This window comes from Rhinatrema bivittatum, chromosome 4 (assembly GCF_901001135.1).
Source record: "Rhinatrema bivittatum chromosome 4, aRhiBiv1.1, whole genome shotgun sequence".
Lineage (NCBI taxonomy): Eukaryota > Metazoa > Chordata > Amphibia > Gymnophiona > Rhinatrematidae > Rhinatrema > Rhinatrema bivittatum.
The window spans coordinates 237,773,133-238,016,445 of record NC_042618.1 but is presented as its reverse complement, the minus strand read 5'-3'; the positions used below and the strand labels follow the sequence as shown (position 1 = coordinate 238,016,445).

Sequence of the window (243,313 nt, the reverse complement as noted above, 5' to 3'; positions counted from 1 at the left end):
CAGTGTACTTTTGTTCGCGCCTGGTGCGCGAACAAAAGTACGCTATCGCGCAATTTTTAAAAATCTACCCCATTAAGTTTATCTGCATCCTGGATGGGCAATTCTGAAAAAAGGCCATTTTTGCAGGAGCTAAAGCACTGTTTTAGTCATAGAATTTCCTTTGAAAACTACCTTTCCTATGATCACTTCGTAAAAAGAGCACATATGCAAAAAAAAAAAAAAATGCATATTGTATCCAAACCCTTATGCCATCCACTTTTAGTCTGAAATATATCACTTTACATTATTTTTTAAAAGATTTGTATGTTTATTTCTTTTTCCTGGCAGTTTCCTCCTGCTCCTTTGCGTCTTCAGCTAAATAGTAACTGCTATGGAATCACAAGCCTTCATTCACAATGACCTGGCGGTTTCACCTTATTTTTATGTCCCCTTCCCAGCTCTGCCCAGCCATTGCAGCAACGGTCTTCAAATATATCAAACATCCACTTTCACACTTATCAAAATTTATTACAGTATTATAAACATATTGCTTTACAATGCATTTCCCACAGAAAAACAAACATTTAAAACCACCCCAACCCTATCAAGTATAAAGGCTTCTGATGGTGTCAAACATCGTTCACCATGTTTAATTTTTGCAATGGCCTGCTGGAGTATGGGCTTTTGAATATTTCTCTTCAATCATTCTCGAATGACTTTTCATTTGGAAACCATTAGACAGACTTTGGATACAGGGTTTGTCTGTGGTCTGTATCCATCAGAAGAGTTTGAATTAGGTTTTTGGGTGGTTTTGAATTTGGAAATGTGGAGTTATTTGTATGTTTGCCTCTTTAAATGTGGGTAGGAATCTTTTGACAGAATTATGTTGAGTGGTTTTAAAGTATTTGTTTTTGTATGGGAAATGCATTGCAAAGCATTATGTTGATAATAATTGTAATACATGTCGATATGCATGAAAATGGACATTTGATATTTCTGAAAGTATATTTAAATGTGTTGGGCATATCACATTTCTAAATATTTGAGTTTAATGATTGTGTCTGTGTTTTTGAGGCCTTGTGTTTTGCTGTATCGAGCAAGAGTTCTCAGGTCATCAAGCCAAGGATTCAGAGTCTGGCCTCTAGGTGTCATGCTTGAGCAATGGCTGAGACACCTTCCCTCCAGAAGCTGTGAATGCTGCCTCTGCAGCACCTCTGGTTAGCCTGCAGAACAGCAGCCTGGCACGGGAAATGAATCCAGGACCTGCACATGGCAGTGTTCAGCTCTTGCCACCAGGCTGGACCTAAGATTTGTATATTTAAATGGAAGGGTCCCATCATGGATTTTTTTGTTCTATTTCACACACCTTAGGTAACACTTGCTGTAAAATCTCTGTTTTTCTTTCTGATAGTTCTTGCATTTTGCTGCTTTGTTTCAGTCTGTTTCTGTTTATTCCTATCTCCTGCTTTACTCTAGTTCAGACAGAGTTCATGCTCTGCCTTGGACAATTGATAATTATGACAGTCCTTTGATGATAGATATGGGATGGAATTGCTTCACATCATGCATAATACAGTATGGTTGCTATTAATCCACTTAGAATCATAGAAAAGAGGTCATCAAGCAAGTTGTCAGTAATACATTTTTTATCGGATGAACTCAATACATTATATTGTATTACATGTATTGAGTTAGTCCAGTAAAACTGTATCAGCTACACCTGGTTTGTCAGCCTTTATTTCTATGGTATAGGAAAGAATTCAGTTCAGTCCTTGACAGAACTACAGTGAGGAATCCTGTAGAGCACCACAGTACTTCTCAGCTTTGAAGAATATTTTCTTTCTTTGCAGGCTCCTATAATCACTGCTTCAGAGCTGTTAGGGAACAGGTTGCAGACACCCTGAGAGCTGTCTTGGATGCAGTAGGGAAGCCATCGCCTGAGTAAACAGTGATGACTGTAAGTGAGAAAAGCAATTCCAGGTGCAGAAGAAGAAAAATCTTGGCTGGGATACTGGAGGCCATCTCTAGCTGCCTCAGGGTTAGAAGCGAGTTTCCCTGTCTGACATGAGCCCCTTCTTGGCTGAAAGGGGTGAGGGTCTAAACTCCAGATTTGAACTGTTCTGTCGCTCTCTGAAGTTCGGTAGGTACTTCTTTGGCTGCGGTAAGTCTTCTGATGGAGTGATAAGCTGCTGCAACCGCTGTGAAATGACAAACAAGAGTATCAGTGGCACGGTAACTTAAACTATGACTAATTGACATTTTAGTAAATTGTGCTGATGCCCAGTTGTGTGCAGCATACCAATACTTTATTTTCTTGTCTTTTTCTTTTTTTTTTTCTATTTTGCAGTTTGCAAACCAAGAAGAGATAGTAATCTCTTCTTGGTTCCCCATTAAATACAGGATACAGTTCTTGGCTCCCCATTAAATACAGGATACAGTTCAAAAGCAGCATGATGATGCATAAGGCCCTTCATAACATATCCCCACTCAACTTAACCTTCAAGCTGCAACTACATACTTCGGACAAGCCGACTAGAAGTGCATACCAAAACAGAATGATTACTCAGCCCGCAAAATCCTCACTGAGAAAACGCGCGCTATCAACCGCGGGCCCGTCCCTCTGGAACTCCCTACCACCAGACCTCCGCCTGGAGCCGTGCCACACCACTTTTAAGGCGAAATTAAAAACTTGGCTCTTCCTGCAAGCATTCCCAGAGAGCTAAGAACTAACTGATATAACAACCCATAATTACCCTGATACATTGGTTCTAATGTATTTTTTTTCTCTGCACTACTTAGCTAAGACTAAATTGCCTTACTTATATGTTTAAAGTTTGAAACTAGTTAGTTGGTTTGCTTATTCTTCTCATATCAAGTTCTGATTTGTTCCAATGAAAAAATTTGTTCCATGTAAACTGCCACACGGCAGTAGTTATTACCGTTTAACTGTGAACCGGAGTGATATGTATTGTATACAGGAACTCCCGGTATATAAATTCCATAAATAAATAAATAAATAAATAATCTCCAGACACAAAAATCAAAAAGAACATGGAAATCACATAATTCATTAGGATTGTGCTTTCATTTGAAACATTTCTTTTCTTGTCATTTCAAAACCAAAATGAAATAAAAACAAAATTTTATTTGGTTTCTTTTGCAAATGGCTGCTATCAAAGCCCGCAACAGCACCCCACACCCTGTATTCCATCCAACCATCTGCAGGTCTAAGGGGCAGGAGAGATCCCTGGTCGCTCCTGCCCTGCCAGATCTCCATTTCAAAGTGGCACCAGAGAGCCCTGAGGCTGGTGCCATTTTGTTGCACAGCGGTACCTCTGTAAGGCAGCACAGATATATCTGGCAGGGCAGGAACACTCCTGCCTCTTAGACCTGCAGATGGGTTAAAGGATTGGGGGGAATCAGAGAGAGGGAAGAAATGCAAGGGGGTCTTTGGTGGCAGAGATGGTACAGGGGAAGGGAGTGGGGTGCACCTGACAATTTTTCATTTTCTTCCTCATTTCTTTTTTTTTGTTGATTTGTTTTAGACAAAAAAAACAAATGGAACAAAAAACCGAAAAGAGAAAATAATGAAATGAAAGATCAATAAAAATAATGGTCAGTGCACACCCCTACAATTCATGCAATAAAAGAAAAATGGAAAATAGATATAGAGCCTTCTGTATCAGTGCTAGGGGTGATTATTTATTGTGGTAAAAAATGGTCCATTCATGTCATGCCAACACTGTAAGGGCCTTTGGAAAGGCCATGTTTATCATATCTGTTAACTAAAATACACTGGAAGAGATTACTGCTATTTTAAAATGAGAAAGCAGAAAAATAGGCAACTATTAACAAAAAAAAAAAAGAAAAAGAGCTGATTCACCTCTTCACTAGGGATGCCCAGCAACCCTGGCAACATATGTTAAACTTGCTGATTCACAATGCGTCAAACACTGAGGCTTCCACAAACCATATAGGAGAAATGCTATTATTTATGAAGGGTGATGCCAGGATCCTCTGCAAACAAAACTTCTGTGAGTGAAAGGATGAGATGGCACTCTCATTTATTTATTTTATTTATTTATTTAAAGTCGTTTATATACTGCCTATACAAATGTTTTGTGAGATCTAAGCGGTTTACAGTAAAAAGAAGAAGAATACAAAAATTCATAAAATAGAAATAAGGAATGAGAAAAAAGTCAGAAGATAATGAATACAAATGCATAAAAGGTAAAAGACAGTTAAAATAATTATTAAAAGAAATGAGTCAGAAAATAAAATGGGGGGATAAGACTCATGGTGTTGTATGGGGTTTGTTAAAGATAGTGGAATATAGGTATGTTTTAAGCATTTGGTTTTTTTTAACTCTGGTATTTGCTGTTGGTCTGATGGAGTCAGGAAGTGAATTCCATAGCATGGGGCCCACCATTGAAAGGCACATTTTCTTGTTAGATCCAGTCTAGCCATTTTAATGGTAGGAACTTGTAGAAGGCATTTTTCGTGAAATGACGGTTGATAGTCTTAACGAGAAACAGAGCCATACTGTGAATGGATTGTAAATTAGGACATGAATTATTGTCAGTATTTTGAATTGAATACGTTGTCAAATCGGAAGTCAGTGAAAAGCTTGAAATATTGGGGTGATATGATCTCTACAGTTTGAGTTGGTGATAAGGTGAGCAGAAGAGTTTTGGACCAGTTGAAGTCAGCTAGATAATCTGACAAAGTGGACTCTCAACCTCAGAAGCTCATGCCTCAATAAATCGGTTAGTCTATAAGATGCCACCAGCTTTGTGTTGTTTTTGCTAGACTGCTGTCATTTGTTCCATCTTTTGAACTTTTCTGATGACGCAAGTGGAGCATGGAGGAGGTCAGTTGCTACTGGATTGCTCTTTCTAGGTACAGAAGCTTTGAATATTGGGTTTTACTCAACCGGCAACTTGGAATTAAAACTAAGGCAATACTACAACAATGTGAGCTTTCTGGACTTACCAGTGTGGCTGCTGTATTAATACTCTTATACACACAGACATAAAGGTCAATAAAGAAAATATAGGTGATACCTTTTTAGTGGAGCAGTGTAATACATTTTTGACCAGCTTTTTTGAGAACGCTGCTTCCTTCGTCAGGCCAGAATAAAATGACCAGTATCACTTTTTGAACTGATAGCGTGTCATGTATTATTATTATTTATTTATTTTTAAATGTATGCTTTTTTATATACCATCATTCGAGAGGTAGATCACAACGGTTTACATATATAGCATTGAATTACATTCTAAAACTAAGGGATTAGTAGTTTCTAACAGCATTAGTATAAAGGAGTAGGCAACAATTATAGGACAAAAATGGTAATGACATCAACAATGAATTAGAAATTCCAGGAATTGATTCAAAAAGGAGTTGTAATACATTCAGAATAAGATAATAGGAAGAAAGGGTATGATCAGTCTCTTCAAATCTTACAAATCTGAAGATATTTTATTAAAGATTAATTTCAAGTTATTTCATAGGCTTTTTTGAAGAGCCAGGTTTTAGGATCTTGTTTGAATTTCTTTTTTTTCAATTGTAAGTCTTAGTGGACTAGGTAAAGAGTTCCAAAGTTTAGCTCCAACAATAGTAAACACACGTTCTCTAATTTGTGTTAGGTGTGTAATATTATTGGGAGGAACTGAGAGAATGCCTTTGCTTTGAGATCTTAGTTCTCTTAGTGGATTGTAGAGTTGAATTGAAATTCCAGGAGGAGATGGATCAATATTTTTGATCATATTGAAAATAAGTGATAATACTTTGTATTCGATTCTGAAGGATACTGGAAGCCATTAGGCATGCTATTAGTTTTAAGCCTTTACATTACTTTAGATTACTGTTATCTGCTTTATGGGCACAGTAATTCTGCCTCCACAGCCAACTGGATGGAGCCTGAGTTCATATTGAGCTCTAAGCCAGGACAGGCTGCCAGAGTGCAGTTACCAGATCAAAGATACTAAATATTAGGACAGATGCCCCTACAAGAACTGAACTTTATATCCAGCTTAAATCCCCCTCTGGATTAAGAGCTAGGCCTACTGAATTCTAAGGTTTAAGTGCTATAGGCAGGCATGAGGCACCTCCTGCCCCTACATTGTTTATCTTGAATAATAGCCTACAATCCAAGGGGCCAATGCAATATGGTGCGCTGAGCTGAGCATACGCTTAAAGTGCAGTTGGACGCGGGTAGAATAGGCACTAATCAATTCCCTAATGCAATAAGGGGATTAGCGCCTATTCAACGTGCATCTAACGCGGAGTGAATGTAATAGCGCTCTTCACATGCAAATGCATGTGAATGAGGCTATTAGGCATTCACTCCCAATGCAAAAAGAAAAATGTGCAGGTGTTAATAGATGTGAGCATCAAAAAAGGAGAAAAATAAAAGAAATAAAATAAAAAATAAAAAATTGATGATCAGGCCCATCACAAAAACCGACACCGAGTTTAACGGTGTCAGTTTTGGTTACTGGCGGACAGCCACGAAAACCGACGCCAATAAAACCGGCATTGGTGCTGACCTGCTACTGCTGCCCGATCCGATCCCTGCCTGAGGTCTGGTGCTGACCTGCTACTGCTGCCCGATCCGATCCCTGCCCGAGGTCTGGTACTGACCTGCCAGCCTGCGGTGCTGATCTGCTGGGGGCTCAGGTAGAGGAGCAGTGCTAGCCTCCAAGGTTGCCCCCAGCTTTTATTGCTTTCCCCGCTGTTTCCTTGCCTGGGTGAGCCAGCATGACCGGGGTGGTGGTGAAAATGGCCAAGGACAGGGCGCTCGCCTACCTGAACCAGGACTACGAGGCGCTGCGGGGCGAGTGCCAGCAGTCCGGCAACCTCTTCAAGGACCCGTGCTTCCCCGCCGTGCCCTCGCTGCTGGGCTTCAATGAGCCGGGCCCCAACTCCTACAAAACGCAGGGCATCATGTGGAAGAGACCCCTGGTAAGGCAGGGCCGGGGAGGGAAGGGGCGATGGCTGAAAACTTTGCGGGGAAGCCGAATCCCAGCCGCAGCTTTGGGCGCAGAATGCAAAAAGCAATTGCAGAGCTGGCAAGAGCCATCTGCTTTATTCTTATTGCAAAGGGTTTTTTTTTTTTTTTATGGTGTCATCACTTTGCCCCCTTAGGGCACCGGGAGAGATGAGTGCTCCGGTTTCATTAGTTAGCAGAAAGTCACAGGGGCGATCCGATTGCAGCCCTCCACCCCTAAAAGTCCATGGGCCCAGGAATACAGGCAGTGGCATCTGAAAATCAGAGCTCTGGGTAGGGTGCAGGGAAGGGTTGCTAAAAACCAATGCCGAGTTTCCCTTACTGCCGTACGGCGGTCACGAAAACCGACACCGGGTTTATCGGCGTTGGTTTTTGTGACCGGTGTACGGCTGTCATGAAAACCCCTTTGGGGCGCCATGCACGTGTTAAGAGAGCGGGCGCTTTCTACGTGACTTTATTGCATCGGCCCCCACACATGCTGTCTCCTCTGTACCAGTCTTCGGCACTTGGAAGGCTGTCATACCGCTCCTGACAGAAGCAGACGGGGTAACTTTCTCACAGCACACAATAAAATACATAATAATTAGGATTTTTAAATTTAGGCATTTATTTTCCAGATTATTAGGGATTCTCTGACGGTGCAAAAAGTTGGTGTTTTCATAGTGCAGGTATTATTGTGTATATCTTTTCCAGTTGAATCAAATACTTACCTTTCCCTAACACAAATTTACTGCCATAACATCAAATCCTCACATGTCCACCAGTAACCAGCACCGACACTCACATTCCCACAGCCACCAGCGTATCTCTCCCCCCCTCTCCTCTACTTAGCACTTTCCCCCCCATGGAAGTCCATCAGTTGCTAAGACTTGAGGAAGCTGAGGCCCACTCAGTATGGAAAAGACACAAAAAACAGAGTGCAGGTTCTAAAGCAGGCAAGGAGCAAGGTGCGAGAGAGTACAAGGGGCAGTGGTACTGTATTTCTCCAGTGCTTCTTCAATTAACACCCATTTTGTTTTAAAGGGTGATTTTAACAGAGTATGGGGGTCATTTTCCAAGCAGATCACATGCGACAAGGAACGTTTTGCACGTGAAAAGTCCCTTATCGCGTGCGATACCAAGATCGGGGCGGGGTTGGGGCGACAGCCCCGGAAGAGGAGGAGTCGGGGCGGCACCGGGGCTGACGCCGCAAAGACTTCACCGACAGCGAAAGGTGCGCTGCGTTTTCGGTGCCAGTTTCACGCCGAATAACTACACCTTTTATGGTGTAGTTATTTGGCGCGACGCCGGCAGCGATCGCACCGCGGAGGTGCGATCGCTGGTGGCTATCGCAGGACCGCCCTCTGTTACCGCTGAATTCACTATGCCTTGCGACATTAGTAAATCCAGCCCTATATCGGTTAAAAACCTGAAAACAAAACCTCTAATAATAAAATCTAACGATAAACAATATCACTTCAGGCAGTTACAGTTTCTGTGACTACAATTAGTGCCACATAACCACCTGGTAAGACGTTTCCTAACATCAGAATTTTTGGGAGGGAAGGTCAGAAATGTAACCCCCCCCGTTCCTTCAAAGGAAATTGGTTCCAATTCTCAGAGTTGGGGCTTTTTCTGAGCCTTTACATTAAATTTGTAGGTGTTATAAAATCTTTCCTGTTTCACATCCTGAATGCCCATCAAACAGAATGCTTGCTATAAGTCAGAATCTGAGTAGGCAGACATATGCACTTAATTGCTTTCTTAACCCGTCAGCGATCAAAGTCCTCTGCCCCCCTGTTTCTATTCTGTTTCATCTCCCTTTCCTCTCTCTTTCTGACACAGTAAAAAGTCTTGGTATCATAATAACGTAGTAAATGATGACAGAAATTGACCAATTGGCTCATCCAGGCGACCCAGTAACTCCTGTCCACATATTGCTAAGGGTATAGCCCAGCTGGTAGACAGAGACTGCAGCTGCTTGTAGGATATCACTTCTTATGCAAGACGGCTTTTGTATCCTTCTTGATTCTTCATCACCTTTCGGACAATTAATTATAACAACTTTCCAAATTTGTTTTCACCTTTCACATTGCATACACAAGTGCTTCTCATCAGTCATACATAATACAAACAAGACTCATTTCTCTGATTCTTGCCAAACTCTCCCACACGCTCTCATTTCTTCTCGATTTGGATTTCTGTTGTTGTTACTGCAAGGGAGACTTCTTGCTTTTTTGCTCATCTTGCTCCCATATTTCTGGAAAAACCTACTCTTACCCATTCAGGAATTACTGCTTTTTCTATTCTGTACACTGTTAAAGATTCGTCTTTGAAAAAATTGCTTATCCCGATGCGTGGTTTCTTTAATTATGCTTTCTGCTCTGTATTATCTGATGATTCCATCTCTTGACTATTATATATCATTCTTTTTGTAAGGTGCTCTAGTTAAGGGCACCATATAAATGCTTTGAATGAAAGAATAAATAAAAATTATCTGCGTGGGAAAAGGGCAAGTGTTTATAATGTATTCTCAGAACATAAAAATAATATTCCTGATCATTTCTGTAACCTTTGAGAGTTACGTAGGATCTTTCATTCTATCACCCTTCCTCTTCTTACCTTTGACAGTGATCCCTCAGTTCTCAGAAAGTAATAGATGGCATATAAAGGAATGCAAATCACTGACGAGCTTGCCATCAGCCAGCCAATAGCATACCCCCATGGAGGGTACACATATTCATTGTTGTATTTGAGGGGTGCGTACTTGATCAATGAAAACAGAAATGTTGCCTGGAGAAAGAATCAAATAAAAGAAAAATACAGGAGGTAAACAATTTTAGTGAATCAGAAATATGGTGAAAAGGCAATCTACTAGTACTCATTTCCATCTAAAATACAAGAGAAAGGGTTTCATGAGAGCATTTAATTGTAAGCTTATGTTGTGCCACAGGCCCGGCACAACTGGGTGTGCAAACCATGCATTTGCATGGAGCAGCACACCCAGGGGAGGCAGCGAGCCGATGGCAGCAGGAGAGACCATGGGGCCGCTGGCAGCCAGAGAAGCAGAGAGGTTGCGGCTGTCGCCGCTCAAGCCGCCATCAGCTGTCGGAAAGGTCCATGTTTTGTTTCCGTGTGTGCGCTCGCCCACGAGCGTGCACAGCTTCCACTCTCCCCCAATCAGGAAGGTCCACGGGGCCATGATGGACAGGTGCGGGGGGGGGGGGGGGGGGGGGGGGACGGACGACGACAAGTGTCTAAGAGGTCTTTGAACTGTGTATGTTAGACAGAGGGAATGTGTGAGAGAATGAATGTGTTATTGTGCGTGTGTGTGAGAGAGAGAAGATAAAATTTGGGCGTCCCTACCTTCCCCAATCCACAACAATCTCAGGGTGGCTGGAAATCAGAAGATCAGATGTAGGGAGAGCAGGAGCCTGCAGTTCAAACACCTCTCAAGGCCTTTCCCACCCCACCCATCACAGCAGCATCGTCATTATTGGGAGCCCGAGGATGGAAGGGAAGGCAGGAAATCCTCAAGTGTGCATGCAACAGAGAAGCTCGTGCTATCTGCCTTGTGCACATGTGAGCAGGAACAGAGCAGGAGCAGGAACAGGAGTGCATGGGAAGGAGGAGGAGAGAGGGATTGAGGGATTAAGTGGGAGAGTAGAAATCTGAAGATTGAAGGGAGAGCAGGGACTCAGATTGGGGGGGGGGGGGGGGATTAGGTGAGAGAGCAGAAGGGAGGGAGAGAGAATGGTCCCAGGTGGGAGAGAAGCCTGGGAGAGCAGGTATTTGGATTGGGGTGGGGAGAAGAGCAAGGACTGGGGGATTGAGTGGGAGAGCAGTATTGTAGGGAATGGAGAGAGTGGAAGAACAAGGACTGGGTGATGAGATGGGGTGAGGATGCCTGTGCAGGAAAGAGCAAAGACTCTGGGATTGAGTTGAGTTGGTGGGGGGTGCATGGCTGAAGTTTTGCCTAGGGCACCTAATACTCTTGCACCAGCCCTGGTGATGGAACTCATACCACCATGGCCCAAAGACATCAGGAGGCTCGTGGGGCTGTGGTGGAGCTCATCCCACCACAGTCCGAAGATAACAGGAGGCCATGTGTGTGAGTGACTGAGAGCAAATGTGTGTCTGAGAGCCTGTGTATTTGTGCATGTGTGTCTGTGTGAAAACCTGTGTGTAAGTTTGTGTGCCTGTACCCAAAAAACAAAGCGGAAGCCGATCCAATATTGCTGGTAAGCGAAGAGACAAAAGGTGATCGGTGTAAAAGAAGCCTTTATTAGAACTAGCCCGACTCTGGCCAAGTTTCGCTCTCGCAGGAGCTGCCTCAGGGGCTGTTAAGGGCAAAATTTGAAAATTAAAATAAAGATAAACATATACATGACACATGAATGTATGTAAATGAATAAAAAATGGTGATATACATATGTAATAAAATGAAATTAAATTGTGTACACATATTTTGACAACAGTGACATGAATGTGGGTGATTACATAAAAAATAGTGATATACATATATAGTAAAATGAAATGAACTAAAATAGTGTGCACATATTTTAACAACATGCAAAAATGAATTAAATAAAATATGCATGAATGAATACAATGGAATGCACCCTTTTTGTTATATATATATATATCAGAAAGTGCTTCACTGATCTAATTGCCCATGTGTCATATATCAGCTCTCACAGGCGCCCACACACACACATAATGTATCTGTGAGGGAGAGAGAGCCTGTTTATGTTAGAGAGAGGGAATGTGTGAGAAAATGAATGAATGTATTATTGTGCATGTGTGAGAGAGAGAAGATAAAATTTGGGCATCCCTACCTCCCCCAATCCACGACAATCTCAGGGTGACTAGAAATCAGAAGATCACATGTATGGAGAACAGGAGATTTTTAAAATCCTTATTAGTTTTAATTATTGGGTATAATTTGATAATTATGCTCTTTCGAAATATTTAATTTTGGGGGCGAGGAATAAAACATTTTTTAATTATTTCAATTTTTATTTTATTGGTGTTTGAGAAATTTTTTATGTTCTAATTCATTAAGGGGTAGATTTTCAAAAACTACACACGCACATCCATGTGCATGTGCTACTCAGTGCACACATGTTATAAAATTCCGAGTCGGCGCGCGCAAGGGGGGGATATAATTTTACAAAATCATGCGGTGACACATCAGGGCCTTCCCCAGTTCTCTCCCAGTCCACTCCAATTAAGGAGCAGACTGGGAGGGAACTTCCAAACTCCCTACCCTAACCTCCCTTCCCCTTCCCCTTCCCCTATCCAATCCTATCCTCCCCCTATCCCTATCCTAACCACCCCAATTTTTTGTTTTACCTTTTGCTCCTGCAAAGGAGCAGGAGCAAGTTGTGTACGCTGACACCCTGCCGGCACGTGATCACTTGGCACAGTGGCAAATGGCTGCTGTACTGGGCGCCGCTAGCCCCGCCCCTCCCCACCTAGAAACACCCCCCAGCCTGCCCCTTTCATGAAGACCCGCACTTATGCGCGTACCGACTTTTACATGCGTGGTCGGGCCTTTTTGAAAATAGGCTCGGCATGCGCTAGGCCCGGCCACGCCTGTAAAGGCCGGATTTTACACATGTGGCCTTTTTAAAATTCGCCCTTAACTGTTTGAAATATTTATTCTTTTTATGAATATGATTTTACTGTTATGATTGTTTTATATTTCTTGATTTTATTATTTAATGTTTTCATGAAGAATGGCAATGTTTCTGTTTTTCCATTGTTGCTCTCCATGTAGAGGCTGGTTTGTTGTGGGTTCCAGTTCAGTTCTTCTCAGCATGTTTATGTTTATACTTTCTAATCTCTTTATTCTGTATTTGGTCAGGGTCTCTCTTGTTCTGGATATGTGACCGAGGTAAGGTATTTTGCTAGCATGTAATTTCTGTGTAAGGATCTTGTAGGATAAACATGTTATTGTTAAACAGGTTGTGCAGCTCAGCTTTCTGGCTCCCTCTCAGGAATAAGGCGGTCTGATCAACCGCCTACATGCCAGGGACAGGGTGAGTCCAGCTGGACAGTAGCAACTGTTGATACATAACATTGGGGGATAGTGATCAATAATTTCTCTCTCGCATACACACTTGTTTACGGCAGGGTATAAAAGAGCAGGACTTTCCAGTGTCTGGCGGGAGTAGGAGATATTGCCTCTATAGACATATAGAGTGCTGGACACTGAAAACCCCCTTCTCGCCTTTGCTGACCTGACGACTCTTCGATACAAGGCTGATGACACGAAGGGTGCTGGATGGCATATGCAATCATGTGGTATGTAAATAACTTTTCCTAGCGTGTAGCAGATGGACTCAAAACAAGTGGGTATAGTGTGCTCGTGCTAGCAGTTGGAGACAGATCTGACGTCAGCACGGGTACATATACCCCCTCAGGAAGTGTAGCAATTCAGTAATTTCCGTCTCCAAAGCAGTTTGGAGCTACCTCACGCTCGCTGAGTGTGTCTCTAAATTCTAAAACGACTAAATTCCTAGAAGAAACCTACTGAAGACGAGCCCCGCACTCCTGCGGTGATACCAGTCGGTCCCTCCCCCAGTTGAGTTTCCTGAGCTGACTTCCGTGGTCCCTCGGAGGTAGGAGCCTCGGTCCGGTGGCCGACTCGCGGCAGGGACCTAGCCCCCGACTGAGAAGGGCTTGGGCGCGGCATAGAGGCAGCCTCGGTCCCGGCGTGGACTTGGCCCCTGAGCGAGATGAGTTCGGGCGCGGCCTAGAGGCAGCGGGTGCACTTCCTCGAGCGCGGCGGTGAAGGTACTTACCCTCTCCCCCCGCAGCTGGAGACCGCCCGGGTCGCAGCCGGGAAGCGCTGAAGACAAGGTAAGGCGTACATCTTTACTGTGGTCTCCAAGGAAGTGTGGATTTGCGGGGCCTGCCTATGTGGCAGCTCGCCAAGGAGGTCGCCATTTTACCTGCCTACTCGCCTTCGCCACTTAGACGCACGTTGCTGTACGCACGCTGAGATAGGCGCCCGTTGCTAAGCGCATGCAGATAGGCGCAGGCTGGCTAAGCGCACGCCGCTAGGTTAGGCGCACGTTAGGCGCACAGTCATAGGCGCATATGCATAGACGCATGTCCATAAGACACCGTTGGTAGGCGCCTGTTCATAGGCGCACGTCCATAAGACGCCCATTCATAGGCGCACGTTCATAAGCCGCCGTTGGTAGGTGCACGTTCATAGGCGCACGTTCATAAGTCGCCGTTGGTAGGCACACATTCATAGGCGCACTTTTATAAGACGCCGTTGGTAGGCGCACATTCATAGGCGCACGTTCATAAGACGCCGTTAGTAGGTGCACGTTCATAAGATGCCTGTTCTTAGGCGCACGTCCATAAGACGCCCGTTCATAGGCGCATGCAGCTAAGCGCAGGTTGATAAGCGCACACTCATAAGACAAGCGCATATTAGTAGGCGATACATATTGCAAAGCGTATGGAGCATAAGAGAGCCCATACGCCCGCAGAGCCAGCACCTACAGAATCAGGCAAAAGACCTCTAAGCCTCTGCTCAGCATGCAATCTCAGAGCCACACAGAGCGAGGAAGCAGACTCACTATGTGCCCAATGTGAGGAGGCCATGGGAGTTCCAGGACAGGACCGGTCCCAGCCCAGCGGTTCCTCAGGGAACACGCCAGACTTAGCAGGACACGGAGAGCAGCCAGGGAACCCGAGAGACCTGGTGCCCCTAAGGCCAGATCCGGCTTCACTCTCCTGGGTGGAATTATTCAAGGGGATCCACGCCTTTGTCCAGATGCAGTCTGCTCATCGAATGGGTCTTTCTGTTCCAAATGATCCAGCCCCTGGACCCTCGAGACCTAGGCACGGCCACTCGCCACCCGGAAGCACCACCTATGGGGATTCGGACTGCTCCGAGGAAGATGAGGAGCCCCCCGAGGAGGGAGAACTTCCCTCGGAGATAGAACCATATCGGACCATGAGACGCTTCTTTCGGAAAGAGGATCTTCCAGGCCTGGTCTCACAATGCCTATCAGAACTGGCCATTCCGGGCCAGGACACCCCAGGGGACCCTAAAATGAACCCCCTGTTAGAGGGCCTGCGCCAAACGGCTGACCATTTTCCCCTCCTACAAGCAGCACAGCAGCTAATCGATCTGGAATGGAACGCGCCGGAGGCCTCATTCAAAGGGGGTCGGGCCCTGTCAGGCATGTACCCTCTGGACCCGGCGTCCAAGGAGCTGCTGGCGTGCCCCAAGGTAGACGCCATAGTTAACGCAATTGTGAAGCGCACCACCATTCGGGTTGAGGGGGGAGCGGCCCTCAAGGATACACATGACCGGCGCATGGACACCATTCTGAAACAAGCCTTCGAGGTAGCAGCCATGTCTCTACGAATCGCGACCTGCTGCACGGTGGTGACAGGTTCCTGTTTATCACAAGCTAGAAACAACACCCCGGGAGAAGACATGGAATCAGCTCTCGCATTCCTCACTGACGCAGCCTCCGACCTCGTCCGTACGGCAGCCAAGGGAGTGTCATCCTCAGTGGCAGCCAGGAGACAGTTCTGGCTACGTAATTGGGCGGCCGACTCTTCCTCCAAGACACGCCTCACAAGAATGCCCTTTAAGGGATCCCTACTGTTCGGCAGCGATCTCGAGCAATTGGCTAATAAATGGGGTGCCTCTCCATTACCCTGTCTACCAGAAGACAGGTCGAGGAGGAGCCAGCGATCTTTTTCTAGACCATCCAGAGGTAGAAACTCTCAGCGCTTCCACCCTTACAGGGCTTGCTACCAAGCACCTCGTTCTCAGGCCAGGAACTAGTCCTTTCGGACTAAGCACAAGAGGAGAACCGGCTCGGGTTCTGGTCCCGGCCGCAATCCACAATGACAATCAGCCGACCCATCCGGGGGTAGCACCCATAGGGGGCAGGCTAACCCTCTTCTACCACAGGTGGGTCGAGATTACCTCGGACCAGTGGGTCCTCGCCATCATCCGAGAAGGGTATTACCTGGATTTTCTTCGGCTCCCACCGGCCAAGTTTGTGGAATCTCCTTGTTCACCTTTCAAGAAGGCAGCACTAGAAGTTACCTTGCAGAGGCTCCTGTCCCTAAAAGCCATAATCCCAGTGCCTGCAGGGGAGACAAATTCTGGGCATTATTCCATTTATTTCATAGTACCCAAGAAGGAGGGCACTTTCAGGCCCGTCCTGGACCTCAAGTCAGTCAACCGACACCTACGGGTCCCAAGCTTTTGCATGGAAACTCTGCGGTCGGTCAAGAATGCAATACAGCCAGTGGAGTTTCTCACCTCCCTAGATCTGTCGGAAGCCTATTTGCATATCCCAATCCATCGGGATCACAAGCGCTATTTACGCTTCAAAGTCCTGAATCAGCACTTCCAGTTCCGAGCTTTACCCTTCGGGTTAGCCACCGCGCCGCGGATCTTTACCAAGGTCATAGTAGTAGTGGCGGCGGCACTCCGGAAGAAAGGAATCCTCATCCATACCTACCTGGACGATTGGCTGATCAGAGCAAAGTCACCGGAGGAGAGCCACCAGGCAACCAACAGAGTTATAGCTCTTCTGGAAAGCCTAGGATGGGTAGTAAACTTGAACAAGAGTTCCCTACAGCCTTCTCAGTCGCTGGAATACCTAGAGGTCTGATTCGACACCCAGGAAGACAAGGTCAGCCTGACCTCCAAGAGAAGATCAAAGCTCCTGAATCGTCTGCAGGCCCTGCTGAGCGCCACCGGGCCCACAGCTTGGGATTACCTACAGGTCCTCGGCCTCATGGCATCCACTCTGGAGGTGATACCATGGGCGCAGGCTCATATGAGAACATTACAACGCTCCCTCCTATCTCGGTGGAGCCCACGATCACAGAACTACACCACACACCTACCTCTACCGGCCAGAGTGTGGAATCAGATACGGTGGTGGTTGCAGCCCGGCCACATGAGCCGGGGGTCAAGAATGTCCTCCCCAACCTGGACCCTGCTCACTACAGATGCCAGCCTGAACGGATGGGGAGCACACTGCGAAGAACTCACTACCCAAGGGCGGTGGAACAGAGAAGAGTCGAGGTGGAACATCAACCGACTAGAGGCACGGGCAGTCAGGCTAGCGTGCTTGCGATTTGCCCACAGACTTCACAACAGAGCGGTCAGAATGATGTCGGACAACGCCACCACGGTGGCATACATCAACCGACAGGGCGGAACCAGAAGCCAACAGGTATCCCTAGAAATAGCCCCCCTGATGACTTAGGCGGAAGCGAATCTCCAGGACATCTCCGCCGTTCACATCGCCGGGAAAGACAACGCCACGGCAGACTTCCTCAGCAGAGAAAGCCTAAATCCAGGGGAATGGCAGCTGTCGCCCACAGCTTTCCAGATGATTGTGGATCAGTGGGGGACGCCGGGCATGGACCTACTAGCGGACAGGTCCAACGCTCAAGTACCCAGATACTTCAGTCGCAGGCGGGATCCTCTATCCCAGGGGATCGATGCCCTGGTACAGCCATGGCCTCAGGGGATCCTGCTATATGCCTTTCCTCCATGGCCCCTGCTGGGTGCCATAATACACAAGATTCAGCGGCACAGAGGCCTAGTTCTTCTAGTGGCCCCGGACTGGCCAAGAAGACCCTGGTACACAGACATGAGAAGACTACTGGCAGGGAGTCCTCTACCCCTGCCTCCACACAGGAACCTGCTGCGGCAAGGTCCCATCCTCCACGAGGATCCAGCTCAATTCTCTCTTACGGTCTGGCCATTGAGAGGGCTAGACTGAAGAAAAGGGGATACTCGGAGCCGGTAATAGATACACTTCTACGAGCACGCAAGTTCTCCACATCACTCACATATAAGGGTCTGGAGAGTATTTGAAGCCTGGTGCGACACTCACAGCACCAATCCACATGCCACTAAAATCCCTATCATTTTGGATTTCCTGCAAATGGACTTCAGAAGGGTCTGTCCCTCAGCTCCATCAAGGTTCAGGTGGCAGCACTGTCTTGCTACGGTCCCAGGAGTGACGGCAACACCATTGCTAAACACCCAGACGTCTCACGTTTCCTGAAAGGAGTCAAACACATTTGTCCGCCACTGAAGTGGCCAGTGCCCCTGTGGAACCTCAACCTAGTGTTGGAATTTCTAGCGGGATCTGCCTTCAGACCCCTTCGAGGCCTGTCTCTCCGTTTGTTGACCTTGAAGATGGTGTTCTTGCTGGCTGTGTGTTTAGCACGCCGCATCTCAGAGCTACAAGCACTGTCCTGCCGTGATCCGTTTCTCAGAATCACTCCAGAGGCTATCCATCTTCGCACGGTTCCTTCCTTCTTACCCAAAGTAGTCTCACAATTTCACCTCAACCAAACCATATCCTTGCCTACCACGGAAGGTTTGAAGAAGTCGGAAGAAGGTCGAATACTGCGCCATCTCGACATCGGCAGGCTGGTGTCCAGATACCTGGAAATGTCAGAAGCAGTACGAAAGACGGACCATCTGTTCGTCCTTCACAGCGGGAAGAAGCAAGGGGAAGCGGCCTCTCGGCCAACCATCGCCCGCTGGATCAAAGAAGTTATCAAGGCGGCCTACGTAGAGGCAGGAAAGCCACCGCCTCTACAGGTCAAGGCTCATTCTACCAGAGCGCAAGCGGCCTCTTGGGCAGAAACTAGGATGCTGTCGCCTGCAGAAATATGTAAAGCGGCGACGTGGTCCTCCCTCCATACCTTCTCCAGATTCTACCGTCTGGACATTCAGGTCAGGGAGGACACAGCATTTGCAAGGGCAATCCTAAACGGACCTCGGGCAGCCTCCCGCCCAGTCCAGGAGTAGCTTTTGTACATCCCACTTGTTTTGAGTCCATCTGCTACACGCTAGGAAATGTAGAGATTACTTACCTGATAATCTCCTTTTCCTTAGTGTATGCAGATGGACTCAGCATCCCGCCCGGCTGCCAGTATACATGGGGATTCGCCGACTCACGGTAAGCCATGTTTGCTTATATAGGGCTTCCACCCTGCCGGGTGTCGACGCCTTCCAGTGGAGAACAATGGCGGTCTCCAGCTACCATCAATTGGTCAGGGTAATCCTGTTCATTTAAACGATCAGTCAGTCACACATATATCCATAAAAGCTTTTGCAAGGAAGATTACTGAATTGCTACACCTCCTGTGGGGGTATATGTACCCGTGCTGACGTCAGATCCGTCTCCAACTGCTAGCACGAGCACACTATACCCACTTGTTTTGAGTCCATCTGCATACACTAAGGAAAAGGAGATTATCAGGTAAGTAATCTCTACATTCTGTAAATAACGTATATTACCATGATGTCACATTAATAAATGATGTCATAGATATTGTGTCAGAGTATCTTACTCTCTCATTCCCAACAGATCTATAGCAGCCTGGTTTCCTAGTAAGAGTTTTTATTGGTGTTCTAGTGCCTGTTGTAATGTGTGCAGTGTTGCCTTTTCATAGATAAGGTTGTTAGGGATGTTTTGGAATGGGAGGTTTACTATATTGTAATGGTAATTCTGTTTGTTCATGGCTTTCTGAGGGCCAAGCACACACCCAACAAGCATTACAAAAAGTCTAATTCCATAGGAGTTCCAAGTGTCTTTTTTGCAGAGTTTTCTGGTTGGCACTACAGGAGTGCATGTAAAAATAATATGCATTTTGTTATTTTTGCCTCAGCAGACTGTACTTTTAAATGTTCTTATTCATGTAAAATGTATTATAAATGTATAATTTGTGCTTGTGGGGGTGGTGTGTGTGCAAGGCTGTAAGGTTTGCCTAGGGTACCTCATACCCTTCCCTAACCATGGGTTCTGGGGTGGGGGGGGGGGGGGGCCATGTCAGTTTTCAGAAATATAGATTGCAGGACGGAACTGGGCTTTATTTGATGGGTCCGGGATAGACACTGAATGACTGGGGGGGGGGAGCAGCACAGTAACTTTCTGCACAGGGCAGCAAAAAAGCTAGCACCAGCCCTGCTGTGCCACTAGGGGTGCTGAGAAAAAAAGAACATATTACAGGAAAAAATGGCTAGAGTTGGGTCTTGCTCAATAATGTCATTAATGCTGAACGCTCCTGTTTTACTAGATTGCCTCCAGTCTCTTCTGTGAGCGATGGCTAATGCTTATGCCAGAGAAAATATTGGCCTGTAAGGAATAAAATGCTGATGAATCTTAAACAAATCAAACCCTTTGGAAATAATACTAAATACAAAACAGTTACAAATATGACCTGCTTTTATCACTGATGAATTCAGTGTCTGATCTCTGACATGGCAGAAACATGCTAGCAATATTGATTTTAATCATCTTTTAATTCTGCATTCAGGGTAAATAATGTAAGTTATAATTGCATGAAGAGAAGTGGGCATAAACTCCTTATATTTGCTATGTTAGCTTGGAATTAAAAGAAAAAATATTCACGTGACCTATTAGTAATAACTCTTGCAGTTTGTTTCACCCTCTGCAACAAGATAAGTTGTTTTTTTCACATTGGGGCACTTTTGAATGCAATAGAAAACATTAAAAAAGCACATTTATGCAAGTTGTTCAGACCAATGATTTATACCTAGAGACAATTTAAAGAGCAAGAAGGATATATGCAGATTGTATCCCACATATGATAGTGTTATTAATTGACAAACTGTACATGAGCATTTGTTTTTATCAGGTTATTTTGATATTGACTATTTCTGATGCTAAGGTTTGTTTGGCATTTAGTTTGTTTCACCCTATGATATGACCCTGAGTTAAGTCCTCTGCTTTGGACTCAAACTTATAAAATGCAATATAGACAGTAATAAATGTAAATGCATTTTCTAAATCTAGGTTTGTCACATATTGACAATGTCAGTATGTAGTCTTGAGAGCTTGATAGGGGATCATAAAGAGTTTATGATTAAACTGTATTTAACAATAATATCCCATTTAAAAATGCCATTAATCGTTCCAAGCCTGAGGGAGAATCAATTAATGACCTGTGTGACTTATTTTATTAAATTTAAACTATTATGTGCATGCTGATATATATTGATGTGTTCTGTTTTCTATGATGTAGTATGATTTTAACATTCTGTGAACTTGTACCATGAAAATCATTCTAAAGTTTTATGTTATTTTGTGTCTTGTCTCAGCAAATCTCAATGACAAAGTGAAGTTTCTGAACATGGAAGGAATTATCTGGAAAGTGATTGGAAACAGAGCTCTAGAAACCACAGTGCCCACCAGCAGAGTTATAACTTTTCCCAAGAACCTCAATTTTCTTCCAAGCTAATGGGAGAGAATGAAAAAGCAAAATTCGGGGAAAATAGAAAAAAAGATATGTGCTTAGCTTGCTTTGAAAGGAGCCCTGTTGTACTGTGAATTGATATTGATATAGTACTTACCAGACAGACAGCTGGCGTGACAAATTGCCAGCAAATTTTAACCAGTGGCCAGGGCCGGTAGCCAATCATGTCCTCAATATTATCATAGAAACGATTTGCACCTTGAGCATTAGAGAAAGAAGAAAGTCTTAAAAGATGGCTATTTATGTATATGTTTTCTGGTTCTGCAATTTGCTTTTAGCTGAATCATAAGAACATAAGAAATTGCCATACTGGGTAAGACTGAGATCCATCAAGCCCAGCATCCTGTTTCCAACAGTGGCCAATCCAGGCCTCAAGAACCTGGCAAGTACCCAAACATTAAATAGATCCCATGCTACTTAAAATTGCCAGATATAAGCAATAGCTATTTCCAAAGTCAACTTGACTAATAGCAGTTTATGGACTTCACCAGGAACTTGTCTAACCTTTTTAAACCCAGCTCTTTAGCACTGAATTCCAGAGCTTAATTTTACATTGAGTCAAAACAAATTTTCTCTGATTTGTTTTAAATGTGCTACTTGCTAATTTCATGGAGTACCCCCTAGTCCTTCTTTTATCTGAATGAATAAATAACCAATTCACATTTAACCACTCTAGTCCCCCCTCAGCCATCTCTTCTCCAAGCTGAACCTGAAGCAGCATCTATTGGGCCACAGTGCCATAAACGTTACTCACAACTAGTTGGGGGTTTTACCCATTTTTCTAACCATCATCTAGCCAAGCTAGACCAAGCTATGACCAGGGTCAGGGAAAATAAATTTCTAAGGAGATTTAAATGAGGCTACTTGAGACAGAGAGTGTGGGCCTGCAGAAAGAAGCTATGAGATGGCTGGAGGCAACGGCATGAGAAAAAGAGATGGCTTGTATGTCTGCTGTTGAAAAGCTAGCAAGGAATAATTGGAGACTCAGCCATGGCATGAACTCCTTCCTGTTTGGTGCCCAAAAGGGTCCTTCACACTTACCATATACCCAACTGATGCAAATAACTTCAAAAATGGCCACAAAAAGGAGGCATGTGCCACTGGCAGCATAATAGTCAAAGAGTTGAAAGATATACATTCCACCCTGTGAGACAGAACAGAAAATGTGGGAGTGAATAATTTAGGTAGGAGTAGGAAGAAACAACAACAAAAAAAAATCTATCCAGATTATAAGCACAAAACAGGCAGATATACATGCTACTGAAGAAAGGAATTGATGTGCACTGAATGTGTCCATTTGTATGCAGTTTGCAGTTAAGTGGATTAATAACTACGAGCTAGTCAGAGCACTCCCTAAGCATGCAGTGGAAGGCAACATTCACATGGTTTTTACCATATTTCATTTATGTAGGTAAAGTCATTCAAATTAGCATTCCCTCAGCACTCATTGTACCAACAGTACTATAAGTTTGAATTTTTGGCCCTTATTGGCCACTAGATGACATAGAGTGATAGAAAAGAAGGGGACCTATGTGTTGTAAGGAGGATCTTCCAGCACTGGTGGGTCAATAGGAGTTCAGATCTGGAGGGTTATGCTGTGCTTTAACATGGGGAACTTGGTGGAAAAGGAAATTCAACAGGAGGACAAAGCGTGTGAGGGCCATTTATATGAGTGATAGAGTGGTTCTTCTCTTAAAGGGGGATAGACACATTTGGGAGTATAAAACATGCCTCCCATGCAGTTCAAGAGGGAGAGAGATATAGTTCTCGGAAGAAGCTGAAGGGATACTTTCAAAAAGCCCTTAGGGAATCTGGGAGATGTGACGATTGACCAGGAACTGTGTTGGAGGTCTGCAGGACTGGAAAAGAGGGCTGTGCTTGTTTGGAGTTTCAGTGCAGGGCTGGGTAAGCTGTACTGGCTTAAGAACTGGGGATGAGTTATCCTGGAGCCAATCCTGAACTGATGTGTGTAACAGGAACTAGTAAGAGAGGACTTTTATGTTTCACTTCTGAGACCTCAGAGGACTTGGGAAGGTTGAAGAGAATAAGATTTGTTCTTCTGGGAAGTATTTTTTGGGTAAGTGTGGACTGTGATTTCTTTTGTGATTTGAACAGTTTTTGCATTTGGTTTGGACTGGTGGACTGTGAATTTTTTGGATTCTTTGCTAAACTTGTTAATTTTGGAGTAAAGTTTTCTTTTATTTGGAGCAGAGCTTCTGGTGTGGACATTATGTTTTTCAAGATAGCCCAGCTTGGCCTTGCAGGTGAGCCTGCCCCCACTCCACAGTTCCACAGAGTTATTCCCCCATTGTGGCAGAGTGTTCTCACTGGCTGTTTGGGGCTGGGTAAGTATCCCCTGATGAAGCAGAGGCTTACACATGACCCTGAAAATAGAGAAGGGAATTTTCAAAGCAATATCCTTGTTTTGCCTGTGGAAATTAGCTATCTGAAAATTTCCCATCCCTTATGTAGGTAAAAGTATGCAGCGTTAGAGATGTGAATCGGAACTGGAATCGGTTCGGATTCCGGTTCCGATTCACATGTGGTTTTGTTTTCATCGGGCCCGATCGCGGTTTTGTTTATCGGTTGCGCCCGAGCCAAGTTATTTTGTTTGCCGTTTTTCCCGCCCTCTCCCAAAATGATAAGAGAATCCCCATGATCAATATTGTGGGGTTTTCCTATCGTTTTGGGGGAGCCCCCGATTTCTGATGATTTTGAAAATATCATCCGATATTTTCAATCGTCCGAAGCCCGATTCACATCCCTATGCAGCATGTAGTTCCATAACACACATACTTTTATCCGTATAACGAACATAAGAACATAAGAAGTTGCCATACTAGGTCAGACTCAGAGTCCATCAAGCCTAGCACCTTGTTTCCAACAGTGGTCAATCCAGGATACAATACCTAGCAAGTATCCAAACATTAAGTAGATCCCATGCTACTAATGCCGGTAATAAGCAGTGGCTATTCCCTAAGTCAACTTGAATACTAGCAGTTTATAGATTTTCCCTCCAAGAACTTGCCCAAACTTATTTTAAACTTAGCTACGCTGTTGGTTATCTAGATAAATGACAAATTTGGTATATCTCCACCACTTATCCAGATAAACTTTAACTGGATGTCATTATTCAGCTAAAATTTAGCCGAATGAGTAAAGGGCATTTTGAGGGTGTTCCGTGGCAGAGCTGAAATAACTGAATACGTTATTGGGTTAATTCCAATATTTGAACTGAGCAAAATAAGTTATTCAGCTATGTGTAGACATGGGCAGGAGGAAGTGGAAAGTTAATTTTAACTTGACTGGCAATATTGAAAGAATATTGCTGGTTAAGCAGCAATTAAGAGTTTAAAAAAAAAAGGTTCCTGAGCGGGCCATCCCCCCACCTCTCATCCTGGTGAAAAGATTGCTGGTCTTGCCAGCCGATTCCCCCCTCCCCCCCTCGTCCCCAAAATAAATATTTAAAGTTGCAGGCTTTTAGGACTCCAAAGCCTTCCACACCGTTCCCCTCTGTCCCCAAAAGTCCAAAAAGCTAATCATGTCAGGGCTGCTTTATTATGCCCCTTCTCCTGATCAAGTAGCCCCTAACCATCCTGCCCTACCCGTACCCATTTTCTCTTGCCCCCTCACCCCCCTCCTGCCTCAACCTCAAATCACGACCAGGAGCTTGGAGAACATTTTCCTGTTTTGTTCCTCTTTTATGGAACTTTTTTTTCTAAAGAATCCTATCTTATGTCTGATTATGTCTCCTTCAGATATTAAATAAAAACCTGACTCTTTTGCCACTCCTGCACCAATCTTAATTTTTAGCTTCGTTGAATTTATTTTTTCTCTTTTATCGGTTTTAATCCTATTATTATTGAATTCAAATGTATTTTATATTGTGATATTGTTTTAGAGTATCTATTGTATTATACTTCCTTTGTTGTATGCAATGATTGTAGTTATTTTGACATTATTTATTGAATTTTAATTTGAATTGTATCACAACTTAGTGCATGTTGGTGGTGGTGTGTTAATAACATAACTTTTGATTTCTATGTAACCTGGGTAAATGAATTTGAAAGCTGTCCTCCCCATACATGAAATGTCAGAAGTGCAGTGCCTTCCATGCCTGAGATCAGAACTGAAATGCAGAGTAGTAAAAATGTTACAATGACATTTGAAAGAAAATCTATCCCCCTCCTTTCTTTCCCTCCTTACCTCAGTGACTAGGAGCAGTCCAAGCAGATAACACACAATTGCAATCCCCAAGATCAGCAATTCTCGTCGAAAACGCTTTCGAAACACAGCTGGAAACATGTCAACAATGGCCGTCACCAGGCTCTCCACACAAACGAACTGAGAGTCACATCACAGATAAGTTAAAGACGTTCTCTGTTGTTATTACTCCATGTTTCATACTTCTTTTCTTATTATTCATTCTCCACTTACACTTTGCTATCTTTCATGACTGACTTTTTTTTTTTTCTCCCATTTGCCAGGCTTTGCAGCGCAAAAGTTAAGAATAGAGGTTTTCCCAAAAATAACAGAATCTGAACAGCAAAAGTCAGTGAGACATTGTGGTGGAAAGGAAGCACAGCAGTAGCAAAGAATAGAAAAGGAACAATGAATTATCAACTTAAGATACATATGGGTAGAGAAAGAGCAGCATCTGATGTATGATGTGTAGCATGAAACTGCTTTTGAGGATATGCATTCATAATCACCACTAAGATGATATCAATATTGCTGACAAGGCAAATGTCCCTATCAGCTATTGAAGTTGTACAAGATGAATATCTGGCTACTAAGATATAAAATGATTGCTAGTTGGAGAGCAACATGCAACAGGTAGGGTAAAAAAAAAAAAAAAAAAAAGCAAACAGAAATATAGTTCCTTAAAAGGGTATTAAAGTTCCAGCCCAATGGCCAAGCAGCAGCACTCAGCAGTACCATGCAGGAAATCGAGGTTCATTTTCAGTCCTGATTTCTGATCCTTGAGCCAGTAAGGGCTGGGGAGACTCCTAAGGCAATATCTAAAGCCCCTGCAAAGCAGGAGAGAGTCATTGCTTTGCTCTGCAGCAACACCAAGCTTCCAAGGGAGCCGTGATTGGTTGCAGCAAAGGTTAGGTTGGAGGGATGAGGAGAGAGGGGGCGGGGATTAAAAATGGGAGAAAAATCAGTGGCCTGAGAATGAAGGATTTATGGAGTCTGAGCCAGATGCCCACACTGAGCAGTAAGAAGCAGAAAACAAATAGATGGAAAAGAAATGGGCTAACAGCATGCAAAAAAGCAGAGGCAGAACATCTGAGATGACAATAGAAGATATTGAAGTGGTAAGAAATGACAAGAAAAAAGGGAAAAAAAAGGAAGGAGGCGATGCAGTGTGCCTCCTTATTTCTAGCCGGCTGTTTGGTGTACCTGACTGTCCAGTCCCAGGAAGATCAACATAAGGAAGAAGAGGCAAGACCAGAGCTGAGAGACCGGCATCATCGTCACAGCCTTTGGGTATGCAATGAATGCCAAGCCTGGACCTGCAGGTAAGATACAACGCAATGAATAAAGGCACTTCATCCACCACTCAACAGATTTACACAATCATCAAATAGAGCACTCCAACTCATTGCCATTTGCCAATACAAATATGCAAAATACATACAACAATTCTAATAACTGCATACATTTAAAATGTACCATGAAATAAAATTTTAATTCTGGTAGTACATTAACTGTAACATCTAAAGTTCCAAATTAATGAGGTGCAGAACGCAGTAGCATTTCTATGGCTAGATGAAAGACAGCATGGCAATGGACTCACTGCTACATATGGCAGCTCAGGTTCCCCCCATGCAAACCAGCCCAAATTGAAAAAGCCAGTTAGAATGGGGAACCTCTCCCACCAACACCCACACCCTGACTAAAATACAGTCCCCCTTCCATATCCTCTCCATCTCCCAAAAGACAATATCTGGCCTTCAGGACCACAGACCCCCATCCTGCCCCCCCCCCAAAAAAAACCAAAAAACAGACAAGGGCCCTCTTGGCCCTCTGAACCCTCTCTGTCCCCTACCATTCCATTCAAATCAGACATCCTCCCAACCTCTTAAACCAGACAAGAGAATCCAGACTCTTGGACTCGTGCCCTCCAAACCAAACAAGGGCATCCAGTTCCAATACTCTCTCCCCACTCACCTTTAGATGCACCTTATCTTCATTTAGATCAGAGTGTCGGTGATATCATTTGATTTTGGCATTGCAGCTGTCAGGAGGGAAACTGGCTCCCTCCCACCAGCAAAGATTAGGAAGACTATGGGTGTATGGTGGGTCTGTGCAGGCTGAGGGTAGGGTCAAAGAGCCCAGATGACTTTGTCTGGTTTGAAGAGATGGGTGTGAGGCCCTTGTCCGATTTGGGGAGGGGGAGGGGTGCCAGGGATTGGGAGATTTTGAGAGCCTGGAGACTCTTGCCTGGTTCTGGGGACAAGGGGGTTGAAGGTTTAGAGGACTTGTAGGACCTGGATGTCTTTGTCTAGTCTGGTGGAGGGGTTGGTTGGTGCTGGCTAGAGTTCAGTCTCAGGCTGGCTCTGGCTGTTTTCTCATAAGCAATGCAACTAGAACTGCACCCAATACTTAAGGTGCAATCACACCATTGCTTGATACAGTGGCAATATATTTTCTGTTTTATTCTCAATTCCTTTTTCGATCATTCCTAATATTCTTTTTGCATTTTTGACTGCTGTCATGCACTGAGCAAAAGATTTCAATATATTATCCACAAGGACTCCATGGTCCTTTTCCTGACTCCCAATAAAGAACCCAACATCATGTACCTGCAGTTGGGATTATTTTTTGCTATGTGTATCACTTTGCACTTTTTCACATTATATTTCATCTGCCATTCAGTTGCCCAGTCTCCTAGTCTCACAAGCTGTTTTTGCAGTTCCTTGCAATCCACTGTTGTTTTAACAACTTTGAATAATTTTCTGTCCAAAGCAAATTTGATACCCTCATTCGTCATTCCCATTTCCAGATCAATGATGAATATCTTAAATGGTACAGATCCCACTTCTAATCCTTGTGGCATTCCACTAATGACTAGGGATGTGAATCGTTTTTTGACGATTTAAAATATCGTCCGATATATTTTAAATCGTCAAAAAATCGTTAGGGCCACGATACAATACCAATTCCCCCGATTTATCGTTAAAAAATCGTAAATCGGGGGAAGGGGGAGGGCAGGAAAACCGGCACACTAAAACCCCCTAAAACCCACCCCGACCCTTTAAATTAAATCCCCCACCATCCCGAACCCCCCCCCCCAATGCTTTAAATTACCTGGGGATCCGGCGGTGGTCCAGGTCGTTCAGCGGGGGTTTCGGATCGCCGCTGAACGACCTCCTGCACTCGATCTCCTGCCGGCGCCATTTTCCGTACGAAAACGATTCGCGGCAAGAAATCGCTCCCGGAACCCCGCTGGACTCCCAGGAAACTTTTGGCCAGCTTGGGGGGGCCTCCTGACCCCCACAAAACTTGCCAAAAGTCCAGCGGGGGTCCGGAACGACATCCTCCGTCGAATCATTTTTGTCTATGGCCGCCGCCATTTTGCGGCGGCCATTTTGAAAAATGGCGCCGGCTGAAGACAACACGATTCTATTGAGGGGGCCGTTCCGGACCGCCGCCGTTCTGGACCACCGCCGGATCCCCAGGTAATTTAAAGCATTGGGGGAGGGTGGGGGATTTAATTTAAAGGGTCGGGGGTGGGTTTTAGGGGGGTTTAGTGTGCCGGCTCACGATTTTAACGATTTTTCACGATAGTTTACACACCCAAACGGCAACAATACGATTCCCTCCCCCTCCCAGCCGAAATCGATCGTTAAGACGATCGAGGACACGATTCACATCTCTACTAATGACCTTTCTCCATTTGGAAAATTGACCATTTAGTCTTACCATCTATTTCTTATCTTTTAACCAGTTATCAATCCACAACAGAACACTGCTTCCTTTCCCATAACTTTGTAATTTCCTGAGGAGCCTCTTATGGGGAACTTTTGTCAAATGCCTTCTGAAAATCCAAATACAGTATGGGGTCGATTTTAAATCCTTAGCATGCGGGGTACATTTGTGCGCTCTACCCGGCACGCACAAATGTACATCCGATTTTATAACATGCGCGTGCTGCCGCATGCCGGCCATTTTTGAAAGCCCCAGGACATACGTGCGTGCCGGGGCTTGGGCGCGCCACCGAGCTTATGCAAAATAGACTCAGCGCGCACAGGGGTAGGTTTTCGGGGGTGACGCATGTATAGTACGCGCATAACCCTTTGAAAATCTACCCCTATCAATCAGCTCATATTTAACCATATGTTTATTTACACCTTCCAAAAATTATACAAATTGATAAGTCAAGACTTCCCCTTGCTAAAACCATGCTGACTCTTCTCCATTAAGCCACGTCTATCTATATGGCCAGTGAATTTATTTTTAAGAATGGCTTCTATCAATTTGCCCGGCACCTCATCAGGTTCACTGTCTATAGTTTCCTGGATCACCCCTGGAACCCTTTTTAAAAATCAGTGTCACATTGGCCACCTTCCAGTCTTCAGGAATTGTGACTGTTTTAAAAGATAAATTACAAATTACTAGTAACAGGTTAGCAACTTTATGTTTTAGTTCTTTTAGATCTCTGGCTGGATGCCATCTGGTCCTGGTGATTTGTTATTCTTTAGTTTTTCAACCTGATCTATTACATCCTTCATTGTCACAGATATTTATTTTAGTTGCTCAGAATTACCACCATTACAGAATGTTTCAGGCCTGGGTATGTTCCCAACATCTTTCTCCATAAAAACCAAGGCAAAGAATTAATTCTGCTATTTCCTTGACCTCCTTGAGAAACTCTTTTGTTCCTTGGTCATTTAGTGATGAAACTAATTCCCTCACAAGCATTTTGCTACACATATACCTGAAAATGTTTTTATTAGTTTTTACTTCATCGGCAAGTTTTTCAAAGTTTTTCTTGGCCTGTCATACTACTTTTTTACATCTAACTTGCCAATGCTTATGCTTGTGCCTATTTTCTTCATTTGGGTCTGCTTTCTATTTTTGAATGACGCCTTAATGCCTTTTAGCTTTAAATGCCTCCTTTAACCCATCATTAAACCATACTAGAAGCTGTGTTTAATGCAAGGAATATATTTTATTTGGACTTCCAAAATTGTATTTTTAAAAACTTTCCACACCTTATGCAAACTTTTAACCCTTGTAACTGCACCTTTTAGGGTTGTTTTTAACTAATTTCCTCATTCTAACATAGTATCCCTTTTCAAAGTTATATGGTACTGTAATAGTTAAACTTAATGTCCTCCCTCCAGTGATTATGTCAAATTTGATTGTATTATGATTGCTATTGCTTCAATGCTTAGCAGCCCCAGGATAGTTGGCAGGCCCAAAGGTCCTTGTTTGGTTTTGAGGAGATGGAAGTGTGAAGGAGCAGGGGGGAGGGAGCAGTCAGAGCTCTATATATGATTTTGTGGGTAGTGTTTTTCAGTTCCTTAAGACCTAAGGTAACACAACCTGCTAAGGCCACTAAAATTAACTACATATTCTGCATTCAGCATTTTAGGTATTTACGCTAAATAGTACAACCAGCATTAATGAGGAAATTTATATATAGGGTAAGTAAAATCACTAATGTTTTAAATGATTTCAAAGATGCTTAATGTTGCAAGCTTTATTACACAGTGGCAAAGAATATCAAAACTATTCAAACAATAATTACAAAAATATCTATGGTTTCCTCTGCAGTATGACAAGAAAGGATATGAATTATTTCTGCGCTTCAGAATAATGAATTATGGAATATCATAGTCTGGTGTTCTTAATTTCTGCAAAATGAAACCATATTTCCAGAGTTCTGCATTTGGTTTCCTTTTTGATATAAAAAAAAAATTTTTTAAAAAAAAAAGCATAAAGGACAACAATAGCAGCAAAATATGTGCAGAAACTGCCAGATAGAACGACTTAGGATTTGCATCTGTTTACTGTTGACGACAACAACGGACATCTTATACTGGTTTTGAGGTACCCCAAAAGCCCTGCAGCCCATACCTTGTTCAGCCACCTGCGAAATGGGCACTCCCTGCTCACGGGCCATGAAACCCAACACCGAGAAAATGGCAAAGCCAGCAACAAAGCTTGTAATGCTGTTCAGGAAACATAGCGCAATGCAGTCTCTGAAAGAGGAAAAAATAATGTTGTTGTCTCAGTGCATCTTGGTCCTAGAGACAAAGAAATGTGTCCCAGTGTGAACGCTGTGCATGAAAGGGTATCTTGTTGTTTATGACTGTGTCTTACCTGATGGCCCTATAAACACAATGACCTATTTGGGTATGCTGGGGGGGGGGTTTGATCTCTTAGTTCCCTCTTCCCCTTTCTCTTCCTGCTCACTCTGAACCAACGCTGGGATTCTGGTGCCACGATTCTTCATTCACAATTATCCAGGGATTTTCCTCTTATTTTAATGGACTTTCCCTACTGTTCCTAGATTGGTCATTACAGCAAGAGTCCTTTGGTTGGGAGCCAAGCACCCGGGCTTCTTCAGGAATCCTGTGTCACGGATTCTAAATCCTGCCACCAGATGTCTACGATGATAACCATGACTTTCTCCTCCCTTCAGGCGCGGAAGACCCAACTTGGGTTTCTGGGTGGGGGGCCTTCTGTGTGTTAGTGCATAGCATTGCCACTGAGGCATCTTACTATGACATTTTTAATGCAGGAATCATTTTTAAACTCTAAGAATTATGAAGGTCATATTTTGAAAAAGACAGATTTGACAAAACAACAACAAAAAATCAAACTGCTCAGCAGGTGTTTTAACCACATAACTTTAGGTGAATGTTTGGTCATAAACTAAAGTTTATGGGTGAAACTCCACCCAAAGTTATATGGCTAATACCATCCATATAGAGTTATACCAGCTTATAATTTGCTTAGATAAACCCGCATATCATGCACAGGTACTTCTGAAAATTAAAAAGTAACTGTCTATCTTGTTCTCCCAATACAAATACATTGCCTCCTCTATCTTCCTACACATATAGGCATGCATGAATTCATCTATACTTCAAATCAGTTTTAAAAAAAAGCTCATATGATTGTACAAAGTGGATAGAGCTTTATACTGCATGTGTATGTATATATAAGGTGGGAAATGTGCTGTGTAGGTTTATTTCTGTGATGAAATAGATATTCTGTATGTGTCGAACTGGCCCTGTGAGCCTGAGAGAACAATCTGTCAGAGAAAGAGTAAACTTTACAGTAAGAACAGTGGAAAAAGGAAAAAGAGACTGTATAATTTCAAACAGGGGCCTTTTGGGTAATGTAGTCTCAGAAGAGATACACACTGCACTTGTCACACCACAGCAGTAGGGAGAACTCCAAAAAGGAAAAGAACTCAAATGAGCACAAAAGAGGAGTGTAGCCTAGTGGTTAGAGCAGCAGGCCACAAACGCAAGGAAAGCAGCATTCAAATCCCACTATTGCTCCTTGTGACCTATAGCACCCACACACAGCCTGCTTTGAAGTGCCTGAAAGGCAGAATATCAATCCAATAAACAAAAGTAGACTAGCCTTGTAGATCAGGCTTGTGAGTAAGAAGTCTGGCAGAGCCAACACCCTAGGAGCCAGCTGAAGATGATCTGGGTGCAGTTAAGGCAGAGAAACAAAAGCCAAGAACAGAGGGAGAAATAGGCAGGGCTCTGGAAGAGACAAGTTCCTGCTGCACATAAATGGAGCAGCAGATGGACAGGAAGGACCATGGAAAGCTTAAAGCCACTTCAGTGGCTGATGTAATAAACTCTGCTGAAATTCATTGTACACTTTCTTAATGCACATGCTAAAAATAAGTCCTGATGCAGTAAGCTAAAGGTGGAGTTTAAGAAAGAGCACTAAGCTGAAAACGCGTACAGAAGATTTATGCACAGAAAACATATTTTGTGCACACGAATAGTGTCTTCTGTGCATAACGCATGATTTATGCACATAAAAAATGGTTTAGGCATACTATGTGTTGCACACATGAATCATGGTTAATGTGCAGAAAGCATGATTTAGGAGCATAAACCATGATTTTCGTGCATAAAACTTGTGCCCCTAATTCATATTGTGCTCATGACTTGAGTTAGCTTGGTGCCATTTTTGAAAGGGAGCCAGTGAGGCAGGAGCGACTGACGATCGCTCCTACCCCTTTCTGGAATGACAACCCCCATGGAAGGAGTACATGGGAGCTGGGGAGACCCTAAGCCCTGACTTATTTACAATGACGAAACAAGGAACCCCTGGCTTGGCTCAGCTAGGCCCCAACCCCAGCTTATGCATTTGCAGGGGTGAGGGGAGCAGAGGGGCCTGGGGAGACCTTGGTCAGGCCCAGCAGCAGCAGTTAGGGCCTAAGGAATCCACCTTTTGTTTTTCTCTGGGTTTTTTTTAGGGGGGGTTGTAATAAACTAAAAATATTCAAAAATTTTCAATTATTTTCAAGTAAGTCTATTTTTGGTTTGTTTCATTCAGAAAGAACAAAAAATAGATTTTTTTGTTACATAAACCTCCTTCGTTTTAAATGAATGAACATCCATACTGAATGTACAAATCATTTTCGGATGCCAAGTAGGTGCTTATCGATTTATTTGCCACATGTTAAGAACATAGGAACATAAGAACATGCCATACTGGGTCTGACCAAAGGTCCATCAAGCCCAGCATCCTGTTTCCAACAGTGGCCAATCCAGGTTACAAGTACCTGGCAAGTATCCAAACACTAAGTAGATCCCCTACTACAGGTGCCAGTAATAGCAGTGGCTATTAGGGATGTGAATCGTTTTTGAACGATTAAAATTATCATCAGATAATTTTAAAATTGTCCTAAATCGTCAGAGTGTATGATACAATACAAATGCCCCCGATTTATCGTCATAAATCGTCCTAAATCGTTAAATAAGGCACGGGAATTATTTGGGGGAGGGCGGGAAAACCGCACCAAAACAACCCCTAAACCCACCCCGACCCTTTAAAACCAATTCCTTACCCTCCCCCACCCTCCCGAACCCCCCCAAAATGTTAAATTACCTGGTGGTCCAGTGGGGGGGGTCCTGGCGCGATCTCCCGCTCTCGAGCCATCGGCGCCATTTTGGCTGCCACTAATTAAAATGGCGCCGATGGCCAGATAAAAAAAAAACCCACCCGACCCTTTAAATCGATCCCCCACCCTCCCGACCCCCCCAAAACCTTTTAAAATTACCTGGTGGTCCAGGGGGGCCTCGGGGAGCGATTTCCCATTCCCAGGCATCAGCTGCGCTAAAAGAAAATGGCGCCGATGCCCGTTTGCCCTTACCATGTGACAGGGTATCCTTGCCATTGGCCGGCCCCTGTCACATGGTAGGAGCACTGGATGGCCGGCGCCATCTTACCACCAGGTAATTTTAAAAGGTTTTGGGGGGGTCGGGAGGGTGGGGGAGGCTAAGGGGGGTCGATTTAAAGGGTCGGGTGGGTTTTTTTTTTAGCGGCACAGGCATCCCTAAAAAAAAAATTAGCGATGTGAATCGGAAAAAAAAAATTAGCGATGTCAATCGGAAACAATTCCAATTCACATATCTTATCGATCAGATTTCTCCCCCCAGCCGAACCTGATCATTAAGACGATCTAGCACACGATTCACATCTCTAGTGGCTATTCTGTAAGTCATCTTGATTAATAGCAGTTAATGGACTTCTCTTCCAATAACTTACCCAAACCTTTTTTAAACCCAGCTACACTAACTGCACTAACCACATCCTATGACAACAAATTTCAGAGCTTAATTGTGCATTTAGTGAAAAAGAATTTTCTCTGATTATTTTTAAATGAGCTACTTGCTAACTTCATGGATAGCCCCCTAGTACTTTTATTATCTGAAAGAGTAAATAACCAATTCACATCTACCCATTCTAGACCTCTCATGATCTTAAAGACCTCTATCATATCTCCCCTCAGCCGTCTCTTCTCCAAGCTGAACAGCCCTAACTCTTTAGCCTTTCCTCATAGGGGAGCTATTCCATCCCCTTTATCATTTTGATCGCCCTTCTCTGTACCTTCTTTCAGTTGTTCAGGAAATTTACCTTTTGGAGAATCTGAAGCTGTTTTGGCTCCATTGCTGAACTTTGGGCCCTGTACACTGCTGATCATTTAACTGAGTTATGAAAAGCACAATTCAAGGGTTGCCATCATGCATCTGCACTCAAGCTGCAAAGAGTGTTCATCTATCAAAAACAATGTACTAATCCTTCATTTCATGAATTTGCTAGTGCCATTTGTCAGTTCAGCTTACACTTGGAGGAATCGAGTAACATTTCTATGGTCAAGATTTTTGGTGTTGTCACAAAATATTTTAGCAGGAAACAAAACAAAATAGTTTGAAGGTTTCTCAGTGCTGTAGAAATTGAGGATTTCATGACAGATGAAATAGTTTCACTTTGAAGAGCTCCATTGCAATGTTCAGGCTAAACAGAAACCCATTTACTGGATCTGGAACAAAGCTCAGGAATGACATTCATAAACAGTGTTGTGTTTGCAAAGTTGAAATTCGAAATTCCCCACTTAGTTCTAGTACAGCGCATATGCCATAGTTCAGTTCTTAAACTTTTCTGTGCTTATGAACAGTCATTTCCAAAGTTTTGGGATTTTTTGTTTAATTAAGGAGACTTACAATTGGTTCTCCCTCAGTGCTAGAAAGCAAATAACCTACAAGAAGTATTTGCTGCAGTTAATAATGCAGCAGAGTTACAGAAGATACTGTAGACATGATTACCTAAATGGATTTCAGTGGAGCCAGTGCTAAAGTGAATCCTCCAACAGAGGCTTGAACTGAAAATTTCTGTTTGCAATTGCATGAGAAAAGGAATGCTGTGATATGGCAGAGCAACTGCAGTGCCAGTACTGCAATCCCCAAAGCAGGCCTTTTCTGATATTTGGCCAAACAAATATGCTATCAGAGGTGCAGCCTGGTCAACAAAACATTCTAGGAAAATAATATTGATCCATCAACATTAACAAAGTTAATTGATGGCCTTCTCAAGCTTGTCACATCACTTGGACACAATATAGCACTTTCTAGTGTATATTTGGATTTCCTAATGGTTGAAACCTGCCAGAACATGTATCTCCAATCTAGGCTTGGGTACGAAGGCGAGAAGGCGATCAGGAAAGATGCAGTGCCAGAAGCAGCAGAAGTAGCAGTACCGGAACACTGCGTTAACTTCATACTGTACTTGTTAGAGGAAATCCGAAATCATTTGCCAGACAGCATAAAAATCCTTTGCCAAATGTCTGCATTATCCATTCATGAGGCTCTTCATCATACCAAGAAATCAATTACACAGCTGGCAAAAATGTTTGTGACCTCCCCAGAGGAAATAAACAGAAAAGAGAGTCAGTGAGGCAGCATACGCTACATCCAAAGGGAAGAATTAATAATGCTGAAACATTCTGCTGTGAATCGCATCCTACACAGATCCTACTATGTTCACAATAATCTATGTGAATTGCATAGAATCCTACTATGTTCACAATACTATGTGAATTGCATCCTACACAGATCCTACTATGTTCACAATAATCTGGCACCTACTGTTCCAACTCTCCCTCCCAGCTATGTAGATGTAGATCGTATCTTCAGGCAGTTTAATGTTATTAAAAATAAATTAAGAAATCACCTCTCACTGATGTACAGCAAACTCAGTTCTCCATATTTAATATAACCTCTTAAGTTGTTGGCAAAGAATGCTACTATTACATTCTGCCAAACAATGTAATCAGTAAAACTGGTACTCATGACATGCTACTCATCTCTATCATCTGCATCTGCAAACAGGCTGTGAAGAGGAGGATGTCAGGTCGGCGCCCTTCCCCAGATACATACACAGTTCTCCTTTGTACTCAAACACAAGGGTTTTATTTGCACAGCATCAGTTTCTTTACAAGTGGCGCTGAATCCAGTCCAGCAGTCCATTACCTACTGCAAATGTTAGTCCAGGTCAGGTCATACCAGATTGCTTTACCATCATCCCAGTTCAAATTCCAGGCATACCCTACAGTGTCGGAGCTTCACCTGACCATTCCACCGTGCGGTCCTGAGCCATTGAGTTGCCAGAACACTGGGCCTTTCCCAACAACTCCTTTTTGAACCCACGCAGCCCCACCCCTGGATCCTCAGGGGTGGGGCTGCGTCCCAGGCTAACGCTGGGCTGAGGCGGATTCAATTTAAGCCATTCTGTGGCCTCAAAAGCAGGACAGAGCATGATTTGAAGCCTTCTAAACACTCTTTTTGCCCTGACAGAGGATTACTCTCTGGACAAGGATAAGCTGCAGGCCCTCTCCTAGAAGATTTTAAAGGTAATGGGAAACCTTCAGTCACTGAAAAATCCCTCAATATCAAGCTCACTGTTGGAGTGCATTTTCAGTCAGTTGAAGTAGTAATCACTTTTCAGTTTTACTATGAACAGTGAACTCAATTCTCCATATTTGATATGGCCTCCAGCCAAGTTGCTGGCTAGAAATATATAACTACACTTTGCCAGTCCACACAATTTCATTAGGATCAGGGATCCTTTTAGATTTTCCTTGTTACATATTTATTCTCTGTTTGTGTGATTTAATAAATTGTTCTACTTATTAGCATTTTATTTTAAAACTGTTTTGTATTGTTTGATCTTATTTTTTTCTTCCCTACCACTACTTTTTCTGCTGGATATATTAATAATCTCTGTCATCTTCAACTGCAAACTGCCAATCATACTCTAAATGAGGACTATCCTCTGGATAAGCTTGTGCTATAAGATTTTATAGGTGAAGAACTTTATATCTTTAAAAAGTTCCTCATTCCCATCTTCACTATTCATACTGTAGTTCTAGTTACTGTTTACCCAATCTGGAGACAGTTCACAGTAGATCTAGTAATTTCTTGAACTGGAGTTGGCAAGCACTGCTTCTGGGTGAGAGCTTGGTAGAGGGCAGCAGCAGCTTCTGGGATTCTCCTGAAAAGGCGGAGAGGAGAGGATGTGGATTCTGTTTCTGCAAACCTGTGACAGGAGACAGTAGCATAGCACAGGATATTGCTTGCCTGTGTGCTTCTGGGTTACTAAAAGTCCAGAAGGAAGGGAGTCAGATAAAGTTAAGAATGATGTGCTGAAAAGAACCAAACAGAATAGTGTGACCTAGCAGAGTAGTGTGACCTAGCAGAATAGTGTGACCTAGCAGAATAGTGTGACCTAGCAGAGTAGTGTGACCTAGCAGAATAGTGTGACCTAGCAGAGTAGTGTGACCTAGCAGAGTAGTGTGACCTAGCAGAATAGTGTGACCTAGCAGAGTAGTGTGACCTAGCAGAATAGTGTGACCTAGCAGAGTAGTGTGACCTAGCAGAGTAGTGTGACCTAGCTGTGACCTAGGAGAATGCTGATGTAATCCCTTCTCTGGGTGATGATTAATCACCAATGGGGCCATAAAAGAATTTATATATCTTGGGGCAAAATCCAACTCTAACCTCTCTCACTCAGTTTCTTTGACCCTAGGGCTGGGTTACTGGCAGGGTAGAAGGAATTTCCCCTGGGTAGCAGGGATGAACTAGTTCTCAAACCTGGGGGAGTTATCCGTCTTTCTTTCTCCTCTGAGGATGTGAGTGCCAATAATTACACAGGAGACTCTGGGTGAGTGTCCAAATTAATCTTTACTGAAAGTGTTATTTGATGTGAAAATGGCACAGTTCACATCTGTTATAGACTAGGCAGATGACATTCACAGTGAGTTCACACTCTGCCCTCTTATCTGTGCAAGGGTCTCTCTTTCTCTCTCTCTCTACCAGGGCAAGGGAAACATCCTCTGTCTCCAGTGGAGCCAGAGATAAAGCAAATCCTCTCCAGAACTGGCAAAAACCCTAAGGGTCTTGAAAGACTGCTTCTTTGTCTCTTGTGTGGGAACCCTGGGAGGTCATGGGGCTGTGCCTGATCCATGACCTTCCCCATGTGTCCCCAAGAGCTGACCAGGAAATGGAGTACATCAAAAAGGAACAGGCAGAGGTAGAAGTCCTCATAAAACAGATAGAAGAGGCTAGGAGGATATTCAGGACAGAATTAGGACAAAGAGAAGACTTATTGCATGCACTGATGGGATGCCTCAACATCCAGAAAGCCAGTAGTGCAGAAAACAGACTTTTGTGTCCTGTTTAGGTTGGAAGGAATTTGTTGGAGCCATCATTCCTGCCAAGGAGAAGGAATGATTTTCACTGTGTTTTGGGACTTTCTAATCCAGAGGTCCAGTTCAATATCAGAGAAGACACGGGTATTCCCAGTTCCTACTAGGAGCCCATCTGCTATCACTGGGATGGTTGGGTCTTGTTCCTAGTGCCTGCCATCTATGATGGGCTTCATTTTTTGATGCCGGTTTGGGCTATGGGTCGGGGGACCCATGGAAAACTTTGTTTTCCAACGAGTCATTTTTTTTCCTGGCAATTTTCACCGAACCCCCCCCCCCCCAACCCTTCAAATTTAGTTATTTACAACCCTTCCGACCCCCCCAAAACTTGCCTGAAGTCCTTGGTGGTCCAGCGGGGTTCCCGGGAGTGATCTCCTGCTCTTGGGCCATCGGCTGCCAGCAAACAAAATGGCACCGGTGGCCCTTTGCCCTTACCATATGAAAGGGGCTACCGTGCCATTGGTCGGCCCCTGTCACATGGAAGGAGCAATGGATGGCCGATGCCATCTTAGAAAATTTGCCCCTCCCCCCCACGCTAACCCGAACAATGAATTTTCCCCAAAGTTCAGGGAAAATCTGTCTCAGAATTCGGGTCCTCCGACTCATGCCGAATTGGATTATTTCTTTGAAATTTTCCAATTCGGCAAAAATGATTGCACCTCACTAGACACTAGCTCAGTTGTCCAAGTTTGAGTCAATAAGCACTTTGGAGTTTGATAAGATCAATTGGAGAATTGTGGTTGATCACATTTTAGTTGCAGTAAACTTTTGTTGGAATACTCAGTGCACAGGGGCATGTTCTTGAGAATCCAAGGTCACCCTAAAGTCAGGACATCCAAATTGTGAGTACATCTGTGTTAGAAAGAGACGGAGAACATTGTTTTCCTCCCTGTAAGTCTAGGGTCTTTGAAGGATTATTTCTCCTCCACTGCCTGAAAGGTCCTCGGCACCCAGGGCCTATGGACAAAGAAGACCAAGAAAGAAAGCGAGAGAAGGTAAGAGTTGTGCCCGCCCCCTGGGCACTGTGTACAGGATTCCCACCAAAAAGGGGGTTACAGTAAATAATGCCAGCAGATATTAATTAACTTTTATTATGTACACCAGTACCCATAATAGTGGGGAGCTGCACAACCAGCAAATCTAAAAGACAGCCTAGTGATGTGCATACTCAATTTTTTTCATTTTTGTTAATTACATTTTGGGGGTTTTTTTTTTAATTCATTTCTCTTTTTGAGGATTTTTATTCGTTCATTTTCTGCAGATAGTACACACTATTTGCAAATAGTGTGTGCTTTTGCTGAAAATGAAATGTAAATGGGCTCATTTGTCCAGTTTTACCCATTTGTTTCAAACAAATTTACATCCCTAATAGGAACCAAAACCATGAGTGTCTAGCATGGAATTTAAGCATGCCATACAATTCGCCCTCTACTAGATATAATAATACTTCTCTCCCCCTAGATGATGTAATCCTCTAGTCGCAGAAGCTATCCACAATTGTCTCTGCAGGACCCTGCACTCAACTGCATATCAATCTCAGTCCTTGATGAATCAAGCTCTGATAGGTAAAAATGCTTGAAGCTAAAGAACGAATTTGTGCCACTGGGATGACAATGAGCTTGGTATTAGGAACTTCCATAGTCTCAGGCAGCTCCTCAATACTTGTGGACAGGTGGCCTCTCAGTTGATCAATGTTGCAATGCCATATGACAAGAGTCCATTGATTTCGATGCTAGAAGCAGGGACCACGTTTGTCCAGCTCCATAACCTCTAGCAAACACAGGGTCTCGTAGTGCAAAAGAATGCAAGGTAGATGAGCCCAGAAAGAAATCTAGCTCCTGCTCCAACTTGCTGTAATGCTGCAGTGAGGATAGGATTGAGGTTAGGATGGAGACGGTCTAAGAATGTCTTTAGGTGGCATCCCATAAGCAGTTCTGCCAGAGAAGGTGTGAGATGATGAATTAGGTAAGCCCAGTATGTTAATCTTCATCTGTGATTTTTTTTAAAGCTTCTTTTGTTGACTGTCAGGCCATTTGCCTGGGGTTGGAGTGGTGTAATGGTGATATTTCTATTTCTAATGAGGTTTCTTTGCACAAAGTCTTTGAAGTCATCAAGTATGAAAGCATATCTATTGTCTAACTTTATTGTGTCTGATAGCCCATGAGTTGCAAACTGTCAAAGGAGCTGATGCAATACAGTGCACTCAGCCGAGTGCACTGTATAACCTACGGTTGGACGTGGGTTGTATAGGCGCTAACTAATCCCCTTATGCAATAAGGGGATTAGCGCCTCTACAACGTTTGTCCAACGCAGAGGGAATCTAATAGCATTCATCACATGCAAATGCATGTGAATGAGGCTATTAGGCATTCACTCCCAATGCAAAAATAAAAATGTGCATCTAGGGTGCACATTTAGCAATCAGAAATTCATGCCTGCCTGGAGCAGGGGTTAATAGCTGAGCGCTCTTAAAACTAGTACAGAAAAGCAGAAAAAACTGCTTTTCTGTACTGCTTCCTACTTAATATCGATGTGATATTAAGTAGGAAGAAAAACAAAACTAAATAAAGTAAAAAAAAAACAAAAAATGCCAGCAGTCAGATTCAGGAAACGGACATTCAACTGACAAGTGTCCGTTTCCTGAATCCCCTGGCTGTGCGGCTGTGTGGCGTTTAGTGCCTCTTTGCTAACACAACCCCCCTAATTTAAATATTGCATGGTGCCCCCAGCACCCACGTTCTGCGCATATTTATTGCATCGGCCCTAAAGTGCTATAATTGCTCTAGCAGATGTTTTAAGCTTACTGCAATCACCTTGAGTAAAAATCTACCAAATGGAAGTTTTTCCCTTGCAATGAACCAACATACTCAATGTGGATCCTTGACCAAACTTTCTTGCAGGCCGATTCAGTAAATGTCGCGGGAGAGCAGGCAAGCGCCCGCTCTCCTGGCGCGCGCACAGGCCACTCTCCTGTGCACGCAATTTAGTATTTAAATGAGGGCCCACAGTAAAAAAAGGTGCTAGGGACACTAGCGCGTCCCTAGCGCCTCTTCTTTGATGATGATGAGGCATTGCTGGTAATGATGAGAGGCCTCTGCTTATCTTAGTTTAGGACTTATAAAACCAACTGTCCGAAGGGACAGTTGGTTTTATAACCAACAGCAGCCCCCTCGATTGCTAACCTGGTGATGGATAGACTAGAAAGACTTTACATCTACAATTCAAGATGGTTTGATATGGTCTCATTGTGGGTTCGATACATTGATGATCTCCTTATTTTTTGGAAACAAGATGGTGTCTCGTTACAACAGTTCTTTCTTTGGGTCAATACAATAGATAATGATTTACAATTTACCACACAATATAGCACCACAACCATAGCTTTTTTAGATATTGCCATTTCTATTGTCAATCAGAACCTGTACACATCCATCCACCGTAAACCAATGGAAAGGAACAATCTTCTCAGGTACCATAGCTTTCACCCTAGAGCGTTCAAACAAGGTTTGCCTGTGAGCCAATTTTTTAGGCTTCGACGCCTTTGTTCATCGGATGATGACTTTAAACTTCAAGCTGGTAAATTGGCAGAGAGATTTCGTTCCAGGGGGTACCCTTATAATACTGTTTATAAAGCCTTCAAGAGAGCTTGGTATTCCCCACGGACAGCTCTGTTAGAATACAAAGTACAAGACCCGGTGACTTCAGATATATGTGTACTTACACACACAGACAAATCTCATCTCATTGTTAAAAGTATTCAACAACATTGGCATATCCTTCAGCTCCATCATGCATTTACTGACGTTCCTCTCGTTGCTTATCAGCGTGGTAAAAATTTGAAAGATTGTGTAGTACATGCGGCTGTCACTCCAGGGGTGATTGACAGCTCGCAAGGAATACACACAGCTTGTGGCAACTGTGATATGTGCTCCATTACGATGCAAGGTTCGTCGTGGCAACATCCTAAAACGGGGTACATCTATTACAAACGATCATCTACAACTTGCAATTCTACTTTTGTAGTTTATCTCATCCAGTGCCCCTGTGAACTTATATATGTGGGCAGAACGAGCAGAAAAGTTAAAACCCGATTGTTTGAACACCGGAGTCGTTTGAACACATCTAATATGGAGGCACCGATAGTACCACATTGCATTACTTTTAATCATACGTTTGACCAACTCCGCTGGACAATTTTGGAACATATTGTACCTAATATCCGTGGGGGTGATATCAATCACCTTCTTAATGTGCGTGAACAGTGGTGGATTTTCACCTTGGCATCCTCATCTCCGAATGGGTTAAATGATTCTGTTGAATGGACATCACTTATTTAGTTACTCCGCTCATTTTCAAGTTAATTGGCTCTTACGTCATAATTAATGAGTCCTTCCTATCGCGGTAGGTACATAATCCTTGAGTAAAATGGCGGATCCGGCTGCCTGACAGGACCTGCAGCCGAGTAGCAGACGCTGAGCGGCAGTACTGGGAACTGTAGGTATCTAGCATTACCATTTGATTTTATGCAGTTTAGTAAGGAATTGACACAATGTGTATTTCTATTTTCAGTTGTGGCATTGCGAGGCCCCTGAGGAAGCTGGTGCAAGAAACACGAGCCGTGTCGGGCCAGTGCCAACTGTTAAACCCTGACTGCATACTCCCGCTATATAATGCTACCTACACCACGATAAGTAAAACGTTATACTGCCTCATAAATTGCTAGTAAACGGACACAAGCTGTCCTTACTCTATCTTTTGGGCAAAGAGACCGATGATTTGAACAATTATAACGGTGCACTTCGATTACAGTTATCACCGTATTACCTGAGTGGCGTCCTGTGCACTGCACTGCATATGGTATTCTAGCCACATTTGTATGAGGTCTCTGTGTCTATAATTAAGGCTACAGTAAATCTTGCCATGTTTTTAGTGATGGTATTTGGAAATTGATATCTTAGTTTAGGGGCATAAAGTCTAATATCAGGAATTTTTTTAGCATTCTGGAAAGTGGGTCCACTTCCATGGCACTCCTTTTTAGAAAAGACAGTGTTAGCAGTTCAGGGAGAGCCGCTTTGTGTGGAAGAAAGTATATATGATAAAAGTTAAGCATTTCCCAAAATGAGCTAAGTCCATCTTTAGAATTCAGTTGAGGGGCAATATGGATTGTCTTTACCTTGTATTCCACAGCATTAATGTGGTAGCCCAAGAATGTGACATTTATCTTTCTTCACTCGCATGCCTGACTTCTCCAATCAGTGTACAATTTCCCTAAGTCACATAGAAGGTTTGTTCTTTCATGATCTCATAACCAAGACATCATCAAAATGTGGTGTAACTCCAGGAACTCCAGACAACATTAAAAGATGGAAATGTTTAACTCAGAAAGCTCCATGATGAGTAAAGATGTTCAGGGCATCCAAAGCTTCTTTATCCACAATCAGTTGCTTATAAGCTTCTGCAAAACCAAGTTTTGCAAAGATCTTCCCTTAGCAAGTATAGAGAATAGTTGATTAACAGTAGTCAGAAGGTGCGAGTGATCTTTAAGTGCCTTGTTAACCATGTATTTATAATCTCTGCAGATCCATATATCTCCATTTTGTTTTAGCACTGGTACAATTGCTGTGGCCCTTTTTGTTTGTGCAATTAGTTATGGAATACCTTGTGACAATTTTCCCTGTAAGCTGTGCAAGTGTACACATGCACCCAGATCGCGAAACAAGCCCACACAGGAAAACATAGCATGCACAAGAAAAGGAAAGTAAAAAGGAATTTCAAAGAATACTGCACCCAAATTTGTATACATTGCTGCACACAAGAACATTTTTGTGCACACAGTTTGATTCCTAAAAGTATGAACCAGTTCCTCCCTAACTGGCTTTTGTGTTATTCTGCATGACTATGAGTGAGCATGAGTGAGTCAGCATGTGTGTGAGTCAGTGAGCATGTGTGAAGAAACTTGTCAGTATGCAGCTGTGAGTGCGCATACGGGAGCATGTATGTGAGAATGAATGTGTGTGTTAGTGTGTGTATATGACAGAGAGAGAGAGAGAAGAGAGAGAGGAGAAAGTTTGTGTGTATCCCCCCCCCCCCAGTAATCCATGACAATCCAGAGTGACTGGAATGAAAAGTTCTCAGGTAGAAAGAGGGATGGATTTTTTTTCTCTTATATTAATTATTGGATGGCGTTTGAAGGATCTACTGTTTTATAATATTGATGCCTGAGAAATTTTTAAATATTTTTATATGCATTTTAATTATTGAATGGCCTGTTCATCAGCTGTTTTGAAATACTTATTCTTTTTATTAGTATGGTTTTATTATTATGATTAATGTTTTCTCAGTAATGGTGGTGATTCTGTTTTTCAATTATTGCACTGCATATAGAGGATGGCTTCTGCCAGCTTCCAACACAGTTTTTGTTTTCACGTTTTTATTTATATTTTATGGTCTCCTTTTTCTGTATTAGATAAGGGTTGGTCTGTGTTCAGCCAGTATGACTGAGGTGAGGTATACTGCTAGCATGTAGTTTCTGTGTATGGATTTATAGCAAATTGGCTTGTCCTGTTTTCCTAATAAGAGGTGTATTGGTGTTTTAGGGCCTGCTGTAATATTTGCAATGTTGTCTTTTCTTAGGTAGGGTTGTGTTTGTTTAAGTGCTGACAGTTAGTGCTGTTCTAGTATAGGAGATTTACAATATTGTAATTGTAATTCAGTTTACTCAAAACTTTCTAAGTCCACGCCTAATGCATGTTATACTAGGCCTAATAATATATGGCTTCCAAGTGTCTTTTTGGGTTTTTTCAGAGTTTTCTGGTTGGCACCACAGGAACACAAGTAAATTTAACATACATGTTGCAATATTTTTACCATAGAAAAATGTCCTTTTTCACATAAAATGTTATTCTGAGCACATAATTTTAAATTGTGTTGGCGGAGGGATGAGGCCGAGAGGAAGGGGGTTCCAAAGCTATAAAGTTTGCCTAGGGCATCTAATACTCTTGCACCAGTCCTAGCTGCAATGGAGCTGGGCTGTTTGGTCACAGCTTGATTTTTATTTTTTTTTTAAGTTCTGGAGGAACAGCATGGATCACTTCTGATCCCCCCTGGAGTAGGGAGGCAGAGTAGAATCTGGGACTCATGAAAACAGCAAAGTCTGCGTAGCACACAGTAAATAGGAATGTGCTGATGGCAGTGGTGGGGCAGAGTGGCCCGGAAAAGTTAAGGCAAGCTACAGTCATTGAAGGGGTGAGCCAGGAGGAAGTGCCTGTACAGTGTTGGTGAGGCTTCTATCTGAGGTGACTGGGCTGAGTTCTGAGAGGTGCAACTGGCAGTAGAGCCGGTGAGTCTCCTGGAGAGTAGAGGGTGCAGAGAAGGGGTGGGAATTTGAAAGGGAGGTGTTATGGATCTGCTGCTGGAGTTAGCAATCTGTTGTGGATCTGCTGCTGGATATTCCTGTAAAGGGAAGAGTCAGCAATCTGTTATGGGCTCTGTTGCTGGAGATAGCAATCTGATAGGATCCTGCTGCTGGATACTCCCACAAGGGGAGGAGCCAGCAATCTGTTGTAATACTGCTAGCGGTTAGCAATCTGTTGCAGGATCTGCGATGCGGATGGGAGGAGCGAGCAGATATGAATAGCAGTCTGATAGAATTCCCTCCCCAAGGGGAGGGATAGCAATCTGTAGTGAACTGCCTCCTATGGGTCTGCTAAGGAATGGCAATGTTAATGTAGACTGCAGAGTTGGCAACCTGTTCCAGCGGAGTACTGGAGATGGTGCTCAGCTGGACAGAAAGTAAATAGGTGAATGCTTGGGCCAATGGCAGATGACAGCACCTCCAGGAGGGAGTCCCGAGAGGGACCACCGGCTAGGCTGGAGTATGGAGACAGATACAGATAGTTCTTTATTAGATAAGTAGTATAACCGCCAGAGGTGGCAGTAGTGAGCTGGTATGCCCAGCAGGGCTGAAGTCCCTCAGATACTGGAACTGCGATTCCCAGGTTGCTGAGCTGCAAAGAGACTGTAGATAGTGAATAGTCAGGATATGCAGATATACATAGCCAGTACTAGATGATAACTCACATAAGTTCTTGAGATAGCTCAGTAGCTGGAAAGGGTTAGGCCCTCGAGGAGCGAGTACCTGGTTCCAGGGAAGCTCTGAGCGGGCGGTGGTTACTCACACTAATCTGTATCTGGAATAGCTTCTAGTCAAAAGAGAATCTTCAGAGTGTTCAGGAACATAGGCCCTCGAGGAGCAAGTGCCGGTTCCTATATACCATCTGAAATAGTAACTCACAATGTCTGTACCTGCGATAGCTTCTGGGCAAGGAGAATCGATTGGACACGCGTTTTTGACGCACTAGCGTTACCCCTTTTATGTTGGAAGCGGATGACATCAATACAGGGGGATGCCCCTGAAGTTCGCGCCCTTGCTGGTACATACTTCGGAGCGCGCGCCCTACATCATCAGGAACATGGCGGATCCACAGCGTCGAGCTGGCCCGGGGACGCCGGGGAGAAGCGGCATGGAGGGAGTTGCCACACAGGTAGAGAGGGTGGAGTGAGGGCGAAAGCAGGCACGAACGCAACAGGAGGATGCTGCCGCAAGTTGGAGAAAGGCTGACAGCAAGCAAAATCTTTATATAACCCATGATTACTAAGAGCATGGTATTCCAGTGACCCCTAGTGGCAAGTCTTAGTATATTTTGCTGCTATATAAATGCATGTTCCATTTTGAGTGAAATCACTCCATGAAGACAAGAGAGCCAGCAACATCAGCTCTTCCAACATGCTGCTCTAGGTCAGTGTAGCTCCCTCTAGAGCAATTTGGAGGCTCCAGGGAGGATAATGCCAGCTATTTTTCTGGGACTCCTCCTGTCAAGGCTTGGGCAGACCCTCAGAGTGTGAGGGTTACATTAGTTCCACTGTTAGCAAATTCTCTAAGCAGCATTCTCTGAAGCGAGACTGAATAAATTGTATCAGGCAGCAATGTTATCTATTGATGTGCTGGCAGTTTGAGATTCCATTGAATGTATTCAACTACCATACCTGAGAACTCTCCAGATTTTGCCCACAGACTCTGGAATTCTGCAGGAATTGCCAGGTCTCTGGGCCAATACCCCAAAACTCCAGGTGCTTCTTCCTATAGACGCATGCCCAAGAAAAAGAGTGCAGGAGCCAAGGGGGCAGGAAGCAAGAGGCACATCGGTCCTGCGCGGGCAGGAAATAAGGCTTGTTGGTCCCACGCAGGCAGAAGGCACATCAGCCCCATACTGAGAAGAAAGATCAGCGTCTCTGCAGCCAGGGGTGGGCTGTGGTCCACCCAATTAGCCCTATATGGGGTCCAAAGAAATGACCCTGTAGCAGGGCTGTTGTGGATTCCATCCCATTCCATAGCAACACAGAAGAGGAAGTTCTGTAGTAGGGCCACGTGGACCTCATTCTGTGGCAGCATGAGAAGGAGGCATAGAGGCAAGGGAGAGACTGGGGCCCAACTGATTTGTGTGCAAAAGAGAATACTTGTGTGTGAGAGCCAGCGAGCATGTGAGGGCCACAGGCTGTATGTGCACAAGAAAGAAAGACAGCATGTGAGAATGAGAACCTGCGTGTGTGTGTGAGATGGAGACAGCTTATGAGAGTGAGAGCCTGTGTGTGTGAGAGAGAGAAAGACAGCATGTGAAAGAGAGAGCCTGTGTGTGTGTCTGTGTAAGAGACGGAGACAGTGTGTGGGAGTGAGAGCCTGTGTGGGAGTGAGAGCCTGTGTATATGTTTGGAGGAGGAAGGGAAGAAGAAGAAACAGAAAGAAAAGAGACCCTTAAAAAGGAATTGGGAAAAGAACAATAAGAGGAACATAGAAAAAAGAGGCTGGGACCAACCAGTGAGACAAATAAGTTCAGACAAGGTAAAAAAAAACAACCCAAAACTAACCCATTTTATTTTAATATTTTAGTGACTGGCATATGTTATCTTTGGGAATGTGTATTATATATTTGTATTTTGCTCTTTCTTCAGATTTCCACTGTTCAGTCTGATTTCTTGGGCTTTCCATTTCAATTTTGTTTGCATGTTTCTGTTTCTAATTTGTAGTCCCTTATTCTGTATTAGGCAAGGGTCAGTTTGTATTCTGTGTAAGCGACTGAGGTGCAGTATTTCTGTTAGGATGTAGTTTTTCTGTAGGGATTTGTTGCAGTGCGGCTTGGTCTGTTTCCCCGTAGGTGGTGTATTAGTGTTCTAGAGACTGTTATAATATTTCCATTGCTGTCTTTTCATAAACAAGGTTGTTGCTGTTTGAGTCCTTAGATTTAGTGCTGGTATGGTATGGCAAATTTCCAGGTTCTTTTTGTTTGTTTGTTAATTCACAAACAGGCCGATACAGTAAAGTCCGCGGGAGAACGCCCGCTCTCCCGGCACGCGTACAGGCCACTCTCCTGTGCACGCGATTCAGTATGCAAATTAGGCCCGGCGGTAAAAACAGGGACAAGGAGGCGCTAGGGACACTAGCGCATCCCTAGTGCCTCCTTTTGGACCGGAGCGGCGGCTGTCAGCGGGTAACGCTAGTGCGTCGAAAGAGGTAACGCTAGTGCGTCGAAAATGCGTGTCCAATCGAGGGTTAACAGTGTGCTCCGTCGGAGCGCACTGTACTGTATCGGCCCGAAATTGTTTGACAGTAGAGGGTGTTTAGTTTGCTGTTACTGAGGTGAGTGTGTGTATTTATGTGTGTGGAAGATGGGAAGAATTGAGTGAGTGTGCATGTGTGCAGTGGTGGGTTTAGAATTTTGGCACCCCTAGGCACTGTTGGCCCTGTCACTCCCTCTTCCCTGCCCCTCCCCCCCAAGGCTGGAAAACAGGGAGCATAAGATCTAAGGCACAGTATCCTGTTTTTCTGTGGCATCTCAGGGGTGAATCCTGTTGCAAAAATTAAAAATTTCTGAAGTAAATTGGCAAACATTTCCATATTTTATATTACATTATAAAAATAAAGTAGCTTTACACTATAATTATTCTTTTATTTTTATTGGGTGAAGACAAGTGATCTCAAGTATTCTTACAAGGAGGAGACAGATGGGGAGAGGAAAGGAGAGGAAGGGAGGAGGATCAGGAATGGAGTGAGGAGAAAGGAGGACAAGTGTGAGAAGGAAAGAGAACTAGGGATAGGGAGAATGAGAGATGAGGCAGGAAGAAGGGAATAGGAAGGATTAGGGAGTGAGTTCCAGGATCTGGGGAGAGGGGAGAGGTAGGAAGGAAGGAAGAAAGGATGGTTACAGGAGCTGGGTATAGAATCCAAGATCAAGGGCGGGAGGATTTGAAATGCATTGGTGTAGATGAGAGGCAGGAGGTATCCTTACTATGCTTGGTCCTGCTTCTCCTTGCATCTCCTCTTTAACACCCTACCCAATATAACATACACACACTTGGTACCCATCCCTTTTCTCTCACACATATGAACACTGTCCCCTTCCCTTGTTCCCCTCTCTCTCATACACAGACATAACACCCGAGCCAATCCCCCTTTCATTCCCCTGCCTCCACCCTCCAATGATCTCTATTCAGCCCCTCCTAATCTCCCCAAAATGATCCCCCTTTGCTCTGTCTGTTGCAGGCTCTCCTGTTCCCAGCATGCTGCCTGAAGGGAAGGGCCTGGCTCAGGAGAGGGCAGTTCTATGCTGAGTGACATTCAGCTGAAAGGCAGCAAATCTTCAGCTAGACTGCTGCCACCCAGACTTCTGCTGCCCTAGGCACAGGCCTAGTGTGCCTATTGACAAATCCAGGCCTGCATGCGTGTGAGAGTCTGGGGGGTGAATGAGAGGTGTGAGAATGAGTATGGGTGAATGAGAATGAGCATGCATGTGTATGAAAGGGAGTAGGAGATTGAACATGTGAGTGTGATAATGTGAGTATATGTGAGAAAGCTTTTGTGCATGCGAGTGTCTCACCCCATCTGTACCCCCCCCCCCCCCCCACACACACACACATTCTCAGGGTGACTGGAAATCAAAAGTTCCCAAGTATGTCAACTACGTAAGGTCTGAAACCTGCATAAACAAGGAAATAAACAAGATGGTTGGACTCAAAGTGAGTGAATTCTTAGTTTTATTTGAATCTGCACAAATGCATGAAGAGTGGAGGGACTGGATAAGAGTGTACATCCAAAGCCTGTGAAATCCTGCTGAATTGAAAGGACAGTGTTGTGGCAGGTCACATTTACATAATAATGTGGCTGTGGTGGAGCAGGGGCACTCACTGTGAGAACATGAGCAGCAGCACAATGGCAAAATGTGTGTGTCTGAGAGAGAGCAGGTGTATCTTTGTGTCAGAGAGAAAGACATCCATTCTCTCTGATACAAAGCATGTCTGTGGATATCTTTCTTTCAGACACAGGCATATATACTCTCTCATACTCAGATATAGACAAAAACACACCCATATACTGTAAGCAAGAGTGTGTGTGTGTGTGTGTGTATGTCTTTATGTCAGACAAAAAGATACTCTCACATGCTCTCTCTCTGGCACAATGTGTGTTTGGTGTGTGTGTGTGTGTCTTTGTGTTTAAGAGTGTGTGTGTGTGTGTGTGTGTGTGTGTGTGTGTCTGAGAATGTGTGTATATGTCCCAGATTCTGGCTGGCAGTGTGGTTGTCTCCTTACTCGGTAACTGCTTCAAGAGTTAATTAGTTGGCAAGAAACTAACAGCAGACTAGGTATCCAGGATATATAGGAGAAATGTAACCAAATTTGTGGGGGGCACAACCAATTGCATGGAATGAAGGGAGACTGCAGCTCAGTTTGATCAGCCCTCATTTGTGCTCTACTACTTAGTTATTTAGGAAAAATGTGAAATCTATGTTGCAGATTTTTTTGGTTCAATTTTGCCAGGGTCCAGTTCACAAGATTTATCCTTTCAAGGGTTGTGCTTTTGGGTGCTTTTGAAGCACATGCTAAAGAGAAAGTGAATGAGGGAGGCAGACAGATACCCATGGGCTGTTTTGAAAAAATCCCTGGGGCTGATAGTTTTCTGCAATCTGCCCCATTCACGACCATTGATATGCACTGTTAATATTTCTGAATTATGTGACTCCATGTTCTGCACAATCTCATCAATCATTGCTGTGTCAAGCATGTTTATCTGCGAATCAAGGTCCTTGCTGTTCTCCCTATATCTCTCACCGCTGAATTCTGATCTGCAAACTTGTTCAATATGGCCTTCCATTTTGCAAAAATCATACTCTGCCCCTTTAATCTGCATACAGAGCAGATGCAGTCCTCCACAGCTAAAACACAAGTTTGGAAGTACAGACCTTTAGGCTGACTACTGAGTGGCTCTCTTATTTGGTTGACAATGTCCACGTCGGTCATTGTAACCTGGATTTCTTTCATGTACTACAGCTCCATTTCAGCTGTCAAAGTGCTGCTGCAAAGGTCAGATTTGGCCCAGCAAGGATATGCCCCTGAAGTACTTCATTTTGAACCTTGGAGATTAGTTGGTCAAGAAGCATATCATTTAAGAATGTAAACCAGTGTGATATCTCGATTGAGATCAAATGTCGGTATATAAAAATAATTAATAAATAAATAAATAAATAAATAAATAAATAAGAATCTTGCAAATATAAAATGCCCCATGATTCTACGCAGCTCAGCCATACAGGTGGCAATGCTTTTATTACAACCTTGATTCCATTTGTGAAATTGAAACTATTGTACAATGATGGATGAAATAGGTGAGAAATGAGCCTTTACCAATCCTATGAGCTTCTCTCACATCTTAGTGTTTTGAAGATTGGCACAAACATATGAGGAGAGGAAAGACAGGGGAGATATGATGCAGTCTTTTAAATTCCTGAACGGTATTAATGATGCACATGAATCAAATCTTTTCCGAAAGAAAGCAAGCTGTAGAACTAGGGATCATGATATGAAGCTCAAAGGGAGCAGAGCCAAGAACAATGTCAGGAAATACTTCTTCATGGAAAAGCTGGTGGATGCATGGAATGCCCTCCTACAAGAGGTAGTGAAGACAAAAACGGTAATGGAATTCAAAAGGGCGTGGGATAAACACAGAGGATCCCTAGTGGCTAAAGAATGGAAATGAAGAAATGGGGTAACCTGCACAGAGTGGCAGTTACAACCCTTAACAGAAGCCATAGGGGTGTGCATTCGGTTGCAACATATTGGCAATCCACAACGTATATCCCATATTCGTTGTATTCGTGGGGGTTATGAAATGTATGGTGAACCCCCACGAATACAACATATCACTAACGAATAAACCCTCACTCTCCTGACCCCCCCCCCCCCCCCAAGACTTGACAAAACTCTCTGGTGGTCCTGGATGGCGCTGGCCGTCCATTGCTCCTACCATGTGACAGGGGCCGACCAATGGCACCGGTAGCCCCTGTGACATAGTAAGGGCAAAGGCTATCGGCGCCATTTTGAATACCGGTAGCCGACAGCCCGAGTGCAGGAGATCGCTCCAGTACCCCTGCTGGACCACCAGGACGTTTGGCAAGTCTTGGGGGGGTCAGGAGGGTGGGGGGTTGAAGTTAATTAAATTTAAAGGATTGGGATGGGTTTTTTTTGGGAAACAAATATATATGTAAGTAATGAATGGATCGGGGTCCCCTGAGAATGGATGCAACAGATTTGGGTTCCGACGAATACGAATACCGAATGGGACGAATCCGTCCCTGCTGCACATCCCTAAGAAGCCATGGGGGTCACCTGCATGGAGTGGCAGTTACTACCCTAAAATATAAATAAATCTATAAATAAAAATAAAATTAACTTGCTGAACAGACTGGATGGACCAATTGGGTCTTTGTTTGCCTCCATATACTATATTACTATATACATTTTTTTCTCCACACACAGTCAAGAGAACAGCCTGTTTCTGTTCAGAGATCACAGTCTTATGTGCTTCCAAAATTTTGCTGCTTTTGCATTTTTTTGGTTCGTTATTTCTAGTGTACACCAATTGCAAGTTAGTGCTCACTAATGCGAGTTAGTACACACAAATTCAAGTTAGTGCTCACTAATGCGAGTTAGTACACACAAATTCAAGTTAGTGCTCACTAACTGGAAATTAGTGCACACTAGCTCACATTAATGTGTACTAATTTTTAGTGCACACTAATTGAAACAAAACAAAAAAAATTATGCACATCCTTAATACAGACCCTCCCCACAACAAATGCCATCCTGTGGTCATTCAAGGGTATTACATACTGAAACAGTTAAAACATTTTAAATAAACTTTAACCAATGAGGTCTTCCCCATCCAAAATATCTTGACAAGAACTGAAAGAAGGTCAAATTTGGGAATCTTCCCACACAGTAAAATGATTTATTTTTTTAATAGCTTAATGTGTACAGTATGTTTACTTTATTGGAAGATAGCATAAAACAAACTTTACCTTTTCCCACTGTCAGGAAAAGAACCTGGACATATAGGTCAAACATGGCCCCAGCACTCCCATATGATCCTCTGCAACAGACTAGCTGGTGGAACCAAGGTTACACAATTGTTCTGGAGCTATGAGAGAGGGAACAAGTGTGGGAAGAGCTTGAAGGGACAGCCAATAAGCTAGTCAGGGAACTGCATGTGGCCACCATGGATCTGGCTTAGGTCCAGATAGAAGCACTTGAGCAGGCTCAAAAACTCAGGGTATTAGACACCCAATTTCAGGAAGATACCCACCAGAAATTAGTTATGGGCTACTAGGCCCACTGGTTAAAGAACAGGCTGTGGGAGTCCTAGGATAGAGTCCTGGAGAGCAAGCGAGTTCAAAGAGAAAAAGGTAAGACATATTGTCCCATATCAAGAAGAAAATGAACAAATTGGCTGAAAAGGGTTCTGAAGGATCTGATACTACCCCCATAAGCACTCCTTCCTGGAGTCTTCACACCATATTTTCTAAATTCTTTAGCTATTAAGAGTGAAGACTTGGCAGAAGATAAATATGGTGCATCAAGCAGGAAGAATAAAGATTGTAAATAGCTAAAGAATTTAGAAAATATGGTGTGAAGACTCCAGGAAGGAGTGCTTATGGGGGGAGTCTACAGAGGACACTGCCAGACTAACAAAAGAACTGCAGCAAGCTACTAGTTTACATTTTGTAAGGGAGAGTGGGGTAATGAAACTGACCAAGGACATCCAAAAAGAAAAGATCCAGTAAAAAGATAATCCAGAGATGGTAAGAAAAGAGACCCACCAGAAGATGAGCAAAGAAATCCATATGTAGGAAGAAAGGAGTGGACTCCAGAGGAAACAGAAAGAGGAAGAAGTAACTGGGAAGGCCTTGGAGGAAAAGATCAGCAGAGTAATTGATAATGTGAAGTTATTTAATAATACAGAGACAAAGAAGAGAAGACAAGAGGACATAGAAGAGAGCAAGGATAGAAGGGACCTTACAGAGAATTCTCATCTGGGGAAAAGACTAGGAGAGTCAAGGAAAGAGACAAATGTGGGAACATGATGGCAGTACTTTGTAAAGGAGTAGATTTCAGATGAAGGATAAAGACAATGATGAGTAACTTGTTTAGAGTTCTAAGGAAAGGTGATGAAAGATAACATAATGAAAGAAATATACAAGGGATAGAGCATCATTTAGGGATGTGAATCGTTTTTTGACGATTTAAAAAATCGTCCGATATATTTTAAATCGTCAAAAATCGTTAGAGGCACGATACAATAGGAATTCCCTCGATTTATCGTCAAAAATAGTAAATCGGGGGAGGGGGAGGGGAAGGGGGAGGGCGGGAAAACCGGCACACTAAAACAACCCTAAAACCCACCCGACCCTTTAAAATAAATCCCCCACCTTCCTGAACCCCCCCAAAATGTCTTTAATTACCTGGGGTCCAGTGGGGGGGTCCCGGTGTGATCTTCCACTCATTTTGCAATACGGCAATCCGATTTGGCAATCCGATTCGGCAATCCGATTCGGCAATACGATTCGAGTGCAGGAGGTCGCTCCCGGACCCCCGCTGGACTTTTGGCAAGTCTTGTGGGGGTCAGGAGGCCCCCTCAAGCTGGCCAAAAGTCCCTGGGGGTCCAGCGGGGGTCCGGGAGCGATCTCCTGCACTCGTGACGTCGGGGGACAGGAACCAAAATGGCGCCGGCGCTACCTTTGCCCTGTCATATGACAGGGCAAAGGTAGCGCTGGCGCCATTTCTATTAACGCACCCGTGGCCGGAGAGTGGAAGATCACACCGGGACCCCCCCACTGGACCCCAGGTAATTTAAGACATTTTGGGGGGGTTCGGGAGGGTGGGGGATTTATTTTAAAGAGTTGGGGTGGGTTTTAGGGTGCCGGTTTTCCCGCCCTCCCCTTCCCCCAATTTACGATTTTTGACGATAAATCGGGGGAATTCCTATTGTATATCGCCTCTAACGATTTTTGACGATTTAAAATATATCGGACAATATTTTAAATCGTCAAAAAACGATTCACATCCCTAATAGCCACTGCTATTACTTAGCATCAGTAGCATGGGATATACCTAGTTTTTGGGTACTTGCCAGGTACTTGTAGCCTGGATTGGCCTCTGTTGGATGGACCCTTGGTCTGACCCAGTATGGCATGTTCTTATGTTCTTATGGAATTGGGATTCCATACACTGAGAATTGGCCCTGTCAAAAAAAACAGTAAGCTCTACAAAGAGGAAAGTAGAAAACAGAACAAAGACAGTACAGCTTTAAACAGGGGCATTTCTATAATGTATTCTCAGAAGGAAGTAGAGATGCAGTGCACTTGTCTCACCAGAGTAGCTGGGGGAGTTCCAGAAGGGAAAAGAAACCAAGTGAGCACAGAAGTAGGATGGCTTTACAGAAAGTGCTTGTGGGTAAGGTAGTCTTGCAGAGTCAACACCCCAGCAATCAGGTGGAGCTGTTTTAGATGTGGCAAAGTAGAGAAACAAAAGCCAAATGCAGAGGCAGAAACATAGCAGGACCTAGAAGTGCTTCCTACTATACAAAAGACGGAGCAGCCTGAAGAGCAGGGAGTGGTCAGAAAGGACCGTGGAAAGCTTAAAGCTAGCACTCCAGGTGAGTATAAGCTTTCTAAAGTCCAAAAACCTGGAGCTCAGGGGAAGGACACCAAAGAACTCTAAAGGGTATTTGAGGTGATTGCAAGCCTGAGTATAATGCCTGCTAGGGATGTGCATTTGTTTGAAACAGAAAAGTTTAACAAAATGTCCTGTTTCATTTCAGTTTGTTTCTAAAATAAACGAAAGAAAAGCAAACAAAATGTCATTTCTTTTTTGTTTGTTTTGATTTAAAATTATTTTCACTGCTGCAGACAAACCCCCTTCAAAACCCATACTGTGATATTCTCCCAGTCCTCTTTCCCTGCCTCCTCTCCCTTCCCAATTCTTTTACCATATTTTTCTTTCTTCATGGTATAGGAGTAATCCCCAGTCGCTCCTGCCATACTGGTGGTATGGTTAGAAATGGTGCCTGCAAGCCTGCATCCGGCCTTGGTCTGCCAGCACCATTTCTAAGCATGCCACTGGTGATGAAGGTCGAATAGTATAGGGATGGCTCCTGTACTGTGAAGAAACCAAAAATATGATAAGTGTACAAGGGTGGTCAGAGGGGAGGCTAGGGTTTTTTGTTTTTTTTTTCTTCAATGAGAGCTGCCATTTTGTTTTTATGTGTTCTTTTCATAGAAACAGAAATGTTTGTAAAATGTTGTTTGTCTTTGTATTTTCTTTTGTTTTAAATAAATGAAAAGAAGCAAAACAAACAACAAAAGAAACAAAAAGGAACCCTGGATCAGGGACCATCTTTTATGTGTATCTGAACAGTGCTGTGTATATCTTGCAATAAAAATGATATGTAATAGTAGTGGTATCTCCCTGCTTACCTTAGAGGGAGCATCGGTATGCGTACTAAAGCCTTTGGCATGCACTCTAGACAGGGCCATTGGAAGGCGCAGGTGAGAAGAGGCACTGCCCGGAGTGCGCCACCTGCCTCATCAGGCGATGGAGTGCCAGTGCTCCAGCTGCCATACCAGCGGCAGCTGGAGCACTTCTAGACCTCTTATACAATGACATCATTGGAAGGGAACCCCGGCCGCTATATGAATGGAGGGGACTCCTCTCTCCACTTGGCCAGTTGGACTTCAGAGGGGGACTCCTCTGCCCGGAGTGCCGGTGGGCCTGCCGATGGGCCTAATCTAAGTGACAGCAGGCTACAGATTTATAACCATCCCATGAACTCTGCAGTGTCCCTACTGGGGGGAGCGTACCTGTAACAGTTGTTGTTGTACTTGTTATAACTGCCCAGAGCTGTCAAGCATCCCTGGCAAATAGCATAAGAGAAAAATATCTGAGTGCCTGCATCCATCCAAACCTAAAACAGAAAAGAAAATCATTTACATAAGAGGGCAAAGGAACAAAATGAATTAAAAGTATTCTGTAGACTTTCCACTGATATCATCACACTGTGGTACTTAAGGGTTGAGGCATTAGAGAGTCTTTCTTCTCAAAGTGAAAAACTATCAACTATACATTATTAGGTTTTAATTCTATTGTGAAGTTCTGAAGAGTCTTCAGTCTCATGTTTCTATTTATGATAACAGACCCTCACAATGAAATTAATTATATCCTTATCACATACACACAGTTGAAATTAATTTTGCTATAAAAGTCAATTTAAAAAATAGGAAATCATGGAACTCCTTACTATAAAGAAAATAATGACTTTTAGGTGATGTTTTGTTTTACTTAGAATACAAATCTTAACAAAGAAAACCTTGAATTGTTAGTCATATATATGTGTGTTTGTATCTGGGTATATATATATATATATATATATATATATATATATACACACACAGTGCACTTTTGCAGTTTTCTCCTGTTTTTGTGGGCTTCCAGCTTATTCAGTATGATCCTCAACTGGGCTTCAGAACCATGAATCTGTTTTCAACTATCTGGGGGGAAGGGGTTGTTTCCCACTTTTCCAACTCCCTTTACATCTAACCAGCCATTGTAGTGTCAATCCTCAGACAGGGGTCCAAACTGTGACTTTTTTTGGAACCATCAATGTATGTATTCTGAGTCTGGCCACTAGATGCCACTATTGTGTAAGGGCTGCGACTCCCTCTCCAGCCAAGAGCTGTTTACACTCTACCTATATCATCTTCATCCCTGACTGACCAAATGAGTAGAAATTGGGCTCAGGATAAATGATTTTGAAAATTACCTTTCCCAAGAGACAGGAATAATGACTTATTTCTATGTTAAAAGGAACACATTACACAATTGATAAGGAAGAAATCTAAATAACACATGGAATAAAACATTTAGAATGATTTTATCGATCTGCTTATAAACTGAAAAGTAAAAAAGAATTGAGCTCTTTTAAGGATACTGCAACAAATATTTTGTGTAGGTTCTAGACTTTTTAGCAAAGTGCGATGCATTTAGTAGTGAGACTGAAGATGATTTATATGTTCAACTATTCCTATTTTTTTGCAGCTGAGTGCTATCCTTAATAGAACAAAGTCACACGGGCCAATAAGTCTTTCTATAAAGTGTCCAATTTTATGATGGAGCAAAGCAACTACTAACTTTCAGCTATAATGATTCCTCTACATAATCATACAACTGTTACAGAACACTCCCTTCTAATGCACGTACAGTTATGGTTATTTACTGTTAGATGATACCTGTTTTATATACAACAGTTTTCTAAAACAGTAGCATATACAGTTATTGACCTGTTATCCAATCACCAACTATTCGATTGGCTTTCTTAACCATCTGAGTGGTTGAATTCCCAAGGTTGGATACATGTGGCTGACCAGCACCATCCAACTTTTTTGGACCTGAGAGGCCACTGTCATCAGTTTCTCTTTCACTTTAGGCTTGCAGCTGCCTCTCTCACTTTTCCTGCTGCTATCTTGGACTTCCTTGGACTTCCACTGAAGATCTCAGTGACGTCCCCAGCAGCTCATCCATCACTGCTGACATCTACAACTACTTACTCAGCGAATTTTCTTCCAAGACTCAAGATCTACTTGTCATCAATGCAGAAGACGACTTAGAATACAAAATCGAAGAGATTCTGGATGTTCATAAAAGAGGCAAGACTTTTGAATACCTTCTAAAATGGGAAGGTTTCGGCCCCGAAGAAAACTCTTGGGAGCCTCAGACCAATATCCTGGACAAAGAGTTGCTTCGTTGCTTTCACCTCGCGCATCCTTCAAAACCTAAGCCTGGTACCCGAAGAGGAAATTGCCCTTTGAAGGGGGGTACTGTTGTGTCTGTCGGTTCCCGATGCCCTCTCTCTGCCCTCCTTACTTCTTTGGTGCCTCCCTCTTTGCCCGCAGGAAGATTGGCTGCCGCGGTGTCCTTCTGCCGAAGTCCTCCGGCGTCCCCGGACCGGCTAGACATTGCAACCCGCCATGCTTCCTGGAGGCCTAGGGGCGCACGCGCATGGCGTGGCCCCGACTGAAGTACCAGCGATGGCGCGAACCTCAGGGGTGTCCCCCTGAGATGACGTCACCCGCGACTGATATATAAGGTCTTAGAATTTGCGAACAGATTGAGTTAGCAAGGGGGTTACTCTATCTAAGCTACTCTGCCTCCTCGGACTTACCAGGGGTACCCTCTCCTCGGGGGCCTCGCTCTCTCCTTTGTTTTTCAGGTGACAGTCTGGAACCAGTACTCGCTCCTGGAGGACCCTCGTTCCCAGACTTGCTCCGTATTCTCTTCTGCCTGGAAGTCATCACTGCCAATTGCATCAGTGAGTTACCATCGCTCTCTTAGAGCTTTCCCTGGAACCAGGTACTCGCTCCTCGAGGGCCTATATATTCCAGCGCCTGGGCTTCTATGAGACATTGTGTGAGTGTTACCATCAAGTTCGGTACATGAACTCTGCATACCCTGCCTACTCACTATATTTCAGTTTCTCTACAGCTCAGCCTCCTGGGATCGCTGTTCCAGTATCTGAGGGACTACAGCCCAGCCGGGCATTCCAGTTCACTACTGCCACCTCTGATGGTTCAGTATACTGTCTAATAAAAGAACTAGTGTGTTCTGTCTCCTAACTCTGAGCCTGACCGGTGGTCCCTCTCGGGATCTTCCCCCGGGGCCATGGTCATCTGCCACCGGTCCAAGGATCCACCCACTACTCTCCTAAATAACAACAGATTGCTAATTCCCTAGCAGACTGTTAACTCCGAACAGAACAGATTGCTAACTCCTTGCAACCGAACAGAACAACTATGCTAGGTCACTTAGTAGACCACAACTGATCAGATATCCAACTTTTTCCCATTATTCAACCTACCCCAATTTCCAAAATGGTCAGATAATAGGTCAGTTGCTGTATATTCATTGTTCAGATGAAAAGTAAAGAGGAGAAAATATATTCAGAAAAATTGTCTTGCTCACAGATTGTGTGCAGCTATATTATTATGGAGTATATTTGGTTCTAAGGAGACAATTAAGTTTAATCTTCTTCAGATACAAATACATCCAGGCAATGTTTTATTTGCCTCTTTTTTTTTAAACTGATACCCAGGAGGCAAAAAAACCCCCATCAAGCTGAAATCAATTATGATTATTTGTAAAGATATCCTTCCCCCATACATATGTAAGGACCCCTTAGATAAGTGCTTCTCAACCCAGTTCTCAGAGCACACCTAACCAGTCAGGTTTTCAGGATATGCAAAATGAATATTCATGAGATTGATTTGCATGCACTGCTTCCATTGTAAGGTTTGTCAGAAGAGTGGATCCTTTGTGCTGTGATGTGGTTGGTGCTGCCAGAGAGCAAGTCCACTAGACCCACACCGACAGCTGGTGAAGCCCTGAAGCAGGACCGGCTGGAGCTTCACTTATACCAATCATTTCCCTTGCAGGTTGAGTCCTTAGGTTCTGGAGGCTGGCAGGTCTTATGTGGGTCCTAGGACAGTCCAGAAACAAGAGTCCAAAGCTGAGTGTAGGTCAGGGCAAGTGGCAGATAGCAGAGATGGACAAAATACCAGGGGTTGAGACTGGTAGCAGACCACAGAAACAGATAACAGGCCAGAGGTTGGGGCAGGCAGCAGACAGAGCAAGATCAGGTGCAAAGCAAAGGGTCAATTCCAGGCAGCAATCAAGGAACGCACAAGCCAGAGTCAATATCCAGGAAGTCAAGCTGAGGGGGAACAGGGAGACAAGAAAAAAAGAAGACAAGACAGGAACAAGACATGGAAAGGCAAGAGATGAACAAGGAAGAGAAGAAACAGGCAAGGCTGTAACAAGCAAGGCAAGGGAAAAGCACACATATAGAGCAACATGTACTGGGACCAAAGAACAACAGGGGGCTTGGAGTTTGGAGGCTGGCTCTCATAAATTTTCCTTTGGTACATATCCTTACCAGGACATGATATACTGTAGGCTATTGTAAACTCTTCTAGTGTCTAATATTTCAGCCATATCATATTGGGTATCGTCTTCTGCTGATGCTTGTGGAGACCAGAGTCCAGAGTGGTGACCTCCTTGGCCAAGAAAGATAGATGTAGAACACATCGTGCATTTGAAGACATGGCAGTAAGCGGCGTTTGTAGGCTACTGGGTCTAATTGTCATACTAAGGGAAAAGCTCCAATAAAATGTGGTGCAAATTTTAGAGAGAGCATTCTCAGTCGGAGATTTCTGGTACTTAGCCAGATTAAAGTTCCAAGATGTAGAGGAGGTACTGGGTACTGTTTCTTAACAGCTTGGGTCTTGAAGCGTTTGGCCACTTGGTCCAACAGGTGGTGAGTATTTGCCATAAGTTGTGGAATTCCTGTCCAGTCAAGGTAGCCATGGGGCAGCTATCCAGGGTAGGTAGAGGCTTAGGAATCTGGGAATGATGTCCAAAGATGGTGTAAAATGGTAAAGAGCCGGTAGATGTACTGGAGTTTGGAGACTGTTTTGAATCCAAGAGAGAGGACCCCAAGGACCTAGAAGTAAATCTTCTCCCCTGCTCAGGATCAAACCCCATTTGACACACTGTTTAGAGTGAGGTCAAGGGGAAGGGAGGATTATGCTCATATATGGATATTCTTACAGGTGTGCATTTATACCCATTTTCACCACAAATGCACATAGCAATTTTTTTAGTAGATGCACTTTCTTCCCAATGAAGACACACAGAAGCCACTCATTTATAAAACCCACCTGTGGATCTGTGAGCCTTATAATGTCAGGTTTCAGGTAGAACATAATCCCGTCATAGGCACCAGGCAATGTGACCCCTCGGACCAGTAGAATAATGAGCATCAAGTAAGGGAAGGTAGCAGTGAAATAGACAACCTGCAGTCGGAGAGAACAGTCTCAGGGGTTAGAAATGTCCAGCAAACTGGAAATAAAGAATGGGGTAAAAAATGACCAGTAAATTGAATTAGTGAATGAAAGTTAACAAATGTATGACAATAAAAAGTACACTTAGCCAGGATTTAACTATGCATCAATAAAAGGTAAATTAAAGCATGGATTAATGTGTACTGTATAGGCAGGTAAAATTTTCCAAGATGAATATAAATATGAATATAAGTAGCAATCACTATCAACTCAACAAATTAGGCAAACTATAGGTACCTCATAAGACCAGCAAAGAGATTACATTCATATTCAGTGTGATGGGGCCCTAAATTGGGTTCACGTCTTGAAGCATGTAAGGGGAGAGATTTTGGGTGGAGGCGTCAGACCCAGAGTTTCTCTTTTGGTAATAATTGTGAAAAAATGTTATAGAGCAGAGCCAGTACCAGTAAACCACCACTAGATGACCTAGTTAATGGTCACAGAGCTATTTGTGTAGTGTTTGATAGTAAGCTGGTAGATGGTGTAATTATTAGGGTTTAATAATCATGGTTCCTTTAAGAGGGTAGAAAGATAATCTTTTTTGGGGAGTAGCCTTCAGACCATAAATGCTGTTTCAATGTTTGGCAGGAGGGAGTGTATTGTTTTGGAAGGAGGTTCTAGCAAGGCTGGTGGGCCCGGGGACCCCTCCTTTAGGAGATGGCCCTTCAGGGGCTTTCCCCCTAAATGGCAAAGGCCTGAGGCTGAAGAGAAGTTCCTCTCACAAGGAACCAGCAGGGAACTCAGCCTGGATCTAGCCTTAGGAAGAATGAGGAGAGGAATATTTTCCCACAGTCAGTGGAGGGCCAAGGGAAGGAGAGGCTTGGAAGAAACAAAGTATGCTGAGGATGTCAGGGATGTCCTAGAACACTTCTGAAGTACCTAGTACTGGACCCGAAGAGAGGGGCACTCAGGGCGTCGTGAGTAACTAATTCAGATGAAACTAAGGCTGAGGTGTTAAGAGACGGTTGAATTACACTGAGGGTGGAAGGGTGAGATATTGTACTGTTTGTACAAGTGGGATTAAGTCGAGAAATGTAGAAATCTAAGTAATACATTTCTAATGGCATGTGAAGGAATTGTAATATAAAGTGTGGTGCCAGTTTGGAAAGGTGGCTTGGCAGTTTTGTATAACTGGTTGATCTCTGTCTGATTGATCTCTGAACTGCGGTACTTGGGCTTGGAAAGCCTGTGAATTGTGATAGCTGTAGTAATCCTTTACTATCCTCTGACATGGTGTAAATAGTTGTTGGACTCCTCAGAATAAAAATGTAATTGTTTGGGAGTACCAATGATATGACCCTTCTTGGGGATATATTGGCTACCTGCAACTGCCATAGAGATAGAAAGGGAAAGGGTTCATGTGGAGGAGGTCCAAGAGCTGGTTACCTTGTTCCAGCTCAAGAAGAGAGGATTATCCTATCTGCCGCAAGGTCTAGGTCCACTACAGCATCCTTGTGAGCCATAATGAAGAACCTTAAAACCTGAAAGAATGGCACTCGGCCAGTCCAGGTGCCAGATGCTCTCATCATATTATGTGTTCTGTCCAGGGGGTTTATATTATCAATATAGTGTAACAGACAGGAAAATAAAATGGAGGCTATTATTCTGTGCCGTTGGAAATGCATTACGTTATGCTGTCAGGTTAAAGTCCCATACAATTCAATAGGCTTTGATTCTAGGTACAGTATAATATTCCTGAATCTTTTTGTATTGTTGCCCATCTGTTACAAGTCAATACTGTATAGTGACTTTGATTAATTTCTGAAGGTTTGAAAAATAAATACTTTCCTTTGTTTTATTTGTTTATGGCCTCAGGGAGGATCTTGCTTTGGAAAGGGCGATGGAGGAGTGAATAGTATTGATTCTGAATAACTGATGTGCCTTTGTCCAATGCTCTCTCACCTGGTATTTATTATTCATCAGGTGAATTAGAAAAATACAAGAGAGGTCAGTAAGCCTATTACCATGGGCTTTTAGACCTATGGTAAAGATTTTCAGAATTTTTGCTGAAGATTTGTTGATTTTGCTAAAGGTCTTAAACAAAGTGCATGAGCCTAGGCGTAATACAATTCTGGGGCCCAACAAAAAACAAGCCGAGCACAACTATAGATTGTCACTTTTCTATCTGAAATAGTCACTTCCGATCTGACACTTTAGAAGGCTTGGATACAGACTAAATTCAAAACACAGAATCATAGAAAATGGTTCTTTTTTAATTAGCACTTTACAATTAGTATTTCTTGTTGCCAGCTCAAGAAAATCTCTTGGGTAACTCAGTAATTAGAGGTGCTGGGAAGATGTTAAAGGTTAGTTACTGCTGCCATTAGTGGAAGAAGCTAGTCCATAGGGAAAGGAGTTCAGAACATCACTCGCCTTGCCTGTAGATTTGACGCCTTTCCAAATGCAAAAGTAGCAGACAACCCAGGCCAGCAGGAGGCACAAAGCCAGCTCCCATCTCACAGTGCCCAGATTGTGAAGGCCGTCTGAAAGTCCCAGGGCCCGATTTCTGCAAGTGATAATAAATGAAAAATGATTACTTAAGATTAAACACTATACCTCTGTGTTTTGTGTCGCACTCATACTTGTGTCTATGTCTGTGTGACTGTAGTGGGGATTTCAGAGATATGCAAGACCTTAAAGCTGATTGGTTTTTTTTTTAAACACAGAATGTAGTTAGTTTCATGTACAAAAAAATGTGTAATAATTTCCTGCCAGTAATTTTTCAGCTCCTGAACTTGCATGAGGTAAGCCCTATATGTCTTATAGGCATTCTGGATTAGATGTAAGGATTTTTGCAAGTACACAAATTGGTAAGAAATGTTTAAAGCCACTCATTCTGTTGCTTGCAAGAAATATGAGTCTTGCACCAAAATGATCCTATGTTTGCAATTAGTGACACAAGATATAAAAATGAAACACTGTGAGGTGCTTGCATTGCTAGCTGTAAATCTGCAGAAATGGCTCTTGAATGCCCTTAGTGAGGTTTTATGGAATTCTTTTGAAGACGTTTGGCAGGAATTAACTTTTGGACCTGAATCTGAGATATGCTGACTCATCATTTATGCCTGACAGGTGTCAAGCCCCCTCACTTCATCTGCTTTTTAAGTTTTGGATGCATTTTAGAGATAGTGAAAATTATGCAGGTAGCATACTTTCCATTTATTCTTAGGATATGTAGAAGGGAAAACATTGGCAAAATAACTGTTTTAATATTGTAGAAACATGTTTACATATTTTTAATCCTCTACAAAATTAATTGTACGTTTGTATATAATTTGTTTTTATCTTATGTATGTTCATGTGCTCCTCGCCCCGAATTTCGGAGGGTGCAGGCTACAAATATTTTTAAAAAAGTAAATAATTAATAAAAAAATATAAGGGATATGATCAGGGCAAAAATATTTTTGATAAATAAATTGTCTTTTGTTCTGCTTATTTAGCTGGTCTTTATATTATTGTTCTGTTTATTTCCTTATCATCTGCCTAGAACAATTATATTGATTAAAGTGGAATTTAAAACAATTTTTAGATAAAATACAAATTGCACTGCTCTAAAGTGAACAAATGTGCAAAAGTGAGTTTGCCTGGCTGCCTGTGTTGGGTTTACATTTACTTAACATATTTTCTTAAGCAAAAAAAACGAGAGAGGCATTTTTTGAAATGTGCATAATACTTAACCTGGGTTCTATTTAACACAAATAGAAATGAATTTTTAAAGTGTTACATATGTAAAAATGAGCATATATGTACGTAAGTAACATCTACTCACATGCATGCTATTCTATGAACATCAAACGTACACGTGTATTTTTGCTTTCGTGCACACATATACTCATGTAAAAAAGGGGCGCTCGAAGGCCATTCTGGGGCGGGGACAAAATTAACACTCAGAAGTTGCTAAAGACACTTATGCGTGTAGATTTTACACCTGCTAATTATCTTGTGATATTAAACATGTTTATTACTATTAGTTGGATGGGAGGTCTGGGTAAACTATGGGGAGTTCAGACTGAAGAACCAGGAAGGTCTTGATGACCTGGAAAAGGACTCGGCAAACTGGTGGAGTAATTGGTAAAACTGATAATTGCAATAATACTTGTATGTTAAAATATACCGATTTACACGAGAAAGTTCTACTTTGTTTTCATGCTTAAAATATCTGCATGTATATTTTTAAAATAGGCAGGAAAAGTATGCGTGTTCAATGTATTGAAAGAATTGTGTTCCATTCACTGAATGTATTCATATGTAAGCATACATAGATGCATATGTTGTGGGGTAAAGCTATGTGTATTTTATAATATGGGTGTATCTTATACATGTGGATTATAAAATACTATTGTAAATATGTCCATGGCAATATATATGCCACCATGTGCAGTCGTTATCCTTCCTTGCATTAGCAACATTTGCAAAGCAACCTTGCAAAAACTTTGCAGGTATTTGCTTGTGGGATGATAAAACTACACCTATGTAGCTCTCCATTGCCGAGACGGTGATGATGTTGGGGCTGCTGAGATCTGACACAACTCACATCTGTCCTAGGGTTTGTTCTGAACAGGAGAGAAATTTATTTCAGGGCCTATGGGGAGAGGATTTTCCCTCTCTCCCAAGAAACACTTAGACAGGATGTGTTGTTCCAATCCAAATAAAACTTTACTTAAAGTTCCACTTCTTCAGTGGATATAATACACCCTTCTTTGATGATGAATCCATGTTACCAAACTAAAAATTCCAAAGCACATTCACTTAGGATCCCCCTGGGTTTATTCTCCAGATCCTGCTTCTCATTATGGAGGAGCTCTAAGCCCTCCTAACTGCTTGGGGACATCTCTTGTACCTGATTTCCAATGCTTGAATCTTTCTGACCACCTGACACCTCTTTGCAGTAGTGGGGGAGCACACTTTATTTCCTTCTCCTTCTGGTCCATAATCGATGAGCAGGCTGTTCTCTTCAACAATGCCTGAGTGGCACCAGGTTTATGCTGCCTGAGCAACCCAGGGTGCAAATGAAAGTCTCCTTACTGGCAAGCATCTAATTACACAAAAATAAACTTCTGGTCTCGGAGTTCTCACCATTGGTCTCCAAAGAAGGACTTTCTCCCAGTAAGGGATAAGCTGGTCTATGTAATTAAAAGCTATCAGCTAGAGATGGAAAACCTTTACTATTTGCCAAATTCTTGGTCTTAGAGCAGTGACTCCAAAACAGGGATGGACTCTCCCTGGGGTGACAGGCAAAAACAAAGCAAGGAGATACAGCTTACCCCTTCTTTTGAGCCAGTATCTTTTCCCAAAGCAACACCACAGATCTAACACTGCTGGTATTCTTCCTCCAAGCCTAGGCAGGGGAGAGAGAGAAAGACCGTTCCTCCTCTGATGTCCAGCCCCAAGACACTGCTTCAACTATTTTTTCACATGCTGCTTCTGGAACACTCTAGGGGTTACTATATCAAAAGCTGGAATGATCTATTTGTGTCACCTGCCATTGGGGTATTTCAGCAAATGGATCCTTCCCTTTCCCTAAACTCACCACTACTACAGTGAGAATTCTCTACCCTTAAATTCTCCAAATGAGCTAAACAGATGAGAAACACATTTTACACACAAAAATATTTGCCCAATCCATACATCTGGTTCTTTGTATATGTGTGATTCATCAGTGTCTGAAATTAGTATAATCAGATGCTCCATAGTTTGGTACGAATTTGACCATAAGCACAGTGCTGTAGCACGTGCCTGAATGTCTATAACAAGGTTTAGCATATGTACATTTAAGTGTGTCTACCCATAGATGTTTAGCGAGCGTACATTATTTCTATACATCTACCAGTGTTTATTGTGTCTGCTAACAGATGTTTATGTGTGTGTGTGTGTGTGCTAACAACAATATGGTGACTGATAAGAGTATTGCTCTTGGCATTTTCAGTATATATTTGCCACACATAGGGTTGCCAACTGGCTCCAGATGTTCAGTACAGGTTGAACCAGTCCTGGTTTTACTCCTCTGCATGCAAGTATTATAGAGAATTATATAATATGTTTCCTGTAAACCGTTATGATGGCAAAACCGAATATAAGGCATACAAAACATGTTAAATAAATAAATAAATAAATAGGGAAATCAGAATAAGTCCCAGCATGCAGTGGGGTACAACCAGGACTGGATCAACCTGTCCTGAAAACTCTGAAGCCAGTTGACAACCCTAACCACACATGTAACCAGCTACATCCACATTTGTTGAGACCCCCTTATCTATCTGTGCCCTTTTCACTTCTAGTAGTACCAGATATTTTGGATGAAGGAGACCCAGGAGTTTTATTGTCTGAAATCTTATGAAAAATGTTTGGATGTTTGTACCTGCATTTCTGCACCTGATGTAATGCTGGTTTATGGCACAAGGGAGAAGGGAAAGATATCTGAATGATGGTGTATTGAGTGGTGTGGTGTCCCCTTAAGTTAAAAGAGGTTTTGATTGGTTGGGAGGTGTCCTGGGGAAGTATAAAGCCTGGGTCAATTTGGCGGGAGTTGCCCTTTCTAGGTTGGAGTTTGGGAGAGAAGGACTTCTGGCATGTAATTGCCCTGGAGTAGCTAGTCCATAGGCCGATGGGGCCTGGGGAGCCCTGCGGTATGGAAAAGACCTTGCAGAGGCTTTTCCCCTCAAGGGAAGAGGCCTGAGGACATGGAGTGGGAAAGGTGTGGCAATTTCTCCCTCAAGGAATTGACTGGAATAGAAGGAGAGGCAATTCTCCCTCTTGAGGAAGAGAATGCCAGGATGATGTCCCAGGAAATAGTGCTTGAATGAGGACGTAAAGGGGTGGCCTAAGATGAGGGGAACCCCAGTGGGAGCAAAAACCAAAGTGTGGAGTAGATTAAAGAATCCTGCACATTGTCAGAGTGAGGTGTGCGTGGCCATAGGGGTATTTGCAGGTACGCAGTCTACGTCCCAGAAGAGATGAGCAAGAGACAGGGAATGTACTCTGACTGTAAATTCCGAGTATTCAGTACTGAAATGCCTATCCTATACTGAATTGTACGTAGTGACTGGCTGTAAAACCCAGAAATAAAGTTGATAGTTTGGGTTTTACCTGAGAATGGTATGACTCTGTTTTTGAGGCTTATTTGTGCCAGCACTGATGAATAGCTATGGGGACCAGTTTCATGGAGGGGGAGAAGGGCCACTGCTCTCCCTGAGCAATCAAGAGAAAGAGAGCTACCCCCTACTGCTTCTATCCAAATCCACTTCACCAGCTGCATGACACATCATTTGGAACCCACTAAATAAATTTGACAGTCTGACTTCCTTTATTTAGGGACAGAACCTCTTATCATTTTATGTCCCCTGGAGTTAGGGTTACATGTTGGAGTATACAAGTTGAAGTTTGGTAGTTTTGTAAGTGTATGTGCATCATATTCTGTGCATTGGTTGTTTGGTACTCCATTATTGCTGTCTGCTTTAATAGTTTCTATGTAGGTATATGTGTGTAAGTAACTCTGTATGTCAAGATCAGATGGACTCATTGCTCTTGTAAGAATAAAAACTTTTTGAAGATAGAAAACATACTCCCAGAACTCAGTAACAGGAGAAGTGGCATTCGCTGAAGTGGTCCAATTCTCAGATTCTCCGGTAAACTCCACACAATTTGCTATCAAAAGAAAAAAAGGAATCTGCGTTACCAGTGAAGATCATTTCCATTCTTCTACACTATGCTTCTCTTCCCCCTCGATGGGGCTTCCCTAATGAATGACATTTTGAACTGGAACAGCATGCTACTTTCACCAACAGTCTAGTTCTGAAGGCCAAGGCAGCACAACAAACTAATGAACATTTTATAAAGTTTTCTTTTCTTTTGATGTATTTCAGTGAGAATAGTTCTTTTGCAGTGTACACATCTTGTGAAAGTAAAAGAAAAACAAAATGTTGCTATATAGCACATGTAGTAAACTGGTCTCATCATTCAAGTTTTTTTTTTTTTTAATATTCTGTGGTTGATTTATTTATAATTCACATTTTAGACCTCCATATCCATTCAGCAGTTCACAAACATAATAATAAAAACATCCAACCATAAAATCTATTCAGATCATAAGCCTATAAACACACAACCTACCCTAATATTACCACACTAAAAATCTCAGCTCCCCTCCCATCATTAGCTCCTTCTACACACCTCATGTCTTTTACTGTCCTCTTATTTAATAATCCTTTTAACAAAGCACTTATTGAAACAACCAGGTCTTAACAGATTTACAGAATATTCATTCTGAAGAAGGGTTACACTCAGCAACAAATTTCATAGTGCAGGTGCCACAATACAGAAAGCCCAACTCTGAACAGTGAAAGTAGGTCAATTGTTACCACCACACATATCTCAAGGGTACATAAAGGCAAATCTCATCTCTAATGTACTTTTGCCCTACATTGTGTATTATCTTAATAAAGACTAACATGAGCATTTGAAATTTACAGTGTGCCTCCATTAGAGATGTGCAATTGTTTATCACGAACAAGGCAATTACAACGAAATTGCCTAGTTCGTTGTGTTTCGGGGGCCCTGAAACCCGAAAAGGATTTTCCCCGAACTTCAGGGAAAATCCGTTTTTCGGGTTTGCATGGGGAGAGAGGCAAATTTTTTTTTTCAATTTAAAAACCACCCCAAACCACCCCAAACATTAAGATTACCTATAATACAACCACCCCCCCCCCCATCCCGATTCCTCCCCAAGACTTACGAACATCCCTGGTGGTCCAGCGGGGTCCCGGGTGCCATTTGTTCCTCCGTGCACATGTGCGCCATTGTCAGCCTTGCTCCTCACAATGGTGCCGAACAGCCTCTGAACTACTATGTCACAGGGGCTACCGGCGCCATTGGTCAGCCCCTGTCACATGGTAGGAGAACCGACCAATGGCGCCGAAAGCCCCTGTGACATTGTATTGGCAAAGGCTATCGGCGCCATTTTGATTTCTGGCAGCCGACAACGAAATCGCTCCCGGACCCTGCTGGACCCCCAGGGATTATTGGCAAGCCTTGGGGGGGGGGGGGGTGTCAGGGGCCCCCTCTTCTTAAGTCCAAAAAATACTTTAAAGCTTAAACTAGATATCTCATCTGCCTTCACTGTCTTTCACAGCAGGATTCATCACTGGTGCTTGCCACTCTAGGGTTTAGAGTAGGCTTACAGGTCTTTAAGAACACAAGAAAATGCCATACTGGGTCAGACCAAGGATCCATCAAGCCCAGCATCCTGTTTCCAACAGTGGCCAATCCAGGCCATAAGAACCTGGCAAGTACCCAAACACTAAGTCTATTCCATGTTACCATTGCTAATGGCAGTGGCTATTCTCTAAGTGAACTTAATAGCAGGTAATGGACTTCTCCTCCAAGAACTTATCCAATCCTTTTTTTAAACACAGCTATACTAACTGCACTAACCACATCTTCTGGCAGAGTTTAATTGTGCGTTGAGTAAAAAAGAACTTTCTCCGATTAGTTTTAAATGTGCCCCATGCTAACTTCATGGAGTGCCCCCTAGTCTTTCTATTATCCGAAAGAGTAAATAACCAATTCACATCTACCCGTTCTAGACCTCTCATGATTTTAAACATCTCTATCATATCCCCCCTCAACCGTCTCTTCTCCAAGCTGAAAAGTCCTAACCTCTTTAGTCTTTGGTCCCTTGGTGAGAGCCCTTTTGCCCCTAATCACGCTTAAACGTCTCTCTCTTTATAAATTGTAAGAAGGACCCTCAAACAGGGAATGCACTTGGAAGTATTGCTTCTAAAATAAACTTCTTTGGGTGAAGCTGGGAGGCCCCACCAGAGTGTGAAAAAATACATCTTCACTCTTTGACTGCTTCCTCAAACTGAACCCATGGTGTTCTAAAATGGCTGGGCTAAATAGCATTCAGGCATCCAATCCAGACTCTCCAGGTGGGAGGGACTGAGGAGTATAGATGGCTTCTTACAAAGTGTGTTCTAAGACAGGGACTGTGACATCTGGTGGCCAGACTGGGAGGATCTGCCACACTTAACCCCTAGGAGAGATTCTTTTTATGAGGAGAAGTTCTCGCTTATGGCCCAGATGATGTTATGCTGCTCCCAGTGTGCGGGTAGATGTGCATCTCATGAGGTGAGAGGCTGGGACAAATCAGACAGGACTAGGGTTTAGGTGTAAACTAAAGTTTACTGATGGGTAATCATAAATTAAAGTCCATTTTTCCATAAGAGTAAATTTACATATGACTGATGGTACAAGTGTGTCTCTCTATAAGTAGGTGTCCTTTATTCCGACCTCTGGGTAGAGATCCCATTTTAGATATCTGGGTAGAGATCCCATATTTAGGGCTGGATTTTAAAAGCTCTATGTGTGCAAATCCAGAGGATTTACATGTGTAGAGGGGGGTTACGCGCGCCGGCCTATTTTATATAGGCCCGGCAACGTGCGTAAAGCTCTGGGACACGTCTAAGTCCCGGGGCTTTAAAAAAGGGGCGAGGTGGGGGCGGGGCCAGAGGCCTACGGCACAGCAGCCATTTGCTGCTGTGCTGGGGAATTGTGTGCCAGCAGGCTGCCGGCGCACGCAACCTGCGCCTACCCAGAGGCAGGTGCAGAAAGTAAAATAAATTTTGGGGGGGGTTTAGGATAGGGCTGGGGGGGGGGAATAGGTTAGGGGAAGAGGTGGGAAGGTTAGTTTAGGGGAAAGGGAAGTTCCCTCACAGGCCGTTCCGAAATCAGAGCGGCCTGGGAGGGAACGGATGAAAACCACGGATGTCGGCGTGCGCAGGGTGCACAATTGTACACCCCCTTGCACACACCGATCCCCAATTTTATAACAAGCGCGCAACTGCGCGTGCACATTATAAAATCAGGCGCCCATGTGTGCCCGCCGGGTAATGCGCACACATGTATGCCCGCGTGCTTCTTCGAAAATCTACCCCTTAATGCGCAAAGCTCACTCATTGGCTGTTATGCTCTGCGGCCGCAGGCAGCTGCGGCCACTGTTGCTCACCTCTTTGTTCTTTGCTGCCTTAGCTCCATTAGGGGAACTCGCGGCCTCTGCCAGCTACCACCGGCCTTCCACCCTCCATTCTCGAGCCTCCTCGAGCAGCATTGATGCTGCTGACCGCTATCTTACCTGCGGGGTTCCCTAGGCACGCTCGCGCATTCCCCGACCTGTTTTAACCACATCATGGCGGGAACCTCGGGGGCATCCCCACCAGATGACGTCACTCAACCTGGATACTTAAGCTCACCAGCCCAGACAGACAGCGACTTGGCAACGAGTTCACTTGCTACAACTATCTACTCTCTCTGCAACACTGTTCCGGTTCCTGCTTCCGTGTTGGAGACTATCGGGTACCCGATCCTCGGGGCCCTATCTTGTCTCTTGGCTATTCACTCCTAGGAGGGCCTTCACATGGATTCCTGTCTGCCTTGCTCCCTGAGGCTTCTCTGGACCTGCTACTGCCTTCAGTCATTGTGAGTACTATGCTGCGGTTCCTGTGTTATTCTCTTCATGGGAACTCTCTCCGGTGTACCCCGCTCTGCGGACCATTGCCGTGACATCTGAAGAGGAACCCTTGCCGGTGTACCCCACTCTGCAGACCACTATCGTGACCTCCCACCGAGGAACCCTCTCATATACCATCTCTACGGACCCAGTGTACTTTAGTGACTGTACTTCTACCTGCACCCCCACTCCTTGGGTACTGCCATTATTATTTGTCTACTCCAGTTCCCGAGCTGAGTCTGATGTCAGCAGCTGCACTGCCGCTCCGTGGCCTGCCTCCAGGGGTCACTCTCTCTCTCATTCTACCTGCTGCTGTATCCCATCCCGCAGTCGAGACTCTGCCTCCCGATGGTGAGGCTCAGTGGGGCTCCTCCCCCTGGGCGGTTCCACCTCGCGCCTCAGTCAAAGGGTCCACATACTTACAAATCCTAACATCGACTATCTGGGAATCCTAGTGGAGAGATCCCTAACTTCACAGCAAATATCCTAGCTTAGATCATTTTCTCCTCGGACACCCAGTCCATCCTGATCTCTTGGTTGTGGAGATTTGGTTGGGGTCTCCGAATCTTGTTCTTTCAGCCTTACTTATTGTTTCTGAGGAGACTTCTCATAGGGAGAAGTCAGAGGGGTTCAGGCTACCTCAGCACTGCATCCCAGTGGGAAGGGGAGACACAAAAAGCTCCCCACTCTATTCAAGTACAAATAATACTTCAGAAGTTGAACTGGATACATCTTCTGCCCTCACTGTCTCTCACAGCAGGATCCATTACTGGTGCTTGCCCACCTAGGGTTTAGAGTAGGCTCACAGGTCTTTGATCCTCTTTAGAGAGCCCTTTTGCCCCAAAAGGATATCAGTTTAAATATCTATCTCTCTGTAAATTAGTAGGAGAAAACTCCTTATGAGTGAAGCTGGGAGGCCTCACCAGAGTGTGAAACTTAATCATCCTTACTGTTCAAAGGTTTCCTCAAAATGAACCCCTAGTGTTCTAAAATGGCTGAACTAAATAGTAGAGATGTGAATCGTGTGATCGATCGTCTTAACGATTGATTTCGGCTGGGAGGGAGAGGGAATCGGATCGTCGCAGTTTGGGTTTTTTAAATATCGAGTAAATCGTGTAAATCGAAAACCGGCACACTAAAACATCCCTAAAACCCACCCCGACCCTTTAAAATAAATCCCCCACCCTCCCGAACCCCCCCCAAAATGCCTTAAATTACCTGTGGTCCAGTGGGGGGGGGGAGGGGAAGGGGGAGGGCGGGAAAACCAGCACACTAAAAGAACCCTAAAACCCACCCCGACCCTTTAAAATAAATCCACCACCCTCCCAAACCCCCCCAAAATGCCTTAAATTGCCTGGGGTCCAGAGGAAGGGTCCCGGTGGGATCTTTTACTCTCGGACCTCCGTGCATTGTAGAAATGGCGCCGGCGCTACCTATGACCTGTCATATGACAGGTCAGAGGTAGCGCCGGCGCCATTTTGTTTTTTTGTCCCCCGACGTCAGGAGCGTAGGAGATCGCTCCCGGACCCCCGCTGGACCCCCAGGAACTTTTGGCCAGCTTGGGGGGGCCTCCTGACCCCCACAAGACTTGCCAAAAGTCCAGCGGGGGTCCGGGAGCGATTTCCTGCCGCGAATCGTTTTTCCGTACGGAAAAACGATTCGACTGCAGGAGGTCGTTCCGGACCCCCAGGGACTTTTGGCCAGCTTGGGGGGCCTCCTGACCCCCACAAGACTTGCCAAAAGTCCAGCGGGGGTCTGGAACGACCTCCTGCAGTCGAATCGTGTTGCCGTACGGCTGGCGCCATTTTGCACAAAATGGCACCGGCCGTACAGCAACACGATTCGACTGCAGGAGGTCGTTCCGGACCCCCGCTGGACTTTTGGCAAGTCTTGTGGGGGTCAGGAGGCCCCCCCAAGCTGGCCAAAAGTCCCTGGGGGTCCAGCGGGGGTCCGGGAGCGATCTCCTATGCTCCTGACGTCGGGGGACAAAAAAACAAAATGGCGCCGGCGCCATTTCTACAACGCACGGAGGTCCGAGAGTAAAAGATCACACCGGGACCCTTCCTCTGGACCCCAGGTAATTTAAGGCATTTTGGGGGGGTTTGGGAGGGTGGTGGATTTATTTTAAAGGGTCGGGGTGGGTTTTAGGGTTCTTTTAGTGTGCCGGTTTTCCCGCCCTCCCCCTTCCCCTCCCCCTTCCCCCGATTTACGATTTTTTGATGATAAATCGGGGGAATTATTATTGTATCGCGGCTCTAACGATTTTTGACGATTTAAAATATATCGGACGATATTTTAAATCGTCAAAAAACGATTCACATCCCTACTAAATAGTGTTCAGGCATCCAGTCCAGATCCTCCAGGTGGGAGGAACTCAGCAGAATGGAACGGCTCTTTTTAAAGTCTGTTCTATAAAGGGATAGTGACATCTGGTGGCCAGATCAGGGGAGATCTGCCACAATAGTAACATAGTAATGATGGCAGAAAAGTACCAAAATGTCCATTCAGTCTGCCCAGCAAGCTTCTTATGGTAGTATCTCCCATGTTCCTGTTTTACTGGCTGATGAGCCTTCTTGAAAATTCAGACAGTGCTGCATGATGTGCTGGGCTTATGAACTTTTCCGTAAAAACAATCCTGCGCTTCTTCACTTATGTCTGTGTATCAGTACCCCAGACTTTAAAAGTCAGGGCCCGTGTTGGCTATCACTTGAATCCAACAGCTCTTTCCACCCCATCCTCCTACCCACCGCTGTCAAAGAGGAAAGTGATGTTGGAGTTTCATCATGTTTCTGTGTTTCCATGTAAACTCAGCCTGTCCTTTATGGTTTATAAGGGACAATGTAAGCCATGGTCCTTAATTTCTGGCAGCACATATCCCCCATTTTTTATCGTGCTCTGTCTACACAAGTACCTGCTATGCATTACTTTGCCAGAGAAAAGCACAAAACTCTTTTTCCTGGAAAACTATAAGCTAAGTCTAGATGCTGAAACCCTTCCCAGTTTCATTACCATGCCTGCTTTCTGTCCTTCCACATGAAACATGTGTAGTCTGTTTACTTTTAACAGGCCAAGTGGTTTCTTACATTCCAAAAATCATTTTTACTGTGTTCCCTATTCATAAAGTCAGATTGATTCCATTTTGCAACAAACCAAATGAAAAAGCAATACACTGTGGGTCCTTCACATGTGAGTTAGCTCATCATTTCATAAGATGCCTAAAGTCTGGAATATATTATCTTTTTTCCTTTGAAGCAGCAACTAAGCCTTAAGTGGAGTTTGCTATTACAAACAGCTATAAAAATCAAAACACAAGAGTGCTGTAGATTCCAGATAATAATAGCAAGAGCAGGAACAACAGTAACAGCTTTCAACGTGCTCTACAGTAATATTGCTTCATATCCTAAAATGGTATTCTTAATCTTGTAGCTTTCCTTTGGGATTTTATTTCATTATTATTTTATTACAGTAGTCTTACTGGTGCTCCTATTTTGTTATGTATTGCATTATATTATTGTAGTCCCCTTGCCAATGTGCTGGACCATCTTTCATTCTGACTGACTAGGCCAAGAGTAATCAGCCTCATAAGAGGAAAGCCAAAGGTGTTGCAAAGATTTCCTCCACCCCTGAACACTCTTTTAGGGCATATGAGTAGTGGAGGACAACAATGGGGCAATTTTGAGTAGCTCACCCATTTGCAAAATATGCAGTTTTTTTCACATTTACTTTGTAGCTAATTTTCAAAGCAAAACTACATGGGTAGTTTCTCTTTGAAAATTAGCTAGCATAACGTGCATGTACTAAAATCACAAAAATACAGGTGCTATGCTTCCCCTCTTCCAGTCCTCCTCCACTCCCCCCTTACATCTTCTATTTCCATGGGCAGAGAAGGGAGAGAAGGAGCTGGGAATATTGCATGTGTTTTTGAAAATGTCAAGTACCTATGCTGTTTTACTCCTTTGACCTAAAAGGACCTTTTTTTAAAAACCTGTATTTAACAAATGGCACACACATTGGACGAAGCTCAGAAAGAACATACAAAACATTAAGAGAATACAACCATGAAAATATAGTCCATATAAAACCGAAAAGCTATCACGAGGTGGATATGCCATAGAATAGTAAGAGGACAAATAACCCAATAAGCTGTCTCCCAACATCAGTGGTAATCACCTACTAGAACAATATTCCCAAAATGTGTCCCATACAGAATTATACTCATCTAATTTCCCATGTAAAGAATGTGACTTTCTGTAATATAAAATTTAAAAGCCACCTCAGCCAATTGTTTATGCCATTGAGCTATGCAAGGAGCACTTTTCCAAACCAAGGCAACAGTGTGTCTATCCACAATAGACATTGTACAATAAGGGGTGGATTTTAAAAGGGTTACGCACGCAACCCTTAAAAAAAACCCCTGCGTGCGCCGAGCCTATTTTGAATAGGCTCGGCGCGCGTAAGCCCCGGGACGCGCGTATGTCCCGGGGCTTGCAAAAAGGGGCGGGGCGTGGGCAGTCTGGGGTGGTCCAGGGAGCGGGGCGGGGCCTGAGCCTCCAGGCACAGCGGCCATTTGCCGCTGTGCCCGGGATCACGGGCCAGCCGTTGGCTAGTGTGCGTAAGCTATGCCTGCCAGGAGGCAGGCGTAACTTCTTCAACAAAGGTAAGGGGGGGTTCTAGGTAGGGCTGGGGGGTGGGTTAGGTAGGTGAAGGGAGGGGAAGGTGCGGGGGGGGGGGTCGGTAGGAAAGTTCCCTCCGAGGCCGCTCGATTTCAGAGCGGCCTCGGAGGGAACGGAGGCTGGCTGCACGGCTCAGCACGCGCAAGTTGCACAATTGTGCACCCCCTTGCGCGCGCCGACCCTGGATTTTATAACATGTGTGCGGCTGCACGCGCATGTTATAAAAATCAGGTGTAGATTTGTTCGCGCCGGGTTGCGTGAACAAATCTGCGCCCGCGCGAAAGTTTTAAAATCTGCCCCTAAGAGTTTTATCAGATGTCGAAATTGGTATGTTCACCCCTTGGCACAATCCCAAAAACCCCAATAAAAGTGTGAGAAATCATATTACATATCGCCTTTATTTTTGCCTCAATCTTGCTGCGCAAATCAAACACCAATGGACATGTCCACCAAACATGGAAATATGTACCAAGATGACCACAACCTCTCCAACATAAAGGAGAAGCTGGCTTAGAAAAAGAAGATATATATTCCGGGCATCTAAATGTATGATGAAGAAGCCATACTATGGTCTTAACTTTTCTAGAGCAGATAGAGACTGTGTGCACAGATTGCCAGATCTCATTCCAGACTGACTCATTCAGTGAGATTTGTAGATCCTCATTACAAAGAGATTATCCTATCTGTATACTGATCTGAGTCATAAGAACATAAAAATAACCATATTGGGTCAGACTGAGTGTCCATCAAGACCAGTATCTTGTTTCCAACAGTGGCCAATCCAAATTACAAGTACCTGGCAGGATCCCAAACAGTAGACTGATCCCATGCTCCTAACACCCAAGGATAAGTAGTGGCTTATCCCAAGTCTATCTGGTTAATAGCAGTTTATGGACTCCAAGAACTTGTGCAAACCTTTTTTAAACCCAGCTACACTAGCCACATCCTCTGGCATTTATTTTTATTTTTTATTTATTTATAGTTTTTCTATACCGGCATTCGAGATTAGAAACCCCAACATGCCGGTTTACAAATAACAAGAGGGTGTGCACAAAAACAAAGACAAGTGCAGAGAAATAAAATAAAATAAAAGTTACATTACAACAGGGTCATATAACTGGGGAGAGAATTAGAGTAAGATAGTTGAGTAGAAAAGATGAATTATTTACATTAATAATTTACATAATATGAATTCCATAGCTTAACAGTGCATTGAGTGAAAAAGATTTTTCTACAGTTTGTTTTAAAAGTGCTACTTAATGACTTCATGGTGTATTCCATAGTTTTTGTATTATTTGAAAGAGTAAATAACCGATTTAAATGTACCCTTCTCTGTACCTTTTCAATTTAACTAATTTTTTTTTGGGATGTGGTGACCAGAATTGCATACAGTACTCTAGGTGCAGTCTCTCTATGGAGAGAAACGCAGGTACTATTTATTTATTTATTTATTTATAAGTTTTCATATTCTATATTCTCCAACAAAAGCTGTTTGATGCAGATTATGAAATTATCTGTTTTATTCTCCATTCCTTTCCTAATAATTGGGTTGTAATTCTTAATATGGAACCTAATATCGTGTAATTACAGTGAGAGTTCCTTTTCCCTATATGTATCATTTGCACTTGTCCACATTAAATTTCATCTGCTCTTTGAATGCCCAATTTCCCAGTCTCACAAGATCTTCCTGCAATTTCTCATGATTTCATTACTCGGGATGATTTGGTGTCATCTGCAAATCTGATCACCTCACTCGTCATTCCCTTTTCCATATCATTTCTAAATACTGTATATTAAAAGGTGCCAGTCCCAGTACAGATCACTGAGGCACTCCACCCTTTACCTTTTTCCACTGAGAAAACTGAATATTTATTCCTACTTTCTTTTTATATTTTTTAACCAGTTTGTAATTCACAATAGGATATTGTCTCCTGTCCCATGCATTTTTATTTTTCTTAGGAGTTTCTCATGGGGAACTTTGTCAAATGGCTTCTGTATTCCCTATTCTTTACTTATAGGAAAATGGACTATGTGTGCTTTTATTGGAGCCTCTTTATCAGGATGTCCTAACTCCCCTATTATTTTAGTATGCTTTGAAGATACTTCCCTCCGAATCATGCACTGCTGTGCAACTGTTGGCTTTCCCCATTTCTATATATTTATTTATGTATTTATTTATTTATTTAGAATTTATTTACTGCCTATCAACTTTTCTAGGTGGTTTTCAAAGTAACGTTCATAATCCAACAATAAGGGCCGGATTTTAAAAGCCCTACGCGTGCAAATCCAGAGGATTTATGTGCATAGGAGGGGTTATGCGCACCGGGCCTATTTTAAAAAGGCACGGCGATGCGTGTAAAGCCCTGGGACACATATAAGTCCCGGGGCTTTACTAAAGGGGCGGTCTGGGGTGGGGTGGGGCAGGGCCTGAGGCCTCCTGTGTCGGAGGATCACATGCTGGCAGGTTGCCGGTGCACGCAACTTGCACCTGCCCAGAGGCAGGTGCAAAAGGTAAGACAAAGGTCGGGGAGGGGGGTTAGAGTAGGGCTGGGGGGGGGAAGGTTAGGGGAAGGGGTGGGAAGGTCAGGCTAGGGGGGAAGGGAAATTCCCTCACAGGCCGCTCCGGGGGAAGGCGCACCTGCGCACGCATGTTATAAAATTGGGCGTACATGTGTGTGTGCCGGGTAGCGCGCGCACACCTTTTAAAATCTACCCCTAAGTGATTAAAGTTTATGTTCTAGTTTTAAACTCTGGTTATGGTAGAACCCATCCTTTTAAAATAAGCTCCACCTTCCCCCAAATTTTGCCGAGTTCCTATCAAAATTAAAGCCTTCTTCCTTGCACTGTTGTCTCATTCACACATTGATACTCTGCAGCTCTGTGAGCATCTGGGATCATGCATATGGAACAGGAAGCATTTCAGAAAATGCTACCCTAAAAGTTATGGATTTCAACTTTCTATCTAAAAGCCTAAATTTGGCTTCCAGAACCTCTCTTCCAAACCTTCCTATTTCATTGGTGCCCAGATGTAACTTGACAGTCGGCTCCTCATCAGCGCTGTCTAAAATCCTATCTAGATGATGCATGACATTCACCAGCTTTGCACCAGGCAAGCAAGTTACTAAGCAATCTTTATGTCTACCAGCGAACCCAGCTTTCTATATTCCTAATGACTGAATCACCAACGTAATCCTTCCCTTCTGGGTACAAGCCCTTGGAAACCCATCCTTGATGCAAGAGGATAATACATCACCTGGAAAGCAGCTCCTAGCTACAGGATCACTTTCTGCTACAGCAAGTTGATGATCTCCATCCAGGTGACCTTGCTCCTCCAAAGCAGCACAGGGGCTACCTGACGAGTTGGGACTTGGTTAGTATGTTCCTGAAAGTTTTCTCTATATACCTCTCTGCCTGCCTCAGCTCCTCCAGATCTGCCACTCTAACCTCCAGAGATTGGACTCATTCTATGAGAGGTAGGAGCTCTTGGCAATGAAACATAGAAACATAGAAATGACGGCAGAAGAAGACCAAACGGCCCATCCAGTCTGCCCAGCAAGCTACGCACTTTATCCATTTTTTTTTCCCTTTTTCTCTCTCCCAACTTTTACTATTGGCTTCCAGTACCCTCCAGCCCTAATTCCTCCCCACCCCACCACCAATTTAGAGAGCAGCGCCGTATCTGCATCCAAGTGACATCCAGATCAATTAGGGGTAGCAACCGCTGTAACAAGCAGGCCACACCCTTGCCCCATACTCTAACCCACCCCTGTTTTTATTATTTTGTTTGTTTTTTTATTTTTTTTTTTGGAGTTAGCAGCCCTCCATCCTTCCACTCCGTGAAGGTGGAATACTAACTACTGGCCACTGGCATCCCGCTCCGTGAATGCCTCTGTGGCTACTGCCGCTCCGTGCAGTGTTTGAATGCCTCTGTGGCTACTGCCGCTCCGTGCAGTGTTTGAATGCCTCCACCTTATTCACGCCCTCTAGTATTGATGGATCCACAGTGTTTATCCCATGCCCCTTTGAAGTCGTTCACAGTTTTAGACTTCACCACTTCCTCCGGAAGGGCATTCCAGGCATCCACTACCCTTTCCGTGAAGAAATACTTCCTGACATTGGTTCTTAGTCTTCCTCCCTGGAGCCTCAGCTCGTGACCTCTGGTTCTGCTGATTTTTTTCCGACGGAAAAGGTTTGTCATCTTTGGATCATTAAAGTTTTTCAAGTATCTGAAAGTCTGAATCATATCACCCCTAGGGATGTGCAGAGCAAAATTTTATGTTCATATTTTTTATGTCCGAAAGGGGGTCCCACTTGCGGCCAATATGGACATAAAAAAAATCCAATGAGTTGGGTATATGTACATATGTGCAAAAAAAAAATTTAAACCCCCTCACCCTCCTTAATCCCCCCCCCAGACTTACCACAACTCCCTGGTGATCGAGCGAGGAGTGAGGACGTCATTTCTGCAATCCTTGGCGAGAAGCATGTGACGTCGGTGGCACGTCGAGTGACGCGGCGTCACGTGATTCCCGGCTCGTTCGCGCCGGACGGCTCGTTCGGCCCAAAAAGAACTTTTGGCCAGCTTGGGGGGGCCTCCTGACCCCCCCAAGCTGGCCAAAAGTTCTTTTTGGGCCGAACGAGCCGTCCGGCGCGAACTCGCCGGGAATCACGTGGCGCCGCGTCACTCAGACGCGACGTCACGTGATTCCCGGCAAGTTCGCGCCGGACGGCTCGTTCGGCCCAAAAAGAACTTTTGGCCAGCTTGGGGGGGGCCTCCTGACCCCCCCAAGCTGGCCAAAAGTTCTTTTTGGGCCGAACGAGCCGTCCGGCGCAAACTCGCCGGGAATCACATGGCGCCGCGTCACTCAGACGCGACGTCACGTGATTCCCGGCAAGTTCGCGCCGGACGGCTCGTTCGGCCCAAAAAGAACTTTTGGCCAGCTTGGGGGGGCCTCCTGACCCCCTCAAGCTGGCCAAAAGTTCTTTTTGGGCCGAACGAGCCGTCCGGCGCGAACGAGCCGGGAATCACGTGACGCCGGCGTCACTCGACGTGCCGCCGACGTCACATGCTTCTCGCCAAGGATTGCAGAAATGGCGTCCTCACTCCTCGCTCCATCACCAGGGAGTTGTGGTAAGTCGGGGGGGGGGGATTAAGGAGGGTGAGGGGGTTTATATTTTTATTTTGGCTCAACAATCGCGATTTCCCACATATCGAACATATCTATGTTCGATGTGTGGGAAATCCGATCGTTTATGTCGAATCAATTTTTTAAGTAAAAAAAAAATATGAGTTGCGTGTTACTAATGCGGTCAATCCGAATGCACACCCCTAATCACCCCTGCTCCTCCTTTCCTCCAGAGAGTACATATTTAGATTCTTCAATCTCTCCTCGTATGTCCTCCGATGAAGACCCTCCACCTTCCTGGTCGCCCTTCTCTGTACCGCTTCCATCTTGTCCTTGTCTCTTTGTAGATACGGTCTCCAGAACTGAACACAGTACTCCAGGTGAGGCCTCACCAAGGACCTGTACAAGGGGATAATCACTTCCCTTTTCTTACTCGATATTCCTCTCTGTATGCATCCCAGCATTCTTCTGGCTTTTGCTATCGCCTTGTCGCATTGTTTCGCAGACTTCATATCATTAGACACTATCACCCCAAGGTCTCTCTCCTGCTCCGTGCACATCAGCCTTCCCCCCCCACCCCCCCATCGAATACAGTTCATTCGGATTACCACTCCCCATATGCATGACTTTGCACTTCTTGGCACTGAATCTCAGCTGCCATATCTTCGACCACTCTTCCAGTTTCCTTAAATCCCGTCTCATTCTCTCCACTCCTTCCGGCATGTCCACTCTGTTGCAGATCTTAGTGTCATCCGCAAAAAGACAAACCTTACCTTCTATCCCGTCCGCAATGTCGCTCACAAAAATATTGAACAGGACCGGTCCCAACACCAATCCTTGCGGTACACCACTTAAAACCGCTCTCTCTTCGGAGAAAGTTCCATTTACCATCACACATTGTCTTCTGTCCGTCAACCAGTTTTCAATCCAGGTCACCACCTCGGCACTCACTCCTAAGCTTCTCGTTTTATTCACCAGTCTCCTGTGTGGAACTGTATCAAAAGCTTTGCTGAAATCCAAGTAGATGACATCGAGCGCTCTTCCTCGATCCAATTCCTTGGTTACCCAGTCAAAAAAGTCAATCAGATTTGTCTGACAGGACCTTCCTCTGGTGAATCCATGCTGCCTCTGGTCCATCAATTCTCCGGACTGTAGATAGTTCACTATTCTCTCTTTCAACAGTGACTCCATTACTTTTCCCACCACCGAAGTGAGGTGGTGCACACATACAACCGCTCACCAACTGGTAGATAATCATACATGTGGCACGCAGTGTACAAGACTGAAAGGCCTCTATCTTGCTGCTGGACTACTATCTGTACCTTAACATTATTGTGTTCTTAGTTAATTTAAGTAGCTAATGGAGTAGGGATGTGAAAACTAAAAGTTATTTAAATTTATGTGATGTATTTCATGTTAATTTGGCAAAGGCCTTCAAAGGGACAATCAATCTATTGAAAAGAGCTGGCTCATACCCTTGTTTTTGATAAATCTCTGATTGATTTTTGGGGTAAGATGTCTCTTGCCCCTTTAAATGGGAGAAGAATCTAGAAATCAAATCTGCTTACTTTTCTTTTCTTTTTTTCAGGCACACACACTTAGAATTACCTAATGTTTCCTTTTAAATAAAGCACTCAAAAGATTAGTTTACACCACAATTTCATCCTCCCTCAAACAATAAGTCCCAGAATTAACCACTAAAGTGATACTCACTAATCCTCTTCAGCCATCAGCAAAATCTTCTTCTACTCTCAATACTCTCTCAGATATACAATAATAAATATGGAGGTCAATATTCAAAAGCCATTTAGATGGATAACTCACAAGTTATCTGACTAATACTAGGGGGTTGATTTAGCTGGATAACTAGATACCATATCTTCAAAGATATCTGGTTAAGTAGAGATCTATAAAAGGAAATATATATATATATATGTATTTATTTATTTTACTTTTATTTTAACAGCATTTATGAATTGTTTTACATATTGAAATAATCACCCATAGTGATGTAAATGAGCTTGTGCAATGCATAATTTATGCATCCAGTGCTGAATCTGACAGATATATCAATTAGGAGAGAACACATAATCAAATGCATTTTACCAACCATGTAAAATGCAGAGCAATCCAATCTCTCAAGTCCTTACGTCTATTCGCTATTATAGGGCAATAATTAATTGAGATGTGCATTCGTTTTTGCCGAATTAGACAATTTCAATGAAATTATCTAATTTGGCATGGTTCGGGGGCAACAAACCCTGAAAAGAATTTTTATGAAATTTCAGAAAAATTCATATTTTGGGTTAGTGCACATTAACCCAAAAATCAGGGGCCCACAAAAAAAAAAACCAACCCTGAATCGCGGGAAAAACGAAGTTTCCCATGGTTCCCCAAAAATGAAGCCCGAAACAAACCTACAAAACAATGCATATCTCTAATAATTAAGCTTCTAGAGGTCCCTTAAATTAGTGGTTACTCATATCCCCAGGTAAGTAAATCCATCTGAGACCAATCTAAGCTTCCCTAGACTTCAAGAAATTCTCAAACCCAGGGCCAAAGGAAGGAGTTCAGATTTTGTAAAATTTAGCTGAGATCCTGAGAAGATCCAAAATTCCTTACAAAACTGCATAAGGCCCGGATTGGATTTCTCCAGCTGAGTCAGATAAATCAAAACATCATTTGCGTATATAGATATTTTATGCTACATCCTCTCCACCGTAACCCCTTTAATCCCATCTACATCCTGGACAGCCTGAGCGAGTGTTTCTATTGCCATAGCAAAAAGGAGGGATAAAGGACACCTCTGCTTTGTCCCACTTAAAATTTTAAAAGGGGAGAGCAAACATCCATTCACCAGAACATAAGCTCTAGGAGAATTATAGAAAGCCTGTATCCAATGATTAAACTCCTCTGGGAAACTAATTTTTTCTATAATCTATCAGATGCCTTATTTACATCCAGAGCTAACACTGTTCCAGATAGCTCATGCATTTTAGCAACATGAATGATATTGAAAAGCCCCCTAGTATTATGGACAAACCATATTTATTTTATAAAACCTGCTTGATCTGGGTGAATAATTTGAGGTCTGTTTTCCCAAACTTAACTGCAGCACCTTCACCAAGATCTTAAAGGAGAATTTTCAAAACATTATGGCCCGGATTTTAAAAGGCCTACGCGCATAAATCATGTGGATTTACATGCATATGAGGCATTTACGCGTGCCAGGCCTATTTTAAAAAGGCCCAGCCACATATGTAAAGCCCCGGGATGCACGTATGTCCCAGGGCTTCGGAAAAGGGGCAGAAAGGGGGCAGAAAGGGGGCAGGGCGGGTCATGGCTTGCCAGCAGGGTACCAGCGCACACAACTTGCGCCTGCCCCAAGGCAGGTGCAGAAGGTAAGACAGAGGTCGGGGTGGGGGGGGGGGGGGTAGGTTAGGGGAAGGGAGGTTAGTTTAGGCGGTTGGGAAGTTCCCTCCCAGGCCGCTCTGAAATCGAGCGGCCTGGGAGGGAACAGGGAAAGGCTGCAAGTTGCACTAATGGGCACCCCCTTGACGCACTGGATGGTGCCGGCATCCAGTGCTCCTACCATGTGACAGGATCTGGCCAATGGCACGGATACTCTGTCACATGGTAAGGGCAAAGGGCCATCGGCGCCATTTTGATTAGTGGCAGCCGACGGCCCGGGAGCGGGAGGACGGCCCGGAGCAGACGATCACTCCCTGGACCCCCACTGGACCACCAGGTACCTGTAAAAAGTTTTTTGGTGGGGTCAGGAGGGTGGGGGAAGCTAAGGGGTTACTTTTAAAAGGTCGGGTGGGTTTTTTGTTTATCGGCTCAGGCGCAGCCGATAAACAAAACCGCGATCGGGCCCGATTGAAAAAAACCCACATGTGAATCGGAACCGGAATCCGAACCGATTCCGGTTCCGATTCACATCTCTACTGTATATGTTAACCAACACAAACTCTTGAGAGAAAAAAGACAGCAACGCAGTACTAAATACCAACATCCAGTATCTACTTTTGCATTCAAGACCTGCAGAAGAAGATGTTTATGTATCAGAACACATACAACTCTGCTCTGTGAAGTATAGGCTGCTGCCCATACCTGCCCCTCCCAGTCCCTTTTCAACGTTTCGTGCTCTGCCCTTGACAAGTGGGTCTCCTGTAAGAGTGCTGCCTGGGCCTTAGAAAGTTTAAGAAACTCAAACAAACGTTTCCTCTTATTTGGATGAGAAATCCCCCTGATGTTGTGAGAGATGATCTTAACCTGACCAGGCATTGTAAATGTGTAAAAAAATATATGGTGAAAAAGATGGAAATCTGACAAATGTATAGACACTTTAAAAACTAGACCAGCAGTAATTTATGAAGTGCCAAATGAAAGAATTCTCCAACATTTGACCGTGCTTTCTGAATTTCCCCCACCCCCTACATTTAAAGACTTCTACAAACAATATGCCCCTCTGTAAACCATAAAAAACAAATTATGAGACCAACAATATATACGGACTGTAATTCATGATACATGCGCAGACAAACCGACACTTAACAAAATTAATACTGGCACCCCTCGTAGAATATAACCTCGACTGAGTAACCGAGTGGGACATTCATCAGACTTCAGAGGCCCCTCTTCAGCAGTAAGCATTCATAACTGAACTCGCTATAACCCATCGTCCCAACTCTAAGGCACATCATAAGCCGTTATCACTCCCCCCCCCCCATCCTGCCCAACTCCATAACTCCCTCCTTCCCGAACTGACCAAGGCAAACCCCCCACCCCTACCCCGACTCCCTTCCTCACCTTCTCCCCAATCCTTACAGTTTCCTAAGCTACCCCTTCCCCTGTCAGAATCAGTAATAAAGACACCAAAACCAATATATAATAAAAAAAAAAAAAATAGTGGCTAGATATGCCCGTATTAGGTGAAGCCTAAGTTTAATGCAGAAATCTCATGGACGTTTTTTTTGAAAAGCGTCCCTTCCTCACCAGTGGTGAACTGTGCTCCAAGCCACTGCCAGCATGTGCTGTGTGAACCTCCTTTCCCCCGCTCTAACTCTCATCTTTTTATTTTTTTTTCTGTTTATTGATTTTGTTGGAACAAAGATTACTGTTATAAACAGCCTTGACAAACTTCAAGTACACATTATACAATACTCTACCAAATACATACAACATTCAGAATTTTACAACCTAATCCTTGAATTCTTTCCCCTACCCATCCCCCGTCCCCTCCTCCCCTCCCTCCCCCCGCTTCATTATCAAATAAGGATACCTGCAAAGATACATATATATATGCAAATATAAAGAAAATGCAAATATAAATAAGCTAATAGGTTGTGCTAAGTATAACCATTTATAGGTATTCCCATTTCTATATTACCCTGTAAAAGGAAATCACAAAATAACATACTATAACAGTTGTAGATTCAAAATTGTGATCTTTGCCACAGGAGATAAATCTACAAAGGATCCTGTTTAGTGTTAGAGAGACATTTTGCTGAAATATATTCAAATGTGAATAGCTGTCTCAGTCTATTCTCCCAGTGGGGCAAGCAAGGCACTTCAAATTTGGTCCAATGCGCTAAAATTGTTTTCTTCACTATAAGCCCTGCCTTATCTAGAAAAACATGCTGTTGATTGCTAATTTCCGGTTTCTCTTTATCATATAGGCTAAAAAGCCAAGTTCTAGGATGAGTCAAAATAGTCAGTCCAAGCATCAAAAAACATCTCATCACTACTATTTCCCAGAATGCATATATTTTAGCGCATTTCCAAAAAGCATGTATAAAATCACTGTCTTCCTCTCCACACTTGGGACACTAAGCCAAAGTGCATATTTTTGCATATATCTTGCTAGAGATAAATTTGCCAAATAAATTTAGGTTGTTTTTCCCTCAAAACAATGTTCTCTGTAATATATGGAATGTGCAAGGGGAGAGAGCAGGAGAAGGAGAGGGCTGTCTGCCCCTCTCCCTGAGACTACCCGCTGAAGGAGAGGACTTGAATCTGTTGCCAGCTGTGGCGAAATGTAAGGAATTCGCCGCTGAGAGAGAGCCCTTGACTTCTTTCAACACCTGTGAAGAGAAGGACGCGGCTGCCTACGTCGGAAGGGTCATGGCCACGGATTTTAAATCTACCCATGGCGCGGCGCTTTGACGCCGCCGGCGCGACGCCAAAGCCATGCACGCCGAAGGGGCGCGTGGCTTGGTCCAGCTTAGTCCAGGTGAGTTTGGGTATTTGGCCAGGAACTTTGTCTTTGTTAACCTCCTCTTCGTGGATGGGGAAGAAGAGAAAAGCAAAGACATTGATGTCATCTCCAGTGCTTCAATAGCTCACCGGCCAAATGGATCAACATGTCGTCAGACAGAGGGTTGATTCAATAGAGGAAGTATTGAGAAGCTCGTCGTTAGCATCCCTTATTCCTGGGAAGGACCTGTTTTACCACGCGGCCAAACAAGAGTCCATCTGCTGAAATGGCGAGAGAATTGGTAGGATTAAATCCTTTGGAAGTAAGCTTGGTGACCTGAGCAGAAAATCAAGGGACTGAGAAATCTTTACTTAACATTTTAAATGTTGACCCTATTCCAGTTTCTACTGGTAGCATTATCATGGATTCTCCTCCAGATAATATTACTTTATCTGATTTACGGAAAGCAATCTCAAAATTAGATAATAATATTGCAGTTATGAATAGATCCTTGTCTGCTGTGATTAATACTAATACAGAAATAAATAACGAGCAGGGGATAAAAGTCTTAAAATGTGAAAAAGATATATCTGATTTGAAAGAGAGAATGCAATTGGTACAATTATCAATTACCCAAGCTGGCCAAAAGTCCCTGGGGGTCCAGCGGGGGTCCGGGAGCGATCTCCTGCACATGTGATGTCGGGAGCCAGGAACCAAAATGGCGCCGGCGCTACCTTTGCCCTGTCACATGATAAGGGCAAAGGGCCACCGGCGCCATTTCTCAATGCAGCAGTGGCCAGAGAGCTGGAGATCGCGTTGGGACCCCCCCCCCCCCACTGGACCCCAGGTAATTTAAAACATTTTGGGGGGTTCAGGAGGGTGGGGGATTTGTTTTAAAGGATCGGGGTGGGTTTTAGGTTTTTTTTTGGTGTGCCAGTTTTCCCGCGCCCTATTTAACGATACAATACAAATGCCCCTGACGATAAATCGGGGGCATTTGTATTGTATCGTGCACTCTAAAGATTTTGGACGATTTTAAAATTATCTGACGATAATTTTAATCGTTCAAAAACGATTCACATCCCTAATATGTATTCCACACATTAAGAAAGGTGGAAGGAAGGCAAAATGATTAACATCATGGTTAAAAGGTGAGGTGAAAGAGGCTATTTTAGGGAAAAAAAATCCTTCAAAAATTGGAAGAAGGATCCATCTGAAGAAAATAGGATAAAACATAAGCATTGTCAAGTTAAGTGTAAAACATTGATAAGACAGGCGAAGAGAGAATTTGAAATGAAGTTGGCTATACAGGCAAAAACTCATAATAAAAACTTTTTAAAATATATCCGAAGCAAGAAACCTGTGAGGGAGTCGGTTGGACCATTAGATGACCAAGGGGTTAAAGGAGCTCTTAGGGAAGATAAGGCTATTGCAGAAAGACTAAATGAATTCTTTGCTTCTGTGTTTACTAATGAGGATGTTGGGGCGATACCAGTTCCGGAGATGGTTTTCAGGGTTGATGAGTCAGACGAACTGAACGAAATTACTGTGAACCTGGAAGATGTAGTAGGCCAGATTGACAAACTAAAGAGTAGCAAATCACCTGGACCAGACGGTATGCATCCTAGGGTACTGAAGGAACTAAAAAATGAAATTTGTGATCTATTAGTTAAAATTTGTAACCTAACATTAAAATCATCCATTGTACCTGAAGACTGGCGGGTGGCCAATGTAACCCCAACATTTAAAAAAAGGCTCCAGGGGCAATCCGGGTAAATATAGACCAGTGAGCCTGACTTCAGTGCCTTGAAAAATAGTGGAAACTATTCTCAAGATCAAAATCGTAGAGCATATAGAAAGACATGGCATAATGGAACACAGTCAACATGGATTTACCCAAGGGAAGTCTTGCCTAATACATCTGCTTCATTTTTTTGAAGGGGTTAATAAACATGTGGATATAGGTGAACCGGTAGATGTAGTGTATTTGGATTTTCAGAAGGCATTTGACAAAGTCCCTCATGAGAGGCTTCTACGAAAACTAAAAAGTCATGGGATAGGAGGAGATGTCCTTTCGTGGATTACAAACTGGTTAAAAGACAGGAAACAGAGAGTAGGATTAAATGGTCAAATTTCTCAGTGGAAAAGGGTAAACAGTGGAGTGCCTCAGGTATCTGTACTTGGACCGGTGCTTTTCAATGTGGGGTAGATTTTAAAAAATTGCGCGTTCGCGTACTTTTGTTGGCGCACCAGTCGCAAACAAAAGTACGCTGGATTTTATAAGATACGCTCGTAGCCACGCATTTCTTATAAAATCCTGGATCGGCGCGTGCAAGGCTGCCGATTTTGGGCAGCCGGCGCGCGCCGAGCCGCGCAGCCTGCCTCGGAGGGAACTCTCTTTCGCCCTCTCCTCACCTTACCCTCCCTTCCTCTATTTAACCCACCCCCCCAGCCCTATCTAAACCCCCCCCTACCTTTGTCCACGGATTTACGCCTCCTGGAGGGAGAAGTAAATCCATGTGCGCCAGCGGGCCGCTGGTGCGCCGAGACGCAACCCAGGGGTGGTTCCGGAGGGCACGGCCATGCCGCGTCCCGCCCCCAAAATGCCGCGTCGATCGGCCCCACCCCCGACACTCCCCTGACAAAAAACACCGGGTCTTATGCGAGTCCCGGGGCTCTGCGCGCGCCGGCAGGCCTATGGAAAATAGGCGCGCCAGCGCGCAAGGCCCTGCTCGCATAAATCCGGGTGGATTTACGCGAGCAGGGCTTTTAAAATCCGCCCCTATATATATAAATGATCTGGAAAGGAATATGATGAGTGAGGTTACCAAATTTGTGGATGAGTAGTTAAATCACAAGTGGACTGTGATACATTACAGGAGGACCTTGCAAGACTGGAAGATTGGGCATCCAAATGGCAGATGAAATTTAATGTGGACAAGTGCAAGGTGTTGCATATAGGGAAAAATAACCCTTGCTATAGTTACACGATGTTAGGTTCCATATTAGGAGCTACCAGCCAGGAAAAAGATCTAGGCATCATAATGGATAATACTTTAAAATTGTCGGCTCAGTGTGCTGCAGCAGTCAAAAAAGCAAACAGAATGTTAGGAATTATTAGGAAGGGAATGGTTAATAAAACGGAAAATGTCATAATGCCTCTATATTGCTCCATGGTGAGACTGCACTTTGAATACTGTGTACAATTCTGGTCGCCGCATCTCAAAAAAGATATAGTTGCAATGGAGAAGGTACAGAGAAGGGCAACCAAAATGATAAAGGGGGTGGAACAGCTCCCCTATGAGGAAAGGCTGTTCAGCTTGGAGAAGAGATGGCTGAGAGGGGATATGATAGAGATCTTTAAGATCATGAGAGGTCTTGAACGAGTAGATGTGACTCGGTTATTTACACTTTCAAATAATAGAAGGACTAGGGTGCATTCCATGAAGTTAGCAAGTAGCACATTTAAGACTAATTGGAGAAAATTATTTTTCACTCAACGCACAATTAAGCTCTGGAATTTGTTGCCAGAGGATGTGGTTAGTGCAGTTAGTGTAGCTGGGTTCAAAAAAGGTTTGGATAAGTTCTTGGAGGAGAAGTCCATTACCGGCTATTAATCAAGTTTACTTAGGGAATAGCCACTGCTATTAATTTTATCAGTACTCCAACATAAACATGCAAGGGAATATTTGCTTGGTGGTAATCTTGTACGGGGGTTATTCAATGAGGGTAACCGATTTGCAGTTATCCTCTGGTGAACCTCCGTCTATTATTCTTTTATTAAGTTGAACAAAATCTCACGAACTCTTTTTATTAATTTTCAATTTTTCTAAAAATCCCTTCTCCCCTGCTGCTTTTCCGCCCCACTGGTGTCCTGTTTCATACTTATCGGGACGTCGCCTCCGTGTCCAATAAAGGGTTCACAGCGTGTAGTAAACTTGTGTTCAGCTTCTTTTGTCTTACGAGCGACGCCTGTTGTGCTACAAGCCTGTTGTGTTACAAGCACAACAGGCGTCGCTCGTAAGACAAAAGAAGCTGAACACAAGTTTACTACACGCTGTGAACCCTTTATTGGACACGGCATACTCTCCCATAGTCCCTGAAGCAGGCACATCGTGCCGAAACATGGCCCGTGTCGGACAAGCAGCTCCGTACCCATAAGATACTACAGAGGCGACGTCCCGATAAGTATGAAACAGGACACCAGTGGGGCGGAAAAGCAGCAGGGGAGAAGGGATTTTTAGAAAAATTGAAAATTAGGACAAGCAGCTCCGTACCCATAAGATACTACAGAGGCGACGTCCCGATAAGTATGAAACAGGACACCAGTGGGGCGGAAAAGCAGCAGGGGAGAAGGGATTTTTAGAAAAATTGAAAATTAATAAAAAGAGTTCGTGAGACTTTGTTCAACTTAATAAAAGAATAATAGACGGAGATTCACCAGAGGATAACTGCAAATCGGTTACCCTCATTGAATAACCCCCGTACAAGATTACCACCAAGCAAATATTCCCTTGCATGTTTATGTTGGAGTATTTTTGAAAAGGGAAAGAGGTTGGTTAGTGACTAATTAATTTCATCAGTAGCATGGGATCTTCTTAGTGTTTGGGTAATTGCCAGGTTCTTGTGGCCTGGTTTGGCCTCTGTTGGAAACAGGATGCTGGGCTTGATGGAACCTTGGTCTGATCCAGCATGGCAATTTCTTATGTTCTTATGTTCAATGTTGATAAAACCAAGGTTATGAAAATAAGTAGAGATTCTTTATGAGATGTGCCATCCTCTTATGTCTTTGGGGGCCAATCTATTTCTTTAGCAGTACAGATCTATAATCGTGGTGTGATATTGGATTCTAATCTTACCATTTATCAAGTCTTTAGTCAAAGATACGTAGCTTGTAAAATCTTATCTAAGTTTATATGATTTCTGGTCAGTCCTCCAGGCTCTGATCTGCACACAGTTGGATTACTGTCATTTCATGTTTTCTCGATTTCCCAATGAATGCCTTGCATGCTCAGCAGATTGTTAAAAATGTCGCAGCCCAAAGGTTGCGCTGAAATTACACCAAAGCATTGAGTTTATTTATTATTTATTTATTTATTTATTTAAAATTCTTATATACCGCACAATGGGTAGGGGACTATCCGTCTAGGCGGTTTACATATTTGCACATACACAATTGGTATTACACATTAACAAACAGGTCATAAAATCATATACAAACAAATTAGAAGCATGTGAACACCGCAAAAAATTACTGTCGCTCCCGACGCAGCCGCGTTTGGCGAAACACGGGTCCGAGTCGGGGGACCCCTTTTGTTGAATCTTGCGCTGTCCTAAGCAATGGAGTATGCCGCCATGACAAAATAAAGAATTGATTGTATGGAATTTAAAGTGTGGGACTGACTCAATATTACTGCATTTCCTTGGTTGATTGGGCAACCCAAAGGTTAACCATATTTAACATATGTTAACATTTTGATCATATTTAACATATTTCTCCTGTACTCCTCTCCTTGCACTGATTACCAGACCAGTGGAGAATAAAACATAAAGTTGCTATATTGGTCCATAGATTATTGAATTTAAATAACTCCCATTGGGCAAACAATATGTTGCATGTTTATAAACCCTCTCTGACATTAAGGTCAGTGTAGATTGTTTTACTGAGAGTATCTTCCTCTTGTCATACTTGGCTTGGTGAGATGAACCCTGGATATGTGCAGGTTATACATTTTTAAATTAATAAATGGTCTCCCCAACTCCTTTTGGCACCCTCCCTGTCCCAAAAATAAAAATGAACAATGGCTCTACAGCCCTCTACGACTCCCTTCCTCTATGTAAAAGATGCTGAGGGACCTGGGCCTACCTGCTGTTTCTTAACCGGGGCCTACCCAGGGCTCTCCTGGGACCCTGCAACCACCCACCTTCCCCAGAATTAACTGCTGGAGCTGGGGAGTTCCCTGGCCTCCACTTATCCTTTCTAGAGGCTAGTGGTGTCCATAGGGCTGGCCTAAGTGTGACAGGCAGGGGGCAGGAACAAGTGGGTACTTTTCCTGCACTTTTGACCCTGGAAGCCCCTAAGAAGAGGTATGTGGCCCTGGTAGTTGATCCTGGGGTGCGGAACAGGGGATGGAGGGACCTGAACGGGCCCTGGCTGGACTTGTCTAAGTCAGCCAGGAAGGCCCACACTCCTTGTCTTTTGCAGAGAAGAAGGAGGGGTAGACTGCGTGGAAGAGGCCCTAGTTAGCTTTTTTGGGAGTGCAAGGGGGGGGGGGGCGGGGTCAGAGTGGAATGTGGCAGCTTGGCAGTTTGTTTCAGTTCTTATTTTTGTTTTGGGGGGTTTAGGTTTATTGGGGGGTGGGGGGGGGGGGGTAAACAAACCAAACCAGAAAAATTATTAAATGAACCCACCCAAAAAAATAATGAAACTCCTCCTTGCCAAAACAAAAAATGAATTGAAAAAAAATGCTGGGCCTACACATCCCTAGTACCTAGCAGGATCCCAAATAGTAGATGGATTCCCTGCTGCTTATGTCCAGAGATAGGTAAGTCTACCTGGTTAATAACAGTTTAATGACTTTTTCTCCAGGAATTTGCCCAAACCTTTTTTAAACCCAGCAACACTAACTGCTTTTACCACATTCTCTGGCAATGAATTTAAGAGCTTAATTGTGTGTTAATAAAAAAATATTTTCTCTAATTTGTTTTAAATGTGCAACCTAGTAACTTCATGGAGTGATCCTAGTCTTTGTATTTTTTGAAAGAGTAAACAACTGATTCGCATCTACCTGTTCTTCACCATCCATGATTTTAGAGACATCTATTATATCTTCCCTCAGATTTTCTTCTCTAAGCTGAATAGCCCTAGCATTTTCTCATAGAGGAGCCGTTCCACCTGCTTTAAAATTTTGGTCTCCCTTCTCTGTACCTTTTCTAGTTCCACTATATCTTTTCTGAGATGTGGCGACCAGAATTACACACAGTACTCTAGGTGTGGTTGCACCATGGAGCGATACAGAGGTATTATGACATTCTCTGTTTTATTCTCCATTCCTTTTCTATGAATTTCTAACATTCTGATTGCTTTTTGATCACTGCTGCACACTAAGCCAAGAATTTCAATATATAGTCCACTCTGAAAAGGGGAGGTTGGGACACATGGAAAGTAGCTCAGCCACACTGTAGAGGTGGGTGGTTGAGTTGTCGGTGTGTCAAATATACTTCTCAGTTTGTCTTCCAAATTACTATACTTTACAACTTATAATTCAAAGTGATGCTGGAGGACTGGCAGCTAAAAGAGAAGCAGGAGTGTTCATGCAGGCTTTCTTGTGACAGACAATGGTGCAAATATGATATGGGGAGTGGAAGATGGGGGCTAACGGGGACTCTGTTGCTTTGCCCACTTTTTGCACATGGCAATAATGGATGCCTTGAGTCTGAGGCCAAGGAACACAGCATTCCAGTTCTGAAGGACCTGATAGTCGCAAGAAGAAAAAGCAGGGCATTTTCACTGTAGCATGAAGGGTAGGTAATTTCTCTGTCAGAAGCAGGAATAAGTTGGGATGGCTCATAAGCAGCTGATTTAAGATGTTGGTGTTCCCTGGAATTCCACATATTCAATGTTGCAGAGGTTAGCAAACCAGCAGACAACCTTTCATGACATTTCTCTGGAAATGGACATAGGTTTGGATTGCCCCCTGAGGCATCATGATTGGGTAGTGATGAGACAGCTGATACAAGTTTTGAAGCATTTTGAGGATTCCATGGAGGATCTGAGTTCCAGAAGCACCACCTGGGTGGGGTCATCCCCATAGTAAATATTCTGGAGAAGAAGTTAGAAGGTTTCTGAAAGCAGAGGTGTTGCAGTTTGTTGACTCCTTGCAACAGCAGATACAAGCAGGTCTGATGGAAGACTATTTGGCACCCTAGATGAACCTTTATTAATGCACTCCTCACCCCTAACTTACCTACTGGTGGCTGCTGCAACACAATGCTTCCTCCTACTGGTGGCAGTATCTCTAGCACAGCTCTCCCTTTTTTGGCGATATTGGCTCTGGCAGAGCACTTCCTTGCACTGGCAGGATTTTGCTGCTCCCAAAAGTTTGCAACTCTCGATGAGCACCTAATTTTCCTAATGGAAGTATTAGCCCTGGGTGGAAGAGGGACTGAAACCTCTCACAGAAAACAATACTGTTTATGACCCACAGATGAAAGGGAGTTTAACCCTCCTGTCTCAGTGTCTCACTTCCATGAAGGAGATACAGTGATTAGAGTGCATGAACAAGAGCACCAGAGGCAGAGGCACAGTGAAGATGCAGCTCAGGAAAGAGTAGCCCCAGAGATTGAGCTACTAATTCCTCCCCCACCTTAATACACCACAGCCACATTGCCTCCAGTGTCTCCTGACACAGGCCAAAGATAGTGCAGATAGCAGGAGAGACCTCAACCCACTCCAGTAAAGAAGATCCCAGCAGAAATTTCTGTGACACAATAATACAATCCATTGATGGCATGGCCACAGATCCATTGGCATACAAGTTTGTGGTATGGCCAGACCTTGGTAAAGTAGCCTAGCATTAACTTTCCTGTCCACCAACCAATGTGCCCAGCAAACATGTTCTCTCAATGGCAGGGGACATTGTGAGCCCTCATCATTCACAACTGTTGCCAGAGTTATCGGAAAACTTGGTTTTCTTAAAAGTCAATCTGCCTTTGCTGGGTTTCCCAGAATTTCCATGTGAATGGTAGGAGGACTGGAAATCTTACTTCCATTCTGCCTTGCTGCCATATCTCTGATCCTGTATCTTGCTCCTACTCTGCTTTGCTTCCTACTCTGCTTTGCTTCCTCAATGTTCTTTGCCACACTCTATGCCTTGGGTGCTTAGGTGTCTGCATGCTCTTTGCCATACAACAGGCTCTTCTTCTAGGAGGTTTTGATGCCTCCCTGCTGTTTGTGATAACCTGCATTCTATGCCACTGTTTCTTAACCATCAGTCAATGGACCAGCACCAGATACTGGCAGAATTTCTGCCAGTCTGCGAAGCAATGGTGATTGCAGGAGAAATGAGGAAGAAACAAGAGCTACCATCTGCACATGCTGCACTGCATCCTGCACCGCAACCTGATCTCTAGAAGGCAGGTCTGAGATAAGAGCAGGCACTGACTTAGTCTCATGCTATCTTCTTAACATTCAGCAACAGTTGCTCCCCTCCCAGAGATCAGATCTTGGAACTAAACCCAACTGGGAATAAAGTCTACAGGGCAGGAGTATTATATTAGTGTTGCTGGCTTGCAGTGGGAAGTGAGAGATTGATTTATTATCTTGTTTTTTTTTATGACCAACTGGTGGCTGACTGGATGGGAGAGAGAAGGAGAGGAAGTGATTTATTTGTCAGTGATCAACTGGTGGCAGGCTGAGAAGGACAGGGAAGGGGTTTTTTTTTCCCTTTTTTGAGAACAATATTGTTGTCTGGCTGGGAGAAGGAAGAAGGGAGAGAGAGAGAGCATATTTATTTATTTATTATAAATAAAAACTAATATTTTTTAGAAACACATTTCTTAATTAGCCTTCTTAAAATGACACAGGCCAGTTATAAGGCTAACCCATGGGCATACTTGGGAACTCTGGATTTTGCCAGGAAACTCCAGAATTCTAAAGGAATTGCCAAGTTTCCAGGCCAACACAAAAAACCTCTGAATTGGGTGCAGAACCGGCCCATGTGGCCCTGGAAGAAGTCAACTGGGTTGCACCACATGGGCAGGAAGGAGGTGAAGAGTCATCTACATCTGCCCATGTGATAGAAGAAGGTGGTCTCCCATTAGCTCGCACAGCCAGAAAAAGAAGGCGATTTCTTGGTTATATAGGCATGAAGGAAGAGGCTGCACTGCTAATGTCACCATCTGGCAGGCCCATCAAAGAAGGAGGCTTGAAAGAGGACACTGGAACATGATCACTGCAAAACACAGTACTGTAGAGTGACATAGGAGGCTGGATCTTGAGGGGAAGAGTTCTTGGGTGGAGCTGGATAGAAGGCTAACAGTGGTCAAATCAGGCTTGGGGGGAAAGAAAGATGACAGTTGTCAGGTTGGGTTTGGGGGGAGGGGCAAGGAGAAAGGTCCCCCATATTCTAGTCACTACTGTCCACCACTTCAGCAACTTTACAAAACAGACAATCCTCTAACAAATCCTCCAACCTGACAGGAAAGGAGAAATTCCTCAAATACATATTAAGCTTGTAAAACAAAACCATCCTCTATCTTCATACTGGATACTTCTGAGCAAACTCCATACAGTGGTGTGATACGCAAAATTGCAACACCACTTTTCCTGAGATAAAACAGCTACAAGTATAAAAACCTTTACGACCTCTGCCAAATGATGACTTCTTCATGCTTCTCATGCATCTCTCTCAACAAGCATTTTACGTGATCTCCCTTCACTTGATAAGCCTGACAGTATGTAGGCTTACTGAAACATGCCAAATGAAAAAGGAGGCGTATAGGAGGCAATTTTAAAACTTTGCTGTGCAGTTCATGGGTACGTTTTACCTGTGGACTTTGCACCAAGTTTAAAAAAGAAAATGTGTGCATATTTTCCGTTTGAAACATGCTGGGGGTACAAAGTAACCACGGACTTTTACACCTCCTATTCATGCAGGTAGATATTTTTTATGAATCTGAAAATATAATTTTTGTGCATGTAGACTTGAACATACAATCTATTGGGTGAATTTTCAAAGGAGTTAAGCATGTAATGTAACATACTATGATAGCAATTTTTAAAAGCCATTTAACAGCATTAAGTGTACTTCATGCAGGTAAAATATATTGACAATTCAATGGCATAAATTATAGCAATTTTCAAAAGCCCACTTACATGGGGGAAGTTCATTTAAACATATAAAACACAGTTTTAAGCATGCAAATACTTTAAAAAAAACTGTTATGAATGTTATTTTCCATTCCTGCCCAGAACACACATGCCTCTGGGAATGCTTGAAGTATGAGTTCTGTTCCACAATGCATGCACTTTCAGCCATATCAAGGGAAGGCAATTTTCAGACAGACAATTTAGGCACATAAATTGCTTTTAGCCCAGATAAATGGCTTTGAAAATTGGCATAAGGTAGAATTTGTTTCAAAGTCTAATTCGATTTTTTTCATAGAGGCAATTTCAGCAGGTCAAAATGTTCAACTTGTGTTAATTAAAATTGTCAAGCAACAACAAAGGCGAGCAGTCCAGCCAAAAATAATCAATGAAGAATCCAACAAAGAAGGACAGCAAAATTACTGATGTCCTTTATAACTCAAAACATTTTTATTGTATGTCAGGTGAATGTGTCAGCGTACCAACGTAGCTAACAGAAGCTGCACGGTCCCACGGACATTTGCCTGACATACAATAAAAATGTTTTAAGTTATAAAAATCATTAATAATTTTGTTGTCCTTCCTTGTTGGATTCTTCATTAATTAAAATTGTGCCATGACACTACATTTAACCTCCCTGCTTATGGAAGAAGTATTGAGGGCTCAGTATTCAGATAAAAGACATGATCTTGGTTTAATATCTCATTCAGAAGATGGAAATCTCAGCTGCATAGAGCCCTTGCCCTTCACTCCATGTTAGGCCATTGATTCAGCACTGGCTCAGGAAGCAAGAGTACCATCCACTGAGCCACTGACACTGCTTTGCATAGCACATGTTGTTGCCTAGAAGGTTCCCGACTAACAAGTGATGGGCTTAGCTTCTGCAATCTGTACCCAAAGGGGATATAACTGTAGAGTCAATAATATCACAGCTACAAAGTTCAGAACAGTAGAGTTGTAATCTACTATCAGTGATAATAACAGCAGCAGCCATGATAATTTAGTTTTATAATAGTCTCGTATAATTACATAAGATTGCAGATTTCCTTATTGTCTTAGCATTGTAAACGTGGATGTGCAAATGCCTTCTGGCTACCTTAAATGTTCTTACACTGGCCATGACACAATTATTAGAGACGATGAGTCAATTCATTTATGGTGTTTCCAGCACAGTATACACTCCTTTATGATTCTATTCGTCAGATTGTCCTCACTGTCAATGGAATATTACTTAATATGGACTCCTTGCTAATGGAGTGCTTTACAGTATGTACCAAGCAGTGGTTGGCAGCTGCATATCAATATACAGTACACTAAAAGAAAACTAAATGATCTCTAATGCTATTCTGAGTACTCCAGTTCCATTTGTACAGATATTAACTGAGAACCTCTGATGTATGAAATATGGAGAGAGAACAGTAACAGTTTTACAGCTGCAATTAGGTAAATTGAGACACAAGCAGATAAAGTGGCTCATTCAAGGTTACAAAGAGTCAGAAGCAGACCTGAAATTCCAACAGCCCAAAAGCTGTAGAAATCAATTTGACTCCCAATCCTGCACTAATAGACCATACCTCAAAGGGATATCATGATAGCTCCACAATAATTTGCCACTGTTTCAGTAATTTACCATTGCTAAGAAAGGTGATTCTTCTAGTACTGTACCCTTATTCTTCTGTCCTCCCAGAGAATATTTATACCTGTATTCCAGGTGTGATTGCATTGGGCCCAAGGAAGCACTGCAGCAAAGGAACTGAATAGGTAGAAAAGGGCCCAGGCCAGGACAACAATGTAGTAGATGTTCAGGTAGGATTCTATTACTTGGGAGGCATATCCAATTCCTGTGATGGAGGAAAAAAAAGAGACACAGATGAGCTCACATAGAAAATACTTTATATATGAAAGAGGTTGGAGAATGGGACAGAACAACTAAAACAGAGAAAAAGGCACGAGCATTTCTAAGAATAATATCATATTTTCCTCAAGTCATTCTACTACTCCATCATCTCAATACCTTCTGTTTAGTCTTCAGATCCTTGAATGGAGGATTCAAGACTAGGGACAGGAAATCAGAATAACTTTCACAAAGGTATGCTATTAAGAACAAAACTCTATCATTAAAATCTAGGCATTAAAGGTCCGATATTCAACTCCACTTAGACAGATACGTTCCGACTTATCCATCTACCTAGCTGCAATCAAGCAAGGTAGGAGAACATGGTACAAATCTACTCTTCTTTCACCTTCTATCCTTCCAAATCACATTAAATCTTCATTGATGTTAACTGTGCTGTTCGTACGTATGACTGGGCATGTAAAATTGCCCCCCAGAACCCACCCCACCCCACAAACCTCACCCCGAGTTACTAGTGCCCCCTATTATGGTGGTATAAATAGTTAACTTTTTTGTGAGCTTCTACAGACTCTCTCTATCTCTCTCGCTCTCTCTCTTTCTCACTAAGCAACCAACCAATAGCCCAAAATAAAAGCTTGGCTGGGCACGTCTTAGCTTGTGATATGAAATATCATTGATGCAATAAATTTAACATGAGTTGTGGTAAAATAGCTATGTGAAGCCATACCAGGAAATTTTCCCTAACCATGCCCCTTTCTATATTTATATTAAAATGATGAATAAGACCTATTGAGCAGGTCTAAAGTTAGCTAGATTTATCCAGCCAACTCAAAAGTTACCTAGGTGTATTCAGCACTACAGCCATGCCACTGGATATCGCAAGTTAGCCAGATAAATTTATCTGGCTAACTTACCTAGCCAGCTAGGCTTTGAATATGAACATCTAAACAATGCAATATACTTTATAATAAAATAACATATACTTAATGAAACAATTTTCAAATTGACCCTAGTGATTACAGGACCTGCAAGCTAATTTTTAAAGGGAAACTCCCAAGGGAGTTTCTCATTGAAAATTGCAGCTGACCAGGTAAAGTAGGTACTTTATACATGTATAATATGTAAGTCCTTTGAAGTAGGGGCTAAGTACCCATGTGAAAATAAGCGCAAAGATTTGAAAATAAAATCTTTGCACATACTTTCCCTTCCTGGACCTAACTTTGCCCCTTTATTCCCATGGATAATGTAAACAGCATGCAGTTAAGTGGGGGAGGGGAAAGGAGGCAATTTTCAATGCCCCTAAAATGGATAAACCCCTGTTTACTCGAGTAAAATGTTTTGAAAAATGACCATTCTTATGATTACCTTACACATTTAGATTCATATTCAATGTAGTGGAATGAATAATCAATTGTATATACTAAAATTCTTACATTAATAATACACACTCAATAAACATACAGATTTCTAATGGTGAATTGCCTAAAATATGCTTAAAATCACCCACAAACACTGTATATTGAAACACATATTGTCAAATGTGACCAGAATGTACAGAAATTAATGCAATAGAGTGAGGAAGCTCACAAAAATGCCTACAATGTCATTTGTTTTTTTTTTATTTATGAATTTTCATTATTTCAATACAAGAATTTTACCAAATATCTTGTCAGAAAAGAATATAGAACATTTACATCAACCATAAATTAAAAACATTTATTACAAAAGTAAACCAAGGAAAAATCTTGAGTAAATGAACTTCTAACTATAGGTAAATACTTTGAGATTTGTTACAACAAGAAAAGGAGCCATATTGTCAAAGTATAACATAGCTACTAACAATATCATAGTACAATGGAATCTCTACTATTTACTATTTATCCGGATCTATTTTTCCGAGAAGGTTTTTTAACTGTTCTGGATCTGAGACGGGTAGTTTTAAGACTGGCAGTTCAATGCAAGGTTCGCTAGCATGTGTTTTGTCCTTGCTAATGTTCAAAGTGAAAGTATTGGTTTTGAGAAAAACAATGTTGAAGATGGCCATGCCTGAAATGGCCTAACAGTTGAAGAGGTGGAAGCCATCACTTTGGCAGGTCTTGGGCATGCTTGAGACAATGCTGGGAAAGGGACTTGAGAGGACAGGTAAAAGACTTGGTGGGAAGAAAATAATTATTGTTGGCTTCCATAGGGGATTTTATGTGTACATATACCTAAATTGGATGAATCTCTATTGAGCAGACTGGTTGGACTACCTTGGTCTTTATCTGCCATCATTTACAATATTACTGTGTTACTTTCTCTTTGAAAATTACCTAAGGAAAGGTACTTGCACACATTTGCAGCTGCTAATTTGCGTGGGTGCCTTTCTCAGGAAAAACTACATGCATATTTTTTCAGAATACTAAAGTATGTGCACAGTTCCAAACTCTACCCTCAGAAACACCCTCCTTATTGTGGGTAAAAGTACAAACATAGGGCCTCATTTTCCAATATCGCATGTGATACCAAAAAGGGGTGTACCTATTAGTGCTACATGATGTCTCCTGACAGGCCTGTTTCAGTATGATGCAGGAGAGAGAGAGAGAGAGAGAGAGAGAGAGAGAGAGAGAGAGAGAGAGAGAGAGAGAGACTTACCATAGTGCCTCCTCCCTAGACAGGTATTTGTATCCCTATGGGAGGCCCACCTAGTAACTCGAGGTGAGGTTTAAGTATTAGTTTAGGGGGTTAGGGGCCACTTTCACATTCAACATGAGACGTACAAACAGAACAGTGCTCTCTTGTGAAGATTTGATGACCTACGGAGTGAGGAAACTCACCCAAAGATGAGATTTGGGCAATGTTCTCTCAACCTAGCTTGTTGTTACCCAGGTAGAGAGTCCATCAAGTCCCCCCCCCCCCAAAAAAAAATACGATAAGAAAACCATACAAAATTTCATGGATTTTCTTATTGTTTCGTCACCCCCGCCCCCAGAAATGCAACGAAATAGGAAAAATCGTCTCTATTTCCTATTTCGTTGCAAACAAATGCACATCCCTAGTGTCTAAATTAAAGTCTTTACTGTTGAAAATGTATGAAAATGGCACACAAGTTAGTCCACGGGATCATAGTATATGTTCTTTTATTTATTTATTTATTTATTTATTTAGCAGTTTTTTATACCGACCCTCATAGTAGATAACCATATCGGATCGGTTTACATTTTAACAAAGGGTAAAACTGAGGTAACAGTTCTGGTAAATAATAGATAACAAAGGAAAAGGAATAAGTCAAAGTTACAATCAACAAGGTATGGAAAACTTGGAGGCTTAAGGACAAGCTGGAAGGAAGATAGAGGCAGGAAGAATAAATATAACATGATACAAATAATTTAACGGGTTAGAGCATATGCTTTAACCAGGAAATGCCAGTGTCCATTGTTCAGGAGGAAGTGTGTCAAAGTCCTTGTAAGAAGTGAGGCTCAAACTAGTGATTATCCGGTGGATCTGGGAAGGCTTCTGTTTTACAATCTCTTCTGTTTTACAATCTCCTCCTTAATCTGTGTAGGAATGTCTGATGCCAGAGTCTGGGGAAGTTCTACCCTCCAGGGCTTAGAAAAAATAGAGTCCCTAGGTGGGCAAACTATCTTTTGGATGGCAGAACACCCCTTCCAGCTAGCCCCAAAATACCAGGTTAATGTTTCTCCCCAGGGGTTTGAAAGCACTGGATCAGTGTTCAAGGATGTTAGGCTTTGCCTTTACTCACAGTTAGTTGAGTTTCTGATACATTCATTTTATCTCTTCTGTTTTGATCTTTCTGGGGAACCTTATGTCTCCCACCACTTAAAATAGTACCAAAATATGTACTCAGAGGGAAAATCCAAACCAGCCAGTAAGTGGACTGAAAAGGAAAACCCCTCCCAATTCTGGTCAGGACCACCAGGGCAGGTACAAGGTTATTAGGTGCCCTAGACAAACCTTCTGCTTTGTGCCTGCCCCCCATGTCGCACCGCTCCCTCCTCCCTCCGGTCTCAGCCCCAACTCCTACCTCATTTGCGCCCGCTAGGTATGTGCTTCTCTGGGGCCACAAGCAGGATGGGCACTGCTCGCGTCCCGACAAATCTCTTCTTCTCTTTGCCACGAGCGGGATAGGCTCCACTCGTGGCTCCACATAGCTGCTCTTCGGCGCCCCCTAATGTTCAGCACCTGAGGCAACTAGTTCAACTAAAAGGATGGACCAGCTGTGAGGACCACTAAGCAGGGTTTGCCCTTATCCTCTGACTGGGCCTGAAAATTAACTGAATCTAAGCTCCTAACTACCTCCTACACTTGTGCAAACCAAAAGGGAATGCCTCTAAAGCTCTAGCCAGGGAGCTGCTATATAGACTCACCAGGGGGACAGCCATTCCAGACGCCTCAAAGGGAGGGGCTGCATTTGAATGGAAACCTCTACCTTCAACCATCCTGCACTAACTTTTGTGACACCTGAGAACCCAGGATTTGACTGTAGTGTCCGCTACAGGAGCATCAGAGGATAAACTCTCTGGACAAATAAGGACAATCCTACACCAATTTAAGAGGCCAGGCATTTGAATGAAGAAAAATAAATGTGAAATTGGTACTACCATTGTCATATTTTTGGGCTATTGCATTAATGGATCAGGAGTCCATCCTGTTGATGACAAGGCAATCCATGATCTTAAATCAAACGATAAGTTCTTTTTTTGGAAATGTTCAACTTGCATCATATGTTTCCTCCATAAAAAGCAACACTCACTGAACAGCTACACAGCCTTCTCCATAAAGGGGTGGAAACATAAAAAAAGCATTACTAGTAGAAGTGTCAGTAACAAATGTTTATTCTGTAGAACGTATGGAAAGAAGATACTCAAATATCAAAAGATGTAAAGAGATAATATTGAAAGATGTAAAGGAGTGGTTGGCAGGGTGGTTGGCAGGCTGGACTCAGGGATTAGAAAGGCTGGAGCAGGAACAAGACAGGAAGGGAGTTTTCACCTTTATCAACCACCTTCCCCTCAGGTTGAGACCTTGATTACTGGTGGCTGGCAGGACTTGGATGGTCCTAGGGCAGAGACTAAAGAACATAAGAAATTGCCATGCTGGGTCAGACCAAAGGTCCATCAAGCCCAGCATCCTGCTTCCAACAGAGACCAAACTAGGCCACAAGAACCTGGCAATTACCCAAGAAGATCCCATGCTACTGTGCAATTAATAGCAGTGGCTATTCCCTAAGTAAACCTGATTAATAGCCATTAATGGACTTCTCCTCCAAAAATTTATCCAAACCTGTTTTGAACCCAGCTACACTAACTGCACTAACCACATCCTCTGGCAACAAATTCAACAGCTTAATTGTGCATTGAGTGAAAAAGAATTTTCTCTGATTAGTCTTAAATGTGTTACTTCCTAACTTCATGGAATGCCCCCTAGTCCTTCTATTATCCGAAAGTGTAAACAACCGATTCACATCTACTCGTTCAAGACCCCTCATGATCTTAAAGACCTCTATCATATCCCCCCTCAGCCATCTCTTCTCCAAGCTAAACAGCCCTAACCTCTTCAGCCTTTCCTCACAGGGGAGCTGTTCCATCCCCTTTATCATTTTGGTAACCCTTCTCTGTACCTTCTCCATCGCACCTATATCTTTATTGAGATGCGGCGACCAAAATTGTACACAGTATTCAAGGTGCGGTCTCCCCATGGAGCGATACAGAGGCATTATGACATTTTCTGTTTTATTAACCATTCCCTTCCTAATAATTCCTAACATTCTGTTTGCTTTTTTGACTGCTGCAGCACACTGAGCCGACGATTTTAAAGTATTATCCACTTTGATGCCCAGATCTTTTTCCTGGGTAGTAGCTCCTAATATGGAACCTAACATCGTGTAACTACAGCAAGGGTTATTTTTCCCTATATGCAACACCTTGCACTTGTCCACAAAGAGCATCCACAAAAGCAGGGCTAACTGCAGGAGCAACACACAACAAAACATGGTGCCCACAAGAAACAGCCAAAACAAACAAACAAACAAGCTAGAACAGGGAGGCACAGGACCAACAAACACGAAAGAAAACCAGAAGGATACAAACCAAGGCTTCAAACAAACAAAAAGTAACAAGGATTACAAGGAGCAAGAAGGCCTCTAAAGATAGAAGGCCAAATAGACCAGAACCACCGAGGGCCAGAACTAGGAGGAAGGAGACTCCAAACAGAGGCAATCGTGGTGAGCATAAGGCAAGCTTTAAGGATGTAGCTGATCTGCCTTAGGGAGCCTGTGAGGCACAAGGCTGTACAACTCAGACTGCAACCCACTGAGGGCTCCAGGAAGGCTGCACTGTAGCCAGAATCCTCACAATAATCAGAGGCCAAGACAATGTGACAGAAAGATAGATATATTACTTCTGATATTTATCATTTTTATAACACTGCTCAATGTATGCAGTGCTGTAAGATACAGAAATAGTCCCAATAGTAGGATAATACATTTATCACTGCAAGATATATGCAGTGCCACCTAAATTGTTACAGTTTTGCCTGCAGTGTAGTCTCTCCATGCCAAGGTTCAGCCTGCTGTGCAGTCTTCCATCCACCAGGAGTCCTCAGAAAGTCTTGCTCCCCGTCTTGCCTGTTACCTCCTCACTGATCCTACTACACCCAAGCCTCTCCACAAGCAGAGGCATCCTCACTAGTCACACCACACCTCAGCCTCAGTCCTATTTAACCCAGCTGGCCCAATATCTTGATGCCTTTTCATCAAGTCACCTTGGTTCCTTGACCTGGCCACTTTCTTGCTACCCTATCTTACCTTGCAGCCTACCCAGATCTCCTGCCTTGCCTTGTGGCCTAACCAGGCCTTCTGTCTTGCCTTGCAGTCTACCCAGGCCTCCTGTTTTGCCTTGAAGGCTGCCCAGGCCTCCTGCCTTGCTCTGTGCTTTCTCTTAGCCTCGAGTCTTGCTCTGTGGCCTATCCAAGCCTATCACCTAGCCTGTGGCCCTTAGGCCAACTGTTCGTGGCCTTTGGCCTTCTGTGCTCCTTGTTTCTTGTTCCTTTTTAGTCCTTTCTAGTCCAGTTCTTGTTCCAATCCTGTCTAGTCCAGGCCTTGCTCAGTTCTGTCCTGTTCTTGTTCCAGTCCAGTCCTTGTCTAGCCCTGTTCCAATTCCCTGTCTGAGCCTTTATCTAGTCCCCAGCCTGAGCCTATTTCCAGCCTTGTCCATCTCCAGCTCCTGCCAAACCCTCAGCATCAGTTCAGCTTCTGGTCTTGTTTGTATCCAGCTCCTGCCAAGACCCAGCCCTAGACCAGCACTAGACCAGCCTCTAGCCATGATGTATGCCAAGAGACAAGGTCTGATGGCCCCCAGAATCCAAGAGCTCAACCTGCGGGCACGGGGATTGGCTAGGCAGAAGACCAGCACCTGTCCAGCCATGCATCCCTGTGCCACTTCAGTGGGGGTGTAGCCTGACTCCAGCCCAGCAACCGATGACAGAACTGTGCCCTGACACAGGAAAGGAATATTGCCAGAAGATTTTGACCACAGAGAGTTGTTTGCCTAAGAGATATGGGAATAGTGAGTAAAGGAAGTATTGGCTTTAGGAGCACAGAAGTTCTCCTGATTATTCTGTAATAGACGGAAGGTGAATGGTCAAATGTAACAGCCAAGTTGTCAGAAACTAAAATGCTATTAGATTTCATCCAGTGAGCTGGAAAAACATGGGATTGCCTGATGTCATAGTAACATATTAAATGACGGCAGGTAATGCACTCTAAAAGGCAAGAAAATCTGAACTGGAGAAGTAGCATCAGAACCTGCAAGGTGGTGAATCATAGATTAATAGATCAGCTTTAAAGATAGGAGAGATTTGATCAAGAATAGGGATGACAATTTTTAAAAGCCATTTACTTATATAAATGGCTATTTATCAGGGTAAAAGTGCTTAGCTCTGGTCGGTACTATTTTTAAATGGACATTGGTAGGGCTGAAGTGAATTGGGAATTGCTTCTGCCTCTTTCTTTACCAAAGACCCCCAAAGAAGGGGTAAGTAGGGGTTCGGGAGGGCTCTGGTACCAGCTTTTTGGTGGAAAATGGGGGGAATTGAAGGTCCTGAGAATGCCCTGGCTGGGCTTCACTCAGCCCAGCTGGTTTGGCCCTAGCCCTGGCTTATTGGCATGGAGGTGCCTGGAGATGCCCCTTTTTATTAATGTTTTTGGGGGGAATGAGCAAATATTCGAACATTTTCAGGTTTTTTAAAATTCAGAATGGACTAAAAATTGACCTTTTTTTCCTAAATAACCATTCATTTTTATGTGAATGCACAGTCCTAAACTTTACCATCCATGGAGAGTAATTTTGAAAGGCAGATAGACAAGTAAAACAATGTTTTACCCACGGAAATGGCTTGTTATAAAATTGCCTCCCCAGTATGTGGGTAAACTTATATGCATAAGTCCTGTATGTGTATAATCTATGCGGACTGAGTGGAGGCATTTCCAGGGATGGAATTGGGGCGAGGTTTGGACTTACACGACTACTTTTGGATTTTCAAAAGCATGCACATACATTTTCCCTCCAAATTTCTGTGTACAAATTAGCAGGTGTAATTCTGTGCAGATCGTTTTGGTGGGATATTTTTCAAAGCAAACATACTTGTGTAAATTCACTTTGAAAATGTTTTAACTTAATGCGATCATTTGTCAACTTTCTTATGTGAGCTGTTACAAAATTACCTCCTTGGTGTTTAAACTGACTTTGTGACTGTATCCATGTCAGAACAAGAAGGAGAGGTATATTGCAACTACTTCCCTGTTCCCCGGGTAGGAGGTTCAACTATAGATTATTTATTTTACTTCTGTGAATATTTAATCCACCCCGCCCCTTTCCCAAAGCCCTGAGACATACACGCGTGGCCGGGCGTTTGAAAATAGGCCCGGCGCATGTAAGGCCACTTACGCGCATAAATCTTTTAAAATCTACCCCTAATAGAATAAAGTAAAATAATTTCTTTTGTGGACTGTATTGTAAATTTGAATTATCCTCTGTTTTATTGTTTTTAGTTCTTCTTTTAGGCATGGGATTTGTTTTCATCTCTGTCACAAGACAAACTCTTGAGTTGTTTCAGGAAAATAAAAGGTCTCACTAGCAATGCTTATTTGAGGGAAATGCACTTTAAAGTTTTGCAGAGATCATATATTAATCCTATGAAGACGCACGGAGTGCAATTGGTAGTTTCAGATCTTTGTCTGAAATGCCAAAATGCTCCTGATTCTTTTTCTCGTGGTTTTTTGGTCCTGTCCATTAATTCAACAATTTTGGATAAGGATTACCACCTTTCTTGGAAGTTTATTGCAATTACGATTTTGTCCTGTTTGATTACATCTCATCCTTCAAATACAAGGGCAAAGATGGGCACCTCTTGATTCAGAAGGCTTTCCTGATGTGGGAAAAATATCCAGCTGAACTGTTTGGCCAGACTTAGAGCCACCCTCCTTTTGGTCCTGGCAGAATCAACTCCACTCCTTGATGCAAATGGAAAATCTAGCAAGCCACTCTTCTTTTCAGTGGAGGAAGAGCTTTTTTGACTATATGGGACAGTTACATCTAACATTTATCTCCAAGGGCTCACAATTGGGTTTTGAATAATTGAACAAATTGTGAGTTGTTTTCTCTTCTCTGAGATAATGCATAACTCCATTGTTGTTGTACCTCAATGGGGTTGGGATTTGGGGGTAGGAGATTGATGGGGGAAAGGGGAGAATAAAAATGTAATAAAATGAAGACGATGTCTTGAGATTTACTGTTTCATAAGAGGATGTCAGGGAGTAGCAGAAACCATGTTCCGTGCGGCCAACCCTTTGCTGCTATGTCGTTTGATATATATACCCCATAGCATCATTGTATAGTGTAATATCTTGGATTCTGAGTGTGTTTTTGTGCATTGGATTCTATAAATACATTTAAATATAAAACAAAAATGTGGTTTCAGTGATCTCAAGAAGAACTTCTTGGATGGATATAATTACATTTTTAATAACTATACAGGGCCCAAAATTGAAAGCTGGCGGTTTAAGTAATTTAGCCGGATATGACTAATTTGGCTAAGTTACAATGTATATTCAGTGGCATGGCCAAGTCGCTGAATATACGGCATATGTATGCACTTATGGGCCCCGATTTTAAAAGGGCCACATGCGTAAAAAATGGGGATTATATGTTTGGCCAGTCCTTGTGCGCATTTTAGAATGTGCCCAGCCATACGCAGAATCCCTGCTATGCGCCAAGGCGCTGGGACCTGCAAAAGGGGCAGGCCGGGGGGCGTGGTCTGGGCAGAGCAGGGGTGGGCCAGGACAGCTCCAATAGCTGCTGTCCCGAGGAAGCGCATGCAGGCAGCAGGCCGGCGTATGGAGATTACTTCTGCTCCCAGGGAGCAGTAAGTATTAAAATAAAAAAATTAGGGATAGGTAGGGTTAGGTTAGAGGTCGGGGAGGAGAAGGGAAGAGATAGGAAGGGTAGGGTTAGGGAAAGGAAAGTTCCGTCCCAGCCCACTCCTTAATTGTAGCGGACTGGAAGGGAACTGGGGAAGGCCCGATTGCATCACCGCGCGTATTTTTCTAAAATCCCCCCCTTACACGTGCAAGTCACGGGCCGCCCGCACATGCGCGTATGGATTTTAAAATCCAGCTCCCATGTGAGTATGTACCATCGGATTTTATAACTTGTGCGTGCTGGTGGGCGCATGTTATAAAATTGGCGGGTCCATGTGCACACGCCGGGAACTGCACACATGGACGCGCGCATGTGGGTCTTAAAATAAACCCCTAAGCTGGATAAGTCGGCCCGACTAAGTTTAGACCTGCTTTATGGGGCGGCTAAACTTAGATTTAACTTTATGAGGTTAACTTCAAATATCAGTAGTTAACGTATAAGTTATACAGCTAGCCGCCCAGGTAATTTATAAGTTTAATCAAATATACAATAACAATATATTTGAAAAGAAAAATAGGTAATATACATATTGAAATGAAATTTAAAAGAAAATTAAACATAAAAAGAAAAAAAAAACCAACAATATATATATCACCAAATTTAGACCCCGAAGAAGGAAGAGGGGGAACTAATTACCATGAGGTATGGCAAAGTACAAAGACAATTTCCCAAATAAAGGAATGGAAGCAATCACCTGGGCAGTACCTAAACATTAGAAATCCACAATCAACCGAAGAAGCAGAGGTCAAAGAATTACTTTTAGAATCCAGAAAATTCCGCAGCTGAGAAAGGATAAAAAGAAAATAACGAGAAGAGGCCAAAGTTACCACAGCACCTACTTTTTGTGCATGTAACTTATAGCCGCATAAGTGACTTATACAGCTAAGCGGTGAACACTGAACAGAAGCACATATTCAGCAGTCACTACTTAGCCGCGTGAGTCTTGCTTATCCAGCTAAATAGCGCTGAATGCGCTATGGGTCCACTATTTTTAACAAGGACAGGCATTTCTTTTTTTTTTTTTTCTCCCCCACTGTGAAAATAAAAGTAAACTGGCAAAAACTTACACAGCAGCTACAGCGGCAGGAGAAAAATCCTACATTCATATTTCTTGCCTGGCCAACACATCCACCATACAAACCACTTTGAAAACTAAGACCAGAACATTTGCAAAAAAGCTAATCAAGCTCATCCAAATGACTAACGTCTTTCTTAATACATCACTGGCCTAAATTAAGTGGCTTTATTTGTTAAGGCCCATCCTGAGTCTGGAATGCCTGCTTCTCATTCCAGAGGGCCCCTGCTGTGGATCTTCACTGGCAGGAGGTGCGTCGGAGCTCTCCAGTTGGCACTGCAGCTGAGCACAGAATGACACACTAGGCACTACTTCATGTGCTGAATTGCCACCCAGCAGTGTCCTTTGTGGCTTAGCAGCTATTCTGGCAGGAGGGCTCCGGTGTTCCTCCTGTCAATGAACATTCGTACTGACTGAGAACACTTTGGAATGGAATTGCAAGGGGGTGGGGGGGAAGGGTCAGGGAACCTGGGCCTATGGGGGGTTACCTTAAAGGGTGCTTGAAGGTGCCAGGGTGGGAGTGTCTTGTCAGTGGTGGGTAGGTGGTGGGTAGGTGGTGACAGGGGATAACTTGTTGTTGATATGCCACATGGTGATGTGGTTTTTAATGTGCCAGGGAGGGGGATTGTTGATGTTAAGCAGATGGTTCTGATGGTGTGTGGGAAGGGGATTCCGATCTTGATAAGAGGTCATGGGGGGGGGGGGGGAGGGATAAAATTCGCACTTCTAACGCGCTTTCTCACTTTGGATTGGTTAGTATTCTCAACATTTTAGACCTGTTCCAAGGGGAGGAAATTTTCTATGAAGTCACACGTGTAAAAAATTAGCATATTTATGCATGCAAGCTATTTTATAAACATAAACAATATGCACGTATTTTTGGTTTCGCACACACATTTACTTGCACAAAAAAAGGGGCTGTCTAGGGGTGTTCCTAGCATGGTGAAGAGATACACACATAAGTTGATGTTTTATAAGGGATTTACACGAATATCTTAGGTCAGTAGTTACCAAACCTGTCCTAGAGGACCCCCCAGGACAGGTAAGTTTTCAGGATATTCACAATAATTATGCATGAGCTAAATCTGCACGCATCGCCTCCACAGCATGCACATTTTATCGCATGAATATTCACTGTGTATATCCTGAAAACCTGACTGGATGGGGGTCCCCTAGGACACGTTTGGGAACCTCTGCATTAGGTAACTTATTCACACAATTGTACCCCCTACTAATTATCTAGCACAATTGATATCAAACTCAACTGTTGTCTGCTTTTGTTGGGTGGGAGGTCTGGGTGACCAGGGGGGAGTTCAGGGTGAAATACTAGGAGGATCTCAATGAACTGGAAACAGACTGGGTGCACTGGTGAAGGTATCAGCAAACTGATGATTTCAAGTATGCATGCTTATTTTAAAATATGCCTACATCTGCATATAAATCAGGGTTCCTTGCAAGCAAGTTATATTTTTACCTAAATAAAATATGCACTCGTTTGTTTATAAAAAAAAAGGTAGAAAAAGTGTGCGCTTTCAATGCATTGCTGATATTTGAGCATGATGAAACATTCACGCATATGTTGTGGGATGGACATATGAATATTTTATAATCTATGCACAATTATATGAGTATTTTATAATCTACGCACAATTATAAAATACTATAGTAGATGTGTGCACCCATATACACACGTATACTGGGGCTACATGGAGTTCTTTGAAAGTTACCCTCCAGTTGAAAAAATGTTGGCGTCTGTTGATGGACCTTTTGGTGTATACAGTAAAGCTATAGGGGTAGATTTTAAAAGGAGCGCGCGTGGCCTATATGTGCATGTGCTACCTGGCACGCGCACATATACGCCTGATTTTATAACATGTGCATGCAGGCGTGCGCATGTTATAAATCAGGGGTTGACGCGCAATGGGGTGCACAATTGTGCACCTTGCGCGCGCCAAGCTGTGCTGGCTTCCTCCACATCCTCCCAGGCTGCTCCAAAATCAGAATGGCCTGAGAGAGAACTTCACTTCCCCCTAGCCTGACCTTCCCACCCCCTTCCCCTAATCTTCCCCCCCCCCCCCCCAGCCCTACTCTAACCACCCCTGATCTTTATTTTACCTTTTGCGCGTGCCGGACGATTGCCGGCACATGATCTCTGACACAGCAACAAATGGCCGCTGTGACAGGAGCCGCTGACCCCGCCCCGCCCATGCCCTGCCCCGCCCATTCCCCGCCCCTTTTTCAAGCCCCGGGACTTAAACACATCCAGGGGATTTACACACGCCGCCGGGCCTTTTGAAAATAGGCCCAGCACGCGTAACCCCCTATATGCGTGTAAATCCTTGAAAATCTGCCCCTTATTGCATAGCATATTGCATTTCATGCACATTAAATTCTCGTGGAGGTGAATTTTAAAAGACAGATGCATGCATGTAGGACTTGTGCATGTCCTCCAGATTCTAAAAGCTGCCTAAAAGTACGCATATAACCCGATATATGAATATCTCACTTGGAACGAAAAAGGGGAGTGGTGTCGGCATGGTATGGGCAGGGCCGGTGCAAAGGTATTGGGCGTACTAAGTGACCCTTGCGCTGACGCCCCGTCCCCCCCCCAGTCACGCCCCCTCCCAGGTCGCACTCCCCCCTACCTGTTTTGGCGCCGACTGTGTGCTTCTCAGGGCGTCGAGCCGTAGGGGGCGCCGAAGAGCAGCCACATGGTGCCACAAGCGGGGCCTATCCCACTCGCGGCAAGGAGAAATGGAAACAGTCGGCGCCGAAACAGGTAAGGAGGGGCGCGACACTGTGCTTCTCAGAAGCACACAGTCTCTATTTCAGTTTGCCGCGAGCGGGATAGGCCCCGCTTGCGGCACCACGCAGCTGCTCTTCAGCGCCCCCTACAGCTCGGCACCCTAGGCGACCGCCAAACTTCGCCTAATGGACGCGCCGGCCCTGGGTATGGGTGGAGCATGGGAGTTCCAGGGCAGGGCCAAGAAATGTGCAAGCAAATACCTATGCGCCTGGGCATGCGCCCAGGGCCAATGCCACCAAAGTTTACTTCTGCTATGGAGGAGTGTAAGTTTAAAAAAAAAAACAAAAAAGAAAACAGGCATCTGTAAGAGGGAGAGTGCTGGCTAAAGAGCCAGGGGGGTTTCAAGGACCTAGCTCTAGCCTGGGTGAACTGGTGGACGAACTGGTGAAACTGGTCATGGCATGGATGAACGGCATTTATAAAATTACTCCACTTGCATGACTCAAACCTCACTTTGCATGACTGTGTGTGCCCACTTGAAAAATTGGGCTCACATATATGCACACTCATGTGATTTTATAACATATGCCAGTAAGTGCACGTATGTTATGAAATTCCCATGTGTCTGGACTCACACCAAGCATACGCATATATGTACGCCCATGCACCCATTTGAAAATTACCATCTTATTGTGTACATTACGTATTATTACATAGACAACTATGATTTCCTTATGTACTGGGAGAACTGCTCATAGATCTTTATACTAAACACATCTGTGTAAACTAAAACACATGTTGCAGCATACTCTGCTATGGAATTCTACCACGCACAGTCCGGATCACATACCGCTCGATACAGTATTTAAATGGCATGCAAATGCAAGCCGCGTCCAAAGCATGTCCATGAAGCGCCCATGAAGCACAATCCATTTTACTGTATAGAGTGCTATACAGCGCCTATACAGTATCCTGGCTGCGCTGGTACCTGTCATTTCAAATGTCATTTCAAATGACATTTGAAATGACAGGTAAAGGAAGTGGATACAGGAGAAGGGCTGGTGCAGTTTGTTTTGTTGTCCTGTGCAAATGATTGCTTCACTGCCTGACCCCCTCACCCCCCGGGACAACACCTTTAGAGGAGCCAGGATCGGGCAAACTTTCCCCCAGCCCCCGCTCACCTGCCCTGGTCATGTCCATGGGCGCGCTGACAACTCCGGAGCAGCCCCAGTCCTCTTTCCCCTCTTTCCGGGGGCAGCTGGCGGCGAGAGTGGCTTCAGTAGCCCGGGGCGGATCGGGCGCTCCCCATGCGAGGCGCGGCTTCCAGCAGCCTTCGCCAGTGAAGGTGCATGAGTTCACGCCATAACCTGAGCGCCCGGCTGGACGCCCGAGGTCACGGCATGCGCTCATGCACATACAGGCGAGCATTCATGCACCTTCGCCGGCGGGGGCTGCTGGAAGCCGCGCCTCGCATGGGGAGCGCCCGATCCGCCCCGGGCTGCTGCTGAAGCCGCACCGGAGGAGGGGAGAGAGGACTGGGGCTTCTCCAGAGCTGCCAGAGCACCCGCACAGGAGACTGGCACCCATGGACGCGGCCAGGGCAGGTGAGTGGGGGCTGGGGGAAAGTTTGCCCGATCCTGGCTCCTCTAAAGGTGTTGTCCCGGGGGGTGGGGGGGTCAGGCAGTGAAGCAATCATTTGCACAGGACAACAAAACAAACTGCACCAGCCCTTCTCCTGTATCCACTTCCTTTACCTGTCATTTCAAATGTCATTTGAAATGACATTTGAAATGACAGGTACCAGCGCAGCCAGGATACTGTATAGCCGCTGTATAGCGCTCTATACAGTAAAATGGATTGCGCTTCATGGGCGCTTCATGGACATGCTTTGGACACGGCTTGCATTTGCATGCCATTTAAATAAATACTGTATCGAACGGTATGTGATCCGGACTGTGCGTGCGGCAAACGAGGGTGCGCCCGGCACTGCCGCACTCTTTCTTCCGCGTCCTTACTGTATCGGCCTGAAAGATAACTCCCCCAGCAATATCTGATAACGATTCCAAAGAAAAATGCAACGAGCTTGCATCGAGCTTGCTCTCTTCTTCAAAGACAACATCACAAACCTAATGGCAAACTTCCCCCAGACCAACTCATCTTAGATAACTTCAAGAGTATTTCCTCCTCAGGAATTGAGTTGATCATAAAGAAAATAAACCCTGCAACACACCCAGCAGATGCAATCCCGATAAAATCTCTAAAAACTATTCCAAACATTCTAGCCAAACCATTGTCTGATATCATTAACATATCCCTAACCCAGGGAAATGTCCCAGTCACCAAAGGAGCCATAGTCAAACCCATATTAAAAAAACCAAATCTAAACCCCTCAGAGCCAGCCAACTTCCGATCCATATCCATTCTCCCTTTCTTAGCCAAACTTCTGAAAAAGTAGTAAACTTACAATTAACTGAACACCTAGAAAAACTCAAAATGCTATACCCGTCCCAATTCGGTTTTCGCAAGTTCTTCAGCACTGAAACCCTATTAATCTCCCTCACTGACACAGTGCTCCAAGGAATAGATAAAGGCCAGTCCTACGTTTTAGCAATGCTAGATATCTCCGCAGCCTTTGACACCATTAGCCACAAGATTCTAATTGACAGACTGAAAGATATTGGATTACCTGGCAATGCATTAAGATGGTTCAAATCATATCTAGAAAATAGATATTACAAAGTTAAATTTGGCAATAGCAAATCCGAACCCATCAAATTAACCCACAGCGTGCCTCAAGGCTCCTCACTATCATCCACTCTCTTCAATATATAAAAGCTCCCCCTATGCAAACTACTAGCAGTTCTAGGACTCACGCACTTCATCTACACGGATGACATCCAAATCCTAATCCCCATCACTCAATCCATATCTAAATCACTCCTACTCTGGGAATCCTATCTCAATACCATAAATCAACTACTCACACAAATGAACTTGGCACTAAATACCACCAAAACTGAACTCCTAATAATATGTCACAAACGAAATGACAAGATCCTATCTGACATCACCTCCATTCATGTGAAACACCCAATTACACAAGAGGTAAGTGACCTTGGTGTCATCATAGAGAGTGAACTGAGCCTAAAAAAATTCATAAGCACAACAATGAAGGACTGCTATTATAAACTACACGTACTAAAATAATTAAGGCCCCTCCTACACCACAACGATTTCAGAACGCAACAACACTCAAACCCCTGCAACTTTTACAAAATGCCACCGCCAGAATCCTCACAAATATCCAAAAAAATTAACATATTACCCTTATTCTAAAAGACCTCCACAGTGGCTACCGATCCACTTCAGAATAAGCTTTAAGACCCTCACACTAATACACAAAACTCTACACAATCAAAACATAAACTGGCTCAATTCCTCATTCCAGTTTCAAACCCCACAAAGAACTACCAGATTCGCCAACAATGGATCCTTAACGATACCCTCACCCAAACTCACACACACCTAGATTGGTGAACGAGCAACATCACTTGCCGGTCCTTCCATCTGGAACACAATGCCCCAAGAACTAAGACTAGAGCCAAAGTCCCTTTTCGCGTGCGATAGCTAAATCGGGGCAGAGTTGGGGCAACGTCAGCACCAGAAGAGGAGGAGTCGGGATGGCACTGGGGCGAACGTGGCAGAAACATCGCTGGCTGCGAAAAAGTAAGAACTCTTATCGCTGCCAGTAGCACACCCAATAGCACCACCTTTTACGATGGTGCTATTGGGTGCGAAAGCCGGCAGCGATAACACCACGGTGGTGTGATCACTGCCAGCTTTCCCAGGCCCGCCCCCTGTTACTGCCGTATTCTCTAAGGTCTTTGACCTTAGAAAATCCAGGCCTATATTTGTTAAAATTCTTATTATGCTATATTTGTTAAAATTACTGTTATGTTGTTCATATTCATTGCGTACCTTGAAGCCTCAGCCTACCTCCCTCAACTTAACTGAAACCCTTCTGCCCTGAAATGTTGAAATTAGGGATGTGAATCGTTTTTCAACGATTAAAATTATCGTCCAATAATGTTTATATCGTCTTAAATCGTTATAGAACACGATACAATAGAAATTCTAACGATTTATCGTTAAAAATCGTTAAATCGTGTTAGTGCGCACTAACTCGGGTTAGTGCGCACTAACTCCCCGTTAGTGCGCACTAACTCGATTTAGTGCGCACTAACTGAAAATGATACAAATAAACACTTTCCAGGTCACTGAAGGTCAGTTAGGAATGAATATGTGTTCCTATTGGCTGGCTGCCCTCTTATCTATTGATGTTACCAAGGTTACCACTGAGGTGATGGTTGGGGGGATGGGAAATGGAACTGGAAACTAACGAACACCAACAGAAAATGAAACAAAGTGTTCACACTTCCCAGGTCAGTAAAGGTCACTTAGGAATGAATATGTATGTATGTATTCCTATTGGCTGGCTGTGCTCTTATCTATTGATGTTACCAATATGGTTGGGGGGATGTGAAATGGAAACAGTTGGAAGCTTGACAAAAAAAGTAATGTAATGATCAGCACTCACGTGACTAGAACTTGTTTGTTTATTATTTTTGTTAGCAGGCACCTGAAATGCTAGTGCATGTTGAATTTGCCAATCACTGTGCATTTTAGAAAGGTGGTCCTGGCTGGAACTGTACACAGTTCAAATATATGTAATTGATTGTTGGTAAGTGTATTTTTTAAGTAGCCACACTGGCACCAGTATGTTTACTTTTCCTCCTACTTAACTCACTAGCTCAGCTTTGTAAGAAGGGCTTCTCTGCTTGTGTGTTGTTTTTGTTTGGTGTGAGGAGAGCAGAAACATCAGATCTTTATTCAATCTACTACAGTCATCTCTTACAGTGCCCTATCCCTATTAATACCAGGAGTGTTGTGATCTTCCTGCACACAGTGCCCTAACCCTGATACCAGTCTGAGACAGCTCCCTCCCTGCATTACTAGTGAGAGGCTGGCTTCACAGACAGGGGGGAGCTGCCTGACCCTCACTCCTGACTTCCCCCATGTCCCAGCTAGTGAATGGTGTGTGGGTGAGGGGGGGGGGGGAGGATGGTGAAGTCTGAGACAGCTGCCTCCCTGCATTACTAGTGAGAGGCTGGCTTCACAGACAGGGGGGAGCTGCCTGACCCTCACTCCTGACTTCCCCCATGTCCCAGCTAGTGAATGGTGTGTGGGTGAGGGGGGGGGGGAGGATGGTGAAGTCTGAGACAGCTCCCTCCCTGCATTACTAGTGAGAGGCTGGCTTCACAGACAGGGGGGAGCTGCCTGACCCTCACTCCTGACTTCCCCCATGTCCCAGCTAGTGAATGGTGTGTGGGTGAGGGGGGGGGAGGATGGTGAAGTCTGAGACAGCTCCCTCCCTGCATTACTAGTGAGAGGCTGGCTTCGCAGACAGGGGGGAGCTGCCTGACCCTCACTCCTGAGTTCCCCCATGTCCCAGCTAGTGAATGGTGTGTGGGTGAGGGGGGGGGGGGGAGGATGGTGAAGTCTGAGACAGCTCCCTCCCTGCATTACTAGTGAGAGGCTGGCTTCACAGACAGGGGGGAGCTGCCTGACCCTCACTCCTGACTTCCCCCATGTCCCAGCTAGTGAATGGTGTGTGGGTAAGGGGGGGGGGGGAGGATGGTGAAGTCTGAGACAGCTCCCTCCCTGCATTACTAGTGAGAGGCTGGCTTCACAGACAGGGGGGAGCTGCCTGACCCTCACTCCTCCGGTGTATTGTGATCTTCCTGCACACAGTGCCCTATCCCTGATACCAGGGGTGTTGTGATCTTCCTGCATGCAGTGCCCTATCCCTATTAATACCAGGAGTGTTGTGATCTTCCTGCATGCAGTGCCCTATCCCTATTAATACCAGGAGTGTTGTGATCTTCCTGCATGCAGTGCCCTATCCCTGATATCGGGATGTGTGCAAGAAGATCACAACACCCCCGGTATCAGGAATAGGGCACTGTGTGCAGGAAGATCACAACACCCCCAGTATCAGGAATAGGGCACTGTGTGCAGGAAGATCACAACACCCCTGGTATTAGGGATAGGGCACTGTGTGCAGGAAGATCACAACACTCCTGGTATTAATAGGGATAGGGCACTGTGTGCAGGAAGATCACAATACCCCTGGTATCAGGGTTAGGGCACAAGTTCTAGTCACATTGACTGATCACATTACTTGTTTTGTCAAGCTACCAACTGTTTCCATTTCCCATCCCCCATATACTGTCAGTAGGAAACTTGGTAACATGAATAAATAAGAGGGCAGCCAATAGGAATACATATTCATTCCTAAACTGACCTTAACTGACCTGAAAAGTGTCAAATTGTATCATTTTCAGTTAGTGCGCACTAACTCCCAGTTAGTGCGCACTAACTCGAGTTAGTGCGCACTAATCGGAAAAAACGATTTTTAACGATTTTTTAACTAAAAAATCGTGCCTAAGATGATTTTCTTGCCCTGCCACACGATTTCTATCGTTAAGACGATATGGAAAACGATTCACATCCCTAGTTGAAATGTTAAAATATTGTTATGATGAAATCTCCCCTCTTAGCTACTTATATATTTTCCATTCTCCATCAGTTTCACTGTAAACCGATGTGATGTGCAAGCTAACATCTGTATAAAAAAGCTACAAATAAATAAATACATGTCAGGCAAGCAGTTTTGAAACAGGACATTTCTGTGTTTAAAATTCTGATGGGGTAATGTTTCCAATGGGTTATTTTTGGCTTGTAGATAAACTACAGGTTTCAGGCTACAGTGCCTGATTGAAATGGTTCTCTCACTGAAGGATGTTTCCTCTACTTCTACTACCTACCTTTTGAAAATTCTGCTATTGTCCTAGGTTGGAAACTTTTGAAAAGGAACCAGTATGAGCATGCCATGCAGTCTGCAACATAATTTTTATGATCTGTAATGTGAAGATATTGTACAACAGCAGTGTTGTCTTTTTAAGGCAATTAACAGTCTTGCCCCTGTGCCCCAACATGCTTTAATTCAGTTTTGAAAATTTACAGACATTTTTGCCTGCTTTGATCATCCTCTGTGAAGCAAGTTCATTTCCAAGAATCTCATGAGCAGTCATTCTGTGTCATGCGTGGTGATTCTGTGTCTTGAGCAGTCAGTCTAGGTCGTGAATGGTCATTCTTTGGAATGAACTCCCTGACCAGCTCTTTATCATGCTTTCTGAAACTACTTAAGTCACATCTCTTTTCATATGCTTTTATTGATTAATTTAATATTTCTATCTGGTATGTGTGGATGACAGCTATTATTTTATATGAAGAGTGTTTTATTTTTAGGGATCTTAGTTTATGCCTGAGTTGACATAATCTGTGTGGGTATTTTATTTCCCCTTGTATTTTTACTTATTCTGTTCTCTAAAATCATTGCCAAGTGGATACTGGATATGGATGGTCAATATTTCTAAATAAGCTGGGATATGCCTTCCCCAACTGGCCACCTTATTTATTAAACCTTTAGGCAGTGTGAGCCAAGACTGTGGTAATATTATAATACCTTGGTCAGCCCTGTATTTGACAATCGTTACTGTTCATAATCACTAGAATGCCAACTGTGTAGTAGAAGCTGGTGTTTTTTTATCATATGTTTATGCCTTTTTATGTATTTTGGTATTTTATTGAATATGTTTTGTTTGATATTCATTTGACACTTTTTAAATTATAGATTTTACAAATGTTATTATGTTACCACTTACAGCTTTAGATTGTACAGGATACAAATCCTTTAAAATAAATAAATACATGGCACAATGTTTTGGGATTCTGTAATTAATTCAGTAATGTTAGTTTGATATATTTGCCTTAGCCGACTCCCTCCTAGTGAAAAAAGAGGTGAGTCAGTTGGGTGTTAAGTTATTTATTTATTTATTGTTTTTGTTCATAATAATTTTAAATTACTTACATATTTATGAAGTGTATTTATTTAATTTTTATTTATGATTTTTTTTTAATGTTGTAAGTAAAGGATTAGGGGGCAGCATATATAAAACCAAAGATTAGATATAATATTGTTTAATCCACAGAAGTCCCTTTGGAAATTATCCTCTATAACTGTTCTGCTCTTGGGAGAAAGAAAGGTATCTAAAATTAGTAGAAGAAAGAGGGAAAAGAGAGAAAGAAAGGAAGATGGTAATGTTTTAACAGAAAGAAAAAGAGGAAAAATAAAAGTAAGAGAATTAGTCCTTCTTCAGTCTCCTTAGCTCACCTTCAAAGACAGGACAAATTTTCCGCCACGCAGTGACACCTCCCTGACCAGTGTACTGTCCAAGTGCTGTCTCCAGGATAAAGATTGGAATCCCGCTGGTGAAGAGGAAGATAAGGTATGGGATAAAGAAGGCACCTGAAAGAAAACAGAGAAAGTTAAAACAGGAATTTTCTTAATTCAAGGAAAGCCCTTCCGTTCAAAACTTTAATAGCCACTTAGTGGTAGCCTTGCTACATGAAGAGTCAAATGTCCTCTGACTAGTACATTAAGGCTCAGATTTTCATCTCACACACCCTATGGTAAAATAGCGGGGCTCTTTCCCCAGGGCAATCCCCTCCTTCTTACTGGTGAGAGGAGAGCAGTACTTCATCCCTGCATCTAACCCCTCCTCTACCAGTGTCTACTATGTCTAGTGGGAAACTGTGCCCTGATTACAGTGCAAACTGAATTAATAGTTTCAAACTATCATAAATGCAAATGTAGCGATGCCATTTTTTACAGTACAGTAAATCACAAATCTAGACAAGGTAGGAAAGTAAATCCATCAGTATCCAATATATCCACCTGTAAATCAGCATTACTCAGGAACTATTGTGAGACCATTATACATGGATCCTGCTGTCAGTGCTATACATGACTTATACATAGGAACCTTCATTTTCAGTTTTTATTTTATTTTGCCTGGGAATTTCAATATCTGTGGAGAAATGACTTTGATATAACATAAAGGAGAAAAATAAGTGGAAGTGTCATTTTTCCACTGATTTCTTTTTTGTTCTAATATTGAAATTCCCAGGCAAAATAAAATAAAAACTGAAAATGTGGGTCCCTACCTATTCAATGGATCTCCCTATACAATCATTGGTCTCTAGCAAGTCATTTTTCAAAATGTTTTTCTTATGCAATAAAAATCAAAAGTATCAAGAATCTTCTATGAATACTTATCTAAGATCAATCAGTCCAATGCCTGACACAGCTACTGTGTTTTGAAACTTTCTGCTTCAAGGGTGTTGAAGTAGCTTTTTATTTTAACCTTGCCATAATATAAAGCTTGCTTTTTTTCTTGCTTAGTTTCTGCATAATTTATGTTTGCTGAGCTTGGAATCTTTTTTTTTTTCCTAGCTATATAAAACTTAAGAATCTTTTGCTAGACTCTTATTTAACTTTGCCATAATATAACTTGATTGTTTTCTTGCTGAGAGTTTCTGCATAATTTGTGTTTTCTTGGCTTGAAATCTTTTCTTCTAGCTATAAAGAAATTAAGAATCTTGCCTAGCCTTTATTTTAAATTCCTGCATTTATTAAAAGGAGAAAAAAAGGGGCTTGTATCTGCAGAAGTTGTTTCTTCTCTCCCATCCTGCCCCTCCCTCATCCACCCAAAGGGAGTTTTCATTTTAAATAGTTCATCCAAGGTCTTAGATTAAATGAATAATATAAGACCCAAATACCAATCTAACAGCATGTATATAGTCACTTATTAGCAGAATGTTTTTTATTCAGTGTAACAATTGTGGTGCTTATATCCCAAGGCCTACCATTTAGATAATTTGCTTGCAGCTATCTGCAATAAAAATGGAACTAAGTCATCTGAAAGAGGACTTGTCTTGGTGATATAGGAAGATCCTGTCAAATGAATTTGATTGACTTTTTTTGATTGGGTGACTAGAGAAGAAGAGCGAGGAAGAGCACTCAATGTGGTCTACTTGTATTTCAGCCACGTTTTTGATACGGTCCCATATTATACTATGGGCTGATGAGTAAAGATGGCGCCGGACATCCAGTGCTCCTACCATGTGACAGGGGCTGGCCAATGGCACGGATACCCTGTCACATGGTAAGGGCAAAGGGGCATCGGCGCCATTTTTTTTTATTTTTTAGAACAGGTGATGCCTGGGAAATCTTTCCCCGAGGCCCCCCTGGATCTCTCCTCTCCCCGAGGCCCCCCTGGATCTCTCCCCGAGGTCTCCCGAGGCCCCCTGGACCACCAGGTAACTTTAAAAGGTTTTGGGGGGGTCGATTTAAAGGGTCGGATGGGTTTGTTTTTTTTTTGCGGCGCGGGCCTCCGTAAAAATAAAATAGCGATGGGTCGGGTCAGATCGGGAGGGGGGGGGGGGTTGATTTAAATGGTCGGATGGGTTTTTTTGTTTTTTTTGCGGTGTGGGTCTCCGTAAAAAAATAATTAGCGATGGGTCAGGTCGGGAGGTCGATTTAAAGGGTCGGATGTGTTTGTTTTTTTTTGTGGTGCGGGCCTCCTAAAAAAATGTGAATTGGAATCGGAAACGATTCCAATTCACATATCTTAACGATCAGATTCGAGCCCCCCCCCCCCCACCCCCCCGCAGCCGAATGTGATCGTTAAGACGATCTGGCACACGATTCACATCTCTACTATTCATGATTTTATAAATGTCTATCATATCTCCTCTAAGTTGTTTCTTTCAAATTGAAGAGCTGTAACATGTTTATCCTTTCTTCATAGGGGAGTCAGTCCATCCACTATATCAATTTTTTTGGTCTTTCTTTGTACCTTTTCTAGTTCCATTATATCTTTCTTGAGATGGGGTACCCAGATCTGCACACAATACCCATATCATATATCACATATCTCTTGAGATAAAGAAAGAACTATTGCATTTGTTGTTTTTCAGAAACCATGAATCACAATACAGTAAAATAAACAGTATACAATCTCCATTAGCAAATCACAAAAAAGGAAAACATTTATAAAATTAGAAAACATATATAAACAGCCATTTAATATAAAACGAAGACTCATAGTCTCTGTTTTTTCCCTTCTCCCTCCCTTACCCATATAAACATATTCCAGAGTGTTATAAACAGGAGATCAAAGCTCCTAACCCAGCTGTGTCTTCCTAATTCTGTAGTCTTGTACCAATTCTGTATGCCTTAATCCTACTCAAAATAGTAATAACTGGAGAAAAAGAGAAAGATATATATATGAATTTGCTCAAATTAAGAACAGTGTTTCTGACTAATGGTGGTAGCGCATCTATATAAGTTTGCCAAATCTGTAATAGAAAATCTAGCCTTTTTTCTGATGTTATTTTGACAGTTAAGTATTAAAAAGTTAAGAGTTTTGTCATTCTGGATTTCCATTGGGCCACCTTAGGGCACTTCACCCCAACCAATTAAATAGAATGGTTTTCTTTGCCACTAAGGGGGCTTTATTAAAAAATAAACAGTTATTGGGGTCAGAGATCAGGTAAGACTTTACTGAAATCCTTGAAAAGCCAGATGTTAGGATCTAATTGCAATTGAGTGTTTAGAAGTGGATCCACAAAAACCTGTAGGTCCCTCCAGAAACCCTGAATCACATGGCACTTCCAAAAAATATAAGGTAAATTTTAAGAGGTGTGCGGGGGTGCACATTTGCACGTTTGCCGGCGCGCACTCATGGATGCGCTGATTTTATAATATGCGTGCATATATGCGTGCATATTATAAAATCTACTACTTGTGCGCACATGCATGCTCAATTTTATGTTGACGCACACATAAATGGGGGGATTTTAGTAGATGCATGATGCAACGCATTAGGGCCTATTTCCCTGTTCCCTCCCAGTTCGCCCCTGTAAAGGTGTGGATTCCCTAAACCCCCTACCTAACCTGCCTCTCTTTTACCCCACTAGCCCTGACCCCTAAAACTCTGCTGACTACCTTCAATTTTTTTATTTTACTACTTACCCGCAGTCCATAGCAGCAGCAACTTACGCAGTTGTCAGATCCCGGCACGTGCTTGTGCATGACTCTGACTTAATGGCATTTTCCCAGCCCACCCACACCTCACCCAGACCTCGCCCACAGCCCGCCCCTTTTGGCAAAATTCTTTCCAATGTGCGTACCGGGAGATACACGCGTGGCTGCAGGCCTCTTAAAATCCACGCGGCCCACACGCGTCCCAGTCACACACGGATCTACGGGATTTGCCACACTTAGGGCTTTTAAAATTTGCCCGAATGTATATTAGGGATGTGAATCGTTTTTTGATGATTTAAAATATCGTCCGATATATTTTAAATCGTCAAAAATCGTTAGGGCCACGATACAATACCAATTCCCCCGATTTATCGTTAAAAAATCGTAAATCGGGGGAAGGGGGAGGGCAGGAAAACCGGCACACTAAAACCCCCTAAAACCCACCCCCGACCCTTTAAATTAAATCCCCCACCCTCCCAAACCCCCCCCAAATGCTTTAAATTACCTGGGGATCCAGCGGTGGTCCAGAACGGCGGCGGTCCGGAACAGCCCCCTCAATTGAATCCTTTTGTCTTCAGCCGGCACCATTTTGCAAAATGGCCGCCGCAAAATGGCGGCGGCCATAGACAAAAACGATTCGACGCAGGAGGTCGTTCCGGACCCCCGCTGGACTTTTGGCAAGTCTTGTGGGGGTCAGGAGGCCCCCCCAAGCTGGCCAAAAGTTTCTGGGAGTCCAGCGGGGTTCAGGAAGCGATTTCTTGCCGCGAATCGTTTTCCATACGGAAAATGGCGCCGGCAGGAGATCGACTGCAGGAGGTCGTTCAGGGGGGTTCCGGACCGCCGCTGAATGACCTCCTGCAGTCGATCTCCTGCCGGCGCCATTTTCCGTACGGAAAACGATTCGCGGCAAGAAATCGCTTCCTGAACCCCGCTGGACTCCCAGAAACTTTTGGCCAGCTTGGGGGGGCCTCCTGACCCCCACAAGACTTGCCAAAAGTCCAGCGGGGGTCCGGAACGACCTCCTGCGTCGAATCGTTTTTGTCTATGGCCGCCGCCATTTTGCGGCGGCCATTTTGCAAAATGGCGCCGGCTGAAGACAAACGGATTCAATTGAGGGGGCCGTTCCGGACCGCCGCCGTTCTGGACCACCAGGTAATTTAAAGCATTTGGGGGGGGTTCGGGAGGGTGGGGGATTTAATTTAAAGGGTCGGGGGTGGGTTTTAGGGGGTTGGCTCACGATTTTAATGATTTTTCACGATATTTTTAAAACCCAAACGGCAACAATACGATTCCCTCCCCCTCCCAGCCGAAATCGATCGTTAAGACGATCGAGGACACGATTCACATCTCTAATGTATATAAGTACCAATATCTTTGGAACACTTCTAAGCAAATAGAAGTTTCACATAAAGTGGCTTGAAACATTTTTTCCTATGTCAGGTAGACCTGGCATAAAAACTTATACTGTGTCTCTCTTAGTGATACATTTTTTGTAATTTCTTCTATATTTTTAAAACATTGTTGGAATTCCTGCAATTTTAAAGAAAAATCTGTCCAGCAGCGCATTTATTGAAAATCTTTACAAGATCATCTCCGGACTGTAAATTTAAACGTGCTCTGTTGAATCTAGCACATGAAGATTTTTCTCTTTTGTTATCTATAAAAGCTTCTTCTAAAATACCAGATTTAGCAAAATTCTGGATTTCTTCTCAGAAGGTCTTGGACATAGTAATGTATTTGTAAGTAGGCATAAAAGTCACTGTGTGATAAGTGGAACCTAAACTGTAATTCTTGATATCTATGTAGTATGTTAGACTCACTATTAAAGAGTTGAGAAACTTGTGAAAATCCCATCATAGACCAGACTTTGAATACTGGATTGGTTAAACCAGATTCAAACTGAGGATTACCTTGTATAGACATGAAAGATAAACTTTACCTCATGTAAAAGTTTACAAAACAAAGTAAAGATCAGGCCTCCCAACAGGAAGAAACTATGAGATGTTCTTTTATACCCCCTGGAACGTACTTCTCTGCAACTTGAATCAGGGAGTTAAAAGAGAAAGGACCAAACCAACTTTCTAATAGGTGGTAAGGGGAATACTTAGAGGTCTCAAACAACCAATCAGTTACGTGCCTCGGCATGCATGCTAATTGTATAATTGCATATTAGGGCGTTTGAGGCCTCCCTCAGTAAAAGATCTCATCAGTAAATTCAGCGAGAGATGGCTCTTGTCTCACAGAACTTCACTTCCTAAAAATCATCCTTTTTGTTTTCTAATTTGTTTCTTTTTTTGTGTGTGTCACAGGGCTTTGCCACTGCTACTAATTGAATCTATTTTTATAGCTAGCATAGGATTTTTGCATTTGTAGGGTCCTCCCCCTGTCTTTGACCTTCCACTTTTTGGGTTGGGTCTCAGGGGTATAAATCTCCTCCCCCCATCCGAGCATATAGTTGAAAAGCGCCTCACCATCAGGCGCTAGCGAGCGGGGAGGCCACCCTCCATCCTGGGCCCCCGCAAGAAGTGAACACCATCTTAAATAATAAAAAAAGAAACGGAACTATCATCAGGAGGTGAGGGAAATGGGTGACTGCGCTGTGTGACCATGCCCCTCCCCCGACGTCAACTCTTTGTGCTTCATTTACTATTTTTTCTTTTACGTTTTCTGTTAAGTAACCTTTTTTCAAGTTCCTACCTTATGCCTTTGTTAACAATTTTATTATAAATGTTCTCTGTATTTGACTATGGAAATATTTTTTCCTGCTTTTTCTGTTTTATGTAAACCGGTATGATTTGCATTTTAATGTAAGAATGTCGGTATATAAAAATTATAAATAAATAAATAAATAAATAAAATGTGCAAAGGGTCTTTCTGCTCATTGGCAGATTGATCAAGAGGTGTCTGAGAGTTGGTAGTTTTTTTGGAAGAAGTTTGGAGATATTTTTGCCTATTGCTATTCCAGAAGGGCTAATTACTCCCTCTCTAAAAAGACTGGATTTGCTCTAGGGTTTTTGCTTGCAATTAGTCAACAGCAAAGCAGAGACTTTGGAAGTGGAGATTATTAATCTAGAGATTTCTGTGACCAGTTTCGGTAGTGAGGCCAGTACCATTTTGATGTAGGAGTTGAAAGTTGGCTGCTTTATCCCACATACAGTAAACAGTGGGTAGAGGCTGTTGGTTTTTTAATACATTTTTGAAGAATTGTGAGTCATCTGGTTTTGGAACAAGGGAATTTTTCCATTTTATCTTTTGCCGTATGCTGATTACTGAAGAGAATTTTCCCACTCTCCATGGGGAAGGGATTTTGAAAACTGGCTCAGTTAGAAGAAGAAGAGAGATCAGAGGTTGCATTATGGACGAGAGACCACTGCTTTTATTAACATGATCTTTATTTTGTTGTTCATCATTTTCACGATCCTAGCCTGGATCTTGATTTTTAAGTTAAAGTTTTTTTCAGTTGAACACAATCAATGGACTCTGTGGTTTATTGATGAATAATAGTTCTTTTCCAGGAAGATTCAACTACTGTGAATATCTAATAACCAGCGTGAAAGAGAGTTGGGGTGAGAGTTATGGACAGAGACTGAAATACCCACTAATACACCAGGGACCCAGGAGGTTATTCCTCCCCCTTGCTGGATGAACCCCAGCATTCCCAGAGGCTATTGTGATTTATGTCTGATTGAAAGAGAGGTCTGGGATGGTAAAAAGAAGCCCTGGGAACTGTGTGACCCCCATTATTCAGTACATGCCACGAAGGGGGGTTACATTTGCTTCCTTCTTTTAGCTCCATAAACATTCAACACTCTTCTCCCAGTCTTCTCATCAATTCTAAATGGTTTTGCATGGCCTTAATCAAAGCCATAGCTACCAGGCCTGGATTTGTTAATAAGCACGCTAGACCTGTGCCTAGGGAGGCAAAATTCTGGAGGAGGCAGCAGGCTGGCTGAAGATTTAATGCCTTCCAACTGTTCTGAATTTCACTCAGCCAAGACCAGCCCTTTGTTTCCTGATCCAGTCCCAGACCCTCCCCCTTGCAGGCAGTGTGCAGGAAAGAGGAGAGGAGGAGATGAGCCTGGAGCAGACATAGCAGAACAATGAAGAGCTACTCTGCACACAAATCTAATCTCTCCCCTCCTGTCATTCAGGGATAGGTGAGCCTTGGAGCAGACAGAACAAAGGGAGATCATTTTGGGGAAGTTAGGAGGGGCTGTGTGGGGGATAATTAGGGGGTGAGGTGGGAGACTGGGGATGATTGGGGATCATCTGGAGGGCATGTGTCTCTGTGTAAGAGAGTGGAAAATAGGGGGAAAGGAGGGTGTAGGCAGTTCTTGTGTGTGTCAGAGAGCTAGGATTGGTGTTGGGGGTGTGTGTGTGTGTGTGTGTGTGTGTGTGTGTGTATGTGTATACCAGATTGGGTGGAAGGTTAGATAACAGATACAAGTTGATGCAGGATCACAGCACTAGAGACACCTGCCTCATCCTCCTCCATTCTCGTTCCCCTTCCTCCCCAGAGCAACCAGTAAGACAAAAGGTGATAATTCCCTTGCACAAATCCTTGGTGAGGCCTCACCTGGAGTACTGCATTCAATACTGGTGCCCATATTACTCCTGGGGGAATTCTGCACAAAAAAATTTAAAATTCTGCACACAAAAACTGAAAATTCTGCAAACTTTATATTGGTCAAAATAACACAATTTACATGACAGTCTTTAAGTAATTACATTTTAAATTATCACAGAAAAAAGTTATTACTTAGTTGCAGAATTTTAAATATTTTGAGCAGAATTTCCCTAGAAATTCACTGTAAGAGTGTCCCTTCCACATACATACACCCTCATACAGGCTCCCTCACTCTCTCGCATACACACATCCCCTCATACAGGGCCCTTTTTCTTGCATACACACCCACATAAGCTCCCTTTCTCTCTCACACATACATCCTCACACAGGCTACCTATGTCTCTCTCTCTCTCATGCAGTCCTTCACACAGGCTATGTCTCACACATACACAATCCCTTCACATAGGCTAGCACCCTATTGCGACCGTCGCTGCCCGCTGATAGTATTATCACTATGCCCACCTTATCTCCTTGGTGACTCCCTCTTACTCAATTGGAAGTTTGGCTGCTGCGGCATCTTCTTGTGGCCTTCCTCCGGTGTCCCCGGAGTGGTTCGACGCTGCAATCCGCCATGATTCACAGGAGCCTAGGGGCGCGGCACGGCCCTGACTGATGTACCAGCAGTGGCGCGAACCTCAGGGGCATCCCCCTGAGATGACATCATCCGTACCGGAGATATAAGGTCTCAGAAATCACTAACTAATCGAGTTAGCAAGGAATTGAAAAGGAGTTGGATACGTACAAGGGTTCTCTCCAAGCTAATCTGCCTCCTCGGACTTATCAAGGGTACCCGCTCCTCGGGGGCCTCACTCTCTCTTTGTTTTCAGGTCAGTCAGGAACTGGTACTCGCTCCTCGAGGGCCCATGTTCCCAGACTGGTTGCTGAATACTTATTCTGCCTGGAAGTCATCGCTGCCTACTACACCAGTGAGTTACTCTTTCTCTCTCAGAGCTTTCCCTGAACCAGGTACTCGCTGCTCGAGGGCCTAACTCATTCCAACACCTGGACTACTTCTAGAGACTATTGTGTGAGTGTTACCATCAAGGCTCTGTTCCTGAACTCTGCATACCCTGCCTGCTCACTATATTCAGTTTCTCTACAGCTCAGTTATCCAGGATCGCTGTTCCAGTACCTGAGGGACTACAGCCCTGCCGGGCACTTCCAGCTCACTACTGCCACCTCTGGTGGTTCAATATACTGTTTAATAAAAGAACTAGTGTATGTCTGTCTCCATACTCTGAGCCTGACTGGTGGTCCCTCTCGGGATCTTCCCCCGGGGGCGTGGTCATCTGCCACCGGCCCAAGGATCCACCCACAACTACCTCAAACACCAACACACCCTCACATACACACGATCCCTTTTTCATACACACGAGCTCCCAATCTCTCACACACATACACACTCCTTCACAATCTCCTCATATAGGCTCCCTTTCTCTGAAACCCACACTCAAGCATCCCCCCACCCACCCTCTCTTACCTCTCATGCTCTCTCTCACACCCTTCTGCTCTCTGTCACCCTCCCCTCATATAGGCTCCCTCTCTGAAACCCACACTCAAGCATCCCCTCCACTCCCCCTCTTACCAACCAAGCTCTCTCTCACCCTCCCCTCCCCTCTCTGACACACATTCTTTCTCACCGGCATGCCATGGGATGCGCTCCATTCGCGGCAAAGATGAAAGCCCGGCGCACCATTCGCGGCAAAAAGGGAGGACCCGAAAAACGATCGGGCTTTTTCCAAAATTTCGGAAAAAATCATTTTTTCGGGTTAGCGCGCGCTAACATTTTACTGTTAGAATGCACTAACGGGAGTTAACGCGCGCTAACCCGAAAATCAGGGGTCTCTGAAAAAAAAAAGGTCGGAACTGCGGGAAAAAGAAATCTCCTGCGGCGGGCCGAAAACGAAACACGAAATGAAAATTATACCCATTGCACATATCTGATACAGACCTTCAGATACCTGGAAGGTTTTAATGATGCACAATCAAACCTTTTCCACTGGAAAGAAATCAATAGAACCAGGGTCATCAAATGAAACTCCAGGGAGGACGACTCAGAACCATAAGAGGCGATGAAGACAACAACAGTGAAGGAATTCAAAGGGGCATGGAATAAACACTGTGGATCCCTAAAGGTTAGAGGATGGAAATAAAGAAAAGAGTGCATGGGAGTGACTGGGGGTAACTTGCTGGTGTGGCAGTTTTTACCCTTAACAATAAGCCTTGGTATTGGTCATGCAACTCCATCATTGCTCTCTCCTTCAATGGCAGTGGGAAAAGGGGAACTGGATTAAGACAGCAACCTTCAAGGGCCCCGACTTTTACACTTTGGGGAACAAATAAACATGGTGGTAACTTCCTGATCCAGCGCTTACTACCCTTATCACTGATACGTTTGATGCAACTGCAACATTGCTCTCTGCTTCCACGGTAACAGTTAAGGGAAATTGGATTCAAACAGCATCCGAGGGCGCTGACTTTTACAATCTGGGAAACTGATAAGCATGGGGTAACCTGCACAGTGCAGCAGATACTGGCATAAGCTTGCTGGGCAGACTGGGTGGATCATTTGCTCCTTTTCTGCCATCAAATTTATTTTTCTATGTTTCTATATCCTGATCCTCTCTCCCTTTATCTTGAATTCTATCCCCTGGATTCCAGGAATCTTCCTATCTTCCCTTTCCCCTAGATCTTGGAGTCCACCACCGATCCCTGTTACACTCCTGCTCCCCTTTTCGAATCCCAGAATCTACCTCTCTCTCCATCCTCTTCCCTGATCTCAAATCCTTGATCTCCCCCCTTCCACATCTTCAGGTTTCCCCATTTCCCATCCTTGTTCCTTTTTCCCTCTCCTCTCTTTTCCTTCCCTATCCCCTGTCCTTTTTTTTTTTTTCTTACATTTCTCCCATCCCTAGACCTCTCATCTTCTTCTCTCCCCATTCCTGGACCTCCTCCCCATCCTTGGTCCTCTCTCCATTTCTGAGACCTCCTCCCTGTACTGATACTCGAGATCCCTTTTCCTCATGCAGTAAAAAAGAAAATAGATTCTACAGTTACAAGAAAGGTTGGAAAACTACTTTATTTTTTATAATGTAAATTAAAACATAGAAATGTTTGTCAGTCAATTAAAAATGGTTTAAATTTTTGCCACAAAATCTACACCTGAGCTGCCGCAGGAAACTGAAAAACTGTGCCTTATACCTACTCCCTGTTTAGCCTTCTGGATGTGGTCTAGGGGAGGATGGGTGAGTGTGACAGCACCAAAGTTGCCTAGGAGTGGTAAAATCCTAAGATGCCACCGACAGAAGGGTGACATGGGGCTGCTGCTCCTGCAGCCCAGAGGGAGAAAAACAACAGGAAAGGGCTGGGTTAAGGAGCATAGTAACTCTTTTTTGTTCTGTTCTGCACTGCACTGCTCTGCCTACTCCAAAGACCAGGCACTGGAAATGTAACCCGGTTTGGTGGTGATTTCAGAAGTGGGGAAAATTCTGATCCCATTCATAAAAAGAAAAATAAAGAGATTGGGTTAGAAAACTAACCAGCTGTGAAAGAGAAGCGTACAGCTGACAAGACATGTTGAACTTGTGGCAAATAGAGAAATCTAATGAGAGACTAAGCAATAAAAAAGTGTTTAGAAAGTGGGCAAGTGGATTAGCCATAGCCAGGTGTGAGGAAGAGTAACCTGTTGTTCAAAGTGCATGAACAGGAACCATAGGTCCTGCAATTAAGTTGTTGCTGTGTAAGTCCAGGGTGTTAGTGCTGTTATGGTATAGTGGGTTTTCCATAAGGGTTCTGAATGTGTTTTTGGTAGTGTTTTGTGGTACATCACATACATTGTGTCTGATAGTGGAGGAAGTTTGCTTTGCTTTTAATGAGATCTAGAACCTAATTAGTTTAATCAAATATTATATAATTCAACAGAAGCAAAAAATGGTATGACATATGACTAAAAGGCACACGCTCCCTTTTCAGTCCCTATTGCTTAACAAGGCAGAGATTGCTAGTCAGTTAGACAGAGGTTAAGAATTACATCCACATAGACCTAAGGGTCCTATTTTTGGGATCAGAGTCACCTTTACGTCTACTTATAAATAACAATGTTACATTTAAAATAAAAAAAAACCAAACAAACATTAAACAGTCTCCCGGTTCATCGTGTTGTATGTTATGAGAAGGGTGAAGGTACATTTCTTCACTTGGCCATAGGTAACAAATTGCCTGGCTATGGCTCTGGCCTTAATTAGTTTTTTCCTTGCTTCCACCAATGACAAACTACCAGATTTGTAAAGGATCTGCGGCCATTTGAAATGAAACAGGAAATGCCAATGACATTTCCTGTTTCATTTTGTTTCCTTTTCATTTGGTTTGGTTTTGAAAATGCAGCCACCATCAGCATTTTTAAAAAACAAAAAAAGGCAAAAGGTTTGGTCCAGCTCTCTCCGCACGCCCACCATAACCAGTAAAAAAATGTCCCTCCCTCCTAGTGGCACCCAGGACCTCTCCCTTCCACCCCAGTTCTTACCCCATACACCATAATGGCTCCAGCCTCAGGTTGACTGGCCTCCATTTTGAAAACCCAACTATGGAAAGAGAGTGACTGAAGATCACTCCTGTTCCCGAAAGACCTTTGATGGAGTAAGAAGAGGGGAGATCAAAGGGGTCCTGAGGGTTGGGGGAGGCTTTTCTTTAGGTAGTTTTGGTGGCAGGAGGAGGGGGGGGGGGGGTCTTCATTTCATTTTGTTTTTCTGTCTTTCATTTTGAATTAACAAACCAAAGTAAATAAGAAACAAAATAAAGTAAATTCTAAATAAAATGAAAAATAAAACAAAACTTTTTCATGTGAACATTCTTACAGCTTTGTCTGCTTGATGATAGGCCCCAGGTACCATCTGAAAGCTTTTTTACTCCATTTCATCAATGTCTTGACATAGTGATATAATACTTTACAACCGGTGCCAGACATCAGTTTCCATGAAATTCTTGTGTAACTTTCCCCTCTTATAATTGCTGCCATTCATTATTCCCCACCCTTCTCATAGTTTGTTACAAGCATGGCATCTTGCACTATATTTTATATCCCTCCAGCAAAACACAGGTACAAACCAACAAGAAGTTCTAAAAGTTGGATAAAGTGAGACAGTGTGGAGTAATAAGGGGATGGATAGGAACAATCTGACTAAGTAAATAGGGTTCTCCTACCACCCTAGCTAAGAAAGCTGATCCTGTAACTCAGTCCCTGTTACGCTCCTGCCCACAAGAAGCATGGGCAGACTCTTACCTTGTTACAGCCACAGCCAGCCGGGCTGCTTCTTTCTCCCTGAATCAGCTGGGGCCGTTCCTACAGCTCTTGCCATGCGGTCTGCTCCTCGGCTGCTGTCTCTGCCTTTCCCCGACGTGCTGCTGCGATCCCGGGACCTTCAGCGAGCAGGCCGTCTCTCCCAGTGCCTGCTTCAGCCCGGGTCCTTGCCTGGCTGGGAAGCCGTCCCTGCCAGTGCCTGCACTCTTACCTCTGCTTCTGGGGCTGTCTTCACGGCATGGAGCCGTTCCTGCAGTCAGCCCTTCCCCCGCTTCCTCTGCAGCCTGCTACAGCTCCCTGCTCGTCATGCAGCCAGCACTTCTCTCTCTCTGCTTCAGTCCTGGTGGCTGGGAGCCGCTCCAGCGACCTGCATTCACCCAGCTCTAGTCCAGGGCTGCTCCGCGGCTTCCTTGGGCCCTCCACGTGGCTGAGGACGCCACCAGCTTCCAGCTCTTCTCTCCAGCCTCCTAGGGTGCGAGCGCGTGCCTCTTTGCTCCTCTTCAAGGGCCAGCCAGGTGTGGCCCCCTGCTGACCCCTCCCTGGGCGTTGTCCACCTCAGCTCTACTAAAGGGCTCAGCTTTCATTGTGTCTTTGCCTTTGCAAGGAGTTGGTCACTCCTGAGATCCTCGTTCCAGGAGATGCCTTGTATTCCAGCCTTCTGCAAGGTCCAGTGTTCCATGTTTCCTGTTGAAGCTTCTTGTCAAGTTGTTCCAGTCCTGATGTCTTCAGTGTTCCAGTCCTGATGTCTGCTTGCCGTTCCAGTCCCAAGGTCTGTCTCTTGTTCCAGTCCTGATGTTCCTGATGTCCATGTTCCAGCCCAGAGGTGTGTCTCCTATTCCAGTATATGTGTTCCAGTCCTGATGTTCCTGCTGTTCCTGATGTCCATGTTCCAGCCCTGAGGTGTGTCTCCTATTCCAGTATATGTGTTCCAGTCCTGATGTTCCTGCTGTTCCTGATGTCCATGTTCCAGCCCTGAGGTGTGTCTCCTATTCCAGTATATGTGTTCCAGTCCTGATGTTCCTGATATCCTTGTTCCTGATGCCTAACCTGCCTTGTGCTGCCAGGAGTGCAGCGTATTCTCGCCTTGTGCTGCCAGGAGTGCAGCGAACCTGCTTCCTCTTTCCTGTGCTCTCCCGCTCTCTGCGTGGTCCGCGACCAGCCTTCCAGGGCTGAGTAGGGCGCGCATGGGACAGGGTGGTCCGTGACTCAGTCCCGCGGGTGGCCTGAGTAGGGCGCCCTGAGGGTCAGTGCCCATGTCTACCTTCAGCCCTCGTTCCTGCATCCACGTCTATGCATCCTGCACCTCGTCCTGAGTCCACGTATTTGCCTGAGTCCACGTCTAAGGATCCTGCATCTATGCCTGAGTCCACGTCTATGGATCCTGCACCTCGTCCTGAGTCCACGTCTATGCCTGAGTCTACGTCGTTCCTGAGTCTCGTCTGAATCCATGTTCCAGTCTTCACTGTCCTGGCCTCCATCTGGCCTGCCGCTTAGTGCCGTACCCTGCGGCAGGTCCGAAAGGGCTGGGAACGGTCGGAGGACTGTTCACAAGACCAACATTGCGTTGTTGGGTCTTCCGAAGCGCGCAGGTCCAGAGGAGGGCCTGTCAGCCAGTCTTCACTCCAGCCCTGCTCCCGTCCAGCCCATGCTCGGGCATGCCACGCCTCCCGCGGCAATTCTTCAGAGCCCTCTGGGGTCGAGCCGTGGCCCAAGGACACACATCACCCAGGAGTGGGATCGCTCTCCTAGCGCTCCACAACAGTCCCTGCTTTGGAGCCAGGTTATTGTAAGTTCAAGTATTAAAATACTCACGTAGAAAATGAGGACAAGGCCCAGCAGAGTACACAAAGAGCATACAGCCTATCACAGAGAGGGAAGGTAGTGAAGAAAAGGTGAAAAATTGAGGGTAATCGTTAAGAAGCCCACATTGGGTGAAGTCTGCAGGTCCTTTTTACCCACAAATTTTAGCCCAAATTTTCAAAGCTGATTTATACATGGATGTATAAACCAGTGCTGACATAAATGCACAAAGTTATACTTGCTTGGGAACAGGTATAATTTGGTATGTGCGTATTTATGTGCATACTTTAGAAAATTGAAAATATTTGCCCCAACTCTGCCCCCAGAACACCTCTTTCTAGTGCACGTAAAAGTACATGCAATATCGCTTTTGCGTATGCTTTTACATGCACAAGCCCCCGGGTAATTTTTAAAAGGTCATTTACAAGCATTAAACTAGATTTTATGCACATACATGGCTTTGAAAATGACCTCCTTAAATGCTTAGAGCATCAGTTGCAGGACCAGAAAGCAGCTCAAATGCTGGAGGAACTGCTGCTCTGATAGCTTATGTCGACAGCCTCTGAGTAAAAAATAATTTACTCACAACCTAACAAATTGGAATTTCCTCTTGCTATGCTCTTTCAAGCCAATGTAATTAAAACTGTGAGATCCAAAATATTTTCAAACACAGCTGTAGCCTCAGGGATACTGGGGCCAGAGGAGGGGGAAGCTAAATCTATTTCAGACAATTACTTTGTGTTCATACAATAATGGACACACATGTGTGCTTCATTAGATGAGGCTATTCATTTTATTACTGGATAAATATTCTTCAATTTGTGCTATGAACAGCATGCATCAGTTTAGGTATCCAGTACCTGAACAGGAGAGTCCCAGGTTCATCCACTGGATAGAGCAAGAGGTTGACGCAGGCAATATTTCTAATAAACATTTAATGCAGTGGTGAGCACTTCCAGTGCAAGAGGGCTGCAAATCACTCTGGTTTTCAGGATATCCACAATGAATATATAAAATATATTTGTAGGCACAATGTTCACTATATATAAATATATTTAGTTTGTATTATCAGTCTTGTGCTGAAATAACCAGCTGCAACCCACCCCTTAGGTCCAAGCAGTCCCCTCCACCCCCCCAGTTCCTGAGCATAAATTCAAACTCAACTTCTTCAGGATGGAGGCAGTCCAGAGAAGGGCGACCAAAAAGGTGGATGGCCTTCAGCGAATGACTTTTGAGGAGAGATTGAAGAACCTAAACATGTATACCCTGGAGGAAAGGAGGAGCAGGTGTGATATGATACAGACTTTCAGATACTTGAAAGGTTTTAATGATCCAAAGTCAACGACAAACCTTTTCCATCAGAAAAAAATCAGCAGAACCAGGGGTCATGATTTAAAACTCCAGGGAGGAAGACTCAGAACCAATGTCAGGAAGTATTTTTTCACGGAGAGAGTGGAAGACGCCTGGAACGCCCTTCCGGAGGAAGTGGTAAATACCAAAACTGTGAAGGATTTCAAAGGGGCGTGGGATAAACATTGTGGATCCATAAAATCTAGAGGATATGAATAAGAAGAGGCATGGGGGTGGCTTGCGGGAATGATGGCTACTACCTGGTGATTAATACCCTTATTCATTAAACACACACATGGTTAATATGACTCCAACATTCCTCTATGCTTCAACAGCAAGAGAAAATGTGGAAAAAAGGATTTGCATTCACAAATAAGCGGGGGAGTAGCTTGCTTTTTGCGGCGGTTACTACCCCAAACCAAATAAGTCTGATACTTCACTTGGAATACATATCCAGCGCAGCTCACTGCTTCAAAGGCAGGGGGGAATGAAGAAAAGAGGATTTATATTCAGACAACAACCAACTAGGACTGAATTGCACAGGCTGGGTAAACAAAAAAGAGTGGGAGTAGCTTGCTTATTGCAGCGGTTACTACCCCTAACCAACTAACAGGGTCATTTATCAAATAGCATTATGGCATTTTCGCATGCGTTAAGCACCTTTAACGCATGTGAAAACCCTTAACGCATGCGAAAATGCCTTTAACGCATGCGATAGCACCATAACATATGGTATAATGCAAATCAGAAAAAGAGGAGGAGATAGGGGCGGGCTGGGTTCACCGTTTTGCGAAGCCCTATCGCACGGCTTTAACTACATCTTTTTCAGTAGCGTTAAGCTGTGCGATAGGTTGCGTTAAGGCTTTATCGCATGTTGCGATGTGTTCCTCTTGTGAAGATTTGATGACCTTCGGAGTGAGGAAGCTCACTCAAAGATGAGATTTGGGCAATGTTCTCTCAACCTCAGCTTCCTCACTCCGAAGGTCATCAAATCTTCACATCTCACTTTGAATGTCAAAGTGGCCCCTAACACCTACACTAATATCTAAACCTCACCTCGAGTTACTAGGTGGGCCTCCCATAGAGATATAAACACCTATCTAATATGCAGGCATTATGGCTAGGTTCTCTCTCTCTCTCTCTCTCTCTATATATATATATATATATATTTAGTGTATTTTGATAAATCCAGGCTTAAGTTAGATACTTTACTTTGATGCAGCTCCAGCACTGCTCTCTGCATCAATGGCAGGGGGGAAGGAAATTGGAACCAATAAGGGCCAAGAGTAACAGATAAGTATGAGAAAAATAAGTGTGAAAGCTTGCTGGGAAGACTGGATGGGCCATTTGGTCTTCTTCTGCCGTCATTTCTATGTTTCCTTTTCCAGAATTCAGTACTCACTTTTCAGATTCACTTTTCAGATTCACAGAAGCAGCTCCCGAGACAGTCCACTCACCAGTCTGTTGGAGCCAATGCTAGTCTCGAGCCTTGCACTGAAATAACCAGCTGAAACTGTTCCTTAGGTCCAGCCAACTCCTGCCCCCCAAGCCTCACCAGCACAGTCTATGAATCCAAATCCCAAACTCTTCTTAATCAGCAAGAATTTATAATCCATACCCTTGCACTTCTGTCTATCCCTGGGCTGTTGGAAACCCCAGGGCCTCATCTGCTCACACCTTGTATTCCACACCGGTCTCCCTTTTCACTCCAAACCCACTCAGTAGGTCCTTGATAGTATTTTTTGATGTTGCACTGCAGTTCTCTTCTATTCCCCTTAGCAAGGACCCTCCAGACCCTCCTGTTGTCCTTCCTCAGATGACCAAACCCTGGCAAATGTGCACATATTCCTTTAATGCAACTGCAACTCATACAACCATTGGCTAGCAGTCACAGTTGCCACTCACCACACCATGAACACACCTCCAGGACTGTCCTTGCACCATTATCTGGAATTTTCACAGTTCAGGAAAAAGGATAAACTTTTAACCTTTATAGAAAAAGCACACAATATACAACCCTTATAGGAAGGGCTACTTACACTGCTCCTCCTACTAGCCATCCTCCTCTAATAAACTATGGATGACCTCTTTAATCAGAATATTCCTATTGTAAAGGATAGGATAAATGTTTGAACTCCTGATTAACTATACCAAATAATATATAGCCCTAGTAAAGTGAGCTACAGTGCCAACTAATGACCCTTCAGAGTTACAGAAATATTCAATGAGCGGTACAGTATAAAGTTAATACAAACAGCTAAAAACAGTGATATAATTTAAAATAAAAAACAGTACAATCAAATTACTCTCAATACTGAGTAGTCCTAGTCCAAGGCCAAGGAGTATACATTGAAAGCAAGAGATCCAATTTAATAATATCCATAAGAACCCAATTGCTCCCAAAATACTTAGGAATGGAATAGTTTAACTGGCTATAGCAACAATATATGATTTATGCAATCTAACCAAAAAGCCTGGAAAATCTATTTTTCTACCCAATCTAACACGAAGGCTTGTTGAAAAATACAAAACTTCTCAAAATGGTGGAAAACCAACAAATCTTTAGCAAGGGGAGCTCCTCTGGAAGGTGAATGCCATAGAGTAGAGATTGCACATGAGAAAGTCTGATTACATGTCCTAACAAGTCTTGCATCTTTTCGAGAGGGTACCTGAAGAAATGCCTTCTCTTCTGATCTCATAACCTGAGCCAGAATATTAAAATATAGGCGTCTTTTAATTATACAGAAATGTACAAGTTCAAGGCCTTGAATTATGATAAGTCTTTTCTAGGTTTCAGGGCATCAGCCTTTACTGAGGGCTGAAACACTGTCTCTCCCTCTTTCTGAGTTCTGTCTGAGGACGCTTGTTTTCTTTTCCTGGGCATTTTTATTACAGCTAACTTTTTTGGTTTGTTTTCTTCTTTGTTCCTAAGACTGTAGGTCAGGACACCTGACCATAGGTTCCCCTAAAGACTGTCACACATCTCCCTATTTTCCAGAGAATATTTGCACTCACAGTGTGAGCCTTCTCCCATCTTTCACATGAGAAGAAATCAACATTTGGGGTGTTTCTTCTTGGGCTTGTGTCTTATGGTGCAGTGGTATTTTTATTTTTTTTATTTATTCACTTTTATATACCGATATTCATGGAAGCTTCATATCAGTTTACATCACAAATCAAATTAAAATCCAGTAATGCGTAACATAATCAATTAATATACAATCTTTAAAAGAAAACATTTAAAACATTATAAAATAAGATTACAATACGTCATTAAATAAGGATTTTAAATTCTAGCAACAAAGTAATTCTAACTGCCCTTAAAATAATGCACAGTATAATAGTACAGTAAATTAAAACTGAAATTAAAATAAAACATAAAATTATAATAAAACATAAAAATTAAAATAAAACAATGGGGCCAATCTGACTATGAGAATGCCTGTTCGAATAGCCATGTCTTAAGTTTCTTTTTTTTTCTTTTTGCATTTTCAATAATCTGTACAAAACAATATTTTGTACTTGAATACAGATTATTCAACATTCATCATAGGCATGTTAAGACATTTAACAGAATCAATATTATTATCCTCTGTTTTCTCTCAAGGAAATACGAGGGCTAAACAAAATTTTACTGAGCGAATTATAGGAAATTTAAATAACTTTGAGGGAAATTACTCCTCTCAATCTCATTTAGAGAAAACAGTTGGTTCATACTTATTACACCTAACTTGACCCTATACTGGGGGGATGAGAATCTAGAAACTCCTGTAACTTAGATATATCTAAAAAGACATATTTATGCTCCAGATATTTAACTTCACATGTACACGGGAATTTTAATATAAATCCGGCTCCTCTAGCAAGTACCTCTGATTTCAATTTCAAAAATTCTTTTCTTCTATTCTGAGTAGATCTTGCCAGGTCTGGATAAATCTGGCAAGATCCAGACCTGTTGCCCATGAAATTTTACTAATCTATATCTAAGAAATAGACGAAGTACAGTGTCCCTTTCTGTACGGAACATGAAAGATACTATAAGTGAAGCTCTATGAAGTTAGCATGGGGCACATTTAATTGGAGAAGAGATGGCTGAGGGGGGATATGATAGAGATGTTTAAAATCATGAGAGGTCTAGAACAGGTAGATGTGAATCGGTTATTTACTCTTTCGGATAGTAGAAAGACTAGGGGGCACTCCATGAAGTTAGCATGGGGCACAGTTATAGCATGGGGCACATTTAAAACTAATCGGAGAAAGTTCTTTTTTACTCAACGCACAATTAAAATCTGGAATTTGTTGCCAGAGGAGGTGGTTAGTGCAGTTAGTATAGCTGTGTTTAAAAAAGGATTGGATAAGTTCTTGGAGGAGAAGTCCATTACCTGCTATTAAGTTTACTTAGAGAATAGCCACTGCCATTAGCAATGGTAACATGGAATAGACTTAGTTTTTGGGTACTAGCCAGGTTCTGATGGCCTGGATTGGCCACTGTTGGAAACAGGATGCTGGGCTTGATGGACCCTTGGTCTGACCCAGTATGGCATTTTCTTATGTTCTTATGTTCTAACAGGTATATCTGTGTCAATTGAGGTTTCAATTACTTCAGATAAGTTACAAATTACTGACTGCTCTTTTCCCATCTGTGTTTCTTTATCTAATTTTGGTATAATATAATAAGCTTTCACTAAGGTTGGTAGTGCTTGAGTAGGTATTTTTAATATATATTGTAGATATTCTTTGAACATTTCTACAGTAGGTATCAAATTTGCTTAGAAACTCTGCCTGGAATTCATCTGATTGGGGAAGGAATAAGACTCGAATTTGAACAACTCCAAGTAAGACTCTTTGGGGCAGATTTTATAACCTGCGCGCACGGCCTACATTTGTGCACACTACCCGGCGCACACAAATGTATGCCCGATTTTATAACATGCGCGCGCATCCGCACACATGTTATAAAATCCGGGGTTGGTGCGCGCAATGCACCTTACACGCGCCGAGCCCTAGGGGAGCCCCGATGGCTTTCCCCGTTCCCTCCGAGGCCGCTCCGAAATCAGAGCGGCCTCGGAGGGAACTTTCCTTTCACTCCCCCCCACCTTCCCCCTCCCTTCCCCTATCTAACCCACCCCCAGCCCTACTTAAATCCCCCCTATCTTTATTTCAGGAGTTACGCCTGCCTCTGACGACCGGCGCGCCATCCCCCGGCAAGGCCACTGTGCCAGAGGACTTGGGACTGCTCCCGGACTGCCCCCAGACTGGCACCCCGCCGCCGGCCCCACCCCATTCCCACCCCTTTTTCAAAGCCCTGGGACATATGCGCGTCCCGGGGCTTGCGTGCGTCACTGAACCTATGCAAAATAGGCTCGGCGCATGCAGGAGCAGGTTTTATCTTTAAAACTATTTGTTCTACTCTCTCCTCCATCCTCCCTATGCCAGGGAAACAAGAAGTAATATAGAGAGACATAGAACAAGGGGAGTTTGATCTCAATTCAAATTTAAAACATTCTTAAGGACTTTATGCCTCATACAAAGAGAAAGGCACGTATAAGGGAGACTCAGACCTCATCTCCCTTATCAACTCCATCACAGCCCCAAATCTCTTCCTTCTTCAGTGTTACAACTTGTATAATGCTGGGAGAGGGAACCGCTGTGGGTGTAGCTTCAGAGCGAGAAGCAAACTCACTTATCGATGACATCTCTTTAAGCCCCGGCGCCCCTAAAACTCCCTCCCCACCATCAGTAAAGGAAAGAGTATTGTCTGGACCTACAGAGTTGGATGTGGGTTCAGAGGAATTTAACATCCTGCCTAAAAAATGGAGAAAGGAGTGGAGACCTGACCGAAGGGGGGAAGGTGGAATCTCAACCCGTGTTGGACATAAGCTTGCTCCAGAAACCTTCAGAGATTACAATGGATACTTTATGGACAACTATTAAATCTTTGGAATTAGCAATAATTTATATATGCAGACAATGTCCAAATCCTCGTCCCTATTCAAGAATCCCTCAACAAATCTCTTAAGTTTTGGGAAACATACCTCGCCTCCATTAACACCCTACTCTAACTTCCACCTTGCTTTAAACTCCTCCAAAACTGAACTCCTCATCATTTCAAATCACCCTGACCAAACGCCACCCTCTGCTTGTGACCTCACCCTCCCCTCAAATGCTCTTCCCTTCTTCATGCGAGATCTCGGTGTCTCCCTAGACCACCAACTAAACTTCAAAAACCACATTAACACACTCATAAAGGGAGGATTTTTCAAGCTCCAGATCCTCAAAAAACTTAAACCTCTGCTTCACTCACAAGACTTCCGCACAGTCCTGCAAGCGACAGTGCTATTAAAAATGGATTACTGAAATTCCTTACTTCTAGGCCTCCCCTACTCTACTATTAGACACCTGCAAATGTTACAGAATGCTATGGCAAGAATCCTTACAAATACAGGTAAAGCCAACAACATCACCCCTATTTTTAAGGAACTCCATTGGCGTCCCATCTCTTCCCGCATCAGATACAAAACCCTCACCATTATTCACAACTCCCTGCACAACCACAATCACTCCTGGCTTGAGGATGCTCTTCGATTCCGCTCCTCCAATCGTCCTACTAGAACCGCACTCTCAGGAACCCTCCACTCCCCTTCCCTTAAATGTGCTCACCACACTTCCACCAGAGAAAGAGCCCTATCCATTGCAGGCCCCTCCCTCTAGAACACTATGCCACTTGAGCTCTGACTAGAACCATGCATTCGGAAATTCAAAACAGGAGTTAAAACATGGCTCTTTAAAATGGCCTACCCTGACTCGTATCCTACGTATCCCCCTGCTCCCTCTACTCCTTCAGGGAAAGAGCCCTGTCATTCCCGTACTTATAGCCTTCCCTTTATTCCTTTAATTGTACTCTGATTTGTCTCTCACTTGCTGCTCCAAAAATTTGGAATAATCTACCAGTTGACATTCGGCTAGAACCAAACAGAATGGCATTTAGAAAAAAAGTCAAAACATAGGCTTTTTCAGCAAGCGTTTAATGATGGTGACAGTAATTTGTGAAGTAAAAAATCACACAAGGAAAAGAGGTGAAACAAAGTTAAGTTAGTTACAGTGTTGAATGTTGTTGTCTAGATGTCTCACTGTTAGGCCATTATTATGAAAATTGTAATGAAGCTTTTAACTTTTTAGAATTGCCGTTATATTATTTGTAAATTTAGATTTTTAGTATAAATGTTTTTATGTAATCTTGTAAACCGATATGACGGTTCCCACCAAATACCAGTATAGAAATCTTAACAAACAAACAAACAAATAAATAAATAAATAAAATTAACTCAGACTACTGTCAATTCCCAACAAAGGATATTGAATGTTGAAAGTATGGTTTCTTTAACTCAAAATAAGCAGGTTAGCAGTGAAGGGAGATAAGAAAAATTGGAAAGTGTGCAAAGTAATCTGGTTAAGTCAGAAATAATTAACCAAAAAAAATTAGAATTTATAGAAAATCAATTAAAGTACTCTAATTTAAGTTTCTTCTTAAAAAGGATGTGACTCGAGTCTTATGTCCAAAGGCAATGTGTTCCATATTTTAGGGCCTGCTAGGGAGAGGGTTCTATCTCAGACAGTATTTAAATGTGCAAATTTTAGAGACAGTATGGATAATAATGCTTTGCCTGAAGATCATAAGTTTCGCTGAGGAGCATGAATATGAAAAGTGGCGTTCAGCCATTCGTTTTCCCCATATATTGTTTTATGTACTAAGGTCAAACATTTAAAATGAATTCTGTAGTAGATGGGGAGCCAATGGAGGTCTTTCAGAACCGGGGTAATGTGATCGTGATTTTTGCTACTGGTTAAAAGCCGAGCTGCGGCATTTTGTAGAAGTTGTAGAGGGTGAATTGAAGAAGCAGGGAGGCCTAATAGCAGGGCATTACAATAATCGAATTTGGAAAATAGAAGAGCCTGAAGAACTGTTCTGAAATCATTGGTGTGTAATAAAGGTTTTAGTTTTTTTAAGATCTATAATTTGTAAAATCCCTCTTTTACTATGGTTTTTATGGACTTCTTAAGATTAAATTCGGTGTCTAAAATGATGCCTAAATCTCTTACTTCGTGAATAATCGTATGAGTGTTTTGTATTGATTTTATTTCTGATGTTATCTTATGGTAGAGTTGCAATGCTAGGTATCATCTCATAATCCTTCTATTGGGCCCTTTCATCTGTTGTAACTATGTAAGAGGACCATGACTGGTTTCCAAACACAATAGAGTATCCATGTAGATAATACAGAAGCTGGTCCACTGCCCATTTGCCAGCAAAGCACTCTATCTCATTTGTCAAATAATGTATCTCTCTTCGTAGTTTCTGGATAAGGTATATATCCACCTTTTGGTTTTAGAATCCCTAATACAGGGTCACAGCAAGTCTCAGGGCCTATGTTCACCATCCTAGACCTTTTATCTTCTTCTCACACATCAGACTTCCAGCCTTGGGTGCTGGGGTTCCACCAGCAGGGAGGAGGACAAGCTTCTGGAGCCCTAAGTAGTACAGGTGGGTCTCCAGCACAGTCTCTCAAATTCCTCTCTCCATACTTACTCTGTAAAGCTTGGTTCTCACTTATGCAGTTGTCTTCATACCAGTCAAGCAAGAAGGAACCACAAATCAGGCAATAGACTGGGAGAGGTGTTCAAAAGAAAAAATCATTTACTACAACTTAAAGAACAAATCCATGCCAGACTTGCAAAAATCATCATCATGAAGAAAAGGATAATGGCTCCCAGAATTATAGTGTCTCTATCCATCTCCAATCTCAAACCAGTGTCCTTTCTCCCAAGTGGGAAAAATAAGGTAAAACATTGCTTCAAAATTGGGGCAGAAAGGTGAAGTCCAAAACAAATCCTTTCCTCAAAATTGAAAAACAAAATACTCTTCTTGAAGCAAAAATCTCTATTCAGAGCACTGCCAGCCCTCTTGAAATGGTAAGAAGACAAGCAGTTTCAATCCTACTCTTACCTAAAGAGGAGTTTTCCTTCTTGGTTGGGCAGGTCAAGGAAAATCAAAACTCAATAAGGATAAGCCAAAAATTTCTCTTTTCTTCTCTACAAAGAGAAAAAATATTCCTTCTTGGGCCATGAGAGCACAGAAACTGGTACTCTTCTTGTTATCCCTTTTTAGCAGGCTGAAGAGCATACTGGGATCACCAGCCAAACTCCAAACCACTAACTCAGAGCAACAGTCACTGTACAAGTGCTCAACCTTAGTATATAAGGAGGAACATAGCCAATCACTGCACAGAGAGAGGGAAAGATCTGAAGGCTTGCCTCAAATTACCAAAATCCTGTACCATTAGTTGAAGAAGGAGAAAACTATTGGTAAATGCTCCTTACAGGTAGAAAACAAAATATTCTTTTCTGTTTTGTTCTTGGCTCAGCACTGGCCCCAAGCCTACATCTGAGGCATCAGTCTGCAGAATGAAAGTCTTGCTACATGCACACTTTTCAACACTGGCTTTCTGCAAAGGATATCTTTGAAGATTTTGAAGACCTGCTGACAATCAGGCATTTACATTACATATTACCAGAAAAGTCACACTACTGAAAGACAATTTACATGTTCTGATTGTGACAAAATTTTAAATTGGAAAGCAAATTTCACAAGAAACCCAAAATTCCACCCAGCAGCAAGATCAATTTCAAATAGGAAATATAATAAAAACTTATGTTGCAAAATTGATAATGACAGATCATTCTCTTGTACTAAACCTGACAAGTGGCAAGTGCTTCAACAGGACGAAATACATCTCTCATGCCACTCTATCTTGCTGCTAAACTCCCTCTTGTTACACCTTGGGGGTCTTTCTGACACTCAGCCTTGCTGATTTACCCAATCTTTACACCTTGAGGTTCTTTCTGCCACTATCTTGTTGCCATGCCCCAGACTCTACACCATGGGGGTGTTTTTACAACTGTGGGGGGCTGCCTTGCACCTCTCATGCCTGGTGCCTTAGTGTGTTGATGCCACTGTTTGTGCTGCTTTGTCCCTTTATTGGTGCCTTGAGGGTTTTTTCTGCCACCTTTTCTGTTTCATTCCCCATTCATGGTGACTTAGGTTGTTAATGCCACTCTGGTTGCCACTGTGCCACTTATGTTTCTTTTGAGGGTTCATGCTACTGTTGTTGTTGCCCTCTTTTGAAGCCATGGAGTATTCTTACCAATCTTGCTGTTTTTTTGCTCCTCTGATGGTGCTTTGGAGAACTCTTGCCACTGTTGGTACTTCTTTGACCCTTTACTGTGCCTTAGACTATTCGTGCCACATGTTGATGTGTTGGCATACCTTCACCCTTCTAATAATGTCCACCCTCCAGTTTTATTAGAATTGATGAGAAAACCCTAATTTTGGAGCCCTAAATAGGCTAAGGAGCTTCCTCCATAGACTTTAATGGTAAGCAAATGAACAAATAAAACAATGAAATGAATGAATGAACTGAATTGAAAAACTTTTCCTCTACACATCCATACTCACAGGTACAGTATTTGCAGGCTTGTAGTTTCCGTGAGGAGTAGAAAAATTGGCCTTTACATACATGTGTGACTATCTTTTGAGAGCTATGCTTGCTTCATCAGATCCATGTAAAATGAACCAGGCATGAAGGATATTTGGCGATCCTCATGCTGAACTCCTGTTTCCTGAACCTGTTAAAGGGGGCATAGCTGCTGAAAGGCAGTCACAAAGTATGAGGAGTTCAATGGAGGGATGGATGATTACGATAAATGTAGCCATGCTTGGGAGAGCTATGAAAGGAGACTTGAGAGATCTGTAGGAGTTGGGTTGCATTTGAGAATTTTATATGCATATCTATCAAAAGAAGATGAATCTCAACTGGGCAGACTGAATGAGCCAATTTGGTTTTTATCTGCCAAAACTGACTATGTTACTATCGCTATTTTCTTTTTTTATAAATAAATAAATAAATAAATAAATACCCGGATAGACAGGGGAAAGTCCTGTACTGTTATAGGATTCTTAAGTAGTTGGTGAACAATTAGATATTGTAGTGGTCCAGGGGATGCATCATTTATTGCAGAAATTTGACCAGGCCTCTCTGTAGATCAGTAAAATCCTTCTTGGAATACAGATGAAGAACTTATAGACAGAAAATACCCTTTAACCTGCACTGATGAGTTCAGACCCTGGCAGTAAGTAAGGACATTGCTTTAGTTATAGTTTTAAAACAAGTCTGTTTTATTTACAGAAGGAATATTTGCCAGTCTCATTAACAGGTAACTTCAAAGTAAATGCATAAAATTCAAGCTCTGAGATAGTAGTAGCAGTAGCAAATTATTACTCTCCTTTATTAAACTTTTCATGTGAAGCTGATATAATTTTAGACTCACACACTTCTCTAAGGGTAACTACAGTAGTGGGCTGAGTCTCTGCTTTCATGGCCTGACTGGTGGCTTCCAATTACTTGAAGGAAAAATCAGGAAGGGTATGGCATTCCAGCTATGGATCCTGACTCTCAGTACATGGTATTATGACATTTTCTGTTTTATTAATCATTCCCACCTTCCTAATTCCTAATATTCTGTTTGCTTTTTTGACTGCTGCAGCACACTGAATGATACCCTATACTGCAAAAAGTCTCAAATGATTCAACTGAAAACCTGCATGTAAAGATTTCTAAGACCACTGGGCCGTAAGACTTAACAGAATATAATTCTGACATGATGATGGTTGTCTGGTCATGATAATAAAGATTATGATGCAAAGTGCTTTATATGCACTGTATTATACTGTAACCCTTCCTGGAAGGACACATAAAATGTGAGAGGATCTCTTACTTGAGTGGGCCAAGTGCCAGCCTCTGGGTAAGGTTCAATCAAAATTGGGATCAAGCAGTTGGATCCAGGACCAGAGCCAAAGGTGGATTTTTCATTTTCCTTGGCTGGTCAGGGAGCCCCGCAACATAGGTCTCCCCAAACAAATCTCCTCTGGAGCACCTCCTTCCCTAGTCTTCCACTGCTGGTGAGACCTTCCTCCATTTCTTGGACCCTGGGTGAGTCCCTTGTTGTATTTTCCTGTGATAGAAAACACCTTCCAGACATGGGCCTTTCCCCTTGAGGCAGAAAACCTCTGCAGAGCCCTCTCCCCTTAGAGAAGTGCCCAGGCCCACTTCACTCTCCAAATGGATTCCTTCCAACTCCTCCTATCCAAACCTTAAACACAATCTCCTAAAGGATCTTTCAATCACATGTCTTTAAGGAGAACATTTCTTATAGCGTCCAAGGAAAACTCTTCCCCCATTTTCCTCAATACATATGCATAGTGCAATTTTACTATGTATGATGTCATCTAGTGGTTATTCAGAATAACACTCTTCCCATAATATCAACTTAGTAGTAACTGACAGCTTCTGCTCTCCTATTTTATATCCACATCTGTTTCATTCCTGTGTTAAGCTGTAGGGGTTGAGCCTTTGGGCCGGTGCTGGGCTGATGCTACCTGAGTGGTGCAAGCAGAGTCCATGTCCCAACAGATGACAGCTGAGACAAGGTAAGATGAAAACGCTGGGGTAGATTTTATAAATGTATGCGCGGGTGTACTTTTGTTTGTGCACCAGGCGCGAACAAAAGTACGCTGGATTTTATAAGGTACGCGCAAAGCCGCGTGTATCTTATAAAATCCGGGGTCGGCGCGCGCAAGGGGGTGCACATTTGTGCAACCTGCGCATGCCAAGCCCGGCGTGCGCTGCCTGTTCCCTCCAAGGCCGCTCCGAAATCGGAGCGGCCTCGGAGGGAACTTTCCTTCCGCCTCCCCTCACCTTCCCCTCCCTTCCCCTACCTAACCCACCCCCCCCCGGCCCTATCTAAACTCCCCCCCCTACCTTGTTGGCAGATTACGCCTGCGGAAAGCAGGCGTAAATCTGCGCGCGCCAGCGGGCTGCTGGCGCGCCATCACCCGACCCGGGGGCTGGTCCGGAGGCCTCAACCACGCCCCTGGGCCAGTGCCACGCCCCCGGGCCCACCCCCAAAATTCCACGTCACTCGCGGCTCGCCCCCCGACACGCCGCGTCACTCGCGGATCACCCCCCGACATGCCCCTCCATGCAAGCCGAGCCTATGCAAAATAGGCTCGGTGCGCGCAGGGGGGGTTTGGGGTAGGTTTTCGGGGGGTACGCGCGTATCGTATGCGCGTACCCATTTGAAAATCTACCCCAAAGTCTAGGAGCAGTCTAAGGACAGGGCAGGTGGCTAGCAGAGAAGTTGAGATCCAGACCAAGGTCTAGGCAGGCAGCAAACTAGCAGGAGCCAAGAAACAAGCAAAGATCAGGGCAGGTGGTAATCAAGAGAGGTCAAAGTCAGCATCGAGAAGACAGTCCAAAGAGGGGATACTGGAAGTGGGAACAGACAGGACAGGAAGGCAAGGCTGGGATCAGGCAGGAGATGGAGACAAGGGCTAGAATTGAAGGCAAGGCAGAGACAAGGGCTGGAACTGTAGACAAGTCATCACACACTACATGCAAGAGCATGGCAGGAAATCTATGCTGGTAGCAAAGGATCTCCTTATATGCTAAGATAGGATATAATGTCATCAGCCAGCTCCCCAGGAAGTTCCAGTAGCAGGGCCTATAAGAGACAGCCCTGGTAGCAGGAAGTTCTAGCCTGGAAGTAGGATGCTGTATGGTGCAGGACACTATGCCGGGCATGCTGGGAAGTAAGGGTGTTACAATTCCATAACATGTAGCATTAGAAACACATGAGGTTAAATGGTCTCCCCCATCCAGAATCCTCTCGAGAGTCTTATTTAGTGATGAAAAGGGACTCCTTCTTGGGAGACATGTACAATATTACATACTATAATATCCAAAAAACCTCTTCTGTAAGCCAAAACACAGGAGTATATCACATGCGAGAAAGTTGTAAAGAAAAAAAGCCATCTAAAATAACAGGAAAGATAAGTGTGAAGATTTTATTTGCTCCTGTGCTATGAGAATGTAAACATCAAGAGTGTATTTTCTGCATAATATCTAAAAATTGACTATAGTTTGGTAATTTGATTTTATTTGCATATAGCAAATACAAAAAAGAATGCATAAAGGACAAAAAGAAAGAAATTTCTGTAAATACAATAGCAAAACGATACATGAATACATTTCAAGAATGGTTAGTACCTATATTAGAGGTACAGGATGTTAGAGTTTGACAATTAACTCATAATACCCCGTACGCTTACACGTACCCCAAAGAAATCTGAGATCAGCCAATAAAGCGCTACTAACAATCCCATCAGTAAAAACAGCAAAACTAAAACAAGTTAGAGAGAGAGCACTATCCTTGGCTGGTCCAACGTTATGGAACACATTGCCACTAGAGACAAGATTACAGAGTGATCCAAAAATCTTCAAAAAAAGTTTAAAAACCTGGCTATTCAGAAAAGCATTTCACAATGAGAACAGAGAATGAAAAAACTCAGAACAAGGTTACCTAGATGCGTGGTCCCACAATTTTTATTTTATTTTATACTCAATAATTATGTTGGAGAACGACAGCTTAAGCACAACCCTTGTATAATTACCATATTAATCATATACATGGACTAGATCCATGCCACATATCTTATACATTATGTTATATAAGCATGTACCGATATTGTAATGGCACTTTTGTAAATACATTTGTAACCAAACTAAATATATGTGCCTATATATAAACCGTTGTGATGGTGCATTACTAAACGACGGTATATAAAAGATTTTAAATAAACAAATAAATAAATAAATATAATACTAGATACTACAAGAAATTCATGGGTACCCTGGTTCTAATCTCACAACCAGTATCTGCATGTTAAATAAATAGAAAGAGTAATGTGTGTATATTATGTGAACTTACCCCCTCCATTTTTGTAGCAGAGATAAGGGAACCGCCAGACATTTCCCAAACCAATGATCTCTCCAGCAACTGACAGAACAAATTCTACTTTATTGCTCCACTGGCCTCTTTCTTCCAGTTCCTCCTGAATTTCTTCCCTCTTCTCTTCTTCCTTTAGGTATTCAGGCTGCACAACTGCATTGGACTCCTCCTGGTGCAGTTTACTGTCCATGGCACTATGAGCAGAAAATTATTAAGAGAAAGTAAGAGCTGTAACAAGAGATCACAACTGAACTGAAATGCAAGGCTTCGGTACAACATTAGTGTGGTCATTCCCAGATTTAGCTTTTCAATCATATGTTTTCTAAGCACAAGATAATTTTGGCTGACCCCCATGAATTCTTATTCTCTGTATAACTGTACTGTGTTAACAACAGAGTGCTTCTTTCTTTGAACAGTCTGTATTTCATTGAAAAGGAAGAACAGTATAAAGCAACTTAACACATTAAAGGCTAGCCCTACTAAGCATTTATTCCAAAGATACAAAATAGAAAAAACTGAGTCCTGTGCCATTTTTTAAAAGGGACCCAGCTGGACAGGAATGCCTGGGGATTGCTTCTGCCACATTTGGATTTCTACAGGACCCACAGATGGGATAAGAGGGCTCCAGCGGGGTTGGTGTAGGAGCAAGAGAGGAAGGCCAGGGGAGGGGGGGATTAAGGTTTTTTTGGAAGGCACCAGTGCTTTTTTATTTTTGGCAGGGGAGTGGGGAACCCCAGTCCCTATATAGAGACTATGAGGTCCTCACCAGATGGCTGTAGTCCACAGCCCTCATGTTTTAGTCATCTATATTACAGGCATGGCATTCAATACTGCACTTTCCCCAGAGGCTTGCAGGTATAGGCACGATGTTAGGTTCCATATTAGGAGCTACCACCCAGGAAAAGGATCTAGGCACCATAGATAATACTTTAAAATCATCGGCTCAGTGTGCTGCAGCAGTCAAAAAAGCAAACAGAATGTAAGGAATTATTAGGAAGGGAGTGGTTAATAAAACAGAAAATGTCATAATGCCTCTGTATCGCTCCATGGTGAGACCACACCTTGAATACTGTGTACAATTCGGGTTCCGCATCTCAAAAAAGATATATTTGCGATGGAGAAGGTACAGAGAAGGGCAACCAAAATGATAAAGGGGATGGAACAGCTCCCCTATGAGGAAAGACTAAAGAGGTTAGGGCTGTTCAGCTTGGAGAAGAGACGGCTGAGGGGGGATATAATAGAGGTCTTTAAGATCATAAGAGGTCTTTAATGAGTAAATGTGAATCGATTATTTACACTTTTGGATAATAGAAGGACTAGGGGGCAATCCATGAACTTAGCAAATAGCACATTTAAGACTAATCAGAGATAATTCTTTTTCACTCAATGCACAATTAAGCTCTGGAATTTGTTGCCAGAGGATGTGGTTAGTGCAGTTAGTGTAGCTGGGTTCAAAAAGGTTTGGATAAGTTCTAGGAGGAGAAGTCCATTAATTGCTATTAATCAAGTTTACTTAGGGAATAGCCACTGCTATTAATTGTATCAGTAGCATGGGATCTTCTTGGTGTTTGGGTAATTGCCAGGTTCTTGTGGCCTGGTTTAGCCTCTGTTGGAGACAGGATGCTGGGCTTGATAGACCCTTGGTCTGACCCAGCATGACAATTTCTTATGTTCTTATGACTGTTAGGCACAAGGGGGGATTAGACCATGTGGCTAGGAGGCGGAGTAGCTTTGTTTTCAGAGAGGAAAAACATGTGCTCAGTGTGTTGTCCATAATTAGACCCACAGCTTAGCAAAGGAAGAGAAAGACACTGCCCTGCCAGTCTTGGTGATATACTGGAGGGAAGAGGGATTTAGAGAGTGAAGTTTTTTTCTATTTTTCCTGATTTTGACCTGCACCTCCTTAGAGGCTGTAAACCCCTCTCCAGAGATGCAGGAAGGAATGTGTATACCTCTTCACCCCTACAATAGGAGATTGCAGAGACCTGTCAATTAGATTAACTATTTTCATAGATTGAGTTTCCAAATTTGGGAAGGAAGTAGTTTTACTGCCCCCTTCCTTGCCCAGATCTGGACTGTAATCTGTTCCCCTCTAAATCATCTTAAGGCACAACAGTCTATATTTGCAATATTCTGGAGGTTTCCCTTGATAATTATGATGATTTTGAAATCTATTGTAACGTCTTCTAGACACCTGGGATTTTAAAAATGAATCGTGTGAGCTGACCAACCCCTAAAAAAGGAAGTTTTCCTTCCGAAACATTGCAGTGTCGAGCTGGATGCAAGTAAAAGTGCAATAGTCAACTAAAAATGCAGACACATTGACGTGTATAGTAGGCTGCACTCCTGGAACACCAAGCAAAAGATAAGTGCAGTCTTATAAGGTTTAAAGTGGTGTTAAAATTTTATGTGCATAAGGACAAAAAAATGCTTGAAAAATATTTATATGAACTGAAAAATTGAGAAACAGGGAATCGGATAGGATATTTGAAGACCGATTATAAATTGTGGTTCACTCATTGTACAATCTGAACACAGATAGTTGTGTCAGTCCCACACCTATATGAAGGTCATATTTTAAGATCCTTTGTGTTCCGTTCCCTCTAACATTTGTATGAAGTCAAATGATATTGTCATATATATATATACAAAAATGCAACACTAATACTGGTGCTCAAAACTTTAAAAAAAACTTGGTGGTTTAAAGAAGTTATTGCTCACATGAAAAACAATTTGCATAAACTTAGCCACTCCTTGGAGGGAACATTGGTGGGATGGGGTAGAGAGCATTGCACTGATTTTGGGAATCACTAATGCAACTATCAAAGTGCAGATAGAAGACAAAGCACATCACTAGATAAATCAGGATGAGCAGAAAGAGAGAAATATTGACTAGCATGAAAACATGCTGCTGGCAATTCTAGGGTGTATGACATGTGGAGCAAAAAAACTGAAAGGGATGGAGGGCTATAATTTTCAAAAATCAAAAATGATAAAAATGTTGGAAATTCGCAGAATCTCAACTAACTGTTATCATGTACACCAACTAGGCAATCTTTTTTGCCGGAAAGAAAACCTACCACCGGTTGTTCTAGTGTTAAATGCCATCTACCATTTGGATGCCCAGTTTCCCAGTCTCTCAAGATCCTCTTACAATTTCTCACAGTCCTCTTATGATTTAACAATTGTGAATAACTTTGTATCATCAGCAAATTTGACCATCTCACTCATTATTCCCTTCTCCCGATCATTTATAAATATGTTAAATAGCAGCGGCCCCAGTATAGATCCTAGGGGCACTCCACTAGTCACCTTTCTCCAATGAAAAAATTGACCATTTAGCCCTACTCTCTGTTTTCTATCTTTTAATAAGTTCTCAATCCACAATAGAACATTGCTTCGTATCATATGACTTTTTATTTTCCTCAAGAGTCTCTCATGAGATACTTGTCAAATGCTTTCTGAAAATTCAGATACACTACATAACAACTGGCTCACCTTTATCTATATGTTTAATTCATACCTTTAAAAAAATGTAGCAGATTAGTGAGGCAAAACTTCCCTTGACTAAACCAATATTGGACTTGGCCTATTAAACTATGATTATTTATATGTTCAGCAATTTTGTTCTTCATAATAGTTCCAATAATTTTTCCCAGCATTAACAACATCAGGCTTACCAGACTGTAGTTTTTTTGGATCACCACTGGAACCCTTTTTAAAAGTTGATGTTACATTGGCCACCCTCCAATCTTCAAGTACTGTAGTTGATTTTAATGATAGATTACAGATTAATTGTAATAGGTCTGCAATTTCACTTTTCAGTTCTTTCAGTACTCTGGAATGTATACCATTCAGTCCAGAAGATTTGCTACTCTTTAGTTTATCAATTTTCCCTATTACTTCTTCAAGGATCATAGAGATTTTTTTTCATTTTCTCAGAGTCATTACCTTTAAATATCACTTCTAGAATGGGTATCTGCCTTACATCCTCCTCAGTAAAAACTGAAGCAAAGAAATCATTTATAGAAACATAGAAATGACGGCAGAAGAAGACCAAACGGCCCATCCAGTCTGCCCAGCAAGCTTCACATTTTTTTTCTCATACTTATCTGTTTCTCTTAGCTCTTTGGTTCTATTTCCCTTCCACCCCCACCATTAATGTAGAGAGCAGTGATGGAGCTGCAACCAAGTGAAATATCAAGCTTGATTAGTTATGGGTAGTAGGGGAAGTAACCGCCGCAATAAGCAAGTTACACCCATGCTTATTTGTTTTACCCAGACTGTGTTATTCAGCCCTTATTGGTTGTTTTTCTTCTCCCCTGCTGTTGAAGCAGGGAGCTATGCTGGATATGCGTGAAGTATCAGTTTTTCTTCTCCCCTGCCGTTGAAGCAGGATATGCATTGAAAGTGAAGTATCAGGCTTATTTGGTTTGGGGTAGTAACCGCCGCCGTAACAAGCCAGCTACTCCCCGCTTTGTGACTCTGCTATGTTGGTGTACCTTTTAACCCTCGATCACCTAATGGTACAAATGACTCCCTCACAGGAGTGAATTTTTGTTTCAGATGTACCTGAAAACATTTTTATTATTAATTTTTGCTTCTTCAGCAGCTTCTTTTCAAATTCTGTCTTAGCCTTCCTTATTAATGCTTTGCATCTAACTTGTCAGTGCTTATGCTGTTTCCTGTTTTCTTCATTTGGAACCTTTTTCCATTTTTTGAAAAATATTCTCTTTGCTAGAATAGCCTCTTCACCTCACTTGCCAGTGGTTGTTTGGCCTTTCTTTCACATTTTTTAATGCATGGAATACATCTGGTCTGGGCTTTTTAAGCAACGTCCATGTTCGATGTTAACTCTTGACATTTCAGCTGCTCCTTTCAGTGTTTTCTTAACCATTTTTTCTCATTTTCTCATAATTTCCCTTTTGAAAATTAAATGGTATCGCAGTAGAGTTCCTTAATAGGGATGTGAATCGTGTCCTCGATCGTCTTAACGATCGATTTCGGCTGGGAGGGGGAGGGAATCGTATTGTTGCCGTTTGGGGGGGTAAAATATCGTGAAAAATCGTGAAAAATCGAAAAATCGCAAAACCGGCACATTAAAACCCCCTAAAACCCACCCCCGACCCTTTAAATTAAATCCCCCACCCTCCCGAACCCCCCCAAATGACTTAAATAACCTGCGGGTCCAGCGGCGGTCCGGAACGGCAGCGGTCCGGAACGGGCTCCTGCTCCTGAATCTTGTTGTCTTCAGCCGGCGCCATTTTCCAAAATGGCGCCGAAAAATGGCGGCGGCCATAGACGAACACGATTGGACGGCAGGAGGTCCTTCCGGACCCCCGCTGGACTTTTGGCAAGTCTCGTGGAGGTCAGGTGGCCCCCCACAAGCTGGCCAAAAGTTCCTGGAGGTCCAGCGGGGGTCAGGGAGCGATTTCCCGCCGCGAATCGTTTTCGTACGGAAAATGGCGCCGGCAGGAGATCGACTGCAGGAGGTTGTTCAGCGAGGCGCCGGAACCCTCGCTGAACGACCTCCTGCAGTCGATCTCCTGCCGGCGCCATTTTCCGTACGAAAACGATTCGCGGCGGGAAATCGCTCCCTGACCCCCGCTGGACCTCCAGGAACTTTTGGCCAGCTTGTGGGGGGCCTCCTGACCCCCACGAGACTTGCCAAAAGTCCAGCGGGGGTCCGGAAGGACCTCCTGCCGTCCAATCGTGTTCGTCTATGGCCGCCGCCATTTTTCGGCGCCATTTTGGAAAATGGCGCCGGCTGAAGACAACAAGATTCAGGAGCAGGAGCCCGTTCCGGACCGCTGCCGTTCCGGACCGCCGCTGGACCCGCAGGTTATTTAAGTCATTTGGGGGGGTTCGGGAGGGTGGGGGATTTAATTTAAAGGGTCGGGGGTGGGTTTTAGGGGGTTTTAGTGTGCCGGCTCACGATTCTAACGATTTATAACGATAAATCGTTAGAATCTCTATTGTATTGTGTTCCATAACGGTTTAAGACGATATTAAAATTATCGGACGATAATTTTAATCGTCCTAAAACGATTCACATCCCTATTCCTTAATACCCTCCCTCCAGTTATCAAGTCAAATTTGATCATGTTATAATCACTATTGCCAAGTGGCCCCAACATTATTACATCTCACACCAAATCATGTGTTCCACTAAGGATTAAATCTAAAATAGCTCTCCTTCTTGTTGGTTCTTGTACCAGCTGCTCCATAAAGCAGTCATTTATTTCATCTAGAACATTTGCTTCCTTGGCATGTCCTGATGTGACATTTACATAGTCAATGGCAGGGTAATTGAAACCACTCATTATTACTCTGCTGCTAATTTTGTTAGCTTCCCTAATTTGTATTAGCGTTTTATCATCTGTCTGTTCATTCTGCTCAGGTGAACGGTAGTACACTCTACTGCTATTTTATTCCCCTTCTCAGCTGGAATTCCAGTGCATAAAGATTCCACTATATTATGATTCTTGCAAAACTTTTTTATCCTGTTTGACTCTATGCCCTCTTTAACATAAAGCGCCACACCTTCCCTAATTTGAACCATCCTATCACTGCAATATAACTTGTATGCTGGTATCACAGTGTCCTATTGGTAATCCTCCTTCCACAAAGTCTCTGAGTTGCCAATTATATTATCTACCTCTTCATTCAGTGCTATATACTCTAATTCTCCCATCTTTTTTTTTTTAATTTCTAACATTTGCATACAGATATTGAAAAGTATGTTTTTTGTTTGTATAAGCAATCTGCTTATCAATTGACATGGGTAATTTGGGATCTTTTTGCTCTCTCTGCACTTTATTTAAAGACCTTTGGGTTACAATAGCATTTATTGCAACCTCTCTTTAAGGATGCCATAACTTTCCTGTTTTATTTGTATCCTTTAAAGATACATCATTCCAAACCATTCACTTTTGAGTCACTGTCAGCTTTTCCCCATCATCTAGTTTTAAAGCTGCTCTGTTTTCTTTTTAAAGGTTAGTGCCAGCAGCCTGATTCCACTCTAGTTAAGATGGAGCCCATCCCAACAGAATAGGCTCCCCCTTCCCAGAATTTCCCCAGTTCCTAACAAATCTAAATCTAAAACCCTCCTCTCTGCACCATTGCCTCATCCACGTATTCAGACTTTGGAGCTCAGCCTGCCTCTGGGATCCCGCATGTGGAACAGGGAGCATTTCTGAGAATGCAACCTTGGAGGTTCTGGATTTCAGTTTCCTACCTAAGAGCCTAAATTTAGCCTCCAGGTCTTCCCTCCTGCACTTTTCTATGTCATTGGTACCCACATGTACAATGACAGTTGGTTTCTCCTGAGCACTGTCTAAAATCTTATCTAGGGGGAATGGCAAAATTCAGCAATAAAAAAAGAGCACAGCAGAGACCACAAAAAAGCACGATGTTGGCCCGCTTCACACAGGGCCACCATCATTTTAAAGAGCCATGTGGCCCCAAACCCACCCCCTCTCTGAAATTGTCAAAAAAAACGTACGTGGGCCGCATGGATTTTAAGAGGCCCGCAGCCACTCACATATCTCCTAGTACGTGCATTAGAAAGGTTTTTGCAAAAAGGGGCGGGCTGTGGGTGGGGTATAGGTGGGACTTGGGTGGAGCATGGATGGGCTGGGATAGCGCCATTAAGTCAGTATCGGTAACTTGCTGCTGCAATGGATGCGGGTAAGTAGTAAAATAAAAAATTTTATGGTAGTCAGCTGGGTTTTAGGGGTCAGGGCTAGTAGGGTAAAAAGGGAGGCAGGTTAGGTAGGGGGTTTAGGAAGTCTACTCCTTTCTGGGGCGAACAGGGAAATAGGCCCTAATGCGTCACTGCGTGCATCTACTAAAATCTCCCCACTTATAGGCGCGACACAACATTCACGTGATAAAATCCTGCGTGCATGTGCGCGTGGATAGTGGATTTTATAAAATGCTCTCATAGACGCGCGCATGTTATAAAACTGGCGCATCCATGTGCGCGCACCAGCAAACGGCACAAATGTGTGACCGCGTGCGGCTCTTAAAATCTATCTTAAAGATTTTAAATTGCTCATTGATGCCTTGCTCCTTCCCAAACCCCTCCCTTTTTGTCAAAAACACCCCCATTCCAACCAAATCTCCTCTTTCATACCTCCCCTGGCCTTCCAGGCCTCTCCCAGTCCCTCCTTCCCAAAATGGCGCCATTTTGGAAAATAGAGTTGACTGGGTCTAGAGCTAGGGGATGCTCAGGGCCTCCACTATCCACCAATAATGCATATTTGAGGTACGGGGAGGTTTCTTGGGGTGGGATCCAATAGGCACCAGGAATTTTGGCCTATTTTGGGAAAAGGGATCAGGGGGAGGAGGGTATCAGCTGATGCAAGGGGATTTCTGAAAGAGGGGGGGGATTTGGTGGAATGGGGGGTTGACAAAAGGGAAGGAGTTTGTGATTGGGCAGGGCATCGCCACATGAATTAAAATCATTTTTTTAAATTTTTGCCACTTCCTCAATAGGCGTTGGGTGGAGGTCTTACAAGATCACCTGGTGGGAGGGGAGGTTTGACACTTTTGGAGAGGTTTAGTTTTGGGCCGCATGGCCTTTTAAGAAACATTGCGGATCCATTGGGATGCGAGTTAGTTTCCTAATACCCCTGCGATGTTTTAATTAAATCTCCTTCAAGTTCATTAAAATAACGCAGCTGACGTTTTCCTAAGTTAGCCGTGTTTTATTTGCTTAGGTTTGACTGTGCAAGTGCTGCTTTGAATGGATTTTAAAAATTCAGGCATCAAATCTCATGCAAAGCAGCTCATTGTAATAGGGGCGGATTTCAAGCCAAAATATTGTGTGATATCGCAAATATGGTGTGATATTCAGCATTTATTGCATGTTAAATGCTGTTTAACATACATTATAGCTATACTGCAGCTTGGTTAGTCTACACCTGTGTTTGAAAAGTGAGAGATTTACATATAAGGACATTCCTTATACCATAAGATAATTTATTTCCCTCACTTCTATCAATTTATGAAATACTCTAAAGTTTTTAAAGAACTGCTTTCCATTAGAAATGCCTTAAAACAAATTCTGATAAATAAAAAAAAGAAATGCCTTGAAAATAAGATTCATTGAATTCTGCTTATAATGCAGTGGCATACCTAAAGTATTTGGCACCCAGGTGGATAATTCCTTTGGCCCACCCCCCCTCCAGATTCACTTCTCCTTTCCTTCCCCCCCCCCCCCCCCCCCCCCCCCCCCCCCCCCCCCCCCCCCCGTGATCTCTGGTTCCTGTCCCCCTCACACAGACTCCCTCTCTCTCTTGCACACACTTTCACACACCCCTGCACACAGGCTCCTTCTATTTCTCTCTCTCTCACACCTTCACACTGCTTCCTCTCCCACATCCAAACATGCACTCCCATACACACACACGCACACACAGACACGCTTTAACACAGACACACACAAACTCTCCTAGATACACACACACAGACATGCTCTCACACACACATTGACACAAACATTCTCTCACTTACTACCCCGCTCCCCATCAGAAGCACAGCAGCAGCTTCCTCCTTCAGTCCCCGTGACAGACGGGGACTCTTCATTTTTCTTGAGGCACAGGGGCTGGTGCGGCCCTACTTCCTGCATCTGCGGTGAGGGGGGGGGGGCTGCAACTACATGATCTTTCCTTCTTCCTGCCCATGCGGACCCACCACTTCTTCTTCCAGGCCACAGGGGGTGGGAAGGCTACAGGCCCGTGGCACTCTAGCCGGCTGCCCAGTGCTCCTCCCATCGCTCACAGCCCAGAGGCCTCCCACTTTTTCTACCATGAGCGAGATGGGCTCTGCTTGCGGCCACTGGCCTCCCGGCTGGCACCCCCCTCCTGGATGTCACCCGGGGTGGACCGCACCCCTGCTTAGTAAGCCACTGCATAAATGAGAACTTCTCCATTCCTTTTCCTCCCTTATCACAATTGTCCCTGAAAACCAACACTACAGCAAATAGCAAAAAAAACTATCTGATGCTGCAAGTTACTGTATTGTTCATTCTAGTATATCTTGGGCATAAGAATCCATTGCAGGACTGGACTTTAATGTGCAGACAGAAGGAGTTTCTCCTTTCCAGCATTATCATTATGGTGGCTTATTCATATGGTCAGTGGTGAATAAGGCAATCTAAACTCAGTTCAGATGATAAAAAAAGAACACAAAGCGCTGCATGATGTCATATTCTTTAGAATTGTTCATATAAGAATAACCAGCATTTGGAAGCAGGTAAGCCTGTATTAAATGACTTTGCATAGCAAGTCAATATAAATGCAGAGGGCTAGTAGTGCAAATAAGAAAGCAACATAAAAACCAAAGGCATCAATTCAAGTATGTTATTTACAAAAAGTGAAGGCAATATGTTCTTGAATGAATGCAAGGGGTTTCTGCATATGAATGTGTTTTATTGCCTCTTTCCTGAAAGCTATCATGAATTAATTGGTGAAGAAATAGAAGAAGATGATCTAGTTTGGCTAAAATCAGATTCCCCAAAATCTACCCTTCTCTAGTCAACACCACTGCCGCCACCACCACCACCACCACCACCACTACCACTACATTGATCTCATTCACACCTTGTTTGATTTTACCCAGTGTATATGGTCAAAAACAACAGGAAAGTTCATTTCAAAACCATTTCCAGAGGTAAAACAGTGCTTTACCCAATTAAATGGTCTTTTAAAAAATTGTCTGACCATTATGTGGGTAAAAGAACATGTATAGGGCCTGTATGTGTGTACTCTTACCCACTGTTTGAAGAGGTGTTCTTTTAAGCAGGGTTAGGGCGGGATTTGGAATTACACACACAGTTTTGGATTATCAAAAGAACGCACATATTTTTCCTTGAAGAAAATCTTTGCACAAATTAGCAGGTGTAAATGTATGCAGCAGTTAGGTCTGGTGGGATATTTTTCAAAGAGAAAGAATTCATGTATGTTCCCTTTGAAAATTAGTGTAGAGTCTAGGAATAAAAAGTAACCACAGATTTTACACCAGTGTGGGCAGTTACAAAATGTATATATTGGTGTGTATATAGTTAGTATATAGATATGTAATACCAGGAAGTCTTTCTGCTGGTAGCATCGAACCCCTACTGATATTAAGTCTTGTGAAAATTGTTAAACTTCTTAAAAGAGAGCTGCATCATTATCCAGACTATCATAGGATTCTGTAGGGATCTGCGAGGCAAAATATTTGTTTGGATTGGTTTATTCATTTCATAGGTCACCTCTGTTTGATTTATTTCAAACAAAAAAAAATGTAATGTATTAATTCCAATCATTTTTCGTTTCCCATTAAAGTTAATAAGGGAAGCAATGGAGCCTATCTTGACTTTCAAAATTGAACTTTTCTAATCGATTCCAAAGAAACTTGTGAGTAAACATCATCAGAAGAGGGAAGAGAACGTCAGGGCATCAAGACCTTGGCAAAATGGCATCAAAACTAGCATGAATACTCTATGGCACTATAAAGAGGCAAGGGGGTATCAGCAGTGGTGAGAGTTTTCCAAAGCAGAATGAGAGAAACAAAGGATTCAAAAGAGGACAACCATAACAGTGGTATGAATTCCCAAAGGTATTACGAGAGGGGAAAAGTGGCACTAAGCGTGGCTTAAACATCCTAAGGCACCATGAAGGGGGAACAAAGCAGTTAAGGTGGCACAAGAAATATCCACACACTGATAGATGGACAAAGCAGCACCAAGACTGGCAGGGACATCCAAAGCTACCATGAGAGGTGTAAAGCAGCCTCTCACAGTAGCAAGAATACCCTAAAATGTAGAATATTGGATATGGCAGTAAGTCAGAGTGGCAGAACAGCTATAAAGTGTAATGTAAAGTCTGAGGAATGGCAGAAAAGCTGAGTGGCAGAAAGACACCCTCCCCCCTCCCCAAAGGTATATGTAAGGGGTGTAGCAGCATGGCAGACCCTCCCTCATGTTGAATCTGGGGTATGGCAGAAACACTGAGTGTCAACAAGACTCCCAAGGTGGTACATCAAGGTGATAGTAAGCCAGAAAGGCAGCAAGACTCCCAAGGTGTAGCAGAAGAGATATAGCAGCAAAGGCTAAGTGGTAGCAAGACCACCATGTTGTAGTATCAGGATCAGGGCAGCTACACCTTCATTAGTCCTCTGTTTTGACTATTTGCTTACTTCTCCCATCATGGCTCCTTCCTGGCTACTACCTCACTTAGAAATCTCTTGGTTGTTATAATTACCAGTCTCAGGGCAGCGCTTTATAATGGGCCATAGACTTGAATGGATACATAATGAAATAAAACAAATAGTTTAATTTAAATTCATGGGCACCTTCCATTCATTTCAGAGATCCACGAATGAAATAAAAATGGTCTCATTTGTTGCATTCTACCCATTTGTTTGCACATACCTACGACACAGTGACCCATTCAACAAGGTTGGAAGATACACTAGCATAGAGTAAGTTCACTGTGTTGGAATCAAACCCCACTTATAGCTAACACATTCATCCATCCGAGAACTAAATGCAATTAAAAAGAATGTAAAAGTTGACCCATTTCATATGTGCAGTCACTTTCCATTACTCTTGTGTCTAAATTCATTTCAAAAAAATCTCTCAATAAAGTGAAGATTTTAAGAACTCTAAATTGATGTCTGAAAAATAAATCTGTCCAGGAATTTGATATACCAAAAAACAGCATATCAGCACAAACCAGGTAAAGTATACAACTATCACTCATAACACAGTACACAGCAAACAATATATGCTAGCTGTAGTAACATGGTTATATTAATAATTGGCATTCATATAGCTTATTTTATCCAAAAAAAATAAAAAAAATCATGCTTTACACTTATACTGACACTATATGGGCAAATTTGCTGTAACTTCCAGTATAGATAACCATGCATACTGGTTTGCACAATTTTAGACAAGGTTCTTTGGAGACGGAAATACCTCTTATTGGACCAATATAATAATTATCCAAAGTTGGTGTTGTACATGAGCTAGTCTAGGAAGAAATGTAACTTTATCAATACAATACTAAAACTAATAAAATCTTAATGCCATTATAAGAAGCTGAGCAAAAACATTAGGGATGTGCATTCGTTTCATCCGTTTCATACGTTTCCTATACAAGCATGTAATATGAAACGAATGCACATCTAATTGGCATGTAATGGGAAAAGTATGAAATGAATTAAACAAATGAAACGAATGCACATCCCTAATAAAACATCCATAGTGCTGCTTTTACTGAATCTCTGGGTTTGCTGTGTGCTTTCTTTCTCTGCTTTCTGCTGAGAAATGTTACTTGTAGGGCTGAGCAAATGAAATACCTTATGAGAAAGTGTGACTGATATTGCTAGATTTCATCTATCTGAACCTGAGAAAATATAAGATTCTATCAGAAGCTAAATTTTCTATTTTCTATTTTCTTTCTCCTTCCCCCTCCCTGTTACGGTCCCGGGCTGTGCCCCGGTCCCTCCACTTACCTCTGGGACGGCCCAGGCCACTGCAACGATCCCTCGGGCCTGCATGATGCTGACTGTGGTGCTCCCTCCTCGAGGGAGTCACCATCGATGCTCCGCAGCTGGCCCCGCCCTCTAGGCGCACATGTGCACAGGGGCTCAGCTCTTAAAGGGGCCTGCGTGGGAAACTCAGCCCTGCCCTGGGATCACGTCAGATGCTCACAGGGTATATAACCCTGCATCTGGATCTCTTCCCTGCCTTGCAACAAGGTTCACTCTTTGCTGAGAGCTACTAGTTGCTGTTCCCGCTCCTGGCTTCTGACTCCTGGCTTTGACTTCGGCTCGTCCATTGGCTTCTGACTTCAGCTTCCGTCCCTTGGCTTTGTCTTCGGCTTCCGACTGCTGGCTTTTGACTTCGGCTCGCCCACTGGCTTCTGACCGCTCATCATCCAGGTATCCAGTTCTGTGCCTTCCAGGAGGTCTCGCCTAAGTCTCAGCGGCTCGGGTCATCATGGGCTCCTCCCAGGAGGACTGCGGGCTTCCAAGGGTGAGGTCCTACTCAACCTCCTGGCTCTGGCTTCTTCGCTCGACTCTCTCCAGGACTTCTCTTCGGATCCTCGGCCGCAGAGGATCGCGCCTAAGTCCAAGAGGCCCAGATCCTCACGGGCTCCTCCTGGGGGGACCTCGGGCTTCCAGTGGTGAAGATTCTTCAAAACCCCTCTCCTGTACTGCCTCCCGGCTTCGACGTCCACTGTGGGCCTCCCCTCAGTGAGTCACCAACTGTTCGAGCCGGCCCAAGGGTTCACGAGTTCAACATTCCCCCCCCCCCCCCCAAAAAAAAATCAGACTTTTTTTGATTATCTTGTGGATAAAGTAGAGTGACTGTCATGTTAGTCCACTAAATGCATGGAAATAAAGGTCAAAAGCTCAGATCCCCCTCCCCCCAAAAACTTTTGCTGGAGTCGGGACATTTCCCAACCCCCACTTACCTGATCTGTTGAGGATCCAATGCCATGGCCAGGCTGGGTCCCAACACCTGGGCCTCAGACTACACCAAGGCCCGAGCCCAAGCCTGACACTAGGGCCCAGTCCCAATGACTGGGCCGTGGCCCAAGCCCAGGCCCGACATCAGGGCCTTGGTCTGGAGGCCGCATCTCGTCACCTGGGCTTCAGCCTAGGGCAAAGCCCAGGTCCAAAGCCCGGACCCAGCCATGGGTCCCAATCACTGGGCCGAGGCCCAGGCCCAATGCTGAGTTCTGGCCCAGGCCCCAGCATCAGGCGTGGGCTTGGGCTCTGGTCTAGGCTGAAGTCCAGGCTTCAGGACCCAGCCTCTGGAAGGTGTCCCAGAATTGGTCCTGGGCCTAGGCTGAGACCCAGGCTCCAGACCGGACCCTGGCATCAGGCCTTGGTCTGTGCTTTGGCATAAACTGAGGCCCAGGAGTCTGTATCTAGCCAAGGCCAATGCCTAGGTCCTAGCATGAGGTCTAGTCTGAGGCATCGGGACCAGGCCTCCAAGCTTCAGCCTTGCGAAGAGCCTAGGCTAAGGTCACTGCAACTAACCGTGGCCTTGCCAGCAGATCCCTACTGGACTAGGTAAATGGGGGCAGGGGAGATCCTGGCCCCTGCATTTTTTTCGGGTGGGAGGGATGGGAGGCCTTGTTTCCTTTTTTTGTTTTTGGGGTATTTTTTGTAAATGTTTGATTCATTTTTTTAAATGAAAGAAACAAAGTAAGCATTAAATAAAACAAAATCAAGGGGAACCCCTCCCAAAAACAAAATGAAAAACAAAACAATTTTTTTTACTCCTGTACACCCCTACCAAATTTGCCTGCACATATTTACACCTGCGATTTGATGCACTTATATTTTTCAGGAGAATTTATACACATACCTTTAAAAATCCAAAAACAGGTATATGTCCAAACTGTTCCTCCAACTGCCCCTAGCAACACTTCCACTCAGTTTAGGGTAAGCTTATGCATGAACAGGACATACATATTTAAGTCTACCTGCATCTCAGATTTGCTATTTTAAGAAAGGCTTTATCTGTATATAAAACACTGTTTTACCCATAGAGGTTCTTTTGAAAATTACCCTCTAAATGCATTAAGTTGGTCCAATCAAAAGTTATCACTTTATTTATTAACTGTTGTAAGTTTACTTTTATTTTCATTGATTGTCTGTGAAATTGTCAAATTGATTGAGCTTAGACAAAGCATTTGTGAAACCGTTTTCTAATTTCACAAATGCTACTGGGAAAGCAAAACTAGCTAACAATTCACTGAACTCCAGTCATAGAAAGGTCAGCAAAGTGGTCAGTCCTCTTTATAAACTAGCCATCTCTAGACCTGTTAAAGTTCCTTTACCATCTCTTAAAGCACCAGCCAATTTAGACCCTGACAAGACGAAATAGATCACTGTCAAAATAAATCATCACATATTCTACTGTTGAGATGTGCATGGGAACATGAAATTGGACTGAACATATCTCACACTTTCAGAATTGTGTATATATTTTATTTATTTAAAATCTTTTCTATACTGTCATTAAGCTAGTTGCCGTCGCAACGGTTCACAATAAGGCACATAAATTAATGTTGCTAAATGTATTAAATTAAATCAATTAAACAGGTGCCATCAAGATACGGTAACATAGTTTCATAATAAATACTAATTGGTGGTTGTGATAAATTATGTCTATTCTTATCCGTATCAGCTGTAAGAATGAATTAAAAATTATATATTATCTATTGGTGTTGAAACTAAAATATAAATTAAAATACACACACACATTGAATAAGGTGATGTGTGTGGGTGTTCTACTGATCACATCCTACACTTAACCCCTTTTTCTCCAGCACGAATAACAAATTGTATTAAAAATAATTTCCTCGTTTGCTCTTTATTAGTAGATGCTGATTGCTACATTTTTCAAATGCACTTTTTATAATTCTTATTAATTGATTTTTTTTTCTTGAAATGTCTTCATTTGGAGATGGTGGAAGGTGGAGGCTGTACTTGCAAGTAGCTTAGAACTTTCTCTTGTCAATTTCAGTTACCAGCATGGAACCTGAAAGGTCATTTTCCACTGCAGGTATTTATTTTGTGCTTCAAATTATACACTTGCACCGCTTGATGCACTCAGCTTTCTTTTTTAAAATTATATTCAATTAAAAATTACTGTTGCATTATGCATAATGTTTTTGTGATTTGCCAAATTTATTCCATTCAGTGTGCAGTGTACTTATCTGTGTCTATAAAATGGAGTGTATGTCTGTATCCATGTTCACTTATAACGAGGATGAAGTAGGTTGGCTGCCATGTTAGTCCAATTGAATGCACAGAAATAAATGGTAAACAAATAAATATATATATATGGGGTAAACACAGAGGATTCTTCATGGCTAAATAATAGAGATGAAGAAAATAAAACCTCAGGTTGACTGGGGCAGACTGAATGGACTGCTTTTTCTGTCCATATGTTACTATATATATATATATATATATATATATATATATATATATATATATATATATATATATATATATATATATATATATATATATAGTTATACCTTTTTATTGGACTAAATTAATATATTTCTTGACAAGCTTTTGAGAGCTAATGGCTCTCTTCTTCAGGTCAGAATTAAAATGAGCAAAAGATGACACATTACTATTAGCATCCTTTTGAGGGCTTTCATTGACTGGAACTATTTTGCTTTTAAGATAAACAGGCATTCAGTTCTGTATTTCCTACTAGGCAGCGCAGGCAGCTGCCTGGGGTGCTGTGGTGACAGAGGTGCATCCTGTTCCGGCAGCACTATTCTCACAAGCACTGCTTAGACTGAGTGGCAACGATCCACTCTTTTAAAGGTGCAGGGATTCACAGGCTAGTGGTATTAGGACTACTGTAAAATAGTATCATCACTAAACGACTCCTGCACCTTTAAGGGGGCAGATCCGAGGGACCAATAATATTCCACTACGTGGGCTAAGCAGTACTTCTGAGGTAGTGTTGGGAATAAGGAAGAGGTTCTCTTTTAGCATAGTATATTTTTGGAAGAAGTCCTTCTCTTCCCTGCTGCTACTACTATATTCTTTGAAAATAAACAATATTTTGTAACTAAGTTTGTCCATGGTATTCCATTCCAGTCCTCAAGGGCTACAAATGGGTCAGGTTTTCAGGATATCTCTAATGAATGTGCACGAGATAGATTTGTGTACAATTGAGGCAGTGTGCATATAAATCTATCTCATGCATATTCATTAGGGAGATCCCTATAGCTTGACCCATTTAAGGCCCTCAAGCATGTGTTCAGGGCAGGGGAAGAAAATAATGCACTTGGATTGCATTTTCAAACCTATGTGCATTATTTTTTAAGGGGAAAAGTACCTGAAAAAAAGGGTGAAAATCTCTGTGGATACTTTTTCCCTTTGCAATTTTCAAAGGAAAAGTATGCAAACTTTACATCAATGTGAGTACTTTTGAAAATTGCCCCCCAAATTATTTTTACTGTACATCTATGGCTGTCTGGGTTCCCAGCTGGAGTGTATCAGGGAGCAGAGAGAGAGGCAAACCTTTGGTAGCTTTTTATAGCCAGATAAAGAGGCAGATCTTTCAGTGACTTCTTGCACCAGGGCAGGTATGGAAGCAGGCTGTTGTGAGCGCGGAGGTGCAGTCGCTTGCTCAGAGAGATTGTGAGCCCTTGGGCAACGGCCCGGCTCTGGGAGGAGCCCCAAGACACACAGGTGAGAGCTTCAGGCACAGGCTGGAGCTGGAACAAGGCTGGACCAGGATCAAGGTGAGGAACATCAGGAACTGGAACAAGGCAGGCTCAGCCCTCCACTGGACCTGCATGCACCAGTGAGACCCAGCAACGCAATGCTGGTAAGAGTAGCCCTCCGGCCACTTGGTAGCCCTTCTGGACCCGCTGTTTGGGAACGACAAGTGCGTGAGGCCAGACAGAGGCTGAGGGCAGGAACAAGACAAGACATGGAACTCAGGAACTTGGAAGACTCAGACGAGGTTTCAGGATACTTGGAAGACTCGGACAAGGTTTTGTGGAACTTGGAAGGAGAGGATTCAGGGTTCAGGCACTAATGCGGTGTGAGTACTACATCGCAGCAAGCCCTTCACAGCCGCCCATGGCTGGTCGGAGACCACACAGAAAGCAGAGCAGACTCCAGGCGAGAAAGTGAAGACATGGAACCGGAAACATGTCGAAGATTGAGGAGAGGCCTGCACTGAGGCACGCCCTACAGAGCCGCCTGTGGCAGGTCGCAGACCACACTGAAGTGGAGCAGGTTCTGGCTTGAGTCTTGGGTATGGATGGAAGCAGGCACAAGGTACTCCGAAGACCGGGAACAGGATTCAAGACTCAGGATTCAAGACTCGAAACTCGAATTCAGGAACTGACCTCAGAATTAAAAACAAGGGGCCTTCCGGAGGCTTGCGCTGCAGACATGAAAGCAGGCCTTGTGCCACGAAGTGGTCTACACAGCCCCCCATGGACTGGTCACGGACCACGACGGTGGCATGCCAGGAAAGGTGGACAAGCAGGAAACCTGGAAGCAGGATGAAGAGCAGGAGATGCAGACATCAGGACCAGGACTGGAACACGGAATATCAGGAACTTCAGGACTTGGAATATTGGAACTTCAGGACAAGGAACATCGGAACTTCAAGACATGGAACATCAGGACACCGAAGAGACAACGAAGGAGCTTCAACGAGGAACAGGACCAGGAACATTAGACGAAGGAGACCAGGAACATCTAGGACATCTAACAAGGAGCGATCAAGACACAAGAAAACCACGGAGGACCTTGACCAGAAAAATAAGCATGGATGACCATGGATCCAGTTCGAAGGCCCTGATGAGTGAAGGCTGAGCCCTTTTATAGGGCTGGATGAGACAACAATTGATGAGGTCATCCGGTGGAGGCAGTGGGCTTTTCCCACCGCTGGCCCTTTAAATACAGAGGAGAGGCGCGCACGCGTGCCTATGCAGAGCCCAAGGAGACAGGAGCAGGCAGCTGCATCCCTGCTGCGAAGGTGGAGGAAATCGGCGGTGGCACCAGAGCTGCAAAGAGGAGCATCTGCGGCGACTTCCTAACCTCATGAAGATGAAGGGAGAGCAGCTTCCGTGCCGTGAAGATGAGGCGTCCCAGCGGTGGCTCCATGTCATGAAGAGAGGAGCGGCAGTGGCATCAGGCCGCACGGGAGCGGCAGTGGTGGTCCAGAGTGGCCTAGGCCACGAGAAGGCAACCTGCGGTGTCAGGTCGGGGCAGGTGAGAGGCTGCTAGTGGGATGGGCTCCACGAGCAGCATCGTAACACAGGCCTCTTCTCAGTTCTGAAGGGGTCAGGCAAAGAGATGGGCATTTAGTGGTTCTCTGGTCTTGAATGTGAAGGGAGGCTGGGCTTCTTAAGGCTGTTCAGAACTGGATGAGGATTGAGGGAGACCTTCTTTTCGCTCCTCTGGATCAGGCAAGAAAAGAAGTAGGCCATCCACAACTCTTTGGGGCTGGACAGGGAGGGAGGCAAGCCATTCTTAGCTCCTCAGTGATGGATGAGGAGGGAGACAGACTTCCCTCAGCCCCTAATTTTGTACACCAAGAGGCTTTAATCACTTAAACAATATAAGAACATAAGAAACTGCCATACTGGGCTATACCAAGGGTCCATCAAGCCCCTCATCCTGTTTCCAACAGTGGCCAATCCAGGCTCACAAGACACATTTTTCAACAAGCCTACTTCCCCTCTACACCCTCCACATGACGTACGAAAATCTTTTGTCTATATGACTGTTGACGCTATTGTAGCTATTGTAAATACACTGTACATTACTTTTATTAATATTGTTTAACTTGTCCATTGTAATACCTGTTACTTTACTTTACTGTTTATTTTTTAGTTTCTGTTCCATGTAAAGGCATCGCCTATGAGTTCTGAGTTAAATATACACCGATACGATGTGCAAACGGCTGTCGGTATATAGAAAAATGTTAAATAAATAAATGAAATCCCCTATGGAAGCCAACAATAATTCTTTCCTCCCACCAAGTCTTTGACCTGTCCTCTCAACTCCCTTTCCCACCACTGTCCCAAGCATGCCCAAGACCTGCCGAAGTGATGGCTTCCACCTCTTCCACTGTTAGGCCATTTCAGGCCTTGCCATCTTCAACATTGTTTTTCACAAAACCAATACTTTCACTTTGAACATTAGCAAGGACAAAACATGCTAGCGAACCTTGCATTGAAGCTACCAGTCTTAAAACTACCCCCATAATGTAGGTCAGGGGTCAGGAACCTATGGCTCGGGAGCCAGATATGGCTCTTTTGATGGCTGCATCTGGCTCACAGACAAATCTTTAATAAAAAAGTAAAAATCTAACAAAATCCCCCACCCTCCTGACACCCCCCAAGACCTCCAAAATTAATTTACTACAGCCCCCACCCTCCTGACCCCCCAAGACCTGCCAAAAGTCCCTGGTGGTCCAGCGGGGGTTCAGGAGCGGTCCGGGAACGATCTCTTGGACTTGGGCTGTCGGCTGCCAGTAGTCAAAATGGCGCAGATGGCCCTTTGCCCTCACTATGTCACTGGGGTCGACCAATGGCGGCGGTAGCCCCTGTGACACAGTAAGGGCAAAGGGCCGTCGACTGCCAGTAATCAAAATGCCGTCGACGGCCCTTTGCCCTTACTGTTTCACAGGGGCTACCGCCGCCATTGGTCGACCCCAGTGACATAGTGAGGGCAAAGGGCCATCGGCGCCATTTTGACTATGGGCAGTCGACAGCCCAAGTCCAGGAAATCGCTCCCAGACCCCCGCTGGACCACCATGGACTTTTGGCAGGTCTTGGGGGGGGTCAGGAGGGTGGGGGGTTTTGTTAGATTTTTACTTTAATAAAAAAGATTTGTCTGCGAGCCCTGGACCCCTGCTGGATCACCAGGGACGTTTGGCAGGTCTTGGGGGGGGGGGGGGTTTAGGAGGATGGGGGGTTGTAGTAAATTAATTTGGTAGGTTTTGGGGGCGTCAGGAGAGTAGGGGGTTGTAGTAAATTAATTTGGTAGGTCTTGGGGGAGTCAGGAGGTTGGGGGGGGTTGTAGTTAGTATGGCTCTCACGGAATTACATTTTAAAATGTGGCGTTCATGGCTCTCTCAGCCAAAAAGGTTCCCGACCCCTGATGTAGGTCATGGAATAATAAGAACATGCTATACTGGGTCAGTCCAAGGGTCCATCAAGCCCCTCATCCTGTTTCCAACAGTGGCCAATCAGGCCATAAGAACCTGGCAAGTACCCAAAAACTAAGTCTATTCCATGTTACCATTGCTAGTAATAGCGGTGGTTATTATCTAAGTCAGCTTAATTAAGAGCAGGTAATGGACTTCTCCTCCAAGAACTTATCCAATCCTTTCTTAAACATAACTATACTACCTGCACTAACCACATCTTCTGGCAACAAATTCCAGAGTAATTGTGCGTTGAGTGAAAAAGAACTTTCTCCGATTAGTTTTAAATGTGCCACATGCTAACTTCATGGAGTGCACCCTAGTCTTTCTATTATCCGAAAGAGTAAAAAAACAATTCACATCTACCCGTTCTAGACTTCTCATGATTTTAAACACCTCTATCATATCCCCCCTCAGCATATAGGAAAAAGTAACCCATGCAGATGTTATATGATGTTAGGATCCATATTAGGAGCTACCACCCAGGATAAAGATCTAGGCATCATAGTGGATAATAGACTGAAATCGTCAGCTCAGTGTGCTGCAACAGTCAAAGCATTATTAGGCATTATTAGGAAGGGAATGGTGAATAAAGCAGAAAATGTCATAATGCCTCTGTATCATTCCATAGTGATACCGCACCTTGAGTACTGTGCATAGTTCTGGTCACCGCATCTCAAAGATATAGTTGCAATGTAGAATGTACAGAGAAGGGCAACCAAAATGATAAAGGGGAGAGGTTAAATCCATAAATTGCTATTACGGTAATTAATAAGTAATAGTTTATTTATTTATTTGGAGATTTTTATATACCGCGGTACATAAAGGTCTACATCACCTCGGTTTACAGAAAACAATAACATAGCACAATGCTTTATAAGTAACAAGTTATACAGTAAGAAAACAATAAATAGCAACAGGTTTTGCATACAACAGTTAATAGGAATGTGAACAATTAACTTCAACAGTAGTTGACAACTTTATACAGAAAAACTGATTTTCAATTAAAGCTAATAGTAATAGTTCTTATATTCTTATGTTGCCTCAAGTACAAGCTAGATCTATCTAATGTTTGGGTACTTGCCAGGAACTTGTAACTTGGATTGGCCACTGTTGGAAACAGGATGCTGGGCTTGATGGACCCTTGCTCTAACCCAGTATGGCAATTTCTTATGTTCTTATGACCTGTGCTGGTGGAGAAGCTGCCTAGCAGCCAGGATCATGACACAGGCATTTCCCCCCAATGTATTCTACAGGTGTGCATCTCCACTCCCAATCCAAACCCCACCCCCTGGGAATACCACCTCTCAAAAGGGTAAAAGTAAGCAGGCATTTCCACACAGTACCTGTGGACATTTGCATCTGCTTGTTATGTGGGTAGAAATTTGTTGGAGAAGTACATACCCGTAGTTGAAAATACACTCTATTTCTATACTTTTCCTCGCCCTTCACCCCTAGGAACATCTTCTCTCAAAGCAGCTAAAAGTACAAGCCATAAAAAATGTTAGTTTTGCTTACAAATATTGTATTTTACTTTTATAGATTGCTCTCTGCTATGATGAGATTTCAATGGTGGAAAATAGAGCAGCAGGATATGAACCCAGGGAAGCCAAGATTCAAATCCTACTGCGGCTCCTTGTGACCTTGGGCAAGTTACTTCACCCTCATTGCCTCAAGTACAAACTTAGGCCTAGATTCGTCATTCTAACACAGAATGGTGAATCTAGCGAAAACGGGGGGCGGGCCTGCAAAAGCCTGCAGCCATCGCACCACCGCGGTGTTATCACTGCCAGCTTTCGCACTCAATAGCGCCATCATGAAAGGTGGTACTATTGGGCACGCTACTGGCGATGATAACGGTGCTTACCTTATCACCGCCAGCAAAGACATCAGAGCATCCGCCTCCTCACCACCCAGACTCCTCCCCTCGCCCCCCCGACTCCACCCCCGGCAAGCTATCGCAAAAAGGACTTTTCGTGTGCGATAGCCCCTTATCACACGTGATAAGCAATAGAAAATGACCACCTTAGATTGTGAACCCTCTGGGGACAAGGAAATATCTTCAGTATCTGAATGTAATCCACTTTGAAGTGCCCAAAAGCAGAATATTAATTAATTAATCAATCAATTAATTCATTGATAATAATAATAATAAATATGTCAAAATAAATAAATATAAATTGTTGCTGCATTGGGAAGCTCAAATTTCAGATAGCTGATTGACGCAGGTAAATTGCCATTTACCCATATAAATATCTTTGAAAATTGCCCTTCTCATAAGGCAATAGGGCACTACACAAGAAACACACACAAAAAAGCATGATTTCAGCAAACCAAACAAAACATGGTTTTGTAGGTATGTACACAGAAAAAGGTTTTATTTTATTTATTTATTTTTTTATTTTCAGGGGGGGGGGTTTTATTCATGTTTTGTTTCATGTTAATTTTGTTTCATTCAAATGAAATACACATGAAACAGAAAGAAAACAAAATAGAAAAAAAAGAAAGAAAGAAAGGAAAAAAAACAAAAAGGAAAATTTCCACCCAAACCCTGGCCAACACCGATTCAATAAAAATGAAATAACCCCTGGTCAGGACATTCTCCTCATAGACAGTAACTTACTACAACTTTAGTTTCTGCCTTGTTGGATCCTGCTTTCAAAACGGTACCGACTGGTCCTGAAGTCAGTGCCCTTCTCTTCTCCAGCCATATGCACCACAGCCGAATAAACAAATGGTGCCAACCTCAGGGCCGGTTGGTGGAATATTTCATCCAGGACTTGCTAGGGCAGAAGTGCCTGGGTATCACTCTACCCCATTTGACTTGCTACAACCCTATGATCCCACAGATGGGATGTTACTGTTTTGAGTAGATGGCTTGCAGAAGGCATGGAGAATTTAGAGAAAGACAGAAGGTGGAGGGGTGGGGGTGGGGGGGGGGGAGTGGGGAAAGCTGTGTGATGGCTGAAACAGGTTTTTTTTTTTGGTTTGTTTTTTTTGCTGACTTTCCAAAACAAGTCATAGGAAAAAAAAACCCACATTTTTGCAGTGGGTGTTTTTGTTTTGTTTTCAAACAAAACAAGAGGTTTTCATCACAGTTTCATTTTGATCACATTTCCTTTATTACATAGCACCCAGCCATAGCCACTATCCCAGGGGCTCTGGACTAGGGATGTGCAGCAGGGACGGATTCGTCCCATTCAGTATTCATATTCGTGAGGAGCCAAATCTGTTGCATCCATTCTCGGGGGACCCCAATCCGTTCATTAGTTACGTATGTATTTGTTTCAAAAAAAAAAAAAAAAATACCCACCCCAACCCTTTAAATTTAATTAACTACAACCCCCCACCCTCCTGACTCCCCCAAGACTTGCCAAAAGTCCCTGGTGGTCCAGCGGCAGTCCTGGAGTGATCTCCTGCACTCGGACCTTCGGCTGCCAGTATTCAAAATGGCGCTGATAGCCTTTGCCCTTACAATGTCACAGGAGCTACCGGTGCCATTGGTCGGCCCCTGTCACATGGTAGGAGCACAAGATGGCACTGGCCGTCTATTGCTCCTACCATGTGACAGGGGCCAACCAATGGCACCAGTAGCCCCTGTGACATAGTGAGGGCAAAGGCTAACGGCGCCATTTTGAATACTGGCGGCCGACAGCCTGAGTGCAGGAGATCGCTCCAGGACCCCTGCTGGACCACCAGGGACTTTTGGTAAGTCTTGGGGGGATCAGGAGGGTGGGGGGGGGGTTATTTGTTAGAAACGTTGTATTCGTGAGGGTTTGCCATACATTTTGTGATCCCACGAATACAACGAATAGGGACATGTATGTTGCGGATTGCCAATACGTCGAAAACGAATGCACACCCCTACTCTGGACCATCTTGGCTTATCAAGCAGTCAGCATACCTCCAGCTTCTAAGCCTGGTTCGAAACTTCAAGAGGTCAATATTCAAAGCCATTTAAATAGATAACTCACACGTTATCCATCTAAATGACAAGATTTTGAATATTGAGTGACTTATCCTTCAAGAGCATAAGTCTATCCCCATATGCTTTGGAAGGAAGACTACTGATCATTTAAATTGTCCAATTAACCTAGCCAATTTTCAGAATGGGTCTAAAGTTATCCAGCCTTGCGTGGCTGGATAACTAGCTAAGTAATGGTATATCTTCAAAGATATCCGGTTAAGTAGCACTGTCAGAAATTTAAAAAGTAAATAAATAAAAGGACCTGTGGCCCGAATTTCTCCCTTCTCCAACTTAATTAATAAAGGGCCCTGTTGGGCTAAGTGCCCCCCAGTTCCCAAACATCTCCTACATAACTGAAAATGCTACAGTCTGAAGGTAGGGCCCCCAGCACCCCTTCCCCATTTTCATTACTATCGTGCCCCCCAGATCTTCTCCGCCCTGCAATCCCAAAGGGCCAGGGCACTCCCCTGGAACCCCTTATTCCACCCCCCCCAATCCCCAGAAAAATTCCCTGCTGCTGGCATCTCCTGTACTGCTTCTGATAGGCAGCACTGGAATCATAAACTATGCTCAGCTTTCACTTCCTGCGCTAGGAGTGTAAGCTGCCAGGAGTGAGGGTCTTAACGCCCCTGTCCCCGGTGGCTCCAGTGCTGCTTCTGACAGCAGCACTGGAATCGGTGCTTTCATGACCCCTCCTTCTAGAACCTTCTTTCCTTTGAAAGAGGCTCACCTTCTCAGCATGGAAACCTTGGAGATATTGAAATGTCTCTATCATATCTCCTCTATCCCGCCTTTTCTCCAGAATGTGCTTATTTAGATGTCTAAGCCTATCCCCATATGTTTTAGAATGAAGACCACCGATCATTTCAATAGCCACCCTCTGGACTGACTCAAACATATATGGATCTAATAGACATAAAGATCTAAACGTATACGTGGAAAAAAGGTGGTATAGATATTCAAGAAAAAGAATAAACAGAAATGCCTGTTTATGCAAGGAATCCGCAGAAGTCTATTTGTGCTTAAATCATGGAGACTCACCATTGATTACTGCTCCCTAAATCACGTTTCAAAATCTGTGTTGCCAGTGGTAGCTTGATATCCTGAAATGATTTCCAAACTGAACCCTAAATGTAACTTTGTTCTCAATCCTGGACTTATCTAAAGTCTTTTGGAGTCTGTACCTGACTGCTGAATGCCAGTAAAAGAAGATAGCATTTCAGTGGCAAAATAAACAGGACGCATGGACTGTACTTCCTCCACAGGGTTACCGCGATTCTCCCATCTATTATTCACAAATACAAGCATGAAACCCTTTCATGTGTATCATGCAGAGAAAACATATTACAGTTCGTAGATGGCATTTTGATTCAATCTGAATCTGCTCACCAGGCTCATTTGAGGAGGATTTTGGGAGCACTCATAGAAGCTGGTCTTAAAGTTTATTTATTGAATTTATTTACATTCAGACACTTCAAAGCTCTATAAATCACAAGTTTCCTTTCTGGGAGTTACCACTGACCAGAACGTTAAGTCGGTAGATTCACAGAGAGTAGAGCAAATACAGAAATTGCCTTTCCCCCCACAGATCAGAAATAGCTTCAGTCATTTCTGAGACTCATTGGATTCTGCCTTGAATTCATGCCCAACTATGCTGAAGTGGAAACTCAGCAAAGATTACATCTGGGAGAACAGCACACAGATGTTGTGACTAAACTGAAATGCATTTTGACTTCTGTCCCTGCAATAGCACATCCAGATCATACACGAGATTATTTCCTATATCCTGTAGTTGTAGAAACCAGCATAGGTGCAGCACTCACACAGCATTTATTTATTTTATTTTATTTATTTAAAATTTTTATATACCGGCATTCATGATACAATCACATCATGCCGGTTTACATAGAACAGGGGTGTACAAAGAACAAATGAGTAACCTATTAGTGAGGAGGAAGCAGTTACAAATAACAAGGTACTAGAACTGGGAGTAGAGAAGAAAGGGAGAGGATAACATTAGATAAAGATATTTACATTAAATTAACATTTTTACAATTCCCTGTACTTTAGGAGGGGCATATAGTCCAACTGCATTCTTTTCCAGAGTTCTCACCATTCCTGAACAAAAAGTTGGAATCTGTTTAAAGCACATACTGACATCTTATGCCGCTAGACAAAAAATGTACTTACATAATTGATGCTCTGACTACACATACCTGCAGCCACCAAACCCTGCTTAAATTCACTGTGGAAGGAAAGCATGTAGCAAGATTAGGACTGAGAGAACAGTCCAGTGGACTCTAATGCTACAGGTCCAGAATGTAAAGTTTGAATTGCTGAAAGAACCCAAACAACAGATTGCGGGAATCTTGCATGCAGGACAGCCTAATACCTAGGAACATCTGATTTCCTGTCACCCTGAGGTCCTCGCAGGGTAGTGGGGGAGGGGAGGGGGGCCTGGTAGCATCATGTGCACAAACTTTCTATCTCACACACTCATATGTTCACTCACACTCTCACCCATACATATATGGTCATTCTCACACACACTTCTCTTCCTCACTCATACACATGCACACTCACTCTTCTCCCTTTTCCACATACACAACATACACACATGCACTCTTTCATTCATTTCTTTCCCTCTTTCATACACATTCATGCACTCTCACACACAAATGCACACTCACTCTTCTCCCTTTTCCATACACTCTCATTCACTTCTCCCCCTCTTTCACACACACACACACACACACACATGCACTCTCATACTCATACATGCCTACTCTCTCTTCTCACCTTGATCCCAATTTAGCCACAGGAGCCGCCTCTTTCCTCCGGCTCACAAGACAAATATGCTACTTCCTCCTCTTCTGCAGCGTCAGGCCCGGGCTGCCCTTGTTTTATTCCTGTGCGTGGCCCAATGTTGCTGCTCTTCTTGCGTCTGCAGGTTCTTGTTCCTTGCCAGGTGGTGGGAGGCAGGCGCTATGCTCCTGCTCATCTCGCTCCTCCTGCACCGCCTCGCACTTCTCTTCATCCTCCTGCAGCATGGGTGCCACTGCTGACACTCCTCCTCCTGCAGGCCTGTGCTGCTCCAGCCGGTTTTTCTTCCAGCCTAATGCAGAAGGGGAGCAAGAGTTTTCGGGTGTTGGCCTGGAGACCCGGCAATTTATTCAGAATTGCGGAGTTTCCAGGCCAAATCCAGAGAGTTCCCACTTATGGACAGCAATATGATTGTAAGTCCTCATTTAATACTCCTAATTGTATGCATTTCCGAGAATTGGTACAGAACAGACTCTCTCCTTGTCTTCCCTTAGTGTATATTGCTGGAAGTAGTCAGTGTGAGGGAGGAAAACACCTGGCAGGCTTCGCTACTGTGCAACTTCAGCTAAATAGAGAAGTCATTATTCAGTCTGAGTATTCCTCTGGATCTGCCTCAGCACAATACTATAAACTGGCAGCCTTTGTAGCCTGCCTGCAGCAGTTCCAGGGGTCACACCCTGAAATACAGATCATTTTAGATTATAATTATGTTTCTGGAAGTGCCATTGTTTTGCTGCGTTGGTAGGTTTGCTAATAAATTTGTTTCAATGTAACGCCACAGCTGCGATAGTTCAGTTTTAATGGAAACCGATCTGATTTGATATCTTCTTTCAAGAATGTCGGTATATAAGAATTCTAAATAAATAAATAAATAAATACATTTAAAACCACATATGGTTCCATGGTGAAAAAAAATCATCACTTTGGACTACAGCACAAGAACTAGGTGCCTGACTCACTAAGGGTTTTTCCCATAGACACAAAAGAGGAGAAAAGCATGAATGAATCTGGCCCTAAAATAGAATTTTCAGAGAATTCAGATAATGAATGAAAGCGCACACAAAAAGGGACTTTTTGGTGAAAGGAAACACAGCAGATTCACTGGCAAAAGATGCATGCCATGTAGGCACTGTGTGGCCATAGTGTGAGCAGACCCACATGCTTGCCATAGCAATATGCTCCACAGATTATGATCATGCGGTGCCACCTGATTATATTACAACATTGCAAAAAAAATTTAAGGAATCTCAGATTAATACATACCAGTATACACCATTTCTCACACTCGCTATACAGAAATGCACATTGAGGATAACTTTCAAACAAATGTGCACAGCAGAATAAATGCACTCATATGACTGTGAGAAAATGTGTGTGGTATATATATGCATCTCTTTACCCCACAACATATTTATTTTATTTAGGTTTTTATATTCAGCCTTTTGGCACTTCAGGTACAGTAGGTATTTCCCTATCCCCACAGGGTTTACAATCAAATTTTGTACCTGAGGCCATACAGGGTAAAGTGACTTGCCCAAGGTTACAAGGAGTGATAGTGGGATGCGAAAGCTGGTTTCCAGGGGTTGTAGCCCACTGCTCTAACCAGTAGCCTACTCTTCCACATGTGAGTATGTATGCTTTCACGCAAATACAATGCATAGAAACCACGTATAATCAATACATTGAATGCACACACTTTTCCTATCTATTTTTAAAATATATGCGCATATATTTTATGTGCAAAAGTAAAGTAGGACTTACTTGCGTAAGCCTCCTAATTTTAAAACATGCTCATGCAAATTAAATTAACCGATTTACCAATTAGTCCACCAGTTTACTTAGTGCTTCTCCAGGCCATCAAGACCTTCCTGGTTCTTCAGCATGAACTCTCCCCAGGTCATCCAGACTTCCCACCCAGTCAGTTCTACCCAATCAACACGTTTAATGTCACTTACATCAGATAATTTAGCAAGTGTAAAAATACGAGAGTAAGCTGGCAAATGTACACACATCTTTTAAAATAGCAGCTTACACATGTTGGTTCCGCCCTGGAACACCCCTAGACCATGTATTTATGCCTTTTATAAAATACAAAATATGCAATTAGAGGCTACTTATATGTGACTATATCTTAATTTTTAGATGCGTAAAGTTTTGAAAATTCAACCTTTTGTGTGTGAAAAAGGGGAAGGCTTTGTTGTTACTATCCCGGCCGGGAACAGAGGGGCTCCCCCCATTGCCGCGATGCCTCCTGGAGCGACGACATGGCAGGCCACCGCACAGGCCAAGCTGTGCTGTGCGGGAAATGCCACTCCACTGAGCAAGAATCCCTAGGTGCACACGTCTCCTGTGCCTCCCTATTTAAGGACAGCCTGAACCAGGCTCGACTGCCTCAGCAACGGGATGACTCCTGCAAGTAATGAGTTGCTTTGTGTTCATTCTCTTGTGGTTCCTGCTCCTGCAGTCCTGATTCCTTGTTCAGGTCTTGTTCCTGTGCTCCTTCTTTTGTGGTTCTTGCCTTCGCCTCTTCAGTTCCTTCCTTCTGGATTGACTCTTCAGATTGGATCTCGGCTTGCCTTGACTCCATCTTCTTCTTGGATTGTCTCCTGGCTGACCACGAACCTCATCTTGACCTCACTTGTTCTGCCACCTGCCCCGACCATGATTTGTCTTCATCTCTGTTGTCTGCTGTCCTGCCCTGACCTTGGCCCATATGGACTTGTCCTTCTTGCTTGCTCCTTTCTTCACGGATACCTCGCCATCCAGAGGCCTGCACTTAAGTCCAGTCAGCCCCGGCACCCAAGGACTCAACCTGTGGGGAATGCGGGCTGGTAGTGGTGAGGTCCCTGCTAGGCCTCTGCATCAGCCACGTTCCGTCTGCCAGCAGTGAGGACGTGCAGGTGGCACCACCTCACTTTGGATCAAGGGTCCACCGATGCAACAGTTTGCTGAGGCCTTGGACCCAGCAGATCTCTTGGGCCTCCAAGCTATATCCAGACTGGCACAGAAAATTCAGCAACAGCAATAATTTTTGGAAGAACTGGCGGGTTCCGTGGAATGCCTCAATGCCCACCTCAATGCCACCACTGCAATGACCACTCCTGTAGTCCCTGCTGGCTCGGCACCCAAGGACTGAACCTGCAGTGAACATGCACTGGTAGTGGTGAAGTCCTTTTAGGCCTCTGCATCAGCCAAGTTCTGCCCGCTGGCAGTGAGGACCTGCACAGCTCCTCCCTACAGGTGCGCCAACCTCGCTTCAGTTCAAGGGTCCACCGATGCAATAGTTTGATGAGGCCATGGACCCAGTGGATTTCTTGGGCCTCCTAGCTATACCTAGACTGGCACAGAAAATTCAGCAACAGCAATAAATTTTTGAAGAACTGGTGGGCTCCATGGAATACCTCAATAACCACCTCGATGCCACTGCTGCCATGACCACTCCTGTAGTCCCTACTGGCTCAGCAGCTCTGGCAGCTACGCCTATGGTGAACCTCCTGGTATCCTCCCCCCCACAATGTGGGAAACACACTAAGCACTGCCGCGGATTCCTAAGCCAGTGCTTCATGCACTTCTCACTTCAGCGAGCACAGTTCTCCAGCGACACCATTAAGATCACCTTTATCCTCAATCTGCTGGATGGAAAGGCTTTGGCTTGGGCTTCCCCTTGTGGAAACATGGGGACACGCTGCTCAATGATCTACCACAGTTCATCAAGGCATTCAAGCCGTTTAGCCACCATCGAGTCTGACCTTCTACACCTCTGACAGGGTACTCGATCTCTGATTGACTATGCCATCGAGTTCCGTACCATGGCAAACTAACTAAATTGGTGGGAGGAAAGCCTTTGCAGAATTTTCTTGGAAGGACTCTCCTCATGGGTTAAGGATGAACTGGCCACAGGGGAACTGCCTGAGTCGCTTGATGACCTCATCGACCTTGCCGGGAGGATTGACTGCCACCTCCAGCAGCGGACCCGGGAGTTACTAACCCCTCAAAGGCAGGTGACATTGGCCCCGTCCTTTTCACGTCTTCTTACCTCGACTCCCATGGTGACCTCTTCTCCACCCCAGCCCAAAGAGCTCATGCACTGGTCAGAGTTGGTTCTCTTCGGAGGAGAGACTCCACTGCCACAGCGTAGGACTATGTTTCTATTGTCCCGAGAAGGGCCATCTCCTGGTGCATTGTCCCCTGAGGCAGGGAAACTAACAAGCCTAGGAGCCAGTGGGGAGATGGTCCAAGGCTACACCACCCCTGCTCCCCAACTTATTTTTCCAGTAGCAATTATCACAGATAATTCCGAGTTCGCCACCCTCATGCTGGTGGATTCTGGCACAGGAGGGAGCTTCATTATGAAGGCTCTTGCGGCCATCTGTAACATAGTAATGATGGTAGAAAAAGACCAAAATGGTCCATCTAGTCTGCCCTGCAAGCTTCCCAAGGTTGTAACTGCCGCTCCGTGCAGGTTACCCCCATGTTTCTCTTAAGGGTAGTAACTGCCTCTCTGTGCAGGTCACCCCCATGTTTCTCTTAAAGGTAGTAAATGCCGCTCCGTACAGGTTACCTCATGTATCTTTTAAGGGTAGTAACTGCCGCTCCATGCAGGTCACCTCCAATTTTCTCTTAAGGGTATTAACTGCCGCTCCATGCCGGTTAAATTTTTTTATTTATTCCCATCCTTGAGCCTTTAGGGATCCACAGTGTTTATCCCAAGCCCCTTTGAAATCCTTCACAGTTTTAGTCTTCACCACTTCCTTCAGAAGGGCATTCCAGGCATCCACCACCCTCTCAGTGAAGAAATATTTCCTGACACTGGTTCTATGTCTTCCTCCCTGGAGTTTCAAATCGTGACCCCTAGTTCTACTAAATTGTTTCCAATGGAAAAGGTTTGTTGACGACCATGGATCATTAAAACCTTTAAAGTATCTGAAGGTCTGTATCATATCACCCCTGCTCCTCCTCTCCTCCAGGGTATACATATTCAGATTCCTCAACCTCTCCTCATAAGTCATTCGATGGAAACCACCCACCATTTTGGTTGCCCTTCTCTGAACCGCCTCCATCCTGTCTCTGTCTCCTTTGAGATATGGTCTCCAAAACTGAACACAGTACTACAGGTGAGGCCTCATCAAGGACCTGTACAAGGGGATTATCACTTCCCTTTTCTTACTAGATATTCCTCTCTCTATACAGCCCAGAATTCTTCTGGCTTTGGCTATTGCTGTGTCACACTGCTTCGTTGACTTCAGGTCATTAGACATTATCACCCCAAGGTCTCTCTCCTGCTCCGTGCATATCAGCCCTTCACCCCCCAATGCATATAGTTCTTTTGGATTACCAAGCCCCAGATGCATGACACTGCATTTCTTGGCATTGAATCCCAGCTGCCATATGTTCGACCATTCTTCCAGCTTCCTTAAATCCCGTCTCATTCTCTGTACTCCTTCCCACATGTCCACTCTGTTGTAGATCTTAGTATCATCCGCAAATAGACAAACTTTACCTTCTAACCCTTCCGCAATGTCGCTCACGAAGATGTTGAACAGAACCAGTCCCAACACCGATTCTTGTAGCACTCCACTTAACACCATTTTCTCTTCGGAGTAGGTTCCATTTACCATCACCCGTTGTCTTCTATCCATCAACCAGTTTGTAATCCATGCCAACACTTTGGAGCTGACGCCCAAGCTTCTCATTTTGTTGATGAGTCTTCTGTGTGGGACCGTATCAAAAGCTTTACTAAAATCCAAGTAAATTACATCGAGTGCTCTTCCCTGATCCAGTTCTCTAGTCACCCCATCAAAGAAATCAATTAGATTCGTCTGACAGGACCTTCCCCTGGTGAATCCATGCTGCTTCTGATAGAGCAACCCACCGGATTGTAGATATTTTACTATCCTTTCTTTCAGCAGAGTCTCCATTAATTTTCCCACCACCGAGGTGATGCTAACCGGCCTGTAGTTTCCAGGCTCTTCTCTGCTGCCACTCTTGTGAAGCGGGACCACCACCGTTCTCCAGTCACTAGGCACTACACCCTTTTCCAAAGATCTATTGAACAGGTCACACAGTGGACCTGCCAGCACATCTCTGAGTTCCCTCAGTATTCTGAGGTAAACCTTATCAGGCCCCATGGCCTTGTTCACTTTAAGTTTTCTTAGCTCTTCCCATACATTCTCTTCTGTAAATGGAGTTTTGTCTACTCCACCCCCTTCTACAGTCTTGATAACAAGTGACAGTCCTTCTCCAGGGTCTTCTTTTGCGAACACTGAACAGAAGTATTTGTTTAATATTTCTGCTAATTAATCATCTCTCTCCACCCACTGATCCTTATCCCCTTTCAATTTCACTCTACCACTATGTACCTTTCTCTTTTCTCTGATATATTTGAAAAATGTTTTGTCACCTTGCTTTATCTCCTTGGCAATCTTTTCCTCTGCCTGACTTTTTGTTTCTTGATTACTTTTTTCATCTTCCTCAGTTTCACCAGTTAATCCTCCCTGTGTTTCACTTTTTGGGATTCTTTATATTTCTTAAAAGCTGCTTTTTTTGCTTTTATTACATCAGCCACCTCCTTTGTGAACCAGATTGGATTCTTAATTCTCTTACTTTTGTTTACTTTTCTAACATACAAATTTGTTGCTTTAGTAATTGCTCCTTTTAGTTTGGCCTACTGTTGTTTGATTTCTCCTTTTTTCTCCCAGTCTTCAAGTTCTGCCTCCAGATATTTCCCCATTTCGATAAAGTCTGTTTTTTTGAAGTTCAAAACTCAGGTCTTTGTGACACTTCTCCGGATCCTATTTGCAATATCAAACTATACTGTTTGATGATCACTGGTGCTGAGGTGGGCACCCACCCAGACATTAGAGACATTATCCCCGTTAGTGAGCACTAGGTCAAGTAAAACTCCCTCCCTCGTGGGTTCCATTACCAACAGTTCCTTGGGAGATGTCCCTGATTATCTCCTCTATCTACAGAGAACCACTTCCCAGTCAAATCACCATGATGATGGCTCCGGTGCATCTCCGCACCGGACTTCTCCATATGGAACAGATAACCTTCCACATCATCGGCATGGCAGTGCACCCCATAGTATTGGGACTGCCCTGGCTGCAAGTCCACTCCCCTCAATTTGATTGGGGAACCCATCAGCTCACCCATTGGGGTCCTCACTGTCATGATTCATGCCTTCTCCAAGTCAGGCCTCCACCATCTGTATCTCTGGCCATGACTTCCTTGGGTCCACCACCGCAGTATGAGGACTTCGTGAATGCGTTCTCTAAAAACAGAGCAGAAACACTACCGGAGCATCGCTGTTTCAACTGCACCATTCCGCCATAAGGTAGGGTTTATCCCTTATCCCTCCCTGAGACCAAGGCCATGTCTCAAAATATCCAGGAGAACCATGATCGAGGATTTATCAACCCTCCATGTCACCAGCAGAGGCAGGATTCTTCTTTGTGTCTAAAAAATACGAGACATTACATCCTTGTATAGACTACTGGGGCTTGAACGTGATAACCAAGAAAGATCTCTACCCCCTACCTCTTATCTTGGAATTTCTTGATCATCTTCAAGGAGCCTGGATATTTACAAAGCTGAACCTCCACAGGGCTTACAACCTCATTCAAATCAAATGAGGCAATGAATGGAGGACAGCGTTCAACACACAGGATGGTCATTATGAATACCTGGTTATGCCCTTCGGCCTGTGCAACAACCATGCAGTCTTCCAAAACATGATGAATGAGGTCTTTAGAGATCTCCTGTACATGTGTGTAATAATCTACCTGGATGACATTCTTATTTTCTCTAAGGATCTTCATTCTCATCATCAGGATGCTTTCCAAATCCTTCAGCGTCTACAGGCCCACAAGCTATATGCCAAGCTCAAGAAATGCACTTTTGAAAAGGAGAGCCTACCCTTTCTGGGGTACATAATTTTCAACAGCAGCTTTCGCATGGATCCAGAGAAAGTAGACTGTATTCAGAGTCAGGCACAACCTTCCAGACTTCATGCCTTGCAGAGGTTCCTAAAATGCGCAAACTTCTACTGGCACTTCATCCCCAACTACTCTTGGATCACTGCCCCCCTCAGAGCACTCACCAGAAAAGAGGCCGATATGAAGCCCTGACACCCGGAGGCAGTCACCGCCTTCCATGAGTTAAAACAGGCCTTCCTCTAGGAAACATGTCTCTGCCATCCAGAACCTAGACATCCCTTTATTCTAGAGGTCAACGCCTCTTCCTTGGGTGTGGGAGCCGTGTTGAGTCAACACTCTGATACGGGAGTTCTCCGGTCCTGCTCTTTATTCTCTCGAAAATTCTCACCTGCTGAAAGGAGTTACAGCATTGGGACAAAGAGCTACTAGCCATCAAGATGGTACTCAAAGAATGGCGGCAGTGGCTGGAGGGTGCACAACACAAAATTACAATAAACACTGACCATAAGAACCTAGAACACCTCCATCAATCCCAATATGTGAACACTCGTCAAGCTGAATAGTCCATGTTTTTCACCTGGTTCGATTTGAACTGAGACAACTGCCGGCAGCCAAAAATACCCAGGCAGACGCCCTCTCTTGGTCTTTTGAAGCGGAAGACATGCCCAATCCCCCAGGCGATATCATTGATCCAGCTAGGATTCTCTTGGCTGTGTCCATGCTCGTTCCTGCAGGGAAGATGGTCATTTCACATCGACTGTCAGTTTTGGAAAGGTCCCATGACTCACGTGTCACGGGGCACCCTGGTTAGCCCGGACCCTCGCTCTGCTCCAGAAGTACTACTGGTGGCCCCAGATGCAGAGTGATGTCAAGGACTATGTGAACTCTTCTCCCACCTGTGCTCAGCAAAAGCTTCTGGTGGGACAACCTTGGGGACTGTTATAGCCGTTGCCGGCCCCATCCGTCCACCAACTTTGTGGCAGACCTCCCCCTCTCTAATGGCTGCCATACTATCTGGATCATTATTGGCCATTTCTCTAAAATGGCCCACTTCGTTGCTCTTCCAGGCCTTCCTTCAGCACCTGAATTGGCAAGGCTATTCACCACTCACATTTTTTGCCTGCATGGCTTGCCTCAACATATAGTCTCTGATCGAGGTGTCCAATTCACAGCTAAATACTGGTGCTCTCTCTAATGTAAATTGAACAAGAATGGACAAACTGTACACTGAAGACCTTCTAGAGAGCGTTCAGGAATTATGTCAGGATAACTGGGGCTCTCTTCTTCCATGGGCAGAATTCTCTTACAATTTCCATGTTAATGCCGCTACAAGGTCCTCTCCATTCTTGATTGTATATGGGCGACAGCCTGCTCTTCATCTACCAGTCACACTCTCCATTTCTTCCCTAGCAGTACAGTTGACAGCGAATGAATTCTGAGATCTCTGGGTGCGAACAGAGGACATGATCCAAAAGGCCGCTCAAAGAGCCAAGAAAGCAATGGACATCCACTGGTGACCAGCTCCTCAATTCAAACTGGGAGACAAAGTCTGGTTCAGTACCCATCACATTCGGCTCAGGGTGCTCTCCATGAGGCTTGTGCCCCATTACATCAAGCCCTTTTCCATTGTCTGCCAATTAAGGCAGGTTACTTATCAGTTGTGGCTACCCACTTCACTGATCTACAGTGTGTTCCATGTTTCCCTTCTCAAGCCCTTAATCCTCTCTTGGCCCTCCCAGAGAGTGACAGCACCACCAGACCTATCCAAGGAAGAGGATCAAGTTTATCATGTCAGTGAAATACTGGACATACAATGACGGAACAGAAGATGGGAATATTTGATGTCCTGGAGGGATTATGGTCCGGAAGTAAACACATGGAAACCTGCCTCAAATATCTTGGATAAGAGCCTCCTACAAGCGTTCCACAACTCTCACCCCAAGAAACTCAGGCCTCTGGGTGGGTCTTAGAGGAGGCGGTACTCTTGCTTTTTGCCAGTGTTGCGACCAACATCTCCACTCCGCCCTCCTTACCTCCTCGGCGACTCCCTCTTGCTCAAGTGGAAGGTTGGCTGCCGCGGCGTCATTCCGCCGACAGCCTCGACGCTGCAATCCACCATGATTCACAGGAATCTAAGGGCGCGCTCGCGCGGTGCGGCTCCGACTGATGTACCAGCAGTGGTGCGAACTTCAGGGGTGTCCCCCTGAGATGACGTCATCCGTTCCGGATATAAAAGATCTCAGATATTGCTAACTAATCGAGTTAGCAAGTAGTTGATTACAGTGCTGTCTTTGGACCCATTTGCTCTCGCCTAGCTACTCTGCCTCCTCGGACTTACCAGGGGGTCCCGCTCCTCAGGGGCCTTGCTCTCTCTTTGTTTTCAGGTCACAGTCAAGAACCGGTACTCGCTCCTCAAGGGCCCATGTTCCTGGACTGGTTGTTGAATACTCATTCTGCCTGGAAGTTATCGCTGCCTACCACACCAGTGACTTACCATCTCTCTCTCAGAGCTTTCCCTGGAACCAGGTACTCGCTCCTCGAGGACCTAACTCATTCCAACACCTGGAAAACCTCTGGAGACTATTGTGGAGTGTTACCATCAAGGTTCTGTTCTTGAACTCTGCATACCCTGCCTACTCACTATATTCAGTTTCTCTACAACTCAGTTAGCGCTGTAGTACCTGAGGGACCACAGCCCTGCCGGGCACTTCCAGCTCACTACTGCCACCTCTGGTGGTTCAAAATACTGTTTAATAAAATAACTAGTGTGTGTCTGTCTCCATACTCTGAGCCTGACCGGCAGTCCCTCTCAGGATCTTCCCCTGGGTGGGTGGTCATCTGCCACCGGTCCAAGGATCCACCCACAACTACCTCATACACCAACAGATTGCTAACTCCATGGATCCGGCACAACTGAATGCCCTGCAGGCCATACCGGGCCTGGCTCAGCGCATTGTGGAGCAGCAAGACGCCTTGGAGAAACTTACTTCAGCGTTTCATCAGCTACACACACAGAAGGTTCAAGGCACAGCCTCCAACCAAGAAGGTCAGTTACAGGAGGTAACTTTAAAAACTGCTGTACCATTGGCGGCTCCAATCCGCTTTTCCGGTGAAATTCAGAAGGCCCGGGACTTCTTAAACCAGTGCTGCATGCATTTTGCCTTACAACCATCTTTATTTCCTACGGCTCTTTCCAAGACCACCTACATCCTTTCATATCTAGATGGTAGGGCCTTGTCTTGGGCATCTACCTTGTGGGAGCACAAGGACCCCATTTTGCAGGACATAGAAGGATTTATGGACTTGTTTAAATCCGTGTTCAATGACCCTGCTCGAACTTCTGTAGCCGGTTCTGCTTTGGTGGAATTGAAGCAAGGCAGCAGATCATTGGCTGAATTTGCCATTGAGTTCAAAACTCTTGCGGCAGAACTTCACTGGGACCCCAAATGTCTCAAGACACTCTTTTGCAGAGGCCTGGATACCCGTTTAAAGGACGAGCTGTCTGCTTATGAAACACCTGACTCGCTGGACGAATTAGTAGCTTTGGCTACTCGGATTGATCACCGGCTCCGGGACAAAGTGAAGGAACTCAGGCATAAGGTGTTACCTGGGTTGAGACAGGCTAGTAGGGATGTGAATCGTGTCCTCGATCGTCTTAACGATCGATTTCGGCTGGGAGGGGGAGGGAATCGTATTGTTGCCGTTTGGGGGGGTAAAATATCGTGAAAAAATCGTGAAAAATCGTTAAAAAATCGAAAAAATCGAAAAATCGAAAAACCGGCACATTAAAACCCCCTAAAACCCACCCCCGACCCTTTAAATTAAATCCCCCACCCCCAAATAACTTAAATAACCTGCGGGTCCAGCGGCGGTCCGGAACGGCAGCGGTCCGGAACGGGCTCCTGCTCCTGCATCTTGTCGTCTTCGGCCGGCGCCATTTTCCAAAATGGCGCCGAAAAATGGCGGCGGCCATAGACGAAAAAGATTGGACGGCAGGAGGTCCTTCCGGACCCCCGCTGGACTTTTGGCAAGTCTCGTGGGGGTCAGGAGGCCCCCCACAAGCTGGCCAAAAGTTCCTGGAGGTCCAGCGGGGGTCAGGGAGCGATTTCCCGCCGCGAATCGTTTTCGTACGGAAAATGGCGCCGGCAGGAGATCGACTGCAGGAGGTCGTTCAGCGAGGCGCCGGAACCCTCGCTGAACGACCTCCTGCAGTCGATCTCCTGCCGGCGCCATTTTCCGTACGAAAACGATTCGCATTTTGGAAAATGGCGCCGGCCGAAGACGACAAGATGCAGGAGCAGGAGCCCGTTCCGGACCGCTGCCGTTCCGGACCGCCGCTGGACCCGCAGGTTATTTAAGTTATTTGGGGGGGGGTTCGGGAGGGTGGGGGATTTAATTTAAAGGGTCGGGGGTGGGTTTTAGGGGGTTTTAGTGTGCCGGCTCACGATTCTAACGATTTATAACGATAAATCGTTAGAATCTGTATTGTATTGTGTTCCATAACGGTTTAAGACGATATTAAAATTATCGGACGATAATTTTAATCGTCCTAAAACGATTCACATCCCTACAGGCTAGTGCTATACCAGCACCTCGAATGGCTCCAGTAATCCCTGCTGCTGATAAAGAAGAACCGATGCAACTTGGTCATGGACATTTGACCTCCAAAGAAAGATTTCGGAAGAAGCGCAGTCTTTGCATGTACTGTGGTCAGCCCGGCCACAATGTCTCTACATGCTCTATTCGTCCGTAAAACAGACGGGCCTAAGTCCTGCAGGAGGACTGTTCTTAGGCCATACCGTGTCCTCTCCTCCGCTTTCTCTTCCAGTCTCTTGGACTCCCGGCCCGATCACGGTTCAGACTCATGTCCCAATGGGCTCAGGGGCAGAAGGCGTGAGGAGTCCCTCCATCAAGCTGGAAGATCCACTACTGTGTCAACTTTTGATGTGTTCTATGGACGTTCCCCAACACCGCCACTTCCACTGAAGCTCAGTGACATCCCAGCAGCTCATCTACTGCTGCTGATATACTTATACTCAGCGAAATTCTTCCATACCTCAAGATCCACTTGTCATCAATGCAGAAGATAACCAGATTCTAGTCGAGAGGTTCTGGATGTCCGTAGAGAGGTATGCTTTGAATATCTTCTGAAATGGAAGACTTCAGCTAAGAAGATATTGAGAGCCTTGGACCAATATCCTGGACAAGGAGATGCTTCATTAGTTCCACCTCGCGCACCGTTCAAGATCAAGCCTGGTACCCGAAGAGGAAGTCGCCCTTTGAAGGGGAGTACTGTTGCGACCATCACTGCCTGTCTCCACTCCGCCCTCCTTACCTCCTCAGCGACTCCCTCTTGCTCAAGTGGAAGGTTGGCTGCTGCAGCTTCATTCCGTCGACAGCCCCCGGCGTCACCGGAGCAGCTCGACACTGCAATCCATCATGATTCACAGGAACCTAAGGGTGCACGCGCGGCGTGGCCCCAACTGATGTACCAGCAGTGGCGCGAACCTTAGCAGCGTCCACCTGAGATGACGTCATCCGTTCCGGATAATAAAGGTCTCAGATATCGCTAACTAATCGAGTTAGCAAGGAGTTGATTACGGTGCTGTCTTCGGACCCGTTTGCTCTCTTCAAGCTACACTGCCTCCTCGGACTTACCAGGGGTACCCGCTCTTCGGGGGCCTCACTCTCTCTTTGTTTTGAGGTCACAGTCAAGAACCGGTACTCGCTCTTTAAGGGCCCATGTTCCTGGACTGGTTGCTGAATACTCATTCTGCCTGGAAGTTATCACTCACAAAAATTCACCCGGTGTATATTTTTATTTTATTATTTTCTGGGTAATATTCTGTATGCCTGCTCAGCAAATGATCTTAATACTTTTTTCTTTTATTCTTTACTTACAAAAAATTTTTTAAGGAGGGCAGGAGATGGTTTCATATGTTATAAGCTACCATCCAGGTGCCAATTTTTTTTCATGTAATCATCAACACACCTTCCGCCTCCAATTTTTATTTGAATTTCTGTATTAAAGTGTATTAACCCCATTCTTTTTCTATAAATTTTTGTTTTTCATTATTAAATAAAATCTTCTTTCTGTGACTAGCACTTTTCAAAATTTTTTCTTTTTCAAGCCGTCCCAGGACCAAATAACCATTACTTAGCTTTAAAGAATGTCTCTTGTACTCCCGACTTGCGCAAGTTTCGACATTTGCTGTTTGCTGTCTTCCTCAGGGTATGTTCATTCTTTAGTTGGTAATTTTCTTTGTAAAAGTGATGTTTAAATTCTCCGGTGCTCCATAGAACCTCCGTCTTCTCTACCACTCCCGGCGGCGTTTGTACTATATCCTGTTTCCTGTGTTAGTTTTAAACCCACCTCCTGGATACTAGGTCGACCTATCAGAAGTCCCTAAATCAGAGAAAACCAATCTAGTTGGTCATTGAGGCCTGTTGGTTGCTCCGTATGCAGTTTAAATATCCATGCCTGTTCTCGGTGGTTTAATACTGAATGCCCCCCCTGGTTATCCATGATATTATCAATAATCGTCCATTGCAATTGTTCATATGTATGCTGATTGTCAAGGCAATGCTGAACTATAGGGGCTGTGATTGTGGCGTTATTTATTCGGGACCGATGTTCTGCTATTCTGAATTTTACTGCCCTTCTAGTGCGACCCACATACACTTTCGGACAATCGCAAACAATTACAATTATCACTGCTTTTGTTGAACAATCAGTATTTGATTTCCTATATATTTTATACCCAGTGACCGGATCTGTCCATGAGTCCCCCTCATGGCAGTAAAATTCAGAATAGCAGAACATCGGTCCCGAATAAATAACGCCACAATCACAGCCCCTATAGTTCAGCATTGCCTTGACAATCAGCATACATATGAACAATTGCAATGGACGATTATTGATAATATCATGGATAACCAGGGGGGGCAATCAGTATTAAACCACCGAGAACAGGCATGGATATTTAAACTGCATACGGAGCAACCAACAGGCCTCAATGACCAACTAGATTGGTTTTCTCTGATTTAGGGACTTCTGATAGGTCGACCTAGTATCCAGGAGGTGGGTTAAAACTAACACAGGAAACAGGATATAGTACAAACGCCGCCGGGAGTGGTAGAGAAGACGGAGGTTCTATGGAGCACCGGAGAATTTAAACATCACTTTTACAAAGAAAATTACCAACTAAAGAATGAACAAACCCTGAGGAAGACAGCAAACAGCAAATGTCGAAACTTGCGCAAGTCGGGAGTACAAGAGACATTCTTTAAAGCTAAGTAATGGTTATCTGGTCCTGGGACGGCTTGAAAAAGAAAAAAATTTGAAAAGTGCTAGTCACAGAAAGAAGATTTTATTTAATAATGAAAACCAAAAATTTATAGAAAAAGAATGGGGTTAATACACTTTAATACAGAAATTCAAATAAAAATTGGAAGCAGAAGGTGTGTTGATGATTACATGAAAAAACATTGGCACCTGGATGGTAGCTTATAACATATGAAACCATCTCCTGCCCTCCTTAAAAATTTTTTTGTAAGTAAAGAATAAAAGAAAAAAGTATTAAGATCATTTGCTGAGCAGGCATATAGAATATTACCCAGAAAATAATAAAATAAAAATATACACCGGGTGAATTTTTGTGTGTGAAATATATTATGCTCATTTGGTGAGGATCTATATTAGTTAGATTGGAAGTTATCACTGCCTACCACACCAGTGACTTACCATCTCTCTCTCAGAGCTTTCCCTGGAACCAGATACTGGCTCCTCGAGGGCCTAACTCATTCCAACACCTGGACATCCTCTGGAGACTATTGTGTGAGTGTTACCATCAAGGTTCTGTTCCTGAACTCTGCATACCCTACCTACTCACTATATTCAGTTTCTCTACAGCTCAGTTATCCAGGATCTCTGTTCCAGTACCTGAGGGACTACAGCCCTTTCCAGCTCACTACTGCCACCTCTGGTGGTTCAAAATACTGCTTAATAAAAGAACTAGTGTGTGTCTGTCTCCATACTCTGAGCCTGACCGGCGATCCCTCTCGGAATCTTCCCCTGGGGACGAGGTCATCTGCCACCGGTCCAAGGATCCACCTACAACTACCTCATCCACCAACAGGCAGCAGCAGGCTCCCTCCATGGCCAGCCATTCTTACCTCCAGCTGGGAACATAGGGGCACCCCCCAGACACTGGGAAGCCTCTTGGAGTGATGACGTGGCAGCCCGCCACACAAGCCAAGCTGCACCGTGCGGGGAATGCTGCTCTGCTGAGTGAGCGTCCCTAGGCACATGCATGTGCACTTCTTCAGAATTTAAAGGGTCTATGGTGGAAAAACCATTGCAGCGCTCCCAGATGACGTCTCCTTTGTCTCCCTATTTAAGGACAGCCTGGACCAGCCTCGAGTGCCTCAGCAATGGGTTGGCTCCTGCGAGTAGTGAGTTGCTTTGTGTTCATCCTCTGTGGTTCCTGCGCTCCTGGTTCCATGTTCTGGTCTTGTTCCTGTGCTCCTTCTTCTGTGGTTCCTGCTCCTTTGCCTCTTCAGTTCCTTCCTTCTGGACTGACTCATCGAGTTGGACCTCAGCTTGCATTGACTCCGTTTTCTTCTTGGATTATCTCTCGGCTGACTTCGGACCTCGTCTTGACCTTGCTTGTTCTCCCACCTGCCCCGACCAGGGTTTGTCTTCATCTCTGCTGTCTACTGCCTGCCCTGACCTCGGCCCATATAGACTTTTCCTTCTTGCCCGCTTCTCTCTTCATGGATACCTCACCATTCAGAGGCCTGCACCTAAGTCCAGCCAGCCCTGGCACCCAAGGACTCAACCTGCGGGGAACATGGGCTGGTAGTGGTGAAGTCCCTGTTAGGCCTCTGCATCAGCGAGTTCCGCCCACCGGCAGTGACCTGCATGAATCCTCACTGTAGGTGGTGCCCACCTTGCTTTGGTTCAAGAGTCCAGCAATACAACAGCGATACTAAAGTCCCTTCGGATACCCTAAAACAGATGAAATGCTTTCTATCCTTAAATGCTGTTGTGGTGGCCAAAAATGAAATATGATATACAGAATCATCTTTCCTCCTATGTAATCTATGCCTCATTCAGAATGCAACCTATAAAGAGAAGAGAAGAGCTAGTATGGCCCATTTGAAATATTGCAGACAGATCATGAAGGCTCTCTTTGGGTTTTTTTGGGTATAAAACAAAAATTGTACAGTCCTTACTATCCACAGGTAGCAGGCAGGTAGAAAGGATAAATGAAATAATGAATTAAAGATCATCTCAGCCGTATGGTTAATCTGACTGCAAAAACTCTGATCAGGTGCTTCCTTAGTTTTCATGCATAACAGAGCTAATATCTGCAAATCCACAGGTTTTGCACCCTTAATGTGAAGGTCTATGCCATGCTGGGAGACCCTGCTACATCCTTTTCTTCCAGAGGATAAAACAGTAATTCTTGCTAATGGGTGAATGAAATCCCTGCAAGAATATTTGAAAGAAATACAGACTAATGTGTTGGCTAGCACAGAAAAGTCTAGGGATATCTTGCAGGATATATATGACCATTGTCAGAATATATGTTTGCTGGACTGTTCATTCGCTCTATGATGGGAACTGAGGTGACATATTGGTTTATCCCACCCAACAGTGGCTGGCTACCCTACCTAAGACATGAGGTTTGGACTCATAGTGGAACTTGTTTACCTCCATGGTTATTGAGAAGATATTAGGCAGAAGGGAACCTGATTAAAATAGTAGGATACATATTATTGGAGGTATTAGAGGAATCATAATCCTGATATAAGTGCTGTGTTATGTTATTGACCATTGCTGTATACAAAGCAATTGAGTTTCTCAATGCTTTGTTTATAGGTACCTAAAATTTTACTTTACTATTCCCCCATACATACTGTCCTAAGAAAACAAATGAAAGAAATGTCTGATTTGTAGGCTTGCTTAATATGAGTAGGCGAAATGATTCTCTGAATAATATTGTATTATAGTTGCCCCTTATTTCCCAGACTTAGTGGTTCCAATCACTTCCTTGTACTTCAAAGAGACACACAACAACCTCACTTACACATATCTTCTCTACTCTCTTTTCTCTCTTTTTCTATCACAGCTGCACAATTCTCTTTAAAATATAAACTGGTAGGAAGCTCGTATATCTCATGTTCTTATTATATGAATATCTGCATTTATGTGTATCTTATTCTAGTGTACTCACTGCCACTGGAAAGTGAACTTGGGACCTGATTTAGTAGTAGTAGTAGTAGTAACAGTAGTATTAAAACAACAGTTTGCAACATCTCAGCTGGCTGCGAGAAGGCCCATGACTGGCCACACCTATCCTGGTGTGGGATTCTGCAAATCTTAACTACGGTAAGGACACCACCAACGCCTTTCTCACCTGCTCCCATGCCTCCCCAAGGGCATGAACACACATGATTAAAGAAGGTCACATGGCAGGAAAACCCCTCTGGGTCACTCCATGATGACATCACTAGCACAAGGGTATTTAAGGGACAGTCCAGACTTGACTCCTCGTGTTGAAAGCAGGTACTTGAGAGTGTGCTATGGCCAGCCCTGTGCCATGACACAACTGACACAACTCCAGGGCTGGCCGTGGTCCACATCACTGGTGGGTGAGCACATTCAGGTACGGCCTAGGCTGAAGCTGAGGATTGGAGTCTTAGGACAGACTGAAGGTCAGGCAGAGCTGAAGACTTGGAACAGGAACACTTGAACCAGGAACTAGGAGACCTCGGATGAGAACCAGCAACCCATGCTGATCTCTGGGGTAGCACTCCCGCCACTCATAAGCCCTTTCGGACTAACCACTTGGGAACAGCTTGAACTTAGGACAGATGAAGGATGAGGATTCTAAACACTGAGGACAAGACAAAGGCTCTGAAGACTTGGAATAAGATGCTGAAGACTTGGACGTGATGTTGGACATGATGAAGGTGGAAGCGTGGCTGAAAACTGAAGCATGGCTGAAGACTGAAGCATAGACATAGCTGGAGATGGAGGTCCAGGATGTGACAAGGAATCAAAAAAGGAATGAAGACAGGGGTCCGTACAACACTGAAGAGAAGTATCCAGATGAGGAACCAGGCTAGGACTGATGACAAGGTTCAGGCTCAAGACAAGGATGGAACACAGGCTGGACAAGCTCCCTGAGACTAGGAATAAGGAATTCATGAGCTAAGAACAAGAAACTCTGGAACTTGGAACAAGACTTTAAAAACAAGGAAGGACTCCGAGGACTTGAACTAGCGAAGACGGAACTAGGTACAGATGAGGAACAGGAGACCTGGAACTCTGAAGACGAAGACAGGACCTAGAATTCTGCAGATGAAGACTGGAACCAGAACTCAGGTGATGAAGATATGAATTGGACCTCTGGAGACAAGGACTGGAACCACTGAAGATGAAGATAGGAGACTAGTAACACTACAGAAAATGAAGACCATGAAGGACCTGGCAGGAACCAGGAGACCACAGAATCTAAAGACCCCCCTGTAAAGGCAAGGCTGAGTAGACTAAAGAGCCCTTTTATATGGCTGCAGGAAGGACGTCATCAGGAGGGGATGCAGGGCTTTTCCTGTTGCGGTCCCTTTCAAATTGCAGCTGACACGCACGTGCGCACCTAGGGAGGCACTGGCATGCACTGGTGTCGGGGGTGTTCCACGCTCTGAAGAACTGGAGCATCGGCAGTGGTCTTTCTCAGCCACAAGAGGAGTGGCAATGGCGGAGGTCAGTGGCATCAAAACCACACAGGATGGAAGAAGTGGCATTGGGTCAGCAGTGTTTCAAGCCGCGGAGAGTGGCATGATAGATTGGTGGCTTCTGGACCACGAAGCAGTGCTTCGTGGTTCGTGGCAGCGATGGCAGTGCTCTTCTGCCGCTTGGAAGTGGTGCCATGGCTCGGTGGCACAGGCAGTGATGGGAGGCGAGCAAGGCCACTCGTGGCACCCTCCCACGAGCAATACCTCCCCTCAGCAACAAGTCCTCCTGCCTTGCAGTACGTGTTTCTATTTCCTGTGCCTTGTCTCACTGTTCCTGTTCCTGTCTTGTTTTCCTAATGACTTGTCTTTCTTTCTCTGCGCCCTTGCCCTGTCTCCGTTACCTTGCCCAATCCATCTCACCTTGTCTGCTTTGCCCTGTCATGTCCCTCAGTATCTTGTCACTGTCTGCCTTGGCCTGTTTTTCCAATTCTGATCTCTGCTTTGGATTCTGACACATTCTGCTCGCTGCCTGCCCTGACCCTTGGCCTGGACCTGGATATCATCTGTTTACTGCTTGCCCTGACCCTTGGCCTGGACAGGGATATCGTCTGCTCGCTGCCTGCTCTGACTGCTCTGTAACACTCAACTAAGCCCTTCCAGTCCCTAAAACCCAAAGGCTCAACCTGTGGGGCTTTGGCTGGTACAGGTGAAGCTCCAGTTCCACTCCCAGTAAGGGCATGTCTGCCAGCTGTCAGCCTGGGCCTAGTAGATTTGCCTACTTGGCTGTGTCATGGATGTGAGCCCAAGGGCTCACATCCATGACACAGATATATTGAAAGCCTTGACTAGGTTCCTGGTATAGGAAAGGAAGAAGCTATTGATGGTCTGAACAGTGAAAGAAAGACTGGGATTCCCTTTCTGGTATAGGAAGGAACTGCTAAATGCTGAGACAGAAGACCATAAATGAAACTGTGAACACTAGAGATGTTGGAGATTTTCAAGAAAATAGTTCTGCAGGGTCTTCAACTTTCCTTTAGTTCCAACACTGCTTTCAGGTACAGCCTTAGGCCACAGCTTGCACACATCCAAAGTGATAAAAAGAATGGTCATTAAAAGAAAGGAGATATCTTGTCAGGGCCAGTGGCAGCTTCCACCTTGCATTCCAGCTTCAATGGGGGAAAAGCAAGCAATTTGCCACAGTTCAAAAAGGTTCCAAGTTAGTGAGAAAAAGGTTCCAGATCAGCAATCTGCTGTGACCTGACAGAAAATCAGCACTTACTACAAAACAGAAAGTTTTAGGCTCAAAGAGGTCAATATTCAAAATATATGCATGGCTAAATTGGGAAGTTAGCTGGACAAATCATCAGGGTTATGATAAAACCTTCCCTCCCTCTCCTCCCCCCTCCTCCTCACAGGTACATTTTGATTGGACAAATTGTTGCCCACATTCAATTTACTGATATAAAAAGAAGTGACTCTGGAAGTGTTTCTAGGGCACGTCGAAACTTTACCCAGCCAGTGCTGACATTCAGTGCTGGCCAGATAACATTAGGTGGACGTCTGGTCTTTTTGAAGGCCTGTTATAAATTATCTAGATATATTCAGTGGCAGACTTATCTGAATAAGTCCTGATCAATAGTTACCCAGATAACCTTATCTGGCTAAGTTTTCCGCTGGCCAGCTTGCTGAATATTGACTTCAAGGCTTTCCTTCACTGCTGTACTCCAGCCAACTTCTTCTAGTAAAGCAAGTGTCTTCCTTGTTCACAATTTCTTAATTCTATTTCCACTTCCATAGCTGTTACGATATTCTCATATTTTCATTATTACTCAGAGTAAAAGAGAAGGGAGAAAATGAAAATAAGGGAATATCAGGAAATATGAATTTTTTTCTCACATTAGGCTGTTCTCCAATGCTCCTCTATTGTTCTCCTTTATCCCTTCTCATCCACAATTTCAGTAATGGGGGAGTGGCCCTCCTTTCTCCTCTTTCCAACAAATAGCAATCCAGATCTTACACCATGGACTCCAAATCCCTTCCACTCATAGCAGGCCAAACAGCTGAGTTGGCAAAATAACTCACGTCTTAATTCTGACCTCTTTCCCTTTAATTCAGATGATCCAGAATATAGCTGTACAGTTGGTAGTGAGTAAGTCCAAGTTTGAGAGAGCTACTCTATCACTCAGATGTTGCATTGGCTGCCTATTTTGGATAAAGCCAAGTTTAAATTGTTAGCACTTACATTCAGATCTATGCAGGGTAATGGAGCACAGTATTTATAGGGAACATTTACAGTAAATGGTATAAACTTGAGCATAGTTTGAAATCCTCTCAAGGATGTCTTTTGGCACCAAATTATCCAGTTAAGTGGAGATTGAAGTGTTTGTGTCATGTTTTTGCCTGCTTTGCAGTCTTCCTGTGCCAAGGTTCAGCCTGATGCACAGTTTTCTCTCCACCAGGAGTCCTCAACAAGCCTTACTCACTACCTTACCAGTTACCTCCTCTCTGATCCTACTACATCCAAACCTCAGCCCTACTTAACCCAGCTTGCTCTTAGTGCTTCATCATTGAGTCACCCCGGCTGTCTGACCTGGCCACCTCTATTTTACCTTACTTTGAGGCCATTCAGGCCTTGCCTTATCTTGTGGCTTCTGGGCCTTCTGCCTTGTCTAGCCTTGTGGCCTCTGGACCTTCTGTCTTGCCTAGTCCTGTGGCCTCCAGTCTTCTGTCTTGCCTGGGGCCTCTGGGCCTCCTACTTAGCTGCCTCTGGGCTCTCTTCCTTATGGTCTCCAGGCCCTCTGTGTTTTCTGTTCTTTCTTGACCTTGCCCTCCCTTGTGCCCTGTTAGACTTCCTTGTTTCTTGTTATCTGTTTGTCCTGTCCTTGTCTGGTCCTTGCCCAGCCCAGCCTAGTTTAGTCCCTTATCTATTTCCCAGAACTTGCCCTTGTCCTCTTTCTCAGATCCAGTCCTCAGACAGTACTTGTATCCAGCTCAGTTTTGAGGAAGTTAAGTTTCTGGGATTTTTAATTGGGGTGGCAGGTGCTAGCCTTGCCCCCACCCTCCAAGAAAAGATTATATCTTTTCTTGGAGGGTGGGGGCAAGGCTAGCACCTGCAAGTAATCATGGGGACACTTAATTTTGCACGTAAAACTGTACCTAGTTTTGCCTCATTAGCAGCCCCCTTGTATGATTTGCTTAAAGGAGATGCCGTTGTGGCGAGGGATTGGACTACTGTTCATTCTGAATGTTTGAGAGCATTGCAGGAGGCTGTCAAAGATTCAGCTCCTTTGGCGCACCGTAAGCCATCTAAAGATTTAGATGTCACGTTACAGGTTTCTGACTCATTTCTTGGCTACAATCAGTAACCATGCTGAATCTCAGCCTGTTTGTTATATTACACACACTTTCTCTCAGCCTGAGAGGAAATTTAATATTGTGGAGCGTACACTGACGGCTGTCAGATATTGCTTGTCTAAAATCTCTACTCTCACTCAGGGTAAGATTATTCATTGTTATACTGGGATTCCCCAGTTACAGGCTGTCACTCGCCATTCCCTCCCAGAGAGTAGGGCTCTCTCCACGCGATGGGTTCAATGGCGTGCTGATCAATATAGAGACGATGTACAATTCCATTATCAGAATGGTTTAGCTGATTCTGACATTGTTTTAACTTGTGAGGATCTTTGCTTAACAACTGAACAGGATAGGCTCCTTCCTCCTATTTATCAGAAAGTTCAATTGGTAATTTTTACTGATGGTTCTGCCACACCCTTGGGTGACTATCTTACTGCATTTTTTGCTGGTGCAGCTAATGTTATTTTAACTCCTAATAAAAGGGGTCAGTGGAAAGTCTTTGCCACACATACTTGGCAATTAGGTGATATGAGTTCACAGCAAGTGGAGCTGATTGCCTTTCAAAAGGCTTTGACACATATTGAGCAAACGCCCAATTTGGATCCTGACAGATCCGTTATGGTTTGTTCTGATTCTACATATGTGGTGTCTGGGTTTAATTCACATATGAAAGTGTGGGTAAACAGTGACTTTTTAGATGTTACAGGCAAGCCTATAGCACACAGAGCTCACTGGAGATTAATATTTTCTATTTCACAGAAACTTACTGTCCAGGTGCTTGTCTTACATGTACCTGCTCACCAGACCGTGGGCTGGTACTCTCGTTACAATTCTTTGGCAGATGAAGCTGCTAAATTGGCTGCCTCTCAGCAGGAAATAACTGTAAGGGCACATCTTGCTAGGCATGGCTCCTTACATTTGAATGCGGCTACTTTGTGCCAGCATTCCGATGGGGTTTTGACTAGAAGTCAGGCAAAGAAAATGGTCAGTGACTGTTTGGATTGTCAGCGCACAAATCCCAAACGTACTGGACACCCTTATGTTGAAGGGACACTTCCACGGGGAATTAGACCAGGGCAGGTGGTCTATATGGATCATGTTGGTCCCCTTACTTCTTCCCGTGGCTACAGACATATTTTGGTTGTGCTTGATTCCTTTACTGGTTTTGTGTTTTTATTTGCACAGAAACGCATTACAGCTATTGTAACTGTTAACCATCTGGCTCTTGTATTTGGTATTTTGCCTTTTCAGTTTCTTTGCACAGATGGCGGTCCAGCCTTTAAAAATGCTGAGGTTGAGACCTTTTGTGCTGATCATAGCATTACTCATCGATTCTCCTACCCACATCGTCCAGAATCTAATGGCATGGTTGAAAGGATTATTGGTGAGGTTAAGCGTAGTCTGCAAATTTTTGCCTTGCAATCTAACCCCAGTAATTGGTACCTTCATCTTCCGGAGATCCAAATCCGGATTAATAGTACCATAACTGCCAATCATGAAGCTCCCGCTATGTCTCTCTTTGGGTTCTCTATGCTTGAAAATATGGCCTCCTCAGATGCTATGGTTACTTCTGACAAGGCCTCTCGGAGTCCAAATCCTTTTCAGATTGGTTCCGTAGTTTTGAGCAAAACGCATGTTCGTGGCTCTTTAGAACCATACTGGTCTAATCCCTTTATTGTTACAGAAATTCTAGGTACCTCGGGACTGTTGCTTTCTGACTCTGAGGATCCAAAGAATAGGAAAGTTGTGTCCATTAGAGATGTCAAGCTGATATCCGAGACATTGGGGTTTTCCGGTACCAGAGCCTCGGTTCAACCCCCAGCCTCTGCTGCATCCGCAGTTTCCGCTGATGCCAATGGGTCAGGAGGAACTACCGCTGCCCAGCGCTCCCACTGCTCCAGCAATTGATGTCTTTTCACGCTGTGACATGACTGTGCCTCCCCCGGAGCAGGAAGACCAGGTCGTTCTCAGTGTAGCTAGTCCCGCGTCTGTGCGTCTTCCATGTTTAACACGCTTTCAGCAGAAGCTTTTGCTTGCATGCTGTATGGTTTGTTCTCCAATCAGTACATTTTTGCATGCGGTGTTTCTTTTTTACAGGCCTTATTGTAAGTATGTTATTGCATGCTGGGTGCTTTTAATTATTGCATCTCCTATCTCCCTATTTTATCTCTTATCTATTAATACCCAGCTGCATTCCACCTTTTCTCCCGCAGCTTCACAGGAGCTCCGTTATTCTCACTCACATGTCAGTAAGCGCTCACCTTCTGAGCCTTTGTCTCTTCTAGCTGTGCCTTTGCCTTCTGGTGTCATTCTTGTTCCATACCATGGCTGGCTGGTGCAAGATCCTGTTTTGTTGCATATCAATGTTCCTTTCAGCTTTTACACTCACCAGGTCTGGCAAGGCATCTCTCCGGAGTCCCTGCCTGCGGGTCTTGAGTCCAGACTAGTTGCTCTGTTCCTGCAACTGGAGCGTTTCTCCTTGCAGCTTTCTTCCATCACTTCGGAATCTCCTCTTGATGGCTTCCGTGCAGAGTTCTGTTCAATTAGATATCAGAACTTGTTCCTGGGTTTCAGAACAGTGAGTGTCAGTCTTACTGGGATTCTTGAAACTCCATCCTGGAAACTGCAGCACTGCTCTCAACCACATATTGGTGCTTCTGAACAGTTCCAGCGGCTGTTTGCCCTTCGTCCTTGTTTTCATAATGGATCTTGTGCCTGCATCAATCCCCTTTCGAAGGTGCCTCTGGAGGACTCCTTGTCTGGCTCTAATTATGAATTTTCAGGTTTGATTAAAGGTCTCATTTTCTCCTGGATGGACATCTTTCCTGAGGTAACACTTTCTTACGCTAATTATTCCACATGGGGGGGAGAGGATACAGGATTCCCCCTTCCAATGATTAAGGATTCTCTGTCTTATGTTTGTAGACTACCATATGAAATTCTGTTTTTAAATAGTACACATTATCATGTCTTTTGTGATGAATTGCCTGTCTCTTTTACACATTGGCGTGGAATTTCTTTTCATAATTTATCTTTGTTCAAGCAGGGCGAGCCTGTCTTGCCCTGCGGACATAACTGTAGTCAAGAGAGTGAAAGGAAGGGCGGGACATTAGGTTAAGGGAGAAGGAAGGAAAAGGGGGGGGAGGGAGAGCGAGGAAAAGAGTAACCAATAGGGGGGGTAGAATTCAAATAGGAGAGCGGGATTGGCGGATAGGGAGGAAAAAGGAAAGGAGGGGAGAAATAACTGCCAGTCGGTGAGGAATGACCGAGGCAGCAGGTTGAGGCTTGCTATTGTGCAGGGTGGGGTAAGCAGAGTAATTTTGATATTTAAATGAATAAATAGAATCAATCCAGCCAATAATTTCATTCTAGTTGACATAGGAGTAGGGAGGGTTATTTGGCTATAATTTCACAGTCAGCCCCAGGCGGCATAAAAAAATAAATAAATAAATAAAACAACATTAAATATTATTAGCTCCGGTTAGTTTCCCAGCTCATTTCGTTTTAAATTCGAAATTCCTCTGGGGCATTGCTGCTTAGTGCCTCGTTATGCCCAAGAAGCCTCGGGATCGGGGTAGGGCCTCAGCTCCTCCTGGCTCCCGCCGGGCGGTCCCGCCTCCCCCCCTCGTTGCCTCTGACCTGGTCTCTCTGTCTCCTCCTCGCCGGCTCCCCCGGGTCGGCGCGCTCCCTTGCAGCCGGGTTGCTCCTCCTTCACCTCGCTCGCTCCATTCTGCGTCGCCCCCCTTATCTCCGCCCCCCCCCCCCCCCCCCCGGCCATATGCCGGCCGACTCCGGCGAGAGCGGCCCGGAGTCGGCGGACGCTTGTCCGGGCCCTGCCTTCCCTCCCCCCCCCCTGGCTTTGCGACTGCGCCGGACGCCGCTGAAGTTTCCCTTAATGCCTCCGCCCTCGATTTCAGCTTTCTGCCCGCCGGCGAGAGCCCCTCCCCCCCTCGCTCCCTCGCTGCGCTGGCTGCTCGAGCCCCCCTCCCTCCAGCTGCCCGCCTATCGCTCGATCCCCCGGCGCCCGCTGCTAGACGCCGCCCTGAATTTTGTGCCACTCCCCCCAGAGGCACGATTCGGGCGCGCTCCCGCGGTCCCGGTGCCCTGAGCCTCCGCGGAGCTGGCGTTAGAGGCCGCCCCGGCCCGCTTCCTAGGGGCAAGCCCCGTTTGCGCTCGCCTGCCTCCGGCTCCCCCAGGCCTGGCGGCAGTCGTGCAGCTTCGGGCCGGACCACCCATTCAGGACGCAGGGCACCTCCGGACGTCAGCAGTGTGAGTATTCAAAGCTTTGGGGATCCTGAAGGGTTCGGCATGATAAGGGAGAGCACTAGCGGGCCCAGCACAGTTCCTCCAGCCCTCCCCCGGCGCAGGAGTACCAGTGGCAGGGAACCCAGCGGGGTTAAGGGTGTCAGGGGTAGGGGGTTGCTGCGGCATAGCCCGCGCGGCGAAGGGGGTTCACATATTGCACTTCCCGGTGCGCCTCCCAGCGAGAGGCCTGTTCCACTACACGTTGCCAGGCTCGGTCGAGAACGGGAGGGCTTCGGAGGATGGCCGGCCTGGAGTGAGCGCCCGGCTGGGCTGGGGGAGAGTGCGGTCGGCACAGCATCCAGGGCTCCGGTCAGCAGGCATGCAGATCAGGCGGGGGGTAGGGATGACAGGGAGGTTGCAGGGCCTGACCCTAGGGGGACGGGTTTCCGTGGGCATGGGGGGGCGGGAGTTCGGGGGGGGAGAGAGGTGTGTTTCCTTCCAGATCCAGGGGATGATGCGTTTCCGGGGACCTCAAGTCAGGAAGCTTGGAGACAGAGCGATTTTCACTGTGAATCGCCTAGGCCTGGGTGCGGTGGATCTGACAGCGGCAGAAGGAAACGTGCAGAGGAGCGAAGGAGCAGGGCGTATGCTGGTGAAGGTGAGAAAGGGCTTGTGCCTAGGCGCAGTAAAGGGGCGTCCAAACGGAAAAGGTCTAGTTCCCCCGCCAGTTCCTCTTCCAGCGATTCGGAGTCCTCCGAGTTTTCTTCAGATTCGGGTCCCAAGTACAGGAAAGTTCTGGAGGAGGGGCCGTTGCATGGAGTAGGTCAGGCAGCTAGCGCTACATTGGCTGAGTTATGGGAAGGGGTCCCGAGGAAGCTACGCAGGAAAATTAGGAAAAGACGTTATGTGAATATATTTAGATTGCTTGAAGGGAGGAGGAGGGTTAAGAGGAGTAAGAAAAAAGACAAGAAAAAGCATTCTAAGCCAAAAGGTGTTAAGGTGGCAAAAAATATAGTGAACTGGGTACGAGGATTTTTGAGGCTTGCCAGTGTAGTTGGGCATTATGACGCTTCCCAATATGGAGCTTTGCTATCATATGCTGATAGTATCCTCGGAGCGTTCAGGGATTATGAAGGTTGGGCATGGCTCAACTATGATGAAAAATTTAGGGACAAGATGGCAGGCAGCAAGGGGATGTCCTGGGCGGCTCAAGATATCAATTTGTGGTTAACACAAATGACGTACAAAGGGACCAGCGGGAGCAAGGCTACGAGTACAGGAAGTGCAGGTATGAGCGGTAGTGGGGGAGCAGGGTTCAATAGTGGGTTAGGTCAGTCCTTTCGTTCAGGAGGTCAAGCCCTTCGCAACACGTCAGGTGGGAAGGCAAAAGGGGCGGGAAACGATACCTGTTGGCGATTTAACAGGGCAGTTTGCTTGTTTCCTGACTGCAAATTCAGACACGTGTGCTCAATTTGCGGAGGGGGACACTCAGCTCTTAAATGCGGTCAAGGGGGTAGTGGAACACCAGGTAAAGGGGGAAAGGTGTAATACCTTGCTTAGGGTGGCGGACTCTCCAGTGTCGGTGCAGGCGATGACCCCTTGGTTGGAGAGGTATCCGAATAGGCAGGTCGCACAGTTTTTAAGGGAAGGGTTTAGGGTGGGTTTTGTGATTCCTTACGAAGGTCCAGGATTTGGGGGTACTGGCAGGAATGCGCAGTCGGCTAGTACGCATGCACATTTAGTAAGGGAAAAGATAGAGGGTGAAATCCATATGGGTAGGGTGGGAGGACCTTTTCTCGCTCCGCCGTTTGTTAATATGCACTTGTCTCCGGTGGCTGTGATACCAAAAAAGGAACAGGGGAAGTTCCGTTTTATATTGAATTTATCGCATCCTTCTGGTAGTTCAGTAAATGATTATATCCCGCGGAGTTGTTGTTCAGTTAGTTATGCTTCATTTGATACAGCGGTCAGCTTAGTGTTAGCGGCGGGGAGAGGTGTGTTGCTCGCAAAGGCGGATATTGAGTCAGCGTTTCGCTTACTACCTATTCATCCGGCCTGTTTTCCGTTACTGGGTTTCCAATTCGAAGGGCGGTATTATGTGGATAAATGCTTGCCGATGGGATGCTCAGTGTCTTGTGCTTTTTTCGAAGCATTCAGCACGTTCCTGCATTGGGTTGCTGAACAATGCACGGGGGGTGGGGGTATGTTGCATTATCTAGATGATTTTTTGTTTGTTGGCGAGGAGGGGACGGATAGATGTCAGATGCTCTTGGATGGTTTTCTACAGGTAGCATGTCATTTTGGGGTACCAATTGCGGTGCAAAAGACGGAGGGCCCGGTTTCTAGTTTGGTCTTTTTAGGGATAGAATTAGATTCCACAACCTTAGAAGCGCGTTTGCCCATGGATAAGTTGGATACGTTGAAAAGGTAAGGTCTACCAAGCAGTTAAAGAAGGTGACGTTACGTCAGATGCAGTCCCTGATTGGTGTGTTGAATTTTGCTTGTAGGGTGATGCCTATGGGTAGGGCTTTTATTCGACGGTTGTCCAGCACAACGAGGGGCATTAGAAGGGGACATCATTTCATTAGAGTGACGTCTCGAATAAAAGAAGAATTGGGAGTGTGGGAGGCTTTTCTGGCTTCATTTAATGGAGTTTGCATTATGCAACAGGATGAGGTTTCCAATGCAGAGTTGGAGCTGTATACTGATGCAGCAGGAGGGATTGGATTTGGCGCATATTTTCGGGGACAGTGGTGCGCGGAGCAATGGCCTGAGGAATGGAAGGAGCAGGGATTGACAAAGAATATTACTTTTTTAGAATTATTTCCGATTGTGGTGGCATTATATTTATGGGGAGGGCAATTGGCGAACAAACGAGTGTTGTTTTGGTGTGATAATTTGGGAGTGGTACAGGTAATTAATCGTCAGTCAGCAAAATGCCCCAGGGTATCTGAATTATTACGGGAATTGGTATTTCGGTGTTTACAGTTGAATCTGACCATTCGCGCGCGACATGTGCCTGGGGAACTAAATGTGATAGCCGATGCTCTCTCTCGTTGCAAGTGGCAGGAATTCTGAAGAGTGGCGCCTGGAGCGAAGGACGTGGGAGAGAAGTTACCAGATCAGCTGTGGCGGTTGGGTCGCAGGCTTGGATGCTGATTCGGAAGTCACTGGCGCAGTCCACTTGGAGGGCATATGTGAGAGGATATGGGGTGGTAGAGAGCTATTTAAGGGGAGAAGGATGGCACAGAGGAAGGGTACAGGATGATCAGCTGGTTCAATTTATTTTGTGGGCCAAGACTAGCGGTTATTCTTTGGCGGCGGTACGGGCACACTTGACGGGATTTTCCTTTTTTCAGAAGTTATATGGATGGGGAAATCCGGGAAATAGTTTTTTGATTAAAAGAATTTTAAGGGGCTGGAAACGGGAGCAAGGCGCGTTGCCCGACATGCGTCTCCCCATAAGGTACAGGGATCTCAAGATGATAGTGGAATGTAGGGATGTGAATCGTTTTTCAACGATTAAAATTATCATCCGATAATGTTTATATCGTCTTAAATCGTTATAGAACACGATACAATAGAAATTCTAACGATTTATCGTTAAAAATCGTTAAATCGTGTTAGTGCGCACTAACTCCCCGTTAGTGCGCACTAACTCGATTTAGTGCGCACTAACTGAAAATGATACAAATAAACACTTTCCAGGTCACTGAAGGTCAGTTAGGAATGAATATGTGTTCCTATTGGCTGGCTGCCCTCTTATCTATTGATATTACCAAGGTTACCACTGAGGTGATGGTTGGGGGGATGGGAAATGGAACTGGAAACTAACGAACACCAACAGAAAATGAAACAAAGTGTTCACACTTCCCAGGTCAGTAAAGGTCACTTAGGAATGAATATGTATGTATGTATTCCTATTGGCTGGCTGTGCTCTTATCTATTGATGTTACCAATATGGTTGGGGGGATGTGAAATGGAAACAGTTGGAAGCTTGACAAAAAAAGTAATGTAATGATCAGCACTCACGTGACTAGAACTTGTTTGTTTATTATTTTTGTTAGCAGGCACCTGAAATGCTAGTGCATGTTGAATTTGCCAATCACTGTGCATTTTAGAAAGGTGGTCCTGGCTGAAACTGTACACAGTTCAAATATATGTAATTGATTGTTGGTAAGTGTATTTTTTAAGTAGCCACACTGGCACCAGTATGTTTACTTTTCCTCCTACTTAACTCACTAGCTCAGCTTTGTAAGAAGGGCTTCTCTGCTTGTGTGTTGTTTTTGTTTGGTGTGAGGAGAGCAGAAACATCAGATCTTTATTCAATCTACTACAGTCATCTCTTACAGTGCCCTATCCCTATTAATACCAGGAGTGTTGTGATCTTCCTGCACACAGTGCCCTAACCCTGATACCAGTCTGAGACAGCTCCCTCCCTGCATTACTAGTGAGAGGCTGGCTTCACAGACAGGGGGGAGCTGCCTGACCCTCACTCCTGACTTCCCCCATGTCCCAGCTAGTGAATGGTGTGTGGGTGAGGGGGGGGGGAGGATGGTGAAGTCTGAGACAGCTCCCTCCCTGCATTACTAGTGAGAGGCTGGCTTCACAGACAGGGGGGAGCTGCCTGACCCTCACTCCTGACTTCCCCCATGTCCCAGCTAGTGAATGGTGTGTGGGTAAGGGGGGGGGGAGGATGGTGAAGTCTGAGACAGCTCCCTCCCTGCATTACTAGTGAGAGGCTGGCTTCACAGACAGGGGGGAGCTGCCTGACCCTCACTCCTGACTTCCCCCATGTCCAGCTAGTGAATGGTGTGTGGGTGAGGGGGGGGGGGAGGATGGTGAAGTCTGAGACAGCTCCCTCCCTGCATTACTAGTGAGAGGCTGGCTTCACAGACAGGGGGGAGCTGCCTGACCCTCACTCCTGACTTCCCCCATGTCCCAGCTAGTGAATGGTGTGTGGGTAAGGGGGGGGGGGGGGGGGATGGTGAAGTCTGAGACAGCTCCCTCCCTGCATTACTAGTGAGAGGCTGGCTTCACAGACAGGGGGGAGCTGCCTGACCCTCACTCCTCCGGGGTATTGTGATCTTCCTGCACACAGTGCCCTATCCCTGATACCAGGGGTGTTGTGATCTTCCTGCATGCAGTGCCCTATCCCTATTAATACCAGGAGTGTTGTGATCTTCCTGCATGCAGTGCCCTATCCCTGATATCGGGATGTGTGCAAGAAGATCACAACACCCCCGGTATCAGGAATAGGGCACTGTGTGCAGGAAGATCACAACACCCCCAGTATCAGGAATAGGGCACTGTGTGCAGGAAGATCACAACACCCCTGGTATTAGGGATAGGGCACTGTGTGCAGGAAGATCACAACACTCCTGGTATTAATAGGGATAGGGCACTGTGTGCAGGAAGATCACAATACCCCTGGTATCAGGGTTAGGGCACAAGTTCTAGTCACATTGACTGATCACATTACTTGTTTTGTCAAGCTACCAACTGTTTCCATTTCCCATCCCCCATATACTGTCAGTAGGAAACTTGGTAACATGAATAAATAAGAGGGCAGCCAATAGGAATACATATTCATTCCTAAACTGACCTTAACTGACCTGAAAAGTGTCAAATTGTATCATTTTCAGTTAGTGCGCACTAACTCCCGTTAGTGCGCACTAACTCGAGTTAGTGCGCACTAATCGGAAAAAAACGATTTTTAACGATTTTTTAACTAAAAAATCGTGCCTAAGACGATTTTCTTGCCCTGCCACACGATTTCTATCGTTAAGACGATATGGAAAACGATTCACATCCCTAGTGGAATGTTTGCCAGAGGTTTGCTGGTCTGAATATGAGGTGCTGTTGTTTCGGACAGCGTTCATACTAGCCTTTTTTGGAGCTATGCGGGTAGGAGAGTTGGTAGCATCTTCCAAATTTAATGCGGGGGATAGGGGTTTGAAGTTTCAAAATGTCTGGGTAAGTGACGGGATAGTTACCATGTGTATCCATCGGTCCAAGGTGGATCAATATGGTAAGGGCCAATTAATTAGACTAATTCCGGCAGAAGACGAGTGCGTGTGTCCAGTGGGGTATGTCACGAGGTTCTTAGTAGTGAGACCCGCGGTAGATGGGTTATTCTTGGTTCATAGGGATGGATGGCCGGTGACGGTCTATCAGTTCGTTCAAGTTTTGAAGAAAGCTTTGAGGTGTTTAGGTTGGGAGGGACGACATTTCACGTCACACTCGTTCCGGATAGGGGCAGCAACTTCGGCAGCGGAAGGAGGATTGCCTGATAGAGCAATACAATCCATAGGGAGATGGAAATCAAAGGCTTTTCAGTCTTACGTTCGGCAGGAGAAATAAGGGTGGATGCTTATTGGTCAAACAGTAAAAAAAAAAAAAAAAAAACATAGGGAAGGGAGGGATGACACGGATTAAGGGTGTAAGCGATTTGTAGTGCGGGTATTCATTCTGATGTGTTCTTTTCAGAAAGAAAGTCAGTGCGGGGGCGGCAAGAATGTGTCTGGGTCGTGGGCCATTCTTTTATCCATTGGGCCGCGAATAGAGCGCAACATAGACCGTATGGGCTGAACTTGGAGTTGGAAGAGCGGAGTTGGAAGATCGTATGGCTCAGTCATCGAGGGATGAAATGGGACAACTTGTTATCCCTGGTGGAACAACGTGCATTACAACTGGAGCTTCCTAAAATTGTGCTTATTCATTTGGGGGGAAACGACGTGGGAGCAGGATCTTGTAAGGACTTGATCGTTAAGATTAAGAAGGATTTCGGTACTTTGATGAACGCCATGCCCGACACACATTGGGGGTGGTCGGACATCATTGTTCGTTTTAAATTCCTGCAGTCTCATTTATGGTGTAGGGGGGTTAAAAAGTTAAATACACAGGTGGGTAAGTGGGTAGTTAGGCAAGGGGGTTTTTGGGTGAGACACGAGTGGGCTTGGGAGGTTATCCCAGGGTATTTTCGTTCAGACGGGGTGCATCTCTCGGATATAGGTATCGATTTGTTTAACACTACGATACAAGAGGGTTTAACACGGGTAATTGGTAATATGAGGACCGCAGTTGGGGGAAACAATGACAACTAACGTCGTTATTGTTTTATGGCGGTAAACCCGAGCCTCAAATGTTGTTTATTGCATTGTGTTGTTAAGTTTACAAAGGGGGGGGGGGGGAATCTTGTGCAGTGCGGGGGGGCTGCTGCACGAGATTGCCAAAGAGCAAGAGGGGGGGCCGATGCTCGGAGGCTTTACAGGGGATGCTCTACCACTGGAAACGGTGGGGGGCGCTGTTGGACTGTTTACTTGGGGAGGCTCTACCACTGGAAACGGTGGGGGGCGCTGTTGGACTGTTATCCGAATGGGGGGGAAAGGGGGGGGATTGTTATATGATGTTATAAGTACTTGGCGAGGCTCGGGTTAATATAAGAATAAACTGCGGCCTTTATTACTCCAAAGAAAGTGTGGTGTGATTTGTGGGAAAGTGTTGAAATGGAAGGGAGTCACGAAGGGGGGGGGGGGGGGAAAGGAATGAGCGAATCTTGTATCTAGCAGTTAGTTCAAGCAGGGCGAGCCTGTCTTGCCCTGCGGACATAACTGTAGTCAAGAGAGTGAAAGGAAGGGCGGGACATTAGGTTAAGGGAGAAGGAAGGAAAAGGGGGGGGGGGAGGGAGAGCGAGGAAAAGAGTAGCCAATAGGGGGGGTAGAATTCAAATAGGAGAGCGGGATTGGCGGATAGGGAGGAAAAAGGAAAGGAGGGGAGAAATAACTGTCAGTCGGTGAGGAATGACCGAGGCAGCAGGTTGAGGCTTGCCCACCCTCCCACCCTGTACTTTGAAAATGTGTTGTCGGGGGAAATGTTGTATTCGTCGCAGTGGCGGTAAACCCGAGCCTCAAATGTTGTTTATTGCATTGTGTTGTTAAGTTTACAAAGGGGGGGGGAATCTTGTGCAGTGCGGGGGGGCTGCTGCACGAGATTGCCAAAGAGCAAGAGGGGGGCCGATGCTCGGAGGCTTTACAGGGGATGCTCTACCACTGGAAACGGTGGGGGGCGCTGTTGGACTGTTATCCGAATGGGGGGGAAAGGGGGGGGATTGTTATATGATGTTATAAGTACTTGGCGAGGCTCGGGTTAATATAAGAATAAACTGCGGCCTTTATTACTCCAAAGAAAGTGTGGTGTGATTTGTGGGAAAGTGTTGAAACGGAAGGGAGTCACGAAGGGGGGGGGGGGGGGGAAAGGAATGAGCAAATCTTGTATCTAGCAGTTAATGGAATAATGCGTGCGGGAATAATAGATTCTTTTGTACCCGATCCTCGTCCACCCAGACGAATTGCTTTTGTTGCCCTAGTTGGCAATATCAGGTTAATCTTTGTAATAAAAGGTTTTCTAATAGGGTATGGGGACCCTTCTTTACTCAGGAGGCTAATTTTTTTCAAAATGCACCTGTGCTAGGCCGGTCTTTGACCGCTGCCTGTATCAGGGGTTTAGCTGAGGGTTTAAATGACACTGAGGTTACTTCTGTGTTAGATTTAATTGTACAGACAAAATGGCTGAATGACTCATTTCCCCTGCCTGCTTGGGTGATGAGAACAGCCAACAGAAAGTGCAGGAATGCTTTGAAACAGGAGGTTCAAAATACATTCCTTAATCTTAATGATAGAATTAAAACTGCTATAAAAGGTATTCGATCCAATGAATATCAGCTAAGAGCAGGTATTTTTCAATTAAGGGATTACTTAGCTCAAACCTTACAGTTAGGGATTGAAGCCATATCCACAACTGATGAGAAAATACAGGTTCTAGCAAGAACAGAACAGCTTACTCACTTTATTGATGGTCTTACTTCCCCAAAACCCAAATGGGGAGACCTTCAATTGGGAAAAATATTAGAGGAAATAAACCTCACAGCTGAGCAAATTCAGTATGCCCATGTTCAGGCTTCACAAGTTATTTTGCAGGTCAGCAAACATGAAATGGGAAAAGAACCATGGGCAACCTTAGGTTCAACCCTAGTACAAGGGGTCAGACGTATCTTTCTCCCAATCACTACTCAGGTCTATAAACGTTGTTGGGAAATCCAGAACTTTGGTCAGTTCTTGGAAAGCTCAAATGGAAGCAACACCTGGATTAAAACAATTAAAACAATTAAAATCTTTGAACCAACCCACTTGTGTATTAATAATGCTGGTTATCACTGGATCATAGCACAAGGTTGTCACAAAGTTCCTGTAACTGTGTGTAATTCCCTGGTGCAGGTCTCTAATACTTGCCTCACACTAGAGGGAGAAGCTGATTGTCCTCTAGAACCGAATCCCGGTCCTCTAGTAGACGTTTTTTTTGAAATTACCCAATGGATCTTATATCCTTTGGTCAGACAAAGCACAGTGTGGGTTTCAACCGGGAATATTGTATTTAGTTACTGCACTATCTGTCATTAAGTGTGGACCGTGGGAATTTTATCCTACACTTAGTGCCCGGTTAACTGAAACAATAAAGTACATGGAATTTAAACCAGTACAATTCACTGAGTTAAAAATGTTATTGACTCATGTTTTATTTTTTTTTTTAATTCTTTATTCATTTTAATTGCATAAACAAAAGATTTTTGCTTATAAAGAAATATTGCGATTCCAATAACCAACAGAAAAACAAAATTATTTTGCCACCTTCATAAACTCAAAAACAGAAACATTCACCACCAAGGAGTAACTTATATAGATACCTTCTAAACACCGGTGACCAAAATACTTATATAATTTCTAACATTATTTAATGTATTGAATCCCGCACCCAGCAGAATATTAATTTGTAGATCCGGAAATCTTTAAAGGAACACTTTTAAGAAAATAAATCAATATTTAAACAAACTGCTCGTAACAACACATCTATTTTCTTTCAATTTAGGTTAGGATGTTAACTTTCCTGGCCTCAATAAGGGTCCCGCTGAACGACCTCCTGCAGTCGATCTCCTGCCGGCGCCATTTTCCGTACGGAAAACGATTCGCGGCAGGAGATCGCTCCCGGACGCCCGCTGGACCCCCAGAGACTTTTGGCCAGCTTGGGGGGGCCTCCTGACCCCCACAAGACTTGCCAAAAGTCCAGCGGGGGTCCGGAAGTGACCTCCTGCGGTCGAATCATGTTGGTCTATGGCCGCCGCCATTTTGCGGTGGCCATTTTGCAAAATGGCGCCGGCTGAAGACAACACGCTTCAACAGCAGGAGCCCGTTTCGGACCGCCGCTGGACCCCAGGGTACTTTAAGGCATTTGGGGGGGGGGTTCGGGAGGGGGGGGATTTAATTTAAAGGGTTGGGGGTGGGTTTTAGGGGGATTTAGTGTGCCGGTTTTCCTGCCCTCCCCCTTCCCCCGATTTAGCTATGGACCGCCGCTGGATCCCAGGGTAATTTAAGGCATTTGGGGGTGGGGGATTTAATTTAAAGGGTCGGGGGTGGGTTTTAGGGGGTTTAGTGTGCCGGTTCACGATTTTAACGATTTTCACGATATTCTAAACACCCAAACGGCAACGATATGATTCCCTCCCCCTCCCAGCCGAAATCGATCTTTAAGACGATCGAGGACACGATTCACATCTCTAATAGACATGGCCTATCAAATGCCAATCCTGTTGCTTCAGATGGAAATTCAAGAGCCTCCAGCCCGGGGGTAAGCTCGAATTGGTTTCCAGTACCTAGTCCACAGTCTTTTGCGACGGATGAAGAATTGGATCCAACGCACCCTGCTCCGGCTAATTCTCTAACGGATGAAGGACAAGACTTTGTGCTTTGGCTGGATGCAGCTCTCTCCCCTGAGGATGATCAATCAGTCATCCTCCAACATCAGCAACCAAATCCTACTCAAGATTCTGCTCCGACTAGACCAGCAGTGGAAGGCGAGCAAACAGCTCCCAATATCTATAATTAGTCAGGCTGACTTCACAGATATCTGAAACATCTGATCCAGCTGGATCTACTGAGAACTGTGAATAACTGTCTATTATTGACTGGACTGGTATGTGTCTTATTCAAAATGCACCTTGCCATTTCAGGATCGTTGCTCATCAATTGGTAAGTATAATAGGCATTTATTGCCCACAGATCCCTACACATGATGGAATCAGTGATGACACATCACAGATTTCTGACCCATAGAGATTATTTTAATTATGAACCCTCATCTTATTTGACTGGATGAGCAGATTCAAATTTAAAATTTACATTTCCCTGGGTATGAATGTTCTCTATTTCCCATAAGGAAATATTGAAAAAATCTTTATATCTGGTTATTATTAGAAACTAACTCAGATTTGTCATCTCATATCTCTTTATAATCAATTTGGTAATGTAACCAATTTTTATTACACTTGTATTATTACATTTGATTTTCACTTGTATCTATGCAATGTTGAGCACTGACAACTCATTATATGTAGTTTATTGTGTGATTATTTTCCCCCAGGCTTATTAGTGCCTTACTGATTTATATGTATCTAGCTATGTCTAGTATTTGCTTTACTGACTCCATGGGGGGGTGTCAGAAAATATCGTAATATTTTGTGCTTTATTGATGATTACTTATATTTAGTGAAGTCAGTAATCAATTAGCCATAAAGAGACGTGTTAGCATTAATACCCATAAGCCTTTATTTTAAAAACCATGGCTTTAGTCAAGGCTTGTGCTGAAAAAACTCCAGCACACAGCACCCACCTCTACCCCTCTTTCAGACCTTGAGAAAGTTGTTTACCACCTTTCTCTTATCTCAAGTAAGAAAGCACCTGCATTTTATGACATTGAGCATCCTAAAACCAGGTGGCCAGTCAATCAAGCGTGAATCTTGTGACAGAAGGGAGTGAAAAAGATTTTCTCTTAGAACTACAAAGAAAGCTAAATAAAGACTAAAAGATTGTTAATTTGGCATCCAATTAAAAATCGAATATGGGCAAAACTTGAAACGGTGAGAATAAATCCTAAATTTTAATGTTCTGATATGAAAAATTAATTGGACCTCAGTCAAGGTTGTTTAGAAATAAAGTTCTTCAAAGGCTAAAAGATAGATGTATTGATGGAAAAGAAACAGTTACCCTGGATCAAAGGAATCAAAGAGTTTTAAGGGTATAAAACTAGAGGCAGTCGGAGGGAAAGAGGGGTGCTACTTTGATTTTCTTTGCACGTGATTACAGAGAGACACAGAGCGGTTGCTTCAGATTTTGGTAAATATAATCATTTATTCAAGTATATGAGAACCTTTAAATTGCTATTGTTTCTAGATTGGCAGATGTATTAGAAATGCATTGATTTCTAAAAGATGACATTGATAGACATTTATCTGATATTAATAATTTCAATTTCCTTATTAATGGCTGTGACATTGATTGTAGGATATACTCTGGTAAAGTTAAGATTTGAACATAAAAGTGTTTCTTAGTCATTTAGAGATTTTTATTCATGCCTTTCTTTATCTGAAATAAAGAAAATATTTTTACAATAAACTGACTGCTTTGTTTTGCATGAAGTGCTGCATGAATTATTGATGAATACATTTCTGTGGTAGATTCGAACACACCTCTGAAAGTAAACTTTTTGTCTCAAGGCAGGAAGGGTAGGAGATAGAGTGGAAATGGGGTTTTTTTTTTATCAAGGCAGGATTCCCTGGTTTTGAATTCTGCTAATGGTAGAAGCCTCAATACTTCCATTCAAAATTTCTTACACATGCAGTGCATTGAAACCACATATGTCAATACATTGAATGTGCATATTTTTCAATCTATTTAAAAAATATACATGCTTATATTTTATGTGCAAAAGTAAAGTAGGACTTACTCGCATAAATTGGCAAATTTTAAAACATGTGCATAAATGAAATTAGTTTACCAATTAGTCCACCAGTTTGCCCTGTCCAGGTGATCTACCTTTTTTTTTCAGACACTTCAAAGCAGATTACATTCACGTACTGTAGGTATTTCCCTGTCCCCAGAGGCCTCACAATGTAAAACCTAGATAGTTAATTAGTTAGTTTATTATATTTGATGAATCACTTTGCTTACAAAAAGCAAAGTGATTTACAATGAAAAGTAAAATTAAACATAAAACAAAATTAATAAAACAATAATTAAAATGTTAAACTTTAAAATATAAAAATCAATGCAAAACACACAGTAAAAGAATGCATATCATACAGAAGTTAGAATAAATTATAAAAAGTAATAAAACAATCATAAGACTCTCATTCAGGAAAGGCCTTGCTAAATAGAAAAATGTTTAGCAGTTTTCTGAATTTAAGGTACCGGTACTCTTTCTCAAGCCGGACCATAAGAGGAAAAGAATTCCAAAATATGAGGGCAGAAAAGGAAAAGACATTTCCCGGAAACCCTCATAAATAATTTCTTTAAAAGTGGAGACTCGGATCAGATCATGTCGAGATGAGCAAAGTAAGCGACCTGGAACATATGGGATTAAGAGATTAGCTAGATTTGAGAAGGTGCCAGAGCGAAAGGCCAGGCAACCAATCTTGAATTGAATGAGGAGGGAAATAGGTAGCCAGTGGAGATCATGCATAGGAGGAGTCACATGATCATTAAGTCGCAATGTTTTTTTGTGGGAAGGGTCCCAGTATTGCCTGGGGGGATCACCGTGATAGTGGGGCCCCCTCCTCTGAAAAAACATCATGGCTCTATGGCATATTCTTTTGTCCGCAGCCAAACATTATGGGGCAAAAGAATAAGCCTAGTAGTCCTTTAACGCAATGGCAGCCCCAACCTCGAGGGACCGTCATCATCTTAAAGGGCCGCTGGCCCCTCCCCCAAAAAATTGCAGGAAAACAGGAAGGTTGAGCAGCGGTCAGGGTTGACCCTTAAATGTAATTGTATGGATGGGCAGCCTGGAAGGGCCATATGGTCTTTTTCCTGCCATCATATTTCTACGTTAAAGAATCTGCTCCCACTTCGGGGCCAGGAGCACCTTCACACCTGGCCCGGTTAGCGCCATTTTCCAAAATGGAAGCACTGACTGAGTCAGGTTTGGGGGTGCACACTGACCCTAAACAAGAGCTGGGAGGGGGGCGGTGCTCAGGATCCTAAATATTTTTTTTTCGCTCAGGGGGTGGGGGGGGGGGCCACCTTGCTATTATTTCTCCTATTTGGGAGGAAGGGAAGCTGATGGGCTACTTATTTAGACTACTATTTGGGGGGGAAAGGGGGCCTACTTATTCCTACGTCTATGTGGGGAGGAAAGGGGCTGGCGGGGGCTTTTTATTCCTATGACTATGTGGCGGGGATGGGACCATCGCCGCGCAGTTACACTTTAACTGTTTTTTCACTTTCGGGGAGTTGGAGGCCCTGGGTTGAGCCAGGGTCAGCCCTGACCCCTGCTAAATCTCCCTTCTTTGCTGCAACATTTTTTTTTCAGCCGGCAAATTAAATATGAGGCAGGAGTCTCGGGACCTATATTAGGGTCCCAAGGCTCTCATCTCGCATTTATCTCTTTTAAATAGGTGTAATGATTTTATCATGGCTGACCACCTTCTCATTCAGCCATGATAAAATATTTGCAGCAGATTGACTATTAATTACATACCTTGCATGCATTTGTATTATTCATGCATGCAAATTGCTTGCACAGAAAGTCATTCTTATAGGGGAGGGAAGATGCAAAATATTGTGTGTATCATGCGATCTCACTGCAATAGTGCTCTATCGCATGATATACGCTGATTTACCCACGTTAAAGCACTAACGCAGCTTGATGAATCTCCCAGTAAGTTTTTATCTGAGGCACTGGAGGGTGAAGTGACTTACTCAAAGTCATAGGAGCAGCAGTGGCTGTCCTGGTTCACAGCTCGCTGCTCTATCCATTCATTAGGTTACTCTTCCACCTTGTTGAAGACCCAGTCCTTTCTTATGCGCACATGTGAGTGAGCAAAAGTAAAAATAGCGAGTATTTTTGAGTTTTATAAAATACGAAATACACGAAGAGTAGCTACTTATGTGCATATATACTAATTTTTACATGCAATACTTTGATAAAATCAAATAAAAGCATATAAAATAAAAAAAATAAAAAATGAAATCCTGAAATCCGAAAAAAAATCCTTAAAAATTGAAAACGGAAATGAAATTTTTGATTATGCACATCTCTAATGTAAAGTGCCTCCTAAGTTATCTGGAAGCTAATCAGTGTAAATCATGGATTGAACAAAGTGGAAGGGGGAACTGATCAAGTGAGCATATCCTGCGTAGTATACAATTGTATACCTCAATAAACTCTTCAACAGCTCTGTGGAACTATAAGACAGCTGTCCAATTTGCCTGATATCTCCGATGGCAAGTGCTGTGCACTGCCACATGGAAGGTTCCCAGTTTGATCTGTGAGCTGGGTTTTCCACTCCTTGGGTCAGCTGGAGCTGGCAATGCTGTAGAGCCAGGCCTTCACAGCCTCTGGAGGGTAAGTGGGGAGGTCATTGGTGACTGGATTCAGGGCCCTTGAATGCAGGGATTAGGAAAGAGCCCTGGTGCAAGGCACCCAGCCCAGCATCATCACTGCAAGGAGCTGGCTAAATATGTTGGGTGGCAGTGGGGGGAGGGAGATATAAAATAGGGAGAAAAGCTATGGTTAGTTGCAAATGAAGACCCCCTATGGTACCAGATTCCAGCTCTGGATTCAAATGAGTTAGAAGTACAAAGAAGCAGGAGGAAACTAACTGAAGGGTCAAAAAAAAAATAATAATAGCTGTCCAGTGCAGTTTATGACCAGATACTACTAATGCCACTGAGGGTCCAGTTCAACACACTTCTCACCCCCTATGCACACAAACTCTGCCTCCCACCTCCAAGGATTCATCACAGGGTGCTATATAACATGTAACACATTACTTTAGAAAAGGGAGCAGGAAAGAGACACAGAGAACTGACAAGATAGTGTAGAGAAATACAGAGGCACATTATAGAGGGTGAGTTAACTTGAAAATGAAAAATGTGTGTTAACCTCACAGTGAGGATACTAGGGCTAAATGTGCACTTCAAGCAATTTATACACATTCCTGCCAAGGGAAAGGGCATAGTGCTTTTACTTTTAAAATAAAATCAACACATTTATATTTCTGGCAATAAACCACATATACTTCTTTAAAAGGCAACAGGGAAAAAAGAGTTGTAACTAGCTGAATGCCTTTGGCTATTTGCTTGAGACCAGTTCAGCCAGTATTTTGGTACCAGAACTTCAGTACCTAGTGACAGAAATCTTTAGATTAGAAAGATTCACTTCAAGTGCAGCACGAAATCCACGTAAGAATTCAGCGTTAACTGCAGAGGTCACAGGAAAGCTGAGGGGTCCCATTCTGGTTTTAGCGTTTTCTGCAGAATAGACAGACAGAGATCACCTTCTCTAACTTCCTAACTTACCCGGAATGATGAAACTCCACTCTCCCCCGGCAGTTTACTCCTTAGATGACAAACGGGACCTGCGGGACACAGAGGGCAAGGAGACAAATTCAATGAACTTTAAAGAGTCAACAGCGAGTTGGACTCAGAGCACCTCCCCGTTCTCCTCCTCCTCCTGTTCTGCTCCTCCTCTCTGTCCCCCTCGCAGTGTGCAGCAGGCAAAAACACGCTTGGCATGGGGAAAAAAAGCATAGGAGAGAAGTGCAAAAGCTGAATTATTTCCCACAGCGACTGAATTCAAGTATTTACATTTTAGATAACTTCAACTGCTGCTAAAGGGGGGAGGGAGACAATAAAGAAAAGGCAATGCTTTGCAGTGAAAGAGAGAGGGAAGGAGTAGGAGGGCGAAAGAGAAAGCAAGTGTGTGATGCAAAACCGATGTCAGAAATCTGAATGGAACAGTTACTTACAACATACTCTGAAAGGGCTCCAAGCCTCCAATCGATCAAAAACAAATTCTCACAGATACAACTTTATGAAAAGCTCAGATATCATCTGTCTCATGTCCTCGTTCTTTATAACTGGGTTCTGTAAATACAACGACATATTAACTTGAGCTGTAAAAGATTATAGGAAAGGTCCTTGTGAGGGAGTATCTAGAAAACTCCCTCAGGCTACCTTAAAAGAGCAGGCACAGCTGTCTCCTTAAAATCCAAACCCATAGGGAATCCTTACCAGTGTTTAAGAATTCAGGGCCTGGAAGGTTTAAACAGGCCCCAGGAACAGGCAGGAAGCCACTGTATGAGACCAGCTATATTTAAGGACTAGTGTGTAGAACCTGAAGTTAAGGAGAAGATGCATCCTGTATTGGTTTTTGCTTTGCTCTTCATTTTTGTTACGGCCTCCTTATGGATAGTAGTGGAACCTCAGTTTAGACCGCTTACCTTGTGGTTGGAGAGTCGGGAACCAGGGGGTAAGCCCAGAGGTTGATAGATAATTCCGGTCGAGGCAGGCAGCAGATAGAGTAGTCCAGTAGGCAGTCCGAGTCGGGGCAGGCAGCGATCAGACAGGAACCAAGCAGATAATCCAAATAGGCAGGCAGCAAGCAGAGTAGTCCGGTAGGCAGTCCGAGTCGGGGCAGGCAGCGAGCAATCAGGAACCAAGCAGATAATCCGAATAGACAGGCAGCAGGCAGAGTAGTCCGGTAGGCAGTCCGAATCGGGGCAGGCAGCGAGTAATCAGGAACCAAGCAGAAATCCAAATAGGCAGGCAGCAGGCAGAGTAGTCCGGTAGGCAGTCCGAGTCGGGGCAGGCAGCGAGCAATCAGGAACCAAGCAGATAATCCGAATAGACAGGCAGCAGGCCGAGTAGTCCGGTAGGCAGTCCGAATCGGGGCAGGCAGCGAGTAATCAGGAACCAAGCAGAAATCCAAATAGGCAGGCAGCAGGCAGAGTAGTCCGGTAGGCAGTCCGAATCGGGGTCAAAAGGCAGCGAAAACAGCAGCTAGTCCCACAGAGAGTCCGAGGAACCAATGTGGCCGAAGCAGAGAGCTAGAGACACTGCTCTCTTTAAATAACCCTTTTTCCCGCGCAAATGCGCCTCTCCCGGCGTCTGACGTCAGGGGGCGTGGCCAGCCCCCGAATCGCGCGATGCTTAGTGCCTTGTTCTGTGCCGGAGTGCTGGCGCGTCTGACGCAGGGAAATGCCCCGACCACCACCGGGCCGCGGAGAAGACGCTGCGATGTCCGTCCTGCTGTTCCCCGGATCCTGGCCGATCCCACCTGCGCGCTGCCCTGCTCTAACCCGCGCGCCCGAGGTAACAATTTTCACTGTAAATAAATTGCACAAAAGGGAAACAGCCAGAGTCTGCCTCCTTATTCTTTCTGGCTGTTTCCAAGCTGCATTTGCTCAAGTTACCACAGTCCCACAAAGAAAATATTTGTTTTACATATCATGGGTTGCATAAAAATTAAGAGCATTTTAAATTGTTTTACCTAATATTTTTTTCCCTTGAGGTTTTACTGCCCTGATGAGTTCTACTTTCCTCTTAAATCAATGATTTTCAATGGGTCCTCAAGGACCACCTGGCCATGATGTTTTTCAGGATACCCATAATCAATAGATATCAGGCATACAGTATTTGCATGCACTGTCTTCATTGTGTACAAATAATATATTTCATGCTTATTCATTGTGGATATTTTAAAAACCAAAGTAGGGAGGTATTGGGTTCAGAACTAGAGGCCAATATTTATTTATTTATTTATTTATTTATTTTATTTATTTATTTAAAAGTCTTATATACCGCAACAATGGGTAGGTAAACTATCCGTCTAGGCGGTTCACATATTTGAACATACATAATATACCGAACAGAGAAAAATCTTGCTCACTATTTGCAAAATAGATTGCGTTGTTTTTCTATTGGAATTCTTATGCAAATGTGTTGCGATGCCGGTCGCGACTCCCACGACCAGCCTCTTACCTGGCTCCGGGACTGGTGCTGGACATGGGTCCCGAGTCCCTGCCTCGCTGCGCCACCGCGGGTGAGACACCGCCGAACGCGGCACAGCCCCGCCCCTAGGGCCCGCGCGCGCGCAGAGAGAACCCTTTTAAAGGGCCTCTGGCGCGAAAAGCAGGACCGGCCTCCTGAATGACGTCAGACGCCGAGGGAGATTTAACTCGGCATCTGACCCCAGCTCAGGGCCTTGCAACGCGGTCAGCTCCTAGGAGTGAAGAGTTGCCTGATCCTGCTTACCTGATCCAGTCTGCCTGATCCTGCTTGCCTGATCCTGTCTTCCTGACCCAGCCTGCCTGAACTTGCCAGCCTGATCCGCCTGCCTTGATCCTGGTCTGTCTCATCGTTCACGTCTTCAGCCGCTCTCCTAAGTCCCAGCGGCCCGGGGTCCCTACGGGCTCCTCCCGGGGGGACCGCGGGCTTCCAGGGCGAAGCCACCTAAGTCCCAGCGGTCCGGGCCTCCACAGGACTCGCCTGGAGGAGTCGCGGACTTCCAGGGTGAAGATGGTCGACCTGCTGCAGCGGCACCGCCTTCCGACCTACTCCATCTGCGGGGAATCCCTTCCCTGCCGGTCGGACCAAGGATCCATGTCCGGATTCACAACACAAATGTGCCCAGTAGAAAAATAGCATGTAGAGGTATAGTTAAAGGTTTTTGCAAAATCAGTTCACAAAACAAATTTCACTCATTCTTTTACTATGCACTAATAGTAAATGAGCTGCTTTGCTTAATTTTAAATCACAGCAAATCATTAACTAATAATTTAAATACATTTTTGCATGTGTAAGATTACATGCGGCAAATACTGTAACGATTTGCAAAGTCCCAAAATTTGTTTTGAGTGAAAAAATGGCAAACAGTTCCTGCCATCGCAGATAATGCGCACAATTTGCCGTTTTTGCATGCAAAGTGGACTGAACTGCATCTCATGAGTATATGGACTGCGGTTGTCAACAATGAGAGGAATAACATACACAAATAACATGCTAGCTTCAGACATAAAAAGCCTGTAAGAAACACAATCACTCAAAATGAAAAAAAAAAATCTATAGAGCTGGTTTATTTATGAAACTCTCCACCCCTTGTCATCACTTGCCAAACAAATGGTTTTCTTTTTTTCAAAACAAAAAGTGTCCAAAATAGTGCTCAGGGTATTATTAAACGTTTTAAAAGAAACTTAAATAATGATGCCAATACTTAATTTCTCTGATGAATGACACAGCTTTTTTATTTATTTTTATTTATTTAAGGCTTTTCTATACCGGCATTCATGATACAATCATATCATGCTGGTTTACAAATAACAGGGATGTGTAATAACTTTGTTCTTTTAACCAGTGCAGAAGAGGCAAAAAGTTACAATATAACAAGGTCATTGAAACTGGGAGATGAAGGAGACAAGAATAGCAAGGAATAAATATAAACTTTACAGAGGTAGATTATTTACATTTTGTAGTAATGTCTCTTTGTGGTAATTATTTACCACAAATTATTTACATAGTACCGAAGGTCTTTCAATGGATGGTGGATTCTGTAGGGCTCGCTTGCCGTGGAGTTTCTCCTTGGATATTAGATTCGGGAAAGGCTTGTTTAAATAGCCAAGTCTTAAGCCTTTTTCTGAAAGTTAGCAGGCAAGGTTCAAGTCTGAGATCAGGAGGTAAGGAATTCAAGTCTGAGATCAGGAGGTAAGGAATTCCAAAGCTTGACAAAGAAAGCAGGTCCCACATAGAGGTTGGTGATGTCGAGGGCCATTGCAGCTCCATCATGGTTCCTTTTATTTGTAAGAAAAATTTGTCCTGAAAGAGAAAGTAATTCTTAGTAAGGGCTAAATGTGCCAATGAACATTAAAAAAAATCATAGGTATACCTGGATTCAAGCAGAATTCCAAGGTTTGCACCATCCTGGGGGATGCTGGTATAAAGTGAAGAGATGTCTGCTGTGACCAATTAAATTTCTGGTGGTAAATTATCAAGGTTCTGTAGAATCTCTTACAAAAGATGGTGCTAGAGTGACAAAATAGTGTAAACATTTATGTTGCGATCCCCCCTGCTGCTGCGCTACAGGAGGTCTCTTACCTTCCTCCAGAGGCCCCTCTGAAGCCTGAGCCTCGCCTGTCTTCCATCCGGGACTTGCTCCAGGGCCTGAGAGGCCTAGCTGTGCCTGTGGCTTGCATGCCTCTGTGTTTGGACTTCCTGTTTGGCGACGCCCTTCTCCTAGGGGCTGGCCCGCAGCTCTCCACCTGACTTATAGGACCAGCGGTGGGCGGTCCTGACTAACTCCTCCCAGGGAGTTGCCTGCAACCTCCAGTATTTAAGGACTTGCTTGTCAGTTCCTCAAGGCCTTCGATCAGGCCTTACAGTTGGCTGTAACCGTGCTGATCAAGGTCGTCCATGGTTCCTAGTCCAGTGTCTTTGCCTGATGTCTGCTCCTGTTTCTGCCAGCCGAGGGGGCTTCGGATGTGAGTATCCCAGCATCGGAGTTCCTGTTCTCCTGGGTCTTCCCCGCACCCTCCTTCTCAGCGTGGTCCGCGACCAGCCTTCCTGGGCTGTGTAGGGTGCGTCTGGGACAGGGTGGTCCGCGACTCAGTCCCACGGGTGGGCTGAGTAGGGCGCCCTGATGGACAGTGCAATGTTTCCGTCCAGCCTTGTCTACAGTGTCTTGCTTCAGCCCTTGCCCGGATGTCTTCCTGTCTCTGCCTTGGCCTGGTTCCTGAGCCTTCTGTCCTGTTGGGCCCTGGAGTGGCCAACAGGAGGGATTCGTCCCACGGGCTCTTGAGCTTCTGCCAGCCGAGGGGGCTTCGGATGTGAGTATCCCAGCATCGGAGTTCCTGCTTGCCTGGACCCTTTCCTGTGTCTCGCTTCAGCCCTTGTCCAGATGTCTCCGTCTTGCTTCAGCCCCCGTCTGACGTCTTCTGTATAAGGACTCTGTCTGCCCTCGCCTCTGTCCGGCCTGCTGCCCATTGCCGTTCCCTGCGGTGGGTCCGAAAGGGCCGGGAACAGTCGGAGGACCGTTCATTAGTCAACTTCCCCGTGTTGGCTACCATGGGCATGCAGGTCCGGCTGAGGGTCGGACTCCCTGCTTTTGTTCCTGCTTGCCTGGCTCACCATGCCTGCTCAGCTCACCTCCCACGGTGTGGCCTTGGGCTCCTCCTGGGGTCCTGCCGTGGCCCAAGGGCTCACCACCCGCCCGAGACGACCGCGCCCGCGTGCGCTCGTAACACATTTATTCAATAAAATGAATGTGTTCTAGAACTGACCCATTCAATGAAGTAGTAAGATGGCAAGGAGGTTTTGTAAGATATTTATGAATCTTTGATAAACAGTAAATCACAGGAACCACAAGATGGCACAAAATCAAAAAAATCACATTCCTTGACAGTAATCTGGTGGTGTTCAAAGACAGACATAACATATTCACTGTTTGTTTTTTGTAGATCCAAAGTGGGATCATGATCTAGAGGCAAATAAAATAAAGTGTCATTCAGCTGAGACTGGATTTCATTGAGAGATTTTACCTTATCTTGCACTACTAAAGCACCCTCCTTGTCTGCAGGTTTTATCACAAGGTCAGGATTAATGTGAAGAGATGAAATGGCTTTCCATTCTGTCTTAGATAAATTAGAAAATTTTTTCATTTAAGTCAAACAATACAACTTCAAATTGACCATTTTACAAAAAGCGGTAGTAAAAGGGATCAATAAGCCCTGGAGGTACCCATGTCGAAGATGAAGAAACAAGCAATTTTTTTTTTGAGACACAGGGGCATTCAAAGTGTCTTGCTTGACAAAATCAATAGTATTAGCCAATAATGAAAAATGTAAATTCAGATGTAATGTCCGATAAAAACATTCCAATAAAGCTCTAGTTTGAAAAAAATCATCATCATTCATTCAATGGATAAATTATAAACCCTTGGACAATAACTGAGATAACTGAGATATTAATCACTGGACTCTGCACTGACACCATTGTCTGGTTCATGGATGGTTGTGGTTCAATTCGTTGTGTATTACCGGCTCTGGACATCAACCTCGCCATTTGAAAAAAGCTGGACATTGATCTTAAAAGGTTTTGGCAGGAGTTGAATTAGAACTCTGATCCTCTTCATCTGATGATTCATTGGAACTGTTAGCAAAGGTAACATTTTCTTAATTAAACATCCAGAATTATACTGTGCCTTTTAAATAATCAGATTCATTCATTTTACATTTTTGAAATTTCAGACACTTCAGGTCAGCCCGAAAGGATTGCATGAATTCCTGCAACGATTTTAAACTAGAAACAAAGGCATTGACCACCTTTTATGTTTTCAAGACATACAAAAAACTGACGATGTCCTCTTTCAACTTGCTCATATTTAACTTAGCCTGATTAATAATAAGAATCATGAGATCAAATGAGCATTTGCTGAGGATATTATTCCATTTGGTTACAAATTCTGATATCTCTGCATCAAACAGGGTTCCTTGAAATTATGTAACCCACTAGGAATCCTCTGACACCTACAATATTCAAACAGTGTGTGAGAATGAAATTTGGTTCTAATAATAAGTTGTTTTTGCAACAGTCCACTGGTGAGACCAGTGGACTGTTGGATGGTTCAAGCTGTGCCATTCATCGGAGAAGTTGATTGTATTGGCACCATTATTTGCGATCTTTAAAAACTATTCTGGACACTTTGGGGTAGATTTTCAAACATACGCGCCGATTTTATAACATGTGCGTGCTGGCGCTTGCATGTTATAAAAAATGTTTGCTGCGCGCACATGTGCACTGGATTTTATAATCTGTGCATGCATTTGCAAGCGGCAGGCGCAAGGGGGGGTGAATTTTTCCAAAGTCTGCATGGCGACGCAATCGGGTCTTCCCCAGTTCCCTCCCAGTCTGCTCCAATTAAGGGGCAGACTGGGAGGGAACTTCCCTAACCCCCTGCCTAACCTTCCTTCCCGTTCCCCTCTCCTCCCCACCCCCTAAAGCTAACCTGGCTTGCCAAAAATTTTTTATTTTATTACTTGCTGCTCGGCCATTTTTGTTTTGAAAAAAAGTTTTTGGCAAGTGATGGCAAGGGATGGAGTGTTTCACTAATAAAAATGTGGGTGAAGCTCTGCATTTGATGCCTCCTTAAACTGTAAAAAACTTTGTGTTTGTTTCTATTTGAAATATGTTTAATTTTTGTTCCTACATTTATTACTTACTATTGGCTGAATTTTAAATCGGCCACACGTGTAAAAATCGCCACTTACACGTGTGGCCAGGCCCTGCGCACGCCGTGTGCAGGTAGCAATACGTACACAAGCGCCAGGGCCTGAGAAAGGGGTGAGCGGGGGAGGGCGGGACAGAGGCCGACCAGGACAGTAGCCATTAGCCGCTGTCCCCGGGAAAGCGCGCAACGGCAGCGTAAATTACTTCTGCTCCCAAGGAGCAGCAAGTAATAAAATAAAAAAATTCATGCAAGGTAGGTTAGCTTTAGGGGGTGGGGAGGAGAGTGGAAAGGGAAGGAAGGTTAGGCAGCGGGTTTGGAGAAGGCCTGATTGCATCGCCGCGCAGCAAATGCAAAACCTCATTCCCCTTGCATGCGCCGCCTGCACATGCGCTCGCAGATTATAAAATCGGCGTGTCCGTGTGCGCACGCCGTATGTTTGAAAATCTACCCCATGTGTATTTAGTGTGTGGGTAGAACACTTCTTATACTTTTATTTCTGAAACTTTCAGTACAATTCTTTAAAAAAAAAAAAAAAGTCCAGAAAAGCCCTTGCAGAACTGTGAAAATGACACATTTTGAAGTCTCACTGTTTACTTTGAAAAAACAAATATTGTTTCATTTTATATTATAACATGTTGCAGAACTGGTAGGGGTGGGGGATCACTGGATATGCACAAGCCTTAACATTTGAAAGAGAAGAAAAAAAAAAGAATTTCTCCCACAAAATCTCCCTCATGTTCAGAGGGTTTTTGCTAGTTTGGGGGTGAGCTTTTAGATCTGATCCTTTGACCCTTGTGGTGCTGCCTTTTCCTCCAGTTGGCTACCGTGCCCTGTCAAGTTACCACAGCCTGTTATGCTTGTTCGATAAAGTCCATCTGTCATGAATAAACAGGCAATCCTTAATATGAACTGAGTTTCAGTTTGGGGGTCACACCTTTGTACACATACTCAAACGGGCAAATTTTAAATCAGTCACGCGTGTAAAAATCGCCACTTACGCACGTGGCCAGGCCCTGTGCACGACGTGCACGTTTTCAAAAGGACCCGGCCACGTGCATAAGTGGCGATACACGCACAAGGGCCGAGCCCTGAGAAAGGGTTGGGGGGGGGGGGGGCAGGAGGGGCAGCCAGGACGGAGGCCAGCCGGTACAGCGGCCATTAGCCGTTGTCCTGGGGAAGCGTGCGCCGGCAGCCGGCCAGTGCACATAAATTACTTCTGCTCCCGAGGAGCAGCAAGTGATAAGATACAAAAATTCATGCAAGGTAGGGTAGCATTAGGGGCTGGGGAGGAGAGGCAATCCTTAATATGACTTGAGTTTCAGTTTCGGTCACACCTTTGTAAACTCATTCTCAAATGGCCAAATTTTAAATCGGCGTAAAAATCGCCACTTACGCCCATGGCAGGGCCCTGCGTGTGCCATGCGCATTTTCTAAAGGGCCTGGTCACGCATGTAAGTGGTGAACCACAAGTGCTGGGCCCTGAGAAAGGGGTGGGGAAGGGCAGGGCAGGACGGAGGCCGGCCGGGACAGCGGCCATTAGCCGCTGCCTTGGGGAAACGCGTGCTGGCAGCTGGCCAGCGCACGTAAATTACTTCTGCTCCCAAGGAGCAACAAGTAATAAATTAAAAAAAATGCTGGCAAGGTAGGTTAGCTTTAGGGAGTAGGGAGGAGAGGGGAACGGGAAGGAAGGTTAGGCAGGGGGGTTAGGGAAGCTCCCTCCCAGTTCGCTCCTTAATTGGAGCAGACTGGGAGGGAACTGGGGAAGACCCGATTGTGTCGCCGTGCGGAAATTGCAAAACTTCACCCCTCCTTGCACATGCTGCCTACACATGCACATGTGGATTATAAAATCCGGTGCGCCTGTGTGCGTGGCAAACATATTTAGTAATATGCGGGCGCCGGCGCGCACATGTTCTTAAATCGGCGCGTCCATGTGCGTGCGCCGGGAACTGGATGCACACGTGAACATGCACTCGAATGTTTGTAAATCTACCCCAAAGTGTGTTAACATAATAAGAATATTAAAGCCATTTCCATGCATAAAACTTGATTTAAGTGCATAGATGGTTGTACTAAAATAGCCCTGGGGTTGAGTGCATATAAAAGGACGCATGCACTTTTATGCCAACTAAGCAGAGGCATTCCAGGGGACAGTCAGCACTTAAACATGCATTCCTTTTTTATTTTAAAAAGCGCAGATGTTCCACTCTCCCAAAAGGAGGTATGAATGCATGCACGTGTGCTTCTGCTAATTACCTAGAAACCATCAAACATAGTAAATTAAATCCCTAGTAGAGGAGTAGGCAACTCTAGGTCTAGAGTGCCACAAACAGGTCTGGTTTTCAGGATATCCACAATGAAATCTATTTCCATGCATTGCCTCCACTGTATACAAATCTATCTCATGCAATATTCATTGTGGATATCCTGAAAGCCAGACCTGCTTGTATCACTCCAGGACCGGAGTTACTCACCCATGCCCTAGTACAGTGGTTCTCAACCTTTCTAATGCCGTGACCCCGCAATACATTTCCTCATGTTGTGGTGACCCCAAACCAAAAAATAATTTTGGTGGCTACTTCAAAACTGTAATTTTGCTACAGTTATGATTCGGAATGTAAATACCTGATATGCATTATTTATTCTCATTGCTACAAATCAAACATAATTTAAACATAGTGATCACAAAAACAATATTTAATTATATGTTGAGAAATATTTATTACTAATTCCAATAAATAACATTTCACCATGGCATAGCATGGGTTTAAATATAACAGTAATGTAACAGTAAACAACAGTGCAATATTTTGCAACAGTATGCTGCCAAATTCAGTGAGATGGTTGTGGTTGCTTCTTGCTTACCAATTCAGAAATGATTACACACAAAGCACCTTACACAGTATTGTGTGTATGGTGTGTGTACTGTTTTTACATTATTAACCTTTTTTACACCAGCAGGCTGTCTCGCAGGCTCTCTTGGCTCTCCGCCTCTTGCCTCTCCGCCTCCTAGGTTTCTGTCCTCCGGCACTTGCTGCGTCCGCCCACTGATGACGTCAGCAAGCGCCGGACACATGTAATGCGCTGCTATGGACTGTGGAGCGTTCCCCCCGCTTCCCCCGCCCCTTAGGCCCCGGACGGATGATGCAATCACGTCTGCGCATGCGCACTTTAACGCAGGCATTCAGTTTGGAACGCGCATCCATAACGGCGTGTGTTCCAGCTGAATAGCGCTGCTGCAGACGGTAGCGTGACTTCTCAGCGGCTAAAGCCATCAAATATGTATTTTCCGATGGCTTTAGGCGACCCCTGTGTTTTGGTCGTTCGACCCCTGCCGGGGTCGCGACCCACAGGTTGAGAACCGCTGCCCTAGTATAACCTACACAGTCTTTTAGTCTCACTAGGAAAGAGGAAAAGTCTGTAACACATAACTAAAAAAAACACTCACCCACAAATAATCTAATGAATTACCCAAAATATCAAAATAAAGCAACACAGTTGAACCCTCAATAACCCTTTAATCAAGCCTCCACAAAGGCCTACAAAAAAATTGTCATCTCATCCTCATTTAATTAACAAATTTAATTAATTTAATTAACAAATTCCCATCCTCTACAAACAAGCATAATACCCCTGGCCCTCTAAGTTTCTCCTGAAGTTCCAGACTGTTCACAGGCAATGAAAATGTTATGTTGTATAATGTTACATTTATAACCCATCTAATCATACCTGAAGGATTGCCCAAAGCAACTTACAGCAAATTTAAAATACAATTCATAAAATACAGTTTGTACACAATTCAAATTCAACTGTACAAAATGTAATCAAATACAATTGGGTAGATTTTGCTGTACAATTAACAGCAATGTGCCATGTGTGAATCTTTCAGCATGAGGAATCTGGGAGTATATGAATCCTAACACCAGTATATGAATCCTGGCATTACTCACCTAGTTTAACCTCAGTCTTCTGCCTGCAAATGCTAAAAGTCTAAATTCCAGGTAGAAGTGTGCCCCCTAGCATATTGCACAGGTATGTAATTTGCAGTCAGCATTGTGCAAATGTTTCAGGGTTACCTAAGTATGCCTGTAATCACATACAGTATGACCGAATCCAAAGTGCATTCAATCTCGAAAGCGTTTGGCAAATTATCCCTTTGCTTCATTTGATGCATTCTTTGTACTAATTTAGAACAATATATGAGGGAATGAACCTCCGCTTGGGCCAATACCTGCTGTAAAGCAGGGGTTACTTCACAGGTATTACCACAGAGTGTAATAACGTTTTCACAGGAGAGAGAGAGAGAGAGAGAGAGAGAGAGAGAGAGAGATGGGTCCATCAAGCTAGGTTGAGAGAACATTGTACAAATCTCATCTTTGTGTGAGTTTCCTCACTCCGAAGGTCATCAAATCTTCACAAGAGTGTACTGTTCTGTTCGTATGTCTCACTCTGCATGTCAAAGTGGTCCCTAACCCCTACACTACTACCTAAACCTCACCTTGAGTTACTAGGTGGGCCTCCTATAGAGGTATAAATACCCAACTACTAGAAGGGCTTTACAGCTATTCTTTCTCTCTTTCTCTCTCTCTCTCTCTCTCTCTCATAGCTTAATGCCAATGAAAAAGGTGTAGTTAAAACTGTGTGAGCTCCTTTTCCAAATTAGCATTACACCATGAGTTATTGTGCTTTTCATGTGTGAAAAGGCCATAACACAAGTTGGAAAAAGACTGCTTTGAAACTTTCAAAAATATTCAGAGCAGCCTGGAAAAAGGTGGAGCAGGCATATGCTCAGGAAAATGCATTTTATCTGTGTAAATTATCCATAACTTAAAATTGCTCTTCATCGACATGACTACAAGTATATGCATTGTTCCATAATACAGTAGGGGTGTGCATTCGGATTGACCGCATTAGTAAAACGCAACTCATATTTTTTTTTTACTTAAAAAATTGATTCGACATAAACGATCGGATTTCCCACATATCGAACATAGATATGTTCGATATGTGGGAAATCGCGATTGTTGAGCCAA

The 243,313-nt window shown here is 44.1% G+C and overlaps 1 protein-coding gene across 2 annotated transcripts; it reads right to left on the bottom strand.

The window, feature by feature from the left end:
* Positions 1-486: 486 nt before the first annotated feature.
* On the bottom strand, positions 487-231,134 carry LOC115090605 (sodium- and chloride-dependent betaine transporter-like). 2 transcript variants are annotated; one of them, XM_029599946.1, is made up of 16 exons: positions 231,031-231,134; positions 230,582-230,640; positions 158,360-158,574; positions 126,687-126,821; positions 103,937-104,077; positions 71,431-71,512; positions 66,242-66,374; positions 63,686-63,820; positions 58,778-58,881; positions 31,370-31,494; positions 26,684-26,796; positions 25,484-25,621; positions 22,319-22,421; positions 21,375-21,475; positions 9,593-9,763; positions 487-2,177 (listed from the first exon to the last, which is right to left on the bottom strand). In XM_029599946.1, exons 3-16 carry the CDS (start codon positions 158,568-158,570, stop codon positions 2,019-2,021), a joined length of 1,851 nt encoding a protein of 616 aa, XP_029455806.1. In that variant the 5' UTR covers positions 158,571-158,574; positions 230,582-230,640; positions 231,031-231,134; the 3' UTR covers positions 487-2,018. The 2 variants fall into 2 exon arrangements, with proteins under 2 accessions (XP_029455806.1, XP_029455807.1); XM_029599947.1 differs by lacking the exons at positions 230,582-230,640; positions 231,031-231,134 and adding an exon at positions 186,868-187,034.
* Between the last annotated feature and the right edge of the window lie 12,179 nt (positions 231,135-243,313).

Bases quoted from the DNA above. Each gene is read 5' to 3' on its own strand.
- LOC115090605 (XM_029599946.1), bottom strand. From the start codon at position 158,570: ATGGACAGTAAACTGCACCAGGAGGAGTCCAATGCAGTTGTGCAGCCT. The intron at 63,821-66,241 runs GCGAGTGATGTT...CTCCGACTGCAG, and splicing joins GCGTCAAATCTACAGGCAAG to GTTGTCTATTTCACTGCTAC. The intron at 22,422-25,483 runs GTAAGGAGGGAA...TCTGTCTCACAG, and splicing joins GACTGCTCCTAGTCACTGAG to GGTGGAATGTATATCTTTCA.